This window comes from Muscardinus avellanarius, assembly GCF_963383645.1.
Source record: "Muscardinus avellanarius genome assembly, chromosome: 16".
Taxonomy (NCBI): Eukaryota; Metazoa; Chordata; class Mammalia; order Rodentia; family Gliridae; genus Muscardinus; species Muscardinus avellanarius.
The window spans coordinates 7,209,326-7,422,747 of NC_137802.1; the positions used below are offsets into that span (position 1 = coordinate 7,209,326).

The 213,422-nt window shown below is 45.5% G+C and overlaps 1 protein-coding gene across 6 annotated transcripts; it reads left to right on the forward strand.

Annotated features, from left to right (window-relative positions):
* Nucleotides 1–9,649: 9,649 nt before the first annotated feature.
* On the forward strand, nt 9,650–197,936 carry SPECC1 (sperm antigen with calponin homology and coiled-coil domains 1; the record flags this gene model as incomplete). 6 transcript variants are annotated; one of them, XM_080713175.1, is made up of 14 exons in its annotated part: nt 9,650–9,796; nt 21,753–21,891; nt 93,515–95,097; nt 112,055–112,262; nt 119,276–119,349; nt 119,717–119,922; nt 131,367–131,512; nt 133,313–133,413; nt 138,314–138,395; nt 144,880–145,036; nt 151,877–151,979; nt 183,348–183,464; nt 188,925–188,984; nt 197,847–197,936. In XM_080713175.1, 14 exons carry the CDS (start codon nt 9,650–9,652, stop codon nt 197,934–197,936), a joined length of 3,213 nt encoding a protein of 1,070 aa, XP_080569301.1. The 6 variants fall into 6 exon arrangements, with proteins under 6 accessions (XP_080569301.1, XP_080569300.1, XP_080569302.1 ...); XM_080713174.1 differs by having other exon boundaries at nt 119,717–119,895; nt 188,925–189,000; nt 197,803–197,936; XM_080713176.1 differs by having other exon boundaries at nt 119,717–119,895.
* Nucleotides 197,937–213,422: the final 15,486 nt, after the last annotated feature.

A 213,422-nucleotide genomic window follows, 5' to 3' on the forward strand; every position in this document is an offset into this window, starting at 1 on the left:
CACGGGGGTTTCAGCCCCTCCCTTGCCCTGCAGAGGTCATGTGACACAAAGTCACATGAGTGCAGGACCCAACTTAACAGCTAAGACAGGAGAATCACGGTTCATGGCCAGCCTCAGCTACTTAGTGAGGCCCTTTGCAACTTAGTGAGACCCTGATTCCAAATAAAGAATAAAAAATCGGGTTGGGGGTGTAGCTTGGATGCAGAATGACCTTGGGTTCAATCCCCAATACCACACATACCAAAAAATTAGTTAAAAAAAATAAATATGAAGCCAGGCGTGGTGGCGAACACTTGTCATCCCAGCATTAGGGAGGCTGAGACCAGAGGATCGCGGTTCACGGACAGCCTCAGCTACTTATTGAGGCCCTCTGCAACTCAGTGAGACCCTGTTTCAAAATAAAGAATAAGCTAGGCGTGGTGGTGCATGCTTGTAATCCCCGCGCTTGGGAGGCTGAGACAGGAGGATCGCGCAGGTTCAAAGCCAGCCTCAGCTACTTAGTGAGGCTCTCAGCAACTTAGTGAGACCCTGCTTCCAAAAAAAGTATAAATTAGGTCTGGGAGTATAGCCCAGAGGTAGAACAGCCTCTGGGTTCCACCCCAGTACCACCAAAAAATAAAAAATAAAAATAAAGAATAAAAAATAGGGCAGGGGGTATAGCTAAGAGGTCAAATACCTCTGGGTTCCATCTCCAGACACACAAAAATAAATAAATAAATAAATAAATAAATAAATAAGTATACAAGTCTCTGGTTCCTCCTGTACTAAAGATTTCATTTTTATTTTTCTTTGTTACTCTGCAAACACCCTTCCTTCCTTCCTTCCTTCTTTCTTTCCTTCCTTTCTTCCTTCTTTCCTTTTTCCCTTCCTCCCCCTCCCTCCCTCCCTCCTTTCTTTCTTTTTCTTTCTTTCTTGGTGGTCGTACTGAGGATTGAACCCAGAGGCATTCTGTCTCCAAGCTGCACCTCAGCCCTTTTTATTTTTTTGTTTTGAAACATGGCCTCAGCCGGGCGTGGTGGCGCACGCTTGTAATCCCAGCATTCGGGAGGCTGAAACCTGGAGGATCACGGTTCGCGGACAGCCTCAGCTACTCAGTGAGGCCCTCTGCAACTCAGTGAGACCCGGTTTCAAAATAAAGAATAAAAACTAGTGAAGGGGGTGTAGCTCGGAGGTCGAATGCCCCTGGGTTCCATCCCCAGACCCACAAAATAAAATAAAATAAAATGAAACATGGCCTCACCCACCCAGTTGCGGAATGGCTCCCTGAGTTACCGAGCCCGGCCTCAAACTGGCGATTCTGTTGTCTCAGCTTCCCAAATATTGGACTTACAGGCATGCACCACCACTCCCAGCTTGCTTAAACTATTCTCAAAGAAAGCACTCTTGAAGATTTTATTTCCATCTCCCCTTTCGGCTGCCTTCTCCCATTCACTTTTGTTTCTTTGATGTGAGAACATGATAGGTAAGAAAATAACTACTGGTTAGTGGTCAACAGCTCTTTGGACGCTGACCTCCTCTTGGTTCAGCTTTGGAGACAGAAGGACATCACAGACCAGTGATTCTCAATGTAGCTGCCAGATTACAAACTCTCTTTCTGGTCTGTGTTGCATATTAGTGGCCCGCCTCCGCCTCTGTTTCTTATCCCTGATTCCACCCTATTCCCGTGGCAGCCTGTCGTGGTTTCTGCGACGTCTTATCCCACCATCAGTGTTGATTTTCAGGTTTGAGCTGGTGCAGTTCATGGTCTACAAGAGTTCTTTCCCGTTCACTTTTCTTTGATTGCCTTTTTTGTTATTGTTTTGTGGTCCTGGGATTGAACCCTTGGGCATTCCACCTCCCAGCTACACCACAGCCATTTTTACTTTTTATTTCAAAACAGGGCCTCTGTAATTTGCTGCGGCTGTTCTCGAACCTGCAGTCCTCCCGTGTCAGTCTCCTAAGTCTTGGGATGACAGGCGTGACACCACACTCGGCTTCTTTGGTTGTTTTTATTTTTTTATTTTTTTATTTTTTTTATTTTTTTGGTGGTACTGGGGTTCCTGGAAGCCCTTCTACCTCCGGGCTACACTCCCAGACCTATTTTATATATATATTTTTTGAAACAGGGTCTCTTACACCAGCGCGGCTGGCTTCGAACCTGCGCGATCCTCCTGCCTCCGCCTCCCAAGTGCGGGGATTACAAGCGTGCGCCACCACGCCTGGCTCTTTGGTTGTTTTTAGAGCAATGTCTGCACACGGATGGGGCCAGTAGGGCTTAGTGTACACACACACACACACACACACACACACACACACACACACACACACACACCAGCAATGCTGAGGTTGAGAAACTGCCATAGGGCAAGAAGGGGACTCCTGGAACCCCAGGTGGAGAGGGATGTGTTTCCCATCTCACAGAAACATTGACATTACCAAATCTGGTTAGAGACCAACCAAGGGAATCCCAGACTTGAGTGGGTAGCCACAGGAAACGCTTTGAAGACAATTATTTCCTGTGGTCTTAAGATGAAAAAAAAAAAATCATTCTAATAGCCTTAAATTCCTTCCCAGTAAGTAAGGGAAAGGACATATTTTCATATAGACCCAGAAGAAAAAAATATACATTTTACCTCTAAGCTACACCTCCAGGTCCATTTTATTTTTTATTTTGAAACAAGGTCGCCGGGTGTGGTGGCGCATGCTTGTAATCCCTGCGCTTGGGAGGGTGAGACAGGAGGCTCACGCAGGTTCGAAGCCAGCCTCAGCTACTTAGTGAGGCTCTCAGCAACTTAGTGAGACCCTGTTTCCAAATAAAATATAAAATAGGTCTGGGAGTATAGCCCTGAAGTAGAGAGCCTCTGGGTTCCTCCCTCAGTACCACCAAAAAAAAAAAAAAAAAAAAGAAAAAAGAAACAAGGTCTCACTAAGTTGCCAAGGGCCTAGCTAATTGGGGTTAGCCTCAAACCTTGCTAACCTCCTGTCTCAGCCTCCCAAATACTGGGATTACAGACCTGTCCCACCATGCCCAGCTCAACATGGCCGGCATTTTAGGCTGGACACTTTCTCGTCCTGGCACTGCCCTTTGGGATATAGAAGGTCTGCTAGCATCTCTGGTGCAGAGATATAGCACCCAATGCGTGACCATTGTAAAGGCCTTTATACTTTACCAGGGGCCGGAGGGTGTAGAACCGCAGCCCAGACTGTGAGCCTCTACCCTGGAGAGGTCAGGAGGCAGCCCAGCCAGTTCTGACAAGCTCCAGCTAGATGTTTTTAACAAGCTGTTCACCGAGTCCTACTTCCTGCCGAGTCCCATGGTAATTGAGCTATGTGCGCTCTTATTTTGTTAGTTCTCAGACTTGAATGCTCCAGCCTTCCGCTTCCCAGTGCTTATTGTACTTGCAGCAGAGACCTGACCGCCCTCTCCCGTTCTCCGAGACGCGCGCGTCATTATTTTCTGATCATGCAGAATGGCCCCCCAATCACCTTCCAGTTTTCTTGCCTTAAAAGGGAAATGGAGCTGAGGACGCCAAGATAACCCTCCTGCACCGGCTGCGAAGGCGGCGGTTCAGTAGCAGAATTATCAAGGTTTCAGGGAGCAGGAGCTCGGACTCTGCCTGGGCCCAGGCACCTCATTGTGTTCTGAAAATAGCTGTGCCCTCTCCCCTCCTTTCCTTTCCCTTCCCTTGTTTCAACTTTATGCTGTACAATTTATGAGTTACGGTTTAACTGTAAGTCCGACAACTATCCTGGGCAGGAAAGGAGCTTGGTAAGAAAATGTTTGAAAAATTTAAAGAACATACTCTTGTAAAGATACCTGCACCCTACATTCTCCTCTTCCTAACCCACCCGCTCCTGGTGGGAATGGGTTTCTAGATTTAACTGCAATTATTTAATTTATTTAATCCTTTGTGATGTTTAAGAGGCTTTTTAAAAAACCAGGCAATTAAGAATAGACCCAAAAAGCCAGCCCTGGTGGCATGTGCTTGTAATCTCAGCATTTGGGAGGCTGAGAAAGGAGGATTGCAGTTGAAGGACAGCCTCAGCTACTTAGAGAGGCCCTTTGCAACTCAATGAGACTCTATTTCAAAATAAAGAATAAAAAATAGCTGGGTGTGATGGCGCACACTTGTAATCCTAGAATTTGGGAGGCTGAAACGTGAGGATCATGGTTCGCGGACAGCCTCAGCTACTTAGTGAGGCCCTCTGCAACGGTGAGACCTTGTTTCAAAATAAAGAATAAAAAATTGGGCAGGGGGTGTAGCTCAGAGGTCAAATGACTCTGGGTTCCATCCCCAGACCCACAAAAAAAAAAAAAAAAGATTAAAAAATAGGGCTGGGTATATATCTCATAGGCAGAATGTCCTGGGTTCCATCCCCAGTACCACAAAGAAAAAAAAAAAGAATAAAAATAATAGTGCTGGAGTATAGCTCAGAGATAGAAAAGCCCCTGAACCATCCCCAGTACTGGGAGAGAAAAAAAAAGAGACATACTTCTTTTCCCCCTACTATCTATATGTATATATATTTACCTTGGCTAGAATTCATTTATTTTATATTATTAATTCACCCCCATCAGAAAATTAGTACTCAGGCAGGAATGGTGATGTACACCTGTAATCCCAGTACTTGGGAAGCTTATATAGGAGGATCTTAGGGTTTAGGCCCCCCTTGGCAACTTAGTGAGATGCTGTTTCAAAATAAAATATAAAGCTGGGCATGGTGGCGCACGTTTGTAATCCCAGCGTTTGGGAGGCTGAGACAGGAGGATCGTAGTTCGAGGATCTAAAACCCAGGGGCATTTTACCTCTGAGCTACACCCCCTAACCCTATTTTTTTTTTTTTTTTTTGCAGGTCTGAGGATGGAACCCAGGGGCATTTGACCTCTGACCTACACCCCCTGCCCTATTTTTTATTCTTTATTTTGAAACCGGGTCTCACTGAGTTGCAGAGGGCCTCACTAAGTAGCTGAGGCTGTCCGCGAACCGTGATCCTCCAGGTCTCAGCCTCCCGAATGCTGGGATTACAAGCGTGCGCCACCACGCCCGGCTCCACATAAGATATTTTTAAAAAAAGGTCTGGGAGTATAGCCTGGAGGTAGAAAGCCTCTGGGTCCCACCCCCAGTACCACCAAAAAACAAAACAAAACAAAAACAAAAACAAAAAAAAAACAGGGCCTCACTAAGTTGCAGAGGGCTTCACTAAGTAGGCTGAGGCCGAGAACTGCGATCCTCCTGTCTCAGCTTCCCAAGTACTGAGATTACAAGCGTGCGCCACCACACCCGGAAAGAGTTACGATCTTTGAATTTTGACTAAGATGGCAGTCTGTCCTTCCTTTCTGCCTCTCTCCCTTCTGACTTAGATACCTGAAACATTGGGGAAAAGATTGGTGAAGAAAATGTCCATCCTTTCTCTGCCGTTTTCATCTCAGTGTTTTTTGTTTGTTTTGTTTTGTTGATGATACTCGGGGTGGAACCTAGGGCTTTCTACCTCCGGGCTATACTCCCAGACCTATTTTATATTTTATTTGGAAACAGGGTCTCACTAAGTTGCTGAGAGCCTCACTCAGTAGCTGAGGCTGGCTTCGAACCTGCCCGATCCTCCTGTCTCCGCCTCCCAAGCGCAGGGATTAAAAGCGTGCGCCACCACGCCCGGCCACCCCTAATTCTTTTTAAGAATCACACTGGCTCTTTTAGATCACTGTCTTTCAAGAGTGAATCCCAGTGAAATTAGTCACTCCACAGGTCTTAACCTAGACATTCTTTCACAGTTGCCATGGAAACCAGCAACAAAAATTGTGGGTTGAGAAAGAAAAATAATCATTGCTAAACATCAGTAAAATATGTGAGAAATAAACTGTTTTTCTGTGTGTGTGTGTGTGTGTGTGTGTGTGTGTGCACGTGTGTGTGTGTTTTGCAGTACAGGGGATGGAAGCCAGGGGCATTCTACCTCCGGGCTCCACCCCCAGCCCTGTTTTATTTATTTATTTATTTATTTATTTATTTATTTATTTATTTATTTTGAGGGTCTGGGGATGGAAGCCAGGGGCATTCTACCTCTGGGCTCCACCCCCAGCCCTGTTTTTTATTTTATTTATTTATTTATTATTTATTTATTTATTTTGTGGGTCTAGGGATGGAACCCAGGGGCATTTGACCTCCAAGTTATACCCCCTACCCTTTTTTAAAATTATTATACTTTATTTTGAAACAGGGTCTTACTAAGTTGCGGAGGGCCTCACTAAGCAGCTGAGGCTGTCCAAGAACTGCGATCTTCCAATCTCAGCCTCCCGAATGCTGGGATTACAAGCGTGCGCCACCATGCCCGCCTTTATTCTTTATTTTGAAACAGAGTCTCACTGAGTTGCAAAGGGCTTCACTAATTAGTAGCAGAGGCTGTCTGTGAACCGTGATTGTCCTGTCTCAACCTCCCAAATGTTGAGATTACAAGCATGCGCCACCATGCCTGGCTCTTCTTTGTGTTTTTGTTTCTTTGTTTGTTTGGTACTAGGGATTGATCTACTTCAGAGTCACATCCCCAGCCCTATTTCTTTATTTTATTTTCTTTATTTATTTAGTTTTGGTGGTACTGGAGATGGAACCCTTCTACCTCCGAGTTACACTCCCAGACCTATTTTTTATATTTTATTTGGAAACACGGTCTCTTAAGTCAGTGAGGCTGGCTTCGAACCTGCGCAATCCTCCTGTCTCTGCCCTCCAAGCGCGGGGATTACAAGCATGCACCACCATCCCCAGCTTTTATTATTTTATTTTGAAACGGTTTTGCTAAGTTGCTGTGGCTAGCCTGGATCCTACAATCCTCCTTTCTCAGCCTTCCAAGTACTGGGATGACAGGCGTGCGCCACTACAAGCTGCTTTTCTTACGCATAATTTTTTTTTTAAATCACCAGGACCAGAATCACACTGAGACTAGTAAGGTTCTGAGCTAATCATAGAATTGAAATCATGCACTCTCCCCTCTTCCCCCTCTGGGACACAAAAGAGAAAGTCTTTAAAAGCAACTTTCCAGAGGTGGCCACACTTGCCTGGTGGCTGCCATCAAAAAACAGACAAGTACTTAGCCCACGCCCCCAGTTGCTTATTCTGCTTCATTAGGAAGAGGAGCTGGACGGCTCTTGGAGAGAGACATCCTCAGTTGAAATGTTCTCTTCCAGCCAGGAAAGGAGACAGTACTGGGATTTCAGGTGTGTATCCTCCCGTCTCTGCCTCCCAAGCGCGGGGATTACAAGCGTGCGCCACCACTCCCAGCTTATATTCTTTCATTTTGAAACAGGGTCTCACTGAGTTGAGGAGGGCCTCACTAAGTAGCCAAGGCTGTCCTTTGCAAACCATGATCCTCCTGTCTCAGCGTCCGGAATGCTGGGGTTACAAGCATGCGCCACCAATGCCTGGCTTCGTTTTGTTTTTAAAGTGAATATTTGCTGTTCTTTTGTGTTTTTTTTTTGTTCTGTTTGTTTGGTTTTTTTTTTTTTTGGTGGTACTGGGGGTGGAACTCAGGGGCTTTCTACCTCCGGGCTATACTCCCAGACCTTTTTTATATTTTATTTGGAAACAGGGTCTCACTAAGTTGCCGAGAGCCTCACTAAGTAGCCGAGGCTGGCTTCGAACCTGTGCGATCCTCCTGTCTCAGCCTCCCAAGCGCGGGGATTACAAGCGTGCGCCACCACGCCCGGCTACTTGCTGTTCTTTGAAAGACTAGAATATTTTGGTTTGGGTCCCCCGTTTCGCACCCTTGGTCTTCAGAGTCCACGGGGACAGGCAAAGTCAGAGCTGGAGCTGGACAAGACTCCCAAAGACATTTAATCCAGTCTTGTTCTGTTTCAGATGAAGCAACCGTGTTGCTCTTGGTACAGAACAAGGCTGAGGGCTAATGGCTGAGTGCAAGGCTGAGACGCAGGCCACTCTCCTGTCTCCACAGGCAGGTTTTTCCTAAGGTCTTTAGCTATAACCTGCTACTCTGGACTGTCTGTCTGTCTGTCTGTCTCTCTCTCTCTCTCTCTCTCTCTCTCTCTCTCTCTCTTTTTCTTTCATAAAATATTTCAGTTAGGGCAGTCACTGCTATATAATGTCAAGTCCGGCCAATTAAAATAGGCCTTATTAATTTTTAAATGGTAGCTACTTTTATCCAAAAGAAGAGTCATTTTGTACCTCTGTGAAATCTTTCAGGGAATTCATTTATGTCTATTTAAAAGTTAGGAGCCGCCGGGCGTGGTGGCGCACGCTTGTAATCCCCGCGCTTGGGAGGCTGAGACAGGAGGATCGCAAAGGTTCGAAGCCAGCCTCTGCTACTTAGTGAGGCTCTCAGCAACTTAGTGAGACCCGTTTCCAAATAAAATATAAAACAGGTCTGGTAGTATAGCCTGGAGATAGAAAAGCCCCTGGGTTCCACCCCCAGTACCACACACACACAAAAACAAGTGCCCCTGGGTTCTATCTCCAGTATCAATCAATCAATAAATAAATACATAAATAAATAAATAGGGCTGGGGGTGTATCTCAGAGGTAGAATGCTCCCGGGTTCCATTCTCAGTAACCCCAAAATAAATAAATACAAATAAGAAATAGCCAGGCGTGGTGGCGCACACTTGTAATCGCAGTACTTGAGAAGCTGAGTTAGGAAGATTGCAGGTTCTCTGCCAGCCTCAGCTACTTAGATGCTTTGCAACTTAGTAAGACCCTGTGTCAGCTGGGCGTGTGGCACATGCTTGTAATCTCAGCATTTGGGAGGCTAAGACCTGAGGATCGTGGTTCACAGACAGCCTCAGCTACTTAGCGAGGCCCTTCGCAACTCAGTGAGACGCTGTTTCAAAAATAAAAAGACTCCGAATATGTGTAAAAGCATGAATATGGCATGGTTACCCTGGACGATCATTGGTGGGAGAGGGGAAGGGAAAGCGGGGGTGGGGGAGAGAGGGCACCAAGTATAGTTTAAATGTATACCATTTATTTTCAATAAAAAATATGCATAAAAATAAATAAAATTAATTGATTTTTTTGTGGTACTGGGGGTGAAACCCAAGGGTTTTCTACCTCCAGGCTATACTCCCAGACCTATTTTACTCTTTATTTGGAAACAGGGTCTCACTAAGTTGCTGAGAAGCTCACTAAGTAGCTGAGGCTGGCTTCGAACCTGCGCGATCCTCCTGTCTCAGCCTCTTAAGCGCTGGGATTACAAGCGTGCGCCACCACGCCCATCTAATTGATATTTTTAAAAATAAAAATAGCTGGGCGTGGTAGCGCACGCTTGTAATCCCTGCGCTTGGGAGGCAGAGACAGGAGGATCGCGCAGGTTCGAAGCCAGCTGCATGCGCTGGCTTAGGAGACCCTGTTTCCAAATAAAAATGTAAAAATAGGTCTGGGAGTGTAGCCGGAGGTAGAAGGGCTTCCAGGAACCCCAGTACCACCAAAAAATAAATAAATAAATAAATAAATAAATAAATAAATAAATAAAATTTAAAAGACTGAAAAATAGGACTGCGGTTGTAGCTCGAGGTAGGATGCCCCTGGGTTCCATACCCAGCAACACACACACGCACACGCACACACAGGGGTAACGCTTTCTGTTGTCACTTGTCAGGTCCAAATTCTGAAGGTTCGTGTTTTCTCTTCTGCTCTTCTACAGAAGGACGACCCTCTCTCCCCAGGACAAGATGCGGAGCGCGGCCAAGCCCTGGAGCCCCGCGGTCAAGGTGGGGAGCCACTGCCCGGAGCGCACACGGCCACTCCCCGCCACCTCCTCCGGCATGAAGAGCTCCAAGTCTTCGACCTCGCTGGCTTTTGAGTCCCGGCTCAGCAAGGTATGGACCGGGCTGCCCAGGGCAGGGTCGTGGGATCCCTGGTGGCCTGCTTGGGAGGACTGAAGAGGGCAGATTGTGCCCAGGGGCATCCTCACTCTGAGCTACACTGCCAGCACTCTGCTTTTTTTGTGTGTTGAAACAAGGTCTCACTAGGTTGCAGAGGGCCTCACTAAGTGGCTGAGGTTGTCCTGGAACCTGCGATCCTCCAGTCTCAGCCTCCCAAGTACTGGGAGCCACCACCAGGCCCAGCCGACGCAGGAGCTGAAGGGGTGGAGGTCTGAGGCAAATGAAACAGTCTTCCTTTGTTTCATGAGGACCGCTGTCTTAGAGAGTTCAATTTATCTTAGAGTTGTGCCACGAGTGCCTTGTCTGTACGTGTAAAATAACGGAGGCCCCAGGCCTGGGTGCGGATGGAAAGCTAGCCACCTCCGGGGATGTCTAGAGAATCTGTGGCAAGCGTGTGTGTGTGGGGGGGGAGTTCTTTGTGCAAAATTGTCACTTTTTTTTTTTTTTTTGGTCACAAAGACAAAATTGTCTTTGTGCATTATGGGCTCTTTTGATTTCCCATCCTGCTACCCATTTAGTATCAGTGGCGCATCTCATCATGGAGACATCTAAAAAATGTGCCCTCACATTTCTAACACTTCCAGAAGGACAGCACTGTCCCTTAAAGACCATTTTTCTATGTGACAGTGTCTGTTCTCATGACGTGTGTGTGTGTGTGTGTGTGTGTGTGTGTGTGTGTGTGTGTGTGATTAAACTCAGAGCATTCTACCTCTGGACTCCATCCTCAGCTCTGTTTTATTTCTTATTTGGAACCAAGGTCTCACTAAGCTGTAGAGGGCCTAGCTAAATTGTCAAGGCTGGCTTTGAACCTGCAATCCTCCTGTCTCAGCCTCCCAAATACTGGGCTTATAAGCATGTACTACCATGCCTGGCTTAAGTTCGGTTTTTTTTTTTTTTTTTTTTTTTTTTTGGTGGTACTGGGGTTTCTGGAAACCCTTCTACCTCGGGACTACACTCCCAGACCTATTTTTATATTTTTTTAAATTTGGAAACAGGGTCTCTTAAACCAGCGAGGCTGGCTTCGAACCTGCACAATCCTCCTGTCTCCACCTCCCAAGCACAGGGAATTCCAAGCATGCACCACCACACCCGGCTTAATTTTTAAATGAATACATACATTCTACCAATAACAGACCATTTGACCTTCTGGAATATATATGTGTATATATATATATATATATTTTTTTTTCTTCAGTACTGGGGATGGAACCCATGGGCATTCTACCTCCGAGCTACACCCCCAGCCCTATTTTTTATTCTTTATTTTGAAACAAGGTCTTACTGAGTTGCAAAGGGCCTCAATATGTAGCTGAGGCTGGTCGCGAACCATGATCTTCAAGTCTCAGCCTCCCAAATGCTGGGATTACAAGCATGCGCCACCACGCCTGCCTTAATGCACTACCACACCTGGCTTAAATGTTGTTTGTTTGTTTGTTTGTTTGTTTGTTTGTTTGTTTGTTTGTTTGTTTAAATAAGCAGTGTTTTGCCAGGTGTGGTGGCACGTGCTTATAACCCTAGTACTTGGGTGGCTGAGACAGGAGGATCACAGGTTCATGGCCAGCCTCAGCTACTTAGTGAGCCCCTCTGCAAGTGAGTCTGAGACCCTGTTTCCAAATAAAAAATAAAATAGGAGCCGGGTGTGATGGTGCACTCTTGTAATCCCAGTGCTTGGGATGCTGAGACAGGAGGATCGCACAGGTTCGAAGCCAGCCTCAGCTACTTAGTGAGGCTCTCAGCAACTTAGTGAGACCCTGTTTCCAAATAAAACATAAAAAATAGGTCTGGGAGTATAGCCCGGAGGTAGAAAGCCCCTGGGTTCCACCCCTAGTACCACCAAAATAATAATAATAAATAAAAAATAAAATAAAATAGGACTAGGGGGTGTAGCTTGGAGCTAGAATGCCCCTGGATCCAACCTCCCAGCACCATAAAAAAAAAAAAAAAAAAGTTTTTTTTTTTTAAAGTCTGCTGTGTGGTCAATACCAGAGATTTGTAAGGACGGTGTCATGTTGCCACTTCTACCATCAGTAGGTTGGTGTTTGGGGAATTTGTTTTCTGGGGAAAATGTCAGGGAAAAGCCAGTGTCTGTGACAGAGGCTTTCTGCCCTCCTGGTTCTTGGCCTCTCTCCACCCAAGTCTATTAAGGGAACAGGGCGGGAGGCCAGGAGCCGCAGAGGGACAGAAGCTGAGTGTACGGCCTCCTCCTCCTCCTGTTCCTCTGCTCCTGCAGCTCCCTCCACCTGCGGCCCCGGAGAGAGGAAAAAGAACCGAAGGGAAAAAGAGGAAATGGGGATGGTCAGAAAGCGAGCAGATTTCCTTGCCCTCGTAGTTTACCGTGAAGATTTACAAGCAGACAGGGGAGTGGGATTATACAGTGACCATCCACATACCAACAGCTGCACTTGAGAGTTAACAACCGGCTCTATCTGCTTTATAATGTACAGACATCTATCCATCCATCCATCCCTCTGTCTGATACTGGGGATCTTACAGTCTACCCTCGAGCTACACCTTCCAGCCCTTTTTACTTTTTCCCTTTGAACTAGGGTCTCACTAACTTGCTGAGTGAGGGTCTTGCTAAGTTGCCAAGGCTGGCCTCAGTGCGGTGATCCTCCCCGTCTCAGCCTCCCAAGGACTGGATCACAGGCACGTACCATCACATCCAGCTGGATACCAGTATTTTACGAGTTGGGAACAGGAAAAGTGAAACACGCCCAACAAAAATAGAAGTAAATAGCCAACCTCAAATCCTGGCTGAGCTGGGAGACTAATGGAAGAAGGCAAGAGGTGCAGGAGCCCAGGCGGGATGGGGGATGTAGCTGCAAATCTTTCTCACTGTATTCAAGTCCCTGGAGTAATCTGCTGTCAACAGGCCGCCCACTGTGGTTGTCTAGAAGGCCCAGGTCAGAGCTGGGCATGGTGGCGCATTGCCTGTAATCCAAGTACTTGGGAGGCTGAGACAGGATTGCAGGTTCTAGGTCAGCCTCAGCAATTTAGCAAGCTCCTCAGCAGCTCAGCAAAATCCTATTTCAAAAAAGCAGGGGAAGAGCCAGGTGTGGTGGCACACGCTTGTCATCCCCGTGCTTGGGAGGCTGAGACACGAGGATCGTGCAGGTTGGAAGCCAGTCTCGCTGGCTTAAGAGACCCTGTTTCCCAATAAAATATAAAAAATAGGTCTGGGAGTGTAGCCCAGAGGTAGAAGGGCTCCATCCCCAGTACCACCAAAAAAAAAAAAAAAATATATATATATATATATACAGGGGAAGCCGGGTGTGGTGGTGCACACTTGTAATCCCAGCATTCAGGAGGCTGAGACAGGAGGATTGAGGTTCGCGGACAGCCTCAGCTACTTAGTGAGGCCCTCCGCAACTTAGTGAGACCCTGTTTCAAATTAAAGAATTAAAAAATAGGGCTGGGTGTGGAGCTCAGAGGTAGAATGCCTCTGGGTTCCATCCCCAGCACCGCAAAAAATAAAAAAAATTTAAAAATTAAGAATAAAATTAAATTAATAAATAAAAAATAAATAAATAAATAAAAATTAAAAATTAATTAATTAATAAAAATTAAGAATAAAAAATAGGGCAGGGGGTGTAGCTCAGAGGTGGAATGCCCCTGGGTTCCACCCCCCAGACTTGCAATAAAATAAAATAAAATAAATAAGCCCTCTCATAGCCAAGTGTGGGAATGCATACCTGTAATCCCAGTCCTTGGGAGGGTGAGACAGGAGGATCTTGGGTTCAAGGCCATTCACAGCAATTTAGCAAGGCCTCAGCAACTTAGTGAGAGCCTGTTTCAGCATGAAAAATAAAATAGGGCTGGGGATGTAGCTTAGAGGCAGAATGCCCCTAGATTCAATCCCGAGTGCCACAAAAGAAACAGAAAGCTCCTCCGCTATTCCGAGGCTGCTCACGTTTGAGACCGCGGGGTGACCGCGTGATCTCTCCCACCGAAGGCCGGCTTGGGCCATGGCTGAAGAGCTTTGGGTTTCCGTCATCTTTGCGGAATTTCTTAGTTACTCTAATCTGCGAGGTATTTAAACCTTTCCCTTTCAGGTGCAGGTGCTCAGCGGCTTAAATATCAGTGAAACCATTAGCAAAAACACTTACTAAACATAGCAAAGCAACCCGGGCGCATACCTTCCTTAACAAACCAGAAACCTCGACTCAGGCTGAAATGGCATCAGTTGACCAGGAAAGAAAGCCGGAGACACAGCTGTGAATAGAGAGGGAGGGAGAGAGAGTACAGATCTGTAACAGAGACTTATGCTGCCCTGTTTGATGTTGCATCCAGAAAGTAGCAAGAGAGTGAGGTGCTTCAGCCATTTGTCTCTGAGGGCAGGTAGGATACACCTGTAGTCATTGGTGGTGGTGGTAGTGCTGGGGATAGAACCCGGGGACATTCTACTTCTGAGCTGCATACACCCAACCCTTTTTATATTTATTTTGAAACAGGGTCTCGCTAAATTGGTGAGATTGAGCTGGGTTTGGTGGCACACACCTGTAATCCTAGTACCTGGGAGGCTGAGGCAGAAGGTTTGAAGCCAGCCTCAGCAACTTAGTGAAACCCTGTCTCAAAATAAAAGGAGCCCCGGGCATGGTGGCGCACGCTTGTCATCCCAGCATTCGGGAGGCTGAGACTGGAGGATCGTGGTTCGCGGACAGCCTCAGCTACTTAGTGAGGCCCTCTGCAACTCAGTGAGACCCTGTCACAAAATAAAGAATAAAAAATAGGGTAGGGGTGTAGCTCAGAGGTCGAATGCCCCTGGGTTCCATCCCTAGACCTGCAAAAAAAAAAAGGGCTTTGAGTGTAGCTCAGAGGTAAAACACCACTGTGTTTTTTTTTTTGTTGTTGTTGTTGTTTTGTTTTTTGTTTTTTTGTTTTTTTTTGGTGGTACTGGGGTTCCTGGAAGCCCTTCTACCTCTGGGCTACACTCCCAGACCTATTTTATATTTTTTTTGTTGTTTTTTTGTTTTTGTTTTTGGTGGTACTGGGGTTACCTCCGAGCTACATTCCCAGACCTATTTTTATATATTTTTTTGGAAACAGGGTCTCTTAAGCCAGAGCTAGCGGCTGGCTCCGAACCTGCACGATCCTCCTGTCTCCGCTTCCCAAGTGCAGGGATTACAAGCGTGCGCCACCACGCCCGGCTTATTTTATATTTTTATTTGGAAACAGGGTCTCCTAAGCCAGCGCACACGGCTGGCTTAGAACCTGCACGACCCTCCTGTCTCCGCCTCCCAAGCGCGGGATTATAAGCATGCGTCACCACGCCCGGCCACTGTGTTCTTAAAAAATCCCCAGTACCACAAAGAAAAAGAAAAGAAAAAGTTGTTGACGCTGGCCTTGTACCTGCAATCCTCCTGTCTCAGCCTCCTAAGTACTAGAATTATAGCTAAGCTCCACCATGTCTCACTACTTTATAGTCTTTTTATTGGGCAGGGGGAGTACTGGGAATTGAACCCAGAGGCATTCTATCTCCAAGTTATACCCCCTAGCCCAGTTTTATTTCTTATTTAGAAACAGGGTCTCAGTAAGTTGTGGAGGGCCTCCCTAAGTTGCCGAGGCTGGCTTTGAACCGGCAATCCTCCTGTCTGAGCCTCCCAAGTATTGGAATTGGGATTACAAATCTGCACCACCATGCCTGGTTTACACTGTAGTCTTTGTGTCCTACCTGTTGGGGAAGCTCCTACGTAATCAGATGGTGGCTCATGGAAATCCTTGTAGGGGGCGGTCAGGGGAATAAAGTGCTCCCTTTAAAAGCCCTGCGGGCTGGACTGTAGCTTAGTGGAGGAGCGTGTACACAGCGTGCCTGAGGCCCTGGGTTTCATCCCCAGTGCTGCAAAAGTCAAATTCAAATCTCTATGTTGTGTGGCAAGGAGGAAGCAGGACACTGGCCCTTAGCAAAACCTGCTCCCTGCTAAGGATAGGACCAGTTCTATGACTGGTAAAAAGTGGGTCCCAAGGTCCAAGAAGAAGCAGGGTAAGTGGGTTCTCACTGGCAAATTGAGCTCAAAAGTCGACTTCTGAGCTGGCCTTGCATGTATAACTAAAGCAACACTTGTGTGTGTGTGTGTGTGTGTGTGTGTGTGTGTGTGTGTGTGTGTCTGTCTGTCTGTCTATATGTGTCTGTGTGTTATTGGGGATTGAGCGCAGGGGTGTTCTACCTCCAAAGTGCACCCCAACCCTATTTTATTTTTATTTTGAAGCAGGGTCTCGCTAAGTTGAGAGTCTCACTACTTGCTGAGGCTGCCCTCCAACCTGCGATCTCAGCCTCCCAAGTATTGGGGTTACAGGCACATGCCACCACGACTGGCTTGGTTGCCTGATTTCTAATACAGCACAATTCTTCATGCTCTGTTTCCAAAGTTTTGTTTGTTGATGCAAAGATGCTTCCATTGCATCAAGCCTGGAGAAACAGCATGAAAGGGACACGAGGAAGACTTTCTCACAGCAAAGCCCGCGGCCTCTGGCTGAGTTCCCAATAGTCACCATGAAGGTGATGGTGATGATGATGATGGTGATGGTGATGGTGGTAATGATGATGATGGTGATGATGGTAATGATGATGGAGTGGGGAAGATGATGGTGATGGGGATGATACTGGTGCTACTATTGGTGATGATGATGATGGTGATGATGGTAATGATGATGATGATGGTAATGATGATGGAGTGGGGAAGATGATGGTGATGGGGATGATACTGGTGCTACTATTGGTGATGATGATGATGGTGATGGTGGTGATGATGATGATGATGATGATGATGATGATGATGATGGAGTGGGGAAGATGATGGTGATGGGGATGATACTGGTGCTACTATTGGTGATGATGATGGTGGTGATGATGGTAATGATGATAATGGTAATGATGATGGAGTGGGGAAGATGATGGTGATGGGGATGATACTGGTGCTACTGGTGGTGGTAATGATGATGATGGTGAGGCTGGTGATGATGGTGATGAGGATGATGGTGGGAGAGGTGATGGTGACGATACTGGTGATGCTAATGGTGGTGGTGGTGGTGATGATGATGATGCTGGTGATGATAGTGATGATGGTCGTGATGATGATGATAGTAGTGGTGGTGATGGTGATGCTGCTGCTGATTGGATAGTGATGATGATGGTGTTGATGGTGATGGTAATGATGGTGATGGTTATGATAAGGATGAAGTAGTTAATCATAAGTCACTAATATTTATTATGCCTTAACAAATTAAGTGCTTTAAGCTCTTAATGTAGGGCACAATCCTAGAGAAAGATATATTGTTCTCTCCTTTTTTTTTTTTTTTTTTTTTTTTTTGCGGGTCTGGGGATGGAACCCAGGGGCATTTGACTCCAAACTACACCCCTGGCCCTATTTTTTTATTCTTTATTTTGAAACAGGGTCTCACTAAGTTGCAGAGGGCCTCACTAAGTAGTAGCTGAGGCTGTCCGCAAACCGCGATCCTCCGCTCTCAGCCTCCCGAATGCTGGGATGACAAGCGTGCGCCACCACGCCTGGCTGTCCTCTCCATTTTAGAACTAAGAAATTACAAAACAGGAAGAGATAGAGTAGGATCTTTTCCCAGCAGTCTGTCTGTAGAGCCCAGCTGCATACCCTTCCCCACCCCCCGGGCTGCCTCCCTCTGCTTTGACTGCTGGGAACCTGGCAAATAGAGATCACAGATCCCAGGTCCTGTTTGGTGTCCCTTGCTCCCTCCCTGCCTTTGACCCAAACAGAAATAAACTCTGATTTGCTGCGTCTTGGGGTTTCTTGCAGGCTTCTCAGCTCCCCCGTAGCTAACTCTCCACTGGGCCCCTTGAGTCAGCCTGGTGCCCTGGCAGCCACCTGAAGGATCCTCCTGGTCCCTGCACCGCAGCCACCCTGTGCTGCCCTTATCCACCTGTGTCACTCGCAAGGTCATCCCACACTGCCCCCAAAGCTCTCCCTGCTGCTGCCAGCTCTTGCCCTCCGCAGATGGGGCGGGGCTCGGACACTCTCACCTCTGGCCCCAGGGCAAGAGCCCTGGCTTGTTGCTTCCCTGTTCTTTATTTTCATCCTGAGCCTTTGCCCTCGGAGCCCTTTGCTGGAGAGTTTGATAATTCCACAGGCAAAGTCAGACTTGACAATTTTAGAAACGTCAGCAAATCGGGAGAAAAAGCAGAGCCGAGTGTATATCCCTTACTCAGAAATCACCGCAAAAAAAACAAAAAAGTTTCTTTCTTCTTTCACTTAAGGTAGCATCTTAGGGATTTTCAAAGTCTAAAGTCAAAAGTGATTTTCCTTTGGGAACCAAGGAGCACTTGGTCTTGATTCTACGCAGGCTGAATAATAGTTGTTGTTGTTGTTGTTTGCTTTGTTTTGTTTTTCTATTAAGAGAAAGCTGTGATATCATGGACTGTGGTAATTTGATACTGAACACACACACTAGCCAGGCATGGTGGCGCACGCTTGTATTCCCAGCATTTGGGAGGCTGGTACGGGCGGATCGCAGTTCGCGGACTGCCTCGGCTACTTAGTGAGGCCCTTTGCAACTCAGAGAGACATTGTTTTAAAATAAAGAATAAAAAATCGGGCTGGAAGTATAGCTCAGAGGTAGAATGCCCCTGGGTTCCATCCCCAGTACCATACACACATTCTTAATTAATTGGTGGGGAATGTTGTAGACTGGACTTATTTTTTATTTTTTTATTTTGAGACAGAGGCTCGCTAAATTGCCAAGGCTGATCTCAAACCTGCAATCCTCCTAGCTCAGCCTCCCGAGTACTAGAATTACAAGCATGCACCACCATGCTTGGCTTTATTTTTATTTTGTGATACTGGGGGTTGAAGCCCTGGACATTCTACCTCTAAGCTATAGACACCCAGCCCTATTTATTTATTTATTTATTTATTTATTTATTTTTATTTATTTGGTACAGGATATTGAACTCAGGGGCATTCTACCTCCAAGCTATACACCCAGCTCATTTATTTATTTGTTTGTTTGTTTGTTTGTTTGTTTGTTTTTGTGGTACTGGAGATTGAAGCCAGAGACATCTTACCTTTGAGCTCCAGCCCTGGCCTGATTTCATTCTTTATTTTGAAACAGGGTATCAGTTTCAAACAGTTGTGAAAGATGTCACAAGTTGCTGAGGCTGGTAGCAAACCTGGGATCCTCTTGTGTCAGCCTTCCAAATACTGAGATTTTAGGTGTGCACCACCACACCTGGAATTTTTTTTTAAAACAAGGTCTTACTAGGTTAATTAGAGTCTTACCTGCTTAGGCTGTCCTTGGAAGTGCTATCCTCCTGTGTTTCAACCTCCCAAGTACTGGGATTATAGGTGTGCACCACCATATCTGGCTTATATTTTATTTTGAAATAGGGTCTTTCTAAGTTGCTGAGGCTGGCCTCAAACTTGTGACCTCCTTGTCTCAGCCTCTTACATACTGGATGACAACCATTTGCCACCATGCCCGGCCCTAGCACACATTTTTAAGCTATTTTTAATTAATTAGTTAACTAATTAATTTGTAGCACTGGGGATGGAACCCAGTGGCATTCTACCTCCGAGCTACACCCTCTACCCTATTTTTTTATTCTTCATTTTGAACCAGGGTCTCACTGAGTTGCAAAGGGCCTCACTAAGTAGCTGAGGCTGTCCGCGAACTGCGATTCTCCTGCCTCTGCCTCCCAGATGCTGGGATACAAGCGTGTGCCACCACGCCCGGCTTTATTTTTAATTTATGTGTGTATGTGTGCCCACACATTTGCCAACCCTGCCTTTTGTGCTGCTCACGGTTCTTTTTTCTTTTTCTTCTCTCGGGTCTGGGGATGGAACCCAGAGGCGTTTGGCCTCCGAGCTACACCCCCTGCCCTATTTTTTATTCTTTATTTTGAAACTGGGTCTCACTAAGTTACAGAGGACCTCACTAAGTAGCTGAGGCTGTCCGCGAACCACGATCCTCTGGTCTCAGCCTCCATGGTTTTTTTTTGTTTTTTTTTTTTCTTTTGGTGGTACTGGGGTTCCTGGAAGCCCTTTTACTTCCGGGCTACTCTCCCAGACCTATTTTACATTTTTATTTGGAAACAGGGTCTCTCTTTTTTTTTTTTTTTTTTTGGTGGTACTGGGGATCCTGGAAGCCCTTCTACCTCCGGGCTACACTCCCAGATTATATATATATATATATATATATATATATATATATATATATATATATATATATATATATATATAATTTATTTGGAAACAGGGTCTCTTAAGCCAGTAAGGCTGGTTTCGCACCTGCGCGATCCTCCTGACTCCGCCTCCCAAAAGCAGGGATTACAAGCTTGTGCAACCGCGCCTGGCTTACGGTTCTTTTTTCATTGGCCCTTTTTCTTTTTTGTTGTTTTTCCCACTAGGAATGCAGATATTCCCCCATACATTTATTATAGTACTTCCTCCCTTATCTTCAGGTTCACTTTCCACAGTTTCAGTTATCCAGGCGCGGTGGCACAAGCTTGTAATACCAGCATTTGGGAGGCTGAGACAGGAGGTCCAAAATATTAACTGGAAAAATCTAGAAATAACTATAATTCCTAAGTTTTGAATCGCATGCCTTTTTGAGTAGCATGGTGAAATCTTGTGCCATATTGGTCAGGACGTGAACCATCCCTTTGTTCAGCGTCTCCACCCTGTATGTGCTACCCACCCACACTGGTCACTGGGCAGCGCTCTCCCTCGGTGATCAAATCAGGTGCTGTGGTGTCTCAGTGCTTGGTTGAAGGAAACTTTCTTTTGTTTAATAATGGCCTTAAAGTGTAAGAGTAGTAATGTTGGAAATTCAGGTAAGCGCCATTGTACTTCTTTCATGTGAAAAGGTCAAATTCCCTACTTAGTAAGGAAAGAAAAATGTGGCATGCCGAGGTTGCTAAGCTCTGTGGTAAGAATGAAACATATATGGGGGGGTGGGGGGCACTACCTGAGTTTTCAGACATCTATTCCGGTCTTAGAAGGGATCCCTGTGTGTAAGAGAGGTGACTGAATTTGAAGTGAGACATACTGAATACTAGGTCCATAATCCTCTCTCTTGTGTATGTGAGGGAGGGGGAAATACTGAGGATTTAACCCAGGCACATTTTACCTATGAGCTGTATATACTCCTAGGCCTATTTTACTTTTTATTTGGAAATAGAGTCTCACTAAGTTGATGAGGGTCTCAGTAATTTGCTGAGGGTGGCCTCAAACCTGATATCCTCCTGTCTCAGCCTCCCAAGAACTGAGATTACGGGCTTGTGCCACCACACCCGGCTCTTCTCTCTTCTTTGAAACTTTTATGGGAGCCCAGTGTGGTGACACACACCTGTAAGTAATCCCAGTACTTGGGAGGCTAAGACTGGAGGATTGCAAGGCTGAGGACAACCTCGGCAATTTAGCAAGACCCTGTTTCAAAACACAAAATTAGCCGGGCGTGGTGGCGCACGCTTGTAATCCCAGCACTCGGGAGGCTGAGACAGGAAGATCGCACAGGTTCAAAGCCAGCCTTCAGCTACTTAGTGAGGCTCTCAGCAACTTAGTGAGACCCTGTTTCCAAATAATGTATAAAAAAGGTCTGGGAGTGTAGCCTGGAGATAGAAAGCCTCTGGGTTCCATCCCCAGTACCACACACACACACACACACACAAAAAAAAAACCCACACAATTTTAAAAGAGGGGGGCTGAGGGTGTCGTTTGGAGGTAGAACACCCCCGGGCTCAAGTCCCAGTAGCAACAAATAAAATAAATTAGAATAAAATAAAAACCAGGTTTGTCTAGCTGGCATCTGCTCACATCAACACCCGGGCGCTGTCTTTCTGCTCAGCTGCACGGTTGGCAGGTTGCACTCCCTCCTGGTTGTGCGTCTCTTTACCCTCTGTCTTTGTCTCCATCCTCTCTGGCAGCTCAAGAGGGCCAGCAGCGAAGACACGCTCAACAAGCCGGGAGCCGCCATCTCGTCCTCAGGAGTCGTGAGACTGAAAAAGACAGCGACCTCGGGAGCCATCTCAGAGCTTGCCGAGAGCAGACCGAGGAGTGGTGCAGGTAGGGAGCCAAGGCCCTCCCCGCCGTGGCCGTCCCAAAGTCCTCCAGGGCCTCGTCCATCCCTAGTCCCAGCCCGCAGCAGGGGACAGAGGAGAAGCAAGCTGGGATGGGGAGGGAGGCTGCTCCTCACCGTGCCTGTGGGAAGTCCTCTCTCAGGATTCAGGCAAGATGGTGCAGTGTTCTGGGGCCCCTGCTGTGAAAGGGGCTCGTGCGTGCTTACAGATCAAGAGACCGCTAGGTGGGGTGGCCCACGCCTATGGTTCCAGGACTTGGGAGGCTGAGACAGGAGGATCGCAGGTTCGAAGACAGCCTTAGAAAGTAGTGAGAATCTCATCAACCTAGCAATAAGAAATAAAATTGGGGTGGGGTGAAGCTTGAAGGTAGAATGTCTCTGGGTTCAATCCCCAGTACCAAAAAGTAATATATATATATATTGTTAAATTGTCTAACATGGGAATGTTATTTATGTGTTGAAGGGTCGTATACTTATGATTTTGTACTCTCTTCATAAATCTTCACATTCCAGATTATTTTTCCATGGGTATATTTTAATTTACTCAGTTTTCAAAAGTTGATTCTCTGGAATTGTATGTGACTTTGGGATGAAAGGGGGAATAACCTGGTGTTTTTATATAATAGTTTTACTGTTTTCAATACTGAAGCTAGGCATGGTGGTGCACACTTGTAATCCCAGTACTTGGGAGGCTGAGACAGAAGAATCACAGGTTTGAGGCCAGCCTCAGCTACTTAGTGAGGCCCTCTGCAACTTAGTGAGATCCTGTTTCAAAATTAAGAATGAAAATAGGAGTTAGGATGGTGGTGCACACTGGTAATCCCAGCATTTGGGAGGCTGAGATGGGAGGATCGCGGTTTGCGGACAGCCTCAGCTATTTAGTGAGGCCCTTTGCAACTCAGTGACACCCTGTTTCAAAATAAAGAATAGAGAGGCAAAGACAGGAGGACCACCAGGTCCAAAGCCAGCCTCAGCTACTTAGTGAGGCTCTCAGCAACTCAGTGAGACCCTGTTTTCAAATAAAGTATAAAATAGGTCTGGGAGTGTAGCACAGAGGTAGAAAAGCCTCTGGGTTCCACCCTCAGTATCACGCGCACACACACACACACACACACACACACACACACACCACACTATATATATATGTGTGTATGTATGTATGTATGTATATATGTATGTATGTATAGATATATAGATATTAAAACTTTTTTTTTTCAGTACTGGGGTGGAACCCAGGGGCATTCTGCCTCCAAGCTACACCCCCTGCCCTATTTTTTATTCTTTATTTGGAAACAGGGTCTCACTGAGTTGCAAAGGGCCTCACTAAGTAGCTGAGGCTGGCCTTGAACTGCGATCCTTCTGTCTCAGCCTCTCAAATGCTGGAATTACAAACGTGTACCACCATGCCCAGCAAGTCTACATCCTTTGAAGAAGACATAAATAAGTGGAAGAAAATACGTGGTTTTTGAATGGAAAGTTAAATATAATAAATATTACATTTAAGCCAGGTATGGTGGTGCGTGCCCGTAATTCCAGTACTTGGGAGGCTGGAACAGGAGGATCACAGGTTAGAGGACAGGTTCAGCAAGTAGTGAGATTCTCATCAACCTAGTGAGACCCTATTTCAAAATAAAAATAAAAAATAGGACTGGAGGTGTACCTCAGACATAGAATGCCCCTTGGATCAATCCCTAGTATTGGGATTTGACCCCTTATTACATTTAATAGTATTTAATATATTCCCTTATTACATTAATAGTATTAAACATATTAAATGTAATAAGGGTAATCCCCCCCACTTGGGAGGCTGAGACAGGAGGATAAATTATCCTATGAATTCAATTTCATTCTGCTTAAAAAAAAATCAGTGGGCCGGGCGTGGTGGCGCACGCTTGTAATTCCCGCGCATGGGAGGCGGAGACAGGAGGATCGAGCAGGTTCGAAGCCAGCCGCGCTGGCTTAAGAGACTCTGTTTCCAAATAAAATATAAAATAGGTCTAGAGTGTAGCCTGGAGGTAGAAGGGTTCCATCCCTAGTACCACACACACACACACACACACACACACACACACACACATACACACACACAAAAAAAAAAAAAAATCAGTGGAAATTTAAGGGTAGAAACATGGATAAAGTGATACTGAATATATCTAAAATTCCCCATGGGGTCTGGTTGGCTTCTCGCCTACAACCCAAGGAGCAAAGTCGCCATTTCTGATTGTCAGGACTGGGAGGCTATACTGACACCTAGTGGTAGAAAGCAGAGGCACTGCCAGATGTCAGCACAGAACAGTGCCTAGTTATCCTACCCAAACTATCAATAGTTCTACTGTTGAAAAGAATAAATATCCTACAATAGCCAGGAATATTCTGATAAATGGCAGTTAAGGGACAAGTCGTAAGTATCTTAAAACTGGAGAAAAATAAGCAGCTCAGTGGAACAGTGGAGAAAGTCTGGGATCCACTGCAGATTTAGTATAAAGGTGGCTGTGTGTGTGTATGTGTGTGTGTGTGTGTATGTGTGTGTGTGTGTGTGTGTGTGTGTGTGTGTGTGGTACTGGGGTTCCTGGAAGCCCTTCCTCCGGGCTACACTCCCAAATCTGTTTTATATTTTTGAAACAGGGTCTCTTAAGCCGCGATCCTCCTGTCTCCGCCTCCCAAGCGCGGGGATTACAAGCGTGTGCCACCACGCCCGGCTTGAAGGTGGCATATTTTTAAAATCAAGATGGAGCCAGGCATGGTGGCGCACGCTTGTAATCCTCGCGCTTGGGAGGCGGAGACAGGAGGATCGTGCAGGTTCCGAAGCCAGCCTCAGCTGGCTTAAGAGACCCTGTTTCCAAATAAAAATATAAAATATAAAATAGGTCTAAGAGTGTAGCTCGGAGGTAGAAGGCCCCTGGGTTCCATCCCCAGTACCACCAAAAAAAAAAAAAAAAGGGGGGGGGCTGGGTAGAATACCCCTGGGTTCAATCCCCAGTACCATACAAAACCCCATATCTGAATTGCAGTCAGTTCTAAACTTCCTTTTCTCTAAGAGGTGCCCTTTGGGTATATCTGGTCTAACCTAATAGATGTGGGTTTTAGAAAATGGGGGGGAGGGTACCATATTCAGGAGGCCGACCCTGCCTCTCCATGGATGCTCATCTCCCAGGTAATGAGATGCCAGGGAAGCCACTTAAAGCGGTAAAGAAATTTGCCACCAGGTGGCATCCTTGTCAAAACCACCAAGATGAATGGAATGGTTGAATTACCTGACTTCTGAAACAACCCTTCTTATAGGTATTCATTTATTTATTTATTTTTTTATTCATTCATTCATTCAAAAAAAATGGTACTGGGGATTAAACCCAGAGGCATTCAACTTCCAAGCTACACCCCCAGTCCTTTTTATTTTTATTTTTTATTTTTTGGTATGTGTTTGTGTGTGCGGGTGTATTTGTGTGGTACCAGGGATAGAACCCAGGGAACCTACCTCTGAGATCCACTCCCAGCCCTATTTATTTTATTTTATTTTATTATTTTTCCTTTTCTTTTTTCTTTTTCTATCTCTGTGTGTGTGTGTGTGTGTGTGTGTGTGTGTGTGTGGTTTTGGGGATGAAACCCAGGGGCATTCTACCTTCAAGCTAAACCTCCAGCCCTGTTTTTCCTTCTTTATTTTGAAACAAGGTCTCACTGAGTTGCAAAGGGCCTCATTAAGTAGATAAGGCTGTCTTCGAACCCGGATCCTCTTGTCTCAGCCTCCCAAGTGCTGGGATGACAAGTGTGTGCTACCACTCCCGGCTCTTTTATTCTGATACAGAGTCCTACTAGGTTACTAAGGGCCCTACAAGTTGTTGAGGCTAGCCACAAACCTGCGATCCTCCTGTCTCAGCCTCCCAAGTACTAGAATCACAAGTGTACAGCACCATGCCCGGCTTCTTTTTAACTTGGCAACATGGTCTCACTACGTTGCTGAGGCAGGCCTCAAACTTTCAACCTTCCTGTCGCAGCCTCCCCAGTATTGGGATGATAGGAGTGCACATCACACCCAGCTTCAACAAGTATTTGTGAGTATCTACTATGCAGCTGACACAGTCTTAGGCAAAGGGATAGGGCAGAAGCCAGGACAGAGATCCTTACCTTCATGGGGCTACTTGAGCAAGATGTGGAAGAGGGGGAAAACACTGGCAGGGTTGACAGCTGGGAAAGGCCACTCCAGCAGGGGGACCGCTGGAGCAAAGGCCCTGGCCAGCCCACGCCCAGCGTGTCTGCTGTCCAGCCGGGGCTGCAAAAGAGGTAGAGTGGAATAAGAAACTGCTGTGGGGTCGCCGGGCGTGGTGGCGCACGCTTGTAATCCCCGCGCTTGGGAGGCAGAAACAGGAGGATTGCGCAGGTTCGAAGCCAGCCCCGCGCGCTGGCTTAGGAGACCCTGTTTCCAAATAAAAATGTAAAAATAGGTCTGGGAGTGTAGCCCGGAGGTAGAAGGGCTTCCAGGAACCCCAGTACAACCAAAAAAAAAAAAAAAAAGAAAGAAAAAAAAAAGAAACTGCTGTGGGGTTTTGCACAGAGCAGAGATATGACCCAAATTCATTTTGAAAGAAATTTTTTGGCTTTTTTTTTTTTTTGGCAGTACTGGGGGTGGAACCCAGGGGCATTCTACCTCTGAGAGACACCCCCAGCCCTAATTTTTTATTCTTTATTTTTATTTATTTATTTTATTTTTATTTATTATTATTATTATTATTATTATTATTATTATTATTTATTTGGTGGTAATAGGGGTGGAACCAGAAGCTTTCTACCTCCGGGCTATATTCCCAGACCTTTTTTAAAAAAATATTTTATTTGGAAACAGGGTCTCACTAAGTTGCCGAAAGCCTCACTAAGTAGCCGAGGCTGGCTTTGAACCCATGCGATCCTCCTGTCTCAGCCTCCCAAGCGCGGGGATTACAAGCGTGTGCCACCACGCCCGGCTATTTTTTATTTTTGAAACAGGGTCTCACTGAGTTACAAAGGGCCTCACTAAGTATCTGAGGCTGTCCGCAAACCGTGATCTTCCAGTCTCCGCCTCCCAAATGCTGGGATCACAAGCGTGCACCACCAAGCCTGGTTTTGAGCTACACCTCCAGCCCTATTTTGTTTTTTGTTTTGAAACACAGTCTTGCTAGGTTGCTGAGAGTATCCTTAAATTGCTGAGGCTGGCTGTCAACCTGTGATCCTCCCATCTCAGCCTCCCAAGGACAGGGCATGAGCCGCCCCTGCACCCAGCTTTTGACTGCTTCTCAAGAGTGGACAGATGGGATGGAGAAACCAGATTGAAGGTCATTCTCCTGATCTAGGGAGGAAGTGACAGTGGCCTGGGCTGGGCTGGGATCTGATGGATTCTGGATATAGCATACTAGCTCAAACTCTCCAGATGATTTCTTTTTTAATTGTGGTAAAATATACATCACATAAAATTTGCCATCTTAAACCGGGCACACGTGTAATCCCAGTATTTGGGAGGCTGTAGCTTGGAGGTAGAATGCCTCTGGGTTCTATTCCTAGTACCACATACACACCCAAAAAATTACCATCTTAATCGGTGTGTGTGTGTGTGTGTGTGTGTGTGTGTGTGTGTGTGTGGTATTGGGGATTGAACGTAGGGGCATTCTACCTCTGGGCTAAATTGTTGAGGCTGACCTCAAACTTGCTGTCCTCTTGTCTCAACCTCCCAAGGACTGGGATAACGGGCATGCTAGACTATGGAGGAGATTCTTTATTCCCATTCTTTTTGTGTGTGTGTGGTGCTGGAGATTGAACCCAGGGGCATTTTACCTCAGAGCTAACACCCCCAGCCCAATTTTTTATTCTTTAATTTGAAACAGGATCTCACTGAGTTGCAGAGGGCCTCACTTAGTAGCTGAGGCTGGCTGCGAACCCGGATCCTCTTGTCTCAGTCTCCCAAACGCTGGGATGACAAGCATGCGTCACCATGCCTGGCTTTTATTAACATTCTTATCACCCTCTTATGTGTGAAAAAACAGAGGCTAACCATGGCACATGCCTGTCATCCCAGTCCCTGGCAGGCTGAGACAGGAGGATGGGTAAGTTTGAGGCTACACTCAGCAACTTAGTGAGACGCAGTTTCAAAATTAAAAAAAAAAAAAAAGCCGGGTGTGGTGGCGCACTCTTGTAATCCCAGCATTTGGGAGGCTGGGATGGGAGGATCATGTCCTGGTTCCTGGACAGCCTCAGCTACTTAGTGAGGCCCTTTTCAACTTAGTGAGATCCTGTTTCAAAATAAAGAATAAAAAGTAGGGCTGAGCCGGGCGTGGTGGTGCACGCTTGTAATCCTTGTGCTTGGGAGGATCGCACAGGTTCGTAGCCAGCCTTGCTGGCTTAAGAGACCCTGTTTCCAAATAAAATAGGTGTGGGAGTGTAGCCCGGAGGTAGAAGGGTTCCATCCCCAGTACCACTAAAAAACAAAACAAAACAAAAAAACAATAGATAAGCCGGGCGTGGTGGCGCGCACTTGTAATCCCAGCATTCGGGAGTCTGAGACCTGGAGGATCACGGTTCGCGGACAGCCTCAGCTACTTAGTGAGGCCCTCTGCAACTCAGTGAGATCCGGTTTCAAAATAAAGAATAAAAAATTGGGCAGGGGTGTAGCTCGAAGGTCAAATGCCCCTGGGTTCCACCCTCAGACTCGCAAAAAAAAAAAAAACAATAGATATATAGATAAAATAGTACTGGGAGTATAGCTCAAAGGTAGAATGCCCCTGAATTCAATCCCTAGCACCACAAAAAAGAAAGAAAAAGTAACATTTTAGGCTGCATATTTCCATTCTCTTCCTAGTTTTTTCTACAGTTGGTTTATTTCCAAGTTGTGATGAAAGCTTTTGAGATGGGGCCCTTCCCCTCGGCCAGGTCCTCAGCGCCGGCTCGCCCGTGCGCGCCCTGTGGAGCTGGCACATCTCGCAGTGCTGCCCTTGAATGGCGATCTCCACTTCCTCCTCCCTGTAACCCCCTGGCCTCCTGCTTCTACCTTCCTTCTCTGTGAATGTGACTAATTCAGAGTCTACATATACATGAGGTCAAGCTGTATATATCCTTTTGTGACCGACTAATTTCACTTAGCATAATGCCCCCAAGCTTCGCCTGTGTTGGGGTGTATGTCAGTTTCCTTCTTTAAGGCTGAGTTCCTCCTGCTCTTCGTAGAGTAGAATACACTTTGTTTATCTGTGGATGGACCAGGAACTGGTTTTAGCCTTGGGCGGGAATGAACTTGCTAGTGAGTTCCAGGCCTACATTCCCAGCCCCATCACAGCCTGGTAGTCTTGTAGCCTGCACTTCCTGGAGGTGTAGGTTTGGGCAGAGCTTTGGAACAGGCCAGGGCTTTCTGTGTTGGCACATGTCGAATGTGGTTTGGGGACAGCGTCTTTCTGGGTCCTCCCTGGGAGCCTGTGAAGTCAAGAGGTGGGAGCACTCCCTACTCCTCCTTCTTAATTTCTTCTCCCTTCCTCTCTCTTTTTCATACTAAAGGTTGAACTCAGGGTTATTCTATCTAGCTCAAACCTAGATCCTTCAGCCCTTTCTCAGATTTTTTTTTCTTTTTTTTTTTTTTTTGCGGGTCTGGAGGTGGACACCAGGGACATTTGACCTCTGAGCTACACCCTCTGCCCTACTTTTTTTTTTTTATTATTCTTTATTTTGAAACCGGGGTCACTGAGTTGCAGAGGGCCTCACTAAGTAGCTGAGGCTGTCCGTGAACCGTGATCTTCTGGTCTCAGCCTCCTGAATGCTGGGACTATAAGTGTGCGCCACCACGCCCAGCCTTCAGATGTTTTATTCTGAAACAAGGTCTTGATATATTGCCAAGGGTCTCACTAAGTTGCTGAGGCTGGCCTCGAACCTGTGATTTTTCTGTCTCAGCCTCCCAAGTACGGGATGACAGGTGCGTACCATTGCACTCAGCTTCATTGTATTTTTGGTTTATATAATTTGTGTGTCGGGGGAGCAGTAGGGATGGAACCCAGGGACATTCTACCTCCGAGCTACACCCCCAGCCTGATTTTTATTTTTTTATTTTGAAACAGGGTCCCACAAAGTGGCAGAGAGCCCCACTAAGTTGCTGAGGCTGCGAACCTGTGATACTCCTGTCTCAGCCTCCTAAGTACTGGGATTACAAGCTTGTGCCATCATGCCCAGCTGACTAGATAATTTTAGATATTTAATTGGTGTCCGGCTCACCCTTTCATCTTAGTACTAATGGTTTTCAGCGGATTCTCACGTGTCTTCCAGCCGGTCTGTTGCCGGTGTCTCCTCCATCCAGGCGATTATTCCTGTTCTTTCTGAGTCTGCGCGTGATCCAAGCGTGATCCGAGCAGGGTTAAACACTAGTGACTTTGACTCTCTCTCACCTCACTGCGGGTGCTTCTGGTGTTTGCCATTAGTATAAAGCAGAAAGTTGGCTGGAGGTGGTGATTTCTGCTCTTGCTGTTTTAAGGTCTGTTACTAGGATTGAGTGGTGGGTTTTATTAAATGCCTTGCAGGCATCCTGTTATTACTTTGACTATATTGCTTCTGTTTTTACCCTGACATTGCCTTCAGATGGGCTCCTGGGAATATCTTCCATGTCACACAGGTTTTCTTCGATTCTTTTAACCATTTTCATGCATCCTCTGACCTTTAAAAAACTTAGCTTTTACGCCAGGCCTGGTGGCGCACGCTCGTAATCCCAGCATTCGGGAGGCTGAGACCGGAGGGAGGATCGCGCTTTGTGGACATCCTCAGCTACTTAGTGAGGCCCTCTGCAACTCAGTGAGACCCGGTTTCAAAATAAAGAATAAAAAATAGGGCAGGGGGCGTAGCTCAGAGGTCAAATGCCCTTGGGTTCCATCCCCAGACCCGCAAAAAAAAAAAAAAAAAAAAAAAAAAAAAAAACTTAGCCATTACTCTGGGGCCTGGTGGCGCATACTTGTAATCCCAGTACTTGAGAGGCTGAGACAGGAGGATCACAGGTTTGCAGCCAGCCTCAGCAACATAGTGAGGTCCTCTGGAACTTAGTGAGACCCTGTTCCAAAATAAAGAATAAAAAATAGGACCAGGGGTATAGGTCAGAGGCAGAATGCCCTAGGGTTCCATACTCAGTTCTGCAAAAAAAATTAAATAAATAAATAAATAAATAAATAAAAATAAACTTATCCGCCGGGCGTGGTAGTGCACGCTTGTAATCCCAGCATTCAAGACTGAGGATCGTGGTTCAAGGACAGCCTCAGCTACTAGTGAGTCATGACACCCAGCTATATTCTTCATTTTAAAACTGGGTCTCACTAAGTTTTGTAGGGCATAAGTAGCTAAGGCTGGCCCTGAAACTGCTATCTTCCTGTCTCAGCCTCCCAAATCCTGGAAATACAAGCATGGGCCACCACGCCCAGCTTAAATTGACACTTTTTAATATTCTTTGTGCAGGGTAGGACATTGTATGTGAGCTTAATGCCGAGGCACAGAAAAGACTTGTACAAAGTAAATGGAACAGCCAGACTGAAGGCAAGTCAGCTGAGAGGGAGGCACAGACATATGACCAAGCCCTGTGACCTTAAACAGATGAATCTACCACCACAACCATTCTTACTTTTGGGAGGAGCCAAGTCTATAGATTCATTTTTTTATGGTACCAAGGATTGAACACAGGGGTGTTCTTCTGAACTAAATCCCCCAGCCTTATTTTTTATTTATTTTTTATTTTATTTTATTTTTTGCGGGTCTGGGGATGGAACCCAGGGGCATTCGACCTCCAAGCTACATCCCCAGCCCTATTTTTATTCTTTATTTTGAAACCGGGTCTCACTGAGTTGCAGAGGGCCTCATTAAGGAGCTGAGGCTGTCTGTGAACCGTGATCCTCCAGGTCTCAGCCTCCCAAATGCTGGGATTACAAGTGTGCACCACCACGCCCGGCTTTATTTTTTATTTTGAAATGGGATCTCACTAAGTTTTGGAAGATCTCACTAGGTTGCTGAGACTGGTTACAAACCTGTGATACTCCTGTCTCAGCCTCCCAAGTATTGCATTACACATGTGCATTATCATACCTGGCTAAGTATGTGGATTTTGAAATAAAAGCCCATGGAAAGTGGGCATGGTGGGTATGCTTATAATCCTAGTACTTGGGATGCTGAGAGAGAAGGATCACAGGTTCATGACGAACCTCAGCAATATAGCAAGACCCTGTTGAATTAGTAATAATAATAATAATAATAATAATAATAATAATATAGAGTGGGGAAAGGGGAGGTGGCTCAGAGGTAGAATACCCCTGGGTTCAATTTCTCCTCAGTCAAACAAACTTATAGAAAGGCCGAGGGCAGAATTTGTCTTACTCTTGGAGATTTAACCCCCCAATTAATAGATACTGGCTCCTGGTACTTACTTTGTCTCCTTACAAGCCATTCCTTTAAATATCCCTTCCCTTGGGAAGTTGAAATGGGAGGATTGCAGGTTCGAGGCCAGTCTTAGCAATTTATTGAGACCTCATTTCAAAGTAAAAAATAAAAATAGGGCTAGAGGTATAGCTTGGAGGTAGACTACACCTGGGTCCAGTCCCCAGTACCAGAAAAAAAAAAAAAAAAAAAAAAAAAAATCTGGCCAGGCGTGGTGGCACACGCTCGTAATCCCAGCATTTGGGAGACTGAGACAGGAGGATCGTGGTTTGCAGACAGCCTCAGATACTTAGTGAGGCCCTTTGCAACTCAGCGAGACCCTGTTTCAAAATAAAGAATCAAAAATAGGGCCGGGCGTGGTGGCGCACGCTTGTAATCCCCGCGCTTGGGAGGCAGAGACAGGAGGATCGCGCAGGTTTGAAGCCAGCCGCGCGCGCTGGCTTAGGAGACCCTGTTTCCAAACAAAAATGTAAAAGTAGGTCTGGGAGTGTAGCCCGGAGGTAGAAGGGCTTTCAGGAACCCAGTACCCCCCCCCAAAAAAAAATAGGGCTGGGGGTGTCGCTCAAAGGTAGAATGTCCTTTCTATGGTGCCATCCCCAGTACTGCAAAAAAAAAAAAAAAAAAAAAAAAATAGGGCTAGAGGTGTAGCTTGGAGGTAGAATACCCCTGTGTCCAACCCACAGTCCCAGAAAAAAAAATCTTTTTGCAATTTCTTTCTTATTTAACTTTTTACATTTTAGCAAGTAAACATTTAAATTTATTTATTTATTTATTTATTTATTTATTTATTTATTTATTTGCAGTACTGGGAATGGAACCCAGGGGCATTCTACCTCTGAGCTATACCTCCAGCCCTATTTTTTATTCTTTATTTTGAAACAGTCTCACTGAGTTGCAAAGGGCATCACTAAGTTGCTGAGGCTGTCCATAAACTGTAATCCTCCTGTTTCAGCCTCCCGAATGCTGCATTACAAGCTTGTGCCACCATGCCCAGCTCCATTTAAAAATGTTTAATCATTTAAAAAAATACATAAACCGGGCGTGGTGGCGTATGCTTCTAAATCCTTGGGCTGGGGAGGCTGAGATAGGAGGATCGCACACACACAAAAAATACATAATAGGCCAGGCATGGTGGCACAGGCTTATGATTCCCATGCTTGGGAGGCTGAAACAGGAGGATCTCACAGGTTCAAAGCCAGCCTCAAATACTGAGTAAACTCTCAGCAATTTAATGAAACCCTATTTCCAAATAAAGTATAAAATAGGTCTGGGAGTATAGCCGGAGGTAGAAAAGCCCCTGGGTTCCACCCCCAGTACCACACACACACACACACAAAAATACATAATATAAGCCAGGTGTGGTGTGCATGCTTGTAATCCTAGTACTTGGGAGGCTGAGACAGGAGGGTCGCTGTTCATGGACAGCCTCAGCTACTCAGTTAGGCTCTCCACATCTTAGTGAGACCCTGTTTCAAAATAAAGAATAAAAAATAGGGCTGGAGGTATAGCTTGGAGGTAGACTGCCCCTGGGTTTTATTCCCAGTACCACACACACAAAAGATAATATAGTCCAGTCCATAGAGTTCAAAATGCAAAGGTATGCAGGTGAAAAGCATGGCGCCCGCCCCTTGGCCCAGCCCGCCCCGTCCCCAGTGCCAGGTGGCCGGTATCTTTCTAGAGTGTATGTGAAAGTCCGCATGTGTCCCCTTTACTTTCTGCACACGAGCAGTAGCTTCATGCATATATCATTCTGCATTTTTGCTTTTCCTCTTAATTGTGTGTTTTGGAGAGCCGGGTGCAGCAGTGCACACCTGAGGTCCCAGCACCTAGGAGGCTGAGGAAGGAGGATCCCTTGAGCCCAGGAGTTCAAAACCAGCCGGGGAATGCGGCAGGACCCATCTCAAGGGGAGAACAGTGTGTGTGTGTGTGTGTGTGTGTGTGTGTGTGTGTGTGTGTGTAGCTCACCGGTGTGATTCTGTGATTCCTCTCTCTAGTTTCCATCTCTCTGGCACTGTCTCGTGGATTTTCAGTGATGACCGACATCAGGATATACCTGCATTCCCAAACTATCATAGTGTAGTGTTAGCTAATTTTCCTGAACCAGGAAATTTAAACTCCTGTGATGGTCTCCTTTGACTGTAGTTTTCTCTAACAAGGTTTTCTTTGTTGTTGTTGTTTTTTAGGTTTGTTTGTTTTCTATTTGTGGTGAAGAGAATTGAACACAGGGTCATTCTACTCTTATTTATTTATTTCTCTGTTTGTTTATTTATTTATTTATTGGTGGTACTGGCGTTCCTGGAAACCCTTCTACCTCCAGGCTTCACTCCCAGACCTATTTTTATACTTTTTTATTTAGAAACAGGGTCTCTTTAGCCAGCGCGGCTGGCTCCGAACTTGCGCTATCCTCCTGTCTCCGCCTCCCAAGCGCGGGGGGAATTACAAGCGTGTGCCACCACGCCCAGTTACCCTGTTTTATTTTTTATTCAGAAGCAGGGGCTTGCTAAGTTGCTGAGAGCCTCACTAAGTTGCTGAGAATGTTGCTAAGTAGCTGAGGCTGGCCTTGAGCTTGCGCTCCTCCTGTCTCAGCCTCCCCAGTACTGGGATGACAGGCTTGTGCCACCAGGCCTGGCTCTCACTGAGCTTTGACTTACACTTTGCAAGGTAGAGCCCACTGGGGGTGTGCGTACCAAGAGAAGGCAGAATGCTGAATCAAAGCTGAAAGGGTTTCCCCTGGATCTGGCCCTCACCTTCTAAACTACCCTCATGCCTTCTCAGAATTACTTTACAGACTTTTTTTTTTTTTTTTTTTTTTTGCGGGTCTGGGGATGGAACCCAGGGGCATTTGACCTCTGAGCTACACCTCCTGCCCTATTTTTTATTCTTTATTTTGAAACCAGGTCTCACTGAGTTGCAGAGGGCCTCACTAAATAGCTGAGGCTGTCCGTGAACTGCGATCCTTGGGTCTCAGCCTCCCAAATGCTGGGATTACAAGCGTGCGCCACCACGTCCGGCACAGACCATTTTCTTGATCCAAACCTACTCTCCAATCTGAAGTTTTTGTTTGTTTGTGTTTGATACTGGGGATTGAACCCAGGGATAGTCTACCTCTGAACTATGCCTCCAGCCCCCCCCCTTTTTTTTTTGCCATACTGGGGATTGGAACCCAGGGACATTCTATCTCTGAGTTACACCCCCAGCCCTATTTTTGATTCTTTATTTTGAAACAGGGTCTCACTGACTTGCAAAGGGCCTCACTAAGTAGCTGAGACTGTCCATGAACCGAGATCCTCCTGTCCCAGCCTCCCAAATGCTGGGATGACAAGCATGCGCCGCCACGCCCGGCCACCACTGAGTTTGCTGAGTTTTAGTACACCTAGTGCCTGGAGCAGAGGTGTCTTGTAGAGGAACCGCCTGGCCCAAAGTATTCATCACGCCACGTGTGTCGGTCAGCAATGGCTACTTTGGGGCATGGATTGTCTGTGAATTGTCAAGTGGAGGGTGCAGGACGGTATGTCTGAATTGCTTGAGTATCTCCCTCCCCCAAGCTGTCACAGGACCACGTCTCTGCGCAATGCCCCTCAAGCATCCCTCACTACGGAAGGTACCAGGCGCCCTCACCTAGGCTCACATGACCCCGCTGCATCCCGTTGGGGCCTCAATTGTGATTTTTGCCCAGTCAAGCCGCATTCATCTGGGCGAATGAGGTGTGGCCCTATGGCCCGCATCTTGCCCAGCATGCCCATGTCCACGCCAGGCTCCTCCCTGCCCTCTGCCATGTCCCCTTCTGCCATCGCAGGAGACATTGGCTAAATGCGTTCTTGGAGCAGGAACCCGCTCACCAGTGGCACTTCCTTCAAAAAGGCTTTTCTAGAACACCTCTCAGCACGGTGTGCTCTCCCTTTTTTAAAACCTTCTTTAGTACCCTGTGTGTATTTCTGTCAACTGGCACTCACCACATCCAGCCTCCCCAAGAGCCCCCGGGGTGCTTTGAAGTGAACCCAGTTCAGAAACATGGCTCCTCCTGGGTAAAGATGAGGCCTCTCATTCCCCCTATCTCCTCTTCTTCAAAGCCTGTGTCTTTCTGGTCTTGGCCCCAGGCCTCAGTCACGTAAATGGAGACCCACTGAGGACAGGGCTCTTTTGAGTCTTGCATATACCTCCTTTCGCTTTTTTTATTTTATTTATTTATTTATTTATTTATTTATTTATTTATTTATTTATTTGCAGGTCTGGGGATGGAATCCCGGGGCATTTGACCTCCAAGCTACACTTCCTGTCCTATTTTTTATTCTTTATTTTGAAACAGGGTCTCACTAAGCTGTGGAGGGCCTCACTAAGTAGCTGAGGCTTTCCACGAACCTCAATTCTCCTGTCTCAGCCTCCTGAATGCTGGGATGACAAGCGTGCGCCACCACGCCCGGCTTTTAAAAATTTTTTTAAATGATCAGCTTTATTGAAGAATAATTCACATACCATCAAATTCACCCCTTTAAAACCTGCAGTCCACTGATTTTGAGGAAACTGGCCCGATTTATAACCATCACCACAAATGTAAAACATTTGTCCCCCCCCCAAAAAAAAAACAAATCTCTGTCCTTCCTTTCCCACTTGCCGTTTGTTCCACCAGCTCCAGGCAAGCGCTCACCTGCTTTTTATCCTTTTAGAGTCTCTTTGGACTTTTTCTGGCACCTTTTCATAAGTGGAGCGTTCTTTCCTAGACCATCATACGAGCGATTTGCCTAAGGAACTTCATGTCTGACTCGCTTGCTCCGCTTCGTGACTGTCTCTTTTCCTCGTTCTCCTCAAGTTTCTCTGGGTTTCCTTTGTTGTGTGAACCGAGTCCTTGTTTAGCAAGTTGGCCTTTGGCTTATTAGGAAAGTTGAGCTATTTTCCCCCCTCCCTTAGACTATGGAAAACTTAAATAGCATCATGAACAAAACAGAAACTGAACATTATTTACTGAATAAAGAAACCTCAGTTCCTAAAGGCACAGAAGATCCTGTCTTCTTTCTGTGCACTGCATCCAGGAGCGTGCCATAGACTCACTTAATTATTATTTTTGGTAATAAATAACTTGTTTTTGTGTGAATTCTTTTATTTTGATTGTGTGTGTGTGTGTGTGTGTGTGTGTGTGTGTGTGTGTGTGTTAGTTTCTGGGATTGAACCAGGGACATTATACCTCTAAGCTACACCCCAGTCCTATTTTTATTTGGGGGGGAATGGAACTCAGGGGCATTTGACCTCTGAGCTACACCTCCTGCCCTATTTTTTATTCTTTATTTTGTTTTTTTAAATCTTTTTAAAATTTTATATTGGTGCATTGTATTTATATATCATAATAAAGCAAATAACTTGTGTAGACATAAATGCACACATCACCCAGCCAGCCCCCGCCCAGTCCCACCCTACTCCCTTCCCATCCCTCCCTCTCATGCTTGGCTTAGTAGTAGACTATGTTATACTTTTTTTTTTTTTGGGGGGGGTGGTACTGGGGATGGAACCCAGGGGAATTCTACCTCCGGGCTACCCTCCCAGACCTATTTTATATTTTATTTGTAAACAGGGTCTCTTAAGACAGCTGAAGCTGGCTTCGAACTTGCTTGATCCTCCTGTCTCAGCCTCCCAAGCGCAGGGATTACAAGTGTGCGCCACCACGCCCGGCTATGTTATTCTTTATTTTGAAAGAGGGTCTCACTGAGTTGCAGAGGGCCTCACTAAGTAGCTGAGGCTGTCCGCGAACCTCCAGTCTCAGCCTCCGGAATGCTGGGATTACAAACCTGCACCACCACAGCTGGCTTTTTTTTTTTTTTTTAAATAGAGTCTTGCAAAGTTGCTGAGGGCCTCACTAAATTGCTGAGAATCCCTCTTGCCTCATCCAAGAGGGATTAGAGGTGTGCACCACCATGCCCAGCTTTTACATTGTCTGTATTAAAATGATTCATGCTCAATAGCTAAGAATGCAGAACCAAGTAATGTCTTAAAAAGAAAACCATAAGCCGGGCGTGGTGGCGCATGCTTGTATCCCCAGCATTTGGTAGGCTGAGGCAGGAGAATTGCTCAGGTTTGCAGCCAGCCTCAGATACTTAGGCCCTTGCAACTCAGTGAGACCCGGGGTTTCAAAATAAAGAATAATAAATAGGGCAGGGGGTGTAGCTCAGAGGTCAAATGCCCCTGGGTTCCATCCCCAGACCTGCAAAAAAAAAAAAAAAAAAAAAAAAAAAAATTTAAACAGTAAAGGCCAGACGTAGTGGCGCACACTTGTAATCCCAGTACTTGGGAGGCTGTCCTCAAATCGCAGGTTTGAGGACAGTCTCAGTAACTTAGTGAGACCCTGTGTTAACATATAAACAACTACAGTACCAAAGGACGGAAAATAAGAAAGAAAGAAAGAAAGAAAGAAAGAAAGAAAGAAAGAAAGAAAACGTCATATTTTAGTAGTAAATGATTAAAGTAAGAAAAATACCACTGTAAACTGTTAACATGACTCCATTTGTCATCTCAGACTTGTACAGTCTAGGGAAACATGGTCGCCCAGAATACACAGTCAGGAATTCAGCCTAAGCTTTCTATCACCATATAACACATATTGCTAAACTCTGAAGGCCAAGGACAGTTTTTTTTTGTGTGTGTGTGTTACTGGGGATGGAACCCAAGGGCTTTCTACCTCCGGGCTACACTCCCAGACCCATTTTATATTTTATTTGGAAGCAGGGTCTCACTAGGTTGCTGAGAGCCTCACTAAGTAGCTGAGGCTGGCTTCGAACCTGCGCGATCCTCCTGTCTCAGCCTCCCAAGCCTGGGGATTACAAGCATATGCCACCACGCCCGGCTTCAAGGACAGTTTTGTACTGTTGGTTTCAGGCTTGGAGAGAAGGCGATGGGAGACTCACAGACTTCTCACAGGCTCAGAGCGCCTGAACAAGGTCTGCTAATGAGTGTGGACTAATGCAAATGCAGGGGACTCTTTGGGCATCCTTTTTATTTTGTTTTGTTTTGAGGTGCTGGGGGTGGAACCCAAGGGCATTCTCCCTCTGAGCCACACCTCCAGCCCTATTTTATTTTTGATTTTGAAACAGGATCTCACTAAGTTGCAGAGGCTTGCCTTCAACCTGCAATCCTCCTCTCTCACCTCTCCCCAAGTACTGGGTTACAGGCCTGTGACCCCACACCCGACCGTCATTTATCTCTTAGTTTAACTTCAGGTGCTGGGAATGGAATTGTTTTGCACAGGGGTTTATAGAGCTACTTGTATCAGTGTTCTTTCATTTAGATTGGAGTGTCATTCATATTTAATCACTATGAAAAATAAAAAAATACTTTCACTAAGCCGGGCGTGGCGGCGCACGCTTGTAATCCCCGCGCTTGGGAGGCTGAGACAGGAGGATCGCACGGGTTCGAAGCCAGCCTCAGCTACTTAGTGAGGCTCTCAGCAACTTAGTGAGACTCTGTTTCCAAATAAAATAGAAAATGGGTCTGGGAGTATAGCCCGGAGGTAGAAAGCCCCTGGGTTCCACCCCCAGTACCACCAAAAAAAAAAAAAAAATACTTTAACTAATTTCAGAAGGATTTTCAAGATTTTTCTCCTAAAGGCGATTTCAGTTTATAATTTCTCATTGCAGAGTACTATTTGTTTTCTCCAAACCCTAAAATACTGAATTCTCTTTGAAGATTCTGTGCCCAGCAATACTTAGGAGGCAACAAATCTGAATTGAATTTCAGCTCCCTTTTAATCTACATGACCTTGGGCCTGAAGGCTTAATCTCCCTGGACTTCGGTCCTTTACTTGTAAGAAGAAAAAAAGAATAGCTACCAGGTCAGATCATACCTGATTCAAGTGGACTTCAACACTGAAGAAGTATACTGTGTTGTAAAACAAATCAAGAAGGGTGCTGGGCCTGAATCCCAGTACTTGGGAGGCTGAGAATAGAGGATCACAGGTTCAAGGCTAGCCTCAGCAGTTTAGAAAGATGTTCAGTGATTTAGCTGGGAGTGTAAGCTCGGAGATAGAATGATAGAATGCATCATGGATTGGTATAGGTCATGATTTAAATTTTTTTTAATTAAGGGAAAATTTGAATTCTGTTTTATTGTCAAGAAATTATTAGCCGGGCATGGTGGCCCACACTTGTAATCCCAGCATTTGGGAGGCTAAGACAGGAGGATTGTGTAGGTTCGAAGCCAGCCTCAGCTACTTAGGCCCTTTGCAACTCAGTGAGACCGTTTCAGAATAAAGAATAAAATATAGAGCTGGGGGTGAAGCTCACAGGTAGAATGCCCCTGGGTTGCATCCCCAGTGCTACAAAAAATCATTGCTATGTTAAACTGGGTATGATGGATCATGCCTATAATCCCAATATTTGGGAGGCTGAAATAGGAGGATCACAGGTTCAAGGCCAGCTTCAGGAATATAGTGAGACTTGCAGCAACCCTGTGAGACCCTTTTTCTTTTCTTTTCCTTTCCTTTCTTTTCTTTTTCTTTCTTTTCTCTTTTGCAGTACGGGGGATGGCACCCAGGGGCTTTCTACCTCTGAGCTACACCCCCAGCACTATTTTTTTAGTCTTTCGTGTGTGTGTGGGGGGGGGGGGGGATACTGGGGGGGTGGAACCCAGGGAATTTCTACCTCCGAGCTACACCCCTAGCCCTATTTTATAATTTATTTGTAAACAGGGTCTAAATAAGTTGCTGAGAGCCTTACTAAGTAGCTGAGGCTGGCTTCGAACCTCCTGTCTGAGCCTCCCAAGCGCTGGGATTATAAGCGTGCGCCACCATGCCTGGCTTTTTTTTTTTTTTTTAATAGGGTCTCATTGAGTTACAGAAGGCCTAACTAAGTACCTGAGACTGTCTATAAACCACAGTCCTCCTGTCTCAGCTTCCCAAATGCTGAGATTACAAGCATGCGCCACCATGCCCTGCAGAGACCCTGTTTCTAAATGAAACAAACAAAAAGGGCTAGGGGTGTAGCTAGGAGATAGAATTCCCCTGGGTTCAGTGTGTGTGTGTGTGTGTGTGTGTGTGTGTGTGTGTGTGTGTGTGTGTTACTGAGGATTGAACCCAGGGGCATTCTACCTCGAGCTACATCCCCATACCCCCCCTTTTATTTTTGAGACACAGTCTTACTAAGTTGCAGCGGGCCTCACTAAGTAGCTGATGCTGGCTGCGAACCTGTATCCTCCTGTCTCAGCCTCCCAAGTACTGGGATTACAAGCATGTGCCACCACGCCCGGCCTACTTTGCCCATTTTAAGATCAGATATTTGCCAGGTGTGGTGGCACATGCTTGTAATCCCAGCATTTGGGAAGCTGAGACAGGAGGATCTCAGTTTGAGAACAGCCTCAGGTACTTAGTGAGGCCCTTTGTAACTCAATGAAACCCTGCTTCAAAATAAAGAATAAAAAATAGGGCTGGGATATAGCTTGGAGGTAGAATGTCCTTGAGTTTCATCCCCAGAACCACACACACAGAAAAATATATAAATAAAATAAAAAATAAAATCAGATATTTGTTTTCTTCCTGTAGAATAATTTTAGCTCTTTTCTCATCTAGGTATTAGTGTATATTAATTTTTTTTTTTTTTTTGGTGGTACTGGGGTCCCTGGAAGCCCTTCTACCTCTCGGCTACACTCCCAGACCTATTTTTATACTTTTTTATTTGGAAACAGGGTCTCTTAAACCAGCGCGGCTGGCTTTGAACCTGCGCGATCCTCCTGTCTCTGCCTCCCAAGCGCGGGGATTACAAGCGTACGCCACCACGCCCGGCGTTAGTGTAAATTAATTGTACAGAATAATGGGTTTCATTGCGACAATTTCATATGTGCATAAAACATTCTTTTATCATATCTACCTGCCCAGCACAGGGAATTGGATTTTAGGAGGGTCCTACCACCCTATTGGTAAAGGAATATGTTAGTCAGCTTTCCACTACTGTAAAAAAATACCTGAGATAGTCAGCTTAAAAAGAAAAAAGGTTTATCCTGGCTCACAGCTTGGGAGGTTTTGACTTTAGTGGGCTGGCCCATTACTCTGAGCAGTGGTGAGCCAAGACAGCACAGCAAGCCTACACCTCAAAACCAGTCACCTCATGCCAGGAATGCGGAAGAGAAATAAAGAGACCTGGTGTCCCACAATCCTCTTCAAGGGCACACCCCCAGTGACCTACAACCTGCTACTACCCCCCCCACACGCAATGTTTCCGCCACCTCCCATTAGCACCAACCTAGGGACTACACCTTGAGCACAAGGGCCTTTGGGAACATTCGGGACTGAAGCAGAGGGGCTCATTGTACCTAAGCTAAAGTTTGTGCAAACATTGTGGTTTATGCTGAACACCTGCCTTCCTTCTGGGCGTCTGGAATGTGACGTGTGCTGGGGGAGAGCCGGCATGTGTGACCAGCTTCCAGTAAAAACCCAGGCGCTGAGTTGGAGCACCCCTGCAGACCACATTCCACCCTTGTTGGCACAGCTCAAGGCTGGAGAATTAACTGGAATGACTCTGCTGGGAGGAGACTCCTGGAGGCGGGAGCTTAGCTTTCTCTGGACTTTGTCCCACGGGCCTTTCCCTTTCTTCCTGTCCTTTGCTGTAACATATCATCTCTGAGTCCTCTGAGTCCTAGTGAATCGCCAAACCTTGGGTTGAACTTGAGGACCCCAGACAGAGGTTCAAATCCTGGCTCTGCCATTCCATAGGTAAATAGCCTTAAATAACTTACTTATAGCCGGGCGTGCATGCTTATAAACCCAGTACTTGTGAGGCTGAGACAGAAGGATCACACAGGTTCGAAGCCAGCCTCGCTACTTAGTGAGGCCTTTAGCAGCTTAGTGAGACCCTGTTTACAAATAAAATAGAAAATGGGTCTGGGAGTGTAGCCCAGAGGTAGAAAGCTTCTGGGTTCCATCCCCAGCACCACAAATTAATTAATTAATTAATTAATTACTGCCTAGCCCATTTCCTTATCTCTACTCTGGGTTGAAAATAGTTTTGTTGGACTTTTTTTTAAAGATGAAGTAAATTGAAGCCAGGCATGGTGGCACATGCCTGTAATCCTGGTACTCAGAAGGCTGCAGGTTCAAGGCCAGCCTGGGATTACAGGTGTGCACCATACCTGGTTTGTGAGACCCTATTTAAAAAAAAAAAAAAGTATGCGTGGTGTAGCCCAGAGGTAGAATGCTCCCTTGGTTTAATTCCCAATACAAAAAAAAAAAAGAAAAGGTGAGGAGTGGTGGTGCATGCTTGTAATCCCAGCATTCCGGAGGCTGAGACGGCCAGCCTCAGGTACTTAGTGGGGCCCTCTGCAACTCAGTGAGATCCTGTTTCAAAATAAAGAATAAAAATAGGGCAGGGGGTGTAGCTCGGAGGTCGAATGACCCTGGGGACAGACCCGCAAAAAAAAAAAAAAAATTAAAAAAGTTGGAACACATTAAGTACTTAGAATAGTCCTCACTACCACAAAAAGTCCTTGACATGTAATCATTTCATTTCTTTTCTTTTCTTTTCTTTTCCTTTTCCTTTTTTTTTTTTTTTTTTTTTTGGTGGTACTGAGGGTGGAACCTAGGGGCTTTTCTACCTCCAGGCTACACTCCCAGACCTATTTTATACATTATTTGGAAACAGGGTCTCACTAAGTTGCTGAAAGCCTCACTAAGTAGCTGAAGCTGGCTTCAAACCTGTGAGATCCTCCTGTCTCAGCCTCCCAAGCGCTGGGATTACAAACTGTGCCACCACGCTCGGCTGCAATCGTTTCTTAATAAATGTTGAGAATTATCTTGCAAACAAGACATTTATACATATTTGTAATTATTTCTTTTGAATAAATTTCTAGAAGGAAAATTTCTGGGTTTAAGTATTTGAATTCCCTGCCCCAGTACTAAGGATTAAATCCAGGGATTCTTCAGCCCATTGGTGTGTTTACTTATTTACTTTTTTTGTGTTCGGGTCTGGGGATGGAATCCAAGGGCATTCTACCTCCTAGCTACACCCCAGCCCTATTTTTTATTCTTTATTTTGAAACAGGGTCTCACTGAGTTGCAAAGGGCCTCACTAAGTAGTAGCTGAGGCTGTCTGAGAACCACATTCCTCCGGTCGGTCTCAGCCTCCTGAATGCTGGGATTACAAGCATGCGCCACCACTACCTGGTTTCTTTTTATTTTTGAAATAGGGTCTCACTAAATTGTTGAGAGTCTCTCTACTTGTTGATGCTGTCCTTGAATTTGCAATCTTTCTCTCTCACCCTCCTAAGTATTGAGATTACAACATTTTTTTTTAAAGGGAGGAGGTGCTGGGCTTGGTGGTGCATGCTTGTTATCCCAACATTGTAGGCTGAGACTGGAGGATTGTGGTTTAAGTAAGGTTGTTTGCAACTCAGTGAGACCCTGTTTCAAAATAAAGAATAAAATAAATAAATAAATAAATAAATAAAAGGTGGGGTGTAGCTCAAAGGTAGAATGCCCTGGGTTCTATCTCCAGTTCAACCCCCCCACACACACACACAGGAGGAGGAGCCAGGTGTTGTGGCTCCTGCCTGTAATCCCCATTCTTGGTTAAAAGGAGGACCACAGGTCCCAGACCAGCCTCAGCAATTTAGAGAGACCCTGTTTCCAAATAAAAAATAAAATAGGGCTGGAGGTGTAGCTCAGAGGTAGAATGCCCTTGGGGTCAATCCACAGTACCAAATGATGATGATGATGATGATGTTGATGATAATAATAGTAACAAATAATGATAAAGCTGGGTGTGGTGGCAGATATCTCTCACCTCAGTACTTGGGAGGCTGAGACAAGAGGATTATACATTATACATTCAAGGACAGCTTCAGTAACCCAGGGAGACCCTGGGTTTTGGTTTTCAAACCAAAAATAAAAAGGGCTGGGGCTATAGCTTAGGAGTAGAATGCCCTTGAGTTCAATCTGCAGCTCATCATATATATATATATATGTCAGGCGTGGTGAGAGGCTGAGACAGGAGAATGGCGGGTTCAAAATCAGCCTCAGCAGTTTAGTGATGCTTTAAGCAACTTAGTGAGACCCTGTTTTCAGATAAAATATAAAATAGGTCTAGGGGTATAGCCAGGAGTTAGAAGGCCCCTGGGTTTCATCCCCAGTACCACAAAAAAAAAAAAAAAAAAATAGAATAAGGAACAATTTTAACAGGAGTAAAATTGGAGGAAGCCAATTATCTGTAATGCTAGGGCATCCCATTGGTCAGAGATGAAGAGGAGCGGGCTGGCGCTGAGAAGGCAGCAGAGACCTAAGATCAGAAGCCAGAAGCTTGGTAAGCGCAGGAATGCACAGCATCGTCCAGATATTTTAGATGTAAGAGTTGAGAGTCATAGGAGTCCAGGTTGGGTCCTTGCCTTACTGGTCTCATTTGCATTAAAAAGACATGCTAATGGCTTGGCATTTTACAAGATGGCTAGAATGACTCGTTTCCAACCACTCCAAGTATGTAACTGTTCTGCAAACTCAAGTTACATCATAGTTACTATGTTCAGAAACTCAGGCTTTACCTATCAGTCTGGAAATATTTGGGGGAAGTCTGTCATCTTTTCTGGGCTCATTCCTCACATTTTTTAAAAGGAGAGGGTTGCCGGGCGTGGTGGTGCATGCCTGTGATTCCGGTACTTGGATGGCTGAGACAAGGAGGACTGAGCAGGTTGGCTGAGACAAGGAGGACTGAGCAGGTTGGCTGAGACAAGGAGGACTGAGCAGGTTGGCTGAGACAAGGAGGACTGAGCAGGTTGGCTGAGACAAGGAGGACTGAGCAGGTTGGAGGACAGACTCAGCAATTTAGTGAGACTCTCAGCAACCCAGAAAGACCCTGTTTCAAAACAAAAATTAAGTGTAAAAAAAGGGATGGGGGTGTAACTCTGGAGGTAGAATGCCCCTGGGTTCTTACCCCTAGTATTAAAAAAAATAAAACACAATAAAAGCCACACCTTGGCTTGGAAAAGACCTACAGAGTAGGTGGCTGAATTTTAGGGGACTCCAGGTCAGGGAGGTGTCGAGGACTCAACAAAGGGGATTGACAAGAGGCTGCAGGGAAGTGGATGGGAAACTAGGATAGGGTACAGTGTCCTGCAAAACCAAGTGAATGAATACAGCTTCCAGACACTGAGAGTGATCATGCTGATAGGAAAGACAGGATTGAAAATGGACTATATGTTCCATGGTGCAGAAGACAGAACCGGTATCTGGGCTCATGCTTTATTTTGGTATAGGGGATTGAACTCAGGAGTGATGATGTACCTCTGAGATATGCCCCCATCCCTATTTTGGGTTTTGTTTTGGTAGTGAGAATTGAACCCAGGAGTGTTCTAACTCTAGGCGACACCCCGAGCCCTTTACTTATTATTTTGAAACAGGGTCTAGCTAAGTTGCTAAGGGCCTTACTAAATTGCTGAGGCTGGCTTGAACCAGCAATCCTCCTGCCTCAGCCTCCCAAGTACTGAGATCACAGACTTGTGCCATCATGCCCTGCTTACATTTTTTTGTTTTGAAACAGGGTCTCGATGATAAGTTGCTGAGACTGGGCTCCAACCTGCAATCCTGTCTCAGCCTCCCAAAGTACTGGGATTATAGGTGTGCACCACCACGCCCGGCTCCGCTCAGGATTTTATGAGTCCTAAATATTTCACTGAACGATTTAGTTCTGAATATTTTTACTATTAAGATGAAACTGCTCTGAGTAATTTCCATAAATCAACAGTGGCAAAACAGTTTCTACTTATGATTGCCGTGTATTTTTATTACCAGCGATAGTACTCATTTTGAAGAGTGGAAAAGTCTTTTGTCAGCATTCTTCTTCACTTCCTCCTTAAGAATTGTTTGTTCATCCAGCCATTCATTCACCCATCCAAAAAATATTTAATAAGCATCTCTGCCCTGTGTCAATCCTAGGTTTTTCCGGTCCTCATACATTTAATTGTACACGCTCAACACTCTGCCTTTCCAGCGGCGCTGGGCTTCAGCCTCCCCGCGATGGGGCTTTTCCAGCCTCCCTGGCAGGGCTGCCGGCCTCCGAGTGGGTGGGAGGAGGCCAGAAGTCAGTCAGCCGGTGCGTCCCTCCCACGGCCCCTGAGGAGCCCTTTGGACACTCCGGAACAATATGCAGATGAGGCGAGCGGGAGGAATACAGATGAGGGGGCGGGTCTAGCCAGGCGGGCGCGTGCAGCCGAAGTGGGCGGGCCGTATGCAGATGAGAGGGCAGGCCGCGCCTGACGGGCTCTAGGAGTTGAGGCGGGCGTGCCGTATGCAGATGAAGGGGCGGGTCCGCCCGCGGGCGCGAGGCGTGGAGGGGCGTGTCATATGCAGATGAGGGGGGCGGGCCCGCCCGCGGGCGCGAGGAGCGGCTCTGCCGGCGGCCGCCGGGAACTGGAAGGCGCCCGGCCCTTTCTTTGACTGGAGCGGACCCGCGGACGCCGGCGCGCGCTGCGGCACGGTGGACACCCGGCCCGGCGCCGGCCAGCGGGCAGCTCCCGGAGTCGGCCGAGCATGGGCAACCACTCGGGGCGGCCCGAGGAGCCCGAAGCAGGTCTGTGCGGTGCGCCGGCGGGGTCGCGCCGCGCCCCCTCGGCGGCCCGCGCCCTTCCCCCACCCGCCGAGCGCGGCGCCGAGCGGGGCGAGCGGGCGGCCCGGGAGGTCACCTGTGCGGGCCGGGCGACCAGGAAATGCCCTGGCTCCGGCGCTACCTGCGGGCCGGGTCCGGGAGCCGGGAAGGCGCGCAGGCCGGGCGCGGGGCCGCGGGGCTCGGCGCCGGAGCCGGCCGGGGTCTTGCGGGGCATCGCTTGCCCGGCGCACACTCATTCTGGAGTCCCGGGGAAGGCGGCGGCCCCGCCGGCTGATGGGTGACACTCCCGCGGAGGGTTTGACTGCGCCGGGTCCCTTTCCCCCACGCCCCAAACAATCTGCGTATTCCAGGGTGCGGGAGCCGTCCCCGCGTTTGTCAGATTATCTGCGTCCTGGGAAGTAAAGCGCGCCGGGTGGGGAGGCAGCGGGCACTAGGTTTTATCTCCTGAGTCACCCACTTATCCAGGACCCCGGCCCGGAGCGAGAGGCGATGACCTGGTGACTGCGCGTTGAAAGAACACGGAATGTTTCCGGGCAGTCCTGTTGGAAGCCAACGGGGTTTGATTTCGTCCCAGCAATGGCATCTTGAGCGATTGGAAAGAGATGGTTGACCCGATCGATGTTGGATTCCTTTGGTGGTGCATGACTCTTAGAACTCTTAGACTTTTTTTGTTCAGAGAAGTAGTTTTAAGTTTTAATGTGGATGAGGAAATTGAGGCTGGAAGGCGAAGTGAACTTGTCCAAGTGATTTATTCCTTGAATTGGGAGAGTGCTATAATTAAAACCTCGGTTGTCTTAGTTTCCGGTCATTACTCTGGATTCTCTCTTCAGCTGCATCTTAGCTTTATCCCGGGGCCTGGGCAGAGATGGGTATCTTCCTGGTACTTGTGGCATACTGGATCAATACAACAAACAGGATTGAAAACTTTGACAACCACATAGGAACACTGTTAAGAAGAATTGTAGGAATAGTTTTGCGGCATAGAGTACATGTGGGTCTTTTATACACAGTACTTATCCAAACTTCTTTTTGCAGAATAACCAATGTGTATAAAATAATATATTGGAGCCGGACGTGTTGGTGCACGCTTGTAATTCCAGCATTTGGGAGGCTGAGACTGGAGGATCGGGGTTCGAGGACAGCTTCAGCTACTTAGTGAAGCCCTCCGCAACTTAGTGAGACCCTGTTCCAAATAAAGAATGAAAAATAGGGCAAGGGGGGTAGCTCGGAGGTCAAATGCCTCTGGGCTGGTTTCCATGCCCAGACCTGCAAAAAAAAAAAAAAAAAAAAAAAAATCTATCTATCTATCTATCTATCTAATGTTGGCTATATTGTGCAAAGAAGCTTGAATAAGCACTCTTTTTTTTTTTTTTTTTTTTTCCAGTACTGGGGATGGAACTCAGGGGCATTCTACCCTCGAGCTACACTCCCAGCCCTATTTTTTAAAAAATTCTTTTAATTTATTTATTTTCTTTGCAGGTCTGGGGATGGAACCCAGAAGCATTTGACCTACGAGCTACATCCCTGCCCTATTTTGTATTCTTTATTTTGAAAGAGGGTCTTACTGAGTTGCAGAGGGCCTCATTAAGTAGCTGAAGCTGTCCGCAAACTTCATCCTCCAGTCTCAGCCTCCCAAATGCTGGGATTACAAGCGTGTACCACGCCTGGCTTATTCTTTATTTTGAAACAGGGTCTCACTTAGTTGCAAAGAGCCTCACTAAGTAGCTGAGGCTGTCCATGAATCCGATCCTCCCATCTCAGCCTCCTGAATGCTGGGATGATAAAGCTTGAGCCACCAAGCCCAGCTTGAATAAGTACTCTTCTTTTTTTTGGTGGTACGGGGGTTCCTGGAAACCCTTCTACCTCCGGCCTACACTCTAAGAACTATTTTTTTAAATATATTTTTTCTTATTTGGAAACAGGGTCTCTTAAGCCAGCAAGGCTGGCTTCCAACCTGTGGGATCCTCCTGTCTCAGCCTTCCAAGTGGGGGATTAAGTTGCCAAGGGCCTAAGTAGTAGCTGAGGCTGGCCATGAACCTGTGACCCTCCAGTTTCAGCTTCCCAAGTACTGGGATTACAAGCATGCACCACAACACCTGGCTTTGATCAACTATTAAGTAAAGGAAACACCTTTTTTGGGGGCCCAAGAATTGTGAAAACTCTTATTTCCATTATGTTAAAATTGTGAAAAGACTCACTCTTGTTAGCACTTTTTTGGTGTGTGTGATGCTGGGGAGTGAACCCAGAGGCATTCTACCTCCAAGCTATACCCCCAAATCCGATATTTTATTCCTTATTTTGAAACAGGGTCTCACTAAGTTGTGGAGGGCCTCACTAAGTAGCTGCGACTGGCCTCAAACCTGGATCCTCCTTTCTCAGCCTCCCAAGTACTAGGATTACAAGTATGTGCCATCACGCCTGGCTCTGCTTGTTAGCACTTTTAAGAGTTATTTGACCGGGCGTGGTGCATGTTTGTAATCCCAGCATTTGGGAGGCTGAGACCAGAGGATCACAGGTTGGAAGACAGCCTAAGCTACTTAGTGAGGCCCTCTGCAACTCATTGAGACCCTGTTTAAAAATAAAGAATAAAAAATAGGGCTGGGGGTGTAGCTTGTAGGTAGAATGGCCCTGGGTTCCATCTCCAGTACTGCAAAACAAAAACAAAAACAAAAAAACAACAAAAAAACTTATTTGTATCCTAGTGTTATAATTTTTTTTTTTTTTTTTGGTGGTACTGGGGGTAGAACCCAGGGGCTTTCTACCTTCAGGCTATACTCCCAGACCTATTTTATATTTTATTTGGAAACAGGGTCTCACTAAGTTGCTGAGAGCCTCACTAAGTAGCTGAGGCTGGCTTCAAACCTGCGTGATCCTCCTGTCTCAGCCTCCCAAGCGCGGGGATTACAAGGATCACTAGGAGCACACCCGGCTCCTAGTGTTATAATTTCTAAGTCACCTTACCTTTTTTTTGTGTGTGTGGTAATGGGGATGGAACCCAAGGGCATTATACCTTCAAGCTACACCCACAGCTCTATTTTATTTTTTATGTTGAAACAGTGTTGCTAAATTGTCAAGGCTGGTCTCAAACCTGTGATCCTCCTGTCTCTGCCTCCCAAGTACTGGGATTGTAGGCATGCCCCACTGAACCAAGTTTGGAAAGTAGTTTTGTTAAAGGTGAATGTATTCTCACTCCGCTTTACAATGTGGGCTGGCAGTTGTCGATACCCTGGACTAGAATTTCAATAAGTGCTTTAAGCAGGGGGACCACAAATGAGTGATAGCAGTAAGGGGGAAATGCAAGAGATGAGATGAGGCAGGAGCAACATCCCCATCTGACTGTCATGCTGCTCTTGTACTATGTTAGTTTTATGTTTTGAGAGCACACACTTAGAATTTCAGCATTGCATGATTTTTATTAGGGAGTAACCCTGAAGAAGAGCCAAGGAGGAAGAAGCAACTGGGCAAGGAAAGCCTTAGAGTGGGGCGCAGAGCCACACCCTTGAAGGGAAGGGTCGGCATGAAGAGCCCCAGCTAATGATGCAGATCTGCCCAGGAGCTCTGCTGCAAAGGCTGCCCACTAAAGGAGACCCAGCTTGGCCAGAAACGCCTAGTCCTCCTGCTGTAGGCAGTCTGTGGCTGCAGCCTGCCTGGGCAGAACCCCCCCTTCAAGCTCCAAAGCCAAGTGGGGTCCTGGTGGCATTTAACTGCAGTACTTGCAGCTGAATGGCAAGTTCTTTCTGGAATGGAGATTGGAGTGGCATGCTTCCATGGCTGGCTGCCACAGGACCTCAGGTGCTTGGACAGGAGGGTCTAAATAGAGGGCAAACGAAGCTGGGCCTGGCAGTGCATTCCTGTAGTCCCAGCTAGTCCAGAGGCCGAGGCAGGAGTATCGCTTGAACCCAGGAGTCCAAGCTCACTGCGTTGCCTGGGTAACATGGTGAGACCACATCTTAGGAAAACGAAGTCAAGTCAGCCTCTGAGCCTCCCTCTGCAGCCTTCGGAGAGCTGACTTGCACCATCTCTTCTAGATGCAACCGCCTCACTCCCTTTGATTTATGTCCAAGGCAAGAGGCAGCGAAGCTGCTGCTGCTTCTCTAGCCCTGGAATTTGCCGGGGTGGCAGCAAAGTTCCTCTTTGGCAGTATCTGCAATCTTCTGATTTGTGACTTATCACGGTATTGCAGGATGGGTAAGAGAAATGGATCAAATAAAGGACATGGAAGAGTGTGTGTGTCAGGGCAGCCAGAATCAGAAGAGTGTAACAAAGACCACATCTCTTGTTTCCTAGAAGGTCCCAAGTAACAGCCCTTTAGTTTCCAGCCAGGTTGTCAATGGCGGCATTGTCAGGGCTGCTGGGCATGGTTGTGCACTGTTCAAAGGCATCTGGGTGAGTGGGCCAGCTGGGGTTGTATTAACCTAGAGCAAAAGGTCCATTTTGCAGTTTTTACTTTTTTGGTGTTTTGGGTGCTGAGGATTAAACCCAGGGACATTCTACTTCCAAGCTTTACTCCCAGCCCTTTTTAGTATTTATTTAGAAACAGGGTCTTGCTGAGTTGCTGAGGGTATCACTAAATTTGAGGCTGCTGAGGCTGGCCTCAAATTTGTGATCTTCCCATTTCAACCTCCTAAGTACTGGGATTATAGGCACATGCCACCACACCTGGTCAGTTTTTCTTTTTTTCTTTAGAAAGTGAGCTTAGAAGATTTTCTCCATTCCTAGTACTAGCTAATACTGGCTTACTACGGTTTTTTTTTTTTTTTTTTTTTTTTTTTGGGTGGTACTGGGGTTCCTGGAAACCCTTCTACCTCCGGGCTACACTCCCAGACCTATTTTTTAAAAATATTTTTTATTTGGAAACAGGGTCTCTTAAGCCAGCGCTGCTGGCTTCGAACCTGCGTGTTTCTCCTGTCTCTGCCTCCCGAGCATGAGGATTACAAGGGTGCGCCACCACACCCGGCCTGGCTTACTACTTGTTTTAAATTTGCATGTTTGTGTTTAAAAAATGAATATAAGCCGGGCGTGGTGGCGCGCGCTTGTAATCCCCGCGCTTGGGAGGCTGAGACTGGAGGATCACACAGGTTCAAAGCCAGCCTCAGCTACTTAGTGAGGCTTTCAGCAACTTGGTGAGACCCTGTTTCCAAATAAAATATAAAATAGGTCTGGAGTATATCCCAGAGGTAGAAAGCCTCTGGGTTCTATACCTAGTACCACCAAAAAAAAAAAAAAAAAAAAAAAATAAATAAATAAATAAATATATAAATAGGTCTGGGAGTGTAACCCGGAGGTAGAAGGGTTTCCAGGAACCCCAGTACCACCAAAAAAAAAAAAAAAAAAAAAAAAAGAATATAAATGATGTGAAATGAATGGTTCTGCCCATCGCCCCTCTGTATTATAGTTAGTGCCAACTGTGATTCCGAATGAGCCCCCAGAATAGCTCCAGCAAAAGTTTTTTTATCCCGCGTGTTGGAGTTCGCTATGAATTGGGGGCCATCTGGGGGCTTAATGACTGGGGCTGGTGGATGTTCATATTCAGCTACGGGTCCTGGGTGCCACGGATCTGCCTGTAGTTGCGGAAGGAGAGGGCCCGGGAAAGATGCTGCAGGAAGGCGGTTTCAGGGGTAAGGCCTGCAGTGGTGCCTGCATGTGGCCCCACCAGGATGCTCAATGACTGGAAGGTGTCTGTAGAGTGTCAAGCAGAGAGCAGCGGGGATGGTTGTGAAAACTGGCATTCTCTTTCCACACATGATGACCCTCTCAACCACATTTATGTCAATATATTTTTGTGTGTGTGTGGGTCTGGGGGTGGAACCCAGGGGCATTCGACCTCCAAGCTACACCCCCAGCCCTATTTTTAATTCTTTATTTTGAAACAGGGTCTCACTAAGTTGCAGAGGGCCTCACTAAGTAGCTGAGGCTGTCTGTGAACCGCCATCGTCCAGTCTCAGCCTCCCAAATGCTGGGATTACAAGTGTGCTCCACCACGCCCGGCTCATTCTTTATTTTGAAACAGGGTTTCACTGAGTTGCTGAGGGCTTTACTAAGTAGCTGAGACTGTCCATGAACCACGACCCTTTGCAACTCAGTGAGACCCTGTTTCAAAATAGAGAATAAAAAAGAGGACTGGGGGGTGTCACTCAGAGGTAGAATGCCCCTGGGTTCCATCCCAAGTATTACCAAAAAAAAAAAAAAAAAAAAAAAAAAAAAAGCTATAATCCAAGATGAAAAATGGCTGTTTCAAAATTCAGTACCCTATATAGCAAAACACTGCCAATAACAAAAGCAAAACCTATTAGAAATGTGTGGGAAAACTCTCAAGATATTGAGAGGATTTAATCAGGTGTCTCACACAAACCACTTTTTTAGTAGTTCATGTAATACATTGACCTGTTCTAAGCCAGAAAGAAAACCTCATTATAGGCTTATTTTTTTATTTTGGCACTGGGGATTGAACTGAGGGCTGTCTACTTCTGGCTATACCCCAGCTGGATTTTATTTCTTATTTGGAAACAAAGTCTCACCAAATTGTCAAGGGCTTCACTAAGTTGCTGAAGCTGGCTTCTAATGTGTGATCCTACTGTCTCAGCCTCCCAAGTACTGAGATTACAGGTATGTGCCACCAGGCCCAACTCATTATAGTTTTTTAAGGGAAATTGTACTGGTTGCTCTGTGATCATGATCAGTAAAACTGTAAATTACAAGTGTTTTAATTTTAGCTGGGTGTGGTAGCACATGCTTGTAATCCCAGTACCTGGGAGGCTGAGCCAGGAAGATCTCAGGCTCTCAGCCAGCTTCGGCTATTTAATGAGGCCTTCTGCAACTTAGTGAGATCCTGTTTCAAAAAAAAAAAAAAAAAATAGGGCTGGGGTGTAGCTCAGAGGTAGAATGCCCCTAGGCTCAATTCCTACACACGTTTGTGTGTATAGGTACACACACACGTGCACACACACAAACAAGATAAATTATTATTATTATTAATTATTATTATTATTGTGGTACTGGAGTTCCTGGAAGCCCTTCTATGCATGTTTGGGAGGCTAAGACAGAAGATCACAATTTCAAGACCAGCCTTGATAACTTAGCAAGACCTTGTTTCAAAATAAGAAATAAAATCAGACTGTGAGTATAGCTAAAAGTAGAATGTCCAAGTCAATTCCTTACAGTAACACACACACACAAAAAAAAAAACCTATATAGATCCACATATATAGATACAAATATATACACCTCCAGGGTACACTCCCAGACCCATTTTATATTTTTATTTGGAAACAGGGTCTCTTAAGCCAGCCAGGCTGGCTTCGAACCTGCGCGATCCTCCTGTCTCTGCCTCCCAAGCGCGGGGATTAAAAGCGTGCGCCACCACGCCCGGCTTCTTTTTATTTTGAAACAGGGTCTCACTAAATTGCAGAGGCCTCACTAAGTAGCCGAGGCATGAACCGTCATCCTCCAGTCTCAGCCTCCCAAATGCTGGGATTACAATGCGCCACCACGCCCAGCTTATTTTATTCTTTCTTTTTTTTTTTTTTTTTTGCCGTATAGGACCGAGCTATATCCCCAACTCTATTTAATTCTTTATTTTGAAACAGAGTCTCATTAAGTTGCAAGGGTCTCACTAATTAGCTGAGGCTGGTCTTGAACCTGTGATCCTCTTGCCTCAATCTCCCAAGTACTGGGATTACAAGTATGCACCACCACACTGGACTTTTATTCTTATTTTTAAACAAGTCTCACTAAGTTGTGGAGGGCCTCACTAAGTAGTTGAGGCTGGCTGCAAACCTGGATCCTCCTGTCTCAGTCTCCTAAGTACTGGGATTACAAGCATGTGCCACCATGCCCGGCTCCAGCCTTTTTTTTTTTTTTTTTTTTTTTTTTTGCACTACTGGGGATGGAACCCAGGGTCATTCTACCTCCAAGCTACACCCCCAGCCCTATTTTTTATCTTTTATTTTTAAACAGGGTCTCACTCAGTTGCAAAGGGCCTCACTAAGTAGCTGAGGCTGTTCATGAACTGCGATCATCCTGTCTCAGCCTCCCAAATGTTGGGATTACTAGTTTGCGCCACCACACCTGGCTAAAATTGGGATTAAAAAAAAATCTTTTAATAGTATGAACTTCAGAAAAGCTTGGGCACAGAAGAGTTTTTCTTTGTTCCACACCACTACAAAGATAACCTATGATCCTGGGCCAGGAGTGTCCCTCAGGGGTCACACTAGGAACTTGCCTGCCCCACTGTCCCCTTTCAACCCTGTCACAGGATCCCTGTTTCCCTGGCCTTTCAAAACGTGTATCTATTTTTAGATATTCTTTTACCAATATCCTTCTTCCTCAGCCTATTTTCTCTTTAACCCTTATTCTGTTACTTAAGAAAAATTAGTCTTTTCTCCTTGAACCTTCCCTTATTTTCAACTGTTTGTCCCAGATTAAGCCTCGTGTGGACAAGTTTTACAATTAGGGCTGTGATAAACCTGGAAAAGCAAAGTCAAAGATGTTGACCTGAAACTATACCCAGTAAAGAGCCAGTGCCAGCAACCTCCGGGGGCCCTTAAAAATCCCCATTGTTTAACCTGCTAAGGAATTCCTCTCCCCTCTCTAATGGGCCCTCTTTTCTCTGGCGCATCAGCAGCCAAATTAAAAGAAAAAAAATTTTTGGAAGGTCAAATTATCAGCAGTCTAACCTTCTGATCTGTTTATAAACAGATAAACAAAGAGCCTATTCATAGTGGTCATAAAACTAATATGGAAATCATCTGTGTGTAATTAGTCTCATCTCCTCTTTCCTCCCTTCAATCTGAAAACATTGAGGTAAGCCAAAGTTACGTGGCATTATATGCTTGCAAACTGGATCCAGAATGTGGTAGAGCAGCCTCTGTTGCAGGTAGAGTGTGTCTCTGTGCGCATCCTTACTTCTGTGTTCTTCTCTCTGTGTGCACATGTGTGTGGCCCTCACGGCTTCCCTGATGCCCTTTCTGTGATATAAAGCTCTCGCGCTTTATGCTTGAGTTGGGATTTTAATCAGTAGTTGTAGGAGAATAAATAAGAGAATGAAAATCAGGCAGTGGCAGCAATCCAAATTAAATTTTAGGCCAGGCATGGTGGTGCACACCTGCAGTCCCAGTACTTGGGGAAGCTGAAACAGGAGGATCACAGGTATGAGGATAATCTCAGCAATTTTAGTGGACCCTGTTTCAAAAGAAAAGTTGTGTGTGTGTGTGTGTGTGTGTGTGTGTGTGTGTGTGTGTGTGTTACTAGGGATGGAACCCAGGGGCATTCTACCTCTGAGCAAATCCCTGTCTGCCCTATTTTTTTATTCTTTATTTTGAAACTGGGTCTCACTGAGTTGCAAAGGACCTCACTTCACTAAGTAGCTGAGGCTGTCCATGAACCTTGATCCTCTGGGCTCAGCCTCCGGAATGCTGGGATTACAAACTTGTGCCACCACACTTGGCTAAAATGAAGTTTGTAATCGTAGTACTTGGGAGGATGAGAAAGGAGGATCTGGGTTAAATCTTTTTTTTTTTTTTTTTTTTTTGGTGGTACTGGGGTTCCTGGAAGCCCGTCTACCTCCAGGCTACACTCCCAGAACTATTTTTACATTTTTATTTGGAAACAGGGTCTCCTAAGCCAGCATGCGCGGCTGGCTTTCGAACTGCTGGCTTCGAACCTGCGCGATCCTCCTGTCTCCGCCTCCCAAGTGCAGGGATTACAAGCGTGCGCCACCACGCCCGGCAAAATCTTTTTTAAAAAAATTTTTTTTATGGTACTGGGGGTGGAACCCAGGGGCTTTTCTACCTTTGGGCTATACTCCCAGACCTATTTTATATTTTATTTGGAAACAGGGTCTCACTAAGTTGCTGAGAGCCTCACTAAGTAGCTGAGGTTGGCTTTGAACCTGAACAATTCTCCTGTCTCAGCCTCCCAAGAGCTGGGATTACAAGCATGCGCCACCACACCAGGCTTTAAATGTTTTAAACATTTTTTACTTTAAATGTATACTGTAAAGCCGGGCATGGTGGCACACACTTATAATCCCAGCATTCGGGAGGCTGAGACTGGAGGATCTCAGTTCGTGGACAGTCTCAGCTATATAGTGGGGCCCTCTGTAACTTAGTGAGACCCTGTTTCAAAATAAAGAATAAAAATAGGGCCAGGAGGTATAGCTCAGAGGTCGAATGCCCCTGGGTTCTACTCCCGGACCCACAAAAAAAAAAAAAAAAAAAAAAAAGTATACTGTACATTAAAATGATCTCTGTCATATAATACATTTTGGTATCCAGAATCTTAGGCTAACCATTTTGGATACAAAATAGTCCTTAAAGTATTGTAAGCCTCCTTTCCCGTTTACTGGTCAGCACTATTAATGCGAATGCCATTACCAGCTTGGCTGGGCGCTCTGGGCCTCTCCATAGCAGGTCGGCCCCCTCGTGCTCACATACTTGTCTGAATTCCATTGTAACCAACCCTGCCAGAGCTGTGCATAGACAGACCCCTTGCTGCTTCTCCTATTAATAGAAAGGCATGAGGTGGCTTAACTTCCTGGGGGATCTCTTCTGTTCCTGGCTTAGCACTACCTCTGGTAGCTGGATGGGCTTTTTGCGATACTGTTACCACACATGCACCTGGCCAGGTGACATTCCCCTGCCCTAGCACCTCCCCTACCCCCATCAAGTGTTCCAGTTTGGAAGATGATTATGATTTGAAGGAAAAAAAACCCACCCCATCCTACTTCTCACCCTTTCAGGTCTCAGCTGGATGGCACTTGCCCCTGGGAGACCTTGCCCCCTCTCCCTCGGGGTGAGTGACTGTGAGGAGGGGGAATGAGGCCTTTCTTTCCACAGATGGGAAAGAGGCTGAACTAGGCAGGCAGCTGCTGGGAGCCTGGAGGGATGTGAGGAGCTGGAGGGAAGGAGTTGAGGCGGAGAAAAGAAGGAAGAGCCATAGGGAGAGCTGTAGGGTCTGACCCATGAGGGCATGCTCACCTCTTCCCTGGGGGAATCTTAGCTGGATTTTCTCCCAAGGCCCAGAGTCAAAGCTGCGCGTTTAAAAATGGGAAGGAGTAGCTAGGTGTGGTGGTGCACGCCTGTAATCCCAGTACTTGGGAGGCTGAGACTGAAGGATTGTGGTTCGCGGCCAGCCTCAGCTATTTAGCAAGGCCCTTTGCAACTCAGTGAGACCCTGTTTCAAAAATTAATAAAAGACTAAAACAGGGCTGGAAGTGTAGCTTGGAGATAGAATGCCCCTGGGTTCCATTCCCAGTACCACAAAAAGGGGGGGGGGGGCTAGACTATATCTGCATCTCTGAAGACCCTCCTAACTTTTAAAATGTGTGATTCTGTCTATAGTAGAATTCAGACTATAGATCATTTTGAATTTCTCTACAATACTCCCCTCCTCCCCCAAATGCAGGCCAGAAAGGGAAACTTCCAAATAAGGCTGCACGAGGCTGGGAAACAATAACTAAAACACAAGTCTAGCCTTTGCCCTGGCATGAAAAGAATGCAGACTGTTCGCTGACCTAAAGGTTTCTGTTTTATATCATATTTAGGTGAAATGGTCAGCTTTGACCATTATTTCCAAAGGAAGTTCTTTTTAGATTTCAAAATATTTGCACACTAGTAAGATGGCTGTATTATCTTGTGTGTGTGTGCCAGGAGCAGTGCTTAAAAGCTAAATTTAGAGGAATCAACCTAAGCTCACAAATGATCATGGGAGACATTGGGTGAACACCCTCATCTAATTCTATCACAGGCATGGCTGGCCACCTCCCAGCATTTTGGCCACCTAAACAAGCGTGATCACAGTGATTTGAGTCATTGGAAAATATGCACGCTACCATATTAATTTTTTTCTTTTGGCGGTACTGGGGGTGGAACCCAGGGGCATTCTACTCCTATTTTTTTATTCTCTATTTTGAAACAGGGTCTTGTTAAGTTGTGGAGGACTTCACTAAATAGTGGAGGCTGTCCGCGAACCAGGATCCTCCTGTCTCAGTCTCCCAAATACTGGGATTACAAGAGTGCGCCACCACACCAGGCTTGAATATTTTACCCCTGATTTAAAAAACAAAACAAGGACTAGGGGTGTAGCTCAGTGGTAGAGCATGTACTTATTGTGTGTTTGGCCTATGGTTTGATCCCCTGCACTACTAAATAAAAAAATAAAGTAGAAAAAAAGGACTAATACAGGAATTGTAGTTAAAATGAAGATAGTTTAAAATAAACTGTTTTAAAAAATTAATGAAGAGGCTGGGCGTGGTGTCGCATGCATGTAATCCCCGTGCTTAGGAGGCGGGGACAGGAGGATCGCGCTGGTTTAAGAGACCCTGCTTCCAAAAATAAAAAAAGTATAAAATAAAATAGGTCTGGGAGTGTAGCCCGGAGGTAGAAGGGCTTCCAGGAACCCCAGTACCACCAAAAAAAGAAGAAAAAAAAAATAATGAAGGAGCCGGGCATGGTGGAACATGCTTGTAATCCCAGCATTCGGGAGGCTGAGACCGGAGGATCGCAGTTTGTGGACAGCCTCAGCTACTTAGTGAGTACCTCAACAATTTAGTGAGACCTGTTTCAAAATAAAGAATAAAAAAATAGGGCAGGGGGTGTAGCTCGGAGGTTGAATGCCCCTGGGTTCCATCTCCATACCTGCAAAAAAAAAAAAAAAAAAAATTAATGAAGTTGAGTGTGGTGGCACATGCTTGTAATCCCAGTACTTGGGAGGCTGAGACAGAAGAAGGCTCTCAGTAAACTTAGCAAGACCCTGTTTTCAAATAAGAAAGAAAATAGGTCTGGGGGTATAGCCCAGAGGTAGAAGGCCCCTGAATTCTATCCCTAGTAATACACACACACACACACACACACACACACACACACACACACACACACACTCCCCCCCCCTCAATGAACAATATGGTAATAACTGATTGTCCTGGTTTCTTTCTAGGGAAATAGGCCCTGAGACCCAGATGTGTGTTTGTGGGGGATGCCATGGGAAAGCAGGGTGGGGGTTGGGTTGCAGTGGGGTAAGGCTGCCGCAGTGGCCTCATCAGTCTCGCAGGGACACAAGCTAGGGCAGCCCTTCACGGTGTCCAGAGGGCCACACTCCCCATCTCCTCCAGTGGCCAATGGCAGGGCACTGGGGGCTTTTGAGGGAGAATCTGCCTTTTGTAGGAGTCTTTCCCTTCATTTCCTTTATGAGTTTTAGCCCAGAAGGGCCATTCTGATATCCTGAAAACAAGTAAGCATTTACTTAGTATTTTCCTCGAAAAGTTCACTGGTGGGGAGCTGGCTCCGCAGCTGACCTCAGAGCCTACTTGCACTAGGCTGTGCTGACTGAGGAGGTCAGGGCCGGGCCCTGACTCATTCCCTGCCGCTCCTGGCTGTGTACCTCATTAGGCCAGTCCCTCTTCCCACCTCCTCTGGGCCTGTGGCAGGGTGGGGAGGCCAGGCCGCAGCTTGCCTTTTAGAGTGGTAAGTTGGGGTCAGAGGCTTGAGCCTCCCTTGCATTCTTTAGCCCGGCCTTGGCAGACGAGCCCTGACCAGAGCCCTGACCAGTCGTTAAGAAAGTGCAGCTCTCAGCTGGGCGTGGTGGCCCATGCTTGTAATCCTAGTACTTAGGAGGCAGAGGCAGGAAGATCCAGTTTGTGGCCAACCTTAGCTAGTGAGGCCCTCCACAACTTACTGAGATCCTGTTTCAAAATAAAAGAATAAAAAACCAGGCTGGAGGTGTAGCTCGGAGGTAGAATGCCCCTGGGTTCAATCCCTAAAACCACACAAGAAAGAAAAAGAAAGAAAGAAAGAGAGAGTTGCTCTCTCTCCTTCCTAAAATACAGATAATAGTATTTCCTCATAGGAGTTTCTACAACAATGTAAGTTAATGGATTCTCAGTAAATGTTAAATAAGTTAACAATAAATGTTGAAGTTGTAGTAAATGTTAATCCCTCCTTTTTGTTTTCCTACATCTTTTCAATATTTTTTCCTTGCTATAAGTGACATTTCGTGTATAAACAGATGTTTACACAATATTTCCTCCTGCTTTTTTTTTTTTTTTTTTGCGGGTCTGGGGATGGAACCCAGGGGCATTCGACCTCCGAGCTACACCCCCTGCCCTATTTTTTATTCTTTATTTTGAAACCGGGTCTCACTGAGTTGCAGAGGGCCTCACTAAGTAGCTGAGGCTGTCTGCGAACCACAATCCTCGGGTCTCAGCCTCCCGAATGCTGGGATGACAAGCGTGCGCCACCACGCCCGGCTCTTCCTCCTGCTTTTATGTTCCTCTCCTTGCCTAAGCTACCTAGGTGCTCTTGATATAGTAAGGGACTATACTAGTTTCCTATTGCTGCTGTAACAGATTACTAGACTTAGTAGCTTCAAATACACATTTACTCTCTGGCAGTTAGAAGTCTAAAGTTAAAAGGTTAGAAGTCTAAAGTTAAAGCCCAGTGTGGTGGCACACCCTTGTAAACCTAGTACTTGGGAGGCTGAGACGGGAAAATCAACGGTTCGCAGCCAGCCTCAGCTAGTTAGTGAGGCCTCTGCAATTTAGTGACACCCTGTTTGAAAATAAAGAATAAAAAAAAAAAAATAGGGCTGGGGGTGTATCTTGGAGGTAGAATACCCCTTGGTTCCATCCCCAGTACCACAAAAAAGAGAAAAAGGAAAGTCTAAGGTTGATGTTAGTGGGGCAACATTTCTTCAGGAGGCTTGAGGGAAAAACCCATTCCCCCGCTTTTTCTAGCTGTTGGAGACCACGTACTTTCCTTGACTTGTGGTCCATCTTTTGGCCTTCAGTGTACATCATTCGACCCTCTGTTTCTATTATACCTGCTTTTTTTTGGTCTTTGATTCTCCTATTTCCCTATAAGACCCCAAGATTACATCAAGCCTACCAGATAGCCAAGATAATCTGTTCATTTCAAGATCCTTACTCACATCTGAACAATCCCTTTGCTACACAAGATAATATTCACAGGATTAGAACGTAGACACTGTTGGGGAGCCATTACTGAATCCACTACAGGGAGGAAGATCGATTAACTCAGGGCGCGTATAGGTGGGGCCTCCACACTGGCTCCGGAAGCAGAGTTGTGGAACTCAACACAGGCAGCTATTTCTTCCTAGGGACATTGGGAAAGGTTGCATAGAAGAGGGATCCCTGAGCTGAGTGCTGAAGGATGAAGAGGTGTTTCCTAGGGAGTAGGAGGAAACAGTGCTTGTCAAGAAACAAAGTTGGGGCCGGGTGTGGGCTCACGCTTGTCATCCCAGCATTTGGGAGGCTGAGACAGGAGGATCACAGTTCTCTGACAGCCTCAGATACTTAGTGAGGCCATTTGCAACCCAGTGAGACCCTGTTTCAAAATAAAGAATAAAAAATAGGGCTGGGGGTGTAGCTCAGAGGTTGAATGCCCCTGGGTTTCATCCCCAGTACCGGGGTGGGGGGGTTGTGAATACAGCAAAGAATAATAGCCATCCTGAGGAATAGTTTAGACTGTGTGTGTGTGTGTGTGTGTGTGTGTGTGTGTGTATGTGAGCATTCGACCTCTGAGCTACACCCCCTGCCCTATTTTATATTCTTTATTTCATTTTATTTATTTATTTTTGTACTGGGGATGGAACCCAGGGGCTTTCTACCTCCAGGCTACACTCCCAGACCTATTTTCTATTTTATTTGGAAATAGGGTCTCACTAAGTTGCTGAGAGCCTCACTAAGTAGCTGAGGCTGGCTTGGAACCTGTGCACTCCTCCTGTCTTAGCCTCCCAAGTACTGGGATTACAAGCGTGCGCCACCACGCCTGGCTTATTCTTATTTTAAAACAGGGCCTCACTAAGTAGTGGAGGTGGACGGAGGCTGTCCACGAACTGTGATCCTCTGCTCTCAGCCTCCCGAATGCTGGGATTACAACTTGCGCCACCATGCCCAGCTATAGTTAGACCTTTAATGTTGCCAGGACATGGTACATTGAGGAGGGGTGGTAGGTAAAGAAATGTATAGGTTGAAACTGGAGTGTGCTATGATAACGTGTGTGTGTGCGCCTGCGCGCTCACGCACCTATATATTACTGGTGATTGAACCTGAACCTGAGACATTCTACCTCCAAGCTACAATCCCAGTCCTGTTGTTATTTTGTTTTGAAACAGGTTCTCACTAGCTTGCAAAGAGTCTCCCTAAGTTGCCGAGGCTGGATTTGCGTCTCAGCCTCCCAAATACTGGGATTACAGGCGTCTGCCACCATGCACAGCTTGATAATGGTTTTTGAATTGACCCTGTGAAGAGAAAGTGAACCAGTGAAGTTACTTCAGTGGGGCTTTTAGTGTGTGTGTGTGTGTGTGTGTGTGTGTGTGTGTGTGTGTGTGTGTGTCTGTGTAAGTAAGGCATGCTTATTTTCTAAAAGATGAAGAAACTAAAGAAACAAGAAAATGAAATAATCACAACCCTACCACTTAAGAGATGATGACTGTTGACATTTCTGTGTGTCTCTGTTCTTTATCCATATACAATACACTTATGCAGATAGTTTTTACGCAGTTGAGACCGTACTATAAATTCATTTTTTGAATTTTTTATTTAACAGTATATCAGTATTTCATCATGTAATTAAACATTTCCAAATATTCTTAGCATCTCTACAGTATTTGTTGTATGTATTGCCACAATGTATTTAATCTTCTTTTGTTAGGTTCAGTATTTTTTTCCTTGGGGGGCAGAAGTACTTCTCCTCTGATCTCAGAGACATGAGATGAGACAGAAGCAGTCCTTGTGTCCAGGCCAGTTCATGCACTCGAGGGCTCTAGAATGGAAATTTGCATGCTTTCCTCTGTGTGAGAATTTGTTTAGGTGCTGTGGGCCCAACCTCCATTTAGCAAAGGAATAATGTGCTCCACTTCAGGGGGGAAGACAGGGCCCTCTTGCGAGGAATTAGGATGGCGCTGGAATTCTCATCCGCTCCACAATGCTAGAAGCAGGACTAGAGTCTGTAGGGATTAGTGACTCCAAATAACTATCATGTAAGTCTTCTGTGCCCAGCCACAGCAGCCTGGGTTCTGAGCTGAAGGCCACAGAAGTTGATTTTGGTTGATTTGAGAGGAAAAATAAAAGTCCCAAGGACATTGAAAAATAAAAGTCCGAAATAAAAATAAAAGTCCCAAGGACATGCAACCCTGTCCCAGGGAGGTGTAGCTGCAGTGTCCCTGGCCTGCCGCGACAGCGCAGTGAGCGCCTTGGCTGCTGCTGAGTGCCGGGCTCCTTCCTGATGTTGCTGTAGCCGCTGTTGCATTTCCCACCAGAGTCCGGGCTTTGAGCATTTGGTTCCTAAATGAGCGTCTGGGATGGGAGTAAGCAAGGGCAAAGTTGAGCGAGGGCCTCTTTGCTTCACTGCGGCACTGGGAAAGCAGACAGCTGGCATTTTCAAAATCAGGGCAAAAGAAGGGTCTTAACTAGGCATGGTGTTCAAGCCTGTCATCCCAATGCTTAGGATGATCTCAGGTTCAAGGCCAGTTTCATCAACTTAGCTCCTAAAACAAGCATGTAAAAGCTGGAGATGTAGCTTGGAGGTAGAGTGCCCGTGGGTTCAATCCCCAGTACCAAAGGGGTGGTGGGGTCGAGGGAAGTCTTTTTAGACATGAAATATTTATCCTCCCTATTTGTTTTGGTTTTTTTTTTTTTGCAGTTCTGGGGATGGAACCCAGGGGCATTCGACCTCCGAGCCACACCCCCAGCCCTATTTTTTTATTCTTTATTTTGAAACAGGGTCTCACTGAGTTGCAAAGGGCCTCATTAAGTAGCTGAGGCTGGCCGCAAACCACGATCCTTCTGTCTCAGCCTCCTGAATGCTGGGATTACAAGCCTGGGATTACAATGCTGGGATTATAAACCACCACGCCTGGTTTGTCCTCCCTATTTGAACAAATAATCCAACATCCAATTAGATATTGGCCTTTGCATCACATTGGAGATAGGAAGATAGAGGAGGATGAGACAAGCCCAGCAGCAGTGGTGAGCAGTGAGTCGTGAACAGGAAGCTTTGAACACGTAAACTCTGCACATGGATACCCAAATGCAGGATACCTAAATGCAAGGTGCTGCTATGGCTGGGAATTCATAATGCAAGTGTGAAGTGAGGACTCTTGAGAAGGAGGAGCCACCTGTCAGGGGTAATCCAGGAAACAGTGTGCAGCTACAAGGTCTAGTAAAACCCAGGCTCAAGGTTGGGATCACCCGAGGCATTCAAGTGTAAAATTTCTAAGTGCCTCCTTTTTGTGGTTGAGTGATCATAGGCCTCCTTATGAAGGCACAGGGTGAGGCACACTCAGTATGAAATTAAAAAATCTGAGACTTTTTGAGTATATTTAGAGGCTTTTGGATTTCAGATTTTTGGATTAGGTATGCCCAAACTGTAAAGTCTATGCAAATATCCCCTAGTCCAAAAAAAAAAAAAAAATCTGATATCTGACACTCATCCCAAGCATTTCGGATGAGGGGTGCTCATGCTGTATTCCCAAAGTAATGGGGGTGATGAAGGATAAGTAGGCTGGGAAGAAACAAAGGGGAGGGAGGAAATGACGAAACAGGAGTCAACAAACAGGCAAAGGGAAACAGGAGCAGTAAAGCCAGGCAAACAGAACCACAGTAGCCAGGTGTGGAGGCACACCCCTGTAACCCAGTACTCAGGAGACTGAGACGGGAGAATCCAAGGTTCACCGCCAGCCTCAGCAATTTGTCGAGGCCCTGTGCAACTCAGTGAGAACCTATTTCAAAATAAGAAATAAAAAATAGGGCTGGGGGGGTAGCTTGGAGGTGGAATGCCCCTGGGTTCCATTCCCAGTACTGCAAAAATAAATAAATAAATAAATAAATAAATAAATAATAAAATAAAATAGGACTGGGGGTATAGCTCAGAGATAGAATGCCTATGAGTTCAATCCCCAGAACCACGATAAATATTCCCAAACTAAATGTACCTGTAAACACACTTGTAATTCCAGCTGTTGCAAGGCTGAGACAGGAGGATCACGGTTCAAGAACAGCCTCAGCTACTACTTAGTGAGGCCCTTTGCAACTCAGTGAGACCCTGTTTCCAAATAAAGAATAAAAAAATAGGGCTGGAGGTGTTGCTCAGAGGTAGAATGCGCTTGGGTTTCATCTCCAGTACCGAAAAAAAGAAAAGAAAAGAAAAAGGAATTACAAAAAGGGTTGAGGGTGTAGCTCGTTTTATCTCTAGTACCATAAAATAAATAAATAAATAAATAAATAAATAATGAACAAATAAATAAATAAATTCACCCATAACAATTTATTTATTTATTTATTTGCGGGTCTGGGGATGGAACTCAGGGGCATTCGACCTCTGAGCCACACCCCCTGCCCTATTTTTTATTCTTTATTTTCAAACCGGGTCTCACTGAGTTGCAGAGGGCCTCACTAAGTAGCTGAGGCTGTCCGTGAACTGCGATCCTCCTGTCTCAGTCTCCCGAATGCTGGCCCTGTAAAAATGTAAAAATTAGCAATATTAGCATCAGACAAAGCTGAATGCAATAACAAAAGCACTGAACAGGACAAAGAGGGATTCTGTCTACCAATAAAAACCAAAAATGTGTAACTGTCTTAGACCATTATGTAACAAAATACTTGAACAAAAACTAGGAATAAGAGACGATTTCATTTGAAAACATATTACAGTAGGAGATGTCAGTTACGTGTGTCTTTTACTAATTTGACAGGTCAGTTAAGTTAGATTGCCAACCTGGATGCCCATAAGGGGCCAGTGGGTAGCAGGAATATGTGAATTAGGGAGCAGAAGACAGCAGGAAGGATAGGATAGGAACTGCACTATGAACTGGCTATTGCCTGCCTTACCTGAAGCCATTGGAATTCATACATTTTTTGTGGTGCCAGGGATTAAACTCAGGGGCATTCTATCTCTGAGTTACACGCTCAGCCCTCTTTTATTTTTTATTTTGAAACAGGAGCTCACTCAGTTGCCAAGGGCCTCACGAAGTTGCTGAGGCTGGCTGCGAACCTGTGATCCTTCTGTCTCAATTTCCCAAGTACTGAGATTACAGGCGTGCCTCACCACCCTCAGCTGGGATTCATACATTTTAAAGCACTTTGCTAGTCAAACAAAACATATCTGTAGTTTCTAGGCTGCTTGTCAGTTTTCAGCCTCTGAAACAAACAAGCCAGGTATGGTGGCATATGCTTGTAATCCCAGTCCTTGGGAGGTAGATACAAGAGGATCACAGGTTCAAGGACAGCCTCAGCCGTGTAGCGAGACTCTCAGCTACCTAGCAAGACTCTGTTTTATTTATATTTTATTTTTATTTATTTATTTATTTTTGGTGGTACTGGGGTTCCTGGAAGCCCTTCTACCTCCGGGCTACACTCCCAGACCTATTTTTACATTTTTAAAATTGGAAACAGGGTCTCCTAAGCCAGCGTGCTCGGCTGGCTTCGAACCTGCGCGATCCTCCTGTCTCTGCCTCCCAAGCGCGGGGATTACAAGCGTGCGCCACCACGCCCGGCTATATTTTTATTTGGAAACAGGGTATCTTAAGCCAGCAAGGCTGGCTTCGAACCTGTGTGATCCTCCTGTCTCCGCCTCCCAAGTGTGGGGATTACAAGTGTGCGCCACCACGCCCGGCTAAGACTCTGTTTTAAAACAAAAATTGAAAAAATTGGGCCAGGGGTATAGCTTGGAGGTAGAATGCCCCTGGGTTCAATCCGCAATAACACACACTTACACACACTTACACACACACACACACACACACACACACACACACACACACACACACACCTCCCCCAAAAAAGAAGTTTTAAACTTATATACTCAGTGGATGTAAGGAGCAAGGAATATACATTCTTCCCGTAGGTCTAGGGAGTATTTGCAGAAGTTGATCTTGTACTTTTATTACAGAAAACACACACACACACACACACACAAAGGAAAATCATGACTTTATATGTAATAACCTGCCATCTCTCTGTTTTCTTTCTCTTTTTTGGTACTGGGGATTGAATGAAGGGGCATTCTCCTTCTGAGTTACACCCCCAGTCCAGCAAGTAATGAGACTCTCATCAACCTAAGGAGATCCTGTTTCAAAATAAAAATAAAATAGGGACGGAGAGGTGTAGCTTGGAGGTAGAATGCCCCTCTTTGAGCACACACATTCACACTCACACAAACTACCTCCAAGTACTGAGATTGCAAATGTGCGCCACCGTGTCCAGCGTAAGGGACACTCCTAAATGATCTATGCACTAAAAGAAAGCAAAAATAAATATTCTAAGTTATCTAGCAATAGAGGAGAATTCTGAAGCAAAACCTATAGAATAGAGAACTAAAGCTATGATCAGGAAAATAATGTACTTTGAAGATTGATTTATTTAATATTTATTGATTTATTTGTGGTGTTGGGGAATGAGCCAAGGGGCATTCTGCCTCTGAGCTACAGCCCATTGCCCAGAGTCTCCTTAGGCTGCTAGGAGTCTTTCTATGGTGCTGAGTTTGGCCTCAAATCTACGGTCCTCCTCTCTCAGCCTCTCAAGTACTGGGATTATAGGCATCGACCACCATGCCCAACTAATAACTTTTTTCTATTAGGGTTAAGTATCTCTTTTCCAAAATACTGGGAACCAGAAGTGTTTTAGGCTTCGTGTTTTGGAAAAATCTGAAAAGTCTGCGAGAGTAGACTTTACCAGTTGCGCATCCTTAATCCAGACTCTGCTTTGAATTTTGGAGTGTTTCAAAGTTAAGATTTTTGGAATAGGGCTGTGCAACCTGAACTAGCAATAACTGCTCTGCATTGAAAAGCAGAGGAAGAAAAATCCAATTCACAAGTGCCCTAAGATATCTCAAAATAATTGTAACTATAAAGTTATAGGGTATGAGGTGAAAAGTACTAAATCTCATTGTGGTTCCTAAAACAAGACCTGAAATAATGAAGAGATTATACAGTATTTAAAATAATAAATTATTAATCCTTCTCAAATAGCCTCAACACGAGACTAATTTCTCCCCAAAATTTTTCATTAGGAAAAAAGAAAGCTTCTTTAACTTTCAGACCTTATGAAAAGTAGTTTTGTTTAAAACTGAGCCTGTTGTTTTGAATAACTAAGTAAATATAAAGGAAGACAAATTGAAATAACTTCAATCTGTTTTAATTCTATAAGTTTTTTTTTTCAGTATAAGGGATGGAACCCAGGGGGTATTATTCTGCCTCTGAGCTACACCCCCAGCCCTATTTTTTATTTTTTATTTTGAAACAGGGTCACACTGAGTAGCAAAGGGCCTCACTAAGTAGCTGAGTCTGGCCATGAACTGGAATCCTCCAGTCTCAGTCTCCCAAATGCTGGGATTACAAGTGTGCGCCACCACGCCGGGCTTAATTCTAGAATTTTATAGAGGCCAGCTAGCAGAATTTGTTAGACAGAATGATAAAGAAATTTAAAATAAATTTAGTTTTTATTCCCTGGGATATGATCTCATAGTTAACAAGTGTTTCAACATGTCAAATTTAGGCTTTGAAAGATTATCTAACAATACAGGAAGTGGTTAGGTTGTAGAGGTCACAAATATAACCCAGCATAGGAAGAAACTGATGTAACCTCATGTGTTTCTGTCATAGGATGAGAATTTCAGTGATGACATCATACTGTTACTGTACTTAAACACTTCCAGATCTCACACATCTTAGATGGTTCTGCAGATTGGAATAGATAGCTAAACCCTAGCGCTAATCGTGATCAAGACACAAGTGTAGAATGTGCATGTGATAAATATGGATAAGTTTTTCTTGAAATATGAGTAAGAGGTCAGTAATTCTAAATGTGTGTTGTATAATGTGACTTGATGTATGAATATGTAGCTGGGTGTATAGCACACTGCTGTAATGTCAGTGCTTGGGAGGCTAAACAGGATCACAGGTTTGAGGCCAGCCGCAGCAATTTAGCTAGACTCTCAGCAATTTAGTGATGCAATGTTTCAAAAAAGAAAGAAAGAAAGAAAGAAAGAAAGAAAAGAAAAGAAAAAAGAAAGGGCGGCTCAGGTGTAGCTCAGAGGTAGAATGTTCTGGGGTTCAATCCCCAGTACCAAACACACAAAAAGTATATGCAAGCTGGGCTTGGTGTACACTGTAATCCCAGGATTTGGGAGGCTGAGAAAGGATTGCAGGTTCATGGCCAGCCTCAGCAATGTAGACCTTGTTTGTTTGTTTGTTTGTTTCTTTCTTTCTTTCTTTCTTTCTTTCTTTCTTTTTTTTTTTTTTTTTTTTGTGGTACTGGGGATGGAACCCAGGGTCATTCTACCTCCGAGCGACACCCCCAGCCCAATTTTTTATTCTTTATTTTGAAACAAGGTCTCACTGAGTTACAAAGGGCCTCACTAAGTAGCTGAGGCTATCTGTGACCACAGTCCTCCTGTCTCAGCCTTCTAAATGCTGGGATTGAAAGCTTGCGCCACCACGCCTGGCTGACCCTGTTTCAAAATAAAAAATAAAATAGGTCTGGGGCTATATAGCTCAGAGGTAGAAAACCCCTGGGGGTAACCCCCAGGACCAAAAAAAAAAAAACAAAAAAACAAACAAACAAAAAAAACCAACTTAAACCCAAAAGTATATAAATCTTATATAATATTATTTAATTGTATATATAAGTAAATATATGTATATAAATAATATATAAACCAAAGGAGGAATTTGACTGTAGCAATAAAAGCTACTCAAGCGGGTCAAAATCCTATATTTTGATTTGTTTTTGTTTTTTGTTCTTTCTGGGAAAGGATTATCACCCCAAAATCATGATCATCATATTAAGATTAAAGTTGGCTGCAGTGGGCATGGTGGCCCATACGTGTAATACCAGTACTTGGGAGGCTGAGACAAGGGGATCTCAGGTTGGAGGCCAATCTCAGCAATTTAGTAAGATACTGTTTCAGAAAGCCTGGTGTGGTGACACATGCTTTTAATCCCAGTCCTGGAGAGACTGAGGCAGGAGGATTGCAGGTTCCTGGACAGCCTCAGCTACTTAGTGAGGCCCTCCGCAACTTAGTAAGATCCTTTTTCAAAATAAAGAATAAAAAATAGGCTGGGCATGATGGCAAATGCTTGTAATCCCAGCATTCGGGAGCTGAGATTGGGGGATCGTGGTTTGCGGACAGCCTCAGCTACTTAGTGAGGCCCTCTGCAATTTAGTGAGACCCTGTTTCAAAAATAAAGAATAAAAAATAGGGCTGGGGGTGTAACTCAGAGGTAGAATGTCCCTGGGTTCCATCTCCAGTACCACAAAAAAAAAAAAGGCTAGAACTGGCGTTGTAGCTCTGAGGTAGAATGCTCCTGGACTGCTGTGATCCTCACTAAGCTGAGGCTGGCTGTGAACCTGTGTGATCCTCCTGTCTCAGCTTCCCAAGGGCAGGGATTACAAGCGTGCGCCACCACACCTGGCTAAAAAAAAAAAAAACCTTTCAAATTAAAAAAAAAAAGTTAAAAAGGGCTGAGGGTATAGATCAGAAGTAGAATGCACTGGGTTTTTAATCCCTAGTTTAATCCCTAGTACCACAATAAACAAACAAATGGTGGGAAGTGACACCTTTCCCCCAAAACTAGTGGTTTAAACAGGATATATGTGTGTTTCTCACGGAGTCTGGGTTTGTGGTCCAGGACTGTCACGACTTTTGGGAAAACGAGCATGTGACTTCTGGTGACTTGTAGCTCCAGTATGTGAAGCCTTGCTCTCATGATCCACCCTGGCACATCTCAGGCAGCAGGATGGAGGAGAGAGGTTGACCTGAACTGAGTCACCTGGCCACACCCAGCTGCAAAAGAGCCCCAAGTGTCCTAGAACCATGTGCCCAACAAAAAGTTTGGTTATCTCAGTACTTGGGAGGACAGGGGGGGATCTCAGGTTCACAGGCAGCCTCAAGTATTTCATTAAGCCCTCTGCAACTTAGTGACACTGTTTCAAAATAAAGAATAAAAAAATAGCACACCATGCCCAGCTAACCAAAAACTTCTTAATCGTGCCTTCAAAATTTGTCTCCTTTGAAGTAAGGAAATGGGACTACTCAGCCCTAGAAAGTGCAGAACCTTGAGGGTCCTCTGTTTATGGGGAGGGGACTTAACAGTGGTCTTCCCTGTGCCTTCGGAATTGGCCAGGTGTCAGTAGAATTCATGTTGGCTTCCATGTGTGGACATTTCAGTGATGCAGACATCATCCCTGGAATCCGAGGCACACAGTGATATCTTTATGAGATAAAAATCTGCCCTGTCAGCTGGCTGAGGTGTGCTGGATTGAATGGAGCTGGCTGTGACTCCCTCCCACACGCCCTTCTAACAGGTTGAGCTCACCATCCTTTTGTCAGGGATGTGCATCTGGGATCAGGGCAGGCCTAGGACTGCCTCGGCTGGTCAGGAAGGGCAGAAGCGAGTCTGTGTGGCTGCTGAGGCTGGGATACAAGTTGCTGACGACAAAACCATGAGGAAATCAAATGGTTCTGTTCAGCTGGGAAGCTCTGAAACAGTGCCAACTGAACAGGAGAGTTTAGTAAACATGGTGGCGCACGCTTGTAATCCCAGCATTTGGGAGGCTGAGACTGGAGGATCGCTGTTCACGGACAGCCTCAGCTTAGTGAGGCCCTTTGCAACTCAGTGAGATCCTGTTTCAAAATAAAGAATAAAAAATTGGGCAGGGGTTGTAGCTCAGAGGTCAAATGCCTCTGGGTTCCATCCCCAGACCCGAAAAAAAAAAAAAAAAAAAAAAAGTCCACTCACTCCTGTTGGAAGAGTATTGCAGAGCCACCCCAGCTGCCCAGTGGACCAAGAAATACTCGTGTAGTGACAGTCACAGGAGTTTGAAAATTTGACATCCTGGGTTTTTTTCCCCCCACCATTTAACATTGCCTTTTAAGTGCTATGTAGTCTAATAGCGTATGCATGCTAAATAGTTCATATAATATTTTAGTTGTTGCCTATTCATATCACCTGCTGGGACCTAACTTCTTTTATGTTTATTTGTTTCCAATTACCACATGGTTTACTATACAGTAATCTCCTTTATGCGTGGTTTCACTTTCCATGGTTTTAGTTACACGCAGTCCAAAAATACTGAGAAATTCCAGAAATAAACAATTCATAAATTTTAAATGGCCCACCATTCTGAAGAGTGTGATGAAATCCCCCCCCATCTCAGCCTATCATGTCAGAAACGTGAATCACTCCTTTGTGTAGTGTATCCATGGTGTATAAACTACCTGCCTGATAGTCACCTAGCAGACGTCTTGGTTACCAGATGGACGTGGAGGCATCAGTGTGCTTGCGTTCAAGTAACTCTTACAGAGCAGCCCAGCACTGTGCCCCAGTTCTACGTCACTCACCTCACTTTATCTTGGCACGTGGGCATCGTATCATCTCACACCATCACAAGAAGTAGAAGGGGCAGCCGGGCGTGGTGGCGCACGCTTGTAATCCCAGCATTGGGGAGGCTGAGACCGGAGGATCACGGTTCTCGGACAGCTTCAGCTACTTAGTGAGCCCTCTGCAACTCAGTGAGACCCAGTTTCAAAATAAAGAATAAAAATAGGGCAGGGGGTGTAGCACGGAGGTCGAATGCCCCTGGGTTCCACCCCCAGACCCCTCCCCCCAAAAAAAAAGAAGTAGAAGGGCGCATGCAGTACAGTAAGTTTTTGAGCATGAGAGACCATCTTCACAACTTTTATTACAGTAGGTTATCATCATTGTGTTTTATTATTTTTGTTAAATTCTTACTGTCTATAATTTATAAATTAAACTGTCATAGGAATGCATATGTAAGGAAAAAACAGTTATCAGTACTCTCCATAGTTTCACGCACAGCACTAGAGGTCCTGCAATGTATGCCTTGCGTACGTGGGGAACTAGTGTAGAACTTTCTACCTGCCTTATTACTATGCCAGTATTCTGTTCCAGAGGACTGAGTTAGCATTGGCCAGACGACAACTGAACACTTTTTGTTGGACTTCCTGTCTTCTCCTTCTCTTTTCTCCCAGGAATTCCCCTTTAGATAACTCGCCATTTTTCCACTTTCAGTGGGTCATCAATAAAGCCTTTGCCTCAGCCAGGAGTGGTGATGCACACTTGTAATCCCAGTCCTTTGAAGGCTGAGACAGGAGGATCGCAGGTTCACAGCCAGCCTCAGCTCCTTAGAGGCTGTCTGCAACTTAGTGAGACCCTGTTTCAAAATAAAGAATAAAATACGGCTGGGGGTATAGCTTGGAGGTAGAATGCCCCTAAGTTCCATCCCTAGTACTGCAAAAAATGAATGAATAAATAGATGAATAAATTCCTTTGCCTTGGTGAGTCATGGATAGCTCCAACCCCGTCAGAAGGAGATCCAGGAAGACATTTGCTGGGGCTTCCTGAGAGTCGTCCATTTCTACCAGGTTTGATTGGGGCATCATGTGAGGCTTAGAGGTGCTGCCATGAGCCAGGCAGTTCACTGTTGGAGATGATCTGAGGAGGGCGGCAGCGGCAAGGGATGGAGAGAAATTTGACCCTGAGAACATCTCTTGATTGAGTCAGATTTTTTTTTAATTTTCTTTCCTTTTTTTTTTTTTTGTGGTACTGGAGGTGGAACCCAGGGGCTTTCTACCTCCGGGTTATACTCCCAGACCTGTTTTATACTTTATTTGGCGATCCTCCTGTCTCAGCCTCCCAAGCGTGCGCCACCATGCCTGGCCACATCTTTTTTTTTTTTTTTTGCGGATCTGGGGATGGAACCCAGGGGCATTCAACCTCCGAGTTACACCCCCCTGCCCTATTTTTTATTCTTTATTTTGAAACTGGGTCTCACTGAGTTGCAGAGGGCCTCACTAAGTAGCTGAGGCTGTCTGCGAACCGTGATCCTCTGGTCTCAGCCTCCCGAATGTGTGCGCCACCACGCCCGGCTTCTTTTTTTTTTTAAGTTTTTTTTTTTTTTTTTTTTTTTTTGTGTGTGTGTGTGTGTGTGGTACGGGGGGGGGGGAATGGAACCCAGGGGCATTCTACTTCGGAGCTACACTCCAGCCCTAGTTTTTTTTTTATTTTTTATTTTTTTATTTTTTTGAGGGTCTGGGGATGGAACCCAGGGACATTCGACCTCCGAGCTACACCCCCTGCCCTATTTTTTATTCTATATTTTGAAACAGGGTCTCACTAAGTTACGGAGGGCCTCACTAAATAGCTGAGGCTGGCCACGAACCTGAGACTGTCTCAACCTCCCAAATGCTGGGATTATAAATGTGCACCACCACGCCCGGCTCAGTCCTAGTTTTTATTCTTTATTTTGAAACAGGGTCTCACTGAGTTGCAAAGGGCCTCACTCAGTAGCTGAGGCTGTCCGTGAACCACAATCCTTTGGTCTCAGCCTCCCGAATGTTGGGACTACAAGGGTGCACCACCACGCCTGGCTGAGCCAGATCTTAAGTTGTGTCAGCCAAAAACTCCTCTTTGTGTTGTTGCAAGCTTAGACTGTGTTTTCTGTTGCAAACCAGTTCCTAATGCATAGGGACTTAGGTCAAAAGACCTCTTTTTCATTTCATTAGGAGAATGGATCCTGGGTGCTATGGTCCTGTGAGTCCTGGTGGGGAAAACTGGGAATGTTTGGCATGAAGAATGGGAGACCAACAGGAAACAGCTGCCCTCAGCTATTCAGATGTCACATGGAGGAGGCAATGCATCGGTTCTTTGTGGTTCCAGATTCGTTCAGAACTAGAACCAGTGTGTGTCATGTTAGCAAAGGCAGAGTTTAGCTTCCCAGAAGGGAGGATTGCCTGGCTGTGCCAGCGCCTCATCAGCATTGGAAGGGCCTTTCTAAGGCCGGGTTCTCCCTCACGCACAACATTCAGTGGTAATTGAGTGGGAGTGGGAGTTTAATAAATAGCCCCAGAAGTTGGCTGTCACTGATACCACCACTTTGCGTGCAAAATGAGGCTGCTCGACTTCTGATTTTTCCAATTCTGAAGTAACATGGTTTCGTACTTCATTGGGTATCAGAAATTTAGTTATTATGTGACCCTTAAGCAAACCATGAAGCTTCTCAGACCTTCAGTATCTTGATCTGTACATTGGTGATAATATCACTTTTGCAAAGCCAGGCACAGTAGCACATGCATGTCGTCTTGTGTACTGGAGGAGGAGGATGTAGGAGGGTTGCTTGAGTTCAGAAGTTCATGGTTAACCTGGGCAACATAGCGAGGCTGCCTCAGAAAAATAATAACACTGCAACCTAGTGAGGCCCTGGGGATCATGTAGCTGGGAGGTAGAATGCCCCGGGTTCAGTCCCTAGTACCCTCCTCCCAAACACAATAGTACTTTTGCCAGTAGAATTGTTTGTGGAAATGCTTTGAAATCAGTCTAAAGCACTGGCTTGGGATTTAGCCTAGCGGTTGGGCTCTTGCCTAGCACGTAGGCTGTGAGCTAGATCCCAGCACCAGAAAACAAAACACCAAAGCGCCTTGGTAAATGTAAAGTGCTTTTTTTTTTTTTTTTTTTTTTGTGTGTGTGATACTGGGGTGGAACCCAGGGGCTTTCTACCTCCAGGCTATACTCCCAGACCTATTTTTTATATTTTATTTGGAAACAGGGTCTCACTAAGTTGCTGAGAGCCTCACTAAGTAGCTGAGGCTGGTTTCAAACCTGTGTGATCCTCCTGTCTCAGCCTCCCAAGCACGGGGATTACAAGCGTGCGCCACCACGCCCGGCTTAAAGTGCTATTATTATTTCCTACATAGTAAACTCTGATTTAAGCAATGTAGGTGATTGCTTAAAATTCTTTTTTTTTTTTTTTTTGTGGTACTGGGGATGGAACTCAGGGGCTTTCTACCTTTGGGTTATACTCCCAGACCTATATTCTATTTTATTTGGAAACAGGGTCTCACTAAGTTTCTGAGAGCCTCACTAAGTAGCTGAGGCTGGCTTCGAACTTTCATGATCCTCCTGTCTCAGCCTCCCAAGCACTGGGATTACACGCATGCGCCACCACCCATGGCTCTTTATATGGTTTGACCCATGGTGTATCTAACCCCTCCCAACTAAGTGATGATAATTGCAATAAATAGGGTTCATGGATCCAGTTCATCTAATTCTCAAATGACTTGAATGTCTATTATTTTTAAATTTTGCGGTGTGGGAGTTGAACCCTGGGGTATTTTACCTGTGAGCTACACTTTCGGCCCTTTGAAACAGGGTCTTCCTAAGTAGCTGAGGCTGGCCTCTAACCTGTGATCCTCCTGACACAGTCTCCCAAGGGTATTGGGGTTATAGGTGTGTGCCCCTCCCCCCCGATGAATTTAATATCTTTTAACTGTGGAACTGGGAAATTTATCCTTGTTTTCTGGCATACAGAGCTGCAGCTGAGCTGAGTGCAACATTTTCAGGAGTCAGAGTTGTATGGTGATTCAGACTCGCCTGTTTGGAGCCTCCCGCACCTGGAAGCCTGGCATTTCCCATGTCTCCTGCAAGCAGGCTGCATGGGGGGTGGGCGGGTGGGGGGGAGATCCTTTCATTTGCTGGAGCCCCGTGGCCCTCAGCAACAACTCATTCTTAGTGTCCGCTGCCTGGAGACTGGGGTTCATTTTCCCACAGTGCTGGGAGATTCTAGAGGTGCCAATTCTCAGGCTGGGCAGTGAGGATTCATTTGCCCACACCGTGGGCAGGGAGGCCAGCGCTGTGTGTAGTGCTTTCTGGGGCTGGGCAGCCCTCTGGCCACTTGGCTTCCAGTGGAAGCGAGATGCCCCTGCCTGCTTTGCGTTCTCTGAACGCTGGCCTGTCCAGGGTAGCCCTTCCACGGCCATGTTGGTGTCGCCTCCTGGGGAGGCCTGGCTGCAGCGGCTGTGTGGGCCGCCTGCGAGAGGCCGCACAGACCACAGCACTATCTCTTCCCACTAACACTGCGGCTTTGTGTCCCCCTGCATCTCGCCTGCAGCCCAACACAGAGCGACCACTGTGTCCTCTCCAGCCGGAGCCCCCTTCCGAGTGTTAGGGGTCTTTGTTCAGAAGCTTTATTGTCCCTCATTCTGGAGCGCCCTTCATGGTAGCCGTGGTGCAACATGAATATTCTGGGGAGCGGAGGATGTAGATTAACAGCGTTTTAAATTCTAACCCAAGTTGCCGAGCAAGTGGAGTGTGAGCAAAATTAATTTTGCATCCTGCAAAAAGAAACAAAGGATGAAATGCAAAGCCTTTTCTAAATGTTGACTCTACTCTCTAAATGTTGCTTTTATTTTTTAAATTATATTATTATTATTATTATTATTATTATTATTATTATTAGTGGTATTGGGGATGGAACCCAGGGGCTTTTTACCTCCAGGCTACACTCCCAGACCTATTTTATATTTTATTTGGAAACAGGGTCTCTTAAGCCAGCAGAGGCTGGCTTCGAACCTGTGCCATCCTCCTGTCTCTGCCTCCCAAGCAAGCGTGTGCCACCACCACGCCCGGCTACATGCTCTGCTTTTAACAAAGGAAGCAAAGGTGAGTGGGTAATTGGTTCATTTGGACAAGGTTAGGATCCTTTTGTGCTTTCCTCTGACTTGCAAAGGGAGTTTCCATTATCTTTATTTTATTTGTGGTCCTGGAGATTGAACTCAGGGGTGTACTGCCTCCGAGCTACACCCTCAGCCCTGTTTTATTTTTTAGTTTTTGAAACAGGGTCTCACTTAATTGCTGAGGGTCTCACTAGTTGCTGGGGCTGGCCCCCAGCCTGCAGTCCTCCTGTCTCAGCCTCTACAGTACTGGGATTACAGGTGTGCTCCACCTTACCTATTTTTGATTAATGTTAAAATGAGATTGTACAAATCTCTAGAAAGCATTGTAGTGAGTAACAAAGGGCAGTCCAGCTGTGCAAAAAATTCCTTCCTACGTAGTCGAGGTGTGGCCCCCAGATGTGATAACTGATGTAGTTCCTTATAGCAGAGACTCTGCTTGCTGGATTGCTTCAAGCTTCTTCTCATCTTATTTGTTCTAAGTCCAAAGGACCGGTCCTGTCTGTCAAGACCAATGGAGGGCTGATTTCCTATTTCCACATTGCATTCATAGGCATTCACCTTGCTATTCCTTAATTTTTTTTTTTGTTCTGCTTTGTTTTGTTGCTGAAATCGGTATAGAACTCTGAGGTATTCCACCTCTGAGCTACACCCCCAGCCCTGTTTTCTTTTGAAATTCTTGATTTTGAGACAGGGTCTCACTAAGTTGCAGAGGGCCTCATGAAGTAGCTGAGGTTGTCCGCGAACCACAATCCTCCTCAGCCTCCCAAATGCTGGGATTACAAGTGTGCACCACTACGCCCGGATTGCTTTTCCTTAATTTTATTATCAGAATGGGAGATGCATAGGTTAAAAAAATTGAACCAGACAGCTGGGCGTGGTGGTGCACGCTTGTATTCCCCGTGCTTGGGTGGCTGAGACAGGAAGATCATATAGGCTCAAAGCCAGCCTCAGCTACTTAGAGGCTCTCAGCAACTTAGTGAGACCCTGTTTCCAAATAAAGTATAAAATAGGTCTGGGAATATAGCCCGGAGGTAGAAAGTCCCTGGGTTCCACTCCCAGTACTACAAAAAACAAACAAACAAACAAACAAAAAAAATCCCAGAGGGTGGCGCACGCTTATAATCCCAGCATTTGGGAGGCTGAGACAGGAGGATCACAGTTCACAGAGACAGCCTCAGCTACTTAGTGAGGCCCTTTGCAACTCAGTGAGACCCAGTTTCAAAATAAAGAATAAAAAGAAAAAGGGCTGGGAGCCGGGCGTGATGGCGCACGCTTGTCATCCCAGCATTTGGGAGGCTGAGACCTGGAGGATCGCGGTTCGCGGGCAGTCTCAGCTACTTAGTGAGGCCCTCTGCAACTCAGTGAGACCCGGTTTCAAAATAAAGAATAAAATTTGGGCAGGGGGTGTAGCTCGGAGGTCAAATGCCTCTGGGTTCCATCCCCAGACCCGAAAAAAAAAATGGCTGGGGTGTAGCTTGGAGGTAGAATGCCGTGGGTTCTACCCCTAGTACTAAAAAAAAAAAAAAAAAAAAAAAAAAAAAAAAAAAAAAAACAGAAAAGAAAAAAAAAAAGAACACCAGGACAAAGGGCTTATGAAAAGCAAGACCACTGCCACTCTCCCCCTTCCTAATTCTTGTCTCTTTTCTCAAAGATAATTATGCCTATACTGCCTTTATTTATTTATTTATTTATTTATTTATTTATTTATTTATTTATTTTTGCAGTACTAGGGATGGAACCCAGGGGCATTCTACCACCGAGCTACACCCCCAGCCCCATTTCTTATTCCTTATTTTGAAACAGGGTCTCGCTTAGTTGAAGAGGCCTAAGTAGCTGAGGCTGGCTGCAAACCTGAGATCCTGTTTCAGCTTCTCTAGTACTGGGCTTAAAAGTGTGCGCCACCATGCCCAGCTCCTATACTGCCTTTATAAAAAGATACATACACTTTATTTTTACACTAGTTTTAAACACAACAAAAGTGAGTGGAAAATACCTAAGTTCTCCTGTACCTCCTACTCCAAACGCACACAGCCTCTCTCATCATCAACATCCCTCATTGTTCCGTTGGTTAAAATCAACGAATCTGCCAGGCATGGTGACCCACGCCTGTAACCTCAGTACTCGGAGACTGAGACAGGATTGTCGATTCCAGGACAGCCCCAGCAACCTAGTGAGACTCTGTTTCAAAATAAAAGGAGATGGTGGTGAACATCCCTGAGTTCAATCTCCAGTAACACACATGCACATCATTGAACCTACACTGTTAAATTATCACCCAGTATCCACAGTTTACATTGGGGTTCACTTTTTTTTTTAGTATGGTACTGAGGATTAAATCCAGGGGTATTCTACCTCTGAGCTATACTCCAGCCCCTTTTTTAATTTTTAATTTTTTTTTTTTTTTGCAGTGTTGGGAATGGAACCCAGGTGCATTCTACCTCTGAGCTACACTCCCAGCCATATTTTTAATTCTTTATTTGGAAACAGGGTCTCACTAAGTTGCAAAGTGCCTCACTAAGTAGCTGAGGCTGTCCGCGAACCATGATCCTTCTGCCTCAGCCTCACAAATGCTGGGATTATAAGCATGCACCACCACGCCCAGCTTAATTTTTAATTTATTTTTATTTATTTTTTATTTTTTTATTCTTTATTTTGGTGGTACTGGGGTGGAACCCAGAGGCTTTCTACCTCCGGGCTATACTCCCAGACCTATTTTATATTTTATTTTGAAACAGGGTCTCACTAAGTTGCTGAGAGCCTCACTAAGTAGCTGAGGCTGGCTTCGAACCTGTGCGATCTTCCTGTCTCAGCCTCCCAAGCGCGGGGATTACAAGCGTGCGCCACCACGCCCAGCTTTAATTTTTAATTTTGGAAAATTGTTTTTTGGTTTTGTGTGTGTGTGTGTGTGTGTGTGTGTGTGTGTGTGTGTTACTGGGGGTGGAGCCCAGGGGCTTTTCTAGCCTATTTTATACTTTTTTTGGAAACAAGGTCTCACTAAATTGCTGAGAGCCTTACTAAGTAGCTGAGGCTGGCTTTGAACCTGTGTGATTCTCATGTCTCAGCCTCACAAGTACTGGGATTACAAGTGTGCACCAACACGCCCGGCTAAAAAATTGGGATTACAGGTGTGTGCCACCATGCCTGGCCGAGGCCCACTCTTTTATTTATTTATTTATTTATTTATTTATTTATTTATTTATTTATTTATTGGTACCGTGGAGAGAACCCAGGGATGTTCTACCTCTGAGCTACACTCTCAGCCCTATGTTTTAGTTAGTTTGTTTGTTTATTTATTTATTTATTTATTTATTTATTGCAGTACTGGGGATGGAACCCAGGGGCATTCTACCTGAGCTACATCTCCAGCTCAGCCCTATTTTTTTTTATTGTTTCTTTCTTGCTTGCTTACTTGCTTTCTTGCTTTCTTTATTTTTATTTTTTTTGTGTGTGGTACTGGGGTTCCTGGAAACCCTTCTACCTCCGGGCTATGCTCCCAGACCTATTTTATATTTTTATTTGGAAACAGGGTCTCTTAAGCCAGTGAGGCTGGCTTCAAACCTGCTGTCTAGAGGTGCTGGAAACTTTAAGAAGTGGGGCCTTGCAGGAAGGCTTTAGGTCACTGAGGCGTGCCCTGGATGGGGACTGTGGGACCCTGCTCTCTCCCCTTTCTCCTTTGCTTCCTGGCCAGAAGGCAAAGGGTTTTGTTGCACCTTAAAGTCCCTGAGATGCACCACAAAAGACCAAAAGCCATAGGGCCAGGCTGCCATAGATTGAAACCTCTAAAACCGCCAGCCAAGCCAGGCATGGTGACACAAGCTTCTCATCCCAGCATTTGGGAGACTGAGACAGGAGGATCCAGGTTCACAGCCAGCCTCAGCTACTTAGTGAGGCCCTTTGCAATTCGGTGAGGCCCTGTTTCAAAATAAAGAATAAAAAATAGGGCTGGGGGTGTCGCTCGGAAGTAGAATGCCTCTGGGTTCTATACCCAGTACCACCAAAAAAAAAAAAAAACCCAAAACCCAAAAAAAACCCACCAGCCAAAATAAGTCTTTTCTCTTTATAAGTTGATTATCTCGGGTATTTGCTATAGTGACAGTAAGCTTGGTAGCTTATTTATTTGTCTGCTTGTCTTGGTACTGGGGATTGAACCCAGAGGTGTTCTACATCTGACTACATACCCCAGTCCTATTTTTTTTTTCTTTTTAAACAAGGTCTGGTGAAATTGCTGAGGTTGTCCTCAAAACTACGATCTTGGGCCGGGCGTGGTGGCACACGCTCATAATCTCCGTGCTTGGGAGGCGGAGACAGGAGGATCACGCAGGTTCAAAGCCAGCCTTGCTGGCTTAAGAGACCCTGTTTCCAAATAAAAATCAAACCTATGATTTTCTCGTCTCAGCCTCTCAAATACTGGGATTACAGGCTTGTGCCACCACACCTGACTTGCTCATTTACTTACTTTATTTATTTTTATTTTTTATTTTTTGTGGTACTAGGATTTGAGTGTTCTACCAATGAGCTATACCCCCAGCCTGACTGACTGTCTGTCTTTCTTTCTTTCTTTCTTTCTTTCTTTCTTTCTTTCTTTCTTTTTCTTTCTTTCTCTCTTTCTTTCATTCATTCATTCATTCATTCATTTATTTGAAATAGCGTCTTAAACCCTGCAATCCTCTTATCTCAGCCTCCCAAGTACTGGGATTACAAGAGTGTACCATCATGCCTAGCTTCATGTATTTTTTTTTTTTTTGGTGGTACTGGGGGTGGAACCCAGAGGCTTTCTACCTCCGGGCTATACTCCCAGACCTATTTTATATTTTATTTGGAAACAGGGTCTCACTAAGTTGCTGAGAGCCTCACTAAGTAGCTGAGGCTGGCTTCGAACCTGCGCGATCCTCCTGTCTCAGCCTCCCAAGCGCAGGGATTACAAGCGTGCACCACCATGCCTGGCTAGCTTCATGTATTTTTACACTGAATAGAATTCCACTTTCTGGGTGTACCACAATTTATCCATTCACCCACTGCAGGACATTTTGACTGCTTCCAAGTTTTGACAGTTATGCGTAATTCTGCCATAGACACCCATAACAGCTTTTGTGTGATTTTTCAGCTCATTTAGTTAAATACTAAGAAGCATAATTGTTGGATCATATAATACAAGAGTGTTTTGTTTTGTAAGAAACCACTGAACTGTCTTCCAAAGTAGATGTACCATTTTACATTCCCACTGGCTGGAATGAGAATTCCCTTTTGTTTCATATTGGGTCCAGCCTTTGGTGTGGTCAGTGTTTGACATTTTAGCCACTCTAATTAGTGTGGAATGATATTGCACTGTTTCTTTGTTTTGTTTTTGTTGTTATTATTATTATTATTATTATTATTAATTATTTTGGTGCTGGGGATTGAACCCAGGGACATTTTACCTCTGCCTTATTATTATTATTATTTTTTTAACTTTGAAACAAGGTCTCACTAAGTTGCAGAGGGCCTCACAAAGTAGCTGAGGCTGGCAATGAACCTGCGTGATCCTCCTGTTTCAGCCTCCCAAAGACTGGGGTTATAAACAGGAGCCACCATGCCTGGCTTATATTATTACTCTTCAAAGTTTCTCCTTTCTTTCTTTCTTTCTTTCTTTCTTTCTTTCTTTCTTTCTTTCTTTCTTTCCTTCTTTCTTTTTTTCTTTCTTGTCATTGTTTTGTTTTGGGACTGGGGGTTGAACTCAGGGGCATCCTACCTCTGAGCTATATCCTCAGACCTATTTTTTTTTTTTAATAGGGTCTAAGGTGCTTAGGGCCTTGGTTGTCAGTTTTAATGTATTTCATCATTCTTTCTTTTTTGGTCAACTGTCTAATGTCTTTGACTCTCCATTTGTAATGTCAGGGTGGATTTTATTATCATCTCCACCAGCCCTCTCCCGTGCTACAGCGCCTGGCACCCTGGGCCTTGGCACATTTTCTTCACTCTTCCTCAGCTTCTCTTTCTTCCTTTAATAGAGTTCAAATTCCTGTGATTATTCAGTTAACCCTTATCAAGTCTATTGCTTGACTTTCACATATGTTGCTGAGGGGAATGGGAGAGATCAGAGAGCTAATTGGGAACCTTCAGTCTAGAGGTAGTATTTAAAATCACGAGATTAGCTGGGCGTGGTGGCACAAGTTTGTAATCCCAGTATTTGGGAGGCTGAGACAGAATCACAGGTTTGCGGCCAGCCTCAGCTACTTAGGCCCTTTGCAACTCAGTATGGCCCTTTGAAATTAAGGAATTAAAAAAAAAATAGGGCTGGGGATGTAGCTTGGAGGTAGAGTGAGTGCCCTGGGTTCAATCCCCAGTACCGCAAATAAATAAGATTACGAGATTCTATAAAATTACTGGGAAAATAGTTTTTTGGGTTTTTTTTTTTTTGGTGGTATTGGGGTTCCTAGAAACCTTTCTACCTCCAGACTACACTCCCAGACCCATTTTTATACTTCTTTATTTTGGAAACAGGGCCTCTTAAGCCAGCGCGGCTCGCTTTGAACCTGCGTGATCCTCCTTTCTTTGCCTCCCAAGCGGGGGATTACAAGTGTGCGCCACCAGCATGGGGAAAATAGTTTTAATAAGAGAAGAAAAGAAAGCCAGGCGTGGTGGCGCATGCTTGTAATCCCAGCATTCAGGAGGCTGAGACCAGAGGATCACGTGGTTCAAGGATAACCTCAGCTACTTAGTGAGGCCGTTTGCAACTCAGTGAGACCCTGTTTCAAAATAAAGAATAAAAAATAGGATTGGGAGTGTAGCTCAGAGGTAGAATGCTCTGCCCCATGGGTTCCATCCCCAGTACTGGGGGAAAAAAAAGCTAACCGGGCATGGTGGTGCCCACCCGTAATCCTAGTACACAGGAGGCTGAAACAGGAGAATTGCAAGTTTGAAACCAGCTTCTGCAATTTAGTGAGACCTTGTTTCAAAATAAAAAAAGGGCATGGGGTACAACTCAGTTGTAGAAGATTCCTACTTCCACTCCCAGTACTAAAAAAAGAAAGGAAGAAAGAAAAACAACTAACTGTAGGCTAGATTGCAGGTTTGAGGCCAGTTTCAGCAAATTAGTGAGACCCTATTTCAAAATAAAAATGGTTCAGAGTTGAATGCCCCTGGGTCCCATCCCCAGTACAAAACAAAACAACAAAAAATCTAGCTATGTACAGTACTTGGGAGACTGAGACAGAAAGGAAGATCTGGGGTTATAGCCCAGAATATCCCTGGGTTGTTGAATGTCCCTGGGTTCAAAACTCCATATCAAAACAAAACAACAACATGAAATTTTAAGTGTCTCCCACACATAATATGTTAAATATACAGTACTTGGAAGGCTGAGACAGGAGGACCACAAGTTTGAGGACAGCCTTAGCAACATAGCAAGGCCCTCAGTAACTTAGCGAGACCCTTTTTCAAAATAAAAGGCGGACAGGGTTTGGGGGTAAACCAGGCAGAATGGTGCACACTTGTAATCCCAGTACGTGGGAGGCTGAGACAGGAGGATCACAGGTTCAAAGATACTCAGAAACTTAGCAAGGCTCTCAGGAAGGAACCTTGCGAGGCTTTCAATCAACCTAGTAAGACCCTGTTTCCAAATAAAAAATAAAATCAGGCTGGGGGTGTAGCTTGGAGGTAGAATGCCCCTGAATCAATCTCCAGTAAAAAAAAAAAAAAAAAAAAAAAAAAAAAAAAAAAAAAAAAAAATCTGGGTGTAGTGGTTCACACCTGTAATTCCAATACTTGGGAGGCTGAGATTTGAGGATTGCAGGTTTGAGGAAAGCCTCAGCAAATAGTGAGACTTAGCAACCTAGTGAGACTCTGTTTCAAAATAAAAATAAAATAGGACTGGAGATGTAGCTCAGAGGTAGAATGACCCTGAGTTTAATCTCCAGTCACACACACACACACACACACACACAATGTAAGTGTATGAGGGAATGCATATGAATTATCTTGATTTAGCCATTGCAAGATGTGTACATAGATATAACCGTTTCTCAGTAAAATGTCCTGTTGGACACTGTAAATACAGACACTGTAAATACAGTCTTTTCTTCTCCTTGACTCTCAGTGCGCCCATGTCGCCCTCAGCACCCCCAGCATCCTGTGACTCTTGGAAACAGCTCTCCCTTTGTACTGGCTTTTTCAGAACGGCAAGGCCCTTTCTCAAAATAAACAGTGAGACCCTGTTTCAAAATAAACGTGTATGTCACCATGCCCAGCTTTAAATAAATTTTTCACTTGTCAGGTTTTATATGTTTATCATGTACAGTATCTCTTAGAATATGTATGCCCTGTGGAATCGCTAAATTGAACTTTTTAGCATATGCAACATATGTATTACCTCACCTGCTTTTTTCATGTGTGTGTGGAGAGAACAATTAACTCCTTTAATGATTTTCAGGAATACAGTATTTTGTTGTTAATAATAGTCCCCAGAGTGAACAAATCTCTTGCTTTCTCTCTTTTTCTTTCTTTCTTTTTTTTTTTTTTTTTTTTTTGGTGGTACTGGGGGTGGAACCCAGGGGCTTTTCTACCTCCAGGCTATACTCCCAGACCTATTTTATACTTTCTTTGGAAACAGGGTCTCACTAAATTGCTGAGAGCCTCACTAAGTAGCCGAGGCTGGCTTCGAACCTGTGCGATCCTCCTGTCTCAGCCTCCCAAGCGCGGGGATTACAAGCGTGCGCCACCACGCCCGGCTCATAGTAGATCTCTTTAAATTATTCCTCCTACCCAGCTGCAATTTTATACCCTTTAACTCGCATCTCCCTGGCCCCAGCCCTGGGAACTACCTCTCTACCTTCAGCTCCTATGAGTTAAATGCTTTGAGATTCCATATGTAAGTGATATTTGTCTTTCTGTGCCTGACTTATTTTACTTAATGTTCTCCGGGTTCATCCATACCATCATAAGTGACAGGATCTCATGCTTTCTTAGACCAAATAGCTTTCCATTGTGTGTGTGCGAGCGCGCACGTGTGTGTGTGTGTGTGTGTGCATACATATGTACACAGACTATGTAAATCCATATATGGAGACCCCAAATTTGCTCTCTCTGCCCATTGATGGACACTTGGGATGGTTCCATCTCTTGGCTATTGAGAATAATGCTGCAGCTGGGCATGGTGGCACAGGCCTGTAATCCCAGCATTTGGGAGGCTGAGACAAGAGGACCACAGATTCAAGGTTAGCTTCAGCAACTTAGCAAGACCCTGCTTCAGAAATAAAAAAAATAGCTGGGCGCGGTGGTGCACACTTGCAATCCCAGCATTCGGGAGACAGAGACCGGAGGAGCGCGTTCTTGAATGGTCTCAGCTACTTAGCAAGGCCCTTCACAAGTAGCTGAGACCCTGTTTCCAAAATAACAAAAGGACTAAAAAATAGGGCCGGGGATGTAGCTTGGAGGTAGAATGCCCCTGGGTTCCATCCCCTGTACCGCAAAATAAATAATAAATAAATAAATAAATAAATACATATACAAAAAGGATGGGGGTATAGAACATCTTTGGTGCTCCCCAGCACCAAAAAAAAAAAAAAAAGAAAAGAAAAGAAAAAGATGTTGCAATGAATGTGGGAGCACAGACATCTCTTGGACACTCACGGTTCATTCTTTGTGTAGACATACCTGGAAGTGGGATTGCTGAGTCATATGCTAATTTTCTGAGGAATTTCCATACTGTTCTCTGTAATAGTCTACATCCCCACCAGCAATGTGCAGGGCTCCGTTTTCTCTGCATCCTTGCCAGCGCTTATCTTTCATTGTTTTTATAATAGATGGTAGGTCATATCTCATTACTGTTTTAATTTGCATTTCCTTGATTATTAGCGTATATTATATACCCTGGAGCCATCTCCTGTTTTTAAAGTTACTACATATGTGCAACTGTAAAAAGTAAACAGGAACATTACTCACAGACCAACCCGCTTCTCAACTGTTCTGAATAGTCTGTTCTGAATTTCTTTCTAGTTTCTGTCTCTGTGGATGGTTTGACAAACTAGTGATCGACTGAAGTAAAATATAATTTTGTATTGGCATCTTACCATGTAACGTTAAATGTATTTCTTTTATTGTATCTTCATAATTATAAAGTAGAACTTGCTTTCATTTTAACCTGGTTCAGTCAGAGAGCCAGCCTATGTGTTGAGTCAGCGGGAGAATGGGAAGAAGATAAGAGACATCAGGGTGCAGACCCACTGGCTGGGTCCTCTGGACACCCTACTGTCCCTTTGCCACGGTGTGTTGCCTAAGGGTGTATGGCCAGCGTCAGGGCCTAGGACCTTTCTTAGCAGTGGGTTTAACTCAGTACAGATGCTCTCCTCAACTTATGAATCTATGTCCTGATAAACCCATTGAAGCTGGAAGTATGCTGAGTTGAAAATGCATTCAATGCCAGGTGTGGTGGCGCACGCTTGTAATCCCCGTGCTTGGGAGGTGGAGACAGGAGGATTGCGCAGGTTCGAAGCCAGACGCGCGCGCTGGCTTAGGAGACCCTGTTTCCAAATAAAAATGTAAAAATAGGTCTGGGAGTGTAGCCCGGCGATAGAAGGGCTTCCAGGAACCCCAGTACCACACACACACACACACAAAGACAAAAGAATGGATGTAATAGAAATATAACCGAACTGTAGATCTCATAACACACAACTAGATACATTTCATAAGTTTGATTTGCTGTCTTAAAAGAAAGCAAATTCTGAGTAGTTTTGTTGTTGTTGTTGTTGTGGTGGTGGTGGTGGTGGTGGTGGTGGTGGTGGTGGTGGTACTGGGGATGGAACCCAGGGGCATTGTACCTCTAAGCTACATCCCCAGCCCTATTTTTAGTCTTTTTATTTTTGAAGTGGGGTCTCACTGAATTGGGAAGCGCCTTGCTAAGCAGCTGAGGCTGTCTGCGAACCTAATCCTCCTGTCTCTGCCTCCCCGAATGCGGGGATTACAAGTATGTGCCACCACGCCCGGCCCTGAGTAGTTTAGAAGTCATAGGTAACACAAAGAGAACTAAGATTTTCCAGCAAAAGGAAAAAGACTTGCTAAAAATACAACAGGGTTGGTGTGCTGTTCTATTTGAGTTATCATCTGTCTTTCTATCGATACATCCATCTATCTATCGTCTACTTATCACTGAGGCTTGGACCCAGGGGTGTTCTACCTCTGGGCTATACCCCACCCCTTTTTCTTTTGAAACAGGTTCTCACCAGGTTGCTGAAGGCCTCACCAAGTCCTCACACCTGTCTGTGATCTGCTTGTCTCAGCTTCCCAAGTACTGGAATCACAGGCACATGTCACCATACCCAGCTTCTCCTCATCTTTAAAACCAACAGATAATTGAAGGTGGAAAGAAGGAAGAGATGAAGGAAAGAAAGGAGGAAGGAGTGGGTGGATGGATTTGAATGAACATCCCTAAATTAGTGATATTTTAGTTGTGGCAGATGCTGCTGTGATCATCTGCCCTGGACTGGTAGGTTTGTCTATTGGACCGTAGTTTTGGCAAAACTTTCGTGACTTGCCCAGATGACTTCATTCTAGAGAACTGGCGTCACTAAGACATTTTATTGCTTGGTGGTTTTAATCTTTGTTTTACAAGAATAATTAAATAATTTTTAATTGAATAATTTAGTATGATGCAAGTGAGAAATTTGGATGTTTAACAGTACTAAAAATCAGCTGGGGGTGGTGGTTCACGCTTGTAATCCTCACGCTTGGGAGGCGGAGACAGGAGGATCGCGCAGGTTCGAAGCCAGCCACGCTGGCTTAAGAGACCCTGTTTCCAAGTAAAAAGTATAAAATAGGTCTGGGAGTATAGTCTGGAGGTAGAAGGGCTTCCAGGAACCCCAGTACCACACACACACACACACACAAAAAGGTACTAAAAATCTATTATGGAGCTAAGCATGGTGGTACATGCCTGTAATCCCAGTACTTTGGAGGTTGAGACAGGAGGATTGCAACTTGGAGGCCAGCCTCAGCAACTTAGTGAGACCCTGAGCAACTTAGTGAGACCTTCTTTCAAAGTAAAAAATAAAAAGGGCTAAGCCGAGCATGGTGGCGCATGCTTATAATCCCAGCATTCGGGAGGCTGAGACAGGAGGATCGTGGTTCATGGCCAGTCTCAGCTACTTAGTGAGGCCCTTCGCAACTCAGTGAGAACCTGTTTCAAAATAAAGAATAAAAAACAGGGCTGAGGATCTAGCTTGAAGATAGAATGCCTTGTGGGTTCAATCACAAGTACTGCAAAAGAAAGGAAGGAAGGGAGGGAGGAGAAAAGAAGAGAAAAAAGAAAAGAAGTTGGCTCTCCGTGAGAAAGCACGTGAATGTGGGAATGGCCGGCAGCCACCTTGCCCTCGTGGAAGGAAGGTGAGACTGCAGAGGGCAGGGGGAAAGAAGAAAAGAAAATTCTTAGCATAATCAAGTCGGCCCTGGAAGTTGGCCTGTTGTTGATCTTCCGCTCACAGCCAATACATATGTTTCTTATAAGTCACCATGACTCAGTTTTCTCTAACGTGCAATTTAATACATCTGAACTGACAGTGCTGGCAACTAAACAATAGCCTTTTGACAAAATACAAGCTTATTGTGCATTTAGCAATAAAAACTCGTAGAAAACATCATTATTAACATATTCGACTGAGCACAACTTTGACTAAGAAAGCATAAGAGAATGAGTCGTGGTGCTGCGCACCTGTGATCCCAGGACCTGGGTGGCAGAGACAGGAGGATCACAGATTGGAGGACAGTCTCAGCAATGTTGCAATCTAGGGAAACCCTGTTTCCAGACAAAAAGTAAAAAGGGCTGGACGTGTAACTCAAAGGTAGAATCCCCTTAGGTTTAATTCCCGGTACTGAAGGAGGGGAGGGAGGGAGAGAAGGAGGGAGAAAGAGGAGCCAGAGATATAACTAAGTGGTGAAACACTTGCATAGCATTCATGGGGCCCTGGGTTCAATCTAGGAAGGAGAGAAGGAAGGGAAGTAGGGAAGAGGGGTTAGGAGAAACTGATCATCAGATCCAAGGTTGTATTTTTTTTTAATGGTACTGGAGACTGAACCCAGGGGTGTTCTACCTCTGATCTACACTCTCAGCCCTATTTTATTTTGAAACAGTGTCTCACTAAGTTCCTGCGGGTCCTAAAGAATGACTGAGGCTGGCTTCAAACCCATGATCTTCCTGTCTCAGCCTCCCAAGAACTGGGATTTCAGGTGTGCACCAGCACATCTGGCTGATGTATCATTGTGTGAGTGTGTGTGTGTGTGTGTGTTACTGGGGATTGGACCCAGGGGCATTCCACCCCTATCCCTACTCTTTATTTATTTATTTATTTATTTATTTATTTATTTATTTTGGTGGTACTGGGGTTCCTGGAAGCCCTTCTACCTCCGGGCTACACTCCCAGACCTATTTTATATTTTTATTTATTTGGAAACAGGGTCTCTTAAGCCAGTGAGGCTGGCTTCGAACCTGCGTGATCTTCCTGTCTCCGCCTCCCAAGCGCGGGGATTACAAGCGTGCGTCACCACGCCCGGCTTTATTTTTTATTTTGAAAGAGTCTCACTAGATCGATGAGAGTTTCATTACTTGCTGAGACCACCCTGAAACCTGAGATTCTCCTGTCTTAGCCTCCCAAGTGCAGGGATTACAGGTGTATGTCACCACACCCACCATCACTTTTTTTTTGTGTGTGTGGTACCAGGGATTGAATCCAGAGGCATTCTGCCTCTGAGCTACACCCCTGCCCTGTTTTTTATTCTTTATTTTGAAACAGGGTCTCACTAAGTTGCGGATGGCCTCACTAAGTAGCTGAGATTGCCTGTGAACCTGTGATCCTCCTGTTTCAGCCTCCCAAGTACTGGGATGACAAGCGTGTGCCACCTTGTCTGGCTGTCCAGTGATGTTTAACAGCCCGTGCATGTTGGTCTTTCCCGGCCAGTGTGAGCATCTCAGGCTGGGGATCAGCTAACCCCAGTGTACAGGACTATGGGAGGAGGTCCAGCAACTCTGTCGGAACTGAGGGACTACCTAGAGGAGGAGGAGGAGGAGGAGGAGGGTGGTGTGGGTGAAGAGTGACCGGCACAGGTGCTACTATGCCATGTTTCATTAGAAAAGTGCTTGGCTTTCTTTTTTCTTTTCTTCATTTTCTACTTCTATTTCTACTTTCTACTTTTAGGGGCTGTTCCAGCGGCCAAACGGACAGGTATCCCAACTCCACGGGAGCTCTCAGCAACCATCTCGAGGGAAAGGTCCGTGCCGCGTGGTTCTCCCAACCCCAGGAAATCTGGGTCCAGTCCGACTTCCTCCTGCACCCCCACCCCTACCAAGCACCTGAGGACCACTTCCTCAAAGGCCAGGCAAGAGAACGAGGGCGGAGAGAAGGCTGTGCTCGAGGCCCAGGTGCGGGAACTTCTGGCAGAAGCCAAAGCCAAAGATAGCGAAATCAACAGGCTTCGAAGTGAACTAAAGAAATGCAAAGAGCGGAGGGCCCTGAGCACCGAGGGGACCGACACCTCAGACCCAAGCGCAGATGGGACGCCAGCCCCACCGGGCGACACCGGACCCCTGATACGAGCCCTAGAGGAGAAGAACCGAACCTTCCAAAAAGAGCTTGCTGGCCTAGAAGAAGAAAACCGGGCCTTGAAGGAGAAACTGGCCTACCTTGAGCAGTCACCGAATTCAGACGGGATCGCGAGTCACACTGGTGACAGCAGCTGCCCCACATCCCTAACTCAAGAGTCAAGCTTCGGAAGCCCGATCAGAAACGAGCTGTCAAGTGACATCGAAGACTTTAAAACACACACACACGGAAATGCGTTGCGGACATCGGGTTCTTCAAGCAGCGACGTCACCAAAGCCTCCTTGTCACCAGATGCCTCGGACTTTGAGCACCTCACTGCGGACGCCCCGTCTCGGCCCCTGTCCTCTACTAGCAACCCGCTCAAGAGCTCCAAGTGCTCCCCCGCCGGGAGTCCCCCAAACACCACCAGCGAGCTTTCCCTGGCCTCCCTCACAGAGAAGATCCACAAGATGGAAGAGAGTCAGCACAGCACGGCAGAGGAGCTGCAGGCCACCCTGCAGGAGCTGTCGGACCAGCAGCAGGTAGTGCAGGAGCTGACGGCCGAGAATGAGCGGCTGGTGGACGAGAAGACCGTCCTCGAGACGTCCTTTCACCAGCATCGAGAGAGGGCAGAGCAGCTCAGCCAAGAGAACGAGAAGCTGATGAGCCTCTTACAAGAGCGAGCGATGGGCGAAGAGCCGGGCGCCCAGGGAGGCAAGGCCCTGGAGCTGGAGCAGAGGTGCACCGACATCCTGGAGAAGAGCCGCTTTGAGCGGGAGAAGCTGCTCAGCATTCAGCAGCAGCTGACCTGCAGCCTGCGGAAGGCGGAGGAGGAGAACCAAGGGGCTCGAGACGCAATCCAGCGCCTGACGGAGGAGAACGAGAAACTGAGCGGCTTCCTAGAACTAGAGCGGCGGAACAGTAGCGGGATGGCCAAAACTTTGGAAGAGTGCAGAGTTGCCTTGGAAGGCTTGAAGATGGAGAACGGGTCCCTGAGGGCTCATTTGGAGGGTGAGAAGCAACGAGCCCCAGAGCCCAGCAGCGCCGCGGGGCAGGCCGCTGAGAACTGCGAGGTCCGGGAGATGTTGGACATCGCGCGAGCTGACAAACACCAGCTGGAGCTGTCTTGCACCGAGCTCAGACAGGAACTGCTCAAGGCAAACGGTGAAATTAAACATGTTTCCAGCATGCTGGCCAAGGTAAGAAGGCACATTTTTTTTTAACTAGTATCTTCTCATCCTTATTAACAGTTCCTTCCTTGACCTGTAGATTTGTGGTGAAAAGAGAATCAGTCCATCAGCTGATTTTATCCATGAATCCAGCATTCTAACTAGAAGACCCATTTGATTCCAGACACTTTGCCGTTGGGGATTCAAAAGCGAAACACCCAATTTCTTATCACAAGTACTTCAGAATAGAGTGGGGATATAGAATATCACATCAGATGTTAGGGTGCAATGGTAAAGATATCACAGGGCTGGAGGTGGAGCTCAGTGGTAGAGTATTATTCACTTAGCATGCGTAAGGTCCTGGGTTTGATCTCTAGCACAACAAAAAAATAAAATAAACATTTTTTTTTTTCGGTACTGGGGATGGAACCCAGGGGCATTCTACCTTTGAGCTACACCCCCAGCACAATTTTTTATTCTTTATTTTGAAACAGGGTCTCACTGAGTTGCAAAGGGCCTCACTAAGTAGTAGCTGAGACTGTCCGCGAATTGCAATTCTCCCGTCTCAGCTTTCCAAATGCTGGGATTACAAACATGCGCCACCACGCCTGGCTTGAAAACATTTTTTTTAGCCGGGCATGGTAGCGCACACTTGTAATCCCAGCATTCGGGAGGCTGAGACGGGAGGATCGCGGTTTGCGGACACCCTCAGCTACTTAGTGAAGCCCTCTGCAAATCAGTGAGACCCAGTTTCAAAACAAAGAATAAAAAATAGGGCAGGGGTGTAGCTCGGAGGTTGAATGCCCCTGGATCCTATCCCCAGACCCGCAAGAACAAAAAACAAAACATAAAAAAACAACATTTTTTTTTTTTTTAAGAAGGAAAGGAAAGCTGGGTATGGTGGTGCATATTTGTAATCCCAGTACTTGGAAGGCCAAGACAGGAGGATCTGTTTGCAGACAGCCTTAACTACTTAGTCAGGTTGTCTGCGACTTAGTGAAACCCTGTTTCAAGATAAAGAATTAAAAAAATAGGAGCTGGGTGTGGTGGTGCACACTTGTAATCCCAGTATTGGGGAGGCTGCGACGGAAGGATCATGGTTCATGGACAGCTTCAGCTACTTAGGCCCTCTGCAACTTAGTGAGACCCTGTTTCAAAATAAAGAATTAAAAATAGGGCAGGAGCCAGGTTGTAATCCTAGCATTCGGGAGGCTGAGACAGGAGGATCGCAGTTCGCAGACAGCCTCAGCTACTAAATAAAGAATAAAAAATAGGGGTGGGAGTGTAGCTCGGAGGTCTAATGCCTCTGGGTTCCATCCCCAGACCCGCAAAAATAAATAAATAAATAAAAATAAAAATAGGGCAGGGGGTATAGCTCAAAGGTAGAATGCCTCTGGGTTCCATTCCCAGATCTGGGGGAGAAAAAAAAAAAGAATTAAAAATAGGGCTGGGGTGTAGCCCCTGGGTTCCATCCCCAGTATTCTAAATAAATAAATAAATAAATAAATAAATAAATAAATAAATAAATGAAAGAAGGGAGGACAGAAAGAAAGGAAGAAAGAGAGAAGGAAAGGAGGATAGAACTAGAGTTATAGAGTTTCTGCCCAGGCTCCAATACAGAGGGCTACTTGGTATAATATGGGAACGGGACTCTCTGGGTCAACATTCTTACTGATGAAATCCAAAACAACTGACCACACAACTGACTTACTTACAGGAAGGAAGATTTATTTGTTCACAGGTTTTTTTTTTAGATTTCAGGATTTCAGGTTCAGTCCATGTGAGCAGGTCTGGAGCTCAGGACATGGAAATGAGAAGCAGAGAGAGGGAGCAGGGGCTCTGCTCTCACATCATGGAGGCCAGAAGCACGAGAGAGCAAGCAGAGATTCCAAGCCAATAGCATAGTCCTGAGGGACACACCCCCTGGGACCCACCCTCTCCAGCCACACCCCACCTGCCTGGGTTACCACCCAGTAATCCATCTCAGTGGATTCATCTACTGATGAGATTATGACCCTATGACTTAATTATTTCAACTGTGAACATGAATACATGAGCTCTGCAGGGACATTCTCTAACCATAGCAGGGGTGGGGTTGGGGTTGGGAGGTGGCAATTAAATTGGGTTTCAAAGGCTGAGTGAGAGTTGGTCAGCTCTATTAGGTAGTGTGCTTTTAGCTGCTGGTAACACATAGCTAAAATCATCCCGTTTTCTCAACAAGAAGGAACACAACCACTAGTTTGGTGTTTTCTTTCAAGTGTGTGTGTGTGTGTGTGTGTGTGTGTGTGTGTGTGTCTGTCTCATGAGTTAAAAAAAATTAGGGGCTGGAGGTATAGGTCCGTGGCAGAATGTTTGTCTAGCATGCACAAAGGCCCTGGGGTTCCATCCCTAGCATGCAAAAATACAATAAAATTTGGAACCATCCTGTGGCTATTAACTTTTCCTGGGGCATTTAATATTTTCTGAGCATATCCTCATCATCACAGAATTTTTAAACATTATTTTAAAGGCCAGATAGTATTTTATTATATAACTGTTTTATATTAACTAGTCTCCTGTTGTCAAAATATGTGTATCGTCTCACTTTTATGTTCTTTCCGGTCTTTCAATACTGTAAATACATTTTATTTTATATCTCTGATTATTTCTTCAGGAAAAATTCCTAGACGTTGACTTAGCCAGTCAAAGAGTATAAACATTTTAAAGACTTTCAACACATTCGGCCAGATTGCCCTCCAGAAATATTATGCCAGTTTGTTCCCACCAACAGACATGAGAGCGCTTGTTTCCCTGAGCCCTTGCCAACACTTGGAATTAAATTATGTCATTTGAATCTGTTAATCATTTCCTTTAAATTTTTCTTTTTACCTTTTTTTTTTTTTTTTTTTTTTGCAGTATTGGGGATAGAATCCAAGGGCCTTCTATTTCCGAGCTACATCCCCAGCCCTATTTCTTATTCTTTATTTTGAAACAGGGTGAGTTGCAAAGGACCTCACTAAGTAGCTGAGGCTGGCTACGAAACACGATCCTCCTGTCTCAGCCTCGCAAATGCTGGGATCACAAGCGTGTACCACCAGGTCCAGCTTTTTTTTTTTTTCTTTAATCTTTTTTGGTTGGAAACAAACAAGCCCCTATATCAAATACATTATCGCTTCTTTCATATTTTAAATAATCTCTTAGCTGGTTTGGAATTTTGTTAGGTATTATAAGAATGATAGTGATTGTTTGATACTCTGCCCACTTCACAGAGGTGCTGGGAAAGCACTGAGAGATAGCATCCTGTTCCTGTCTTCTCCAAACTCTGGGTTTGTGAGTTAGCAGTTTGCTAGGAAAAAAGGTTAAGAACATCTTCACAGCCAGGTGTGGTGGTGCATGCCTGTAATCCCAGACTGCGGAAGCTGAGACAGAAGGATTGTAGGTTCAAGGCTAGCCTCAGCAACTTAGGCCCTCAGCAACTTAGTAAGACCCTGTTTCAAAATGAAAAATAAAATAGAGCTGTATTTTTATTTTTTAATAAATAGAAAAGCATCTGAGCTACCCTCCGGCCCTATTTTATTCTTCAATATTTGAAACAGAATCTCACTAAGTTGTGGAGGGCTGGCCATGAACCTGTGATCCTCCTGTTTCAGCTTCACAAATACTGAGATTACAAGCATGCGCCGCCATGCCCGGCTCTAGGAAGACTTTTCTATATTGCTTCATTTGCCTTAAGGCAATTGCGTCCTAATTCTATGTTTGGCTGTTTCATGGTCCTAGTGGTAGGTTGAGTTTGTTTGTTTGTTTGTTTGTTTTTGCAGTACTAGGGATGGAATCCAGGGACATTATACCTCCTATTTACACCCCTAGCCCTACTTTTTATTTTTTATTTTAAAATAGGGTCTCACTGAGTTGCATAGGGCCTCACTAAGTAGCTGAGGCTGGCCATGAACTGCGATCCTCCTGTCTCAGCCTTGTTTTGTTTTTTTGAATCATTATCTATGTTCTAAATTCACAGGTATTTTATTGAAAGTTTGGAAGCAATTTTATTTGAGGTTATTAGATAATCATTTGAATTACAGAGTGATTAATGAAGCTTTGTATCACCCAATAGGATAAGATTCCTTTATTTTGCGTAGAGAATCACTCGAAGTGTTCCCTCAGTCCCTCCTTGTTCTCTTTGGTATTTTGAATGGCATTACATTAAATATATGTATTAGTGAGAAATAATTTGGCATCTTAAAAATAGCTTATTTTTCTGATTACAGAATTATATATTCATTACCGAAGATTTAGAAAATACAGAAAATGCCGGGCGTGGGGGCGCACACTTGTAATCCCAGCACTTGGGAGGCTGAGACAGGAGGATCACGTAGTTCCAAAGGCAGCCTCAGCTATTTAGTGAGGCTCTCAGCAACTTAGTAGAGACCCCGTTTCCAAATAAAATATAAAAATAGGTCTGGGAGTGTACCCCAGAGGTAGAAAAGCCCCTGGGTTCCAGTCCCAGTACCACACACAAAAAGAAAATGCAGAAAAGTATAAAATATCTTAATTAAGCTGGGCATGGTGGTGCATACTTGTAATCCCAGCATTTGGCTGAGGCTGAGACAGAAGGACTGCGGTTTGTGGACAGCCTCAGCTACTTGGTGAGGCCCTTTGGAACTCAGTGAGACCCTGTTTCAAAATAAAAAGAATAAGCCGGGTGTGGTGGCGCACCCTTGTAATCCCTGCATTCGGGAGGCTGAGACTGGAGGATTGCGGTTCGCGGACAGCCTCAGCTACTTAGTGAGGCCCTCTGCAACTCTGTGAGACCCGGTTTCAAAATAAAGAATTAAAAAAAAAATAGGGCAAGGGGTGTAGCTCGGAGGTCAAATGTCCCTGTGTTTCATCCCCAGACCCACTAAATAAATAAATAAATAAATAAATAAACAGAATAAAAAAATGGAGCTGGGGATATAACTTGAAAGTAGAATGCCCCTGAGTTCATCCTCAGTACTAAGAGGAAAAAAAAAGAATAAAAAATAGGGCTGGGCATGTAATTCAGAGGTAGAATGCCCCTGGATTCAATCCCAGTACTGCAAAATAAATAAATAAATAAGTAAATAAATAAATAAATAATATTAAATCTCATGACTTGGAAGAAAAACTGCCAACATTTTTGCTGTACGTGTCTGTCCACATTACATGAATATAGGGAGCCAGTTATACTAGTTGATAAATTCTGTTAATTTATTTGAGATTTATTTCTACTTTTTATTCTTTCATTCTGCTTTTTGTACTTCGTTTTCTTCCTAGCTTATTTAGTAAAATTTCTTAACTTTTTCCTTTTTCTGTTGATGATTAAAGCATTTAAAGGTATGAATTTGGGCCGGGCATGGTGGCACACGCCTGTAATCCCAGTACATGAGAGGCCCAGATAGGAGGATGACAAGTTGAGGCCAGCCTCAGAAACTTATTGAGACTCTCAGTAACCTAGCAAGACCCTGTTTCAGAACAAAACTTTAAAAAGGGCTGGGGATGGAGCTCAGAGGTAAAATGCCTCGGGTTCAATCCCCAGTACCAGCTGGGCATGGTGGTGCATCCCTTGGGACACTGAGACAGGAAGATCACAGGTTCAAGGCCAGCCTCAGCAACTTAGTGAGAAGCTGTTTCAAACTAAAAAATAGAAAAGGCTGGGGGTTTGTTTCACTCAGAGGTAGAATTTGCCCTCAGGTTCAATCCCCAGGAACACACACACATTAAATAAATAAAAATAAAGATATGAATTTGCCTTTTCTTGTAGCTTTGGCTAAGTAAAGACAATAAAATCTAGAGTTTTCTGGTATGAACTTAATCTGATTTGGAGGAAAAAGTAGCTATTTGCATTCTCTCTATATATATAAATATATACACACATAGAGACACATACATGCATACACACATGTATAATCAGGCTGTCATAAATGTTATAAAACCAGGCTGTTATTCAAATATTCTGTATTTTTCCCTGCCAATTACCAAAATATTGACAGTGAATTACCAAATACTAACAGTAGAATGGAAAAGATTCTAGCTCGAGTGTAGGTGAGAGTCTGGGGTCCAAGCTGTGAGTCATCATGCCTGGTGGCGTTTCTTTCATACACATCAAGACCCCAGGTCTGTGATTCTGCATTGCCCTGTACACAGAGGCATTGCTCTGTAACTGCAGTGATGTTGTACCTTGGACTGATCTTCCTGCACCTTTTATATAACACAGAAAAAGTAAAACCCAGACCTGAACAGACAGTCTGTTTTCTGTTGCTTTAAAAGAACACCTGAGAGCCGGGCGTGGTGGCGCACGCTTGTCATCCCAGCATTCCGGAGGCTGAGACTGGAGGATCACGGTTCACGGACAGCCTCAGCTACTTAGTGAGGCCCTCTGCAACTCAGTGAGACCCGGTTTCAAAATAAAGAATAAAAAATAGGGCTGGGGATGTAGCTCGGAGGTCAAATGCCCCTGGGTTCCATCCCCAGATCCGCAGGAAAAATAAATAAATAAATGAACACCTGAGATTGAGTAATTTATAAAGGAGAAAGGTTTATTTTGGCCCTCAGTTCTAGAGGCTGTTAAGTCTAACCAGGTGGCTACATCTGTTGTGGGCCATGTGCTGCTTCACTTAGTGGTGGAAAAGCTGCCATGTGTGAACGTGAGAGGAGAAGTTGGGCCCCCTTCATTATAGCTCTGGCCCAGTCCCAGGAGGGTAAGAGTTCCTGCCCAGGAGACCCCATTCATGCCTTCTTGAGGTGGAGCCCCCACACCTAATCACCCATCAAAGGCCCCACCTCCCGATTCCTGTACACTGAGAACCAAATTTCAGCCTGGGTTTTGGTGGGCCACTGCCTCACAGACTCTCGGGGTATCCTATCATGTTGTTCTGGATCAACCAGGATCTCTGTGTGAATGCTGTGCCCTCCCCGGCACCTCGTTATGTGCTCACAAGTGTTGGGTGGAGTCGAGGGACACCTTCAGGAGCATCCGTTCCTCCTGCCTGGCATGGACTGGTGCTGTGAGAGTTAGTTAGGATCACTTAGCCGAAGATGCGGGAATTTCAGTCCTCTTCAACTCAGATGTCTTTTCCCCCATTCTCTGACTATAAAACATCAACTCTGCCGTGAATCAGAGTCCTCGGAGCAGGGCACATCCGGAACGTGTGCAAACAGGGCCTGCTCTCCAGCTTTCCCATGCAAGACTGCAGGAGGTTCGTGGGGTGGCAGCAGGGGGAGATGCCTGCAGGGAAATTTGGCACAGAACCCCGCCTCCTTGGCGGTATACGAGGAACCCAGAGTTCCGGAGATTCAGTCACAGCCAGAGTGCATCTCTTATTTTTTTTTTTTATTTTTTTTTAATTTTTTTATTTTTGGTGGTACTGGGGTTCCTGGAAGCCCTTCCACCTTCGGGCTACACTCCCAGACCTACTTTTACATTTTTGTTTGGAAACAGGGTCTCCTAAGCCAGCGCGCGCGGCTGGCTTCGAACCTGCGTGATCCTCCTGTCTCTGCCTCCCAAGCGTGGGAATTACAAGCGTGCGCCACCACGCCCGGCGAGTACATCCCTTATTATGTGAATCGTGAATATCACGTGTAGGCATGTATACCAGCTCCCCTCAGTAGGTCTCTGTTTTAAAACTCAGCGTAGCCGGGCGTGGTGGCGCATGCTTGTAATCCGCCCCCCCCAAAAAAAAAACTCAGCATAAAAGGATTAGAAGTTGAACTTTGGAGATGGTTGGATGTTTTGAAGAAGGGTGGTCTTGTCTTGTCAGGGAGATGAGAGCTAGTAGTACTTATACTACTACCACCACCTAGTACAAGTAGTATTTGTGGCTCTGCCCCTGCACTTACACATGGTTCCACTCGAGGGGGCTGCTTCTCTCTGTAGTCGACATCAGCTTCCCCTTTAATGAATTTCCTTGCCTGCATCCTGCGCGTGATGGACTTATTTTTCTCCTTATACTTGTTAATACCCTTATTAAGGGGAGGCCTGAGCATCACCATTCTTCATCCTGAATGTGACCCTGGGACTCGCCTGTGAGCCCTGGAGTTGCCCCTGTATCTCTCTCCCAGGCACGCCCCTGCTTATGCAGATTGCTGACAGTTCCCAAAGGTGGAAGTCAGATATATATATATATATTTGGGTGGTATTGGGGATGGAACCCAGGGGCCTTCTACCTCCGGGCTACATTCCCAGACCTGTTTTAAATTTAATTGGAAACAGGGTCTCTTAACCCAGCTGAGGCTGGCTTCGAACCCGTGCAATCCTCCTGTCTCAGCCTCCCAAGCGCGGGGATTACAAGCATGCACCACCATGCCTGGCTGGAAATCAGATTTTTATCCTAGATCTTTTTATTTTTTTGGTGGTACTTGGGGTGGAACCCAGAGGCTTTCTACCTCCGGGCTATACTCCCAGACCCTTTTTAAAAATATATATATTTTATTTGGAAACAGGGTCTCACTAAGTTGCTGAAAGCCTCACTAAGTAGCTGAGGCTGGCTTCGAACCCATGCGATCCTCCCGTCTCAGCCTCCCAAGCGCGGGGATTACAAGCGTGCACCACCACGCCCGGCTTTTTATCCTAGATCTTTGGATTTCCCATCAGCCTCTCTCTCTCTTTCTTTCTTTCTTTCTTTCTTTCTTTCTTTCTCTCTCTCTCTCTCTCTCTCTCTCTCTTTCTTTCTTTCTTTCTTTCTTTCTTTCTTTCTTTCTTTCTTTCTTTCTTTCTTTCTTTCTGTGGTACTGGGAATGGATCCCAGGGGCATTCTGGGTTTTGGCCTCTAGTCTGGCCACTGTGAAGTGCCTTCTGCTTCGTGTTTGGCCCTGCTGTAAAAAGATATGAATAAGACTATGTGGTATGATAGACATCCATACGGCATATTCTCATTTGCCTAAGTCTGAATTTTGTTTGTTTTGGGTTTGTTTTTGCTTTTGGAGTGCTGTTCTGCCAAGGGAGAGGAAGATAAGCTAGTTTATTTACACTTCTGCTATGAGGGGGAAAAAAGTAGCCAAGTGTGGTGGTGCACGCTTGCGATCCCAGCATTCAGGAGCCGGAGACCAGAGGATCGCAGTTCACAGCCAGCCTCAGCTACTTAGTGAGGCCCTCTGCAACTCAGTAAGACCCTGTTTCCAAATAAAGAATAAAAATAATAGGGCTTGGGGTATGGCTCAGAGATAGAATATTCCTGGTTTCATCCCCAGTACCGCAAAAAAGTTATCATATTTTATTAAGAACAGCTAATATTTTAATACTTTCTTCATGGTAGGCACCCCTAGGGCCTTCACATCATGTGAGCAGCATAACTGTACGCTGGGAGCTCGGGTTGTGGTAGAACGCATGCCCAGTATGCATGAGGCCCTGGGCTCAATCCCCAGTACCACAAAAATAATTATCATCATCATCTTCCACTGTAGATATCATCATTATTAATTATTATCTACCTCACTTTGCCCAGCTGAGGCAGAGAATAATTATTAGCCTAATTAACTAATTGACAAAGCCAGGATTCAAAGCTGAATCAGACTTTTATTATGCTTCTCCTTAATCTCTGATTTATACTACTTTCTGATGACCCGAAAGCAAAGAAGAGGTAGGAAAATATTCAGAGTAGACCTAAAGACTCCAATACACTGAGGCCTTGAGGCAGCACCCTGTGGTTCAAAGACAGCAAAGCCTCATGAACTAGAAGGATTTTACTCAATTATAATACAGTGGAGCCGGGCATGGTGGCGCACGCTCGTAATCCCAGTGCTCGGGAGGCTGACACAGGAGGATCAGGGTTCGAGGCCAGCTTCAGCTACTTAGCAAGGTCCTCTGCAACTTAATGAGACCCTATTTCAAAATAAAGAATAGTCGGGCATGGTGGCACACGCTCGTAATTGCTGCCCTTGGGAAGCTGAGACAGGAGGGTCACACAGGTTCAAAGCCAGCCTTCAGCTACTTAGTGAGGCTCTCGGCAACTTAGTGAGACCCTGTTTCCAAATAAAGTATAAAAATAGGTCTGGGAGTATAGCCTGGAGGTGGAAAAGCCTCTGGATTCCATCCCTAGTACCAACAAATAAATAAATAAATAAATACTAAAAAATCAGGCTGGGGGTGTAGCTCAGAGGTAGAATGCCCCTAGGTTCAATCTCCATCATCCCTCCCCCCAAAAATTATAGTGGAGACATTTACAGTGAAAACCTGATTGTCAAGAAATGTGGTTTTGCTTGATTTCTAGCCTGAGTACTGGAGAGTAAGGATTGGTTAGCCAGGTGGAGGGGTAAGGACTATAGGAACAGCCGGGAAAGAGAACATCAAGTCCTGAGGCCAGAAAGCCAGGCCCTTGAGAAAGGGACACATGTTTGTTGCCGCTGGAGTATGCAGGTGATCCCTGAAAGGGGACAGGAGGAACACCAGCCATTCAGGTAGAATTCCACCCTCAGGACAGTGGGAGTCTTGGAAGGACTTTTAGGAATAACAGCTCTGTTGAGGTGTAATTCAGAAAATGTACACGTCAGTAGTACTACTGTGTTCTCATGCTTTGTGCCGCCATCACCACAATCAGTTTTAGATAATTTTTATTGCCCCATAAAGAAACCTTGTACAACTTATTACTATAGCCCTCCCATGACCTCCCCCCTCCCAGCCCCAGGCAACCACTAATCTACTTTGTGACTGTGGATTTGCCTCTTCATGGAATCATACGCCACATGGCCTTGGTGTTGGGCCATTGACACTTAGTGTGCTTCTTTGAAGGTTATCCCTATGGTAGCATGTATTGGTATGTATGTACGTGTGTGTGTGTGTGTGTGTGTGTGTGTGTGTGTGTTATTTTGGGGAGTGAACCCAGGGGCATTCTACTTCCGGGCTACACCCCCAGCCATTTATTTATTTATTTATTTATTTATTTATTTATTTATTTATTTATTTATTTATTGTGGTACTGGGGTTCCTGGAAGCCCTTCTAACTCCGGGCTACACTCCCAGACCTATTTTTTTATATTTTTGAAACAGGACCTCTTACGCCAGCATGGCTGGCTTCGAACCTGCGCGATCCTCCTGTCTCCACCTCCCAAGCGCGGGGATTACAAGTGTGCGCCACCACGCCCGGCAATATATATAGCTTTTTGAGGACCTGCCAAAGTGCTTTTCAAAGTGACACACCGCTTACATCCCCGCCAGCCGTGCAGGGCTTCTGCTCTCTGCACTTGCTCAGTGCACTTGCTGTTACCTTTTCTTGCTTTAGCCAGCCAGCGGATGTGAAGCAGTGTTCCTTGTGGTTTGATTTGTTCTTATCTCCTTTGGAGCAATATCAACTTAAATCCTTTGCCCATTGTGAAGTCATTTTGCTTGTCTTATTGTCGAATTCTACGAATTCTTTATGTATTCTGGCTACTAATCCCTTTCTCACTAGAGACAGGATTTGTAAATATTTTCTTCCCTTCTGTGTATTATCTTTTCACTCTCTGACAGTGACCTTCGAGGCACATTTGTGTGTGTGTGTGTGTGTGTGTGTGTGTGTGTGTGTGTGTGTGTCTGAGGGTAGAACCCAGGGGCATTTGACTTCTGAGCTACACCCCCTGCCCTATTTTTTTATTCTTTATTTTGAAACAAATTTTGTTGTTGCTGCTATTATTATTATTATTATTATTATTATTATTATTACGATACTGGGGATTGAACCCAGAGGCATGCAGGCATGCAACCTCTGAGCTATGCCTGCAGTCCTTTTTTTTTTTTTTTTTTTTTTTTTGCGGTACTGGGGATGGAACCAGGGTCTTTTTATTTTTGAAACAGGGTTTAACTGAATTGCGAAGGGCCTCGCTAAGTAGCTGAGGCTGTCCGCAAACCACGATCCTCTAGTCTTAGCCTCTCAAATGCTGGGATTACAAGCGTGTGCCACCATGCCCAGCCTGTGGCCCTATTTTTTATTCTTTATTTTGGTGCAGGGTCTCACTAAGTTGCAGAGGGCCTCACTAAGTAGCTGAGGCTGGCTTTGAACATGTAATCCTCCTGTCTCAGCCTCCCAAGTCCTGGGATTACAAGTGTATGCCACCATGCCCAGATAGAAATTTTATTTTTTATTTTTTTATCTTTTTTTGTCGTGCTGGGGATTGAACCCAAGGGCATTCTACCTCTGAGCAACACCCAGCCTGATTCATTCATTCATTCTTTCTTCTTTCTTTTCTTTCTTTCTAGCCCTGGGAATGGAACCCAGGGTATTTTACCTTCGAGCTACACCCTTATCCCTATTTTTTTTTTTTCTTTATTTGGAAGTAGGTTCTCACTGAGTTGTAAAGGGCCTAAGGGCTGTCCACGAAACATGATCTTCCTGTCTCAGCCTCCCAAATGTTGGGATTATAAACGTGTGCCACCATGCCCAGCCCCCTAGCTTGATTTTTATTTTTTATTTTTGAAACAGGGTCTTACTAAGTTGCAGAGGGCCTAAAGTAACTGAGGCTGGCCACAAACGGGATTCTCCTGTCTCGCCTCCCAAGTACTGGGATTATAAGCATGTGCCACCACGCCCAGCTTGATCTGAGGAGGTTTAATAAGGGAGTTAAGGAATCACATTTGTGGTTAAGAAACACTACTTTGGCCAGGCCTAATGCTGCATGATTGTAATCCCAGTACTGGGGAGTCTGAGACAGGAGGATCACAGGTTCGAGGACAGCCTCAGCAAGTAGTGAGATTCTCAACCTAGTGAGACTCTGTTTCAAGATAGAAATAACCAGGTGGAGGTGTAAGTCAGAGGTAGAATGCTCCTAGGTTCAAAGCCCAGTGCCCCCCCCCAAAAAAAGATTACTTTGTCCAGAGTTAGGTGAGAAGAATGAAGGCCTGAACAGGGCAGGATAGAGGGAGGACGAGGTTTGACGGACGTTTGGAGCTGGGCGTGGTGGCACATGCCTGTCATCGCAGTACTCGGCTTTATACCCGCTAAGTTGCCGAGGCTGGCCTGGAACCTGAGATCCTCCTGTCTCGGCCTCCCCAGTGCTGGGATGACAGATGCGCTCCTTACCCCGGCTGACATTCTCTGTTCTGGGGCCAGCTTGTGTAGGATGGCGCTTGGTTCTTAACTGATCTCCGGCTTGAGCTCTTTGGTGTTTATCACAGTAGCCGAAGAGAGCTATGTGGGTGCATCTCGCAAAGATCTTTATTCACTACAGTCAAACCATCATGGCCAGTTCCTCATTTCCCTGAGAGGAGCATCTGGCTCAATCTGTGGCAGCCCAGTGCCCTCGGATGTCTGCAGTGGTGGGGTGCACCCAAGGCTCCCAGCGACTGAAGCCTGCCCGCCTTTCCCAGCTGCTGGGAAGCTGTGGCCACCGGCTGTTGCCACCTGAAGGCCCCTCCAGGGGTTCACCCTGCCTGCCATCCCCAGGGCTCAGCCATCAGGAAGATAAAGGGCCAGGCCTGGCTTCCTTCTGGGGCAGCTGAAAGCCATCCAGGAGTAGAGCTCGCTGGGGGATTAGAGCCTTTGTGACAGCCTCGCAGTTCTCCTTCTGCCAGATGGTCCTGCAGGGAGCCCCAGGGCCCTTCTCTGTGCTAGCAAACTGCCCTGCACACCTCCAAGTCCAGGTGTTTCCTGGGAAGCCGGCCTGTGATGGGGTCTTTCCTCAAGTTGAGAGTCTGATGGGCTGACTGGGTGCAGAGGCAGTGGCACTTGCTGAGGTTCCAGGCCAATGTGATCACGTAGCTGCTCTGAGCCTTGCCCTGGGACCACGGGGATTGTCAGCACACCAGGAATGGCTTATGATGGTCTCCCTCCGGGAGACCTGATGTTCCTGAGAAATTCCTTTGAATCTGTTTGTAATGCAATCCTACCAACCCCATTTTTGAAGAAGTTGATTTTCAAAGATAAGGGGTATGTGGAATGCATGAAACTGATTACTCATTTTAAGGAAAACATTGAAAATCACTTTGCTGGGTGTTTGATAGTGTAATTGCTAAGCTAGTAAAGCTAAAATTAAAGAAAATGTCTGCATTGCAGTTATTAAATGCCTATAATCCCAGCACTCAGGAGGCTGAGACAGGAGGATCTCAGGTTTAAGTTAGCCTCAGCAACATAGACCCTGTTTCAAAATAGAAAATAAAATAGGGCTAGGGAGTAGCTCAGAGGTAGAATGACTCTGGGTTAAATCCTCAGTAAAACAACAACAACAACAACAAAAACAGAAGCAGGCATGGTGGCACATACCTGTAATCCCAGGACTTGGGAGGCTGAGGCAGAAAGAACAAAGGTTCTAGACCAGCCTCAGCAATTTTGTGAGACTCTCAGCACCCGAGTGAGATCCTGATTCAAAACAAAAAATGAAAAGGGCTGGGGATGTAGCTCAGAGGTAGAATGTCCCTGGGTTCAGTCCCCAGTAAAACTCACGCACACACACACACACACACACACACACACACACACACACACCAGCAATGCAAAAAAACAGTCATGAAAATGTAGGGTTTTGATCTCAGCTCCTTGATAGGCTGGGTTATTATTTTTAATGATTTAATTTCTCCCTTCATTAATCTGTAAATAGACTATAAAAACACTTGTCTGTTACCTAGCAAGTCCCTGTGGAAAAAAGTAGTGAAGCTACTTAAAGTTTCCTGGGTTTTCACCCTCTCTCACTCCCTCATTCTCTCCCTCTTTTTTCTTTCCTTCAAGTAGCTTTCTGGAATATACTGTTAAGCTTGGGAGAATTACTCCAAAACTAAGAAGGAAGATGTGATGTGGAGCGTGCTTTTGTCTGCAGACCCCAGCATCTGCACATGCCTGTCACCGTGGTCCCTCCCCAGGCCCGGTCTCCTCTGTTCAGTATCTGTGGTCTTGATGAGCCTGCACTTGGGAACTAACGGGTCCTTGCAGCATCTGGGGGCCAGCAGCCCCGACTACACTCAGAGAACTTCCTTAGGGGGCGCAGCGGTCCCAGCCAATTGTACTCATATCATGGGGTCTGCCCGAGGATGCTCTGCAGAAGGCCATGGGCTGCCTCACCGTGTGCCAGGCTCAAAGCCGCCGCCCTCACTGCTTTTTAGGTGCTTTTGGACATCAGTTCTCTAAGGCCTAAAATGCAGTGCCTCAGCCAGGCTCAGTGGCGTGTGCCTGCCATCCCCGTACTTGGGAGGCTGAGATGGGAGGATCTCAGGTTTGAGAACGGTTCATCAAATTCATTACATGCCTCTTCTGCGTTTGACACTGTGCGGGCACACAAGGTCCCTGTCCCCATAGTGTTCAAAATGTAATTGGAAATAAATTTATTGTATATAGAAGTCCCCCAGACTAGGATAAAAGAAAAGAAAAACTGGGGAAGAAATCTGTTAGGTATTGAGCTTAGATTACCTGGTAAATATACAGCTATTTAAGAACAGTCATCAAAAAATAACCCCGTAGAAAAGGAATAGTGATGTTCATTGCATTGTCGTTCATAGTCAAAAAATAATTAATGTAGGCAGACAGGAAAATTAAAATGATGACCTGGTGTGATGTGTATCAGTGTGGACACGTCTCTGAAACATAATCACATCACAGGCATATAGTAAGCACAGCATAGTCTAGGATAAAGCATTTTACATGTTATATACTGCAGTATTATACAGTATACTGATAAACTATAATATATGTGTCATTTGTGTAAAAATTTTAAAATACCCAAAACAGTACTGTGTGCTGTCTCTGTACATGTATCCTAAAAGTGGAAAACCCCTCAGGGAATCACTGAATATCAGTTTGAGGATGCTGCTTACCTCTCCCTGAGGTAGAAAGGAAGGTCGAGGTGTAAATAGATCTTATTAAGGTAAAGACAATTAGTAAGTGTGACAAAGTGTGTCTGGGTGCAGGCTTATCGCATAGTTTTGGGTGCTTTTCTGTGTTAACTATCAACGTGAGCCAGGCACGGAGGCACATGACTATAATCTCAGTACTTGGGTGGCTGAGATAGGAGGATCACATTCAAGGCCGGACTCAGACCTTTAGTGAGATCCTCACTCAGCAACTTAGACGCTGTTTTAAAATAAAAAGCAAAAACGGCTGGGAGAATATCTTGGAGGTAAAATGCATCAGGGTTCAATCCCTAGTACAAAAAAAACCAACCAAACAAACAAAAACAAAGAAAGGCCGGGCATGGTGTCGCAAGCTTGTAATCCCCGCGCTTAGGAGGCAGAGACAGGAGGATCACGCAGGTTCGAAGCCAGCCGCTCTGGCTTAAGAGACCCTGTTTCCAAATAAAAAAGTATAGCCGGATGTGGTGGCGCACGCTTGTAATCCCCGTGCTTGGGAGGCTGAGACAGGAGGATCATCGCGCAGGTTCGAAGCCAGCCTCAGCTACTTAGTGAAGCCCTGTTGCTAAATAAAATAGGTCTGGGAGTGTAGCCCGGAGGAAGAAAGCCTCCGAGTTCCACCCCAGTACCACCAAAATAAATAAATTAATTAATTAATTAAATAAATAAAAAATATAAAATAGGTCTGGGAATGTAGCCCGGAGGTCGAAGGGAGGTCGAAGGGTTTCCAGGAACCCCAGTACCAACCAACCAACCAATAAACAAACAAAAAGTAGAAAGGAAGAGAAATAAAAGAAAAAAACACAAGTAGTTTAGGGCTGATGAGATGAGATGGGCACGTGCCATGTGGTGTCTCACCAGCAGAGGGCGCTGCTCCATAGCAGATGTGAGGAGAGAATGGCCAAGCCTGGCTTTTCTCCTGCAGGTGCAGTACAGCTTCTCTAGGAGAAACACGTTCTACCATGGTGTGGGAAAACAGGGTATTTAAGTACATGCTGCCTTATTTCTGCTTGGGAAAAGGGGCACAGAACCCAGCCATATTCATATTCTCTTTCACACACACACGCACGCACGCACGCACACACGCAGTTTCTATGAACTTTCATAGTCTTGGCAGTTTCTCAGGCTAAGAATTTAGGAAACAGCACATGCCAAGTGCATCCTTTGCTCTCTCATAAGTGAGTCTTGCTGCTGATTTATGGGGAGCTATTTTGTGGTTAAGCTGACAGGGAATCCTTTCTTTTGTTCTAGATGGAAAAAGATTACTCCTACCTGAAGGAGATCTGTGATCATCAAGCAGAACAACTGAGCAGAACCAGCCTAAAACTGCAAGAGAAAGCCTCCGAGAGTGATGCCGAGATCAAAGACATGAAAGAAACCATCTATGAGTTGGAAGATCAGGTGGAACAGCACCGGGCTGTCAAGTTGCACAACAATCAACTCATCAGTGAGTTAGAAAGTAGGTACCCACCTGTTGTATGTTTCATGCCCAGGTGAAATGTGCCACAGGCGTGAGCAGGAGGCATAAGAAATTGGTAATGTGGGGAAACCGTGAAAGAGTTCCTATGAACCTGTGTTAGCTGGAGTTTAAGAACAGTCTTTCTTTCCGGGCTCTATAATCCCTAAAGAGTAACAACACTTAAGAAACAACAAGATGGGCCCAGTAGCGCACACCTGTAATCGTAATACTTGGGAGGCTGAAACAAGAAGATCACGGGTGTGAGGCCAGCCTTTGCAACTTTGCCAGACTCTCAGTAACCTAGTGCGATCCTGTTTCAAAACAAATAAAATAGGGCTAGGGGCATGGTTCATAGGTAAACTGCCCCCGGATTCAATCCTCAGTACCACAAAATAAATAAATAAAATTAGGCTGGGACAGGAAAATCGTGGTTCCCGGACAGCCTCAGCTATTAGTGAGGCCCTTTGCAACTCATTGAAACCCTGTTTCAAAATAAAGAATAAAAAATAGGGCTGGGAGTGTAGCTCCAGGTAGAATATCCCTGGGTTCCATCCCTAGTACTGCAAAGAAAAAACCAAAAAAACAATAAAATCAATTAAATTAACACCACACACACACACACACACACACACACAGAAATGAAGAAGGACTGAGAGAGTAGTTTAGAGGAAAAACATCCTTAGGTTCAATCCCTCAGTGCCACAAAAAATAAAGAAAAAGAAAGAAAAAAAAACAGTCAATAATTTCTTAAATTGAGATGCAATCAGCTGGGCATGGTGGTACATGCCTGTAATCCCAGTAACTAGGGAGACCAAGACAGGAGGATCACTGGTTTGGAGCCAGGCCTCAGGAATTTAATGAGGCTCTTGGCAACTTGGTGAGATTCTGTTTCAAAATAAAATAATAAAGGGGGCTGGGGGTACACCTCAGAGGTAGAATGGACCTGGGTTCAATCCCAAGCAACAACAACAATAAAGATGGTCGACCCTGAATCACCACCGTAGGGCCACTGAGAGGAGGACCCTCCCTGTGCCTTTCAGACGTGCTCTGTGCGCTGTCTCCAGACGACCTTTGAATCCTCAGTGATGGTGTGACAGCTCACACAAACTTTTCCTGAGAATTGTCCCCAGGGTGCGAGAAGGATTTTCAGAGTGAATTGTTGAGCACAGCCATGGAGTTTGGGCAGTGTGTTGTCTTTTGGAGCTGATGACCTGGTAGAGAGCTGGATGACCGATGTTTAGAGTGGAACAAACAACACGTGCCTAAGGTCAAAGGGAGAAAACAGTTTCAGCACGTGTCCCATTGGTGGTAGGATATCAGATACCTGGTGGCTGTTGGCTGCTCGTCACTGGAAAGACATCAATATGTAGCTTTTTTATTTGTTTGCTTTGAATAGAAATATAATTTTTTTGTAGTACTGGGGATGAAATCCAGGGGCCTTCTACCTCCGGGCTATACTCCCAGACCTATTTTATATTTTATTTGGAAACAGAATCTCACTAAGTTGATGAGGCGGGCTTTGAACCTGTGCGATCCTCATGTCTCAGCCTCCCAAGCGAGTGGATTACAAGCGTGCGCCGCCACGCCCAGCTGAGATAGACATTTTTAAAACGGATTAAACATTTCTTGCCTTGTCCAAATGAGCCTTATCAAATTATCATATCATATGCATATTGCTTTTGTAAAAAAAGAATTCATATAGAATGCTTCTAACCTCACTAGCCTTTACTAAAAACAGCTTAGTTGCCTGAGAACTTCCCCAGCATGCACAGTCAGGCCTCACCGTCCACAGATCCTTTATTCATGTATTCACCTACTCCGTAAACTTTATTTCTAATCCCCAAATCAGTACTCACAGCACTTTCACAGTTATTTTTGGATGTGCACAGAAAGGTGAAACGTTTAGAGTCACCCAATACTTATGGTTCCCAACTGATACTACTCCGAGAGACCTGCCTTCTCGTCTCAGTTCTGACACCGTGTGTACAAGTGCCCTTTCACCGTGTACTTGGTGTCCTGCGCTTAGTGTTTCTGCGCTGGTTTGTGTTGATTCTCTGTAGCCACTCCCACGTGCGGGGCTGAAGGGTGGTGCATCCTCTCAGAGAGCGGTGGAGCGCTGTGATGGGCCTTCTCAGAGAAACCTGTGTTACAGAAACCTGGTTCAGACCTGAGTTTTCTGCTGGTGGGCTTGAGCTCAATGTTTACAGGTCGGCAATCCAGGGAATAGAAGAGCAACTTCGCTAATCCAAACTGAAAGCTGCTCTCGAAAGTACTACGTGATGTCTATAGTACATGATGCGGTGGTGGGAAAGACAGGAATTGTGAATTCAGGAGACAAAGACTAAAAAAAGTGTAGTGAACAGCATTGCTGTAACTTCAAAACCAAAGAAACTTACATCACATTGTCCAGGGTCAGGAAGGCATTCAGCTCTCCTCACTGCACACTGGTGAGGTGTGAGTAAAGTCAGATTTGCAGATGAAATGGGTTCTGCAGATGAGACTGCAGGAGAATTTTAAAATCACTTGTTTAAGCCGGGCGTGGCGGCGCACGCTTGTAATCCCCGCGCTTGGGAGGCTGAGACAGGAGGATCACACAGGTTCGAAGCCAGCCTCAGCTACTGAGTGAGGCTCTCAGCAACTTTGTGAGACCCTGTTTCCAAATAAAGTATAAAATAGGTCTGGGAGTATAGCCCAGAGGTAGAAAAGTCCCTGGGTTTCACCCCCAGTACCACCAAAAAAAAGAAAAAAGTCCCTGGGTTCCACCCCCAGTACCACAAAAAGAAAAAAAAAAGAAAAGAAAAGAAAAGAAAAAAGGCCCTGGGTTCCACCTCCAATACCACAAAAAAAAAAAAAAAATTACTTGAAGAGCCGGGTGTGGTGGCACACACCTGTAATCCATATACTTAGGAGACTGAGATAGAAGGATCACAAGTTCGAGGCCAACCATAGCAACTTAGTGAGACTGAACAAAGTAGTGAGACCCTGTTTCAAAATGAAAAAGGGCTGAGCACATAGCTCAGGTAAAATGCCTCTGGTTTCGATCCCCAGTATGAGCCAGGCATGGCGGCACATGCCTGTAATCCCTGTGCTTGGGGGGGCTGAGACATGAGGGTCACAGGTTCCAGGCCAACCTCAGCAACTTAGTGAGGCAATCAGCAACTCAGGGAGACCATAGTTCAAATAAAAAATAAAATAGGACTGAGGGTATAGCTCAGAGATAGACCGCTCCTGGGTTCAATCCCTAGTACCACCAAAAAAAAAAAAAAAAAAGGTCCTCAATACCAAATAATATACCTGCTCAGTATTATAAAGAAGGGAGGGGGAGCAGGTTTCTGATGCTGCCGGGACTGGCTTGTTTTACACTGGCATTGTCAAAAATTCTTTTGGTGCAAAGGGTGTTTTTAGCTAATGAAAACTGTCGTGACCAGAGGATCAGGGGAACCCAACTCTTTATTTCCCCTAGGAGCAACAGTTTAGTATTGGCTAGTTGAGTGAGTATGGTGACTTGATGTAACTACCACAAATAATGAGAATTGGCTGTTTCTTTACTTTACAAATGGTTAGTGTCATGGTGACAGTGCCCTGTTTTAGTCTTCATTAGACTTGGTGATCTGCAGTAGAAATATATATATATATATATATATAATTTTTTTTTTTTTGTCGGGTATGGGATGGAACCCAGGGACATTTGACCTCCGAGCTACACCCCCTGCCCTGCCCTATTTTTTATTATTTATTTTGAAACCGGGTCTCACTAAGTTGCAGAGGGCCTCATTAAGTAGTAGCCGAGGCTCTCCGCGAACCACGATCCTCCAGTCTCAGCCTCCCGAATGCTGGGATTACAAGCGTGCGCCACCACGCTCAGCCTAGAATTATAGAATGTTAATACTCAGTGCCACCCAGGCTCCATGGTTATGCTTGAGGATACTATTAAACACCTGTATAAGAGCCACACATGGTGATACACGCTTGCAATCCCAGCATTGGGGAAGCTGAAACCGGAGTATTGAGGTTCGAGGACAGCCTCAGCTACTTAGCGAGGCCCTTTGCAACTCAGTGAGACCCTGTTTCAAAAATAAAAAGACTAGCCGGGCGTGGTGGCGCACACTTCTATTCCCCGCGCTTGGGCAGTGGAGACAGGAGGATCATGCTGGTTCGAAGCCAGCCTCGCTGGCTTAAGAGACCCTGTTTCCAAATAAAAATATAAAAAATAGGTCTGAGAGTGTAGCCCGGAGGTAGAAGGGTTTCCAGGAACCCCAGTACCATAAATAAGTAAGTAAGTAAATAAATAAATAAATAAATAAATAAATAAATAAATAAACAAACAAACAAACTAAAAAATAGGGCTGGGGATTTAGCTCAGAGATACAATGCCCCTGGGTTCCATCCCTAGTACTGCAAAAACAAAAACAGCAAGAGCCAGGTATGATGGGGCATGCCTGTAATTCCAGCACTTGGGAGGCTGAGACTGGAGGTTTGCAGGTTCAAGGACAGCCTAACTTAGAGATGCCCTTAGCAACTTTGTGAGACCCTGTTTCAAAATAAAGAGTTAAGTAGGGTAGTGTAGCTTAAATAGAACACCCCTATGTACTGGTTCATATGCAGTACAAAAAACAACAACAAAAGAAAACTGGACAGCTTCATAAATGTGTATTCCCAAACACAGCATCACCTTCAAAATGAATAAAGTCAAAGGAGATGAGTCCTACTTTGTTTTTGTAATATGTTGTTGTTGAGAATATGGTTATAATGTCCATAAATCCTCAAGAGTCAGCCCAGACACACCAAGGAAACCAGTGTATAATTAATGTCCAGAGCAAATTTCAGGCCCACCCCAGTGGTTACATTATAATACATCCAAGACTGAAAATAACACAGACCATCTTTTGAGAAGCTTTTAAACTTCTGTTAGGAATATTGAGGTGTTATTAAGAGAGCTTCTTGTTAGGAGAACCAGGATGGCTCAAATCCAGCCTTAGACTAATTACCCCTTCCCACAAACTCCTTGAGAGAAACACAGAAGTATATGAAGACGTGAAGGAGGGCTTTCTCACCCTGCATCACCAATCAATACTAACACTCAGGCCCCATGCGCTGATCCAGCACTGCTGGGGTAGGATACCACCAGAAGGATTTTATTTATTTTTGATACTGGAGATTGAACCCAGGGGTGTTCTACCTCTGAGCTACAACTCCAGCCCTATTTTATTTTTTACTTTATTTTTTATTTTATTTTATTTATTTATTTATTTATTTTTTTGCAGTACTGGGGATGGAACCCAGGAGCATTCTACCTCCGAGCTATATCCACAGCCCTATTTTTTATTCTTTACTTTGAAACAGGGTCTCATTGAGTAGCAAAAAGCCTCACTAAGTAGTAGCTGAGGCTTGCGCCGCGATCCTCCTGTCTCAGCCTCCCGAATCCTGGGATTACAAGTGTGCACCACCACGCCCGGCTTGTTTGTTATTTTAAGACAGGGTCTCACCAAGTTGCTGAGGGTCTTACTAAATTGCCAAGACTGGCTGCAAATCTACAATCCTCCTGTCCTAGCCTCCCAAGTACTAGGCTTACAGGCATCCGCTGCCACGCCTGGCTGACCATAAGGGTTCCCCCCCCTCTGGTGACTCATATCTTTAATAGACAACTACAGCTTTAGAGTAGAGGAACCGTTTGGGAGTTTTAACTAGAGAATTCACATGATGAAATTTAATCTTAAATGGCTCTGACAGCAATAGGAAGGGAATTGGAGACAGGGAGAAGCAGGGATGAAAGTTGTTAATTAGAAAGAGGTGGCTGTGCCACGGGTGGAACCACTGGAGTATGCCCAAACCCAGGCTCTGTCAGTGCGTGGAGCGCCTGAGCTGGTGGGTCTCTAGCCAGGGCATTGTACCATGCATGCTTCTGAGGTTTAACCGTAATTAAGAACTGCAACCCTAGAAACGGGTGTCAAAGTCACCAGTCATATCCTCTGTGGCACAGAAACCCTTTCTCAACCTCTCAGAGATCAGGCCGTTCAGAACAATTGCGTGTGAATAGCAGGGAGGTCCAGCGCAAGTGTTTAAGCACAAGTGGCCGTGGCAGTCTTCTCCCATAATGCTCCCTGCTGGTCCAGCTCATGTTCCCAGGAACATCCTGAATAAGCACCGCCTACTTCTCACAACAGTCTGCTCCCTGTCTTGGCAAAGCCACCTCCTGCCAGCTCCCATTTACAGGGTGCTAAAACCCAAATTTAGAACTGGGCGTGGTGGCACATGCTTGTAATCCCAGTACTTGGGAGGCTGAGACTGGAGGATCCAGGTTCGTGGCCAGCCTCAGCTACTTAGGCCCTCTTCAACTTAGTGAGACCTTATTTCAAAATAAAGAATAAAAATTAGGGCTGGGGATATAACTCAGAGGTAGAATGCCTCTGGGTTCCATCCCCAGTACACAAAAATAAGATAAAATAAAATACCCCACAATTTATTTTATTTTATTTTATTTTATTTTTGCGGGTCTGGGGATGGAACCCAGAGGCATTTGACCTCCGAGCTACACACCCTGCCCGATTTTTTTTTTTTTTTAAACAGTCTCACTGAGTTGCAGAGGGTCTCACTAAGCAGCTGAGGCTGTCCACGAACCACGATCCTCTGGTCTCAGCCTCCCGAATGCTAGGATTACAAGCGTGCGCCACCACACCTGGCTCCACAAAATTTTGTTGTGCTACGGGGGATTAAGCCTAGAGGCATTCTACCTTCAAACAATACCCCGAGCCTTCTTTTTTATTTTTCAAACAGGGTCTCACTAAGTTGCAGAAGGCCTCATTAAGTAGCGGGGTCTGGACGTGAACCTGCGATCCTTCTGTCTCAACCTTCCAAGTACTGGGATTACAAGCGTGCACCACCACGCCTGCCTAAAATCTTAATTTAGAGTAGAAGGGATGCATTCACGGCCCCGTGTGGCCTCTGGACCTGGTCCCTTTGCTACACAGGATGTCACGAGTATTTCAACTGCTGTCTGAACCTTTTACTTGCAGGCAGCGTAGTCAAGCTGGAGGAGCAGAAGTCGGAGCTGGAGCGGCAGCTGAAGACCCTGACCAAGCAGATCAAGGCGAGTGTGGCTGCTGAGTGTGGCGCTTGCAGACCTGGCGCCGCTCTTCCAGCTTTGGTTCAGAAGCCACAAGGAAATGCTGATCGCTTTCTAGCTTTCTCTGTCATGCACATTTCAATGCTGTGACACTGAACCGTATGTTCTGGTTGGCAGGCAGTGAAATTAAAGCCATGGTTGGGTTTTAGGGTGAAGACCTCTGTGACTGGAGGTAGAATTTCCCCCTGGGCCTCCCTAGATGTGAGACACCCTTGAAGCAGATCCTCCCTGCCGGCCACTGACTCGCAGAGACACCCCACGGGAGCTGGGGCCCTGCCCAGCTGCCGGCCCCAGCAGGCCTCTCACTCATGTGTGGACTCTGCACTTTCAGGAGGAGACCGAGGAATGGAGGCGGTTCCAAGCGGACCTGCAGACTGCAGTGGTGGTGGCCAACGACATCAAGTGCGAGGCCCAGCAGGAGCTGCGCACGGTGAAGAGGAGGCTGCTGGAGGAGGAGGAGAAGAACGCCAGGCTGCAGAAGGAGCTGGGGGACATGCAGGGCCACAGCAGGTGTGTCACGGGCAGAGCCACACCTCCGTGGGTGACGGGCACCTGAACAGTGCTTCGGCTTCTCGCTCACCAGTGTGCCTGGGGCTGCGTCCTGGGGAGACAGGACACTGTGTCTCTCTGTGCCAGGTTCCAGTGTTTCTCTTCTAGGATCACTCTACCATTAACACTGCCACCTCACACCTAGGAACATTCCATCCAGGGCTCAGTCACTGCCATCCTTTGGCGTAAGAGTTGAGGAAGCTCTTCACTTATGCATGTAGGAAGGATCTAGCCCAATATCCTCGTAGGGTTAAGAATAGGAGCGAGGTCAAGGATGCCCATCAACTCCTAGCAGTTAGTAAGATAGAAGACCTTACACTCTTAGGTACTAACTTGCCTATCTTCTGCACTGGGAAAAGCTGGACTTATTCCCAAGGGGAATCGCCACCAGATAAAGCACTCATTCTTGGTTGCTCAGAGACCTGCTTCCTGTGCCACCCTCGCAGTCTGTTTCAAAACAGGCCTTGACATAACCCTCTTTATTAAAAAGGGCAAGTGTGAACAAACTGGCAAGGAGAACAAACTGGGCCTCTGCCTACCTTTCCCTTCTGTTCTGGGGTGGGTGGGGTCCACACAGAGCATTAGCCCAGAGGCTCTGCTCAACAGGAAGGTATTCCAGCCAGTGTGGTGGCACACGCCTGTCATTTCAAGTACTTGGGAGGCTAAGACAGGAGGATGACAGGTTTGAGGCCAGTCACAGCAACGCAGTGAGGCCCTTTTTCAAAATAAAAAGTAAAATAGTGCTAGGGGTGTAGCTCAGAGGTAGAACACCCATGAGTTCAATCCCTAGTATCAAAATTTTTAAAAAAAGTATTTCTAAGGTGAGCCCTAAGTTTATTATCACGTGAAATTTAGAGGGAGATTCCAGATAAGATTATGAGCAGAACTCCAGGCTTTCATTAATGCCATGTTATCTTTCCCCAGTCAGAAGTCAGTGTCCTTTACTTCGAGATCCTGGATGTTAGGAAGTTATTTGGAATTTTTAGATGTCTCTCCAATATAAAATGACACCTTTGAAATCAAATATAGGTGGGTTGTGAGTTTGGGTCTACATGGCTTGCCCTAATCTTTGTGTATTTTCCAGGATCAGAAGGGCTGTTGGTTGGCTTACTTCTGAGCCTTAGGCGCTAATGTTCTCTGATCATGAGTTTCATGACATTGAGAAGAGTGGATTTCTTCTCAGAAGTCCGATTTGATTTTCCTGTCAAACCCGCTTCAATGACTTCCTCATTCCTTTGCTGATGACTTTTATATAAAGTGGTCTCCAGGAAAAGATCAGTATGTCCAGTCCACACTTCAGTCTTGGAAACGCTAGATCATTGCCTTACAGCCACACCTCCACCTCTGGCCACCAGCGAGGTGGCTGTTCAGTGAAGGCAGGAGAGTGGGAGGAGGAGATTCCCATCAGGACCGAAGCGCCCTTCCACTTTGCTTTGGTGTCTGCGTTTGTCTCTTTGTCTTGCTTCCACACTGTATGTCTTTGCAAGAGGAACAAGTCATAACCTGAGTTTTTGTGGTGGTCCTGAGTAGGTTATTGTATGAGATGTTGCTTTTGTTACACAGATACTAAGATAAAAGGCTTGCGTTCTAATGTCATAGGAAATCTCTCTGGTGTCTCGACAGTTTAGGGCTCCATATTGTACACACACACACACACACACACACACACACACACACACACACACACTTCTCTTTTGATTTTTAAAACTACCTCCCAAACCTATTTGTTTAGTCCCTGATCACAAAACCTCCCAAAATTTTAGAGCTGACACCAATCAGAACATGGCCCATTACTGAAAACCACTGGACATCAGAACATGTCCTGCCAGGCTTGCATCTGGCAGGAGATCAGACCACTGCTGGTGATGGTTTCTTATCTGACTTTTCACTTGTCTGGCAAGCTGCCCCCTCTAAAGAGTTGACTATTTGAAAGTTACTCGCGGAAGGCCCAGCTGCCTCCTGAACCTGCCACGAGAACAAGAATGGAAAGCGCCGCAACCACCTAGCCTTTCCATCCTGACCGAGCGAGTTCTTGACTGACTCTCGAGTTGACTTAGACAGTCATCTCACGAGAACCCCAAGGTCTTTCTTGGTTCAGCCACAGCCAGAGCACTTGCAGAGCATTCTCTGAGGCCCTCCAAGCACCACTGAGATAAGGTAAGAGCATCTGGAAAGCACCTTGCCTGTGGCGTGGGGTTAACTGGGTCGTAGCCTCCTTTCGCTGAGATGGCCGTTCAAGGGAATCAGTGTACTGTCAGACTGACAGGCGGCCCAAGTAGGAGGGACCCTGAGTAGGAATACAAATTAGCATTTGTTACCAAGAATGCAATATTTAAAACAAAATGGGGCATTACTTAGTTCATTAATGACTTCCTGTCCCATTATAGTGTCGAAGACATTTTAACTTGATTGATTGAGACAAGATCTTACCATGTTGCCCAAGCTGGCCTCAAACTTGTGAACTCAAGTGCTCCTCCTGCCTCAGCCTCCCAAGTGGCTGAGACTACAGGACCACACCACCATCCCCAGAGACATTTTTATTTAAGAGTTGGAGTAACTGATGTTAAGATATGTGGGGAATCAAGGCTGTGGGCTCATTCTTGCTGCCGGACAGCAGTATCCCTTTTCCAAGCATGGCTCCATTTTCTAATCAAAGAGCAGCTCTGGATAGGTAGTGTTCTTAGGTCCCTTTAAACTGTGCTGTTCTGAGACTGGTTGGTTGGATGGCCTTAATCTGGTGGGAGAGTCAGAAACTAAGTGCCAACCCTGCCATCTACCTGGTACAATCCTTTGAACCTTAAGGGTGAACACAGTGGCATCTTTGTGCCTTAGAAATTTGAACAAAGCCGGGCGTGGTGGCGCACGCTTGTAATCCCAGCATTCGGGAGGCTGAGACCTGGAGGATCGCGGTTCGCGGCCAGCCTCAGCTACTTAGTGAGGCCCTCTGCAACTCAGGGAGACCCGGTTTCAAAATAAAGAATAAAAAATAGGGCAGGGGTGTAGCTCGGAGGTCAAAAGCCCCTGGGTTCCATCCCCAGACCTGCAAAAAAAGAAAGAAAGAAAGAAAGAAAGAAAGAAAGAAAGAAAGAAAGAAATTTGAACAAGCTGATGTACTTTTTTTGGGCCTGAAAGCCATCTGTTTTACTGGACCCATAAGTTAGTAGAGGCAAGATAATGAGTAACTGTCTCAACCCTGGCTTCTTCCCATTTTGAACAAATAAGAGAAAGGCATTGGAAACTTCAGTTAAAATGAAAGCATCAGACCTGGGGCTGGAGGTGGCTCAGTGGTGGAGCACTTACCTGGCATGCGGGAGGGCCCGGGTTAGAGAGCCCTAGCAGGGCTGAGCAGAGGAGCCATTGCGCCCTTTTCCCACAGGTTGAGTCCTTCTCAAGGCCTGGAAAACACAGAAACACACAGTTGGCTCAGCATCGTGATTCCATGTGCCACACACAGCCCCTCTCATGAAGGATGTTGTCAGTGAGAAGTACCTGAGCAGGGGCTTCACAGGAGTATGGAAGGACCCATGTACATTTATTTATTTTGTTCCGAAACAGTAGGTGTCCTTATTTTTAGGGTGACTTGAGCCTATCATGTAACACCAACAAGCATCCATGGAAGGCATCTGAGTAAAAAGAAAGACCACTGAAACACCTAACATTTGTTCCCCGTGAACAGCATTAACCTCCAAAGCAGAACATCTCAGACTCACATGTGCTCAGCCCGCCCCACCCACCGGCTCTTGCGCTGTCCCCGCTAAAGTGAGCGGCATGGCGGCCTGTCGTGCGCAGACTCTGCTGAAACTGGCCTTTAACTCGCGTGTGCACGTCTGTGTGACCTAACGTCCCTCCTGTGTGCCTGTGCCGCCTTCTGTGTGTTCTCAGTGCTCTAACGTTTCACAGCCGCTCAGCAAGTGTTCTGTGGCTGCTGCTTCTGAAAGGGAAGTGGGGAAGACGGAAAGTGGGTCACTAAAATGTCTTTTCCAGCTCTCTGTGATACCAGATCCCTGGCCGTAGTGCAGGGGGCTATTTGCCATGGGGATTCCTAAGCAGTTTCCACACCAACCTCACTTTACCACCAGTGACCATCGGGCCGCTGGCATTTCATTTGCCCCTTAATGTGGAAATGGTACCTTTGCATTCTCACCCCAGCCAACCCTTTCCATTTACTCACATATTTATTTTTTCATAGCTTAAATTTACAGTTTTAAGGCCAGCCTCAGCAACTTAGCAAGACCCTGTTTCAAAATGAAATGTAAAATAGGACTGAGGGTGTGGCTCAGAGGTAAATGCCCCTGGGTTCCATCCCCAGCGCTACAAAAATTAGAATAAATAACAGAGAGGCTGATGTTCATCTCTCTGCCTCACCAACACAGTTCTCTGATGTTCTAGTAACTTGAAAGCTCTAATGCCTTGGGTGGAAGGAGCCTACTAATGGCATTTTGGAGTCTTTGACATTTGATCTGAAAAACTTGGACTTCTAAAAGAAAAAAATCAAGAGTGGGAATGAGAGCGTGTTGGTCCTCTTATGGATATTAGCTTTTCCGTTTGGGACAGTGTGAGCCATTAAGCCTTGTGTTATGAAGGAAGATCCCATTGCAACTCCTTTACCAGCCTTCCCTCCCATTTCTATCTTCACAGCTCCATGATCTCTGTCAGCTAGCAGAGCATTTGGTGGAAGAAAGAAATCCCAGCCCTTGCCATGACTGGAAACTGCAGCCATTTGTATGTGAAGGGGGCACTCTAGAGGACTGGCCACTTTCTAAGAGCCCAGTTGTCTTCTGTACCATTCCCTGTTCACACAGTCATTGCAGTCGAGTCTGGTTACTTTTTTCCCTACATTCTGGAACCAGTTCATGAATGATCAAAGACGATCCTTCTCGCTCGCTCTTTTTTAAATTTCTTTTGCTCAAAAGATTCAACAATCTGATTTTTTTTTGAAGAATAAAATGAAGGTCTGACAAAATAAAATGCAAATTTTGTGAAAAACTATTTTACATGCAACAAGAGTGTTCCGAGAGAATAGTGGCACGAGCTCTGAGTGTTGGTGAGTGAACCCCAGTGCGTGGGTTCTGCTTTTTGGTGTTTATTTTTATGTTGCCTTTTATATATAGTATCTGATTATCTTGGAATTCACACTACTTGAGGCAAAATAAGAAGTCATCTGCATGATACCTTATTCCGAAGAAGTTTGAAAGTTCTACTTCCTTCCATTCAATTCTCAATTATCTTCAAGCCGGGTCTCACTTCATTACCTCATCTGAAAGAAGCCACTGCTAAGCTTTGGTTCGATTTCCAGAATCTATGTTGCGCTAAACATCATAAATGTTTGGTTGATCATAAAAGATGTAGTTAACCAGATAAGTATGCATGGTAACAATATTAATTGAAACCTAACAAAAACCAGTGAAGGACAACTTACAACAAAAGCCTCATGAATAAAACTTACCCTGGAAACTTCAAGACTTTTTTAATGCAGAAGTGTATAACTCAGAGTGATCCAGAATCCAAAGTGCGATTTAAAGCTTTTGTGTGTGAAGAGCTGAATCTGATTCCACAAACTCCATCAGGCAAAACCTAACGCCCCTCTCACGCAAGGAACGCTTTGCAGTATACACAGTGTGAGGTTGATGGCTACTTCCTGCAAAGAAAAAGGACAAGAATGATTGTTTAATAAAAGGAAAATTAAGATCAAGAATGTTCTTTCAACTCAGGAAGACATTTGTGTGTCAAATTGGGGAGCACAGATTCACTAAAAATATCCAGCTTTGTATCAGAAGAGACATTGATGTTGCCTTTAAAAATATTTAGACATTTGCTGGAATTATCCTAACAGAATTGAAATTTTTGTTCTTGGAGACGTTTATTTTAGATTGAGAATTCTTAGAGTGACTTAAAATTTATTTGCCAGGTATTTTCACATATAAAAAAAATTAGAAGAGTATAACTTCAACTGAAAATGCATGGCTAGTTTCACATACATATTTTGATCTCTCTTTACCCTGGGTACTGTTGGATATTTTATATGTAAGCGTTTATGAAGTGCCAAATAAACACATAATTATTTACAAGAGTCTTGTTTGATATTTAGTCACTGATCATATTTCTTCAGGACTTTTGTTCTAATTGAGACCATTATTCTAAATTTTTCCTGAATATAGTTTCAAAACTTTTTTTTTTTCTTTTGCTGTACTGGGGATCAAAGTCAGGGCCTAGAGCATGCTAGGCAAGCATTCTACTACTGAGCAAGCTTGTAACCTTGACCAACAGCTTGAGAACTTTAAAGTCAATAAAATAACTAGAACTTTAAAATCTATTAACTAGAATTTAAAGTTAAAAACAAGCTGGACTGAGTGTGTGTGTGTGTGTGTGTGTGTGTGTGTGTGTGTGTGTGTGTGTATGTACTGGAAATTGAACCCAGGAACATTATACTTTTAAGCTACAATACCCGCAGCCCTTTCTATTTTGAAAATGCGTCTTACTAAGTTGCTGACATTGGCCTCAAACCCTCAATCCTTCTGTCTCAGCCTCCCAAGTACTGGGATTACTGGCATGTACCACTGTATCCAGCACAAGCTGGACTAAATATAAGTTGTAGAGAAAAGGTTGATATGTAATATGAAAGTAATTTTTTTTTTTTTGCGGTACTGGAGGTGGAACCCAGGGAGATTCTACCTCCAAGCTACACCCCAAGCCCTATTTTTTATTCTTTTTAAAAATTTAATTTAATAAATTTATTTTTTATTGGTGCATAATATTCATACATCATATTGGGGTAAAAAAAACTTGTGTGTACATACATGTACACATCACTGATTTAACCCCTACCCAAATCCCACCCCATTCCCTCCTAATCCCTCCCTCCCTTGCTTGGCTTAGTGGTTGACTTCGATTTTTTTATTTATTTATTTATTTATTTATTTATTTATTTATTTATTTATTTTGGTGGTACTGGGGTTCCTGGAAGCCCTTCTACTTCTGGGCTACACTCTCAGACCTATTTTTACATTTTTATTTGGAAACGGTCTCCTAAGCCAGCGCGCGCGGCTGGCTTCGAACCTGCGCGATCCTCCTGTCTCAGCCTCCCAAGCTCGGGGATTACAAGCGTGCGCCACCACGCCCGGCTGACTTCGATATTTTTAAGTATATTGTGTGTTTTAGAGATTTCCAAAAATATGGAACCCTTCACGAATTTGTGTGTCATCCTTGTGCAGGGGCCATGCTAATCTTCTCTGTATCATTCCAATTTTAGTATATGTGCTGCTGAAGTAAGCACTTATTCTTTATTTTTGAAACAGGGTCGCACTGAGTTGTAAAGGGTCTCACTAAGTAGCTGAGGCTGTCCGTGAACCGCGGTCCTCCTATCTCAGCCTCCCAAATGCTGGGATTATAAGCATGCGCCGCCATGCCCGGCTTGAATATAAATTTGTGTGTGTGTGTGTGGTACTGGGGGTTGAGCCCAGAGGCATTCTACCTCTGAGCTACACCCCAAGCCTAGTTTTATTTTGAAACTAAGTTGCTAAGGCTGGTCTCGAACCTGAAACCCTCCTGTCTCGGCCTCCCAAGTACTGGAATTATAAGCATTCACAACCATACCCAGCTCTGAATGTAATGTTTAATAATTTCATTATTAGAACAGGGAGACATTGAAGCAATAATACTAATTTTGCACATATTAACATTTAAAATAAAACTAATATTTCAAAAGTAATAGTATATCAATTTTGGAGTCTAGATTTATCTTGTTGAAAATTTAAAAACATGTAGATTGGTGATTTAATATGTTGGATTTTTTTCTTAATTATGAAGTAATATTTAGGTATAGTGATACCACAGTGGAGAGATATGGAGAAAAATATTAATCTTTAACCCCCTTTTGTTACCACCCTATTAAGATAATCAGTTTTAACAGCATGTATATGTTTTACCTCTCCCTATACTTATATAAATGTACATGTAGGGCACATTTATATTTTTTATAAATGTGGGGTTATAGTCTATACCATAAATTCCCAAAGCCCATGATACCACCCCCCATGGTGGGGAGAGACATGATGAAACAGTCTGGGGATTGGTGACCTCAGGTGGGGCCACTGAATAAAAATATGGGTGCTAGCCAGACGTGATGGCACACGCTTGTAATCCCAGCATTTGGGAGGCTGAGATCGGAGGATCGGGTTTGTGGACAGCCTTAGCTACTTAGTGAAGCCCTCCGCAACTTAGACCCCATTTCAAAATAAAGACTAAAAAATTGGGCAGGGGGTGTAGCTTGGAGGTCAAATGCCTCTAGGTATCTACATCTATACAGTATTCTGCCCTTTGTGGTGCTTTTGACATGCCATGGCCAGTATGTACAAATCTAAGTCGTTTCAATACCTGCATTGTATTCTATAGGTTGGATGCACCCTAGAATATTCAAACACCACCTTACATTAGTAAGACACCAAAATTACTTTTCTGTTTTTTCCCTCTACTAATAATGCTATAATAACAGTCCTTATTCATGTAGAACTCTATGGTTATATTTTTATTTTATTTTATTTAGCTTTGGTGTTGGGAATTGAACCCATAGCCTTGATCATGCTAAGCACACATTTTGTGTGTGTGTTTGTGTGTGTGTGTGTGCTTTTTTTTGTGGTACAGGGGGTGGAGCCCATGGACTTTTCTACCTCCGGGCTATACTCCCAGACCTATTGTATATTTTATTTGGAAACGGTCTCACTGAATTGCTGAAAGCCTCACTAAGTAGCTGAGGCTGGCTTCAAATCTGTGTGATCCTCCTGTCTCAGCCTCCCAAGCGCTGGGATTACAAGTGTGTGTCACCACGCCTGGCCTAAGCACACATTTTTAACACTGCTATACTCTCACTCCTGTGTTTGAATTTTTCTATGAAGATTTTTAAAAATGTGATTGCCACATTAGAGAGTTTTTTATAAATTTTAATAGTTATTGCCAGATTCCTGACCTTAGAGTTGTGACACTTTTTGATAATGCCCACTTCTACATGGCTTTAGCTGCTATGATGGTGTGTGTGTGTGTGTGTGTGTGTGTGTGTGTGTGTGTGTGTGTGTGTGTGTGTGTGTTACTGAGGATTGAACCTAGGGGCATTCTACATCTGAGCTACACCCCCAGCCCTATTTTATTCTTTATTTTGGAACAGGGTCTCAGTAAGTTGCAGAAGGCCTCACTGAGTAGCTGAGGTTGGCAGCAAACCTGTGATCCTCTGGTCTCAGCCTCCCAAGTACTGGGATTACAAATATGTGCCACCGCTCCCAGCTTAGTTTCCTTTTTCTTTAGCTGTATCTTAGATGAAATTAATTTTTTCTATTTTTTAGCAGCTACATTTAAAACAATAGAAACAAAGAATGTTTTCTACTTACTCTCTGTACATATAACTATAATAATTTCAGCCAAATAATTATGTGTATGAGATACCTCTATTGTATATTCCAGAAAGTACACTAGGGTCTTAAAAACACTGCTGAAGCATGGCGTGGTGGCGCACGCTTGTAATCCCCGCGCTTGGGAGGCTGAGACAGGAGGATCGCGCAGGTTCGAAGCCAGCCGCACTGGCTTAGGAGACCCTGTTTCCAAATAAAAATATAAAATAGGTCTGGGAGTGTAGCCCGGAGGTAGAAGGGCTTCCAGGAACCCCAGTACTACCCCAAAACAAAACAAACAAACAAACAAACAAACAACACTGCTGAATTTAATTTTCTATGAAAATCTCATGTTTATTTTATTTTATTTTATTTTTTGGTATTGGGGATTGAAGGTTCAAGGCCAGTCTCAGCACCTTAGTGAGACCCTGTTTCCCCCACCAAAAAGAAAGAAAAGGAAAAAAGAAAAAGGAGAGCTGGGGGTGTAGTTCAGAGGTGGAATGCCCCTGGTTCAATCTCTAAACACCCTCCCCCCCCCTCTCTCTCTCTCTCTCCCTCCCTCCCTCCCCCTCCCTCCCTCCCTCCCTCCCTCCCTCCCTCCCTCCCTCCCTCCCTCTCTCTCTCTCTCTCTCTCTCTCTCTCTCTCTCTCTCTCTCTCTCTCATTTCTGAAAGGCTTGATAGTTTCTTCCAAAGAGGTTTTCAAGCTTGCTGATTTTTCTTTTTCAAAGGAAAATATTGTAGGGCCAAGAGTATTGGGTAGGGTGGCTTAAGTGTTTTACATTCTTCTTCATTTTAAATTTATTCTATTCATGTTGATTATCAAGCCAGGGAAGAAAGAAAGCTAAGAGAATTAAAGACAGTAAATTCAACTGCAGAAGGTTATGTGTGGCTAGATTAATTTCGAAAAGATCAGGAAATAAGTATTTTAAACTTCCGTTGACCTTATTAAGTATACTGCCAGAACTATCCTATTTGATCCATTCTTGTAAATTAGTCATCTTGCGAAACAGCTGTGGCAATATGATATTAAAAGAAGAAGAAGAAGAGCAGCCACTTAGCAACCGGAAGGGTGGGAGTTTTTGATTTGGCTCATTCACAGGGAGATCAAGTGACACGTAAAGTCCCCTAGATGAGGAGGCCATGAAAGGTTCAAATCATATCCTCTGTCTCTAAACATACGAAAAAATTGGGGTGAGAGGAGATTAACCTCATACAGAATCACCATGCTTACTTATTCCTAGAGACAAACAGCACACTGGGTAGGATTCTTTTGTACACAGCAGATCACTCTTTGGTTGGCTTAGGAGGCGTTAAAGGCCTGCAGAGTTGTTGGGAGGGCTGCAGAAGCAGACGTTAGGTCTCCGAGCTCCCAGGGGTGGTTCCTAAAATCACAGCACTGCACCACCAGGGGACCTGCCGCTTCTACTGCCACAGACTGGGACGCTGCCTACCCAGTTGGGTAGCCACATCCGAATTTACTGGGCTAGAAGCATCTGCCACAGTTTGTGTCATAGTGAGTGCCCCATGTCCTGCTTCTTCCCTGACTCAGGTCCTACTCCAGGTCTTGCCCAACTTTTTTTTTCCTATTGGCGGGACCTAATTTACATCTAGAAACCTAGCTGAGATTTTATCTTTTTAGCCTCTGAGTATGCCACATGGGATTGGGAACACATGTCAGACAGCCAGTCCATTGCATGCACCAGTGGCAGTGAGATAAATATTTATGATAAATAATATTTTGTATTTTCTTCTACATTGGCAGAGTAGACTCACATACTTCTGTATTTAGAGCTAATATCAAGTCACTCGCCCTAAAAGCATATTATTTCTGATCATTTCCTAAAAACTATCTCTTTCTAAAAATCGAGAGCAGTACCTACATTATTTCCCAAAGATGTAAAACTAAATCTAGGAAACAAGATTTTAAGTTTACAATTCTCCTGCCAGCTTTGTGTACCTCCCCCACGTCAATTCCGTTAGCATCTTTGGCTCCCTCTGCCCCTCTCTGGGGACATCCTCCACCTCTTCAATCCCCTGTGCTCTTTACCACGCAGACCTGTGAATGCAGAGCCGGAGCCTCCGGAGGGTGACACTGCTGGCCGGTGGCATGGCGTCTATGTCAACAGAACATCTCCAGCACCTTCAGAGTCTGCAACCACTGTTAAGTCACTCATCAAGTCATTTGACTTGGGACACCAAGGTATTTAATCATATTTCCCCATAATCAAGGCTCTATGTTGACATTTTGCCCCGACATATCAAGCCTATCCCTATGCCATGCAGGTACAAGGCTCATGCAACTACTATGTGCGTGAGTGCTAGGCAGAGGTCCGAGTGGCCACAAAGTAGAGGAATCTAGCTCACAGATTATTCAAATACAGCCTCCTCTTCCTCTCCACCTCCTTCCTGCCTCCAAGTCCAGCCTCACCATCTTCCTCCTTTTCTGTTCCTTATAGCCATTGCATTCAAGTCAGTACTCGTTGCCTTCTCCCCGTCTCTTAAGAATGAGCAAGGTCAGCCAGAGGCCCAGTCTCCTAGGAAACAAGGCATCATATATGTGTATTCTGTCTTCTTTTTGGGACCCCTGGCCATGTTCACCTTGCAACATGCTGTTGGACCTTTTCTGCCTGGTTGTGTGTGTGTGAGCTGTGCCACAAACTTCTCTGCCACTCTGATCTTGATGCTTTCCCAGCTTTTTCTGGAATAGGTTAGTAGATTCCCAGTTTCCTGCTGACAGACTCAATTTCCCTTTAGTTCTTACATATATGAGGAAATACGCATTCATACTACACACACAGAGTAAATTGAAGAAACAATGTGTATCTCTCTTTAATAGCAAAGTCTTTATTCTCTTGACTGCAACAAATATGCATTGTATTGAAGGCCTAGAGAATAGCTGACCTTAGGGTGTACCTGGCTGTCTCTGCTAAAAGAAGTTGCAGTTAAATTTTTTTTTTTTTTTTTTTTTTTTTTTTTTTTTTTGGTGGTACTGGGGTTCCTGGAAGCCCTTCTATCTCTGGACTACACTCCCAGACCTATTTTTTATATTTTATTTGGAAACAGGGTCTCTTAAGCCAGAGAGGTTGGCTTCGAACCTGCGCGATCCTCCTGTCTCTGCCTCCCAAGCGCGGGGATTACAAGCGTGCGCCACCACGCCCGGCGAAGTTGCAGTTAAATTAAGATTAGACTACACAAGTCAATATGGTGGCATATGCCTGTAATCCCAGTACTTACGAAGCTGACATCGGAGGATCACAGATTCAAGGTCAGCTTCTGCAACTTAGCAAGACCCTGTTTCAAAATAAAAAATAAAGCCAGGTATAGTGGCGAATACTTGTGCTCCTAGTACTTGGGAGGCAGAGACTGGAGGATCTCAGGTTCAAGGATAGCCTCAGAAATTTAGGGAGGCTCTCAACAACCTAGTAAGACCCTGTTTCCAAAAAAGAAATAAAATCAGTCTAGGAAAGTAGCTCAAAGGTAGAATGACTTTGGGTTCAATTCCAAGTACCACAGTAGACAGACAGACAGACAGACAGATAGGCAGGCAGGCTTAGAGTGCAGCTCATCAGTAGAATGCCTGGGTTCAATTCATAGTACTACCACCACACACACACACACACACACACACACACACACACACACAGATTAGACCAAACACTGAAAGATAGGAAAACCCAGGGAGTCCGTCTATACTGTAGGAAGTGAGCAGTTAAGGGTCTGTGAGAGAACTTTCCAGTGTCTTCCTCCCAGAGGAACCTTATTACATAGACATTTTCCTTTCCTCAGATATCTCACATCAAAAACCAACCCCCACTTGACTACCTCTTCACTTTCATTTCCCCAATCCACCTGCAGTCCAGAGGAGAAAGGGATAATAGGAGTAAATATTCTGCTAAACATCGTGGCATATTTAAATCACCAAAAAAGTAACATTAAGAAGTATTATTTGCAATTTTGAAGTGAAACAAACATACTATTTTCTCTTCTCTTTCCTTGGCAGGTGGAGGGGGACAGAATATTTCTGTCCATAAGGCCCCCAGAAGTCCCCTAAGTGGAATCCCAGTGAGAACCGCCCCAGCAGCTGCTGTCTCTCCCATGCAGGTATTAGAAGCCCCCCCCCCAACAACCAGCATTTATAGTTTCTGTGTATCTTTCTAGATGTTCTTCTTTATATGTGTCTGTGTGTACATAAAGAGAGTTTTGTAAATGGGTTGCACATTACTCTGACACTTTATTTAGTATTCACTTTATTTAGGTTTTTTTTTTTTTTTTTGTATTGGGGGTGGAACCCAGGGGCTTTTCTTTTTTTTTGGTACTGGGGTTCCTGGAAGCCCTTCTACCTCTGGGCTACATTCCCAGACCTATTTTACACTTTATTTGGAAACAGGGTCTCACTAAGTTGCTGTGAGCCTTAAGTAGCGGAGGCTGGCTTCGAACCTATGCAATCCTCCTGTCTCAGCCTCCCAAGCGCTGGGATTACAGTGTGTACTACCACGCCCGGCCTTTCTTTTCACTTTAATATTGGATTATAGGCTGTGAGGACAGGGATTTTTTAATTTTACTTGCTATTAGAGCTCTTGTATGGAACAGTTGGCTGCCACATAGTCGTTTCATAGCAGAAGCTCAATAAATGTTGAATGAATAAAAATAATGTCTTCAGCCGGGCGTGGTGGCGCACACTTGTAACCCCAGCGTTCGGGAGGTTGAGACCAGAAGATCGCGGTTCAGGGACAGCCTTAGCTACTTAAGTGAGGCACTCCGTAATTTAGTGAGACTCTATTTCAAAATAAATAAAAAAAATAGGGCAGGGGGTGTAGCTTGGAGGTCGAATGCTCCTGGGTTCCATCCCCAGACCCACAAAACAAAAAAACAGGGCTAGGGTGTAGCTCAGTGGTAGAATGCCCTTGTGGTCGGGGGTTATCTTGGTGGTAGAATGCCTCTGAGTTCCATTCCCAGTACAAAAAAGAAGAAGAAAAAGAAGCTGGGCATGGTGGCATATGCTTGTAATCCCAGTACTTGGGAGGCTGAGACAGGAGGATCACACAGGTTCGAAGCCAGCCTTGGCTACTTAGTGAGGCTCTCAGCAACTTAGTGAGACCTGTTTCCAAATAAAGTATAAAATAGGTCTGGGAGTAAATCCCAAGTTCTACCCCCAATAGAAAGAAAGAAAGGCAGGCAGGCAGGCAAGCAAACAAAAAGAAAAACATAACTTATTAAATTGACATTTAAAAAAAGAAATTCTTTTTTGTTTGTTCGGTTGTTCCCTGTTGTTGTGGGGTTATTTATTTATTTATTTTTTTTATGTAATGGGGATGGAACCCATGGGCATTCTCCCTCCAAGCTACACCCTCCAGCTCTATTTTTTATTCTTTATTTTGAAACAGGGTCTCTTTTAGTTGCAAAGGGTCTCACTAAGTAGCTGAGGCTGTCTTCAAACCACGATTCTCCTGTCTCAGCCTCCCAAATGCTGGGATTATAAGCGTGTGCCACCATGCCCAGCTAGTGAGAACCTCTTTCAAAATAAAAAAATAGGGCTGGTACTGTAGCTAGGAGATAGAATGCCCCTGGGTCTAGTCCCCTGTAAACACACACACACACACACACACACACACACACACACACACACACACAGTAAGTAAATAAATAAACAAACAAACAAGCAAGCTGGGCATAGTGACGAATACTTATAATCCCAGTACCTGGGAGGCTGAGACAGGAGGATGGCGGTTTGCTGCCAGCCTCAGCTACTTAGTGAGGCTTTCTGCAATTTAGTGACATCTTGTTTCAAAATAAAGAATAAAGCCAGGCATGGTAGCGTACACTTGTAATCCCAAAATTTGGTAGGCTGAGACAAGAGGATCATGGTTTGTAGACAGCCTCAGCTACTACTTAGTGAGGCCTATTGCAACTCAGTGAGACCCGGTTTCAAAATAAAGAATAAAAAATAGGGCTGGTGGTATAGCTCAGAGGTAGAATGCCCCTGGGTTCTATCCGAAAGAAGGAAGGAAGGGAGGAAGGGAGGAAGGAAGGAAGGAAGGAAGACAAATAAGGATATAAATTGGGCTGGTGGTGTAACTTGGAGGTAGAATACCCCTGGGTTCCATCCCCAGTACCGAAAAACAAGCAAACCAACAACAACAAAAAAAAAAGATAATGTCAAGTGGGGTTTATTACAGGAATGTGAGATTGTTTAAGCTATTGAAAACTCAGAAACAGAGCTGGGCATGGTGGCACATGCTTATAATCCCAGGACTTGGGAAGCTGAGACAGGAGGATCACAGGTTCCAGGCCAGCCTCAGCAATTTAGTGAGGCCCTCTGCAACTTAGTGAGACCCTATTTCACAGTAAAGAATAAAAAAATAGGGCTGGAGGTGTAGCTCAGAGATAGAATGCCCCTGCATTCAATCCCTAGCACCCAAAAAAGAGAAAGAAAGAAAGAAAGAAAGAAAGAAAGAAAGAAAGAAAGAAAGAAAGAAAGAAAACTCAGAAACAATTCTTGCCTTATTAACAGGGGAAGAAAGATCATATGGTTATCCTAGTAGATGGTAGTAAATGCATTAGATAAGAATAAATGCCCTTCTTAATTAAAAAACTTAGAAAAAATTGATTATATATATATTTATATGTGTGTGTGTGTGTGTGTGTGTGTGTGTGTGTGTATGCATGCTATGGTAAAATCATAATGGGGAAATAGTGAATGCTTTCCCATAAAATTGTGAAGGGGACAGAGATGTTCTATATTGTGACTTTGTGGCTTTTATTCAGCTTATTACCTTCAAAAGAAACATTTTAAAGTACTGTTAGTCAGGTGCTGTGACTCACACCTATAATACCAGTACTTGGAAGGCTGAGGCAGTAGGATTGCAGGTTCAAAGCCAGCCTCAACAACATAGTGAGACTCTGTTTCCAGATAAAAATTTAAATAGTATTGGGAGTGGAACTTGGAGATAGGGTTTAATCCTGAGCAGCACAGAAAATAAAAAATAAAAGTACTTTTAGTGCTAGACATTGCACCACTAAGCCCAGCTCCCAGTTTCAGTCGTTTTGGATACATACCCAGAAGTAGGATTGCTGAGTCTTATGGTAGTGCTGTTTTTAATTTTCCAAAGAAATTTCATACTGTTTTCCATAGCAACTATACCATTTTACACTCCCACCAATATTATACAAGGTTGCTCATTTCTCCACATCTTCTCCAACACTTATTTTTTAGTTTTTTTAAAATATAATAGCCTTCCTATCGATGAAATAGTATCTTTGTGTTGTTGATTTGCTTTTCTCTAATTTGTGAAGTTGAACGTCTTTTCATAAGCCTGTTGGCTTCTATTTTATTTTTTATTTTGACTAAAGTTCTCAGTATGCCAGGTGTGGTGGTGCACGCCTGTAATCCCCGCGCTTGGGAGGCTGAGACAGGAGGATTGCGCAGGTTCGAAGCCAGCCTCAGCTAGTGAGGCTCTCAACAATTTAGTGAGACCCTGTTTCCAAATAAAATATAAAATGGGCCTGAGAGTGTAGCCCGGAGGTAGAAAAGCCTCTGCGTTCCACCCCCAGTACCACCAATAAATAAATAAATAAATAAATATTAAAAAAATAAAGTTCTCAGTAAATTGTGGAGGGCCTCCCTGAGTGTCTGCCTCTGGCCTTGAACCTTTTATCCTCAAGTCTCAGCCCCCCAAGTACTGATATTACATATTACAAGGCCTGTGCTACCATACCCAGCTCTATTTTTCAAAAAAGCATTTTTTCATACACATCTTTGAATATATTTGGAATATTCCAGAGAGGATATTCACAAATATGATTAATTCTGGGGAAAATAAATTGATGAGGGAGTGAGAGACTGTGTGTGTGTGTGTGTGTGTCTGTGTGTGTGTGTAGTACTTGGATCAAACCAAGGGGTATTCTACCTATGAGCTACAGCCCTATTTATTTATTTATTTATTTATTTATTTATTGTAGTACTGAAGATTGAACTCAGGGCCTTCCGCTTCTGAGCTACATCCCCAGAGCTTGTTTTTTTTGTTTTTTTTGTTTTTTTTTTTCCTGAAACTGCATGTTAATACGTGTTGAGAGTCTTGCTAAGTTGCTGAGGCTGCCCTTGAACCCATGGTCCTCCTGTCTCAGCCTCCCAAGTACTGAGATTATAGGCATGTGCCACCACACCCAGCTTCTTATTTATTATTTTGGAACAGGTACTTGCTAAATTGTTGAGGTTGGCCTTGGATCTGCGATCTTACTGTTTTAGACAACCAATACTAGAATTATAGGACTATGCCACCACACCCAACTGAGAGAGTCTTTCTTTCTTTCTTTCTTTCTTTCTTTCTTTCTTTCTTTCTTTCTTTCTTTCTCTTTCTTTCTTCTGTACTGGGGATGGAACCCAGGAGCATTCTACCTCTGAGCTACGCCCCCAGCCCTATTTTTTTTTTTTTTTTTTTTGGTGGTACTGGGGATGGAACACAGGGGCTTCTACCTCCAGGCTACACTCCCAGACCTATTTTATATTTTTTATTTGGAAACAGGGTCTCTTAAGCCAGCTGAGGCTGGCTTCGAACCTGTGCAGTCCTCCCGTCTCAGCCTCCCAAGTGCAGAGATTACAAGCGAGCGCCACCATGCCCAGCCCCAGCCCTATTTTTTATCCTTTATTTTGAAACAGGGTCTCATTGAGTTGCAAAGGGCCTCACTAAGTAGTAGCTGAGGCTGTCTGCGAACCACAATCTTCCCGTCTCAGCCTCCGAAATGCTGGGATTACAAGCGTGAGTCACCACGCCCGGCTTGACTTTTTCCTTTTCAACCCCTTTGAGTACTGTGCTAGTTGTTGCCTTTTATTCAAATAAATAAGTTTTTTTAGTTCCCCCTTCCCCCCATCCTGCACCCCATGGTCCCATGGTGATTTTAATGTGCATAAGAACTGTTGTACGTACATGCACACATGCACCTGTGCGGTGCTGTTCTTGGTGTCTCCAGTTCACCTGTACTTTATGCCTTTTGGTTTTGATAGAGGCATTCGACTTACAGCAGCTTACGGGCAGCCAGCAAAGGGGTGACACAGCGCTTGGATCTCCCGGACCTTCCCCTCTCAGGTAAATCACCATAGACATGAAGTTCTTTTGACTTATTTTTTGGGGGAGGTGACTTTCTTTTCTTTTTCTTTTCATGAAACAATTTATAAAAATGATGGGTGGCGGGGCATGGCGGTGTACCTGGTAATTCTAATTCTTGGGAGGCTGAACCAGGAGAAAACAGATTTGCAGCCAGTCTCAGCAACTTAGCGGGGTCCTCCACAACTTAGTGAAACCCTGTTTTACCATAAATAGTAAAAGTAGTGCTGGGGGTGTAGCTCAGAATTAGAATGCCCCTAGGTTCAATCCCCAGTACCACAAAAAAAAAGTGGCATTTATCTCAACTGATGCCCATCACTGAGTGTGCACGTTGTGAACATTAAGTCCCCCTGTGCAGCCTTGAGAGAAAAAGGTGTCCTTAACTTGCTGCACTTCTAAGTGTGTATGGACTAGGGTTGGATGCTAAACTTGATTGTTTTAAAAATAAACTGGGGTGGAACCCAGAGGCTTTCTACCTCCGGGCTATACTCCCAAACCTATTTTATACTTTATTTAGAAACAGGGTCTCACTAAGTTGCTGAAAGCCTCACTAAGTAACTGAGGCTGGCCTCGAACTTGTGTGATCCTCCTGTCTCAGCCTCCCAAGTGCAGAGATTACAAGCGTGCGCCACCATGCCCGGCTGAGAATATCTTCGAATCTTTAAAAGGTGTGGTGGTATATGCTTATAATCCCAGTACTTGGGAGGCTGAGTCAGGAGGATTACAGGTTCAAAGGCAACCTCAGCTATTTAGTGAGGCCCTCTACAACTTAGCAAGATCATTTCAAAAGAAAAAATAAAATAAAGCTGGGGGCGTAGCTCGGAGGTAGAGCACCCCTAGGTTCAATACTCAGTACTCCAAAAATTTTAAAAACACCCTATTTTAAGAAAAATCTTAGGTGGGTATGGTAGCGCATGCTTGTAATCTCAGGAGTCTCAGCATCCGAGAGGCTGAGACAGTAGGATCGCAGTTTGTGAACAACTTCAGCTACTTAGTGAGGCCCTTTGCAATTCAGTGAGACTCTGTTTCAAAATAAAGAATAAAATATAGGACTGGGGGTATCACTTGGAAGTAGAATGCTCCTGGGTTCCATCTCCATTACCGAAAATAAAAAGGAAAACTCTAATTTTTTTTTTTTTTTTTTTTTTGCGGGTCTGGGGATGGAACCCAGGGGCATTTGACCTCCAAGCTACATCCCCTGCTCTATTTTTGTATTCTTTATTTTGAAACAGGGTTTCACTAAGTTGTGGAGGGCCTCACTAAGTAGCTGAGGCTGTCCGCGAACCAGTCCTCCAGTCTTAGCCTCAGGAATGCTGGGATTGCAAGCGTGTGCCACCACGCCCGGCTGAAAAACTCTAATTTTGAACTTGCCTGTTCTTCCACAATTATTGTCATTATTATTATTATCATTATCATTATCATTAACATCGTCATCATTTTGGTGCTGGAGGGTAAGCCTAGGGGCATTCTGTTTCTGAGCCTCTGTCCTTTTTATGTTATATTTTAGTTTGAAACTGAGTATTGCTAAATTGCTGAGGCTGGCCATGAAATCCTCCCATCTCAGCCTCCCAAGTATTGGGATGGCAGGCATGCACCACCACACTTGGCTCTATAATTCTTAAAGTATGCCTTTTATGATAGCACTATCATCCAGGAGTGGTGGCACTTGCCTATAACCTCAGTACATGGGAGGCTGAAACAAGAAGCTCACAGGTTTGTAGCCAGCTTTAAAACCTTAGCGAGGCTTTCAGCAATTTAGGGTGACCCTATTTAAAAGTAAAAAAGTAGCTGGGTATGGTGGCGCATGCTTGTAATCCCAGTACTTGGGAGGCTGGGACAGGAGGATCCAGGTTCATGGCCAGCAACTCAGTCATGACTGCAAGCTCCACTTCTAACTCTAGTTCTTCTCTGTTTCCACAACTCTGCAGTTACTTAGGCTGATGACTTGAACTCTTCAATGTCATCCATGAGGGTTGGAATCAACTTCTTCCAAACTCCTGTTGATATTTTTGGTCTCCTCTCATGAATCAATCACCCATTCCCTCCATCCCTGCCTCCCTTCCTTCCTCGTACTAGGGATTGAACTCAGAGGTGCTCTACCTCTAAGCTACACCCCTAGCCTTGTTTTACTTTTTTATTTTGGAACAGGGTCTCACTAAGTTGCTGAGACTGGTCTCAAACCCCCAATCCTCCTGTTTCAGCCTCTCGAGTTCTGGGATTACTGGCATGCACCACCATGTCCCACTTACCCACATTCTTTTTTTTTTTTTTTTTTTTTTTGGTGGTACTGGGGTTCCTGGAAGCCCTTCTACCTCTGGGCTACACTCCCAGACCTTTTTTTTTTTAATGTTTTTAAAACAGGGTCTCCTAAGCCAGTGCACACGGCTGGCTTCAAACCTGCGCGATCCTCCTGTCTCTGCCTCCCAAGCGCGGGGTTTACAAGCGTGCGCCACTACGCCCGGCTACCCACATTCTTGTTGGCCTCTACAGTGGTGAATCCTCGGCAGATAGTTTTCAATTTACTCTTCTCAGATCATTCAGAGGAATCACTGTCTGGTCATCATCACCTTATGAAATGTATTGTTAAAATAATAAGAATTGAAAGTCAAAATGAAGCCCGGCGTGGTGGCGCACGATTGTAATCCCGGCATCCGGGAGGCTGAGACCGGAGGATCGTGGTTCACGGACAGCCTCAGCTCTTTAATGTGGCCCTCCGCAACTCAGTGAGACCCTGTTTCAAATTAAAGAATAAAAACTAGGGCAGGGAGTATAGCTTGGAGGCCAAATGCGGGTTCCATCCCCACACACACACACACACACACACACACACACACACACACACACACAAGTCAAAATGCCTCCTTGAACCGTGGGCTGCAGAAGGGACGCTGTGCTGGCAGCAGGGAGACGATGTTGATCTCACCATGTATCTCCATTAGCACCCTCGGTGTCCAGGCGCATCGTCACTGAGCAGCAAGACTTTGAAAGGAATCTTTTTCTGAGTAGCAGGTCCCAACAGTAGGCTTAAAAATATTCAGTGAACCGTGGGGTGACCAGATGTGCTGCTGTCCAGGCTTTGTTTTTCCATTTCCAGAGTACAAGCACCATTGATTTAACGTCATTTGTAAGAGCCCCAGGATTTTCAGAATAGTAAATGAGCATTGACTTTACCTTAAAAGCACAGACACTTCTCTCCTAGAAATGGAGGGCGGGGCCAACCCACGACGTTGAAAACTGACCTGATTTTTGTAACTCACAGAGGGGGGCACAGGTTTTATGCAGTGTCAAATAGGGAACGAATTATATGCATAGTATAATAGTATATTAGGTGAGAGGTTTAAAAATTGTGGCAAAAGCTGCACGACATACAGTCGACAATCTTAACCATTTTTAAGTGTGCTCGATGGTGAGGTTCTGGTCATAGAGTGTGCATCCTCATCACTCTGTCCCACCAGCTTCCACGTTTCCCATTGTCTAGAGAAATCGTTCTTTTGATTGACAAGATTAAAACCGAGGTGGAGACCACAACTAGTGCCGCGGAGTAAATAGCTCACTGGTGGCTCTGCTGCCCCCTCTCCCACTGGGCACCTGTCTGTGGGTATGAATCTATTTCGTGATAAAGGAAGGATCACACAGTGAAGATTGTTTGCTTCCAGCCCTTTCCAGCAATTGCTTGTCAACACTGAAGTCATCAGAAGCTGCCGAAACAGGGATTAATGGGCTGTTTTTGTTGTTCTCTTTAGTGAGGTAAACACTGTTTTTCTCTGCTATTTAGAGCTAATGGGCCTCACTCCCGACTTCACCACCCATAATTGGTAGCTATTAGCTGTAGAAGGATTGTTTTCTTCCTTGACTCTTGGTGGGTCCGCGGGAGGCCGCCATGGGCTTAGCCTGGTCCCGTAGCTTTCAACTATTCACTTGATTCTCTGAGCTCCACTCTCCTCCATCAGTGCAAACCAGACAATCTCAAATATTTTTTCTCCTGTCTCTACTCCTATGGTCCTTTAAGAATTATCTAGAGGATTCATCAGTCCCATTGCAGTACCTGTTTTGACTCAGACGAATATGACGGCAGAAAGGAACTTTAAGAGGATAATTCTAGCTTATTTTCTTACGAGCCAGACAGCTTTTTCTGTTGTAAAATAGTTATTCTTGGTTTCCAGCTTTCTGTCTGCTTCCACCTCTGGCCTGATAATAACATAAAGCGCTTTCTGCCAGCTCACTGTCTCTGGTTTTACCATTGGAAACAAAAAATACATTCCTGGGGACAGGACAGCTTCATGGGCATCAAAACCAAGTGGTTACACAAGGTCCCTTCTTGGCTTTCATCAGGCTATTATAAAATTCATAATAGTTTCTGAACAAGAAGGTGACTTAACACTGAGTCCTTTGGATCATGTTGTTATTTCTGCCGGAAAAATCACTAGAAAATACCATGTCTCTGCTGGGCCTGGTGGTGCACACCTGTAATCCCTGTACTTGGGAGGCTGAGTTAGGAAAATCACAGGTTCGAGGCCAGCCTCAGCAACTTAGAAAGACATCATCATCATCAGAATATAATAAGTAAGTCAGGTGCAGTTGTGCGTGCCTCTAATTCCAGTACTTGAGAGGCTGAGACAGAAGAATCACAGGTTCGAGGAAAGCCTCAGCAAGTAGTGAGACTCTCATCAACCTAACAAGACCCTGTTTCAGAATAAAAATAAAATAGGACTGGGGGTGTAGTTTGGAGACAGAATGCCCCTGGATTCAATCCCTAGTACCATACACACAAAAGAAGCTAATAATAAAAATTTACTCAGTATAGTGGTACATACTTGTAATCCTAGTATTTGAGAGGCTGAGATAAAAGGATCACAAGTTCAGGGCCAGCCTCAACAGCTTAGGGAGACCCTGTTTCAAAAAATAAAATCAGACTGAGGGTATACCTTCGGGGGTAGAATGCCCCTGGGTTCAGTATCCAGTACCACAAAAATGATAATAAAATAAAAATTAAAAATATAAATTGGATATGGTAGAGCACGTTGTTCACAGCTATTCTCAGCAATTTAGTGAGGCTCTTCAGAACTTAATAAGACCCTGTTTCAAAATAAAATAATAGCTGGGCGTGGTGGCGCATGCTTGTAATCCCCGCGCTTGGGAGGCGGAGACAGGAGGATCGCGCAGGTTCGAAGCCAGCCTCGCTGGCTTAAGAGACCCTGTTTCAAAAAAAAAAGTATAAAAATAGGTCTGGGGCATAGCCTGGAGGTAGAAGGGTTTCCAGGAACCCTAGTACCACAAATAACAACAACAACAACAACAACAACAATAATAATAATAATAATAATAATAAAATAATAAAGTGTCAGGCGTTGTGGCACACGCTTGTAATCCCAGCATTCGGGAGGCTGAGACTGGAGGATCATTGTTCATGGACAGCCTCAGCTACTTAGTGAGGCCCTCTGCAACTTAGTGAGAACCAGTCTAAAAATAAAGAATAAAAAAATAGTGCAGGGGGTGTAGCTCGGAGGTCAAATGCCCCTGGGTTCCATCCCCAGACCCACAAAAATGAATAAATAAAATAAAATAAAATAATAAGCCAGGTGTGGTGGCCTGTTCTTATAATCTAGAATTTGGGAGGCTAAGACAGAAGGATTGGAGGTTCATGGCCAGCCTCAGCAACTTAGTGAGACTCTATTTCCAAACTAAAAATAAGTCTGGGAGTGTGGCTCAGAGGCAGAGTGTTCCTGGGCTCAATTCCTAGTATATAAATAAATAAATGAATAAATAAATAAATAAATAAATAAATAATATGACTAGGAGTATAACTCAGAGGTAGTATGCCCCTGAGTTCAGGACCAAAAGAAAGAAAGACTACCATATCCCTGTTTGCATTTTTATTAACATATATATATATATTTTTAATTAACATATATATGTATTTGTGCATGAGAATAAAATGAAAGTTGTATATATTTAAAAATAAAATACAAGCCAGGTGTGGTGGTGCATGCTTGTAATCCCAGCATTTGGGAGGCTGAGACAGGAGAATCGCGGTTGGAGGACAGCCTCAGCTACTTAGGCCGTCTGCAACTTAGTGAGACCCTGTTTCAAAGTAAACAATAAGAAATAGGGCTGGGGGTGTAGCTCAGAGGTAGAATGCCCCTGGGTTCTACCCCCAGTAACACACACACACACACACACACACACACACACACACACACATATCCAAGTGTGGTTGTGCATCCTGCAATCCCAGTACTTGGGAGGCTGAGAGAGGAGGATCATGGATTCACAGCCAGCCTCAGCAACCTAATGAAGCCCCCCGCAAGTTAGTGAGACCCTTTCAGAACAAGAAATAAAATGGACTAGGGGTGTAGCTGGAAGGTAGAATGTCCCTGAATTCTACCCCTAGCGCCAAAAAAAAAAAAAGATAACCAGTCATATTTCTTGTCTTTGAGAATTAGTAATTATTATGCTTCTCTCACAGATCTCCTGAAGGGAGGGGCTGAGGGCCGGAAGCCAGACCCTTACCTCAGAAAGAGCCCCTCGTTGGAGTCGCTGAGCAGGCCCACCTCCCTGGGCTTCGGAAGCACCAGATTGCTAAGCACCTCCACTGGGGGGCTGAAGCCACCGAGCAGACTCAGGTAGGCGTCTCAAACAGTGAGAAAGCAGGAAAACATGGCACCGATATCCTCTCCTCTTCTGATGTGTGCCCTGCAGACAATTTACATCTGCTTAATATCTCATGAATGAAAATGACCAGGGAACCTGCCTTCAGTGGGTCCTAAAAGGATGTTAGGTGGTGGTATTGCAAAAAGTATAATGAAGGGCCATTTAAAAAAATGAAAGGAAGAAAAGTTATATAAGTAAGTGCTTGGGGGAGTGTTGGTTGGATCAGGAAGTCTAGAGAGAAGCGGAGTTTCTTCCCTGGAGTATACAGGTGCCACCTTCAGGGAGCTGTGCCTAGACCCCAGACTGCAAGAGGGCAGGGACCCTACAGTAAGCGCTCCACCAAGGGTTAGGTAGGCGGATGGATGAGCGGGATGTTACAAGCAGAAAGCAGGTTGGAGCCCCATGGCAAAGAGTCTTCACTGCCGAGGAAGAGGCTCATACTTATTTTGGTAAAGCAGTGGGGAACCACTAAGTCTGTGGGATTTTGTTTTTGTTTTTGAGGAGCAGTTAAGATCAGACCTGCTCTTCAAGGAGGATTAATCAGAACCCAGTGGCATATAAGGAGGATCAGAGAGGCATTTTGGGGATTGGTGATGAAAAGAACGTCAGCAAGGATGTGAAGGGTGCAGTGGGCCAGGGAGAGAGGGAGAGAGCAGTGAGGCGGGCAAGGTGGCCCCCAGGGCTTGTTTTCCTCCCACTCCTCTTCCCCCTCTTGCCCCATTCACCCAGACCCCACTGAGCCTCTCTGTAGCTCCCCATCCCTGGGTCTTCCCCGCTTCGCCACGCTAGTCTTCTGAAGCTTGAGTGCCTCCTGTGGTAGACCTTGCAGAAGCCTGGGACTCTCATCCACACCTTCACCCTGGTCTCCTGGTGTGCCCCAGCTTAGCACCCCCCACTCGCCCACCAGAACCTTCCAGCCCGTTGCTCCTTCCAAGCCTGCCTTTGTGATAGGACCTGTGCATTTCTGACTGCGGGTCTTTGTTTATAAGGTACTAGATTGAACTGTCTTCCTTTTGCCCTTTCACACTCCCAAACTTGTCTCCTTCAAAATAAAGACTTCTATGAAATTGTACTAACCACCTTGGTGGCATTGACATCTCCCTCCTCTGACTTAAGTGTCCTACATTTGAGTGTTTGACTCTTGTGCCGCTTCATGGTGTGAATAACTTGCATGACCTGTGCTCTTGTCCACATGAAGGCTGTAATATTTTGTCTTACACTTTTATGTCCTTCCCAGCCCCTTACCTTGGGGTATACACAGAACATTTCACTTGGTAAACACTTATGTGTGGGTAGATAGGTGAATATACAAAACTGGCTACTTTAGGAGCATCAGCTTTATAATAAATAGTATAGTTATCAGTATGGGTACTAGAAAAGGATTTATGAAAGCCTGAATAAGTTCAGATATTATATCATATGTAGCCTATATCTGGACCCAAGTAGATGAAGTCATGTGTTTCAAGGGGTTAATATAAAGCCCCAGATATTATATATTGGCCTGTTTATTTATAGGAGATTTAAATAATCAGAAGAAGTTTTAAGCTGGGTAGAGTGGAACACGCTTGTAACCCCAGGTCTTGAGAGCTTAGATGGGAGGGTTGCAGGTTGGAGACCAGCCTCAGAAACTTAGCAAGGCCCTCTGCAACTTAGTGAGACCCTGTTTCAAAATAAAAAATAAAAATAGGCCTGCGGGTATAGCTCAGAGGTAGAATGCCTCTGGGTTCAGTCCCTAGTAACTAACACACATACACACACACACACACACACACACACACACACACACACACATATTTTAAGAATGAGAATGAGTACTATTCTCAAGTCAGTGCCAGAAATGCTACGAAAGGCTATGTGTATATTAACATTATTTTATATTAAGAGATGACACTAATTTCTAATTTTGATTTTACATTCATGCCATTGAGATTAACCCATGACAAGAATAGAATTTACTTTCTCTAAAAGTTCTCAACCTGGCCGGGCATGGTGGCGCACGCTTGTAATCCCCGTGCTTGGGAGGCAGAGACAGGAGGATCACGCAGGTTCGAAGCCAGCTGCGCGCGCTGGCTTAGGAGACCCTGTCTCCAAATAAAAATGTAAAAATAGGTCTGGGAGTGTAGCCCGGAGGTTTAAGGGCTTCCAGGAACCCCAGTACCACCAAAAAAATAAATAAATAAATAAATAAAATAAAAGTTCTCAACCTGGCTTATTAAATTGGGGGATACTGGGCATGGTGTTATACTCTTGTAATCCCAGCATTTGGGAGACTGAGACAGGAGGGTCATGGTTTGAAGACAGCCTCAGCTACTTAGTGAGGCCATCTGCAACTCAGTAAGACCCTGTTTCAAAATAAAGAATAAAAAAATGGGGCTGGGGGTGTAGCTCGGAGGTAGAATGGCCCTGGGTTCCATACCCAGTACTGTAAAAAAAAAAAAAAAAATTGGAGCCAGGCGTGGTGGCGCATGCTTGTAATCCCCGAGCTTGGGAGACAGAGACAGGAGGATCGCGCAGGTTCGAAGCCAGCCACGCGCACTGGCTTAGGAGACCCTGTTTCCAAAATAAAATGTAAAAATAGGTCTGGGAGTGTAGCCTGGAGGTAGAAGGGCTTCCAGGAACCCCAGTACCACCAAAAAAAAAAAAAAAAAAATTGGGGGAGTCATATTTAGTTGGGAGGGTACTGGGGATTGAACCCAGGGTCCTTCTACCTCTGAGCTAAACTCTCAACCGTATTTTATTCTTTATTTGGAAACAGGGTGTCACTAAGTTGCTGAGGCTGTCCTTGAACCTTGTGATTCTCCTATCTCAGCCTCCCAAGTACTGGGATCCCAGGTGTGCACCACCAGGCACAGCCAATTATTTTTCAAAGAAAAACGTTTGGTGAATGTTTTAGCCTTCCATTTATACATAAATTCTTTTCTAAGCTCTCCTTGCAGTCCTCTCTAATTTGTCAACCAGAGAAATTCATTTCTGAGGGATGACATAAGGCTAGGTGTGGTCATGAAGACTTTGTAGTTAACAGCAACTCTGACCAGAGGAGCTCATGGGCTTGGCCTCACAGATCTGCCAGGTGCTCAGAAAAGCAGTCATCAAAGTGTACACAAAATAATTTAAATTCATGTTCAAACTTCTTTTCTTAATTCTCTCTCCCTGGGTTCATATTACTGGAGTCCAGAATCATTCTGTTTCTCCTTTTAAAATCATTTTTAGGCGGGCGTGGTGGCGCACGCTTGTAATCCCCGCGCTTGGGAGGCGGAGACAGGAGGATCGCGCAGGTTCGAAGCCAGCCGCGCTGGCGTAAGAGACCCTGTTTCAAAAATATAAAAAAAATAGGTCTGGGAGTGTAGCCCAGAGGTAGAAGGGCTTCCAGGAACCCCAGTACCACCAAAAAAAAAAAAAAAAATCATTTTTAAATATTTGATGGGTACTGTAGGGAAGTTTAAGCTTTCCACAGGTTCAATAATTTTAACTTATGAAATAAATTGGCAATAGATTAAGAGAAAAAAGCATGTAAAATTTATTATTGTACAGAAACGTAGGAGCCATATACATAATATGAGACTCAGTAAAAAGGCCAGCTAGCTGAAGCTTAAACACCGTCTTCATAGGAGAGAAGGATGTGGAGGTCTAGGCTGGTTAGAGGGATAGAAGATTATTTTTAGGGCAAATGGCTGGGTCCAGGAGAACAAACAATGGCATGGGTGGGACAGAGTACCCTGAGCTCTGGGTGTGTTGTTTGACTTTTAGTCCTCTTTCCTGCAGTATGAGTTCGGTCTTCTTTGGCTGATACAATTTCTGTATGAAGCCTGAAGCCAATTGTGCTCCTCTTTGGATGGGTCTGGTCATGTAGAAAAGGGAGCTTTGTAGAAAGGCCCTCTCCACACAGGTAGGGGGAGACACCAGAGGAGGGAAGAAGGAATGTCCTTTATTTAGTCAGCTTTCCATCACTGTAACCAATAAGCTGAGATGACCAACTTACACAAAAGAAGGTTTATTTTGGCTCACAAGTATGGAATGCCCAGCCCATGATCTTTTGTGAAAAGGCAGCTCATCTCCGAGGGAGCAGGTGGTAGAGGAAAGCTGCTCAATTCCCAGGCAGAAAGAGGGAAAAGCGCAGGGGATGCTGGGCTTCCACACCCCTCAAGGACACACTTCCATTGACCTAAAGACCTCCCACTAGGCCATTAAATCAATTCATGCTCTTGCTCTTGGGATGCTAAAGTGTTAGCAAAGTCACCTCGACTTTGGCTACATTGGGTGATCAGAATTGATTTAATGGCTGGGTGTGGAGGGACACACCCAGTACTTGATCACAGATGTGAGACCTTGTTTAAAAGGGGGGAGGCACCCAGCGTTCTGGAGGCCGAGACCAGAGGATCCTGGTGGTTTGCGGACAGCCTCCGCAACTTAGTGAGATCCTGTTTCAAAACAAAAAATAAAAAACAGGGCAGGGAGTGTGGCTCAAAGGTCAAATGTCCCTGGGTTCTATCCCTAGACCCGCAAAAAAAAAAGAGGGGAGAGGCAGGCATGGTAGCACATGCTTGTAATCCCAGTACTTGAGAGGCTGAGACAGGAGGATCACAGGTTCACGGCTGGCCCTCCACAACTTAGTGAGACCCCTTTCAAAATAAAGAATTTAAAAAAAAATAGGGCTGGGGGTGTAGCTCAGAGGTAGAATGCCCCTGGGCTCAATCTTTACTACCACACACACCAAAGAGAAAGAAGGGGGGGAGAATATAAATGAATGATAGAATTTATTTAATGTTTAACAAACTGAGGAGGGTATTTCTTTAATGTATATATAGCTCCCACCCCCTTTTTGGTACTAGAGGCTGAAGCCAGAGACATTTTACCTCCAAGCTACACTCCTAGTCCTATTTTTTTAATTTATTTTGAAACAGGCACTCAGCTGGGCATGATGACACACACACAGCTATAATCCCAATACTGAGACAAGACCCCAGGTTTGAAGCCAGCCTCAGCTACTTAGTAAGACTCTCAACAACCTAAGGAGGCCCTGTTTCAAAAAACTAAAAAGTAAGAAGGGCTGAGGATGTAGCTCAGAGGTAGAATGTTCCTGGGTTTAATCCCTAGTACCATAAAACAAAAAACAACGTCTCACTAAGTTACTTAGGAACCTCCCTAAGTTGCTAAGGCTGGCTTCAAATCTAAGAAGCGAGGTCTTAGCTTCTCAGGTGCTGGGATTCTGGGTGTGTGCCACCACACCAGGCACAGAGCCCCTGCTTTTGAGTAATTTTAACTTTCCCCTTCCTCTCCATGCCCATTAGCTTCTATAAGTAGCCAGCCGTGTGTGTGTGTGTGTGTGTGTGTGTGTGTGTGTGTGTGTGTGTGTGTGTATTTTGAACCCAGAGGCATTTTACCTCTGAGCTAAACCCCTAGCCTGATTTTATTTCTTTTTTTTTTTTTTTTTTTTTTTTTTTTTTTTTTTTGGTGGTACTGGGGTTCCTGGAAGCCCTTCTACCTCTGGGCTACACTCCCAGACCTATTTTTATATTTTTATTTAGAAACAGGGTCTCCTAAGCCAGCGCGCGCGGCTGGCTTCGAACCTGCGCGATCCTCCTGTCTCTGCCTCCCAAGCGCGGGGATTACAAGCGTGCGCCACCACGCCCGGCTTATTTCTTATTTTGAAATAGGGTTCCACTAAGTTGTAGAGGGCCTCACTAAGTAGCTGAGGCCGACTTCAAACCTGCAATCCTCCTGTCTCAGCCTCCCAAGTACTGGGATTATGAGCATGCGCCACCATGCCCGGCTTCAGCCTGGTGTTTTTAATCTTTCCTCTCCATCTAATTTGTACCTGTTTCATAGATGTAAGGTGTGTCTTTGAGACCTGTGGTGTGTTCTTTCTGTAGGAGTCTTTAGTTAAATGATGCTTTGCTTCATTAAACAAACATCTAGAAGGATTCAATGTTACGCTTTGTTTTAGTACTAAGGGTTGAACCCAGGGGCATTTTACCTTCAAGCACAACCTCCAGCCCTCTTTTTTGGTTTGTTTGTTGTTGTTGTTGTTGTTGTTGTTGTTGTTGTTGTTGTTGTTGTTTGTTTTTGGTGGTACTGGGGGTGAAACCCAGGGGCTTTCTACCTCCGGGCTATACTCCCAGACTTATTTTATATTTTATTTGGAAACAGGGTCTCACTATGTTGCTGAGAGCCTCACTAAGTAGCTGAGGCTGGCTTCGAACCTTTGCGATCCTCTTGTCTCAGCCTTCCAAGCACAGGGATTACAAGCGTGCACCACAACGCCCGGCTCCAACCCTATTTTTTTATTCTTTACTTTGAAACAGGGTCTCACTGAGTTGCAAACAGCCTCACTGAGTAGCTGAGACTGTCCTCAAACCATGATCCTCTGGTCTCAGCCTCCTGAATGCTGGTTTTACAAGTATATACCACCACACTAGCTTTTTATTTTTTTTAGTTTAATTTTGTTTTGTTTTGAAACTCAGTCTCCCTAAATTGCTGAGGCTGGCCTCGAACCTGTGATCCTCCTATATCAGAGTCCCAAATATTGAGATTATAGATATGCACCACCACACCCAGCTTTAGATGAATGGATTATAAAGCAAAAAAACTCTTCCTAAATTCATGGTTGTCAAGAAGCACAGTTTAGGTCTTTTCTGCCTTGAGACATAATAAGATGTATTATTAATGTGATTCATTAGGCTGTCTCTCTGGAGGCTCTCTGGATGAGCAGCCCTGGGCTTTAGTTTCTTCTGATTCTAGCTCTTACTTCTTGTGTGTTTGAGGGTTCTAGAAACTGTGTCTTTTCCTTACTGTGTGTTGTTCTATCTGACCAGTGTGGAAAGAAGAGACCCTCTAGCAGCCTTGGCCCGGGAATATGGTGGCTCCAAACGCAATGCACTACTGAAATGGTGCCAGAAGAAGACGGAAGGTTATGCGGTAAGCGACGGTGTAGCCAGCTGGGCAGTGCTGCTCCTGGCCAGGGGATGTCTTCAATGTCTACCTACCTGTGCTTAGTGGTCCTGTTTGCATCTAACTCTCCTCTCTCTAATCTCCCAGCCAGGGCTGCCAGGGAGGGCGTGATGGTTTTACATTGCACAAAAGCCCCCAAACAAGGAGCAAAGTGAGACTAGCAGCCAGTCACGGAGCACCCCACACACCATCCTCCTAAATTCAGAGAGCCACGTCTCCTGCAGTTCACAGGAGGCATAAGCTCCCCAACCCCTGCACCCCACAGGCTAACGCACCACAGACAGCTGTTGATGAAGTGTCCCCCCAACAGGGATCTGTTCGTAATTCACGGAGGCTCCAGGAGGTTAGAATTATAGAATTATTTCCCTAAAAAAATGTTTTCTGTGGCTTTAAGAGTTGTTTTCATTTAGTTTAAGAGCTTTGATTTACTAGGATGGTGTTTATTTTCTGTGAAGGTCAGACAAGGAAATAATACCTGATAGAGGTTTACTTTTTTTTTTTATTATGAAACATCATACGGAAAGATAAAAGTTCCACAAATAAAGTGAAAGCCATGTAGGCGATTTTCCCATCCGGAAGCACAGCATTGGCAATTCCCACAAAGCTTTCCTCTGACTGTCTACCTAGAGCCCCTCAGTACTCCCTGACATGCCTGTGCACCTCAATTCTCCTCACTGTTTTCTACAAAAGTGTGCCTCTCTAAATAGAATGTTCACTTTGCTTGCACTCGAATCTGTATAAATGAGACAAAAAGTTATATTTGATGATGCCTGGCTTTTTTCACTCAGCATTAAGTTAGTAAGATTTATCGATATTATAGCTAAATTTGTTTATTTTCTTGAACCATTTAGAAACCCGTTGAATGATTGTACCATTAGGTGTTCTATTGTTGATGGACAGCTGAGTCATTTCTAGTTCAGGATTATTAAAATAGTACTGGTAGCCAGGCGTGGTGGTGCACGCTTGTCATCCCAGCATTCGGGAGGCTGAGACCAGAGGATCGGGGTTCGCAGACAGCCTCAGCTACTTAGTGAGGCCCTTTGCAACTCAGTGAGACCCTGTTTCAAAATAAAGAATAAAAAATTGGGCTGGGGGTGTCACTCGGAGGTAGAATGCCCTCGGGATCCATCCCCAGACCCGGAAAAAAAAATAGTACCAGTATGCTCTTGTCCGTGCCCCTTGGAATACCTGCGTTCTTGCCCCTACTTCTATACCCCTAAGAATGGAATTACTGGGCCATAGTTGTGCACATGGCCAAGTATAGAAGATAGTGCCAAGCAGATTTCTGAAGTAGTTGCGTAATTGCACCCCACCAGCAATTTATAAGAGATCGGTTTCTCTATATTAACACTAATATTAGGTATTGTTGCCAGGTGTAGTGGCATATGTTTTTAATCCCCGCGCTTGGGAGGCGGAGACAGGAGGATCACGTAGTTTCGAAGCCAGCCGCACTGGCTTAAGAGACCCTGTTTCCAAATAAAAATATAAAATAGGTCTGGGAGTGTAGCCTGGAGGTAGAAGGATTTACAGGAATCCCAGTACCACCACCCCAATATATATATATATATATGATATTGGTTTTAGTATTTTTACTCATGGTCATTGGGGTAAATATGTACTAGTATCTCATTGTGGGTTTTATTTGCATTTATTTATTTATTTTATTTATTATTTGTGGTACTAGAGATCGAACCCAGGGGCATTATACTTCTGAGCTACACTGCCAGCCCTTTTTATTTTGAAACTTAAGTTGCAAAGGGCCTTGCTAAATTCCTGAGGCTGTCCTCAAACCTGCAGTCCTCCTATCTCAGTCTCCCAAGTAGTGGGATTATAAGTGTGTGCTACCATGTCCCACTTGATTTGCATTTGGCTAATTGGAAGGAACACCCCCCCTTCCTCCTCCAGCTTTATTGAAATAATTTAAAATTACATTTTCTGCCGGGTGTGGTGGCACACGCTTGTAATCCCAGAGCGTGGAAGGCTGAGACAGGATGATTGCACAGGTTCAAAGTCAGCCTCAAGCTACTTAGTGAGGCTCTCAGCAACTTAGTGAGACCCTGTTTCCAAATAAATTATAAAAAAAAAAAAAATAGGGCTGGGGTATAGCCCGGAGGTAGAAAGCCCCTGAGTTTCACTCCCACCCAGTACCACAAAAACTTTTTTTTAAATTACATTTTTCTGTTTTCTAGGACTTCAGTTGCTTTTTTTCCATGTCATTTAAAAATTGATTATAGCAAGTATAACAGTTGTCCAAGTGATACAGTACACAAATTAACATCTTGATTTCTATGAAAACAATTCTCGCCGGGCGTGGTGGCGCACGCTTGTAATCCCCGCGCTTGGGAGGCTGAGACAGGAGGATCGCACTGGTTCGAAGGCTGCCTGAGCTACTTAGTGAGGCTCTCAGCAACTTAGTGAGACCCTGTTTCCAAACAAAATAGAAAATAGGTCTGGGCGTATAGCCCGGAGGTAGAAAGCCTCTGGGTTCCACCCCCAGTACCACCAAAAAAAAAAAAAAAAAAAAAAAAAAAAAAAAAAAAAAAGAAAACAATTCTCTGTGATTCCCAAATAGCTCCAAATTGGGCTCACTGAACATCTGATGTTTAACTTTGGGGTTTTTTTTGTTTTGTTTTTTGTTTTTTGTTTTTGTGGGTCTGGAAATGGAACCCAGAAGCATTTGACCTCCGAGCTACACCCCCTGCCCTATTTTTTATTCTTTCTTTTGAAACCTGGTCTCACTGAGTTGCAGAGGGCCTCACTAAGTAGCTGAGGCTGTCCGCGAACCGCCATCCTCTGGTCTCAGCCTCCCGAATGCTGGGATTGCAAGCGTGCGCCACCACGCCCAGCTAACTTTGGGTTTTTTTTGTTAGTTTGTTTTTTAGGTACTGGGGATGGAACCTAGGGGGATTCTACCTCTGAGCTACATCCCCAGCCCTATTTTTATTCTTTATTTTGAAACAGGGTCTCACTAAATTGTAAAGGGGCTCGCTAAGTAGCTAAGGCTGTCCGTGAACCCCGATCCTCCTGTCTCAGCCTCCCAAATGCTGGGATTACAAGCGTGCGCCACCACGCCCGGCTCTAACTCTGGGTTTTCGACTTAGTCTTTGAAGAAAACAATGTATTCTGAGTCTTGGCCTTCACCATTTGTACAGCCAGCACCGGCTATGAAGCTGTTCTTGTCTAGGCTTTCGTCCTGATCTCTCCTCCACAGCCAACAGCACGCAGTTTGTCTTTTTACCTAGTTATCTCCCCCAGCTGTATGTTCTGTGAGGGCCCGATACAGATGTTACTGATGCTATTTAATAGCTACTGAGGTCAGGCCATCATTCTGCTAAAATTAAAGTTCCTCGTGGAAGTCAGTAGCTACTTCCAGAATTGGTTTTATCTCCTACCTGAGAATATATTCAAGACCTCCAGGACAGGTTACCCGTCTGACTTTTCCCATTCAATTCCTATTCATACCAGCAACACAGAAAGGGATTCTATGACAGAGCATTATACACAACACCTTTACCAAACTAAACAAAAATTTTTTATAGTTAAATGCAGAAAGTTGGTTTTTTCGTGTTTTTTTTTTTCTCCCCTCCCCCCCACTCCTTTCCTCCTTGTACAAGGCAAATAAACTTCACTGGCCAGGGAAAGTCTCTATTAACAAACGTTGGGCCAGTGAGGAGGATTTAGAGAATATTAAACAGCACCTTTTCATATGTAAATTGTGCATTTGAATAGTCTCTTTGGGGATGTACTTGCTTGGGTCCTTTGTGGTGTGTGTGTGTGTGTTTGTGTGTGTGTGTGTGTGTGTCTGTCTGTCTGTCTGTCTGTCTCTCTCTCTCTCTCTCTCTCTCCTCTCTCTCTCTGATGTCTGTCTTTCTGTCTGTCTAAGGATTGAATCCCCAGCCCAGGCATGCACCACTGCACCTGGCCACATGTACCACCACTGCCCACTTTTATTTTTTATTTATTTATTTTTTTGGTGGTACTGGGGTTCCTGGAAACCCTTCTACCTCTGGGCTACACTCTCAGACCTATTTTATACTTTTTTTAAAATTTGGAAACAGGGTCTCTTAAGCCAGCAAGGCTGGCTTCGAACCAGCGCGATCCTCTTGTCTCTGCCTCCCAAGTGCGGGGAATAGAAGCGTGCACCACCATGCCCAGCTTTTTTATTTTTATTTTTTTAATGTTTTCATTTTGGTGCTGAGGATTGAACTCAAGGCCCCATGTCCCATGTATGCTAAGCACACATTATACTACTAAGCTACATGCCCACCCCCTATCGAGTTTTAAATCTCCCCGTCTTTTTTTTCTTACTGCTTTAAGGAATTCTTTATATATTCTGAAAATAAGTTTAACAGAGGTATGGCAAATATCTTCTCCCATTGGGCATGGTGGTACACACTTGTAATCCCAGCATTTGGAAGGCTGAGACAGAAGGATTGTAGTTCGCGGGAAGCCTCAGCTATTTCGTGAGGCCCTTTGCAACTCAGAAAGACCCTGTTTCAAAATAAAGAATAAAAAATAGGGCTTGGGGTGTAGCTCGGAGTTAGAAAAAAAAAAATACTCCCTGAATTTTCCCATCTTCAGTGAACAAATCTAAGTCTAATTTATTAGTCTTTTCCCTAGTGGTTAGTGTTCTTTGTATACTTTCTTTCTTTCTTTCTTTGTTTTTTTTTTTTTTTTTTTTTTTTTTTTTTTTTTTTGGTGGTACTGGGGTTCCTCCGGGCTACACTCCCAGACCTATTTTTATATTTTTTTTTAAATTTGGAAACAGGGTCTCCTAAGCCAGCGCGCGGCTGGCTTCAAACCTGCACAATCCTCCTGTCTCTGCCTCCCAAGCGCAGGGATTACAAGCATGCGCCACCACAACCAAGCGCAGGGATTACAAGCATGCGCCACCACGCCCGGCTCTTTGTATACTTTTAAGAATTTTTGTTTAGCCCAGAGTCATGAATATAGTGTTCTGTGTTTTCTAGAAACCTTATTTTTTATTCTTCATACTAAATACACTCCCTGTCTAAAATGGCTCGCTCCTACAACATCCTACTCAGGCACACTGCTCCCCTGTGTTACACCATTTTGCTAAAACAGTTGAAAATTTTGGAACCACAGTGTCCTCTTCCCAATCTCAAGCTTTTAGAGGGAGTAAGGACAGAGAAAGAAAGAAAGAAAGAAAGAAAGAAAGAAAGAAAGAAAGAAAGAAAGAAAGAAATAAATCAAGGCCTTGACTCAGCCCAGGTAGCTGAGAAGCAATTGTTCGTCCGTCCTTCCCTCCCTCCCTCCCTTCTTTCTCTCTCTCTTTCTCTTTCTTTCTTCCTTTCTTTCTTTCTTTCTTTCTTTCTTTCCTGGTACTGGGTGTGGAACCCATGAGCTTTTCTATCTCCGGCCTATACTCCCAGACCTATTTTGTACTTTATTTGGAAACAGGGTCTCACTAAGTTGCTGAGAGCCTCACTCAGTAGCTGAGGCTGGCTTTGAGCCTATGCGATCCTTCTGTCTCAGCCTCCCAAGTGCTGAGATTACAAGTGTGCGCCACCATACCCATCTCATTGTTTATTTTTATAACCTGTGTCAGCCTCATCCTAAGGGTCAAACCATTCTGAAAATGGAGGCCATCTCAGCCAACAGCCACACTGCTGAGGAAATGGAAAAGAAACAGAGAGAGGGGGGGGGGGACTGATGGTAGGAGTTTTTAGCCTAAAGGAAACAGAAATGGTAACGCAAAGTTGGAGAACACAGCAAGATTAGTCAGCCAGGAATGAGGCTTGGCTGTGCCTAAGCCACTGTGCAGTCTCCACTGGGTGCTGTCATTTCCTCCTGGAGAAATGGATTCAGGGTTATGCCAAGGGACATATAAAAAAAAATGTCAAGCTGGGCATGGTGGTTCATGCTTAAAACCCCAGTACTTGGGAGGCTGAGACAGGAAGATCACAGGTTCCAGGACAGTCTCAGCAAGTAATGAGACTCTCATCAACCTAAAGAGACCCTGTTTCCAACTAAAAATAATATTGGGCTATGGATATAGCTCACAGGTAGAATGCCCCTGGGTTCAATCTCCAGTGCTATAAAAAAATAATAATTAAAAAAAGGAAAAGAAAATCTCAAAAGGAACTGGCTCTTTGCAATGTAATTAGCTATAATTAGATGGCAGGAGTGAGATGGGGCCATAACTTATTTCAAGTCATAGTTGCAAAAGTAGTATTTTCTCCTGTAGCAAGTTTTTGTTTTTGTAAACATTTTGAATTAGTTTTTAAAACATTTTTCAGCTGGGCGTGGTGGCGCACGCTTGTAATCCCCACGCTTGGGAGGCGGAGACCGCGCAGGTTCAAAGCCAGCCACGCTGGCTTAAGAGACCCTGTTTCCAAATAAAAAGTATAAAATAGGTCTGGGAGTGTAGCCCGGAAGTAGAAGGGCTTCCAGGAACCCCAGTACCACCCAAAAAAACAAAACATTTTTTATTTGATTAAATCTGCAACCCATTTTGCCTGAAGATGTGTTTGATGAAGCTCACAACACATTTTGCCTGAAGAGTGTTTTTTATTTATTGTTGAATATCTGTAAATTTAGAGAGAGTATAAATCATGGGTGTCTTGCTTACTTTCCTTTATATAAATATAAACTTCAAGCTAAACCTCCAACTCTTCTTATTTTTTATTTTGAAACAAATAGGTCTCACTTAGTTCCTGAGGCTGGCCTCAAACCTCTCATCCTTCTGTCTCCTCCTCCTAAATACTGAAATTATAGGCGTGCACCATCATGTCCAGCTCTTTATATGCTTTTTATAAAATATTATTTGGCTATACCTGTTTGTCTAAGACATCTCAAAAGCTAGTTCTCTCAGAATTAGAAGGGCAGATTAAGAGTTGAAAATTCATAGGGTTCATAGACTTTTTGAAAACCAGTAGCTATATGTATTTTGACTTTATTTTTACTTCATCAAAGTACACCACGGCAGGTTATATCAAATCCCCTCATGTATTAATTCAGTTGTGAGTTTTGGTGGAGGGACCTGTTCTGTGCTAGGTAATATTTTAGGTGCGTGAGATTTGACAGCGAGCATCACCACCTTCTATAAAGCCTATCCCTGGCTGGGTGTGGTGGTGCACACTTTTAATCCCAGTACTTGAGAGGCTGAGACAGGAAGATCTCAGGTTGGTGGCCAGCCTCAGATGCTTCGTGAGGCCCTCTGCAACTTGGTGGGACTGTTTCAAAACACTTAAAAAACAGGGCCGGGGATTTAGCTTGGTGGTAGAATGCTCCCAGGTTGAATCCCCAGTACCACAAAAAAATAAAAATAAGTAAAGCCTATCCCATAAAATCTTCACATTACTGATTAGGTTTCAGTGTATGAATTTGAGGAAGAGGGGCACAAGCATGCAGACCATGGCAGTAGTTTTGAAAGTACTGATGTCTAGGCCGCTCTTTGTGAGCTCTTGATTCTTTGGCTCTAGGTTGGCATCTGAACTGGTATTTCTCAAAAGTTCCCTTTTAGAAGGTGGTTATGTTAGCCGGGCGTGGTGGCGCACGCTTGTCATCCCAGCATTCGGGAGGCTGAGACAGGAGGATCGCGGTTCACAGATAGCCTCAGCTACCTGTTGAAGCCTTTGCAACTCAGTAAGACCCTGTTTCAAAATAAAGAATAAAAAATAGGGATAGGGCTGTACCTGGGAGGCAGAATGCCCCTGGGTTCCATCCCCAGCACCACAAAAAAATAAATAAATAAAAATAAAAAGTGGTTATGTTGCCAATCTGCCCAGGGTTCTTTGACTCAATTCTGAATGGAAATCACAAAAAGCCAAAGTACAACTCTTCCGTGTTACCAGGTCAGCTTTGGGCTCTTCTGCTCAATTCAGGGTAGAGGTCACAAAAAGGCAAAGTCGGCCAGGCGCAGTGGCGCACGCTTGGAATCCCAGCATTCGGGAGGCTGAGATCTCAGGATCGCCATTCGCGGACAGCCTCAGTTACTTAGTGAGGCCCTCCACAACTTAATGAGACCCTGTTTCAAAATAAAGAATAAAAAGATAGGCCAGAGGGTGTGACTCGGAGGTTGAATGCCCCTGGGTCCCATCCCCAGACCTGAAAAAAAAAAAAAAAAACACCAAAAATCCCAAAAGGCAAAGTCACACTACCCAAGCCAGGCTTTCTTGGGTTGATGCTTGAGCACAGGGAGACAGCGTGCTGTCTGTCTGGGCAGCTCTCTCAAGATGTGAAGAATGAAGCTCCTGTAGCCAAAGAGTCCTTGCAGAAGATGCAGTCTTTCTGCGCTCCTTACTGCAGTTCTTTGCTCTCCACCTGAGGCTTACATTTGACATGGTGATCTGCTCCTGCACCGCGGGGTCTGCACCCAGCTTTCAAAGAGCTGGTGGAGGTGCTCACTGCCGTCCTTCCAGGAGGCCGTCGGCTTGCCCTCGGCAAGGTCCTTACCTCATGGGTTTCTGCAGCTGTAGTTGAAGTTTCAGGGGCTGCCTGCAGGGCTGGGCAGCTGGGGCCAGGTTCAGGGCCATGGTAGGAAGGCATGAACAGAACCCCAGGCAGCTCTGACCCAGGAGGCTGTAGGCCCTGCTGCACCTGAAGGTGTTGTTCCTTGCCACAACCGTTGCCGGGGGCTCCAGTCATAGGGGGCCTTCCCACGCCCCGCAGCAAGGGGTTGAAGAACCCCCACTCTGTGTCAGTACAAGGCCTGGCTGCACTCAGATTTACCCTGCTACAGCTCCACAAACCTGCTTCAGTCTGCCCTTCCTGTGATGTGCTCATCACACAATCCACCTGCTTGTCTGCCGCCCCATAGCCTCCTGGACTGACCACCCAGGATCTACTGAGGACAAGCTAGTGAGCGAACCAGGACCCCGGCCCAGCCGGGGTCCTCATCCTACCTCCACCCCTGTAGCCCTGTAAGGCCACACACATGTACCAGGGACCACAGAGACTATCTGTAAGCACAGCGTGTTGAAGAAAGATACAGAAAGCATGGAAAACCTGAAAAACATCCTTTAAGGAGGTCTAGGCTCCTCCCATTCTATCTCAGTTAGATCCCTGATGGGATGAATGAAAGCCTTTATAAGATAGGAGGCCCTGGGGAGCACCTCACTCCTTCCACCACCCAGAGACACAGCCAGAGGAGTCACCTAGGAGCCAGGACATGGGCTCTTTCCATCACCAGTCTGCCCTGACCTTGGACTCTTTAGCTGCCCAAACTGTAAGCAACAACTTTGTTTTTATAAGCCACATAGTCTGTGGTATATTCTTGTAGCAACTACAACAGGATAAGACAAGTACTTTGGTGATGTTATTATTTTGTTTAGTTGGTTTGGGTACTGGGAGTTGAACCCAGGCGTACCCTGCCTCTGAGCTTACACCCCCAGCCCTATATTTTTATTTTACTGAGGCTAGCCTGGAACCAGCGGTCCCTCTGCCTCAGCCTCCCAAGTACTAGGATCACAGGGGTGCGCCACCATGCCCAGTACTTAAATCATTTGTTTGAGGGCGGGTACTAGGGAAAGAACCCAAGGCCATTTTGCCTCCAAAGCCCTGTTTTATTCTTTTATTTTGAAACAGGGTCTCACTAAGTTGCTGAGGCCAGCCTTAAACCTGATCCTCCTGTCTCAGCCTCCCTTTCAAGAACTGGGATTACAGACATGTGCCAGCACACCTGGCTACTCGGGTGACTTTAATGTGTGGGCAGCATGGAGAACTGCACCCTAATCTTGGTATTATAAAAGGAGGAGAAGCACAGTGATCATAAATGATGAAAACTCTAACGGCCCAGAGAAGAGAAAACCTTCACATCTGTCACCTGAGATAAGTACGCATCTGGGGCCAGCAGAAGGAGCCGTGGGAGTCTGTCTGTTGCCTCATGGCCCCAGTAACCACTCTCTTAGCTGTCATTTGCTGCAGATGACTACCAGTGGAGCAACTTGAATGGAAGAGCCCCTGCTCTCTGCTTCCATGCTGGGCTGCCGAAGGCAGAGCAGTGACGGCCTTGGGCTAAGCCAGAGCCCACATAGCGTTTTGTGGGTATTGGGAAGACCTCAGCGCTTTGGTGCTAGCCTAGATCCCAACCCACCCGTAGACTCCATGGAAGAACAAGGATCCATAGTTGGATTTACGAAGACACTTCTCATTTTAAGCGTTCAACAAGGTCAGACCAAAAGACTGGAGCTTTCTAATAAGCAAGAAAAGCTGAGACCAGATAGTTGGATGTGCACGCTGACGTGACAGTGCATTAACTTATTTCAAGCCTCTAGAGATCATTTACCACTTAAGCAAATGTTCATTTTCTTATATCCTCTATATTCATAAAAACTGCCATTTCCCATAGCAAACCTGTTTTACGTGCTTTGTCATTGTGGCATGCTGCATCATTAAAGGCTTCATTCATTAGAGATTAAGGCAAACAAACAAACAAACTAGAGAATAGTTGAATGGCTTGGGAAGCAACTTACTCCTCGACAGGAAATTTTGAACAGTGAGTAACCTGAGCTCCACAGGCTTAAACTCAAAGAAGACCTTTGCCCGTTTGAGTTGTTCTTCTTAAGTGCTTTTGTAATCACTGATGTATAAATGTCCTCTAACCATCTCTTTAGTAAGATACTTAAGCAAGGTAAAATAGGACAGGTCATTCAGTGAGAAGATTTCGTAATCAATGATATTGTCTATTCCCAAAGCATACCATCACACATCAGTGCGATTCACGTTTTATCTTTTCATTTTAACTAAGGCTGAATCAGCTCAGGAGCCCTACAGCTTTATCTCACAGGCACTGAGGCCTGAATTGGGAGGCTCAAAGCACTAATAGGAGCGTGCTACAGCAAGGCCGTAGGGAGACCAGCGATTAAAAACTGGAGGCTGGGTGGGTGTGGCTGAGTAGGTACCACGCGCTTACCATGTGCTTAGCATGCACAAAGGTCTGGATGCAGTCCCCCCAACGCCACAGGGGGTGGGGACTGGGGCTGGATGCTGCTGCCTTCAGCACCAGGCTGAGGCCAACACTTCAGTAAGGGCCCCCAATAGTTTTGATTCATGGCAGTTCTGGATAACCCAACCTCAGAGGGTTAATTAGGTAAATGTTGATTGTGGAACAACCAAACTTGGTTTTAGGTCATTATAGTAGGATCACCAAACTAACTTGATTTAGTCATTCCTCAGTCTCTACAGGGGATTGGTTCAGAATCTCCCAAGGATACTAAATTCTTAATGCTCAGGTCCTTTTATATAAAATGGTGTTTTGTCAGCCGGGCATTTTAAAAATTGGGTCTTATAGCCAGGCGTGGTGGCGCACGCTTGTAATCCCCGCGCTTGGGAGGCAGAGACAGGAGGATCACTCAGGTTCGAAGACAGCCTTGCTGGCTTAAGAGACCCTGTTTCCAAATAAAATATAAAATGGGTCTGGGAGTGTAGCCCAGAGATAGAATGTCCCTGGGTTCCATCCCTGGTACCACCAAAAAAAAAAAAAAAAAAAATTGCTGAGACTGGCTTTGGGCCTACCATGCTCCTCTCTTCCCAAGTACTCGGATTATAGGTGTGTGCTACCATGCACAGATAAAGTTCTTTTCAATCATTTATGGGGAACTGTGATGTGTGTACTTCAGTGGCAGAGCACTGGCCTAGCATTCATGAGGCCCTGGGTTTGATCCCAAACACGACAAATATAAATAAATAATAATAAAATGATCTGATGCGGTGGTGAAATATAATCTCAGTGATTTGAGAGGCTGTGGCAGGAGGATCACAAGTTTAAGAACAACCTAGGCACCTTAATAAAACCCTTTCTCAAAATAAAATAAAATAAAATAAGGGCTTGGAATGAAGCTTAGTAGTATGAGTGCCCCTGGGTTCCATCACCAGTACTATAACATAAAATAAAATAAAATAAAATAAAATAAAATAAAATAAAATAAAATCACAGCTAGGCCTGATGGCACATACCTATAATCCCATTATTTGGGAGACCAAGACAGGAGGATTGCAGGTTTGCGGCTAGAATTGGCAACTTAGCAAGGCCCTGTTTCTTTAGGAAAAAAAAAAAAGATATGGTGGCACACGCTTGTAATCCCAGCATTCAGGAGGCTGAGACAGGAGGATTGTGGTTTGCGGACAGCCTCAGCTACTTAGGCCCTCTGCAACTCAGACCCTGTTTCAAAATAAAGAATAAAAAATAGGGCAAGGGGTGTAGCTTAGAGGTTGAATGCCCCAGGTTCCATTGCCAGTACTGCAAAAAAAAAAAAAATAATAATAATAATAATAATAAATAAAGTAGGGCTGGAATGAATCTCTCAGCAGGAACTCAGGTAGAACATGCCTGAGTTCAATCCTCAGTATCACCAAAATATATATGCATATATATATATATATATATATATATATATGTATAATTGTAAGTATAATTGGAATAGTATATGCATATGTACACGTATACACAAGTTACAGGGCTGGAGGGCTGGGAGATGGTGAGAGTAGGAGGGGTGGGATAAGAACTACTGTTTAAGTTACATTTTATGAAACTATAACTTTTCTTTTTTTTTTTGCAGGTCTGGGGATGGAACCCAGAGGCATTTGACCTCCGAGCTACAACCCTGCCCAATTTTTTAGCCTTTATTTTGAAACAGGGTCTCATTGAGTTGCAGAGGACCTCACTAAGTAGCTGAGGCTGTCCGCAAACAGCCTGTGTGATGGTATGCTTTGGGAATAGACAATATCATTGATTACGAAATCTTCTCACTGAATGACCTGTCCTCTTTTACCTTGCTTAAAAAGATCCTCTGGTCTCATCCTCCTGAATGCTGAAATTATAAGTGTGCGCCACCACGCCCGGCAGAAACTATAACTTTTTAAAATTATGTGTATTACTTTGTATGTTAAAAATAGTTGAAGTAAAGCTGGGTGTGGTGGCACACGCTTGTAATCCCAGCATTTGGGAGGCTGAGACCTGGAGGATCGTGGTTCGAGGACAGCCTCAGCTACTTAGTGAGGCCCTCTGCAACTCAGTGAGACCCGGTTTCAAAATAAAGAACAAAAAATAGGGCAGGGGGTGTAGCTCAGAGGTCAAATGCCCCTGGGTTCCATCCTCAGACCCGCAAAAAAAAAAAAAAATAGTTGAAGTAAGCCGGACGTGGTGGAGCATGCTTGTCATCCCAGCATTTTGGAGGTTGACATAGGAGGATTGTGGTTCATGGACAGTCTCAGCTACTTAGTGAGGATCTTTGAAATTCAGTGAGACCCTGTTTCAAAATAAAGAATAAAAGCTGGGCGTGGTGGTACACGCTTGTAATCCCAGCATTTGGGATCACGGTTTGCAGACAGCCTCAGCTACTTAGTGAGGCCTTTTGCAACTCAGTGAGACCCTGTTTCAAAATAAAGAATAAAAAATAGGGCAGGGGGTGTAGCTTGGAGGTCAAATGCCCCTGGGTTCCATTTCCAGACCTGCAAAAAAAGAAAAAAGAATAAAATATAGGCTGGGGGTGTAGCTCAGAGATAGAATGCCCCTGGATTTCAAACCCAGTACCGCAAAAAAAAGGTTGAAGTAAAATAGAGGCAAGTTATTTGTAATCTAGTTTTTATTTAAGAGGTAGAATTCACAAGTATTCATTTTATTATCATGACTCATAACCCAAATATATTCCTTGTATTGAATGTTATATTGTGGCGTATAATTTGGGGGTAGAAAGTCTGAGGGGAAAGATCATAAAGATATGTTATAGCCAATAATTAAACCAGGTCTTTTCTGAGTAAAAATATAAAGTAGAAAAACAGTACTCAAGGGAAATATCCTCTTCTGGAATTACAATGCAAGGGAAAGGCTTTTTAAGATCCTATAGGGATCTGTTCAAACTCTGATTTTGTGCTGGAAGAATTCCAATAACCAGGGATAACGATACAATCGTTCAGGGACAAATAGATATCTTTGAGCCTGATACTAACATGTTAACGAGGACCTTTATCTTCTCTTTAGAGGAAAAAAAAATCAGTCTTCATGTTGTCCAAACTGAATCTCGTTTTGCATCTGGATAGAACGCCCACCTTGCAGGCAACTTCTGTTTTCCTGCCTCCAACTTCCCACAGGCAGGCAGTGAGATCTGCGTGTCCAGCAGCAAGCAGCCCATGATTATCAGGCCATTTGGGCCTCTGTGTTGCTTTCTTTTTTGAGACAGGTCTCTTGAGAGCTACTATTTGAAGAATATAAAATTCTTTGATTTATTTATTGTCATCAGAGGGTTCTTTTGCTGCCTTCCTTATAAAAATAGATTCCCAGTAGAAAATAGGAGTCATTACGGACTTTACCCTGTTGAAGTCACTTTTTGGCCATCCTCTGCTTCTGCTACAGCTAAGACACGGTGATTTTATTTTTTATTTTTGTATACTGGGGATTGAACCCAGAGGCATTCTGTCTTCAATTTTATTTATTTGGAAACAGAGTCTCGTTAAGCTGATGAGGGTCTCACTACTTGCTGAGGCTGTCCTCAGACCTGTAGTCCACCTGTCTCGGCCTCCCAAGTACTGGGACTATAGGTATGAGCCACCACACCCGCTGACACAGTGACTTCTGAAGACATTTTAAATAGCACAGGCCTTGTCTTCCTAGCTGAGGCAACAGTCGAGTTTATTGGAGAATAGACAGAGACCAGCCTCTCCTTGTGACCTTCACTCCAGCTGGTTTTCTGTCCTGAGCCCACATGCTTCAGAGCACCCTCTGGCTCTGTGTGTATGTACATCCACATATGTGGGACCTTAAGCCATAAGAGTGACTTTCAGAACAAAACTATCCAGGGTGCAGGGAGAACTGTCTGACTCTTGGCACAGCAGGGGGGCAGCTGTCTATCCCTTTATATACGTGAATACCAAAGAAGCAGCCAGGGCCATCGGAGCTGCAGCAGTCAGCAGCCCCTTCCCCAGCAATGCTGGAAATAAAACTGAAGAATTACTTGTATAAAGCCCAGATCTGAGCCAGGCATGGTGGCGCACACTTGCAATCCCAGTACTTGGGAGCTGAGGCTGGAGGATCTCAGGTTCAAGGGTAGCCTCAGCAAGTAGTGAGACTCTCATCAACCTAGTGAGACTCTGTTTCAAAATAAAAATAAGCCAGTTGTGGTGGTGGACGCTTATCATCCCAGTATTGGGAGGATTGCAGGTTCGTGGCCAGCCTCAGCTACTTAGTGAGGCCCTGTTTCAAAATAAAAAATAGGGCTAGGGATATAGCTCAGAGGTAGAATGCTCCTGGATTCCATCCCTAGTGCCAAAAATAAATAAAATAGGGCTGGAGGTATAGCTCAAAAATCAAATGTCCCTGTACTACATCCATCCCTAGTACCACACACACCAAAAAAAAATCTGTTGGCAGAACATGTTGTTGCCACTTTACAGAAAAGAGTAATGTGGGACTATCCTTAGAAAGGCTGGCCCTCGGGTGGCTTTTGGGAACCTGGGTTTCAGGAGGTTCTTGGCATCCTAGTTAACCCATTTCCTTTTTCTTGTGGCTACTGGTTTGTATGATCTTCTCGCTATCTTATTCTCTCTCATATTCTCTCTCTCTCTCTCTCTCTCTCTCTCTCTCTCTCTCTCTCTCTCTCTCTCTCTCTTTCTCTCTCTCTCTCTTCCTGAGTCAAGGGATGGAACCCAGGGGCATTCTACCTCCGAGCTATACCCCTTGCCCTATTTTTTATTCTTTATTTTGAGACAGGGTCTCACTAAGTTGCGGAGGGCCTCACGAAGTAGCTGAGGCTGGCCGTGAACCGCGATCCTCCAGTTTCAGCCTCCTGAATGCTGGGGTGACAAGTGTGCACCACCACGCTTGGCTCTTATTCTCATTTTTAATAGGCTTGCTTGTTTCCTTTTTCTTGACTTCCAGTCCTAACAGCTGTGTGGAAAGGTGTGTGGGTTGAAAGGCACCACACAGGTGCTTTTGCTTGAGAAGCGGAAGAGCCTCTTGGGATGATTGTGAGGATTAATACTGAAGTCGGTTTTCATTAAATTTGAGCAGAATAAATAGGTCTTCATTCAAACAACAACAAATTTTAACATAGACCTACAGAGCCAGCTGCATTGTTAGAAATGGTTCAGCTGGTACTCTTGAGTCAGAAACCAAAGTTGGACACAGGCCCAATTGCTCCTAACAGGGCACTTTCTGGGGAAGATGGAAGGAGGATTCATGCAGGGTCAAGCCAACAGGCAGCTGTCATCAAGCTGAGTAGCGTCTTCTCTGTTCCTGTGATGAAATATGTGAGGCGGGATGATTTATAAAGAAAAGAGGTTTATTTGGCTCAGAGTTCGGGAAGTGCCGGGCATGGTGCCAGCATCAGCTCAGCTCTAGTGGCAGATGTCATCACTGTATATTTCAAAAGCCAGAAGGATTTTGAATGCTTCCTCCTCAGAGAGATGATAAATGTTTGAGGAGATCGATATGCTTATGCTGATGTGTTTGTTTTTGTGGTACTGGAGTTTGAACCCAGGGGCATTCTACCTCCAAGCTATACCCCCAGCCCTATTTTTTAGTCTTATTTAGTCTTATTTTGAAACAGAGTTGTGTAGGGCCTCACTAAGTAGCTGAGGCTGGCGCGAACCTGTGATCCTCCTGTCTCAGCCTCCCAATTACTGGGATTACAATCATGCACCGTCATGCCTGGCTACTTACAGCAATTTGAACATTTGTAATGTGTACATGGTTCCCCATAAATATGTTCAGTGTTTATGTGACAGTTAAAAATAAATGTCAAAAAATTACCAGCATACACATTGTTTTCAAATATATAAAAATGTTGGCTATGATGCCAACTGCAGGAAGTAAAAATAGGATTTTCAAAATAAAATGTAAGACTGTTTCTTCCAGCCAGGCGCAGTGATGCATGCGTGTAATCCCAGTACTTGAGAGACTGAGACAGGAGGATCACAGGTATGAGTCCAGGCTCAGCAATTTAGCAAGACCCTGTTTCAGAATAAAATAGCATTGAAGTATAGCTCAGAGATAGAACGTCCCTGGGTTCAACCTCCAGTACCAGGAGGGAAAAAAAAGGAACATTTTCTCCAACTAGGAACTGAGGTTGATTTAAAGCGTTGGCCCGCTTTCCTCCCATGGGCTATTTGTCTTGGGCCTCTGTGGGACCAGTATGCGAGCAGCTGACTTTACAGTGTGAAACCATCAAACACCAGAAGCCATTATCTTGCCATCAGAAAGAAAAAGGAGGCTCTTTCCTCTTCATCCCCAGTGAGCACGCAGCTGGCTTAGATAATAGCAGCCCCAGTGAATCTGCACTGCGTATTTTTTTCCCCCTGTTTTTCTACTCATGAAATGTTCATTTGGGGGAGAAAAAGCAGTCACAGAGGCTGAGTTCAGTCTTTCTGAGATGGGGGGTGGTAGCACTGGGTTGATGAATATAAACAAAATTTTGGTTTAGAATAGAGTTCCTTGGAATAAATAGCTTCAGTTGTTCTGTATTATATTTGTAGTAAGCACATCCAAAAATATAGAAGTGCAGCTTCCTTTACATTTTTTTCTCCTACTAAAAATACTCAATTTGGAGTCTTAGAGCATCATAATGTGAACACAATCATGTTTTTTTCTAAAACTTTGTGGATTATCTTATGACCTATGTCTTTCCTCACAGGCTACCAATATCGTCTAGTTTAGTGGATTCCAAAGTCCTTAAGGTTTGTTTTTGTTTTGTTTTATTTTTTGTTTTTTTATTTATTTTTGTTGTACTGAGGGTGGAACCCAGGGGCTTTTCTACCTCTGGGCTATACTCCCAGACCTATTTTTTTATGCTTTATTTGGAAACAGGGTCTCACTAAATTGCTGAGAACCTCACTAAGTAGCTGAGGCTGGCTTCTAACCTGTGCGATCCTCCTGTTTCAGCCTCCCAAGCACTGGGATTACAAGCGTGCACCACCACGCCCAGCATTTGTTTTATTTTTGTGGTACTGGGGGTTGAACTTGAGGGCATTCTACCTCTGAGCTATACTCCTGGCCTTATTTTTTTTATTTTTTATTTTGGTACTGGAGGTTGAACCCAGGGACATTCTACCTCCACGCTACAATCTCTGCCCTATTTTTTATACTTCATTTTGAAACAGGGTCTCACTGAGTTGTAAAGGGCCTCATTAAGTAGTAGCTGAGGCTGTCTGTGAACTGCAGTTCTCCTGTCTCAGCTTCTCAAATGCTTGGATTACAAGCATGCGCCACCACGCCTGGCTCCCTGGCCCTATCTTATTATTATTTTTACTTTTGTTATTTTTTTTCAGTACCAGGAATTGAACTCAGGGGCATTCTACCTTCAAGCTACACCCCCAGCCCTATTTTTTATTATTTATTTTTTTGAAACAGAGTGTCACTGAGTTGCAAAGGTCTAAGTTTCTGAGGCTGGCCACAAACCACGATCCTCCTGTCTCAGCCTCTCAAATGCTGGCATTATAAGTGTGTGCCACCACGCCTACTTTATTATTTATTTTGAAACAGTGTCTCTCTAAGTTGCAGAGGACCTTACTGAATTGCTGAGGTATACCTTGAACTTGCAATTCTCTTGTCTTGGTCTCCCAAATACTGGGATTACAAGTGTTTTCCTTCATGTCTGGCTGTTTTTTTAATTTTTTATTTTGTTTTTGATACTGGGGATTATGTGGGGGCACTGGAGTCATTCTACTTCTTTATTTTACTTATTAATTTTTGGTACTGGGAATTGAACCCAGGGTTATTTTCCCTCCAACCTCCACCCCCAGCCCTTTTTATTTTTTTACTTTTTTTTGGGGGAATGGGGTTGCTGGGGATTGAGCCCAGGGGCATTCTACCTGTGAGCTACAATTTTGAAGCAGGGTCTCACTAAGTTGCAGAGAGCCCCACTAAGTGGCTGAGTTTGGTCTCGAACCTGTGATCCTCCTGTCTCAGTCTCCCAAGTCCTTGGATAATGATGATCATGATGATGGTGATGATGATGGTGATGGTGATGATGATGATGATGATGGTGATGATTGTGATGATGATTTTTTTGTAGCCGGGTCTCGGTAAGTTGCTGGTAGTTCCACTGAGTTGCTGAGGCTGGCCTCCAACCTGGGATCCTCCTGTCTCAGCCTGCCAAGTACTGGGATCACAGGCCTGTGCCATGAAGTCAGGCTCCTTGAGGGTTTTCAGGCAACAGCAGCACGTAGGCTCCTAGCTGGAACTATAGTTAGGATGACTGAGGTTTCTGAAGCGGGAGCTTGCAGTGAGGAAGACCACCAGGATGGGGTGGGTGTGTGGGAAGGAGAAGGTGGCCATATGGATGCAGGAGCAGAGTGGAGGACCCGTGCCGCAACATGGATGGGCCTTAGCACGCTGCCCTGAGAGAAACCGACCAGTCCCAAAATGCACCCTGTGTGACAGGGGGACGCAGTCTTCTATGTGTTGTCATGGTGGAACATATGGTGGAAGAACTGCTCCCAGGGCAAAATGTGTGTGCAATGGTGTGCATGCAAGGAGAACTATTATGACAGTGCTTAGAATGACAAAATGGGCTGTCAACGTGTCACTGAAGAGAGTGAGGCAAGCTCTGGAGACCCCAGAGGCATGGAGTTCTTCGCACGTTGTTGGTACATTGGTCCTGGAATACAGTCCAGTGAGGTCTGTGGTCCACATCCATTGTAAGGAAAGAGAAAGTGTGATAAAGGCTAAGTAATTGCTCAGAGTTGACTACCAGCAAATGACAGAGACAGGGTTTGCCTCTTGAGGCCTGGCTTCAGAGTTCTACCTCTAAGTCTCTTCCTCGTAACTATTTCTCCATCTGTAGTGAAAGGGCCTATTTCTGTAGGTCATTTGGAAACAGGGTCTCACTAAGTTTCTGTGTGTGTGTGTGTGTGTGTGTGTGTGTGTCTGTGTCTGTGTCTGTGTCTTTGTGTGTTTTACCTCTGAGCTACACCTCTGAGCTACATCACCAGCCCTATTTTATTTTTTATTTGGAAACACGATCTCTCTAAGTTGTTAAGATCCTCGCTAAATTGCTGAGGCTGGCTTTGTACCTGTGATCCTCCTGTCTCAGCCTTCCAAGTACTGGGATTACAGGTGTGCACCACCATGCCTGGCCTCTGTGTATCTTGATAAGGGTGTAGAACTTTCTACCATTTGCATAAAAACAAAAATATATGTATTTTGAGCACAGAAACAGAGGATACATATAATTTCTGGTTTTATGCAAGTGGTAACTATATTGTATCAACTCTGTGTTTTTTTTGTTTTTGTTTTTGTTTTTTTTGTTTTGGTGGTACTGGGGTTCCTGGAAGCCCTTCTACCTCCGGGCTACACTCCCAGACCTATTTTTACATTTTCATTTTGGAAACAGGGTCTCCTAAGCCAGCGCGCGCGGCTGGCTTCGAACCTGTGCGATCCTCCTGTCTCTGCCTCCCAAGCACGGGGATTACAAGCGTGCACCACCACGCCCGGCCCTTCTTTTTTTTTTTTTTTTCTTTTGTGGTACTGGGGGTGGAACCCAGAGGCTTTTCTACCTCCAGGCTATACTCCCAGACCTATTTTTATACTTTATTTGGAAACAGGGTCTCACTAAGTTTCTGAGAGCCTCACTAAGTAGCTGAGACTGGCTTCGAACCTGTGCGATCCTCCTGTCTCAGGCTCCCAAGCGCTGGGATTACAAGCGTGTGCCACCACGCCTGGCTGTAACTCTGTTTTTGAACTGATAATTAGATTGAATAAAGCCTTGAAACACCAAAATGCAAATTAAAAAAGAAAAAAAAACAAGCCGGCCTGATGGCTCATGCCTGTGATCCTACTACTTGTGTGCGCTGAGGCAGGAGGATTACAGGTTCAAGGCCAGCCTCAGTAACTTAGTTAGACAGCTAGATCATAAATGCATGTATTTCCTCTGTTTTATGCAAATAGTAGCTCTGTGTGTGTGTGTGTGTGTGTGTGTGTGTGTGTGTGTGTGTGCATGTGCACGCACGCAGGACAGTACTGTCCTGTAGAGCTTTCAGCAATGATGGGAGAGTTGAAGATACGCACCATCCAGCCCCAGGGGCCGCACACTGCGTGGCACTTCAGCACTTAAGAAGAGGCTAATGTGACTGGAAACTGCATTTTTTATTTTACTTAATTTTAATTAATTAGTGGCCATTGGATTGGCCAATACAAGATAGACAATATTTTGAAGGAGGCAAAAGAAAAACAAACATTGAGCCTCATGGTTTTCTTTTCTTTTCTTTTCTGCGGGTCTGGGGATGGAATCCAGGGGCATTCGACCTCCGAGCTATACCCCTGTCCCTTCTTCCCCTCCTCCTCCTCCTCCTTTTTTTTTTTTTTTTTTATGGTCCTAGGGGTGGAACCCAGGGGCTTTTCTACCTCTGGGCTATACTCCCAAACCTATTTTATACTTTATTTGGAAACAGAGTCTCACTAAGTTGCTGAGAGCCTCTCAGTAGCTGAGGCTGGCTTCGAACCTGTGCAATCCTCCTGTCTCAGCCTCCCAAGAGCTGGATTACACCACGCCCGGCTAACCTCAAACCCCACTTTTTAAAAACTAGCTTCTGCAGAAACAAGAATTGAAGGAACAGATCTCATGACTAATCATTGCAAAACCCTTGATCTAATCAGGCCAGTTTATTTGAAAGATGAGGAAACTAAAGGCCAGAAGAGTTGAGTCATTCTGAAAGTCACAGGCTTACCACCGCTTTCGTGAGGCGTGGCTTTCTCTCTTCCTCCTCTTCCTTTCCTTCATACTGGGCATCCAACCCAGGGACATTCTTCCTTCAAGATACACCCTTATTATTCTTTACTTTTTTAAAAAAGGGTCTCACAAAGTTGCTAAGGGTCTTGCTAATTTGTTGAGGCTGGCCTCAAACCTGGATCTTCCCGACTCAGCCTCCTAAGCACTGGAATTGCAAGCATATATCACTGAGATTACATGCTGTGCCTGGCCTTTTCTTACTTTTTTTTTTCCTTCTTTTTTTTTCCTATTTATTTTTTTATTTTGCAAGTCTAGGGATGGAACCCAGGGGATGGACCCTGCTTTATTTTTTATTCTTTATTTTGAAACAGGGTCTTACTAAGTTGCGGAGGGCTTACTAAGTAGCTGAGGCTGTTTGCAAACCGCTATCCTCCAGTCTCAGCCTCCTGAATGCTGGGATTACAAGTGTGTGCTACCATGCCTGGCTTATTTCTTACTGGAAATTGAACCCAGGGCATCCTACTTCCAAGCTACACCACTAGCCCTTTTTTGGAAACAGAGTCTTGCTAAGTTGCTGAGGCTGTCCTCAAACCTGCAATCCTTTCTCAGACTCCCAAGCACTGGGATGAAACAGGAAGATCACAAGTTACAGAGGGCCTCGCTAAGTAGTTGAGGCTGGCTTTGAACCTGTGATCCTCCTGTCTCAGCCTCCCAAGCACTGGAATTACAAGCATGCTCCACCATGCCCAGCTTCTCCATGATATGTCTGACACAATCCTGCAATTATGAGGACTTTTATAAATTCATTTCCTTGGAGTCCACATTGGCCTCTTTCGCCTGTATGTGACATATTTATTTATTTATTTATTTATTTATTTATTTATTTATTTATTTATTGTGGTACTGGAGGTGGAACCCAGAGGCTTTCTACTTCTGGGCTATGCTCCCAGACCCATTTTTATATTTTATTTGAAAACAGGGTCTCACTAAGTTGCTGAGAGCCTCACTAAGTAACTGAGGCTGATCGTGAACCTGCGATCCTTCTATCTCAGACTCCCAAATGCTGCGTCACACACTCAGCTTCTTATTTTAATTTTAAAACAGGGTCTTACTAAGTTGCTGAGGACCTTGCTAAGTTACTCAGCCTGGCCTCATATCTGCAATCTTCCTGTCTTAGCCTCCCAAGTACTAGAAATATAGGTATGTGTACATTATCACACCCAATTTAGGCTTACTTTAATTTTATGCCATAGATGACTTTCTTTCTCTGATATTACAAGCCCTGTTGTTCTGTATTTTTTTTCTGATAATGTTATAATTTTTGTTTTTAAATCTATCTGTCTGGAATTTACCTCTGGACAACAATCACAGGAATAATCTCCTGGAAAAGAGGAACTCTTAAGGTGGCGCCCACTCCCTGCCCCGGCACGGTTTCCACACAGCACAGAGTAGAGAGCTGGCTCATTAGCAGAACATGGTGGCTGAGGAGGCTGGGACCCAAGGGGAAGGCTGAAGCAACTGGTTATCTGAGGACGAGGCAGCAGGAAGAGCAAGATGGGGACGACCCGCACCCAGGGGCAGGTCTGCACAAGTCCAGGGCAAGAAGCTGTACTCTCTGAACACAGGCCAGGTCACTGGAGGCTGACCCGACAGCTGGAGACCAGAACTGAGAGGCAGAATCGGATGGTGTGTCCGGCTAAGACCCTCGAGTGCCCGATCCAAGTGCAGGGAAGAGGCTGGCGGCCCAATGGGTTGCCTTTCCCCTCAACCCCCCTATTTGTGCGCATGCTTGGTGTTCTTTCCCGCCCAATCTTTGAAGTGCCTTTGGTCCTCTCTGGGCTCTTTCTGTATGTGCTGAACTTTAGTGAGGAATAGGCATCTTTTGTTCTCTAAAAAGTGATGCATTTTTCCAAAACAGAAAAAAAAAAAAAAAGCCTTGGTGTGGTTCCACAGCTGTGACAATAAAGACTCATCCAGAAAAGTCCCAGAGAGATCCTGGGACTGAGGATGTGTAGGTCACCACACACCCGGAACAGTGGGTCCCTGCAGGGATGAGTATACCACATTTCCTAACCCGTCGCCTGCCTGTCTTTCCACGGATGCTTTGCTATTTTGCCTTTTTAACTTTTTTTTCTTAATGTACCAGGAATTAAACTCAGGGACATTCTACCTCTGAGCCATACCCCAACCCTTTATACTTTTTATTTTGAAACAGAGTCTCACTAAATTGCTGAGGCCTCGAACTTGCTGCTACCCTTCTGTCTCAGCCCCCTAAGTGCTGGGATTACAGGCATGTACCACCAGCACCCCGCTTCTTAGCTTTTTGAACTTGAGCGTTTAGCACACAGTCATCCCATTCATAGGAATCCAGTGCAGGGACCTCGAGACTCTCCGAGAAGGTGGAGGCTGGGAATTAGATCACACAGCTGCCAAATCCAGCTGCCTCATCCTTTGGTTCATGTTTTCCCAGATGTTGGTGTTTCTAGGCAAGAAAAGGCAAATGAGATGAATCTTTTAGAAGCAAATGCTCTGAGTTGTTGAGTTTTACTTTGCTCCTGCCCGGCTGTGTTAGGAGTACTGGCTCTGCATCGGCCTTTCTCGACTGGCGATCACACTTACCCGCCCTAGGAGGCTGCCTTGGGTAGTCACTGAAGTTAGGGCTTTATCTTATGTAAGATTCAGTGTATTCAAAGTATAAAATTCTGTATCTTGCAACATTTTCTCCTAAATACTCCTAGAAACCTAACCTGCTTTGCAGATGCTTAGAATGTTACTTTTTTTTTTTTTTTTTTTTTTGCGAGTTTGAGGTGGAACCCAGAGGCATTTGACCTCCGAGCTACACCCCCGGCCCAATTTTTTATTCTTTATTTTGAAACCTCAGGGTCTCACTGAGTTGCAAAGGGCCTCACTAAGTAGCTGAGGCTGTCTGCAAACCGTGATCCTCCTGTCTCAGCCTCCCAAATACTGGGATTACAAGCGTATGCCACCACACCTGGCTTTTTTTTTTTTTTTTTTTTTTTTTTTTTTTTTTGTTTAATCTGAGACTACTTCTGTCAAAAAGATCAAGCTAGTTGGGCGTGGTGGTGTAATCCTTGCATTTGGGAGGCTGAGACAGGAGGATCGCACAGGTTCAAAACCAGCCTCAGCTACTTAGTGAGGCTCTCAGCAACTTAGTGAGACCCTGTTTCCAAATAAAGTATAAAATAGGTCTGGGAGTATAGCCCGGAGGTAGAAAGCCTCTGGGTTCCACCCCCAGTGCCACCAAAACAAAAAACAACAAAACAAAACAAAACAAAAAAAATAGAGGTGTAGCTCACAGTTCGTAGAATGTTTCTGGGTTCACTCCCCAGTAACACATACACACACACACACACACACACACACACACACACACACACACGGTTGAAGCTGGACATGGTACTACATTCTTGAAATCCCAGTACTTGAGAAGCTGAGACAGGAGGATCACAGGTTCAAGACAGCCTCAACAATTTAATGAGACCCTGTTTTAAAATAAAAAGGGACTGATGAGCTGGGTGTGGTGGTGCATACATGTAATCTAAGCATTCAGGAGGCTGAGACAGGAGGATCATAGTTCAGAGACAGCCTTAGCTACTTAGTGAGGCCCTTTGCAACTCAGTGAGACCCTGTTTCAAAAATAAAGAATAAAAAATAGGACTGGGGGTATTTCTCGGAGGTAGAATGCCCCTGGGTTCCATCCCCGGTACTGCAAAAGAAAAAAGGGTGAGCTGAGGATATAGCTTAGAGGTAGGAGACCTCTTGGTTCAATCCCCAGTACCATAAAAATAAATGATAATAATAACAACAACAACAACAACAATAATAATAATAATAATAATAATAATAATAATGGACTGATCCTAGTAAAGTAACACACACCTATAATTTCAGCTACTCTGAAAACTGCGGCTTACCTGTAGTCGTCCTGTCTCAACCTCCCAAGCATGAGAATTACAGTTGCACACACCATGCCCAGCTCAAAGCCCAGGCTTTTTTGTGTGTGCCGGGGGCGGGGTGGGGGGTTGGTATCAGGAATTGAGCCCAGGGACATTCTACCTCCAAACTACACCTTTAACCCTTTATTTATTTATTTATTTATTTATTTATTTATTTATTTATTTTTGGTGGTACTGGGGTTCCTGGAAACCCTTCTATCTCCGGGCTACACTCCCAGACCCATTTTTATATTTTTATTTGAAAACAGGGTCTCCTAAGGCAGTGCAGCTGGCTACCAACCTGTGCAGTCCTCCTGTTTCCGTCTCCCAAGCGCGGGAATTTTGAGCGTGCACCACCATGCCCGGCTTATTTTTATTTTGTAACAGGTTCTCACTAGGTTGAGCAGAGCCTCACTACTTGCTGAGGCTATCCTTGAACCTCTGATCCTCCTATCTCAGCCTCCCAAGTACTGGGATTACAAGCATGTGCCATCACACCAGGTGCCCAGGCTCTTTTAAGAAAGCTCCTTCCCCTCCTGCTCCAGCAGGCCTCCCACTCCCGTTTCTAACCTCCCGGGGTCTGCTGGCAGGAGGCTGGCATGCCACACAGTTCTCAGCAGTCTGTGTCGGACCCCCAGGGGAACAGTGTTGTAAGCTCATGAGGCTCTTACAAAACGAGGCACCAGCAAGCAGCTGATGAAGGAAGGGTGTGTCTGCTCCTGTGTCCTCTGATCCATCTCACGTCCACTGCAAACAAACAAAAGACATGTGCACGATCCATTTGTGCCACGCCACTCCAGCTGACTCCTCATTCACATACGGGGCCCCCGTAGGTCACACAAATGGGCCTCAGCAGTCGGTCACGAGACCACTGTTACAATCATTGCACCAAATCCACCACCGAGACGGGCCACGCCTGGCAGAGTCAGTCGTCCTCTTGTCCGAGGTGTCGCAAATGCACACGTTTCGAGCTGTTTCGCTAGTGGAGCTGAGTTTGCTGACACTCTCGGCACTCAAATAGAACAAGAGACCATTTCAAGTGGCGTTCGGGGGACAAGGAGCGAGGCTGTTCCATGGAGCAATAGGAAGGGTAGGTTTGTTTGTTTGTTTGTTTGTTTGTTTGTTGTAGATCTGGCGATGGAACCCAGGGACATTCTACCTCCAAGCTCCACCCCCTGCCCTATTTTTTTATTCTTTACTTTTAAACAGGCTCTCACTGAGTTGCAAAGGGCCTCAAGTAGCTGAGGCCGGCCACGAACCACGACCCTCCTGTCTCAGCCTCCCGAATGCTGGGATCACAAGCATGTGCCACCACACCCGACTTTAGCAATATCTCTTTTTGATGCAGCTCTCTTGTCTGTAAAGTGGGTGTAACACTACTTACTGTGTGCCACAGTTCTGAGAATTAAGTGAGAAAGTGTGCAATGGCGAGTACATAGGAGGTACTTGACATCTGTTACTCCTCTTACCACCCCCACCCTTGTTCAGCTAGAGGCCAAAGAATGCCTACTCAGGGTGTCCTGGTCTTGATCATTGAGTGCTGGACTTCCTGTCTGAAAACATGTCCTTCCTGTTAGAAATGAGGTGGTAGATGTCAGTATCGCCTCCAGCCTGCTGCCACCCTCGCGTCTGTCTATACAGATGCCCGCGGGGGGCATCATAAACAGTAAACAGAAACAAGTGACATCTCGAACTAAGTCCTGCTTTCCCTCCTCCAAGGCAAGGGCATGCCAGTCTCGGGCGACTCGTGTAGGGCAAAGAAAGGAAGGAAGGAAATTGGGCCTTGGGTAGAAGCATCATGCTCTATGTACCCGAAGGCTGGCCAGCCCTTGCCCTGGGCTCCCCTCCCAGAGTTTGCTGGCCATAGCATCATGAGTGTTTTGTTTTGGTACTAGGGATTGAACCCAGGGGCACTCTACCTCCAAGGTAAACTCAGGTTTGTTTTTTTTTTAAGGGTCTGGGGATGGAATCCAGGGGCATTCGACCTCCGAGCTACACTCCCTGCCCTATTATTTTGAAACAGGGTCTCACTGAGTTGCAAAGGGCCTCAATAAGTAGCTGAAGTTGTCCATGAACCGCGATTGTCCTGTCTCAGCTGGGATTATAAGCATGTGCCACCACGCCCTGCAAACTCAGGTCTTTTTAAAAAACAAACAAATAAAAAAAACACCAGGGTCTCACAAAGTTGCTGAAGTTTTTACTAAGTTGCCAAGGCTGACCCTGAACCCCTAATCCTCCTGTCTCAGCCTCCCAAGTACTAGGATGACAACTGTGCACCACCAAGCCTGGCAGCTAGCATCACTTTATTTTTCTTTTTTTTCTTTTTTTCTTCTTTCTTTCTTTCTTTCTTTCTTTCTTTCTTTCTTTCTTTCTTTCTTTTGTGGGTCTGGGAATGGAACCCAGAGGCATTTGACCTCTGAGCTACACCCCCCTGCCAATTTTTTTATTTTTGAAACAGGGTGTCACAGAGTTGCAGATGGCCTCACTAAATAGCTGAGGCTATCCTCAAACCACAATCCTCAGGTCTCAGCCTCCTGAATGCTGGGATTACAAGTATGCACCACCATGCCCGGCTCTAGCATCACATTTGAATACTTAAGTCTGAGTAAACTAGATAGGTCACATCCTCCCAGCCAGGATAGGTTTTGGCAGGGAGGATCCTTCCTCTGTCCCTCCCTGTACAAACCTCTTTAGAAAATATAAGACCAGATTGTTTCCTGTCTCTAAAGCAATATCCACACCTCATCGCATAGCTGCAGAATCCAAAGAGACTTTGAAGCCAAAAATGCAAATGATCAGCTTCCCAGTGGCCCCAGTTATTACACAGCTGACCTAAGAAGGAGATGAGCCTCTGGATATGAGGGTGCTCAGAGTGCAGAACCCTGATGCTTAGCTTGAGCCCTGGAAAGCAGAAGGCAGACACGTTAGGCGGGGCCGGGTGGGTGGGACGGGCTTTCCTCCAGATGCCCTTTCTGGGGCCCTGTTCACAAAGCAGAAGGTTCTGGTGAACACGGTCTTGCTGACAGCCTGTGCTTGGCGGAAGCTCTAGCCCCAGGATCATCCTGGACCCTAGCTCAAGGCAGGGGAGACTTGATAGATAGGTGGGGACAGGAGTTCCTGGCATCTCGCCCTCAGGTAAGCCACAGTTGTGACATGTCACACCACCACTGCTGTCCTCAATTTCTTTACCCAGAAGTGAGGTGTTTGACCAACTTCATTGGCTAAGGGCCAGGAGAGCTTGAACTAACACTGGAAGAATCTAGATTAAAAAGCCCAAGTGAGATCATTGGCCAATTGCTCCCAAAACCCAAAGGAAGCTTCCCAGGAGACAGTATACTGGGTTTTATTACACACTCCCACCCACGTGCATTCTCCAGAACTTCTCCACACACTTTGAAAAGAATTCCACAGAGCTCCCTCCTCTTTCCAACTTAACTTTATTCTAAGTTCACCCCACCCCTCCTGTTAGGCTGCAGATTGCCTCTGCTAGAAACACCCTAAAGACCCTCCCCTTGCAGCCAGAGGGCTGGCCAGATATTGAGCAGAGTAAACTCAAGCGTCAACTGGACATGGTGGTGCACACTTGTAATCTCAGCATTTAGGAGGCTGAGACAGGAAGATCCAGGTTCATGGCCAGCCTCAGCTACTTAGACCCTTTGTAACTTAGTGAGGCCTTGATTCAAAATAAAGAATAAAAAATAGGGCTGGGGGTATAGCTCGGAGGTAGAATGCCCTGGGTTCCATCCCCAGTACCATTAAAACAAAAAACAAAAAACAACAACCTAGGGCCTTCGCTGGATGCACACTATTGATCCTAGTACTTGGGAGGCTAAGACAAGAGAACCACAGGTTCAAGGCCAACCTCAGCAACTCAGCGATTTAGCAAGACGTGTTTCAGAATAAAAAGGACTCCCAGTCCTTGGGAGAATGAGACAAGGATGTCACAGATTCGTGACCATCCTCAGCAACTGACTGAGGTCCTTGGTGATTTAGTTCAAAATAAAAAACGAAATAGGGCTGGGGGTGTAGCTCAGCGGTAAAATACCCCTGGGTTCCATCCCCAGTACCCTTCCCCCTCACAGGCACAATGGCACTTCAGGCCTCACATGGACTCCACTTCCACAGTCCCTCGCAGGCCCCTCATGAGCTGTTTCAGAACAGCTGAGCAGCCACAGTGTAGACCCATCTGAGCATCTGGGACCCGACAGTGCTCCTGCAACAAACTCTGTGATCTGGGGAGGGAAACCTCGCGAGAGTGAGAAGGGCTGAGGACCCAGGAAGCAGAGTGCCTGGGGCTGCCGACCAAGCACCTGGCGCTCTTTGGAGCCAAGCTCCCCATCACTCCTCCCCTCCGGAGCCTCTGCAGAGGTGCAGAACCGGAGGAAACTGCCGAGCCAGCCTTGCAGGGCCATCCAGTCTTCCTGTTAGAATTTGGTTGACTTAAAAAGCCGGGCATGAGCCGGGCGTGGTGGCGCATGCTTGTAATCCCAGCATTTGGGAGGCTGAGACGGGAGGATAGCGGTTTGCAGACAGCCTCAGCTACTTAGTGAGGCCCTCTGCAACTCAGTGAGACCCGGTTTCAAAATAAAGAATAAGCCGGGCGTGGTGGCGCACGCCTGTAATCCCCGCGCTTGGGAGGCAGAAACAGGAGGATCGCGCAGGTTTGAAGCCAGCCGCGCGGGCTGGTTTAGGAGACCCTGTTTCCAAATAAAAATGTAAAAATAGGTCTGGGAGTGTAGCCCGGAGGTAGAAGGGCTTCCAGGAACCCCAGTACCACCAAAAAAAAAAAAAAAAAAAAAAGAATAAAAAATTGGACAGGGGGTGTAGCTCGGAGGTCAAATGCCTCTGGGTTCCATCATCAGACCCGCAAAAAAAAAAAAAAAAAAAAAAAAAAAAAGCCGGGCATGGTGGCGCATGCTTGTAATCCCAGCATTTAGGAGGCTGAGACAGGAAGATCTAGTAGCCAGCCTCAGCTACATAGTGAGGCCCTTTGCAACTCAGTGAGACATTGCCTCAACATAAAGAATAAAAAATAGGGCTGGGGGTGCAGCTCCCAGGTGGAATGCCCCTGGGTTCCATCTCCAGTATCACACACACACACACAAAAAGAATTTGGTTGGCTTATTGGTTGGGCTGTGCATTATGATGATAGTGACCTCAGTGATGATTCTCCCTTTTCTCCCTGGGGCTACACAAAGTTAGTAGGTTTAATTGAAAACAAGCTATCCGTGTGTGTGTGTGTGTGTGTGTGTGTGTGTGTGTGTGTGTGTGTGTGTTTCTGTGGCTGGAACCCAGGGACCTTCTACCTCCAGGCTACACTGCCAGACCTATTTTATATTTTATTTGGAAACACGGTCTCACTAAGTTGCTGAGAGTGCCTGGCTAGCTGAGGCTGGCTTTGAACCTGCGTGATCCTCCTGTCTCAGCCTCCTAAGTGCTGGGATTACAAGCGTGCACCACCACACCCGGCTCTCCCCTAGCCTTTAGTGACTCCCCTGAGTGGACAGGAGTTCCTTGCTGTTTTGAGTACTGAAGCCCCCCTACACACACACACGTTATTCTGTGGAAGGATTTGGACCACATCAGATCATTCCTGGCAGCTAAGTCAAATGTACTCCCTGTAGATGCGAGTGGTTTATTCTTGTTGCCAGACCGAAAGCCCAAAGAGAGATACTTACCTATGAGAACACGATTTTTCTCCTACTCTGTGACATTGCACAGTTTGGGATTTAATACCTTTCTTCTCCCCCATGCAGAACATTGACATCACCAACTTCAGCAGCAGCTGGAGCGACGGCCTGGCCTTCTGTGCGCTTCTCCACACCTACCTGCCCGCCCACATCCCGTACCAGGAGCTGAAGAGCCAGGAGAAAGTGAGTGGAGTGGCGTGGCCATCCCTGCGCCCCTCTGGAGATGCGAGGGGAGTTCCTGGCCGCGCTGGTGCATCCCCGTGAGGATGGCATTCATAGAGCTGGAGTAGATGTTAGGCTATTGGTGCCAGGCACAGATGCCCACGGAGCATGCCACCGCCACACAGAGTCCCCTTCTCAGCAGATACAGTACACACCCCTGGTTACCCAGAAAGCCCACCAAAGGCCAGTTTACCGTGGCCGCAGAGAAGATCCTCTCACCTCTGGCCAGAGCAAAATCCTGATGGATTCGCACCTTCATGGTTTTAAGACCTAGGCCAGCATTTTTCGAGGCTGTTCGAGGGCTTGGAGTGTAGCTCAGTGGCAAGAGGCCTGGGTTCAATTCCCAGCACTGAAAAGAAAAAAAAAATCTATTCCAGAGAACCAGGAAGCTCCACCAAAATGAATTCCTTGGTAAATAAGGAAACTATTTATAATAATCACTTTTTATGTCTTTGTTTGTAGATGGTACTAGGGACTGAACCCAAAAGCATTTTACCTCTGAGCTACATTCCCAGCCCTATTTTATTTTATTTTATTTTATTTTATTTATTTATTTTTGTGGTGCCAGTGGTTGAACCCAGGGGCATTCTTTTCTGAGCTACACCCTCAGCCATGTATTTTAGTTTTTATTTTGAAACAGAGTCTCATGCCAGGTGTGGTGGCGCACGCTTGTAATCCCCGGGCTTGGGAGGTGGAGACAGAAGGATCGCGCAGGTTCGAAGCCAGCCGCTCTGGCTTAAGAGACCCTGTTTCCAAGTAAAAATATAAAAATAGGTCTGGAAATATAGCCCAGAGGTAGAAGAGTTTCCAGGAAGCCCAGTACCACCAAAAAAAAAAAAAAAAAGAAAAAAAGAAAAAGAAAGAAAAAAAAAAGGAAACAGAGTCTCACATAGTTAATAAAAGTCTCACTACTGGCTGAGGCTGTTCTTGAACCTGTAACCCTGGTGTCTCAGCCTTCCAAGTACTGGGAAGCACCACCACGCCTGGCTTTATTTTTCATTTTGAAGCATGGTCTCACTAAGTTGCAGAGGGTCTCAGGAGGTGGCTGAGACTGGCCAAGAACCTGTGATCCTGTCTCAGCCTCCCAAGTGTTAGGATTACAGGTGTGTGCCACTTGTCACTTTACCCAACTTTGTTTTGTTTTGTTTTTGTTGTTCTGAGGGTGGAACCCAGGGGCCTTCTACCTCTGGCCTATACTCCCAGACCTATTTTATATTTTTATTTGGAAACAGGGTCTCACTAAGTTGCTGAGAGCCTCACTAAGTAGCTGAGGCTGGCTTTGAACCTACGTGATCCTCCTGTCTCAGACTCCCAAGCACGGGGATTACAAGTATGCACCACCACACCCGGCATTTTTTTTTTTCTTTATTTAGTACTGGGGATTGAACCCAGGGATTTCTACCTCCAGGCCACCATCTCAACTGTGTGTGTGTGTGTGTGTGTGTGTGTGTGTGTGTGTGTGTTGCTTAGGGATTGAACCCAGGGGCATTCTACCTCTGAACTACAACCCTAGCCCTATTTTATTTTTATGTTGAAACTGGGTCTCGCTAAGTTGCTGGGAGCCTTGCTAAATTACTAAAGCTGGCTTCAAACCTTCAATCCTCCTATCTCAGTCTCCCAAGTATTTGAATTACAGGCATGTGCCACCACGCCTGGCTCCCAGCCCTTTTTTATTTCTTAATTTGCAAGAGGGGTTTCACTAAATTGCTGAGGCAGACCTCAAACCTGTGATCCTCCTATCTCACTAAGCTTCTTATTCTTACAAAAAAATACCTGATACTTGATAAAGAAAAGAGGTTTATTAGCGAGGCATGGTAGTACATGATTGTAATGCCAGAACTTTGAAGGTTAAGAAAGAAAGATCACTGGTTGAAGGCAGGCCTCAGAAACTTAGTGAGTTCCTGAGCAATTTAGTGAGACCCTGTTTCAAAATAAAAAATAAAATAGTGCTGAGGGTGTAGCTCAGAGGTTGAAGGCCACTGGGTCCAATCTCAAGGAAGAAAGAGAGAGAGAAGGAGGGAGGGAAAGAAAAGGTAGTCCATTTAGCTCATAGTTGGGGAGGCTGAAGATCCGGGATTTGGCAGCCTCGTCTGCTCAGCCTCTGGTGAGGGCCTTGGGCAGATGGCATCACAGTGGTAAGAACACATGCAGAAGAGGTTATAGAGCCGGACGTGGTGGTGCACACAGATTGAACTCGGGGGCATCCTACCTCCAAACTATACCCCAAGCCCTTTTTTTTATTATTATTATTTTGAAACAGGGCCTCTCTAAATTGCTGAGGCTGGCCTTGAACCTGGGATCCTTCTGTCTCATCCTCTCAAGAACTGGGATTCCAGGAGTGTACCATCACACCATGCCCATCTATGTCCCATCTCTTAAGAGTTCCACCACCACCTGGGGGCCAGGCTTTTGGCTCGGGAACCTTATGGGGGGGGGGGCGCTCCAGCCATAGCCAATGGATAACCATGCAGAGGTGTAGAAATGAGGATGGAAAAGCAAACCTCTGAGCTCCAGTGCCCATGGACCAGGTACTGGGCCAGGACCAGCAGAGGGGACCAAGAGGCAGCAGCCAGAGGGTAGAAGAGCAGGGATCACAAGGTGTCCTCTAGGCCAAGGGCAGGCTACCGCCCAAGCCACGCCTGCATCTCCCTGGCCTAGGAATCTGTGCCCTCCCCACCCTCTTGACTTGACATTACACAGTGATTTTCTAGCTGCCATCAAACAATTCAAAGGAATCCCAAGACCTTCCTAAAGCTGTGGTATAAGTTTAAGCACATGCACACACTCCCTCTAGAACCTGTGCCTCCCCGGAAGTGTGACCTGTTTGTCCACTGTCAACAGACCTGGCTCCTTTGTCTCAGATCAATACGGATCTGTTGGAAAATAATGGGCCCGCAAGTGTTTGCTCTCACACTTGGAATCAGAGCCTCACTTCCTGGTGACAAAACCACAGCCTCACTCTGTACCCCGAGACGCCTGTACCCCACACCCTCCAGCTGCCCAGCCTCTTCTCCGCACCCCTGACACCCCTGCGCCCAACGGCCCCAGCTGCGGGAACGTGTGCAGGGCAGGCAGACACCATAGCACTCTCCTTTCTGCTCATCTTACAGGACAGAGTACCCTTGCTTTCCCACATATCAGGTCCAGTTCCTCCTTCTGGTCTATCCTACCACCATCAGAGAACATCACGGTGAAAGCCCTGGGCCTGTGATGTGGGTCAGTAGTCAACTCCAGATACCTGCCAGGTGATGTTTTAAGATCTCTCAGCTTCTAGCCCCCCTGTCGACTCAGCTGGGGTTTTACCACCCGTCCCCCACTCCCCGAAGGAACAGGGGCTACAGCAGTGTCAGGACCTCCCAGGGTGCGCTGAGCATGCCGGGTGAGACACCAAGCTGATTACGGCCATGAGGAAGGATTTTCAAAATAATGTATCAAGAGCCGGGCGTGGTGGCGCGCCCTTGTAATCCCAGCGCTTGGGAGGCTGAGACAGGAGGATCCCACAGGTCCAAAGCCAGCCTCAGCTACTGAGTGAGGCTCTCAGCAACTCAGTGAGACCCTGTTTCCAAATAAAGTGTAAAATAGGTCTGGGAGTATAGCCTGGAGGTAGAAAAACCCCAGGTTCCACCCCCAGTACCACACACACACACACACACACACACACACACACACACACACACATAATAAATAAATAAAATTTGAAAAGACTAAAAAATAGGACCGGAGGTGTAGCTTGGAGATAGAATGCCCCTGGGTTCCATTCCTAGTACTGAAAGAAAAAAGAAAAAGAAAAAATAACCCATGTGTTGAGAAATGCCTTCTTAGACCTTACTAGTAATCAAATAATACACATTAAAACAATAAAATGCCATATTTAGCCTGATACTTTAGCAGAGCCTTTTAGAACTCATGGTGTTCTTTCTAGGTAAGGATACTTCCATCTCCTTTAAAAAAAAAAAAAGCCAGGCGTGGTGGCACATGCTTATAATCCCAGCATTCGGGAGGTTGAGACTGGAGGATCGCGGTTCGCGGACAGCCTCAGCTACTTAGTGAGGCCCTCTGCAACTCAGTGAGACCCGGTTTCCACATAAAGAATAAAACATAGGGCTGGGGGTATAGCTCGGAGGTTGAATGCCCCTGGATTCCATCCCCAGACACACACAAAAAAGGTCCCTTAATACACTATTGCCAGAACTGGAAACTGGTACAACGTTTCAGAAAGCTTCTTGGCAGTACATCTCAAAACCGTGATTTGTTAAGCTGCGCGTAGTGGCGCACGCTTGTAATCCCAGCATTTGGGAGGCAGAGACTGGAGGATAACAATTCGCAGCCAGCCTCAGCTACTTAGTGAGGCCCTCTGCAACTCAGTGAGACCCTGTTTCAAAATAAAGAATAAAAAGTAGGGCTGGAGTGTAGCTTGGAGGTAGAATGCCCCTGGATTCCATCCCAAGTACCACAAAACAAAGCAAACAAACAAAAAACCTGCCAATTGTTTATGTTCAGATCCTTGCCTAGGCAACATAATGAGATCCAGTCCCTGCCCCTCCTCAAAGAGAGCTTTGTACATAATTTTATACTCTTTTCCAGTTCCCCCATGGCGTTCAGTCTGCCCTTGCCTGAGAGTCTGTAGTCTAAGACCAAAGCATTTGCTTTGATACTAAAGCCAAGTCTTTGATTTAGAACCTGGTCATAGCCACATGGAGTACATACCTGTAATCCCAGTACTTGGGAGGCCGAGACAGGAAGATTAAAGGCTTAAGGCCAGCCGCTTAGTGAGACTTTATTTCATATTAAAAATAAAATAAAATAGAGCTAGCCAGGTGTGATAGCATATGCTTTTAATCCCAGTACTTAAGAGGGAAAGACAGGAGGATCACAGGTTCACAGAGGCCCTCTGCAACTTAGACTCTGTTTCAAAATAAAGAATTAAAAAATAGGGGGCTAGGGGTATAGCTCAGAGATAGAATGCCCCTGGGTTCCATCCCCAGTAAAACACACACACACACACACACACACACACAACCCAGCCGGGCATGGTGACGCATGCTTGTAATCCAGCATTTGGGAGGCTAAGACAGGAAGATCACTTAGTGAGGCCCTTTGCAACTTAGTGAGACCCTTTTTTGAAATAAAGAATAAAAAATAGGGCTGGGGGTGTAGCTCAGAGGTAGAATGGCCCTGGTTCAATCCCTGTACCACAAAAAAGAGAGAGAGAGACACACTATGGTTTCTGTACCACAGAGAGAGAGAGAGAGACAGACAGACAGACAGACAGAAACAGACACCATGGTTTGCATATTAATTTGCTTGTTTGTTGTGTATTGTTACTGAGAATCTGTGGGGAATACCAGTTGGTGTTTCTTTTCCTAGCAAAAGGTACCTTTTTGGTTGATGATTTCAATCTTTTTTGTCTTTTCCCTCTAGAAGAGGAACCTTTTGTTGGCATTTGAAGCAGCTGAGAGTGTAGGCATCAAACCCAGCCTGGTGAGTCTCCTAATGTGTATCCTTTGGGTATTTCATTCTGCTTATATGACAAAGAACTTGCTAGAACCCTGAAATCCACTCGCAGGTCTGTTATTCATGATCCTTAATATAGTTATCCATTTGGTCTGATCACATATGATTTAAGAGTTTTTTCTTTTTTTTTTTTTTCAGTACTGGGGATGAAAACCAGGGGCAAATTCTATCTCTGGGCTATACCCTCAGCCCTATTTTTATTTTTTTATTTTGAAACAGGGTTTCACTGAATTGCAAAGGGCCTCACTAATAGCTGAGGCTGTCCAGGAACCAAGATCCTCCTGTCTCAGCCTCCCAAATGCTGGGATTACAAGTGTGCGCCACCATGCCCGGCCTTAGGATTTTTTTTTTAATTATTGACCCCCTGGGCCCTCACAAAAGTCCTGACAGGTGGGACCAGAGGCGCATTCAGTTAATAAGATTCCATAAGCCGGGCGTGGGCGTGGTGGCGCACACTTGTAATCCCAGCATTCGGGAGGCTGAGACCGGAGGATTGTGGTTCACGGACAGCCTCAGCTACTTAGTGAGGCCCTCTGCAACTCAGTGAGACCCGGTTTCAAAATAAAGAATAAAAAATCGGGATGGGGGTGTAGAATGCCCCTGGATTCCATACCCAGTATGGCAATACATAAATATATATATATATGTGTGTGTGTGTGTGTGTGTGTGTGTATGTGTATACACACACACACACACACACACACACACAGCTATGAAGCAGCAGAAGTGAGAGTCAGACAGGCTGGCCCAAGATTGCGAGCTCCCCACCACTGGGTAACGTGCACCTGCGCCAGCTGTGTCCACCTTCCAGGTTCTTCAAGCATATTTATCTCTAGTTCAGTATCTACAGGCCTGTTATGTTATGATTCATCTAATTATATGGCATATTTCTACCCTCTGCCCAAGGCAATGGGTCCCCAGGAGCAAGAACCTCATCATTTTTTCAACTGTCTTTGTTTTTTCTTTTTTCCCTGTAGTCCTAGGATTGAACCCAGGGGCTTTCTACCTCCAAGCTATATCCTCAGCCCTGTTTTCTTTTCTATTTTGATATAGGTTCTCTCTGAATTGCTGGGGCTGGCCTCAAACCTGTAATCCCCGCTCAGCCTCCCAAGTACTGGGCCTGTAGGCGTGCACTGTCTCTGGACATCTTAAAACCATTTTTTTTTTAGTACTGGGAGTTGAGCCCAGGGGCATTCTGCCTCTGAGCTAGACCCCAAGCTCTATTTAATTTAATTTTTTTTTTTTTGAAACAGGGTTTCACTAAGTTGAGGAGGGCTCTGCCACATTGCCAAGGTTGGTCTCTAACTCACGGTCCTCCTGTCCCACCCCCCCAAATCCTGAGATTACAGGCGGGCACCACCATGCCTGGCCAGCTATTTTAACCATTTTTTAAGGAGTGTGAAGCACTGTGGAGTAGTGTGTTATTGTGCAATCATCACCACCCTCCATTAACGCTCCCTGTCTTGCAAAGCGAACACTGTGCACCCATTAAACATTAGCTCCCTGACCCCCACCCCGGCCCCTGGCAGCTGCATTCCGCTCTCTGTCTCTGGGGGTTGACCTGCTGCAGGTGCCTCGGGTGTATGGGTGTATTGTCACCCACTGCCATTTGTCATGTAGCATTTGTTCCTCTGACAGGCTGGCTCAACATTGTGCGGCGTCCTCAGCATTCGTCCATGTTTCTCGTGTTACATTTCCCCTCCCTGTAAGGCCCAAGAGCGCCCCGTTGTGTGATTGCCACGCTCCGCCCACTGGGTGCTGGGGTTCCTCCTCCTCTTTTGGCTTTTATGAGCCACGCTGCCGGGAACATGGCTGCACAAGTCCCAGATCTGTTTGATAACTGAGTTAACTGTTCTTGGAACAATACCAGGTTGTAGATTGCAGTTAACAAATATGTGCTCTTAAATGAAGAGAAAGGGAAGCTTCCATAAGTGGCTAATGTTAGTTATCAGGTCATCTATACCAGCGTATTGAGGAACATCCCAGCCTGGGGTGTGGTTCAGAGGTAGAAAGCAACTGGGTTCAATTCCCAGGACTACAAAATAGATAAATAAAAACTCAGAATGCTCTTCACAAGAACAGTAGATTTCTTCAAAGATTTTCAGATGTGTTAACAATGTATGTGTGTATGTATGTATATGTGTGTGTGCATATATATATTAGTATTATATTACATATATTACTAGGTATTAAGCCCAGGGACATTTTGCCCCAGTGCCACACCCCAACTCTTTTTCTTGTTGTTGTTGTTGTTGTTGTTGTTGTTGTTGTTGTTGTTGAAACAGGATCTCACTGAGTTGCCCAGGGGCTCACTAAGTTGCTGAGGCCGTCCTCAATACTGCAATCTTCCTGACTCAGCCTCCCAAGTACTGGGATAACAGGCATACGTCACCTTGCTGGGTCCCCCATTTTTTTTTTTATTTTGCAGTACTGGGGATGAAACCCAGGATATACCTCCAAGCTACACCCCCAGTCCTATTTTTTATTTTGAAACATGGCGTTACTGAGTTGCAAAGGGCCTTGCTAAGTAGCTGAGACTTAGCTGAGACTGTCCATGAACCACAATCCTCCTGTCTCAGCCTCCCATGCTGGGATTACAAGCATGCACCACCATGCCTGGCTCCCAAAATATTTTTACTTTAGTTGCTAATAGTGTAAGATGGTCTGAGTTAAGCTGTGACTGTTGATTGTGCCCTGAATCCCAGGAGATGAGACACATTCCCCCTCACAGAGAGAAGTGTTGGGCTTCCCTTCCTTACCCATCTGCCTCCGAGTCAACATGCTCAGTCTTTATCTCTGCTTTCCCAGGTTGCCATCTGCAATAAGACAGTCCCTCCTGTTGTCAGACTCCCAGCCTGTTCGTCAGTCAGTGTGTACCCCTTACTACAATGGTCTAGGTGGTTGGAGATTTTTTTTTTTCCAGCACTGGGCATCAAACCCAGGGGCCATCCACCACAGAGCAACAGAGTGACACCCACCCTTTGTATTTTTTTTTTATTGCATAACAGGTCTCACTATGTCGCCCAGGCTGGCCTCTTGAAGTCTTCCTGTTTCTGCCTCCCTGGTTGTTGGAGTTACAGGCCTGCGCTCTCTCCCCCCCCACACACACACCCACCCAGCAGGGGGAACTTTGGATCCTTGTAATCTGGAAGTTTTGTTTTTTTCTTTTTATTTACCTTTATTTCTTTGTTTGGGGTGTGTGTGTGTGTGTGTGTGTGTGTGTGTGTGTGTGTGTGTGTGTTACTGGGGATGGATCTCAGGGGGGTTCTATATCTGAGCTACATCACCAGCCCTTTTTTTTTTTTAATTAATTAATTTATTTATTTTGCGGTACTGGGGATGGAACTCAGGGGCATTCAACCTCCAAGCAACACCTCGGCCCTATTTTTTTTCTTTCTTTTATTCTTTCTTTCACTTGTTCTTTCTCTCTTTTCTTTCTTTCTTTTTTGTGGTGCTAAGGCTGAAATCCAGGGGCCTTCTACTTCTGGGCTACACTCCCAGACCTATTTTATACTTTATTTGGAAACCGGGTCTCACTAAGTTGCTGAGAGCCTCACTAAGTAGCTGAGGCTGGCCCTGAACCTGTGCGATCCTCCTGGCTCAGCCTCCCAAGCGCGGGGATTACATGCGTGTGCCACCATGCCCGGCTTTTTATTCCTTATTTTGAAACAGGATCTCACTAAATTGCAGAGGGCCTCATTAAGTAGCTGAGGCTGGCCGCAAACCTGCGATCCTCCTGTATTAGCCCCCCAAGTACTGGGATTATAAGCATGGGCCACCAAACCCAACTTTGTTTTTTCTTTGTAGATAGTTTCTAGGCATATCTGCACAGATAGTCCTGCTTGTTCCTTTCCCGCCCCTTCCCCATGAGTAACAGTATGCTGATCATTTTTAGCAGAGCCGGGAGCAAGGTGAGTGAGATGTATTTAGACGTCGTTGAGTTGGAGGATGAATGGCACCTCAATAGCCTCTGCTGCAGCGCCACCGCCCAGGAACAGATGGGCTCAGCTTGGCCTGATTTTCCCACCACGTCTCAGCTCCTGGCTTTACATCAGAGTTCTTTCCTGCTGCTCTCTTGTGACCACAAAAGAATCCAAATTTAAACTCAAAGTTAATTATTAAACTAGTTCAGTTGCACAAGTTTCCAAAAGGTTTACGTGAGTGCTCTGTAGGCTGCCCCTGTCACTTTCTGGTGTCTCTTAGTTTGCTTATTGCAAGCTTAGTTGCATAAAAAAAAAATGAGAAAGAAGCAAACTAACAAAAATAGATAAATAGATGCGAGAAACTTAATAAATTAAGAGGGGAAAAAAATCGGGTATGGTGGCATACACTTTTAATCCCAGTACTTGGGAGGCTGAGGCAGGAGGATCGCAGGTTTGCTGCCAGCCTCAGCAACTTAGTGAGACTCTGTTTCAAAATAAAGAAAAAATGAGCCAGGCATGGTGGTGAATGCTTGTAATCCCCGCGCTTGGGAGGCGTAGACAGGAGGATCGTGCAGGTTCGAAGCCAGCCGCGCTGGCTTTAAGAGACCCTGTTTCCAAATTAAAAATAGGTCTAAGGAGTGTAGCCCAGAGGTAGAAGGGCTTCCAGGAACCCCAGTACCACCAAAAAGTAAAGAAAGAAAGGAAGAAAGAAAGAGAAAGAGAGAAAGAGAGAAAGAAAGAAAGAAAGAAAGAAAGAAAGAAAGAAAGAAAGAAAAGCTCAAAGGTAGAATAACCCTGGGTTCCATTCCCAGTACTAAAAAAAAAAAATTAAAACAACATTAAAGCCGGGCGTGGTGCTGTACACTTATAATCCCAGCATTTGGGAGGCTGAGACTGTATGATCGCGGTTTGTGGCCAGCCTCAGCTACTTAGTGAGGCCCTCCACAACTTAGTGAGACCCTGTATCAAAATAAGGAATAAAAAATAGGGCAGGGGGCATAGTTCAGAGGTCTGATGCACCTGGATTTCATCTCCAGACATTAAAAAAAAAAATGGTAACACCAGGCGTGGTGGCGCACGCTTGTAATCCCCGCGCTTGGGAGGCGGAGACAGGAGGATCGTGCAGGTTCGAAGCCAGCCATGCTGGCGTAAGAGACCCTGTTTCAAAAACATAAAAAAAAAAAAAATAGGTCTGGGAGTGTAGCCTGGAGGTAGAAGGGCTTCCAGGAACCCCAGTACCACCAAAAAAAAAAAAAAATGGTAACACTTTATGCTAGTAAACTATTATTTTGTTGTTGTTGTTGTTGTTGTTGTTTGGAACTAGGGATTGAATCCAGGAGCATTGTGTCCTACCTTTAAGCTACACTTCCAGCTATCTATCTATTTATTTGGAAACAGGGTGTCACTGAGTTACTAAGGGCCTCACTAAGTAGCTGCATATGTCCTTGAATCTGAGATCTTTCGTGTCTCAGCCTCCCAGCATGCCTGGGATTGCAGGCAAACGCCACCGTGCCCAGCTCCCTAGTTAATTGCTTTAGTCAGCATTCTCCCTGTTGTGACCCACAATACCTGACAACTAAAGCTTACAGGAAGGAAGATTGCTTTGCTCACGGTTCTGGAGGTTTCAGTTCTTGTTATCCAGGTCACATCTGTGGAGCTTAGGGCATGGCAGCAGGAAGTAGAGAGAATGGGGAGGGGACAAATATAGCCCCCAAGGCCACACCCCCAGTGACTCACTTCTCCAGCCACACCCACCCGCCCAGGTGTCCTCCCAGAAAATCCAGGAATCCATCCATGGGTTTACCCACTTGAGGAGATTAGAATTCTCCTGACCCAGTCATTTCATCTCCGAGCGCATTGCATTGTCAACACATGGGCTCTTCCAGCGAGCATTCTATATACAAACCATAACAAATGAATGGCTTGAATTGGTTCAAGGCTTTTATGGAGTTTCTCTTGAGGAACTAATTCAATAAAAGAAAACATACCGATACTTACTGCCAACACTGCAGAGCCACACATTGTGTTCCATGTGGGCAGCAGCCCCTGGGGACCGTGGGCATTCCCTGCAGTGAGAGGCAGCGAGGCAGCCCAGCCCCATGGAGAGTGGTGTGTGAAAATGTCCAGGGAAAGCCGGGTGTGGTGGCGCACGCTTGTAATCCCAGCATTCGGGAGGCTGAGACTGGAGGATCGCAGTTCACGGACAGCCTCAGTTACTTAGTAAGGCCCTCCGCAACTTAGTGAGACCCTGTCTCAAAATAAAGAATAAAAAATAGGGCAGAGGGTGTAGCCCAGAGATCAAATGCTCCTAAGTTACATCCCCAAACCCGCAAAAAAAAAAAAAAAGAAATGTCCAGGGAGCCAGGTGTGATGAAACACACCTGTAATCCCAGTGCTGGGGAAACTGAGACAGGAGTCTCGCAGGTTCAAGGATAGCCTCAACAACTTAGTAAGGTTCTCAGCAACCCAGCAAGACCCTGTTTCAAAACAAATAATAAAAAGGGATGGGGAGCTGGGTGTGGTGGTGCACGCTTGTAATCCCAGCATTTGGAAGCCTGAGATGGGAAGATCACAGTTCATGGACAGTCTCAGCTGCTTAGTGAGGCCCTTTGCAACTCAGTGAGACCCTGTTTCAAAATAAAGAAAAAAAATAGGGCTAGGGGTATAGCTCAGAGGTAGAATGCCCCTGGGTTTCATCCCAAGTACCACAAAAAAAGGGGGGCATAGGTTGTAGTTTAGAGTTAGTACGCCCTTAGGTTCAGTTCCCAGTACAAAAAAAAAAAAAAAAAGAAAAGAAAAAAAAGGCCGGGCATGGTGGCGCAGGCTTGTAATCCCAGTACTTGGGAGGCTGAGACGGAGGATCACACACGTTCAAGGACAGCCTCAACTACTTAGTGAGGCTCTCAGCAACTTAGTAAGACCTTTTTTCCAAATAAAATATAAAATAGGTCTGGGAGTATCACCCAGAGGTAGAAAGCCCCTGGGTTCTATCCCCAGTACCACAAAGAATCTGTCTTTTTTTTTTCTTTTGCAGAACTAGGGGTTGAACCCAGCGGCATTCTACCTTCGAGCTACTCCCTCAGCCCTATTTTTTATTCTTAATTTTGAAACAGTCTCACTAAGTTGTGGAGGGCCTCCCTAAGTAGCTGAGGCTGACCCGCGAACTTGTGATCATCCTGTCTCAGCCTCCCAGTTACTGGGATTACAAATGTGCACCACCATACCCAGCTATGGGTGACTATTTCTTTGCAAAACTTTTTTTTTTGGTTCTGGGGATTGAACCCAAGAATGCTCTACTGCTGAGCTACCTTCCCAGCCCTTTTTTTTTTCTTTTTTTTTTTTTTTTGGTGGTACTGGGGGTGGAACCCAGAGGCTTTCTACCTCCGGGATATACTCCCAGACCTTTTTTTAAATATTTTTATTTGGAAACAGGGTCTCACTAAGTTGCTGAAAGCCTCACTAAGTAGCTGAGGCTGGCTTCTAACCTGTGTGATCCTCCTGTCTCAGCCTCCCAAGCATGCGCCACCACGCCCGGTTTCCCAACCCTTTTTATTTTGTGTTTTGAGAGAGGGTTTTGCTAAATTGCCAAGGGTCTTACTAAGACCTCCATGAAGCTGGCCTTGAACCTTTGATCTCTCGTTCCTAACCTTCCAAGTACTGGGATTAAATGTCTGCTCCGCTATTCCCAGTTTTTCAAAACTTTCTTTTTCTTGGGAGACTGGGACAGGAGGATATCAGGTTTGAAACCAGCCTCAGCAATTTAGTGAGTCTCAGAAACCTAGCAAGACCTTACTTTTTTTTTTTTTTTTTTTTTTGGTACTGGGGATGAAACCCAGGGGCACTGTACCTCCGAGCTATACCTCCAGCCTTGTTTTATTTATTTATTTATTTATTTATTTATTTATTTATTTATTGTGGTACTGGGGATGGAACCCAGGGACCTTCTACCTCCAGGCTATACTCCCACACCTATTTCATATTTTATTTGGAAACAGGGTCTCACTATGTTGCTGAGAGCCTCACTAAGTAGCTGAGGCTGGCTTCGAACCTGCGCAATCCTCCTGACTCAGCCTCCCAAGTTCTGGTATTACAAGCGTGTGCCACCATGCCTGGCTCTAGTCTTTTTATTTTTGAAACAGGGTCTCACTGAGTTGTGAAGGGCCTCACTAGGTATCTGAGGCTGTCCATGAACCACGATCCTCTTGTCTCAGCCTTCCAAATGCTGGGATTACAAGTGTATGTCACAGCTGGGCATGGTGGTGCTTGTAATCCCAGCATTCGGGAGGCTGAGACCTGAGGATCGAGGTTTGCAGACAGCCTCAGCTACTTACTGAGGCCCTCTGCAACTCAGTGAGACCCGGTTTCAAAATAAAGAATAAAAAATAGGGCAGGAGGTGTAGCTCAAAGGTCGAATGCCCCTGGGTTCCATCCCCAGACCCACCAAAAAAAAAAAAGAAAAGAAAAACAAGTGTGTGTCACCACACCCAACTTAAGACCTTACTTCAAAATAAAAAACAAAGAGGGTTGAGGGTGTAGTTCAGAGGAAGAACACACTGAGTTCAGTCCCTAGTACCGCAGAATAAAAATAAAGGTAAAAGGGACAGCGGCTCCTTAATAAATAGAATGGAAAAGTCTTTTTTACCCCAGCACCCCCAATACCGTCTGTGTTTGCCTGCACCTTCGTTTGTGTAGGTGAAGGATTCCGGACTGCTGAAGGAAACCTGTCCTTGTTCTACCTTCTAACTACACCTCCAGCCCTGTTTTAGTTTTATCCTGAAACAGGTCTCGCTAGGCTGATAAGAGTCTCACTACTTGCTGAGGCTGTCCTCGAACCTGCAACCCTCCTGTCTCCGCCTCTGCAGTGTGCGCACCACCACACCCGCTGACCTGTCCCCTTCTCTTGCAGGAGCTCAGTGAGATGCTCTACAGCGACCGACCCGACTGGCAGAGCGTGATGCAGTACGTGGCCCAGATCTATAAGTACTTTGAGACGTAAATCCCAGGGCCCGAGAGCAGCCGCCGCCTTTGGTCTGTCCTGGAAGCACCTGGTCTCTGTCCACCTTCCCTGCTCTGCCCACCACCTGGCCACCTGGGTTTCCAAGGAAGGCTCGAGCCAGAGGTCACACTCAATACGGAGCGGGGCTGGCTTCTGCTGTGTCCTTCTCAGTGTAAACGCGTTGGGCGTAAGTTGCAGGATCTTTGGTCTCCCACAGGGGGTGTGGAAGTAAAATGTCCCCCCAAGTCCTGGCCAAGGATCACTTCTGGGAGAACCGGAAGACATCACCACTCAGTCCCGTGCGACTTCCCGCGGAATCTGCACAGAGACTCGTGACCAACAGCGCCTGCAAACCAGTCTGGTTTTTCTTTTAAAATGCCCTTAGCTGGGTGAGGTGGCCCACTCCTGTGATCCCAGGACTTGGGAGGCTGAGGCAGGAGGCTTGCAGGTTTCAGGTTAACTTCAGCCACTGAGACCCTGTTTCCAAATAAAAAATAAAATGGGGTAGGGATGTGGCTCAGCAGTAGAATGCCCCTGGGGTCAATCCTCAGCAAAAATCAAAACACAAGAACTTTGTCCTTGCCACCCTCCCCCCAGATAACAGCAATACCCCACAAAACAGGAAAAGAAAGTAATTTTGGAAACCCCTTAGACCTGCCATTTGAAGGGAGATGATGAAGCTCCAGGTAACCATTTTAACACCTAACACTTGATTACACCTCTTAGATCTCAAAATCCCTTATTTGGGCCTTTGCTGTGCAGATGAGCCCGAGCCCGAGCCTTGAGAAGGGTCCCTCGGAGGCGGCCGATGGCGGGAAGTGTACACTGGCCCTGCAGCCCGTGCACAGTGGGTGGTTACAGGGCGAACTGGACACCACAGCCCTTGTCCGCGCACTTCTGCACAGCACCCACACACATTTCCCACACACAGAACTTGACAGTAGTAGGCATGGTCCAAATGGCCGTGTGTGTTGTGGTCTTACCATCTTTGCACAATTAAACAGGCAGCAGGTGTGCATCCCTCCAGACCTTGGCAGACACAGATCTAATCAGCTCCAGACAGACTCACGACTTAGTATTCCATTAGGCCTTTGACATCTGCAGGTAAAAAATGGGTTGTGGGTGCAGCGCGCAGAGGGAAGCGTAGATGCCCCTCGTTTCCTACCGTTACCTGATGGAGAGGGGAGGGTCCCCCCTCAAGTACCTAGTCCAGAGAGTCATTGGGTGACTTGTACTGTTCCTCTTAGGCAAACAAGTGTGCACCCCATGGCAAGGGAGGCTGCCATTCACACAGGCAGTGGAGGGAAACGCGTAAATGGCCCTCACTCGCTGTTTTAAGTGCCACATAGCACTGTGTTAGTGCCCCTCTCACAACGCACACCCTGACCTAAAGTCACCCAGAACTGTAATTACTGCCAAAATTATTTCAGGTGAACCCCTGAGCTGGGTGCAATGGCTCAGACCTATAACCCTAGTACTTGGGGGGCGGAGACAGAAGGGTCATAGACTCATAGCCAGCCTCAGCAACTTAGGTCCTATGCAACTTAATGAGACCCTGTTTCCAAGTAAAAAAATAAAATAGGGCTGGGGGTATAGCTCAGAGGTAGAATACCCCTGGGTTCCATCCCCAGCACCAATAAATAAATAAATAAGTGAACCTTTGATTGCTGATCTTGGCCGCTCATTCAGAGCCAGGTCACAGAAGCTGTGAGTCCAGCCTTTGTCCTGGGAGCAGACCTCAGTCCCCTCCTCTGGATGGGCCCTGATTATTAAGCTGCCAGGGCTGGTGGGGGGCCAGAGCCTCGGCCCCCCAGCCCTGCGCATTGTTCTCAGCTAGGCTCTGTGTCCCAATCACCTGGGAATCTTCTAGAAACCACATGCCCGGCCTACTTGTGTTGGTGGGTGAAAATATCTGGACAGGAGCAGAGGTGCGTTCTGTGTGTGTGTTCTGAGTCCTTGGGACACAGCCATGCAAAGAGGAAGTGCCTCATTTGAGGGGAGGCCCCATGGTAGGGCAGTAGCTGGGGACAACTGACCTTGTTTTCCTTTTTTTTTTTTTTTTTCAGTACTGAGGATTGAACCCAGGGGCATTCTACCTCTGAGCTACACTCCCAGCCCTATTTTTTTTATTACTTTCTTTTGATTTTTTTTTTTTTTTTTTTTTGGCAGTACTGGGGATGGAACCCAAGGGCATTCTACCTCTGACCTGTACCCCTACCCCTATTTTTTTTTTTTTTTTTTTTTTTTTAGTCTTCATTTTGAAACCGGGTCTCACTGAGTTGCAAAGGGCCTCACTAAGTAGTTGAGGCTGGCTGCGAACCATGATCCTCCTGTCTCAGCCTCCCAAATGCTGGGATTACAAGCGAGTGCCACCACACCCGGCTTATCCTTTATTTTGAAACAGTCTCACTAAGTGTCAGAGAACCTCACTAAGTAGCTGAGGCTGGCTGCGAACCTGTGATCCTCCTGTCTCAGCCTCCTGTGTGCGGACACAGGCTCAGAGCACAGAAATAAAGCTGGGAAGTTGGGGACTGAGAAAACAGGGCCGCAGCACAGATTTCCTCAGTCCTCAACAAACGCTGCCACTTCACTGTGTGTCCTGAGGCTTCGTAGCCCTGTCTCTATCAACCTCAGCTATAATTAAAAGTGTTTGGAGGTTTTACAGGTAGCTTTTTTTTTTTTTTTTTTTTTTTTTTGGTGGTACTGGGGATTGAACCTGAACCTGGAGGCATTCTACCTCCAAGTTACACCCCCAGCCCTATTTTTTATTCTTAATTCTGAAACAGGGACTAAGTTGCGGAGGGTGTCACTAAGCAGCTGAGGCTGTCTGCAAACCTGCAATCCTCGTCTCAGTTCCCCAAGTATTGGAATTACAAAGTGTGCCACGCCCAGCCTTGCAGGTAGTTTATAGTGTATATTTCTTATGTAACAGCTGGCTGCAAAATACAAGAGCCTGAGGAGATAAGATATAAAAAGGAGTCGGAACTGGGGGTGGTGGCACACGACTGTAATCCTAGTACATGGGAGGCAGAGTTAGGGGGGTTGAAGACTGGAGGCCAGCCTTGGCAATTTAGCATGACCATTTCAAAATGAAATAGGGGAGTAAGGCGGAGTGGCGCATGCTTGTAATCCCAGCATTCGGGAGGCTGAGACAGGAGGATCACAGGTTCGTAGCCAGCCTCGCTACTTAGGCCCTTTGCAACTCCATGAGACTCTGTTTCAAAGAATAAAAAATAGGGCTGGGGGTGTAGCTTGGGGGTAGAATGCCCCTGGGTTCCATCCCCAGTACTGCAAACAATAATAATTCAAACCCATGTTAAAAAATGAAATAGGGGCAGGTGTGGCACACGCCTATAATCCCAGCACTCAGGGAGCGGAAAGAGGAGGATCTCAGGTTCAAAGACAGCAAGACTTTTTTTTTTTGGGGGTGTGTGTGTGTGTGTGTGTGTGTGTGTGTGTGTTAAACCTAGAGGCACTCCACCTCTGAGCCACACCTCCAGCCCTAGTTATTTTTATTTACCTAGGGTCTCACTAGGTTGATAAGAGTCTCACTATTTGCCAAGACTGTCCTCAAACCTGCAATCCTCCTATCTCAGCCTCCCAAGTACTGGGATTACAAGCATGCACCACCATGGCCGGCTGTAGCAAGACTCTTGAAAGCACAGACCCTGTTTCAAAACAAAAAATAAAAAGGACTAGGCGTACTCAGAGGTACGGCTCCGGGTTCAACCAGGATTGCCCTGAGAGAACTCTCTCTGGCCCCTCCTCACTTCAAACACAACGTCTGTCTTTTATTTTTGTTCTTCTGTTCAGTGACTGGTTTGCTGCTTTTGTAGAGACCATTAAAGTGATTGCCCTGAGTCGAAGACAAAAACACCTGTCCCTCCAGGCGTGGCGGTGCCTGTGTCGAGACACTGCCTGAGCCCCGAGTTCCAGGTCCCAACACGATTAGCATCTAGCAAAGGCAGATAGCTGTCATCGCGCGTCCTCTTCCCCGCTGCCCACAAACGTCGGCCTAGACCTCGCTTCCTGTCCTCCCTCCTCCCCATGGCGGACTCTCTAAGTCTCTGGATTTAGACCCCGCACTTGCCAAACCCAGAAGTTCTTATCATTCCACAGTTCAAGTGCCATATTGAGATGCCCTAACCAGTGACAGGCAGTAAAAGCTAGAGCCTCGCAGCCTTTTAAAAAGTGTGTAACTGTCCGTGTAGCCGCGTTCACGGGGTGGCCAGTCCTCCCGGGGCGGAGCGTGGCTCGGTCTGTCACATCCTGAGTACCTGAGTAGCTCGCTCGTTCTAACTCTGTCAGTTGAACGCAGTTGACACATCTGTGGCCTCCTCTCTGTAGGGAGCGCTGAGGATTGTGCCGAGCGCTGTCAGGATGTGACATGCGTACACCGTGAGATGGATGATTGTGTAAGATTTCTAATAAATATATTTTGTTTCTGTCTGATGGTAATTTTTCCACAGTGATATTTATCATTAGTGTTCTTTCACAGTGCCAAGCTCAGATTGTGTGTGTGTGTGTGTGTGTGTGTGTGTGTGTGTGTATACACCCCTAGTCTCCCTGTTTGTTTGTTTGTTTGTTTGTTTATTGGTGGTACTAGGGGGTTCCTGGAAGCCCTTCTACCTCCGGGCTACACTCCCAGACCTAATTTTTTTTATATACTTTTTTTTATTTGGAAACAGGGTCTCTTAAGCCAGCAAGGCTGGCTTCGAACCTGCGCAGTCCTCCTGTCTCCACCTCCCAGGTGCGGGGATTACAAGCATGCGCCACCACACCCGGCTCCCTGTTTATTTTTTTATTTTTATTTTTTGCGGTACTGGGGATGGAACCCAGGGGCATTCTACCTCTGAGATATGCCCTCAGCCCTATTTTTTTTATTATTATTCGTTATTTTGAAACAGGGTCTCACTGAGTTGCAAAGGGCCTCACTAAGTAGCTGAGGCTGGCCACGAACTGCGATCCTCCTGTCTCAGCCTCCCAAATGCTGGGATTACAAGTGTGTGCCACCACGCCCAGCAAGTCTCCCTTTTTATAAATTTTTTACAGGGTCTCACTAAGTTGTAGAAAGCCTCACTCAGTAGCTAAGGCTGGCCGCAAACCTGTGCTCCTCCTGTCTCGGCCTCCCAACTACTATGTCCGGCTTTTTTAAAATTTTGAAACAGGGTCTTACTAAATTGCTGAGAGCCTCACTAATTTTGCCGAGGCCTCCAACCTACAATCCTCCCATCTCAGCCTCTAAGGTACTGGGATTGCAGGTACTCAGGATCATGCCTGGCTTGCATTATTTTTTATTTGGTCCTGGGAATTGAACCCAGGGGAGCTCTACCACTGAACCTCACCCTTAATCCCTTTTTATGTTTCAGTTGGAAACTGGGTCTTGCGAAACTGCTGAGGCTGGCCATGAATCTGCGATCTCCCTGTTGCAGTCTTCCAAGCACTGGGATTACAAGCGTGCACAGCCATGCCCGGCTTCAAAGCAGTCTTAATGGAGCCCGACATGGTGGTGCATGCCTGGAATTCCAGTACTTGGGAGGCTGAGACAAGAGGATCGCGGTTTGCAGACAGCCTCAGCTACTTAGTGAATAGCTGCAACTTAGCGAGACCCTGTTTCAAGATAAAGAATAAAAAAATAGGTCTGGGGGTATAGCTTGGAGGTAGAATGCCCCTGGGTTCCATCGCCAGCACTGCAAAGAGAGAGAGAGAGAGAGAGAGAGAGAGAGAGAGAGAGAGAGAGAGAGAGAGAGAGAGGCTGCTTTGAAACCAGCGTCTCAATGCACACACCCCTCAATGTATCACGGTCCTCACTGTGGCTGTTCTGAGAACTGACTGAAAGGGCCTGGTCCCTGACAGCTCCTTCCCTCCTCTGTCCACAGCTGTCTTCAGGAACCTCACTGGATGTTTCTGAACTCAGACGTGCTCACAACGTGCACCAGAGGCCAACGCAGACCTTGGGGGTTGCATGAAGGGAGCAGGTATTATTAAACAGAAGGGATTATGCTAACATCGAATAAAAACAAGGCAAATACAAATTCTAACTGAAACCAGGAACCAGATATGACAGCATATGCCTGTAATGCCGGTACTTGGGAGACTGAGATGGGGCTCGCAGGTTTGAGGCCAGCCTCAGTAATTTGGCGAGACTCCCATTTCAAAATGAAAAATAAAAGTTGGGCATGGTGGCCAATGCCCGTAATCCCAGTAATTGGGAGGCTGAGACAGGGTGTCACATGTTCAAGGCCAGCCTCTGCAAGACCCTGTTTCAAATTTACAAATAAAAAGGGCTGGGGGTATAGCTCAGAGGTAGAATGCCCCTGACTTCAATCCCTACTAGCGCACAAAGTACATAAAATAAATTAAGGTAGCCAGGCATGGTGGCACATGCTGGTCATCCCAGCATTCGGGAGGCTGAGACGGGAGGATCTCGGTTCAAGGACAGCCTCAGCTACTTAGTGAGGCCCTTTGCAACTCAGTGAGCCCCTGTTTCAAAATAAGGAATAAAAAATAGGGCTGGGGATGTCGCTCAGAGGTGGAATGTCCCTGGGTTCCATTCCCAGACCCGCAAATAAATAAATAAAAATAAATAAATAGTAAAATGAGGGTGGGGGTATAGCTCAGAGATAGAATGTCCATGGACTCAATCCCCAACACCACAAGAGAGAGCGAGAAAAAGAGAGAGGGGGGAGGGAGGGAGAGAGAGAGAGAGAAAAATGAGCTCCCAAGGTCTCACCTGCAAACACCACTAACATAAGGCTTTGGAGGGGACACGTTCAAGCCAGAGCAGCGGTCGGGAAGAAACGGCACAGCCCAGGAGGCCTGTGAGGGTTAAGTGAGGGTACAGCGTGGCCTCGGCGCAGAAGGCTCACTGTGGTGTCTGCTACTGCAGGGTCGGCAGCAGCCACGCTCCCGGGGGTCAGGCAGCCAGTCTGTGCCACTTCTCATTCTCCCGGGGTGTGTGCGCGCGCGCGCGTGCGCACACGCACGTGTACACATGTTGCTGGGGATTCTCCCTCTGAGCTACACCCCAGCCCTTCTCATTTAATATGTCGATACAGGATTTCCCTAGGTTGCTGAGGTCGGCCTCCAACCTGGATCCTCCTGTCTCAGGCTCCCAAGTCCTGGGGTGACGGGCATGTACCATCACGCCTAGGCTGGAGCCACCTATTTCTTTGTTCACGATGCTTCCGCCTCACGAGGAACAATTGCTGCAGTTTTTTGTTTTTTTTTTTTTAATCAGTTAGCTGGGGGAAAACAGCTGTTCTTCTGGTCCTGAACTCTGGGGGAGGAAGCCTCCGCACCCAGCCTGGTTCAGGGCTGAGGTCAGTCTTGTGAACCGTGGTTTCCAGCATTTTCCAGTTTGATGGTAAGTGGGAAAGTCCCCTGGGGAAGAACTCGAAACCTCCCTCATTGGCTTTCTTGATTTCCCTTGCCAGCATGACGTAAGTACCACGGATGAAATGACACAACACGACTGTTTCAAGCAGAATCTCCAAGTCTTCCCGGCTCATTAAATGAATTCTGTCTCCCTTAACTCACCTGCCTTACCAAAATTTCAGTGCAATTTTTCTAGATTATGAAAGAGAGTTGGCTGGGATGTCTACAGTGCTGGCCACTCACCCAGCCGGGTGCTATTTATATCCGGCCTTAAAGTGGATCATTGTCCCCATCAGAAAAATGAAGCAAAACCCTGGGAAAAGTTAGCCACAGCTTTCCTTGAGTGGTCTGGCCACCGTGTATAAAGTCTAATCCTGGAAAATGCGTGTGGCAGCCGGACGTGGCGGCGCTCCTCTGTAATCCTAGTCCTTGAGGGGCTGAGACGGGAAGGTCGCAGGTTCATGGCCAGCCTCTGCAATTTAGCAAGGCCCTTGGAACCTTAGACCCTGTTTCAAAATAAAAAATAAAACAGGGCTGGGGTGTAGCTCAGAAGTAGAATGTCCCTGGGTTCAATATCCAGTTCAATACACACACACACACACACACACACACACACACACACACCCAAGAAAGCACATAGGAAGGCGGGCATGGTAGCACCCAGCTGGAATCACAGCACTCAGGAGGCTGACAGGAGGATCAGGGTTCGCAGACAGCCTCAGCTACTTTGTGAGGCCCTTTGCAAATCATTGAAACCCTGTTTCAAAATAAAAAAAATAAAAAATGGGGCTGGGGGTATAGCTCGAAGGTAGAATGCTTCTGGGTTCCATCCCCAGTACGAGAGAGAGAGAGAGAGAGAGAGAGAGAGAGAGAGAAAGAGAAAGAAAGAACATAGGGGCTGGACTGTAGCTAAGTGGTTAGCACCTGCCTAGTATGCAGAATGCCCTAGGTTCCATCCCCTGTACCAAAAAGAAAAGAGAAAGAGACAGAAAGCAAGAACAAACAGCGGGCGTGGTGGCACATACTTGTAATCCCCGCGCTTGGGAGGCTGAGACAGGAGGATCGCGCAAGTTTGAAGCCAGCCATGCTGGCTTAAGAGACCCTGTTTCCAAATAAAAAAGGAATATAAAATAGGTCTGGGAGTGTAGCCCGGAGGTAGAAGGGCTTCCAGGAACCCCAGTACCACCAAATCAAATAAATAAATAAATAAATAAATAAATAAATAGCAAGAACAAACAAACACCCTTTTCACTAAGTGCAGGGTCCCACACCTGTAATCTCAGTAGTTGGGAGGCTGAGACAGGAGGATCGCAGGTTCGAAGCCAATCTCAGCAACTTAGCAAGACCCTGTTTCAAAATTTAAAAAAAAGGGGGGGCTGAGAGTGTGTTGCTCAGAGGTAGAATAATACCCCTGGGTTCAATTGCCAGTACCAAAACAACAACAAAAGTATCCACTTTCTTCAGCCATCATTTATGAGTCTTTCTTTATGGAGGAAGTAGGGGAACTCGTCCTAGCAAGATCAGATGTGTTATGAGGCCAGTGAGATTTTCAGTTAGTATGAGCTTAAGATCCTTAAAGCCAGGGTTTTCAACATTCTCCTCCAGTCAAAGTGTCACAGGGTACCTCGCTGATGTAGCAAAATACTTCAGGGGTCTCCAAACATATTGAAGCTTTTATTTATTCATTATTTTTATTATAAAACAATACATTTTTACTTATTTATTTTAGAAGACTTTCCTTTTGAAGTCTTAATATGTTTTGAAACAGAGAGTGGCGCACGCCATCATCCCAGCACTTGAGAAGCTAAGACCTCTTTAAGGCTAGCCTCAACAATGTGGTGAGACCCAGTTTCAAAATAAAGAATGAAGTTGGGCGTGGTGACACGTCTGTAATCCCAGTACTTGGGAGGTTGAGTCAGGAGGGTCACAGTTTCGAGGAGAGCGTCAGCAAGTAGTGAGACTCTCGTCAACCTGTTTCCAAATAAGAAATAAAATTGGGCTGGGGGTGTAGCTTGAAAATGCCTCTGGGTTCAATCCTTAGTAATACACACATACAAAAATTAAAAATTAAGGGTGCAGGGGTATAATTCAGAGGTAAAATTCCTCTGACTTCAATCCCCAGTAACACAAAAATAAAAAAAGACACCTGAGCCAGGCATGGTGGAGCACACTTGTAATCCCCGCGCTTGGGAGGCTGAGACAGGAGGATCGCACAGGTTTGAAGCCAGCCTCAGCTACTTAGTGAGGCTCTCAGCAATCTAGTGAGACCCTGTTTCCAAATAAAATATACAATAGGCCTGGGAGAATAGGCTGGAGGTAGAAAAGCTCCTGGGTTCTACCCCCAGTACTACACACACACAAAATAAAATAAAGACACCCCCCCCCCAATTTTTTTTTTTTTTTTTTTTTTTTTTTGTTTAGATAAAAACGACAGGCCAGGAAGGTGCCCCGGAGCTCAGATCCTGGTCCGCGGAGCTCAGATCCTGGTCCGAGCTCCTGGTCCGGTGGCTGAGAGCCCACGACAGGCCTCACCCCACCAGAGGGCCTCGAGTCCTCTCAACGTGAATCAGGGCTGTGTCGCGCCCGGCATCTGGAGCCACAAACCAGATGACGCTCTGCCGGGATCCCCTCGGAGGCCCTTCCACGCGTCTCCCGTAGGGATCGCCGCTCTGGAATTGTTTGAATCATGTGTATTCAGCAACCCGGGAGATCCAAGTGATTCCCAGAACATCTGCCGGCTCCCCAGGCCTCCGGCGAGTCGGCCAGCCCCACTCAAAGTCCTGTCCGCAGGCCATGGAGGACTCGTCCCTGGCCAGGCTTGGGGAGGCCATGGCAGAGTGGAGTAGAGCCTGCGACTTAGGCCAGACTCCATCAGACCTGGCCCAGGTCTTCTAGGCCCCATCCACGATTTAAAGCAACAGGACTCTTTTCCTCAGCGGGGAGGCCCTAAGGCTACCCTGGGACAAAGGGAGGAACTCCCCCATCTCTACAGCCAAAAAGAGCCAGGGGTGGGGGCTGGGAAGAGGACTCCGGAGCTTCCTCCTTTCCTTCTACCTTTCCCTCCTCTCCTTCCTTCCTTCCTTCCTTCCTTCCTTCCTTTCTTCTTTCCTTCCTTCCACAGCTTGAACCCAGAAGAATTCTACTTCCGAGCTTGACCCCAGCCCTATTTTGTTTATTTTATTGTTTTGAAACAGGGTCTTGATAAATTGCTGAGGCTGGTCTCAAACCTGAGATCCTCCTGTCTCAGCCTCCCAAATACTGGGATTACAGATGCAGGTCATCATGCTTGGCTTCGACATCTCTTTCTTCTCTTCCCTACACCCCCCCCCCCTTCTCTCTCTCTCGCTCTCTTTAAATACTGGGAACAGAACTCAGGGGCACTCTATCTCTGAGCTGCACCTCCAGCCCTATTTTTTAATTCTTTTTTATTCTTTTTTTTTTTTTTGTGGTACCAGGGTTCCTAAAAACCCTTCTACCTCTGGGCTACACTCCCAGGCCTGTTTTTATATTTTTATTTGGAAACAGGGTCTCTTAAACCAGCAAGGCTGGCTTTGAACCTGCACCATCCTCCTGTCTCAGCCTCCCAAGCATGGGGATTACAAGCGTGTGCCGCCACGCCCGGCTGTCCCCACAGTCTTAACCGCTGGCACAGTGACGAATACCTTGGGAAGCTAAGGCAGGAGGATTTCAGGTCTGAGTACAATAACTTACTTGAGAGCGTGTTTCAAAATTAGAAATAAGCTGGGCGTGGTGACACGTGCCTGTAACTCCAAAAAATAATAAGCTGAGCTTGTAATCCCAGGACTTGGGAGCCTGAGACAGGAGGATCACGGTTTGCGGACAGCCTCAGCTACTTAGTGAGGCGCTTTGCAGCTCAGTGAGACCCGGTTTCAAAATAAAGAATAAAAAAATAGGGCAGGGGATGTAACTCAGAGGTTGAATACCCCTGGGTTCTACCCCCCAGACATGCAAATAAATAAATAAATAAATAAATAAATAAATAAATAATAAATAACAGGGCTGGAAGCCTGAGTGGTGGCGCACGCTTGTCATCTCAGCATTTGGGAGGCTGAGACAGGAGGATTACGGTTCACAGACAGCCTCAGCTACTTAGTGAGGCCCTCTGCAACTCAGTGAGACACTTTCAAAATAAAGAATAAAAAATTGGGCAGGGGGTGTGGCTTGGAGGTTGAATACCCCTGGGTTCCATCCCCAGACCCGCAAAAGAAAGAAACAAACAAACAAAACAAAAAAACAGGGCTGGGGTGTAGCTCAGTGGTAGAATGCCCTTGGGGAGGGGGTGTTATCTTGGTGGTAGAATGCCTCTGAGTTCCATTCCCAGTACAAAAATGAAGAAGCCGGGCGTGGTGGCGCATGCTTGTAATCCCCCGCGCTTGGGAGGCTGAGACAGGAGGATCGTGCCGGTTCGAAGTCAGCCTCAGCTACTTACTGAGGCTCCCAGCAACTTAGTGAGACCCTGTTTCCAAATAAAATACAAAAATATGTCTCGGAGGTAGAAGGCCCCTGGGTTCCATCCCCAGTACCACAAAAAATAAAAATAAAGAATAAAAAAATAGGGCTAGGGTGTAGCTAGGAAGTAGAATGCCCCTGGGTTCTATTCCCAGTACTACAAAAAAAATAATAATAAAATAGGGTTAGATTAGGGATAGATTGCCTGTGGATTCATTCTGCATTAGCGCGCGCGCACACACACACACACACACACACACACACACACACACGTGATTAAAACCCCATGAATTGCAGTTATGGTGGCTCACGCTTGTAACCCCAGTGCTTGGGAGGCTGAGACAGGAGGATCGCACAGGTTCAAAGCCAGCCTCAGCTGCTTAGTGAGGCTCTCAGCAACTTAGTGAGACCCTGTTTCCAAATAAAATATAAAATAGGTCTGGGGGTATAGCCCAGAGGCAGAAAGTCTCTGCGTTCCACCCCCAGTACCACACACACAAAAAATAAAATCTCATGAATGAATGAATTGATTAATACTGTGATCAAGGAATGGGTTAGTTATCACCCTCAGTTCTGTTCCTGTATACTGTGTGTGTGTGTGTGTGTGTGTGTGTGTGTGTGTGTGTGTGTGTGTTGCTGGGGATTGAACCCAGGGTCTTTCTACCTCTGAGTTATACCCCCAGCCTGATTTTTTATTCTTTTTTTTGAAACAGGGTCTCATTAAGTTGTGGAGGGCCTCACTAAGTAGCTGAGGCTGGCCATGAACCTGGATCCTACTGTCTCAGCCTCCCAAGTACTGGGATGACAAGCGTGCGCCACCACGCCCAGAATCCTATATACTTTTATTGGTGCACTGCAACTACACTCTATGGTGAGATCCAAAGTGATGTGTTCAAGGCAGGCGTGGTGGCGCACGCTTGTAATCCCCACGGTTGGGAGGCTGAGACAGGAGGATCGCACAGGTTCGAAGCCAGCCTCAGCTACTGAGTGAGACCCTGTTTCCAAATAAAATATAAAATAGATCTGGGAGTATAGTCCAGAGATAGAAAGCCCCTGGGTTCCACCCCCAGTACCACCAAAACAAAAGTGATATGTTTATACATGCACACATTTCCCTTCTTCCGTCAATTCTCAGTACCACCAATTCCTCTCTCTCTCTCTCTCCCTCTCCCTCTCTCTCTCTCTCTCTCTCTCGTTGGGGACTGAACCCAGGGCTGATCAACCTCTGACTTGAACCCTGGCCCTATTTTATTTTTTATTTGGAAACAAGGTCTCACTAGCTTGTGGAGAGTCTCACCAAGTAGCTGAGGCTGTCCTCGAACCTGTGATTCTCCTGTCCCAGCCTCCCAAGTCCTGGGATTCCCGGTGTGTGCACTGTACCTGGCCAGTGCCTTAGTCAATGCCATGCACACATACAGGCAGGTTCGGGCGGCAGGTTTGAAGCGCGTTCTGGCTGGGTCACAGGGTGCGGGGATCTGGACCTGTGGTGGGCAGTGCCAACTCGCCTCTGGGGACCGGCTCGCTTGTTCTCTTATCAGCATCTCAGGAAGTTGTGTCTCTCCCACGCTTGGCCCCCACCGTGCGCTATCAGACCTTGGAATGGCACCCTTCGGATGGGTGTGAAGTAGTATTATTTATTTTTTATTTTTTGGCGGTACTGGGTGGAACCCAGGGGCTTTCTACCTCCGGGCTATACTTCCAGACCTATTTTATGTTTTATTTGGAAACAGGGTCTCAGTTGCTGAGAGCCTCACTAAGTAGCTGAGTCTGGCTTTGAACCTGTGTGATCCCCCTGTCTCAGCCTCCCAAGCGCGGGGATTAAAAGCATGCGCCACCACGCCCGGCTTGAGAAGTAGTATTAGATCTAAATTTAGTCTTCATTTGTATTTTTTCATAAAAAGGCAGACTATGGCCTTTTTTCTTTACTTATTGTGGTACTGGAGATTAAACCCAGTGGGCATTCTACCTCTGAGCTTACACCCCCAGCCCATTTTATTTTTCGTGGTGCTGGGGATGGAACCTAGGGGCAATCTACCTCTGACACACACCCCAAACCGGTTTTTATTTTTTATTTTTTATTTTTTTTCAGTACTGGGATGGAACCCAGGGTCTTTCTACCTCCAGGCTATACTCCCAGCCCTATTTTATATTTTTTTATTTGGAAACAGGGTCTCACTAAGTTGCTGAGGGCCTCACTAAATAGCTGAGGCTGGCTTCAAACCTGTGCAATCTTCCTGTCTCAGCCTCCCAAGCGCGGGGATTACAAGTGTGCGCCACCACGCCTGGCTTTTTTTTTTTTTTTTTTTTAAATCTTAAATGGCTTTGGATGCAAAGACAAATCTATAAAACTCCTTGTTGTTTTCTTCTAGATTTTTTTTTTTTTGGTTCTATTTTATTTTTCTTTGCAGTGCTGGGGATGGAACCCAGGGATTTCTACCTCTGAGCTCCTATCCCAGCGCTATTTTATTTTTTATTTTTATTTATTTTTAATTATTTTAATTAATTAATTATTTATTTATTTGGTGGTACTGGGGTTCCTGGAAGCCCTTCTACCTCCGGGCTACACTCCCAGACCTATTTTATGCTTTTTTTATTTTTGGAGACAGGGTCTCTTAAGCCAGCACGGCTGGCTTCGAACCAGTGCAATCCTCCTGTCTCTGCTTCCCAAGCGCGGGGATTACAAGCGTGCGCCACCGCGCTCGGCTAATTAATTAAATTCTTCTTATTTTTTCCGGTCAGGGTCGGCTGGGATTAAAGCATGCGCCACCATGTGCGGCTTATTTTTTATTTTGAAACGGGATCTCACCAAGTTACTGAGGGTCTCAGTAAACTGCTGGGGCTGGCCTCGAACCTGCGATCCTCTCTCATCCTTCCAAGCACTGAGAGGACAGGTATGCCTCAAGTCTGACGTGCAGACATCTTGGTTCCTGAGAGTGGCGGTTTGCGTGGGATGGGACTTAGTTTGGCGATTTGCATGGGGGCGGGGCTTAGCTTGTCTATTTGCATGGGGTGGAGCTTAGCTTGGCGATTTCCGTGGGGTGGTGTTTAGCTTGGCGATTAGCATGGGATGGGATTTAGCTTGGCGATTTGCATGGGATGGGGCTTTTCTTAGCTCTAGGCTCAGCAACACCTCTGTGTTTCCAAACAGCGGTCCCCGGGGTCTTACGGTTATTTTCCTGACCTCAGTCTCAGTGCAAATTGCAAAACTGCCATCCAGGTGTACAGATTTTTCCATTTAGAGAAAATAGTGTCTGCTAAACTCCATAAAATTCACCTGAGTTTTTGCTGATCCCAGCTGGCCCGCCTGACAGTGCCTCTGTGAAGTTTGTCAAGGAGTCTGAGTTCACCAGAAAGAGGGGAGCTAAGAAAATCTGGAGGAAGAGTAATGGAGGGTGTTCTCTGCTAGACGTCCAAACAGCCTGACCTGGGCTCAGGGCGTTAGCCTGCAATCCCAGGCTTTCGAAGGCCAAGCCCTGAAGATCACAGGGTGCAACTTGGTGAGATGTTTTATTTATTTATTTATTTATTTATTTATTTATTTATTTTTGCGGGTCTGGGGATGGAACCCAGGGGCATTTGACCTCCGAGCTACACTCCCAGCCCTATTTCTAATTCTTTATTTTGATAACCGGGTCTCAC